The 277879-nt window shown below is 54.3% G+C and overlaps 13 protein-coding genes across 26 annotated transcripts; 6 read left to right on the top strand and 7 right to left on the bottom strand.

Annotated features, from left to right (window-relative positions):
* Positions 1–5701: 5701 nt before the first annotated feature.
* Positions 5702–29678, top strand: KCNN1 (potassium calcium-activated channel subfamily N member 1). Its single transcript, XM_082621993.1, has 9 exons — positions 5702–5751; positions 10156–10638; positions 11323–11418; positions 13694–14112; positions 17059–17200; positions 21103–21213; positions 21783–21910; positions 26437–26506; positions 29367–29678. Exons 2-9 carry the CDS (start codon positions 10237–10239, stop codon positions 29619–29621), a joined length of 1623 nt encoding a protein of 540 aa, XP_082478119.1. The 5' UTR covers positions 5702–5751; positions 10156–10236; the 3' UTR covers positions 29622–29678.
* A 1724-nt stretch (positions 29679–31402) lies between these two features.
* Positions 31403–39447, top strand: ARRDC2 (arrestin domain containing 2). 3 transcript variants are annotated; one of them, XM_082620823.1, is made up of 9 exons: positions 31403–31901; positions 34721–35011; positions 35103–35169; positions 35396–35543; positions 36306–36408; positions 36497–36753; positions 36902–37064; positions 37333–37490; positions 37762–39447. In XM_082620823.1, the coding sequence occupies exons 1-9, from the start codon at positions 31643–31645 to the stop codon at positions 37813–37815; spliced, it is 1500 nt and encodes a 499-aa protein (XP_082476949.1). In that variant the 5' UTR covers positions 31403–31642; the 3' UTR covers positions 37816–39447. The 3 variants fall into 3 exon arrangements, with proteins under 3 accessions (XP_082476949.1, XP_082476948.1, XP_082476947.1); XM_082620822.1 differs by lacking the exon at positions 34721–35011 and having other exon boundaries at positions 31409–31901; XM_082620821.1 differs by lacking the exons at positions 31403–31901; positions 34721–35011 and adding an exon at positions 32474–33755.
* A 30257-nt stretch (positions 39448–69704) lies between these two features.
* IL12RB1 (interleukin 12 receptor subunit beta 1) lies at positions 69705–90829 on the bottom strand. Its single transcript, XM_082621992.1, has 16 exons — positions 90491–90829; positions 89631–89699; positions 88596–88713; positions 88008–88177; positions 85674–85813; positions 82499–82532; positions 81902–82024; positions 81060–81142; positions 79979–80216; positions 76775–76942; positions 75940–76077; positions 75413–75568; positions 73903–74037; positions 72890–72995; positions 72495–72576; positions 69705–71759 (listed from the first exon to the last, which is right to left on the bottom strand). Exons 1-16 carry the CDS (start codon positions 90636–90638, stop codon positions 71394–71396), a joined length of 2274 nt encoding a protein of 757 aa, XP_082478118.1. The 5' UTR covers positions 90639–90829; the 3' UTR covers positions 69705–71393.
* A 5465-nt stretch (positions 90830–96294) lies between these two features.
* MAST3 (microtubule associated serine/threonine kinase 3) lies at positions 96295–134778 on the top strand (the record flags this gene model as incomplete). 9 transcript variants are annotated; one of them, XM_082623982.1, is made up of 29 exons in its annotated part: positions 96295–96333; positions 101920–101951; positions 104436–104516; positions 112553–112641; positions 112723–112795; positions 112985–113005; positions 113533–113611; positions 114293–114453; positions 114653–114728; positions 115021–115230; positions 115329–115430; positions 115705–115837; positions 117379–117443; positions 117866–117951; positions 118808–119016; positions 119702–119840; positions 122629–122761; positions 122917–123082; positions 123623–123724; positions 124412–124534; positions 125396–125505; positions 127150–127289; positions 127828–128072; positions 128527–128733; positions 129235–129461; positions 129899–130021; positions 130653–130789; positions 130902–131083; positions 132045–134778. In XM_082623982.1, 29 exons carry the CDS (start codon positions 96295–96297, stop codon positions 132575–132577), a joined length of 4023 nt encoding a protein of 1340 aa, XP_082480108.1. In that variant the 3' UTR covers positions 132578–134778. The 9 variants fall into 9 exon arrangements, with proteins under 9 accessions (XP_082480108.1, XP_082480105.1, XP_082480109.1 ...); XM_082623979.1 differs by lacking the exon at positions 104436–104516; XM_082623983.1 differs by lacking the exon at positions 112985–113005.
* Positions 134779–135478: 700 nt separating this feature from the next.
* PIK3R2 (phosphoinositide-3-kinase regulatory subunit 2) lies at positions 135479–147989 on the top strand. Of its 3 annotated transcripts, XM_082623734.1 has the most exons (16): positions 135479–135598; positions 137405–138152; positions 140996–141088; positions 141434–141475; positions 141584–141715; positions 141806–142016; positions 142516–142601; positions 142752–142860; positions 142950–143048; positions 143197–143377; positions 143480–143605; positions 144649–144791; positions 145023–145199; positions 146029–146100; positions 146275–146445; positions 146769–147989. In XM_082623734.1, the coding sequence occupies exons 2-16, from the start codon at positions 137831–137833 to the stop codon at positions 146974–146976; spliced, it is 2172 nt and encodes a 723-aa protein (XP_082479860.1). In that variant the 5' UTR covers positions 135479–135598; positions 137405–137830; the 3' UTR covers positions 146977–147989. The 3 variants fall into 3 exon arrangements, with proteins under 3 accessions (XP_082479860.1, XP_082479861.1, XP_082479862.1); XM_082623735.1 differs by lacking the exon at positions 140996–141088; XM_082623736.1 differs by lacking the exon at positions 142950–143048.
* A 2850-nt stretch (positions 147990–150839) lies between these two features.
* Positions 150840–154310, top strand: IFI30 (IFI30 lysosomal thiol reductase). Its single transcript, XM_082621691.1, has 7 exons — positions 150840–151039; positions 152065–152247; positions 152334–152408; positions 152647–152739; positions 153554–153706; positions 153887–153940; positions 154025–154310. The coding sequence occupies exons 1-7, from the start codon at positions 150923–150925 to the stop codon at positions 154085–154087; spliced, it is 738 nt and encodes a 245-aa protein (XP_082477817.1). The 5' UTR covers positions 150840–150922; the 3' UTR covers positions 154088–154310.
* A 9232-nt stretch (positions 154311–163542) lies between these two features.
* MPV17L2 (MPV17 mitochondrial inner membrane protein like 2) lies at positions 163543–166474 on the top strand. Its single transcript, XM_082623971.1, has 5 exons — positions 163543–163795; positions 164427–164597; positions 165258–165334; positions 165505–165633; positions 165952–166474. The coding sequence occupies exons 1-5, from the start codon at positions 163609–163611 to the stop codon at positions 166048–166050; spliced, it is 663 nt and encodes a 220-aa protein (XP_082480097.1). The 5' UTR covers positions 163543–163608; the 3' UTR covers positions 166051–166474.
* A 53-nt stretch (positions 166475–166527) lies between these two features.
* RAB3A (RAB3A, member RAS oncogene family) lies at positions 166528–172137 on the bottom strand. The gene is made up of 5 exons (XM_082623972.1): positions 171992–172137; positions 170619–170846; positions 169370–169488; positions 168619–168743; positions 166528–167365 (listed from the first exon to the last, which is right to left on the bottom strand). The coding sequence occupies exons 2-5, from the start codon at positions 170844–170846 to the stop codon at positions 167175–167177; spliced, it is 663 nt and encodes a 220-aa protein (XP_082480098.1). The 5' UTR covers positions 171992–172137; the 3' UTR covers positions 166528–167174.
* Positions 172138–177695: 5558 nt separating this feature from the next.
* PDE4C (phosphodiesterase 4C) lies at positions 177696–194076 on the bottom strand (the record flags this gene model as incomplete). 2 transcript variants are annotated; one of them, XM_082622154.1, is made up of 15 exons in its annotated part: positions 177696–178085; positions 178612–178794; positions 179051–179173; positions 180830–180984; positions 181618–181717; positions 181804–181968; positions 182400–182498; positions 182697–182860; positions 183398–183491; positions 183572–183684; positions 183979–184031; positions 184265–184338; positions 184424–184460; positions 185154–185345; positions 193835–194076. In XM_082622154.1, the coding sequence occupies 15 exons, from the start codon at positions 194074–194076 to the stop codon at positions 177696–177698; spliced, it is 2184 nt and encodes a 727-aa protein (XP_082478280.1). The 2 variants fall into 2 exon arrangements, with proteins under 2 accessions (XP_082478280.1, XP_082478281.1); XM_082622155.1 differs by lacking the exon at positions 193835–194076 and adding an exon at positions 188336–188481.
* A 320-nt stretch (positions 194077–194396) lies between these two features.
* Positions 194397–205973, bottom strand: CIST1 (colon, intestine and stomach enriched 1; the record flags this gene model as incomplete). Its single annotated transcript, XM_082623245.1, is given in 5 exon segments — positions 194397–194445; positions 196436–196641; positions 204279–204424; positions 205620–205706; positions 205709–205973. Coding segments are annotated over 5 exon segments (753 nt in total), but the record flags the coding sequence as incomplete, so codon positions are not given.
* Positions 205974–207866: 1893 nt separating this feature from the next.
* On the bottom strand, positions 207867–236706 carry IQCN (IQ motif containing N; the record flags this gene model as incomplete). Its single annotated transcript, XM_082623244.1, is given in 12 exon segments — positions 207867–207871; positions 208112–208213; positions 209157–209196; positions 209199–210059; positions 215724–215882; positions 216930–217859; positions 217962–218856; positions 218858–218912; positions 220207–220268; positions 232788–232908; positions 235840–235935; positions 236394–236706. Coding segments are annotated over 12 exon segments (3639 nt in total).
* JUND (JunD proto-oncogene, AP-1 transcription factor subunit) lies at positions 236049–237904 on the bottom strand. Its single transcript, XM_082622216.1, has one exon. The coding sequence runs from the start codon at positions 237759–237761 to the stop codon at positions 236724–236726; it is 1038 nt and encodes a 345-aa protein (XP_082478342.1). The 5' UTR covers positions 237762–237904; the 3' UTR covers positions 236049–236723.
* A 16032-nt stretch (positions 237905–253936) lies between these two features.
* LSM4 (LSM4 homolog, U6 small nuclear RNA and mRNA degradation associated) lies at positions 253937–265987 on the bottom strand. Its single transcript, XM_082622242.1, has 5 exons — positions 265853–265987; positions 261787–261828; positions 259597–259695; positions 256548–256731; positions 253937–254592 (listed from the first exon to the last, which is right to left on the bottom strand). The coding sequence occupies exons 1-5, from the start codon at positions 265853–265855 to the stop codon at positions 254501–254503; spliced, it is 420 nt and encodes a 139-aa protein (XP_082478368.1). The 5' UTR covers positions 265856–265987; the 3' UTR covers positions 253937–254500.
* Between the last annotated feature and the right edge of the window lie 11892 nt (positions 265988–277879).

The following is a 277879-nucleotide window of genomic DNA, read 5'->3' as shown; positions in this document are numbered from 1 at the left end:
ACACAGCCAGAAGGAGGGAGTTGAACTGGGTTGGAGGGATCCTAACCCCAACAGTCTCCACCTCCCAGATCCCGTGGCCTCACTCCCTGGGGACAACCCTTGGGGAGGAGCTCCTTTGCTTCTTCTTTCTCCTGCAAATGTTGATGGACATTCTGGCGTCGGCAGTAAGCTGCCTATGTGAAGAGGACAGAAGTGCCAGTCCCAGATGTGTGGGATCATTTAGTCAAGCAACAAAGACTAAGCAGTTATGGTATGCCGGTCCCGGGACTGGGCACTGGGAACACAGCAAGGACTGAAGCAGGGCCAAATATGCCCTTGTGATATGTGCTGGGAGGAAAATAAAACATGGAGATGTATTAGAGAATGACTGGGGCATAGGGGAGGCTCCTGTAGTTGGGCAGAGGGACCTCTCCAGGGAACTGACCATGAGCTAAGACCTGAAAGAGGAGAGTAGCCAGACAGGCAAGGGCCAGGAGAGTGGCATACCAGGCAAAGGGAACAGCATGTGCAAAGGTCCTGAGGCAGAAAGAAGCTTGGCATGTCTGAGGAACAGTGAGGAGGCTGGTGTGGCTGGAACAGAATGAGCAAGGAGGAAAGTGAGGGCAGAGGTGTCTGCAGGCAGGGGCTGATGTGAAGGAGTGGACTGCAAAACACTGGGGAGCCATGGAGGGTGTGTGAGCAGGGGAGAGACATAGCCTGATTTATGATTCTCAAAAGCCCCTGTGGCTTCCGTGGAGAACAGGGACTACTGGGGCAAGAGTGGAAGTGACAGAAGCCCAGAGAGGAGGCCAAAGGGGCATCTGAGTAGTCAGCTGGGCCAGGACCAGGGTGGGGTCTCAGGGATAGAGAAGAGTGGGCAGATTCTGGGACTGAGCTGGCCATGGAGGATGAACTGTTTGTGGCCAGGTTTCTGCCTCATGCTGAGGGACCATGGGGAGGGAAGGAGGGATTCACTGTGCCTGGGGAAATCTAGGAAGGCATCCTGGAGGAGGTGTTCTTGCCCTTTGAGCTGGGTCTTGAAGGGTGAATAGGAGTTTGCCAGTGGCCAATTGGAGCCATGCCTGGGATCTATTCATACAGATACCGTGCAGGCCACGGGGAGCCACTGAGCACTAGGAATTAGCAGCAACATGATCATATTTTAGCAAGGAAAGATCCCTCTGGGGGCCTAGCAGAGACTGGACTGGAGCCCGAGAGGTCAGGAAGGAGCTTTTGAAATGGTCCAGGTCATGATCAGGCCAGTAGCAACTGGGAGCATCCAGTCAGCCATCACAGTATGCCTGGCACATTTAATGGGGATTAGCTCCCTAGCCCCTCCCCCTGCCCTTGGAGGGTCCTCGTTGCCCTGCTGAGGAAACTGAGGCTCAGAGAGGGACAGTCCGTTGTCCATGACCACTGTATGAGCTTCCAGGGGCTGCTGTAATAAATGACTACAACCTGGGTGGCTTAAAACAGCAGGAATATATTCTCTCACATTTTGGAGGCCAGCAGTCTGAAATCCAGGTGTTGGTGGGGCCACACTCCCTCTGAAGGCTCTGGGAGAAGTCTCTTCCAGCCGCTGGTGGCACCAGATGTTCCTTGGATTGTGGCTGCATCACTCCAGTTTCTGCCTCTGTCTTCATGTGGTCTTCTGCCCTGTGTGTGTGTCTGTGTCTTCTCATGTGGTCTTCTTATAAGAACACCAGTCATCGGATTAGCACCCACCCTAATCCAGTATGACCTCACCTTAATTTAACTACATCTTCAAAGACCAATAATGTGGCCAAATAAGGTCACATTCTGAGGTCCTGGATGAACTGGCATCTGGGAGAGATACTGTTCAAACCAGAACAGCCGTGCAGCAGGGCGCTGTGCTTGACGATCGAGCCTTTGCCCCAGGGCTTATGCCAAGGCACGGGCTGTAGGGATGGGGACAGAGGGGTGGCCTGGAACGAATTTAGGTGGACAGGGCTGGGGTCCCATTGGATGTGGGGGACTCTGGGGGGGAAGAGTTAGTCTGCAGCCTTCCAGATCGAGAGTGAGGAGGGAGGGAGGAGAAGTTAAGTGTCTCGAGCAGGGATGCCGCTGCCAGCTGAATGAACAAGACAGCCCCAGGGCAGGTCCCCTGGTGGATGTGGCAGGGTCTCCCAGACCTCAGCTGCTTGTGTGAACTCCGTGCTAATGACAAAGCCAATTCCCTGCCTGCGTGTCACCCCCAGGCTCCCACCTCCTCCTTCAGAGTAGGGACTGAGGGCTCCTCACTGGGCTGCCCGCGGCGAGGACCAGGGGATGCCAGGCACAGTCCCTTCCCATCCCTCCCTGGCCTCATTTCTGCTGTGAACCATCTGCAAGGGCCAGTTGTATATATTTATTGACTCAAGGTCTTATCTTGCCCACTGGCCTGAAACCGTGAGTTTGGGGGATTTTGTGTGACTCTGTCCACAAGTATCCCCCACTTGGGGTGCAAACCCTGCCTACAGGAGGTGCTCAATAAATGCCGATAGAATAAATGAAGCTTCTCCAGGTCCCTGAATACTGGAGAGCCCAGGAACAAGCTCTCTGTGATGCCTGCCCCAGCTCCCCCCGCCCCCCCCGACCTTCCTGTCCCCTTCCTGCCCTCATAGTTCACAGGACACTAGGGGGCTTAACCCTCCAGGAGTTCCGCTCTGCTCAGAGCCCTCCCACACACAGCCCTGTGAGTGGGACCCCTGCCCGCCTCTGGGACTCGCCCCACCCTGTTTACTCCTTCTCTCCAGCCCCACTGGTCTCCCTTCTCTTCCTCCAACACACCCTCCTCTGTCTCACCTCAGTACCCTTGCCCTTGCAGTGCCCTCTGCCAGGTGTACCCTTTTCCAGCTCTTCTGGGGTGGCCCCTTGGCCCCTTTCAAATGTTCTCTTTTCCGAGAGGCCTCCCCTGACCATTGTAGTTAAAGGCTCCCCGTCCCCATTCCTATTTTTCTCAACTTCATGGGATCCTTTTCCAGTGCTTTTGTGTGGAAACCTTAGTAGTCCTTTACATGGAGAGGTTTGTTCCCTTTCTCTAGAAGATCAGCTCCAAGAGGAGCAGGTTTGTATCTGTCTCAGACTCTGCATCCCCAGCACCAGACATAGAGAAGGAGCTCAGTGGGTATGTGAATGAATGAAGTAATGGGTGGATGAATGAATGAATGAATGAGAGCGTGAGTGAATACCTTCCCCACACTCACAGGGGACTCAGGGTCCCACCTCCTTCCAGGCAGTCATTGGTTAGACCCAGGATGGGTCTGAGATTTCTGTGAATGCGCAGCTTGGGGGTGAGGGGGGAGGTGGCCAGTCTGCCCCTCCTCAGGCCACTGCCTCTGGGTCCTTCAGTTCCTGGGAGGTTCTCCCAGGTCTCCTGCACCCAGACCCATGGCAATGCCCTGAACTTGTGGCCCAGCCCTCGGGCCCCTGGAGGAGGGGGCTTTGTGTTTAGCCTCCACCCCCTCACCAGTCTGTAGGTCATTTTCTGGGGCTGAGTCCTGAGGGCCTCCCAGCTGAAGTTCACTTGCATGTTCCTCAGGTCCCTTCCAGCCGACTGTGGGCTGTTGAGAGGCTGTCTGGAATGGAGACTCAGGTATATCCCACCCAGAGCTTCACTTTCATCCACCCCCTACCTTTGTCCACCAATGCCAGCCTTGTCTCAGAGGGGTGAGAGTCAAGCAGATAGCATGGCCAACTTGGGCAGGAGGTGACAGTCACCAGATTGACTGTCAGCTCCTTGAAGAAGGTCCCTGATCCCTCAGGGCAGGTGAACCCAAAAGGGAAATAGGGATGTTTCCAGAGAGAGAAGGTAGATGCAGAGCCTACAGGGCCTGGGTAGGGTGGGAGGGCTGGAGAAGGTTCTGGGGGCTGTGGCTGATGCTTTTGTGAATTTCTGGATGTTTACCTGTTGGACTTGAATTCAGAAAGCATCAGATGTGGCAGGGACACCACAGCAGTCTATGCAGGCCAGGGTCAACCCGTAGGCACGGTGAGAATGCTTCTCGTGGGACAGGGACCCATACGGGGGCAGGCTCAGGCTGTCAGGGGACAGGGCATTGAATGGGGCACAAGGATGTGTGCCAGACCCCGAGAGAGATGTGGGTGGCTCCATCACTGTTGTGCTTTAGAAAGAGCCCCCGGTGGCCCAGGCAAGGGAACAGCAAGTGCAAAGGCCTGGAATGAGCTGAGGGGAGTCTGAGGAGGCCTGGGATGGGGGGCTGGTGAGTGCATGAGTGGGATGCAGGATGGAGCATGGTTGAGAATGCATCCCTTTAGGGTTCCCACAACTCCACTCCTGGAGCCCCTGTGGATACAGCAGGGTATGGGTGGTCCCCAGGCCTCTGCTTCCCACCTATCACAGACCTGTGCACTGTCACCATGGCTAGGCCTTCTCCAGGGTGTCCCCGACAGCCTGGGCTAAAGAACAGGCTCTCTCGAGAGGAGGGAACAGGAGTCCCATCTGCTGACCCCTGGCCATCACCTGGCTGTGCTCAGCCTCACCACCATCACTGCCCCATGACACTACCCGCTGCCCAAGCAGCTGTCCGCTCATTTATTCATTCAGCTCAGCTATTTTCTGGGTACCGCAGAAGAAACAAAACAGATCAGCTGCCCTCAGGCAGTGATGAGCAATCAGATGTTCCTGACCTGGTCCAAAGCTCAGGGCCAGGAATAAAACAGATGGGGGGCTGGGAGAGAGATGGGGGGAAGCTGCTGCCCCCAGGAGCCCCTGGGCTGGGGAGGACAGAGCCAGACTCAGTCACCCAGGTGACAGGGTGACAGGGTGGGGACAGGGTGAGGCTGAGGTAGTGAGGCTGCCTGGAAAAGGAGGAGGTAAGGGCTCCCCACCTTCCAGTCCCCACGGCTCCTCTGAACTGCCATTAACATTGAATGAATGTTGCCCAAGGCCATCCTCAGTGCCAGGGGAAAGGGGCACCATTTGCGGGACCCCCAAAATAGTCTCCTGCTGTTCTGCCATCCTGGCATTGGTTTGGGGAGTTAGGACTGGGGGAGGGGGCTAAGTCTGAGTGGGCTCTCTCCTTCCAAAGAAGATTACCTTTGCCCCAGCAGGTACCCCCTCCACCCCTGGAAGCCCCCATACCCAACTCCGAGGCATCTTCGACTTGCCAGCATCCTGCTTCCCACCCCAAGACTCCCCCACACGGAGAGGACTTTTATGAGGTCATTTCAAGAGGGAGATGTCCAGTCACTTTGCAAAGTTGTCCCCTCAGCAAGTGCGTGGTGTGATCAGCCCCCAGGCGCGCAAATGTTGAGAGGTGGCTGGAGTTTGGGGACCTGATTTTGGAAAAGGGGTGGTTAGTTCTCAAAGGCTGTCGAGGTCGGGAGTTTTCGCTTCGCTAAGGTCCTCGCCACGGCGCGGGGCAAGGGTGAGTTTGAGGAGCAGCAGCTCGCTGGGGAGCGAAGGGGGAAGCGGGGAAATGAGGGATCTTTAAATAGAGGCGGGGCTTGCGGGGTCGCCGGGGGCGGTGCCAACCCGAGCTCGCCCAATCGGCTGCGCCGCCGGCGTCGCACCGCCCCCTCCTCTCCCTGCCCGGGCGGGCGCTCGACCCCCGGCCGGGCCCGTGGGCAGGGCGGCGGGGGATGCGCACGCCGCCACCGCCCCCGGCCCCACCGCCCCGAGGCCTCGCGCCCGCCCGCTGCTGCCCGCCCCGCCCGCGACCCCGGCCCCGGCCCCTGCCTGGGGGTCCGCGGCCGCGCGGGACCCTCTCCCCTCCAGCCTCGTCCGCCTGCCCAAGACGAGTCCCGCAGGTACTGAGTGGGATGGGCAGGGGCACACAGGGCGGCATGTCCCGGAGTGAGATGCGGTTTGGGGCAGGGGCTAGGAGGGTTTCCGTGGGGTCCGCAACCCAGGGGATGCGGCGACAGGGGGAATGTGTGTATGTGCACTGCCCGAGTGAGTAAAGATTCACGGACCCCCATCCTGGAGGGGGAGGGTACTGGGTTCACTTTGGCGGGGGCAGAGCAGTGAGTCTCCAAACTCCATAGATACGGTGGGGGAGCTCTCTGGGTGGAGGCAGTGACCCAGGACTGACATGGTAATGGCAGGAAGGAGACCCTCACCACTGGCCCCTGTATCCAGCCATTAGGGGCAGCACGGCAGGGGTCGGAAAGCCGGGTCCCCCAACTCTCCCTGGACAGAGGTCGGGTAGCCAGCACAGTGCACTGCTTGGGCTGTCCTGGAGGGTGGGGCCACAAATGTGAGTGCTGAAGGCTGGGGGTGAGCCAGAGATGCTGATGGAGATGCATCAGAGTGGAGGGCACTGGGGACAGCAGGCTAGGGCAGGCTAATTGCACCCTGTTGGCTGCTGGCAGGTTCCTGACGGGTGGTGATGAGGGGAACGCCTAAGGGATGGGGCAGTCAGCCAACGACTTGCTGCACCCACTGTCGGGCAGCCCATGGGGTGGAAGGACGAACAGATCCTGTCCACCCTGCAGAGCTAGGGCCCCAAGAGTGCTGGTGGAGGTGTGTCCTAGGGTTCTACCCCACCCTCTGCAGGGATACACAACCCACAATTCACCCACATATCCTGGAAGGTTCTACCATGTGCTGCTCTGGCCATGGTTCCTGGGAGCAATGGGGTGGGCATTTGCCCCAAGGAGGCTCTGCCTTGGAGACTGATGGGCAGGGGTCACGTTCTCCTGGTCCAGCTCTGAAGGACAGGTCACAGTGTCCGGTAGTGTCACCACAACAGGCGTACCCATGGCTGAGTGCTAAGCATTTTCCACATGAGATCTCACTCCGTTGTGGCCACCGACCCTGCTGGGATGGCACCGAGATGCCCCTTTACTAAAGAGGTAAATGAGGAAGTGGCAGTGACTTCGTCCTGGCTGGGACACCCAAAGGTCCCTCTGCAATCAACCCATCATTTGTAAAAGAGTTCACTCGAGGGCCTTTCGGGTCTGGCCATTTTCTTTCTCTTCCTGTTGGGTGGGACAGTTCGGAGGAGTCGGCCTCCTTGCTCCCTGCTCTCTGCACACCTTCCCCCACTCCTCAAGAGCCCTCCTGGGTCCCCCCGGCCCTGCTCGGCCTACAGGTTTCCCACAGCATCTTGTGGGATGGTAGACGAAGGCGGGGTTTTGCTCATCCCCTCATCCCAGCATTCAAGGAACAGAGGTCTTGTGCCCCAGACATGTTAGACAATTTGGGGAATTCCAGGAACCCTCAAAACCAAATGCAGCCCATAGGATGTTTGTTGCTTTTTAGAGGAACTCCTTGGAGAACCCAGGGCCTTCACCCGGAAGAACACACCCTTTCGTGGACATCCAAACCTTGGCTGGGGTTTCACAGGGACTTCTGGTTCTTTGGGAAATCTCTGAGGGTCCCGGGGACCCCAGCTTTAGGCCCAGGTTGCATTGAAGGAGGGGAAGGTGAATCTGGGGAGGGGTGGGGTCTCTTGTCCCCAGGGCCCTAGGATCCCACCCAGTCTTTAGAAACGGGCTGCCCCCTTCTCCTTCGGGATCGCAGGCAGGCCACTCTGTCCTTCCATTTCCTATGAGGTCGTGGGAGGGGTGGAACAGTCACCATGCCTGTGTTCTGAGCTCTGTGGCCCCTCAAGGACAGGGCCAGGCTGGCTCCCTTTCCAAACAGCCGCTCATCAAGAGGGACCCAGGTAGATCCTGCCATCCACTGCCCCCAGACTGCACTAACTTAGTCCCTGCCTTTCCTGGCTGTGTGACCTTGGGCAAAGTGCTGAACCTCTCTGAGCCTTGTCCCCCCTCTGTAGAATGGGAGTAAGAATGCCACCTGCCTTGCTGAGTGGCAGTAGGGATTAAATGTGGTAATTCTCATCAAGGTCTTGGCCCTCAATAAGCAATAGGTCCGCATTAACAACTTGGGCACTAAGAAGGCCCTCCCAGAAGCCACCTGCCGCCTGTTCACATGCGCTACCCACCCCCTCCCTGCCCAGGACACGTTAGGACACGGCTGCCAGGCAAGGAGGAGCATGGCGGAAACACGGCCGAATTTGGCCTGTGTGTTGGGCGGCTGAGTCACATCCCCATATTGCATCTTCATCGGTGCATTTTGGAAGGTCGTTTGCACCGCTCCCACCCGCTTCCAGTCCTGACTGCCAGGCCACCACCTCTCCTGCCTTTGCTCCCCAAGCCCTGGGCAGGAACGTTCTGCACCTTCAGGAGGGAAGATGGGAGGGGTGCCTGAGGTTTCCTTGTGTCTTGGGCGAGGGCAGGGTCTGGGGCCGCTGTGTGTGTCCTGGTGGCAAACTCTTAGCCCTGCCTAGCAGCTGACAGCCCTTCAGGTGGCAAGCAGGGGCTCTAGCCCAGAGGAGAGTGGCACCTGAGTGCTTGTGAGAACAAAGAGAGAGATCAGGGCCAAGGTCAGCCTTATAAGTGCTGGGCCTGCAGGAGGTCAGCCCATATAATCTGTGATGTCCTGGGACCACATGGGGCCAGCTCTTATAAACTGTGAAGCGTCAAGTCACAGGTGAGATGGATGGAAGTGGGACACATTCTAAGACTCATGTTTCTTGTGTTCCTACTGTGTGCTGGCACCCTCATCTGGGGACATGTAGTGAGTGGGACAGATACTGCCTGGGGCGGGGCGCGGACACAGGCACAGGTGGTTCTGCAGTGCATGCAGTGGTGCCCTGGCCAAGGTCACCCCTGTCCCGCCTGGCAACATGGCTCATCTTGGCGTGTCCTGATGTGACACTTTCTGAGCCTGTCACCCCAAGGAACATGGCTTCAGGGCCAGGCAGGTGCCCTGTCTGTGCACACAGGCCCCTCTTCCGGGCCCCCAGCACATGCCAGCTTGGCCTTTTCCAAGGGGACAGCACTTGGCCCACAGCCCACCACTGCGTGGCTTCTTGGGAGAATCCCACAAGGCGGCCTGGTCCAGAATCTGCCTTGTAAGGAGATGGTCCCTTCACCACATGGTACCTCAGTTTCCCCATCTGTATAACTGGCCAAATCCCAGGACCCTCTTCTTGGGGGTGTTGTGAGGATTAAGGAGAAAACTCTGTGCGAAGGACAGAGCCTGGCGTGTAGTAGGTGTTCAGTAAACGCAGGCTGTGGTGGCAGCAGGGGGTGCCTGCATGGGTGGGGAGTGAGAGAGTGGGCTGGGGGGGCGGTGGCAGGGGAGGATCTGGCAAGTTGGGACCCAGGAGTTTGGACTCCAGGCAGCCTCATCACATGCGTGTCATCGTCTTCAAGGTCCTTGCTCTTTCATGTGACGCCACAGAACACTGCCCTGTGCAGGAGCAGGGGGCAGATCAGACAGTCTCCTCCTTGGTAGCCAGTTGCCTTGGTGGGGAAACTGTCTGGCCCAAGGTCACAGGACCGGGCCAAGCACGTCTCCCAAGACCCTGTAGAATCAATTCTGGGATCTTAGAGTTAAATCCTGGATTACTGCTTTGGTCCTGGAATGTGTTTGGAGATCACGGACCTCCCTCCATCTAAGCAGGAGGGAGCTGAGGGTCTCATAGCCATGGCTGTGGTCCCCAAATTCCCCCTGGCCGTTTCCCGTGACTATGTAAGTGTGTTCAGGCCTTTGGACAGCTCTACGGGAGGAACTGGAGTAGAGTGAGATTAACTTGTACAAGAGCCTGAAGGTCAGAAGGAGACAAGCCTGGATTGGAACCATCTCCCAGCTGCTCATTTACACGGCCTCTAGTCCTCCCGGGCAATCCAGCCAGCAGATTCCATCTTGAGGCATTCAGAAGTGTTTATTGAATGCAACATCTGTGTGCTAGGCATTGTTCTAGGTACCTGGAGACACAGAAAAGTCAGTGGGCAAAGGTCTGATAGGAGGGTGTTCCAGGCAGAGGGCACAGCAGGTGCAAAGGCCCTGAGGCAGGACCAAGCTTGCTGGGATCTGGTAATGGGTAGGCCACCGTGGCTGGAAGGGAGTGACTCTGGGGAAAGTGAGAAGGATATGGTGGGTGGGAGCCAGACCACAGAGGCCTCCTGGACACAGTGAGAAGTTGAGTTTTTATACAGTGGCACTGGAGAGCCATGGGGAGGTTTGGAACAGAGGAGGGACATAGGCTGACTTGCAGGTTTCTGGAGTGGCCAATCCACGTGTCAGCCACAGTCGGTTCCTGGCCTCTCCAGCCTCAGAATGTGCTGGGGTGGGGTCCGTAGCCCTCTGGTCCGTTGCTGAGGCCCTGACATGACCGTGTCCCCCATGCCCTGCAGGTCAGTGCGGGAGCCCAGTTGCTGAGCCATGCCGGACCCCGGGCGGCCGGCAGCAAGCCCAACCCCAGCACCCACATAGTCATGAACAGCCACAGACACAATGGCTTCGGGGGACGGCCACTGGGTGGCGGGCTGGGTGCCCTGGGCCGAGACCCTCCGGACCCCGAGGCCGGCCACCCGCCGCAGCCTCCAAATGGCCCAGGTATCCAGGTAGTGGTAGCCAAGAGTGAGCTGGCCCAGCCTTCGCCCGGCAGCCCCCGGGGGCAGCCCCAGGACCAGGAAGAAGAGGAAGATGATGAGGAGGATGAGGCGGGTAGGCAGAGGGGCTCAGGGAAGCCCCCCAGCGTTGGCCACCGTCTGGGCCACCGGCGGGCGCTCTTTGAGAAGCGGAAGCGTCTCAGTGACTACGCTCTCATCTTCGGCATGTTCGGCATTGTTGTCATGGTGACGGAGACGGAGCTGTCCTGGGGGGTCTACAGCAAGGTAGGCGTGGCCCTTCCCCCTGGCACCCCAGGGAGGCCCTGCTGGTCCCACTGGGCTCCCTGAGACCCCTTGGGCACGGGGTGGGGGGCCACATCAGCCCTAGGAGAGGGGGGTGGGGGATGCTGAGGGGTCCCTGGAGGTGGGAAGGTGGGGACCCCTGGGCCTCCTGTTGTGTCCACCCCGTGGGGGCAGCAGGAAGGCTGCAGGTGGGTCCAGAAGGCTCCAGCCGGTTCCCTCTGCCCTGCCACAAGGGGCTGCACATTGGCTGAAGGTGGGGATGGGGATGCCTCCCAAGGTCAAGCTGGGGTGGGGGTCGGGGGGGCGGGGGAGCCCCAGAGAAGGGCTGCTCGAGGAGCAGGGAAAGAGCTTTCCCTTTTTCAAGAGCGGTCAGGACCAGGTTACATGGGTCCCCAAGTGGATGTGAGGACAGAGGGAGATGAGAGCCATGTCAGCCTGTAAACTGGGAAGTGCTACGTCTGCATGAGGTCAGTTTTTGTAAACTGTAGAGTGCTGTACCCATGTGAAGCCAGGCCTTATAAGCTGAAGTTCTGGGCCCACCTTGCTCTCAGCCCAGGCCTGAGGAATAAGGACCGGAGCTTCACTTTCTGAGTGAAGCGACCAGGTGGGGGGTCAGGAGGGCCGCCTGCCCCGACAGTGTCTGTCCTGCCCTCTCTCTTTGTCCAGGAGTCCCTGTACTCATTTGCACTCAAATGCCTCATCAGCCTCTCCACCGTCATCCTGCTGGGCCTGGTTGTCCTCTACCACGCCAGGGAGATCCAGGTCAGTGCCCAGTGGGGTTGGGGCAGCTCCCCTCCCCCCAGCCACCTGGGACCCCAGCCCACCTGGGACCCCAGCCCTCTAAGACATAAAAGTATCAGTAGCCTCTTTATAGTAAAAAAAAAAAAAAGGACTTCTGTGGAGACACACTGTTTAGATCACTCTAAATTTCCTTGGAATGCATATCCTCATTTTAATTTTCATTGATTCTTAGGTAAAGAAGACCAACAGTGGGGGAGCAGGAGGTGGGCTGGGGTTCTGGTGCACGTGGGTTGTTTCCACAGCCCTGGGTCTTCTGAGGTTTTGCAGCCATGGGGTCCAGTGTTTGTAGCACAGGCTCCTTTTCCTAGTCCATCGGACCCTGTGTTTCAAAGATTTATCATGTGCCAGAGAGTTTATTCTCCTATTTCAGGGTTGATCAAAACCTGGTCAGGCTCCTGGAGAGCCCAGTTCAGGGCTTGTCAGGCAGGCGTTACCACAGCAGGCTGGCACCAAGGCCTGGGGACACCGAAAGGTGTGAGATGTGGCTCTTGAGTCTGGCCTTTGACCCCTGACCTCAAGAAGCCACAGTATGGCAGGAGATGGGTGTAGGAAAATCCTACCTGGGTTGCACTGTATGCAGACCTGTCAGGGGACACCCATGGTCTGGCACACAGGAGGGGTCCCTGATCTGGCTGGGGGTTCGGGGGAGGGGGACAGTGACCCCTGAACTAAAGGAAGCAGTTCTGAAGATACAGCTGTGGACAACAGTCTGGCAGTTCCTTAAACAGATAAACATGGAGTTACCACATGACCCAACAATTCCCCTCCTAGTTACACACCCAAGAGACACAACAACCTACATCCGCACAAAAACTTGTACACGTATGTTCATAGCAGCATTATTCACAATCGCCAAAAAGTGGAAACAACCCAAATGTCCACTGACTGATGTATGGATAAACAGAATGTGGTCCATCCGTACAATGGAATACTATTCAGCCAAATGAAAAAAGAATGAAGCACTGTGTGTTTGTAGCACCACAACTGAGTGGCTTAAATAACAGAAATGTATTCTCTCACAGTTCTGGAGGCTGGAAGTCCAAGATCAGGTGCTGGCAGGGTTGGTTTCTCCTGAGGCTCTCTCCTTGGCTTGCAGATGGCCACCTTCTCATTGTGTCCTCACATGGCCTTTGCTCTGTGCTCACACATCCCTGGTATCTCTTCCTCTTCTTATAAAATGACACCAGTCCTGTAGGATTGGGACCCCACTCCTATGACCTCATTTAGTCTTAATTATGTCTTTAAAGGCCCTATTTCCAAATACAGTCATACTGGGGCCTAGGGCTTCAATGGATGAATTTTGAGGGGACAGAGTTCAGCCCATAACACTCCACCCTCTGGCCCACCTTGCAAATCTTTGTCCTTCTCCCATGCAAAATGCACTCATCCCATCGCAACAGCCCCCAACGTCTTAACTCATTCCAGCGTCAACTCTAAGTCCAAAGTCTCATTTAAATATCATCTAAATCAGACATGGATGAGATTCGAGGTACTGTTCCTCCTGGGACAAAATTTTCCTCCAACTGTGACTAGACAAGTTGTGTGCTTCCAAAATACAATGGTGGAATAAGCATAGGATAGACATTCCTGTTCCAGAAGGGAGAAATATGAAAGAAGAAAGGGGTAGCAGGTCCTACACTTCTCTCAGACCTAGCCAGGCAAATTCCGTTAGATCTGAAGGCTGGAGAATGATCTTCCTTGGCTCAGTGCCCCACCTTCGAGGCCCGCTGTGGTGGCAGCATTGCCTTGTTGGCCCTGAGTGGTGGCCTTTTGTGACTGCCTTCTTTGACTCAGCTTAATGTTTTCAAGGTTCATCCACATTGTAGCATGTGTCAGTGCTTCATCCCTCTTTATGGCTGAGTAATGTTGCGTTGTGTGCAAGGACCACATTTTGTTTATCCATTCATCCATTGATGGACACTTGTGTTGTTTCCACTTTGGGTGCCTGTGAACAGTGCTGCTGTGATTGCGTGCACACGAGGACGTGTTTGAACGACTGTTCTCATCTCTCTCGCCTATATGAGATGGCTGGGTCATTGGTAACTCTGTGTTTGACTTTTGGGGGAACATCTGTGCCACGTTTAGCTTGAATTGTGGCTGACCCTGAGAACTAGGGAGTTTTGCCTTTGAGGCCATGTTTCTTGTAAAAGCCGACGGGGTTTTCGGCTGGGATCTTGCTCCGGGACCTGGTCTCGTGTCCGAGGCCCCCCTCATCCCGCCCGCCTGACCTCCGCAGCTGTTCATGGTGGACAACGGGGCAGACGACTGGCGCATCGCCATGACGTGCGAGCGCGTCTTCCTCATCTCCCTGGAGCTGGCCGTGTGCGCCATCCACCCGGTGCCCGGCCACTACCGCTTCACGTGGACAGCGCGGCTAGCCTTCACGTACACGCCGGCAGCGGCTGAGGCCGACGTGGACGTGCTGCTGTCTGTGCCCATGTTCCTGCGTCTCTACCTGCTGGGCCGTGTCATGCTGCTGCACAGCAGGATCTTCACGGACGCCTCTAGCCGCAGCATCGGCGCCCTCAACAAGATCACCTTCAACACGCGCTTCGTCATGAAGACCCTCATGACCATCTGCCCGGGCACCGTGCTCCTTGTCTTCAGCATCTCCTCCTGGATCATCGCCGCCTGGACCGTGCGGGTCTGTGAGAGGTGCGCCCCTGACCCCCTGACCCCTGATCCCAGTGACCCTGATGCCCACCCACGACTTTAGTGACCCCAGGGCTCTCCCAGCCATCACTCTGTCCCCATGACTTCTGACCCTGGTGAACCCCATGCTTACCCACGACTTCAGACATCTAAGGCCTCCCCCCAGCCATCACTCCAGCCCCATGATTCTGACCCTGGTGACGCCCCCCCATACCCAGTTCCTGGCCTCAGTGACAGTCCCTCAAGTGCAGCTCCCTCATCCCTGGGACTCCAGCCCTGTGTCCCCACTCCCCTCCAGCCCCTACCCCGCACCCCTCTAGGACCCCATCCCTCTTCCTTCTCCCCCTCCCACAGGGGCCCCTCCACTGGCCCAACCTCTGGCCCAGGGTGGCGGAGGCAGCAGGAACAGGGACCCCCCCATCCACCTATCCCCCCCACAATTTAACCTGCTCTCCTTCTCCCCTCTGCCCGCCCCACCGGACTGTAGGGAAAACATGTGAGTCCTACCCTCAGCCAAACTATGTGTGCAGAGCTGCCAGCTGCCCTGCCCGCCAGGAATTTAAGATCAGCTGCCACCAGGGGAGGGAGTGGGGAGGTGAGGCGAGTGGCTAGGACCTGCCCCGAGCCCACAGGGCCCTGCGGAGAGCCTATCCCAGTGCAGCCAGGCAGGTGGGTATGGGGTCGAGCCCAGGATAGCAGGAGGCAGGCCACTCTTGGGCTATGTGCACTTGGCATCCCTGGGGTCCTTGTCACCAAGGCGGGGCAGTGGTGGGGAGAAGAGCTTACTTAGCTCTGGTGCCTTGTCGGGGCAGCTGGCCCCAGGGGGCTCAGACAGTTCCTTCGGAGAGTTAAGTGGGTCTGGGGTGAACGAGAAAACCATCCAAGCTTTTAAGACCCCCGTAAGGGGTCTGTTCTGAACAGCCTTGGAAGGTGCAGGGCCATCAACCCGACTTAAATATGAGGACACTAAGGCTCTGAGGGGCAAAGGGACATCCCTGAGGGCCTAATTCCTGATTGTCTCCAGAAAACCCCCAGGGGTTCCAGGAGAAGGAGGGGCCCCACTGGACCTCTCAGGGCATGGGGGTGCCTTGTCTGGGAAGGGGTCTCTCCTGCCTTGTGCCTAGCTGGGGCTGAGACTGGGCTTCCTGGGAGGTTCCTGGGCTGGACCTGCCCCCAGATCCCTAGTCCTCACCCCTTCAAGCACCCCCTCCATGACCCCTGCCTCAGCCTGATGTCGGGCTGATGGGGGTGAGGGCCTAGCTCTTTCTGTCATCAAGGTTTACTGTCTGAGGATCACACAGGGGCTCCTTGGACCCCTAACGTGCCCCCGTACCAGTTCCCACAGACCTCAGGACTGAGATCTGGGGAGTGGGAGAGGGTGCCTTGCATCAGGCATCCCTGGGGTCCAGGCTGGGTCACTGCAGGGGTGCCTGGTAAGGGTGGGGAATAGGGCAGGGCCCGGGGGGGCAGCCAATCCTAAATTCTGAGCCCTCTGACACTGCTTGACGCCCTCTCGCCTGCCTCGCTCCACCCCTGTGGCTCTGTCCCACCCCTCCTCCTGCATGTTCCCCACTCCCTGGTCCTGGGTGGTCCTGTAGCACCCACCATAGCTCCAGCTGGGCCTGGAGCCTCCCCCGATGGCTGATGGGTTCCCCACTCCTCCTGCCTCCTGGGTGTGGAGCCCTGGTCTCCTGAGAGGTGGAAGCTGGTGCAGCTTGGGGCTCACGTGCCTCAGTGAAAGATGGGGTTCAGTCCCTGGTCCCCCTTGTCCAGCAAGCAGCCTGGAAGTCCAGGCTGAAGGGGCCTGGAATGGCACCCGACCCTCCAGTGGGGCAGGGACTCTCAAAGCCCAGACCTGCTGGGAAGGCCTCCAACCCTCCTCCCCACCTTTTGGGTTTCCATCTCCTCCTTATCTTGAGCCCCTGACCCCAGCCCCATCTGCCTGGAACAGCCCTACCCGCCAGCTCCCCCTGCTCTGCCCCTGCGGCCTAGGAAGGAGGGGGTCAGCTGGAAAGGGCTTCCTGACCTCCCAGAGCTGGAGGGACTTTGCAGGTAGGGGTCTGAGCTGGAGCAGAACCTTGAGCCATCCCCAGACCTAGAGAACCAATCCCTTAGTCCCCCAGCCTGGGCTAACCATAGGTAGGACCAGTTCATAGCCTGTATGGCCAGGGTCCCAGGCCCGGCTTTGATTGGGACAAAACCATGTCCTTGCAAAGCCTTGGGGTCTGTCCCCCTGAATAACAAAAGTTGAGTCCCAGGCCTCTCCCCAGTGCCAAGCAAGCTGCCCCTTCCCTCCTGACTGCCAGGAGAACCCCAGGCCCAAGGTTGGGGCAATTGCCCTCCACAGATTGACTTCCCTAATACTCCCAAGCCCCAGGGTGTGGTCCTCCAGGCTCCTGTCTCCCCGTAGGGTCCTCCTCCCTCCTTGGGACCTTGCTGGCTGGGGAAGTTCTTCCTGGTGTCTGACCTGAATCCTCGCCTCTACTTCCTGCCGCTTCTGGTGCCCGTGGCCACCCGTGTTCGCCTCTGTCTGTGTGTCTGTCTTTGGGAGGGGGATTGTGTGCACATGCGTGAACACATGTGCATGCCCCCTCATGTGTGCACGCTCATGTGCGTCACCCACATGTGGACCCCTCTCTGCCCAATAACCAGCAGCTTGGGGGTCAGGTGAAAGGAGAAGGTTGGAAGGGATGCTGGGGAGGAGTGGTTGCCCTCTGCCCTGTGGTACCCTCAGGAGGACCACAGGGCTGCCCCTGGCACTAACCATCCCCCCACCCTGCCCTATAGTGGTGCCCTGGACACTTTGAGCCTCCAGAGTGATCAGCTCCCTGCAGTCAAGGCCCCCATGCAGCCAGGTGGACCCAGGGCCCTGCCTTCCTGGGGGTGTGATGAAGGCAGAGGGACCAGTGTGGATTGACTGGGCCCTCCCTGGCTCCCCGCAACCCCCAGGTATCACGACAAGCAGGAAGTGACCAGCAACTTTCTGGGGGCCATGTGGCTCATCTCCATCACCTTCCTCTCCATCGGCTACGGCGACATGGTGCCCCACACCTACTGCGGGAAGGGCGTGTGCCTGCTCACTGGCATCATGGTAAGGGCGAGGGCCCTTGCACATCCCCACTGATGGGGAGCTCACGCCGTCTCGAGGTGGACCTGCTTAGAGTTCCTCCCTGTGTCAGCCCACCCCTCCGCCACCCTGCTCCTTCCCCCTGATGTGACACAGAAGACACCCTCAGGCTTCCCGGGGACATCTCCTCTTGGGTTCTTCCAGCCCTAGATATGTAGCTTCCACTGTATTCTCCAGTCCAGATGCTGTGGTCCACTCTGAACCAAGAGTCATTTTTGCCCCTTTATGCTCTGCAGCCTGCTTAATTCACAGCCCTTGGATCCAGGGCGATGGGCTTGATGCTTCTGTGCCTCGGTTTCCGCCACTCCCTCTGCTTGTTGCAAGGACTGAGTCCGTTCATTTATGTGAAATGCCTAGAGTCATGAATGCCTCGGATACCCAGTCAATACCCTCTGAGCCCTGCCATCACAGCCCAATTCTCCATCCTTCCCTGACTACCGGGGTGTCCTGAGCACCCCACTGGGCCCCTGGGTGTAAGGTTTATCTCTTGTGACTCCTGTGGGCCCGGGCAGCACCCCTTCTTCCCTAAAGACTTCTCAAGTCCGCCTGCTTGTATGGGCAAACTTTGGCGTCTGGTGCCTTCTCTTTACCCTGATTTGATCATTAGGTTCCCTGCCCATCCCCTCCTTCTGGAACCTTCTTTCTCTCTAAGTTTCTTTCATCTCCACAAGTACTTTTCCATGTTTTGAATTATGAATTGTTCGACGTACAGTAGGGAACCCCTCTCCCCAGCCCCCAATTAGCATGTTCATTTTGATGCCGAAAACTCGGCCTCTGTGCACTGGTGCTGAATCAAATCTTGGAGTCAGAGTTTGGGGTGAAGTAGGAGAAAATAGCTGTATTGCTTTGCTAGGCAAAGGGGGACACGGCAGGCTCATGCCCCTCAAAACTGTGTGTCCCAACCCGGGAGGATTTGGTGAGGAGTTTTATACAATGGTTCATGGATGGAGCTGCTGATAAGGCTCAGAGTGTGTGCAGGGCCTGCATTCCTTTAATCTGGCCTCAGGTGATCTCCTGATGAGCTTCTGTGGTTCTTGAGGTTATCAAACTTATGACCTTCTCTCTGGAATGAAGACTGCTTCATCAAATAGTTCATCTTCCATTCGCTGGGGGCCTTAGTTCTGCAGAAGAGCTCAAAGATACTCTTACGTGTATCCTTTAAGGTGGAACCAGCACCCTGCCCCAAGGCTACACTATGGTTTCTTGGTTGCTCCTCCCTTGTCTCTGCATCCCTTCCCTTCCCTGATTAGCAACTGTTCCAAAGGCTTCTGTTGCCCAGGAGCCCCACAGGGCCCTGCTCGGTTTCAATTTGTGAAAAAAATCAATGAACACCCACAAGCCAAAGGAAGTCAACCAACCCGATTCCCCCCAGGGTCCGCCCCAGGCCACATCCTTTTCTTCATAGAGAGATGCTTTTGTTCTTGCAAAAGTACTATGCGGAGCTCCCCTGGTGGCGCAGTGGTTGAGAGTCCGCCTGCCGATGTAGGGGACACTGGTTCGTGCCCTGGTCCGGGAAGATCCCATATGCCGCAGAGTGGCTGGGCCTGTGAGCCATAGCCGTGGAGCCTGTGCTCTGCAACGGGAGAGGCCACAACAGTGAGAGGCCTACGTACCGCAAAAAAATAAAAATAAAAAGTACTAGGCCATCCCCACCATGGTTTCCTTTCCTCCTGCAGAGGGAAGGGCTGTCTTTCCATTGGCTCCTCGCAGCCCCCTTCACTGCATGTAGACTGACCCTGTTGTCACCATCTCCCGAGGCCCATGGCTCTCTCCCCTCTTCACCTCTTGTCCCCTCCTCTTTGAACACAAGCTGAACACGTCCTCCTCCGGCCCCCACTGGGGCCTCGCTTCTCCTGGCCAAGCTGACCTAGACCCTCTCAGTTAAAAGGCATTATGCCTGTTTGCTTACGTTACTTTGTGAGATTGGAAGGGAAAAAAACAAGATCGGCCACAATCCACTCCCCTACCCCCATCCCTGGCAAATGAACTTTACAAACGAAAAAAGAAGAGCTCTCATGTAAGATGATGGCTTTAAACCCAGAAAACCCGCAGCGAAACAGAAAAGCCATGTTCTCTTCTCTGGGATGAGGCTCCTTCCAGAAAATTAGTTCCGTGTTTACCCTGTGGCTTGTTCCAGGCTCTCGCCCCTGGCACGTGCAGGAATGTTTACACCCAGGGATGTTTTTTGCTTCTCTCTGTCACCACACAGCCAGGTATCACACGAAGCCACACGTTGGTCTTTACTTTCTCTCTCTCTCTCTCTCTCTCTCTCTCTTTTTGGCCACACTGCATGGCTTGTGGGATCTTAGTTCCCTGACCAAGGATCGAACCCGGGCCCTTGGTAGTGGCAGTGCAGAGTCCTAACCACTGGACCACCAGGGAATTCCCCACACATTGGTCTTTTAAACCACTTTCAAATTCTGTTAGACCTCTCCTCTTCTACCCTTGCCCAAGTGTGTCCCCTCCCAGTCCCTGCCCCACGGACTCACCCCCTTCCAATAGCTTATAAAGCACACATTTGCTCATTCTTGAACTTCAAGGCATCCCAGCATGGCCTCCTCTGAACTCAGTGGCTTTTGCTGGACGTGGCATCGATGCTATTGTGCGGAGTCATTGGCTGATCCTTTTCCTGGGGGCATAGTATTCCACATGTTGGTTTCCAGTATGTTTCTTTGCCCCAGTTGACAGGGCTTTTCTTGAACACAGACTCCTGAGTCTTCCCAAGACCTTCATCTTGGCCAGGAACGCATGGTGGGGTCTCCTCAGGGGGCAACTTTGTGCCCACCCTTCCCCATAAATGTTTCCTTCCATCCGGAAGAAAAACTAGTCACTCCCCTGGCCCTCAGAGGCTGAGCCCAGGTCTCTTCCTTCCTTCCATCCTGTATGCAGTAGCTGCAGGAGGAAGCAGCAGGTGGATGAGGTGCCAAAGACAGCCTCCAGCACAGGTGGGGAGCCACCTTCTGGCCCCCTCATTGGCCCCTGCCACCTCCACACCACTCCTGGGGCTGATGACACCTGGATGTCCTGGGCTCCCCATCTCCTGATTCTCAGTGGCAGAAGGTCCCCCTTCCCTCCCTCCTTCTGCATCACTTTTCACTGCCCCCCACCCCTACCTCTCAGCCTTGCCCTCCCCCTCGGGTCCTCACTCCTGCCCTTCTGTCTCTCAAGTGGCCCCTAAGTGGACAAGCAAGTCCTCTCTGGCCTCTTTCCCTAGCCGGGGGACTGGCTGCCATTCAGAACATACTGGGGAGGGTGGTTGCTAGAGCAGGGAACCCATCATGGGGGAGACGTCCCTTCCCTTTACTTCCCCGCATCCTGGGACCAATACTTCGCCTCTTTCCTCCTGCAAATGCCCCACCGCAGGCAGCTGGCCTGACCCTTCTTTCTCACCACGCTTCTGACCCTACCAGCTGAATCCCCATTACTGGTCAGCAACATGTCAGCCGGGTCTCTGTGCCCATCATCCAGACCCCAAAGCCTGGATGGAAATGCTTCCAAATCCTCCCACCTCTGTGGGCCTCAGCCCCAAATGTACATGCAGATCCTGCCTGTTTCTTGTCCTTTTTCTTATCTCCGAGCCTCACTTTCCCCCTCTGCCCAATGGGGATAAGAGTGGTCCTACCTCCCGCGGTGGTTGGGGATCCAATGAACTAATCTATGGCACAGGCTCCCTGGACGTTTGATGGATATTAAGCAAGTGGGGTTGGGAGTCAGTGAACTCAGAAGATGGGATTTGCCAACCCTGCAGGTTTGGAGGGCAAATGTGAGGGGGAGGAACCAGGAGGGCTTCCTGGAGGAAGGAGGGTATCCTGCTTGCAACCCATACGAGGTGGACCCTGACATGCCCCCTCGCCCTCTTCATGCAGGGGGCTGGCTGCACGGCGCTCGTGGTGGCCGTGGTGGCCCGGAAGCTGGAGCTCACCAAGGCAGAGAAACATGTGCACAACTTCATGATGGACACTCAGCTCGCCAAGCGGGTAAGGACGCCAGGCCCATCACAGCCACCTTGCCTCCTGGTCCTCAAGGGCAGACCCTCCTCACCTTACTTCTGCACACGTGCCCAAGGGTCATGCCGTGCTGCCTGTGTGTGCCCAGACTGCCCTGGGCTGTACCACCATGTGAACACCCTTAAGCTGTGCACAGGTATCCACTTCTGTGCCCAGTCACAGCCCAGTCACGGTCCCCTCAGCAAGAGTCAGGGATTCATGGTGAGGCAACCAGATGCAATTTATAAGCCGGATGAACTCAGCAGGTCAGCTTCTCTGTGCCTCTGTTTCCTCACATATAAAATGAGAGAGATGCCGGCGTGTGTAGATTCACTGAGTTAACATTTGAAAGTTGTATGGGAAGGGTCTGGCCCATGGTGAGTGATGTGTGTTAGGCAGACACACGTGTGCACACACACAGCACAGATGTGGATGTGTAAACATGGTCCTGACCTACAGTCCCAGGACCCCAGAGGGGCATTTCCAGGAGATGCTGGAGGTTTCCTGAGCCTTCCATAGTTTTGTGCTACTCTAAGGAACTGTTCTTTCTCTGGCCTCAGGTAAAAAACGCCGCTGCTAACGTTCTCAGGGAGACGTGGCTCATCTACAAACACACGAGGCTGGTGAAAAAGCCAGACCACGCCCGGGTTCGGAAACACCAGCGTAAGTTCCTCCAAGCCATCCATCAGTAAGTCCAACACCTTTCCCACTTGCATTTCTGTGTCCACCTGGCACGGAGGCAGCCCTGGCCCCCGGGGAGGAGGCTGCAGACTAGGCCAGACAGCTCGTCATGGCCACATCATGGCCATTCCCATGCCAGGTGGTCAGTTGGTTGGGGCCTGCAGCTTCTGTGCTGGGTGGGATAGTGGGTTGGTTGGAGGGAGGCAGGTGATGGACCCAGCACTTGTCCAGAACAGTCGCCTCTGGTAAATCATGCAAACCACCCAACATAGTGGCAGGTAGCATATTTTATTCTCTGGAATAGCCAAAATGACTCTCCCCTTGGACACTGAAGCAATTTCCCCTTTTTGCTTTGGCTTCCAGGAAGCTCAGAATTAAATCTGTGGCCTGATGCATGTGATCATGTGGGATAATTAGAGATTACTTAATTTTCTCTGTTGTCCCTTTTTCCTGAGAATTATTTAATCAAGTGGTTCTCATCTTGGCTGCTCATTGGAGTCATGTGGGGGTGCTTTTTTAAATCCCACAGGCTGGGAATTCCCTGGTGGTCCAGTGGTTAGGACTCCACACTTTCACTGCTGAGGGTGCTGGTTTGATCCCTGGTTGGGGAACTAAGATCTCGGAAGCTGCGCAGCGTGGCTGAAAATTTTTTAAAAAATAAAATAAAATCCCACACGCCATGCCCAACACCAGTTACAGTAGAGTCTGGGATACAGCCTGAGCTCAAGTTTAAGTTCCTCAGGTGAGTCCAATGTGCAGCCAGAGTTGGCAGACTTTTTCTGTAAAGGGCCAGATATTAATTATTTCAGTCTTTGTGGGCCAAAATGTCTCTGTCACAGCTACTCAACTCTGCTGTTGTAGCAGGAAGACAGCAAGGATGAATGGGTGTAATTATGCTCTGATAAAGCTTTATTTTCCAAAGCAAACAGCTGTCCAGATTTGGCCTATAGACCATAGTATGCCAATCACTGTCCACAAGAAATATGTGAACCACATACATAATTTAAAAGTTTCTAGTAGCCACATTTTAAAAAGGTGAAAAGAAGTGAAATTAATTTTAATATATTTATTCAATCTAATATATCCAAAATATTATCATTTTCATATGTGATTAATATAAAAATCATTAATTAGATATTTTAGAAAGTTTTTTATACCAAACCTTTGCAGTCTGGTATGTATTTTACACTTACAGCCTGTTTTTATTCAGACCAGCCACATTTCAATGCTCAGTAGCTACATAGAGGATGTATGGGATAGTACACATTCTAGAATTTAAACAGTTCCAAATCTTGTGGGATTGGGCACCCACATATAAATTACAGTTGAGTCACGTAGTAGCTGATTTAAAATCGAAAAAAAATGTGTTTTTAGGCACTTTTCAGAATGAGCCCATGCATTCCCAGCTCTTACATCCTGGAAAACCTCATTCACAGTTGGGCTTCCCTAGGAAAATCAGATGGATCCCTGCCCCAAGAACTCTCAGGCCAGACTTGGGGGCTGATGAATCAGAAAGCGAGGCAAACAATGTTAGGGTCTGGACTAGTACAACAGGAAGGCAACCAAGTCACCCATAGGGAACAGAGATGAGAGGCAGCACAGAGAACCCCAGTGTGAGCGGTAGAGCCAGGAAGCTTGTTGTGGGGAGACCCCAGGGTGTGGCTGGGGCGGTCAGCTCCTGGGGCACAAGAGGGTAATGGAGTGTGACCATAGCAAGATCAGGCCATGGGAGAGGAAGCTCAGTCAGCTTGACTTTAATTTTTTAATCCTATTTAATAATTTTGCCTCTTTTAAAAGAACAGCTTTATTAAGGTATAATCGACATACAGTCAACTGCAGCTATTTAGAGGGTACAGTTTGATCAGTGTTAACATATGTGTACATCCATGAAACTAGCCCCACAGTCAAGATAATGAACAGGTTCATCACTCTAAAAGTCTCCTTGAGCCCCTATCATCCTTACCTTTTAGCTAGAGAGTTTAGTCCATTTACATTTATTGTGTTTACTGTTATGATTGGATTAATTTCTCATGATAACAGTCCCTATTTCATGGGACTGTGGGGAGGTCTAAATGGAGTGATGTGCAGAAATGCCTGGCATAGTTCCTGGCATAGAGCAAGCACTCAGTAACACATGGTACCCCCAACGTCTGCTTCAACTATCACCTGTGAAACAGGGAGAGGAGTTGGTACCCCACCTGCTTGACTTTACTGTGCCCAGGTGTTAGTCCTATTTCCTCATAAGTCCCCAAGGCCCTCCTTGTTGACCCTGGGTCCCAATCTAGTCTCTGCCACCTAACTGTGGGGTTTAAGCAAGTGACTACAGTAGTCCAGGCCTCATTTTCTTATCTGTAAAGTGGAGACAATGGTGACATGCCTCTTCTCCAGGAATGGAGTGTGGATCAAACAACTGGGGTGACCACATGATTTGCCTGCACCTGCCTGTCACACAGTATTTTCTGAAAATGGGAACTGTTATTGTTGCTGTTATTACCACCCTCGATATGTCCATTTGGTCATTCCACAAGCACTTCCTGCACCAGCTGGTGTGCCAGGCATGGGGGACACAGACATGGCTCTGCTCTGGACCTTGCCCCAAGGGATGTCCCAGAAAGTTCTTTGGGAGAAGTCGGAGGGTAGGAATTGAGGAGAGTTAGGTCTGTGGAGAAGGCACCTGCTCTGTGAGTTACCTGTGTCCCTTTGTTCTGGGGAAGGACTATCTCGTTCACCCTTAGGTCCCCCTGAACACCTCCAAAAAAACAGTGGCCTTATGAGAACAGCTGATGAAATCAAGCAAGTTTGAACTAGGGCCTGAAGGGTGGATGGGATTTGGGTAGGAAACCGAGAGGTGGGCAGGCATACCAGGGAGTGTGCACAGTTTGGGCAAAGGGGGGGGAGGTGGGAATGAGCACAGTGCCAGGGAGACCAGAGGTACCACCTGCAGGTATGAGGGAGCCACGGCATCTTCTTGAGCTGGAGAGTCCCCATGATGGGAATGTAGTATGAGCAGCCAGTGAAAAGGAAACAGTGGTCTTGGAGAGGACAAACTGAGGACCACAGCATAGGTTTGGGAAGTGTACACATTTTCTAGGGCTACCTTAACAAAGTACCACAAACTGGGTGGTTTAGAACAGAATTTATGATCTCACTACTCTGGAGGCCAGAAGTCCAAAATCAAGGTGTCGGCAGGGCTGTTCTCCCACTGAAGGCATTAGGGGAAGATCTGTTCCAGGCCTCTCTCCTAGCTTCTGGTAGCCTCAGATGCTCCTTGGCTTATAGAAGCATTGCTCCAGTCCCCCATCTTCATATGATGTTCTCCCTGTGTCTTCACATTGTCCTCCCTCTGTATGTGTCTGTCCAAATTTCCCCCTTTTTATAAGGACACCAGTTATCTTAACCTAATTAAATTTGGAAAGACCCTATTTCCAAAGAAGGTCACGTTCTGAGGTTCTGGGGTTAAGACTTCAATATATCTTCTGGGGGGACACCATTCAACCTGTAACAGGAAGGTTCCAGAGGTGCCAAGAAAGACTTGCCCAGGGCAGGCATGTCAGTGGCTCCTTAGCAAGTCTCCGCCAACTTCCAGGGCTAGGGGTGTCTGTATCCACCTCCACTTCTCCAGACCGAGGGCTGGGTCCTCTCAGGGGTCCTAGCAACACCCAGCATGGGTGGGCCCCAAGGGGCCTCTCCGAGCATCTATCACATGTGGGTGTACAAGGGTTGAGTTTGGACTAGTGAGGAGGAAAGGAGAGTCCTACCTGGAAAGGTCTCTGTGGGCTGGTTTAGCTACAGAAGGGGTGAGGACAGCCCCCACCCCCAGCCCCATAGGCAGCTGTCCAGGGGGCCAAGGTCTCAGAGGCTGAGTGGCAGACGCAGGTGCAAATCCTGCTAGGATGACAATGGGCACTGGCTTTGCCCCTCTGAGCCTTGACTTCCCCTTCGGGAAATGGTATGGGCATAGTTTTCTGGACTAAATGCCACCTCCAGGGCCAGGAGCTTGGCACAGGCAGGCATACAGTGGGGCTGCAGGGCTGGAGGCAGCTGCATTTGCTGTGAGGCACTGCTGGAGGGAGAGGGCAGAGGGAGGACGCATCCCTGAGGGCTGGTACCACCCCCTCAGAGGCTGGACCTCTCCCTAGAGCAAGGGCAGCAGCCCCTCCGCCGTCCAGGGCCCCCAGCCTGGCCCTGGGGTGGCGCACGTGGGAGGGTTGGGCATGGGCTGCGCAGGTGTGCTGAGATTAAAATTGCCTTGTGGTTTCTCCCTGCTCCGCCGGGTCCTGCCAGAGCTCAGAAGTAAGTCTCTTCCTGGGGGTTAGTGCATGTGGGCACTGTGGGTGGTGGCTGAACCGCCCTCCAGGCCCTGCTGCCGCCTGCATGCCAGGAGGGAACGGGCTGCAAGGGGGCTAACCTCCAACTTGCCCCTCACCCCCCACTGCATATCCCACAAGGTGACTCTGGGTGGGGTGGGTGCATGGAGGACACCTGACCCCACTGCAGCCTCTGCACAACCCCACCTTCCCACCTGTCCCACAGGCTCCGGAGTGTGAAGATTGAGCAAGGGAAGCTGAATGACCAGACCAACACGCTCTCAGACCTGGCCAAGGTGAGCAGGGCAGGGTGAGGTGGGGCAGCCCCCTGGGCCAGAAGGAGTTGGTTAGGCCCTCAGAGGAGGATGAGGGATGTTCAGTAAAGGACAAGGCCCAGCTCCTGCCAGGGGGGGAGGGACAGGGCTGGTGCCCATAGTATAGACAGGTGACCCAGGCAAGTGATGCAGGGCAGGCAGGGACCAGCCACCAGGGAATAAGAGCCCTGTCTGCAGGGGTCCACTGTGACCAGAAGCTCCAGTTGTTAGAGTGATGCCAGAAATCTGTATCTGTGTGTAAAATCTTTACCATTTAACATTGGCAGCTGTTTTATCAGCCTTTTTTTTTTTTTTTTTTTTTAATTTCTTGGCTACGCCATGCGGCATGTGGGATCTTAGTTCCCTGACCAGGGTTCGAACGCACGTCCCCTGCAGTGGAAGTGTGGAGTCTTAACCACTGGACCACCAGGGAAGTCCCAATTTTTGTCAGCCTTTTTTTTTTTTTTTTTTTTGGCAGCCATTTTACATTTTAAATTAATAGCTAATGAAAAGTTTTAATAAGAATATGTAATTAGTGGGCTAAATTGGTGAAGTGGTACTTTCGTATTTAGAAATGTCATCTACATACAAGCTCTAAAATCTAAGAGAAAAACAAATTTCTTTTGCTAGGGTTATAAGTTCAAATTATAGCATCAGGAGAAAGCTTATTTGTATAGCAATTAAACATCTTTCAGGAAATTAAAGTTGATTGCAAGAGCTCTGTAAGATCGGTGTGTCTTATAAATGGATCTATTTGTTGGTTCTAATGTCAGGTCCCATCCAATTTCCCGCTTTTTATTCATCCATTAGAAGATGTGTCAACTGACTCAACTTCAGTTGGGCAAGCTCTTAGAATATTTGTCACACTCTTCTGAACTCCCTTTTGCCCTTTCATAAATAGTTCATGTGTGATCTTTGCTAATTGGCTCCATCTCCTAATCAATTAATCAATCTGAGCCTAATTTAATATTATCTTTAGAAAATGTTAAGCCCTCTTCTATTTTACTACTTATACTCATCACATTTTGGACTCGCTCTCTTCACCATTAGCAAGAGAATGCAATTTAATTAAATACTAACGAGGGACTTCCCTGGAGGTACAGTGGTTAGGACTCTGCGCTTCCACTGCAGGGGGCAGGGGTTCAATCCCTGGTTGGGGAACTGGGATCCCTCATGCTGCACAGAGTGGCCAAAAAATAAAAAATAAAATAATAATTTAATACTAACCTACATAAACTTAATTTGAAAGGGAACATTACAGAGGAAGAAACATATTCTAGAACCCTGCAGAAATAATTCAATCAGTAGTAGAAAGAACTAATAATCCTAAGAGCATGTAGAAATCCTTGGCCAACTAATTTGATGTCATATGAGATGACAGCTCCAAATACATATCGAATGCCTTTGAAAAATTCAGGTACTAGATATTATAGTTTGGATTATCCATATCACACTTCCTTCATTAGTACAGATGATTAAAATGTGAATTTATAAAAGTTATTTAAACCTTATAATTACAGCAGTATACTCTCAAAATACATCTAATGAAGGCTTCGAAATAAGTCTTTCACTGGATTGGATTATAGGGTTTCTAATTTTTTTTAATTTAACGAGGTTAAAATGTTTTCTAATATTAAATTTTAATGCTTTCCAAGGTTGCTGATTTAATTTGTATCTCTCCAACAAAAACAAAATGTATATTCTAATAAAAATTTAAACCTCAGAGAGGGCCAAAAAAGAACCATCCAAGGGCTGGATGCCTCCAGATGTTACTCTCTGGCCCCGGGGGACTGTGTGACCCCTTGAGGCGGGCTGGGGTGAGGGGCTGCAGCCCTAGGGTGGTGGGGGGGAAGGGGCAGGGGCATTTGTTCATCCTCGGGTGGGGTTGGCCTACCAGTAACAGGAAAGGGTGGAAGGCACGGCTCAGGTAAAGGCTTGCGGACCGGAAGGGAGAGGCTGCAGGTACAGTGCGGAAAGAAGGAGCTGTGGGGTGGATGACCTATCTCCCTCCCACAGATCGAGAGGTTGGGGTGGGGTAGGGTGTGGCACAGCCCCTTCAGCCCTCGCGTCTGAGGCCCAGGACGGCCGGTGAGCTGCGGTCCTTCTGGAGGTCTAGCCTGCGCGGAGCTGGGCTGAGACTCGCAACGGTGGTCTAGCGCCATCTGGTGGCTAGAGCGGCATTTGCACCTAGGGCTGTTCTGCGTGTCCCGCCTACCCCCTGCAACTCCCGGGCCCATCTGGACTGTGGCAGAACCAGCCCCTGCTTGCTGGGTTGTGGGGAGCAGTCGAGGTGGCAGGGATGCCCCACCACCTGCTGTAATGTAATTGTTGTGGCTGTCGTGTTGCCCGGTCTGTGACAGGGTCAGAGTCTTGGGGTGGTCACCTCTCCCCGCCCAGACTTCTATCCCCTCTCCAGTCGAATGTGGAAAGCAGGGGATAGTTCACAACCGAGCCTCCTCCCCCTCGACCGCGTCCCCAGCCCGGAGCAACACCAGTCCAGAATCACCCAAGACCACCCTCTGGCTTTACAGCCATGCGGCTACTTCATCCCCTCATGGCAACTCTGGTCACATCCGCTGGGCCCCAAGACCTCACTTGACCTTCCCCTGGTCTGCTGGCCCCAAGCCTGGCACTCAAGACCTGTGTCTCCGCTCCCCTCGCCTATTCTCCCACCGTTCCCTGGGGCCCAGCAAGATGCCTTTGGCTGGGTTGGGGGTGCGCTCACAGTTGCTCCTCACTTGGGCCCCCACCCAACCTGGGCCGGTCTGCCATCTCTCTGCAACCACCCCTCCCTCTCTCTCACCTGGCCTCTCCTCTCTCCCACCCTCCCTGTCTCTGACAGACCCAGAATGTCATGTACAACCTCATGTCCGAGCTGCACGCCCAGCACGAGGAGCTTGAGGCCCGCCTGGTTGCCCTTGAAAGCCGCCTGGATGCATTGGGCGCCTCCCTGCAGGCCTTGCCGGGCCTCATCGCCCAAGCCATACGCCCGCCTCCACCACCCCTGCCTCCCCGGCCTGGCTCCGGCCCACTGGACCAGGTGGCTCGGAGTTCCCCACACCGGCGGCCACCCACGGCCCCTTCAGACTGCGGGTGACGGCTCTGCCTGCCACCAGACTCCTCAATCTTGGCCATCGTGTGGCCGCCACCTCCACGCCACCCAAGAAGCCCTGTACAGTGGCGCCTCTTGGAGTTCAAGGAGCTGAAACCGAGTTGGACTGATTGGACTGGGGCCCGCCAGACTGTCTGGTCAGAGGGCAGGGCCATACGGCAGGCAACGGCAGGGGCAGGCCACCACTGGCTTCCTCCCTGATTGGAGCTGGGAGAGCCCGGAGCTTCCTCTGGTCCTCTGCCACCCCCAACCCCCGGCTCTCCCCAGGCTCCCGGTGGGTGCGGAGCAGCCAGGAGAGGGGTCCTTGCCAGTTCCAAATAAAGCAGGACCCACCCACTTGCTGCCTGTTGTGCGTGGCTGGGGGACACTCATAATCACAACATGGGAAGTAGATACCCGGCCCTGGGGTTCCAGACCAGATGTGGGGTCAAGGTGAGCCCATCCCCATCCCCATCCTAGGCAGGTTGTCTCCCGGGCCTGAACTCAATCAGAGACACCTCCCTGAGGACATCTGCGCCGGTCCCACCTGACACCGATTGAGGGACCCTGCAGAGAGCACGGCCCAGCCCTGGCCTACAGGAGGCAGCAGAGAGTCAGCACTTCCAGCTGGCTTTGCTGGAGCACCCACTAGGGGCCAGCGGAGCTGTGGGTCATGGTCCAGTGGGGGAAGTGACATGAGTGAGGAGGGCCATTCAGTCTTCGGCGGACATGGATTGAGCACCTGCTGTATACAGGCAATGTAATGTAAATGATCACACTGACTCTTCACCAGAACCTGACCAGGGTAGGATGGGGAGACTCAAGAGAAGTCAAGCCACCTGCCTGGGGCTACAGAGTGAGGAGGGAGGGGGGAGCCAGGATTTAAACTCAGGGGTCCATAGGCCAAAGGGAAGAATGGACTTGGTGGAGGGCACTCCATGGGGAGGGGAGTGGTGTGATCCTGGGGTTTGAGGGCCCCTCTGGGGCAGGATGGAGGGGAAGGTTCTAGACATAAGTAGAATCAAAGGGTCCCTCCAGGCCTTGGGCTCGGAGTGCTGGAGTCAGGTGGGGGAGGCAGGCAGATGCTGGGCCCTGGGTGGAGAGGGAGGCTAATCTGGGTCCAGCTGAGAGCCCAGGCTCTGGCAGCCTCCGATAAGGCCATGGGCCACCTGGCTGGAAGTGATAGGTGGGGCACAAAAGCAAGAACGGTCTGAGGAGGTGTCAGTGGGCTGTGGTCAGATGTGAGTTCGAGTCCTGACTCTGACACCGGTGGATGCTTCTAGGCAGTGGCTGCCCCTCTGGGGGCCTCAGTTTCCTCTTCTGTAAGATCGGATGCCGAAAATAGGGCACAATGCTCACCCTTGGGAGCACCCAGTCTGACGGAGGAGGCATAGTAAACACACAGCGGTCACAAACACAGCGAATAGAGCCGTAAATAAATAAGTCCAGAGCATGACTCTGGTGACATTTGGGCGTGGGTGGGTGGAGAGCAGATCTGGGGGAAGGGCGTTCCTAGCAGCGACAGCCAGTGCAAAGGCTAAGAAGCAAGACCCGAGCTTGGTGTGTTTGCGGAACAACCAGATGGAGGCTGGGGCGGCGCCCGGTCCAAAGGTGCCGCGTAGGGGACGAATGAGTCCACAAGACAGAGACCAGTGGCTGCCTCCGCTCCGCGCCAGCCACAGCCGCCCCCACCCGCTTCTGACTCAAAAAAACAGGGCCCGCCCCGCCCTGGGGGTAGCAAAGTCAGCCGCACGGACACGCGGGCGGCACGTCCCCGGAGGCTCGAGCGCGTCACGGGGGCTGACGCGGAGGACCAGGAAGTCCTCCAACTACGTGCCGGCCGGGCACGGCGGCGCCCGCACAAAGTTCGCAGAAGCAAGAGAACGCTCGGGGGCCGCCCGGCGCGGCGAAGACCAAAGCTGAGACCAGGGAGGTCTGCAGACGCGCCCCAGCTGTGCGCCTCGTCGCCGGGTGCCCAGCGGGCCCGCGCCGGTGCGGCAGCCCCGCCGTGCGCCCCGGCCCGAGCCATGCGCCCGGGGGGCGTGCGCAGCTTCGCGCTGGAGCTGGCGCGGGACCCGGGCGGCGCGTACCGTGGCGGGGAGCGCCTGTGCGGCCGGGTGCTGCTGGAGGCAGCGTCGCCGCTGCGGGTGACAGCTCTCGAGGTGGCGGCGCGCGGCGGGGCGGTCACCCACTGGCTCGAGGGCCGAAGCGTGGGTGTAAATGCGGTGTCCAGCGACTTCGCGGCCGCCGAGACATACCTGCGGCGGCGGCAGCTGCTGCTCCGAGGTGAGCCGCTCATCCCCCCAACCCCGAGCCAGGATCCCCCCGGGACCCTCTACCCAGGTCTGGGCGCCCCTCTCCAAAGCCAGCCTTTCGACTTAGAGGCTGTGTGGTCGGGTGACCCTTCTCAAGATATGGAGACCTCCTCCTCAGGTTGTGGACCCTCCTACAGGGTGGGACACCCACCACCCACCCACCTACCCCCCTCCAAAACCCTCTTTTCCAGGAACTCCTCCTAGGGTCTGGGCGCACCCCTCCCCTCCAGAGCCGGGACGCCCTCGACCTAGAGGCTTTGCTGTGGGGAGCCCCCCCTATATGGAGTCTGGGGGAATCCCTTGGTGGAACTGGGAGTTCCTCCTCTCTGGACCCTAGGATGCCACAGTAGCCCCAGGCCTGGTGTCTCTGATTCCCAGAGAAGGCCCCTGTCTCACGCCCTGCCAGTGCCCCTTACCAGTTTTTACAGGAAGGGTTGTTCGCTGGGTTGGGGGTTCTGGTGGTGGTTGCAGGTGAGCGGGTGGGACTGCATCCCAGGCAGGGAGAAGACTTGGGGTGGGGTCACATCAGGCTGGGAGTCTTAGGTGTTGGGCATGTCCCTACCTTGCTCTGAACCTCAGTCCTCCACCCTCAGGCCATATAGCCAGTCGGGAGCAGAACAGGGCCAACAGAAAGAGTAAGTCTGTGCCCCAGCACTGTGCTATGTGGCTGAGGAGGGTGTTGGCCTCTCTGGGCTGTCCTGGCCACCTCCTCTTGGGGAAGGCAGACCTCACCATACCCATCTGCAAGATGGGCAGAAGCAGGAAGCAGCTCGAACCTGGCTCCCCACCCGCAGCCCCCTTTTTTCCAGCAGTGTACACACTAGATGCTTTGCCTACAGGCTTGCAAACTTGTCCCAACGCCCCCCAGGTGTGGGGATTCTTGCCTGAGCAGCTGTGGATACCGAGGCATAGCCGGCAAGGGGTGAGGCAGGAAGGGGCCCTGTAGTTACTTCCCTTTCCCTGTGACTCGAGGGAAATTGGGGCTGGTCTCACCCTACAGTCCTCCTGGTCCCACTCACTGGTAGCTTCCTTAAGATACTGGAGGGGTGAAGCTTGTGGAGTTGCTGTGTGACCTCTAGTGAGGCCCTGCCCCTCTCTGGGCCTCTGGGGACCCATCTGTGAAGCGGACTGAGGGCACTGGCTCAGAATGAGCCTTCCTGGGACTACCCTGGCTGTTCAGTGGTTAAGACTCTGGGCTTCCACTGCAGGGGGCGCGGGTTCCATCCCTGGTTGGGGAACTAAGATCCCTCGAGCCGAGTGCGGTGGGGCCAAAAAGAAAAAATAAAAAAAAAAAAAAAAACCAAAAGAAAGAGCCTTCCCATCCCTCCAGGGTCACTCCATTCCCCACCTCCTCCTGGGCTTATAGCCTCCTGTCCTCTTTCTAGGCTCTATTTGGCCCTGGGAGAAGGTCCCGGCCCCTTATTTCAGCCCCAGAGCGCCCTCCTCCGGTACCACACCCCCCCCCCGAGGGTGATCACTGAGTGGACAGCCTCTACCCCTCTCTTCCGGCCTGCCCTTACCCCTATCACTGATTGGTTGTGTCCGTTTATGGCCGCCGCCTGCTGGGTGTGCCTTGGCCTCAGGGGGTCCCGGTGTGGCCTGAGCCAGACTCAAAAGGGGATGGCCGAACTATGGGGTGGGTTCAAGCAGCAGTGCATCCCTCTGTCACCAGAGGGCGCAGGCGCTCCGCAAATTGCGATCAGTCAGCTCCCATCTAGGAAACCGTGCATATGGTTCTTCTCCGAGGAGACTGAGGTCCAGAGACGGGTTACCACCCCAAAGGCACACCGCAGCCTTGAATCCGGGGATTCCGTGAGCTTCCCCGGTACTCGGCTCTGTCTGTGAGGGGAAGAGCTAGGCCTAGAGGACAAGTAGAAGTTTGCGGAGGCGGGGGAGGGAGGACAGGTGCTTAAAGTTTGGAAAGGAACGTCGGGGCAAAAGCGCTGAGGCGCAGGCGAGTGGCAGTGTGTCAGGAGCGGGCTGATGACTCGGGAGAGAGGCTCTGGGAGGGGTCGAGTAGGGGCTACACCGTGATTCATGCACAACCCTCTGAGGTCGGGAATGATTTTCTTCTGGCACTACAAACGTGGAAACTCAGGCGCCAAGTGGTTGTCACTAGCCCGGGTCAGCCAGCTGAGCGGGTTTCAAATCAGAGGAGGGGGCAGTAGGCGCCCGAGTGGAGGGAGGCCCCATCCACTTATTCCTCCCTCCCCCATTGCACAGGGCGGGGGAGACTGAGGCCCGAGGTAGTTAGTCCTAGGCTTTCAGGGCCTCGATTGGGGCCTGGCTGTTAATACACCCTTCCAGCTCGGGCTGGACGTGCATCGAGTCACGTCTGCAAGTGGCGGCCGGTTGACGATTAAACCGACGGCAGAATGCTCTTGCTGGGTGACCTCAGGCCCGAGTCCTCCAGACCTCAGTTCTTCCTCTTGACCCCCGGAGTCTGAGAGATACTTGCTTTGTCCCGCAGTGCTTCAGCCTCACCCCAGGGTCCATTAGGGTAGAGGGCAGCGGGTCGCGAGCCGGGGCTTTTGTTATTTTGCTCCACGCGTAGGCGGGGCCACGCCTCTCGCCGCGCCATTGGCGTATTCCTCTCCGGGGGCGGGACCTGCGCCTCGCCCCGCCCCTCCCTGCCGTATAAATGCGGCGCCGCCGCAGGCAGTGGGGAGTTTCTGGCCTGATCAGCTAGTGCGCCTGCGCGCGCCTGGTGGGTTCGCGTTCTCAGGCTGCAGAGTCCGCACCTCGCGCCTACGCGTCGCGGGTTCGAAGCCAGGGACCGCGCGCCGTGAGTTCGTATCCCAGCCGCGATGCTGTTCGACAAGGTGAAGGTGTTCGTGGTGCAACTGGATGGTGCGAACGCGGGCGCCGAGCCCGTGTTCAGCGGCGGCCAGGCGGTGGCCGGCCGGGTGCTGCTGGAGCTGGCGGGCCCGGCGCGCGTGGGCGCCCTGAAGCTGCGCGCGCGGGGTCGCGCCCACGTACACTGGACCGAGTCGCGCAGCGCGGGCTCGAGCACCGCGTACACGCAGAGCTACAGCGAGCGCGTGGAGGTTGTGAGCCACCGTGCCACACTACTCGCGCCAGGTACCACCTGGGGACCCCTGCACGGCGCGTGCTGCGCGCTCTGGGAGCCCCTCACAGCCACTGAGCCTCCCCTTCTTGCTCCTACCTACAGACACCGGAGAGATCACAACGCTGCCTCCTGGACGCCATGAGTTCCCATTCAGCTTCCAGCTGCCACCGTAAGTCAAATGGGGTGGAGGACTGCAGGGGAGTGCCTAAATCTGCAGCCCCTTCCAGGTTTGGGACTCCACTGCTCGGTATCTGGGGACCCCCGAGCGGCAAGATTGTCTCCCAGGGGGGCCCCCCAGGCGTGCCTCGTGTCTCTCATCCCCGAAAGTCTTTGGGAATCTTCCGCCCGGGAGTCTGTGGATCTCACCCACTGAAGCCCCTTCCCTCCACCCCCAGGACGCTAGTGACTTCATTTGAAGGCAAACATGGCAGTGTCCGATACTGCATCAAAGCCACCCTGCACCGGCCCTGGGTCCCTGCCCGCCGGGCAAGGAAGGTGTTTACTGTTATCGAGCCTGTGGACATCAACACACCGGCTCTGCTGGTGAGTTGCTGCCCTTGGGGAGGTAGGATGGGAGCATCACAGGCAGGGTCCTGGCTATTTGGTGACTGGCTCCTCACTCCCTTCTCATAGTGGGGGTCACAGCTGAGCCCTGGCAGGGAGGGAGGCAGTGGGGGAGGTAGGTATGGGAATGCCTGTGGAATCCAGTGGAGCCAGGTGCAAGTCCCAGGGGCACCAGTTGGCTGTGTGTTTCTGGATGAGTGTCTCGCCTTCTCTGAGCCTCCTGTGCCTCCTCCATGAAATGAGACTCAGTCAGAGCTTGCAATAATAGTGGCTTACTGGGCTTCCCTGGTGGCACAGTGGTTGGGAGTCCGCCTGCCGATGCAGGGGACACGGGTTCGTGCCCCGATCCGGGAAGATCCCACATGCCGCGGAGCGGCTGGGCCCGTGCACCGTGGCTGCTGAGCCTGCGCGTCCGGAGCCTGTACTCCACACCGGGAGAGACCACAACAGTGAGAGGCCCGCGTACCGAAAAAAAAAAAAAAAAAAAACAGAAAACAATAATGGCTTACTAAGCGCTCATTACGCACTAAGTGCTTGGCTTGTTCACTTCGTTTTCAGTTTAATGAGATGAGTCATATTCCTGGATCCATTTTACAAATAGTTTCTAGATTGTTAAAAAGAAACTTGGATACTAGGCCCTGCCCCAAATCCTCCTTTAGCTGAGGGTGGTTTAGAGGCTTCAGGGGGTCTGTGGTTGGCACAATGGGATGCATTTCATGTCCTTTCCCTCCACCCCACCAGGCCCCTCAAGCGGGAGCTCGGGAGAAGATCGCCCGATCCTGGTACAGTAACCGTGGCCTTGTCTCCCTCTCAGCCAAGATCGACCGCAAGGGCTATACACCAGGTAGCAGGTGGGAGGGGCTGGACTGGGAAGAAGGCCCGTGTCAGGGTTGCAGGTGGGGAAACTGAGGCCCTGCCATCCCACCCTACAGGTGAGGTGATCCCCGTCTTTGCCGAGATTGACAACGGCTCCACGCGCCCAGTGCTGCCACGGGCGGCCGTGGTCCAGACACAGACCTTCATGGCGCGAGGTGCCCGCAAACAGAAACGAGCAGTGGTGGCTAGTCTCTCAGGGGAGCCTGTGGGCCCCGGGCGGCGGGCACTGTGGCAGGGCCGGGCGCTGCGGATCCCTCCTGTGGGTCCTTCTATTCTGCACTGCCGCGTGCTACATGTGGACTACACCCTCAAGGTAGAGTATCCTCGGGGGCTGGGGTGGCTGCGCCCGCTCTGTCCTCCAGGCTGGGGTTCCCCCCCGCCCCCCACCAAGGCCTCCTGCTATAGAAGGAGGGTGTGGCTGGGGCTGCCTGGGCACCCTCTATCATGGCTCCTTCCTCCAGGTCTGCGTGGACATCCCGGGCTCATCCAAGCTGCTCTTGGAGCTGCCCCTGGTCATCGGCACCATTCCTCTGCATCCTTTCGGCAGCCGCTCATCCAGCGTGGGCAGCCATGCCAGCTTCCTGCTGGACTGGGGACTGGGGGTCCTGCCAGAGCGACCTGAAGGTGATCTCTCCATCCTGCTGTGGGGGGCATGGGTGGGCAGAGAGGCAGGTGCCTGGCTGACTCTCCCTCCCCCAGCCTCGATGCCCCCATTTGTAAAAGTGCTCAGTAACAGTCATGTTGGGAGTATGAATTCCCCCAGAATCCCAATCCAAGGGCGCACAGCTCAGCAGCCCCAGAACTGGCACAAGCCAGCTCCCAGCCACTGTCCCCAATTCTGGGGCTGCCCGCCTCCTCTACCAGCCTCACCCACCCTGTCTCTCGATTCCAGCACCTCCCGAGTACTCAGATGTGGTGGCCGATGAGGAGGTGGCGGCCTTGGAGCAGAGCCCCTTCCGACTACTGCAGGACCCTGACGTGGGTGCTGAAGGCCCCTTCTTTGCCTACATCCAGGAGTTCCGCTACCGCCCGCCACCCCTGTACTCCGAGGTGAGCTTGGGGGGTTCAAGAAGCCCCTGTGGCTCTCCAGGCCCTGGGAGCCAAGATGAGGGTAGAGAGCCACAGGTGAGTTTTAAGTAATGATGGAACTCCTATATACCCCCATACAGGTGCAAGGGCCTGAACCCGCCTTGCACCTTAGTCTGTTCCAAGGTGTCACCCCTGGCCAAGTGCGGGAGTGGAGATGAGGAGGGTGGGGAGGCGTGTTTCTGAGCCTCCAGGGCCTCCTGAGACTTGATGGGATCATTTCCGCCCCCTGCAGGAGGATCCAAACCCACCTTCAGAGGCCATGAGGCCCCGCTGCATGACCTGCTGAGTGGCAAGTGGAAACTTCAAGGGATGAGGTTGTACACGTGCTTCCAGCCAGCGTGGACATGAGTGAGGATGGCTGGGTCAAGAGCAGACCAGCCTGACTGCACTGAAGTTGGGGAAACCGAGTCTCAGAATGGGGCAGGGCCATTCCAGCATCACACAGAGCAGAGGAAGAGCCAGTCTGGAGTCTGACATATCTGGACTGGTTTTCATAAGGTATCAAATGCCCACCATAAGATCCGAGAGACTGTTCAACCTGTCTTTGCCAGCCTGTGGTCCCCCAGAAGCCTCCAGTCTGGGAGAGACAGAGCCAGACATAAACACTTCCAGGCCCACAGGACCAGAGGAAGGGACCAAGAGCTGGGAGAGTCCAAAGGGAGCAGGAAGGCTTCCTGGAGGAAAGGGCATTTTAGCTGAGGCTTTGGTGCATGAATGAGAGCTCAGAGGGCAGGCAAGCAAGGGGAAGGAAAAGTCGAAGAAGGTCAGAGCCGAGTGATGTGTGGAGACTGCCCCCTTCATCTTAGAACTGGGGCTCAGAGAGCAAGTGCCTCAGTCGAGGCCACACTGCAAGGTCCGGCAGGCGAGAGGGCCCAGGAATGAGGCATTCAGGGAAGCAGGTCATCAGAGCTGTGTGGGGCAACAGGGCAACAGGGGCAGCGACTCCAGCCTTTGAAACCTTTGAAAGCCAGAGATTCCTGGCCCAGGCTAGGCTTCCTGGGGGCCCCTCCACACACTCCAGGACGTGAGAGCTGTCTGAGTATTGTATGGCCCGAGAAACCCAGGTTCAGAGTGAGACAGACAAGACAAGCTCCATCACTTGCAAAATGAAGATGTGGGGCCCCTTGTTCAAGAATTCAGAATTTCAAGACGGGGACAGCAGAGCATTAAACCAGGCTGCGGGGACAGAGGTCAGCCTGGGGTGACACAGCAGGGCCAGTGTGCTTCTTCTGGGCACCCCCTGTGTCCTGGAGGGACAAAACATAATGGGGCAGCTGGACAAGCCCCCAAGTGCAGAGTCCCAGCCCAGGCTGAGGCAGGACCCTCGCCTGGGACTCCGCATTTCCGTTAAGCCTTAAATTGTTCTCTTTTGTACAATTATTTTTTAAAAATAAAAGCACAGAGGAAGAGACTGTGCTTAGTGGTTTATTGCCCTCAGGTGCCGAGGAACCTGGGGTGGCCTTGTCCACCATCTTGAGTCTGGATCTCAGATGGAATTCCAGGCTGAGGAGGGTTGAGGGGCCCATTGTTCAGAAGGTGAAGGTGAGACCCAGGGACACATAGGGAGACAGCTCAGGCTGGCGCCGGATGCTTTCACCTTGTGCAGTAGCAGAGGCTGGGACCGTGGACGGTGGAGGGCAGGCAGAGGCCTCATCTGTCCTCACAGAATGGAGATGAGGGGCAGAGGGGTGCCAAAGGCAGGAGGAGCCCTATCTATGCGGTCTTTCCAGTGTTGGGCCACCATCACCTCTAGCTAGTTCTAGAACATTTTCATCAGCTGCTAAGGAGATCCTGTCCCCATTAGCAGTTCCTATTCCCCCTCCCTTAGCACCAGGCAACCACTATCTGCTTTCTGTCTCTGGATCTGCCTGTTCTGGATATTTCATGTAGATGGGATCATAGGATACGTGGCCTTTTGTGTCTGGCTTCTTTTTTATTTATTTATTTATTTTTGCGGTACGTGGGCCTCTCACTGTTGTGGCCTCTCCCATTGCGGAGCACAGGCTCCGGACGCGCAGGCTCAGTGGCCATGGCTCACGGGCCCAGCCGCTCCACGGCATGTGGGATCTTCCCGGACCGGGGCACGAACCTGTGTCCCCTGCATCAGCAGGCGGACTCTCAACCACTGCGCCACCAGGGAAACCCTTGTGTCTGGCTTCTTTCGCTTAGCATATTCGGAGGTTCAACCACTTTTGTTGCAGCATGACTCAGTGCTTCAATCCTTTTTATGGCCAAATAATATTCCATTGTGTAGATGAACCACATTTTATTTATCCACTCACACCCTGTTGATGGACATTTGGGTCGTTTCCACCTCCTAGTGGTCGTGGCTCATGCTGCTGTGGCCGTGCTTGTACGAGGGTTTGTTTGAACACTCACAGGGCTTTAAGGCAGCCCTAGCCGCGTGGAGGTTGTCATTTTTCTGGAGTTGCAGGTGGGGAAAGTGAGTCCAATGGAATGAGGTAACTCTCCCAGGGTCTCACAGTAAGGACTGATGGAGCTGCCACTCAAAACTGCCCCTGGAACTCTGGGATCCATACCCTACAGGTCATGTGACACCCATGCGACACTCCCTGACAGCCTGGGCTCCACCCCAGACCCTAGGCCACACCCCATTTGGGCAGGACCCAATTAGACCACCCTCTGATAGCCCTGGCTGTGCCCACCAGCCTTCCCAAGGTAGTGAAAATTAACTAGCAGCCCAGAGTAGCCATGGGCAGGGCTGAGGGGCAGGGACAAGGGGTGGACACTGGGAGCTCTGGGGTCAGGCTTTGCTCTCTGTGTGATGATGGGCCGGTCACTTGTTTCTGAGCCTCAGTTTCTCCATCTGAGACTCTGGGACACCTCCTCTCCACCAATCTAAATTTGGGAACTGATTCCCAGTGATTCCTAGTCGTGGGGTTCACCCAGCCCTCCTAGTCCAGCAGCATCCACCCTGGGCTGCTGATCTGCCATCAAGCTTGGAGCTTGTCAGACTTGGGGTTCCTTGGGGCCTGGCAGCAGAGAGGAGATGTTCCCTTAACACAGTCACCCAGATCCAAGACGGCAGCCTCAGGAGGGGCTGAGTTTCCCCTCAGCTGGATTGTGGGAGACACAAGATCCCAGTTTCCAGATCCATGTTCCCAAACTAAGAAGAGTCTTAGGTGTTTATTGCATTAGCGGGTGCGGGTACAGTTCTATGAAAGGTTCCCCCAGGGGGCTTGGGAGGACAAGCCACCTCATGACCCCAGGACTCCTGCGTCTGCAACTATCTGGAACCTGATCCCTAAAGGAGGCAGATTTTCTGGTTCAGATAAATGACAACCAGGATGGAGCTGGCCCAGGCAGCCCAGAATTTGGGGAACTCCCTGAACATAGAGAGGGGCCCACAGAGTGTAGAGAAGGGTGGCCAAATATTCTTCTAAGATAAAATCCCTCCCCTCCTTGGTCCCCTAAGACCACCCACCCACCTCTCCCTCCAGCTCCCCCTCCATCCCTGGCTGCTACTCAAACACCCCAAGCTGGTTCCCACCTCAGGGCCTTCGCAAGGATACCCCAACCTAAAGTCACCACCCCTCATCACTCCCTCCCCCATCCCCCTGTCCTGATGTTTTCATAGCCTTCATCAGTCTCTGAAATTCTTATTTAGGTATTCACTTGTTTGTCTGAGACCTTGAGGGTGGGGCTGGGTGAGGGCTGTGTCCCTGGACCCAGCACGCAGCAGGTATGAGTGACTGGAGGGGACTTCCCATCTACTCTGGTGTGAACAAAGACTCTGATGGGAGTGGGAATGTCACTGCCTCAAGCTTTTTCCCAGGACCCTCTAGGATCAGACCTGTCACCGGTTCAGAGTCAATGCCAGTTCTCTGTCTCTCACTACTGTCTTTCTATCTCTGCCTCTCTCACCATCTTTGCCTCCCCCATCTCCGCCTCACGTTGCTCTCTCACTGTCTCTTTGGCTGTTTTTCTGTCACTGTCTCTCGTATCCTCTATCTCCTCCTGTCTCTGACATACCATCTCTGCATCTCTGTCTCTCTCGCTCACCATCTCTCTTGGTCACCGTCTCTCCATCTCTCTCAGTCTCTGACTCTTTCACCGTCTCTGTCTCCTGCCCTGGCCGGGCCAAGCCTGGGGCATAGGGTGACAGGCAGGCAGGGCGCCTGCTGCTTGTTTTCTACCCTCACTGGCAGCAAGCCCAGCCGGGCTGCTGTTCAGGAATCCTCCAGCCGCCCTGCTCCAGCCACCAGGCTCAGCCACCACCAGCCTCTCCTCCCAGCACATTCTGTCCTGAGCAGGGAGTGCTGGGGCTGGGCGGGCGGCGGGCAGATGTGTTCCTGCCTGGCTCCAGTTACAGGACAGCCCGTCCTGGTGCCCCTGCTCCCCACCAGCGCTGCCCCCTGACGCCTCCTCTCCTTGCTCTGGGCTTAGATCTTCCTGAATGGGACCCTCTGCCAGCTCATCCCCACCTCAGGAACTTTGCACGTGCTGAGGCTTCCCCCTGGAGCTCCTCTCCCCAGGACGTCTCCCTTATAGACCTCCCTGTCCCTAGACCAGAGAGTCTCCTCAGTTGGATCTTAGTTCCCCGACCAGGGATCAAACCCCTGCCCCCTGCAGTGGAAGCTCGTGGAGTCTTAACCACTGAACCAGCAGGGAAGTCCCATATTTATATGTTTGATTTACGTGTCTATTAGCCCAGGGCCCCACTATGTCTGCAGCACTGGGCACACGCAGTAGGTGCTTGGTGACTATTTTAGAATTGAAGTCTGCCCGAGCCTCCCAGGCTCACACACACGGCTCCCCAACCCCTCAGCCTGCCAGATCTACCCCAGCCTCTGCCTCCTGACCTGCCGCCCCCCCCCTGCTGTTTCCCACGCCCTCTCCCCCACACCAGGAATCTCCCAGCCCTCCCACCTTTGCCCACGGAGTTCCCTGCACCACCAGATGCACCTTTTTCCAGCAAGGGGCTGGGTCTGTCTTTTAAGCCCGCTGGGCTCTACACACAGGGCCAGCCATGATGCACACACACGTGCAGAGACACAGAAATGGGCCCACGAACTCGGGCACACACAACCTAGAAACCACTAACAGACCTGCATGCCCTCTAACGCCTGTCCAAACAGGTACGACAGCAATGACCATGCTCATCCCAGCGCTGGGCGCCCATGGCTTGAGGGTCTGTGGGGTGTTCACGTGTGGAGTCCCCCAACTCTGAGGAGGTTATGGCCTCTTTACAGGTGGGGACAGGATGTGGGATTTGAACCCATGCCAAGGTGTACGCAGTCTTGTCCACACGCGCTTCTGCCCTCGCTTCCCCAACCCGGGAGTCATCCCCCACCTTGTTTTTGATGTTCGGGGAAGGCCAGGAAAGCCCCCAGAAAACATCAGGCTGGGCAAGGGGCCCAGGAGGAAGTGGTGACTCAGCTGGTGGCCATCAGTGCCTGCCACGTTGTGCTGCCCCGTCTCGGGGGGGAATCACAGAGAGCAACAAGAAAAGATGGGGGAAGGAGGTGCATGGTAAACAGGACCTCTGAATGGTGGGGTGTTGGGGAGTGCCTGGATGGCCCCTCTGTGCTCCAACACCTCAGCCATGCTGAGCCCGATTCACAGGTGGGGAAACTGAGGCAAAGAGAACAGGTGATTTGGCCCAAGGTCCCCCAGCCAGGATGGAGCAGGCAGGGGACCCCTAAGTCCTTGGTAAAAGGGTCTTGAGGGCACCTACTTTCCCCAAACACCTTTTGGTGGGCAAAAGGAACCGGGTCGGGGCTTCCCTGGTGGCGCAGTGGTTGAGAGTCCGCCTGCCGATGCAGGGGACACGGGTTCGTGTCCCGGTCCGTGAGCCATGGCCACTGAGCCTGCGCGTCCAGAGCCTGTGCTCCGCAACGGGAGAAACCGCAACAGTGAGAGGCCCGCGTACCAAAAAAAAAAAAAAAAAAGGAACCGGGTTGGACTTCCCCGGTGGCCAGTGGTTAGGAATCCACCTGCCAATGCAGGGGACACGGGTTTGATCCCTGGTCAGGGAGGATCCCACATGCCGCGGAGCAACTAAGCCCATGAGCCACAACTACAGAAGCCCACGTGCCTAGAGCCCGCGCTCCGCAACAAGAGAAGCCATCACAGTGAGAAGCCCACGCGCCACAATGAAGAGTAGCCCCCACTCGCTGCAACTAGAGAAAGCCTGCGCGCAGCAACGAAGACCCAACGCAGCCAAAAATAAATAAATACGTAAAAGAAAAGAAAAGAAAAGGAGCCAGGTCCACTTCCTGCTTCCAGATGTGGACATGTGACCAGGTCTGGCCAATTAGAGCTTTCTCTTACCACAGACCCAGGGACTGGTTCAGGGATGGGCATGTGACTCTGGCTGGACCGATCACTGTGGGAGTTTGGGGACTCCCTGGAGGTGATGTTAGCGACCATCTTTGCCACCATGACAAGGACAGCAGAACAGAGTCCGGAGGCATTATGGTGGAGTCCACAAATACCCCCCCACCCTGTGAAGTCAGGGTGGGGCCAGAGGGAAGGATGAGGGCTGGAGGGTCCTGGGAGGGCTTCCAGGAGGAGAGGACACTGGAGTTGGGGCTTTGATGGATGAAGAGGAGTTCACTGGGGAACTAGAGAAGAGCATTCCAGGCAGAGGGAACAGCCTGTGCAACCCAGCAGACTAAAGAGAGCCAAGCATGTCCTCAGTCATCCCAGTGGCTCTGTGGGGTTGGAGCATAGAGGGGACAGCTGAAGATGTTTGTTTATTTGCTCCTGGGCTGGGTCTTCCCCCACCTTCACCAACCCCTAGAGGGTGAGACCAGTTCTGCTTCGTTAGCTGAAGCTTCATTAATGTTTGTGACGTCGGTGGCCCTCCTTTTGGAGACATAGAGGATGGGATGGGTAGAGTGGGTGGTGAATGGGGGGATTGGATTCACGGGGCAGGAGAGCCTGCGATTGCATGGGCGTGGCCCCAGGAGCCAGGAGGAGCTGGGCCACAGTCCAGGCAGAAAGGGGCAATTCCCTATCTGTGAATCCTGGGCCCCGGGAATGGTGCTCCAGAGAGAGGCAGGCTAGAGCTCAGGGTCTGGACTCCAGGCACCACCTCTTCCTTCCTGTGTGAACTTGGGCTAGTGGCTGTACCTCTCTGAACCTCAGTTTCCTGATCTGGAGTCTGACCTCACTGTAGGACAGGGTCAGTACTGGGGTACAGAGGGGGTGCAGGATCTGTGGGGCTAGATGGGGGGAGGGGTGCTGAGGCAGTAGGGGAAGGGCTGGGCCTGTCCAGAACATTCCACCAGCAGTTCCCAGCCTCTTTGAAAACAGGAAGCCAGCTCTCAAGGGAGCCCCCAGCAGTGCTTCCTGAACCTCCTAGTGACTCAGTCTGGGGGGTGTGCTCATGCACATGTGTGTTTGCAGATGGCCTGGAAATAGGTGGAGCCACCAGTGTGTGCATGTGTTTGTGTGTCTGCCTTGTCTGCGGAGTTGCCCAGAGGCGCATGCACACAAGTGTTATGTACCTGAATGTGGTACACATCTCAGACAATTCAGGAAGCAGATGCGGGCTGATTGGTGCATCTGCAAGTCTGGGTTCAGGTGTTAGGCTGGGTGTCTGTCAGCAGTGGGTACTGGTGTGCCCTGGTAAATGCTAACTTGTACTGGAATATACTGGCTTGTGCCGATACGGGCTGACAGATAGGAGCCTATGCGACACACCCCAGGTCTCTGAATCCCCAGGTAAGCCCTGATTCAGCTGCCAGTGGTCACTCTGGGTTCCATTTCTTCCCTGCTCCAAACCCATTGTGGCTCCTCCTGGTCCCCAAGGCCCTGCATAGCCCCTGTGACTGCTCCGCCCTCCTTTCCTTTCATCTGCCTCTCACACGTCAGCTCCTGGCTCACCTGCCTCCTTGCTGTTCCTGGAGACTGCCAAATATGTTCCTGCCTCAGGGCCTTTGCACCTGCTATGCCAACTGCCAGCCTGCTCTTCCTTCCCCTCCTCTCCATCTCTCAGGCCTCAGGACACTGGCCTTGGGCAAGACACCCCTCTCCTGATTCTGTTGCAACTGTCTTCCTCTCCTCCCCTAAGGCCCCAGCTTTGTCCACTTCTCTCTGCATCTTAGGATGGATGAATAGCCTCACTCTATAAGCCTCAGTTTATTTTCCTGTAACCTGGGGCCAATCTTGGTGTGGCCTCACTCACCCAGAGTCACCCGGAAAGTGGAAAAGCCTGGATTCAAACCTGGGCTAGCCTGATCTAAGAGGCTTTGTCCTTCCGCATATTAAGTGGGAGACAACCGAGGGTCCAGGACAGTCTAGGGTTACTCAGCCACGGGGACCAAATGGGGCCAAACTGGGGCCTCCTGCAGGTCATGTTCCTGGGATGCCTTTTTCTTGCCCTCAAACTTCTACTCATCCTTCAAAACCCCATCTCCAATGCCCCTTTTCTCTAACCCAGTTCTGACCTCACAGGCTGAGGGCATTTACACGTGGCCATGCCTATCCCCTCCAGACAGGTCAGGGCTGAGGCCTCTCAGGAGCCTAGCATCACCTGCAGACAGGTATGCAGGACCATGTTTCTCACATGCCAACTTCCTGGAGCTGGCTCAGGCCCCCCTGCCACGCCTGATTCCCAGGAGGTGCCTCCTGCTGGCTTATCACTCTCAGGACCTGCCAAACTCTGTGGTTTAGAAGGGCAGGCAAGACTTTTCCATTCCACCCAGAGGCCCATGTGTTCTGGAAACTCCCTTGCCCAGGCCTTCAACCCCCCTGGCCTTGGCTCATATCAGCTCTGCCCCAGGCTGATTTATCTGCGAAATGAACCCGAGACATTAGTGCAGTGGGGGTTTCTTGCTGGTGTCTCAGTGCCCGAGCCTCAGGGCAGCCATGGGGGCTATGAAACAAGGCTCAGATCCCGTGCCTTCTACACCCTCCCCAAAGCCTGTGACGTCCCATGTGGCCTGGCCCCCACAGCCTACATCACAACAGATTCAGTCCCACCTCAGGGCCTTTGCACTTGCTCTTCCTTCTATCCAGAGAGCCCTTCCCTCACTCCTCCCAAGACGCTTACCTTCTCCTCCAGGTCTAAGTTCAAACATCCCTTTCTCGCAGGCCCCTCGGCCTCCCTGACCGAAGCTGCGCTGCCTCATTCCCTCTCTCAGCCCTTCCCTTGTGCTTCTGACAATTCATAATTATGACGTATTGGTGAGTTCATGGTCGTCTTCTGCTTCCCCTCTGTAATGGGAGCTCTGAGAGGGCAGGGCTGCAGCATGCAGTGAGCGTCCAGTGAACACGCAGTAACAAAGGAGAGTGCAGGAACCTAGAGCATGTCCTCCTAAAGGAGAGTCCCCAGCCTCACCCCTGGCCTCCAGATCCTTGTTGCCGCCCTCCCGCAGAGCCTGCTTGGTGTTTGCGGCGGTGGGGGGGGAGTGGAGCAGAAGGTCCTGCTCAGTTATTCACACACTGGCCTCTCATAAAACCCTCCCCATCATGATCCGGAGCCCCCTTTCCTTCCAGACTCCAAGCCTAGAAAGGCTCTTATTTTGACCTCCTCAGCCCATAGCACAAGTGGGAAATCCAAGGTCAGGAGAGTTTCCGCCCCTATGTCCAGGGTGAGTGTGCCCCTCCTCTACTCATAGTCTGGCCATACCTTACCATCACCTTCCAGAGGAAGTCCAGCTCCTTGGTGCAGGGTTCAAGGTCCTGCCCGAGTGTGCCAAGATCCTTCCTTTTTCCTTTGCCTAATTCTCAGTCACCCTTTTGGTCTCATCTTGGTTGCATTTCCCAGTATTGACTGTTGACACAGTCTCGGGACACATTAACTGCTGTCAGAGACCAAATAGTCACTGCACCCAGAGTGTCATCACATCACGCTTAATGTGACTCGTACAAAGTAAAGAGATGTTTTGCACGGTATACAAACATTGTGGACCATTGAACTCGCTGTTTGCACAGTATATGAACAACAGGAGCTATTGAACTTGTTGTTGGCCCAGTATATTGTTGTTGTTGGCCCAGTTGGACCACTGACTACTAACAGGATACTAAGCATAGCTTAAGGAGCAGCCACTGCCTGAGAGCTTAGATCAGGAGTCAACAAACTTTTTCTATAAGTGGCCAGGTTATAAATATTCTCAGCTCTGCGGGCCATACAGCGTGTATTGCAACTAGTCAATTCAGCTCACTTTAAAGCAGCCACAAACAATACTCAAATGAGTGAGCATGACTGTAACCCAATAAAACTTTATTTGTGGACACTAAAATTTGAATTTCATGAAGTTTTCATGGATCACAACATGGTCTTCTTTTGGTATGTTTTCAATCATGGGAAAGTGTGGAAGCCATTTCTAGGTCTGGCCAGAGCTGCAGTTTGCCAGCATCTTGATGAGGCGCTAGATGGTTAACAAAGTATCAGGATTCAGTGTTTACAAAGTATCAGAACTCTGTTTAAAGTGCTTCCAGATCTCCAGCTAAGAAATATTAGGGCAGGTTGATGACTAACAGTGTCTGACCATTGACAAGTTAACAGGTATCAGGACTGGATATTTACAAAGTATCAGTACAAAGCAGCTGGGATGGCTAATGGGTGTCAGGATCTGGGTTTAAGTTGGACCCAGCCACTGGCCCCAGCACCGTACTGACCAGATGGGGCGCTGCTACCCATTCTCAGAACACTGTTTACCAAGTATCCAGTGACGGGGCTGGCGGCAGGGTATCGAGTCACAGGGCAGTCACACTGAGACTCGGGCACTGTGACAACTCTAGACACCAGCTGTTTACAGTGACATGAGACTGGCTGTTTACAGGAGACCAGCCACCCTACTTCCGGATGCCGGAATCCAGATGGTGGGATGGGCTCCTCCTGCTTGCAGAGGGCCCTGGTTCTGAGGACCCCTCTCCTTCAGCTGCTTCGAGCACCAGGAGTGAGAGTGAGGAAAGTGCCTCTGACCCAGGCGAGGTGGGGCTTTTGCTCATTCAAGCCCCACCACTCCTCAGGCTGGGATCTTTGGAGGCAAGAATTGTGCACTGAAGGCAGTAGGTCCCATGGTACCACTTGGATTCTCCATCTGCCCATCCCTGGCTGTGCCACTTCAGGGACATCAATTAACCTCTCTGGGCCTCCGCTCCCTTATCAGTAAAATGGGCACAATGATGGATCAGGGTTGCCAGACAAAATACAGGGTATCCAGTTAACTTTGACTTTCAGATAAACAATTAAAAAAATTTTTTTGTATAAATTTAGAACATGCATCATTTGGCGATATACTTATGCTAAAAAAATGTATTGGTTGCTTATCTGAAATTTGAAGTTAACTGGGTGCCTGGATGTTTATTTGCTGAATCTGACACACACACCCTTTTTTTTTTTTTTTTTTTGGCTGTGCCACATGGCTTGTGGGATCTTTGTTCCCCGACCAGTGATTGAAAAGAGGGCCATGGCAGTGAAAGCGCCGAGTCCTAACCACTGGACCACCAGGGAATTCCCTGACCCCACTTTGATGAAGCTTCAACCACAGGACATTGTGAAGATCCTGAGAGGAACCCAGGCACAGAGAAAGTGGTACCACTGACGGTCCACCATCCTTGTCTCTCCCAGGAGCTCATGGGGATGGGTAAGATCTGACAATTGGCTCATAAATACATCATCTGTCTCTGAGGACCAGAGCCTGGGTAACAAGAATAGTGCCCTTATTCAACAGTTTTCACTAGAACCATTAGCAAGAGGCCAGGGACAACAGGGGTTCCACAGGAGGGCAAGGGGTCTGAGTTTCTTCATTCACAGTGTGTCCCCAGAACCCAGAGTCTGGCCCGGCGCCCTTCAGGGCTCGGTAAAGAGTTACTGAGTGAATGGCAGATGAGATTCAATAAGTAGTTATTGAATTCAGTGATTGATCCCATCAGTCTTTATTGAATACTTACTGTATGCCAGGCACCCCAATTCTTGCCTGCCCAGGACTCCCCATCAATGAAGGAGATGGCTATTAGCCCAGTCATCACCATAAATGCAAAATTATAACTTGGACAGGACCTGCCAAAGGAAGACCTCCCCCCGACCCAGTGCTTGGACCCCCAGCATGGAGTCCAGGAGGGCTTTCTGGAAGACGTGATGGAGACCTGGAGGGGGAGATCTGTAAGTGTAAACAGAGGACAGAAAGTTCCAGGCAGAGGGTACAGCATGTGCAAAGGTCCCAGGGTGGGAGGGAACATGATGATTTCAAGAACTGTTTTCATGCCAGGCCCAGCTCCTCTTGACAATTTACAGCCTCCAACTGTAAATTGGATAGTTGGTAAAGCTAAGTTTATTATGCAGGGCAGGACAGGACAGGACAGGACAGGATAGGACATTGTGTCCTGAATCGCCCACACAGAGAAGGATGAAAGTCCCAGCACATCCTCAGCCCTGGCGGGGGTGAGACAAACAGCACCCAGCAACGTCTCTGCCCTGGAATTTCCAGAGTCGCCTGCCTCCCAGGTACCCCAGTCCTCTCCCATGATGCCCTGGCCACCTCAGGAGACAGGCTCAGGAGGAATGGGACAGGGCCACAGGCTGCTGGGTGGGGTCAGGAGGCAGAGAGAAGAGCTTCAGGATGCCCAGCTGGGAAGTCTCAAGGTCAAGAACCAGGGCTGGGGTGTCAACAATAGCAACCACTATAATGGTAATAGTAGCAGCTAACACCTATGAGTGCCCAGCCAGGCCTTGCTGAGACAGACCTCATTTAAACCCACAAGGACCCCACCAGGAATGTAAATTGGTGCAGCCACTGTGGAAAACAGTATGGAGGTTCCTTAAAGCAAAACAAAACAAAACATAGAGCTACCATGTGACCCAGCAATCCCACTCCTGGGTATATATCCAGAAAAGATGAAAACTAATTTGAAAAGACGCATGTGCCCTAATGTTCATAGCAGCACTGTTTACAATAACCAAGACATGGAAACATCCTAAGTGACCATCAACGGACGACTGGTTTAAGATATATATACACAGTGGACTATTACTCGGCCATAAGAAAGAATGAAATATTGCCATTTGCAGCAACATGGATGGACCTAGAGAATATTATGCTTAGTGAAGAAAGTCAGACAGAGAAAGACAAATATTATATAACATCACTTACATGTGGAGTCTAAAAACTAACACAAATGAATCTATATACAAATCAGGGACTTCCCTGGTTGTCCAGCAGTTAAGGCTCTGTGCTCCCAGTGCAGGGGGCCTGGGTTTGATCCCTGGTCAGAAGACTAGATCGCACATACCACAACTAAGAGCCCACATGCCACAACTAAGACCCGGTACAGCCAAATTAATTAATTAATTTAAAAAAAATGAAATCAGACTCACAGACATAGAAAACAAACTTATGGTTACCAAAGGGGAAAGGGAAGGTGGGAGGGATAAATTAGGAGTATGGGATTTTATGATATAAACTACTCTACATAAAATAGGTAAGAAACAAGGATTTACTGTATAGCACAAGGAACTATACTCAATATCTTGCAATAACCTATAATGGAAAATAATCTGAAAAAAATACATGTATATAACTGAATCACTTTGCTGTATACCTGGAACTAACAAAATATTGTAAATCAACTATACTTCAAAAAAAAAAAAAGTCCCTCCAGGCTGGTTCCATAACTATCCCCATTTTACACATAGAAAAACAAGGTCCGGAGGAAGAAGCTGCTGGCTGAGGACTTGTAGTGACCCCAGGATGCAGCAGGTCTTAGTTTCAGTTGCTATGACAAAAATACTAAAGGCTGGGGAGCTTTAACAGCAGAAATTTGTTTCTCGCAGTTTGGGAGGCTGGGAAGTCCAAGATCAAGGTGCCAGAAGATCTGGAGTCTGATGAGATCCCACTTCCTAGTTGGCTGCCTTCTTGCTATGTCCTCATGTGGCAGAGAACAGAGAAACAGGCTCTCTCATGTCTCTTTTTATAAGGGCACTAATCCCATCAATAGGGGCTCAGTAGTACTGGCTGTAAAATGGGACTTTGGCTAACTGTGGATGTCCACATGTAGACCCTTCACGCCAGGCCCTGGGCCCACTCTGGGCTCAGCTCAAGGGGATTGGGATTGTGGCAGGAGGAACCCCCATCTCCCCTCCAGGTGAATCTGTAACTCTCTCTAACTTACTGTATCCAGTGGGAAAAAACAAATGTGCTCACTCAGGACTTATCATTAACTGCATACCTGCAGTCGGGAGGGAATGGCTGTAAAGGGAGTCCAATGGAATTTTGGGGGAGATGGAAATATTACATACAGATTGACAGTTCCAAGACTATGCATTTGTTAAAACTCATCCAACTGTAATCTATTGTATGTGAATTATAACCTAACCAAGCTGACCTTAAAAATAGGTATATGATATTTTATTTCAAGATTGCAGGGAAAAGGCAAATAAGAACAAAATCTAAATGCATTATACAAAGTCCCCTGTTTTGGAAACTCATGCAAGGAAGAAAAGTGAAATCTTAATTATATCTTTTGTAACAGTCTTTATTTTATTTTATTATTATTATTTTTTTTGCGGTACGCGGGCCTCTCACTGCCGTGGCCTCTCCCGTTGCGGAGCACAGGCTCCGGACGCGCAGGCTCAGCGGCCATGGCTCACAGGCCTAGCCGCTCCGCGGCATGCGGGATCCTCCCAGACCGGGGCACGAACCCGTGTCCCCTGCATCGGCAGGCGGACTCTCAACCACTGCGCCACCAGGGAAGCCCTAACAGTCTTTATTTTAAAGTCTATTTTGTCTGATATGAGTATTGCTACTCCAGCTTTCTTTTGATTTCCATTTGCATGGAATACCTTTTTCCATCCTCTCACTTTCAGTCTGTATGTGCCTCTAGATCTGAAGTGGGTCTCTTGTAGACAGCATATATACGGGTCTTGTTTTTGTATCTATTCTGCCAGTCTGTGTCTTTTGGTTGGAGCATTTAATCCATTTACATTTAAGGTAATTATCAATATGTATGTTCTTATTGCCATCTTGTTAAATGTTTTGGATTTGTTTTCGTAGGTCTTTTTTCTTCCTTTCCTCTTTCATCATTGTTTTCTCTTGTGATTTGATGACTATCTTTTGTGTTGTGTTTGGCTTCTTTTTCCTTTTTTGTGTGCAAATCTATTCTAGATTTTTCATTTGCAATTACCATGTGATTTTGATAGAGCAGTCTATATATATACATGTTTTTTTTTTTTTTTTTTTTTTTGCGGTACGTGGGCCTCTCACTGCTGTGGCCTCTCCCGCTGTGGAGCACAGGCTCCGGACGTGCAGGCTCAGCAGTCATGGCTCACGGGCCCAGCCGCTCCACGGCATATGGGATCCTCCCGGACCGGGGCACAAACCTGTGTCCCCTGCATCGGCAGGCGGACTCTCAACCACTGCGCCACCACGGAAGCCCTACATGATTGTTTTAAGTTGCTGGTCTCTTAATTTCAAAGGCATTTCCAATAACCTGCGTTTGTACTCAATATCTTACTAGATACTCTAGCTGTCCGGGTGTGCCAGTGAATATTCTTTTTCTCCCTTCAAAATAAAACACATCTGTATTTTAAGTTGTGTCAATATCAACATGCTATACATGAAGTATTTGTGAAAGATATGTGAGCATACCATTATATAAACACAGACAAAAGGTGAAAAAGCAGTTGTTTGGAAATGGAGATATTATGGCTGTCACAGCTGTACAGAGATACTGTCTCAGTTTCCTCATCTGTACTGTGAGGGTAATGATACCCCCACATGCTGTGTGGGTCTGTACTGGGGACTGGGTAGGTTGGGGGTGATGCAGTAGGTACCGTCAGGGTAGGATAGATAAATCTTTGGTTGGATTGAGTATCTTCTGCTCTCTCTGCTGCATTTATTTGTTTTATGCTAATGAAAGTCAACAAAGGCTAGATGCACATCTCACCATTGTCCAAATGCTCGGGTTGATAATCTACAAGGCAGGAGCCTTCCCTGTGTGGCCAGGGCCACCCCAATGAGGCATCAGCACTGTCCCAGCCATGCCCCAGTGCACAGCTGCCCCTTGACAAGGTCCAGTCCTGGGGCTGCTTCTATCCTGGAACAATCTTGGGGGTGGTGAAGAGCCCAGGCCGGTATCCTGAGACTCTGGAGTCCCGGGATAACCAGGAAGTTGGACTCAGGGTGACCAGTAGGGGAGCTCATGAACTGGCAAGGGGACCTGGGGAGGCTGCTTTGGGGACTCAGCAATGTGGCCCCCAGGGTGGGGGGATGTACAGGGTCAGGTCAAGGTGGCCATAGCCGGGTTGGGCCCAGTGTGTGCAATTCTGGCCTCACTGGAAAGTCCAGCCCATCAGCCATTCACTGGAGGTTAAACAAGAGCTCATCCTCCTCAGACTGCAGACCCCAGGGCAGGTGCAAGGGTTGCAGGGAAGTCAGACAGCAGACCCAATACACCTGTGAGACAGACAGACAGACGGAGACACAGAGACAGGAGAGAGTTGGAGATACAGGGAGAGACATACAGAGAGATAGGGAGAGACAGAAACAGAGACAGAGAGAGACACAAATAGAGAGACAGAGTTAGTGAGAGACAGGGAGAGAGACACACACAGAGAGAGATAGGGAGAGACAGGATGAGAGAGAGACACAGGAAGAGAGATATGGATGAGAGACAGGGAAAGAGAGACAGAGACAGACAGGGAGAGACAGAGAGATGAGGAAACAGAGAGAGACAAGGAGGGAGAGAGAGAGAGGGAGAGACAGAGAGACAGAAACAGAGAGAGAGAGAGAAGAAGATGGCGGGGATGGGGGAAGACAGTGGAGAGACAGAGAAAACCGACACAGACAGGGAGAGAGAAATAGAGAGACAGGGAGACAGTAGGAGAGACGGGGGTGGGGAGAGACAGAGAGAGCTCTTGTGCCATTCATTCCAACCCCCCAGATCTGGCCCGTGGACCTCTCCCCAACACCAACCAGACTGGCACCCCTTGGACATACAGATGGGGAAACCAAGGTCCCAAGCTCTCAACCTGAAGCTCCAAGGCTGTGACATAGGCCAGGACCCTCAGGAGGGAGAGGTGCAGGTAGGACTCCAAAGGCTGGGGGGCAAGAAATGAAAGGGACCCTAGTTCCTGGTGGGTTTCAGGGGTGATTTTGCTTTTGGAGCCAGGCTTGTCCAGTAAGAGGAATTCCGCCTCTTGGGTGAGGAGCATGAATTTGGGATTAGCACGGACCTAATAAGGTCGAGGAGGGTGGGGCGCCGTGGACACGTGGTGAGTGTAGCCTGGGTCACTGTGAATCTGGGGATGGCCCACAGGTCGCTGTGTGTTCTCGACTGCAGGAAGTGTTTGAAAGTTTCCATGACACAAAGCATTTTGAAATGACCTCTGGGCTCCTGAGTCCGATCCCAGGACTGATGTCCAGGACTGAGGAAAATCTCAGCTCCTCCTGGAGACTGGCCCAGAGGCGCCAGAGTGGGGATGCCGAGAAAATGTTGATAATGACCTGGGCCTGAGATGGAGGCGCCAGACAGCCTCGAGGGGGCGGCTGGGAATTCTGCTCCTGGCATCCTCCCCTCCCCTCCACCTGGCCCCCGCCACTGCAGGAACACACGGTGCACCTGCCAGCAGAATGACCCGAGCAGGGACTACTCCTCCTTGCCTCGAGGGAGGCAGTTGGAATAGATTGACACCCACCTACTCCCGCCAGGAGCTGCCTCCCTGGGAGATGCTGGTGGAAGCCGGGACTCGGGGAGGGAGGGGAAGTGAGAAGTAATGGCCTGAGGTTTTTTTTTTTTTTTGCGGTATGCGGGCCTCTCACTGTTGTGGCCTTTCCCGTTGCAGAGCACAGGCTCCGGACGTGCAGGCTCAGCGGCCATGGCTCACGGGCCCAGCTGCTCCGCGGCATGTGGGATCTTCCCGGACCGGGGCACGAACCTGTGTCCCCTACATCGGCAGGCGGACTCTCAACCACTGCGCCACCAAGGAAACCCTGGCTTGAGGTTTTAGGGGACTTGGGGACTCATCTCATTCCCTGAGTCTGGGGAACTGGGGCTGGCCTTATCTTTGATGTTCCTGAGGAAATGGGCTGGAATCAAAATGACCAGATCTAGAGAAACCCATTATTTCACCAGGAAAAATCTCTGAACCATGGCTTCCACCAGGAGTGAGAACAGGAGGACAGATAGGCCAGGAGCTTAAAATGAGCTTGACGTGCATCCCAAACCAGGCAGGGGAATATGCCGGCCATGTAAAAGTGCGTCCATCTGAACAGAACAAAACAAAACAAAATTCAGAAAAAAAACAGGCAGAAATCAGAAATACCAGGTAAGAAAAAAACCTCATAGTGGAATCAAGAATGCAGTGGTAAAATGGAAGATCAGATGGAGGGCACCTTGCATCAGGAAAGAGAAATAAATGAAGCTTGGATACTAAGGTACCTTAGTATCTCTTAATACAGTGGTTTCTTTTTCCCTGAGGGGTTGAGAACACCAAGTTATTCATTTATTCCTCTTTCCTACCATATGACCCAGCAATCCAACTACTTGGCATATACCCTGAGAAAACCATAATTCAAAAAGAGTCATGTACCACAATGTTCACTGCAGCTCTATTTACAATTGCCAGGACATGGAAACTACCAAATGTCCATCGACAGATGAATGGATAAAGATGTGGCATGGGCTTCCCTGATGATGCAGTGGTTAAGAATCTGCCTGCCAATGCAGGGGACATGGGTTCGAGCCCTGGTCCGGGAAGATCCCACATGTGCGGAGCAACTAAGCCTGTGCACCACAACTACCGAGCCTGTGCTCTAGAGGCCACGAGCCACAACTACGAAAGCCCGCGTGCCGAAGCCTATGCTCTACAACAAGAGAAGCCACCACAATGAGAAGCCCGTGCACCGCAATGAAGAGCTAATGCAGCCAAAACTAATAAATAAATAACAAATAAATTTTTTAAAAAAGATGTGGCACATATATAGAATGGAATATTACTCAGCCATAAAAAGGAACGAAATTGAGTTATTTGTAATGAGGTGGATGGACCTGGAGTCTGTCATACAGAGTGAAGTAAGTCAGAAAGAGAAAAACAAATACCGTATGCAAACACACATGTATGGAATCTAAAAACACGGCACAAAGAAGAACATAGTGGCAGGGCAGGAATAAAGACACAGATGTAGAGAATGGACTTGAGGACACGGGGGTGGGGGAGGGGAAGCTGGGATGAAGTGAGAGAGTGGCATGGACATATAGACACTACCAAATGTAAAATGGATGGCTAGTGGGAAGCAGCCCCGTAGCACAGGGAGATCAGCTCAATGTTTTGTGACCACCTAGAGGGGTGGAATAGGGAGGAAGGGAGGGAGACGCAAGAGGGAGGGGATATGGGGATATAGGTATACTTATAGCTGATTCTCTTTGTTGTACAAGAGAAACTAACACAACATTGTAAAGCAATTATACTCCAATAGAGATATTTTTTTTAAAAAGATGCTAAGGAAGGGACTTCTCTGGTGGCACAGTGGTTAAGAATCTGCCTGCCAATGCAGGAGACACGGGCTAGAGCCCTGGTCCGGGAAGATCCCACATGCCGCAGAGCAACTAAGCCCCTGCACCACATCTACTGAGCCTGCGGTCTAGAGCCCGGGAGCCACAACTACTGACCCCGTGTGCCACAGCTACTGAAGCCCAGGCACCGACAGCCCGTGCTCCACAAGAGAAGCCACTGCAATGAGAAGCCTGCCCACGGCAACAAAGAGTAGTAGCCACACTAGCCACAACTAGAGAAAGCCCGCAGGCATCAGCCAAAATAAATAAATAAATTTATTTTTTTTAAAAAAGGGGGGGCTTCCCTGGTGGCGCAGTGGTTGAGAGTCCACCTGCCGATACAGGGGACACGGGTTCGTGCCCCGGTCTGGGAAGATCCCACATGTCGCGGAGCGGCTGGGGCCGTGAGCCATGGCTGCTGAGCCTGCGCATCTGGAGCCTGTGCTCCTCAACGGGAGAGGCCACAACAGTGAGGGGCCCGCGTACCGCAAAAAAAAGAAAGAAAGAAATACTAAGGAAGCAACGGGGATAGTGGATGTACCATATTCACGGACAGGGAAGCTGAGGCTCAAAAGACACTGATTCTTTCCATCTAAAGTTTTATTTATTTATTTATTTATTTATGGCTGCATTGGGTCTTCGTTGCTGCACACGGGCTTTCTCTAGTTGCGGCGAGCGGGGGCTACTCTTCCTTGCGGTGCGTGGGCTTCTCATCTCAGTGGCTTCTCTTGTTGCGGAACACGGGCTCTAGGTGCGCGGGCTTCAGTAGTTGTGGCACGTAGGCTCAGTAGTAGTAGCTCGCGGGCTCTAGAGCACAGGCTCAGTAGTTGTGGGGCACGGGCTTAGTTGCTCCACGGCATGTGGGATCTTCCCGGACCAGGGCTTGAACCCGAGTCCCCTACATTGGCAGGTGGATTCTTAACCACTGCACCACCAGGGAAGCCCCTCATCTGATGTTTTAACACACCCCAACCAAAGTCACAGCAGGGTTTTTTCCCCGGGAACTTTAAGATGAATCAAATTTTTATCTGGATAAGCAGAGGGTTGTGAATAACCAGGATGCTTCTGCAGAAGAACAGGGTGCTGTTACCTGTCCTAACAGATATTGGGATCCATTACAAAACCTGTAACTGAGTCAGAGGGGTGTTGGCACAGGGAGAGACACATTAACCAATGGATTGAATTTAAATGCCTACAGACACCCAACGCAGGTCAGGAATTTTGCTCCAAAATGGAGGGGGTCTGTCCCAGCAGTGGGGAGGGGAGACTATCTCATAAAAGGATCTGAGAAGTAAGAGTCCATGCTAAAAACCGTTAAATTGAATCCCTACATCACACAAAACTCAATTCCATATGGGTGAAGGGGTTATGTGCAAAAAAAAAAAAGATCTTGAATAAAGCTTAAATATCTTGGTAGAAAATATAGGTGAGCAGGACTTCCCTAGTGGTGTAGTAGATAAGACTGTGCTCCCAATGCAGGGGGCCTGGGTTCAATCTCTGGTCAGGGGACTAGATCCCACATGCCGTACCTAAGAATTCATGTGCTGCAACTAAGGAGTCCACAAGCTGCAACTAACGCCCGGGGAAACCAAATAAATGTTTTAAAAAAAAAGAAAGAAAGAAAGAAGATATAGGTGATCTTCACTAAGGAAAGACTTCCCCCAAAAGAGCCAACAGGCATTATATACTACATGAGAAAATATTGACCAATTTGTATATATTAAGATTAAAACTCTTTGTTAATCAAAGTACCTTGAAGAAAGTAAAGAGACAAATTACAAACAAGAGGAAGATATGTGCAATATACTCGACTGACTGAGGAATAGTATTGAACATATATAAAGAACCAAGGAGGAAACCCACGTGGCAAGATGTTCAGAATCGACTGGAGATAAGGAAGATGTAAATCAAAACACAAGTGAGTTGCCATTTGATTGACAAAAGCTACAAAATCCAACAAAACCAGTGTTTCCCAAGTCACATATTCATGAGAAACTCAGACTTTCCAACACTTTAGAAAAGCATCTGGAGTTTTTGAGCATATCAGAGTCCACAACCCACAAACCTCTGAAATCCCCAAAAGAGAAAGACATGCCTCCCTACCCCTGGCCAGAGTGCCCTGGGGGTAGGCACTGCCCTCTCAGGGCTGGGGCACCTGTGGGAAGACAGGGGGGTCGTTATTCGGGATGAGAGTAGTGTGGAAGTTTCCTGGGGCTACCGAAACAAAGTACCAAGAACTGGGTAGCTTAAAACAACAAAAAACTATTCTTTCACAGTCTGGAGGCCAGAAGCCTGAGATCAAGGTGCTGGCAGGGTTGGTTCCTTCTAGAGGCTCTGTCCAACACCTCTCTCCTGGCTTTTGATGGCTGCTGGAAACCCTTAGCATTCCTTGGCTTATAGCAGCAACATTCCAGGCTCTGCCTCTGTCTTTTTTTTTTTTTTTTTTTTGCGGTACATGGGCCTCTCACTGTTGTGGCCTCTCCCGCTGCGGAGCACAGGCTCCGGACGCGCATGCTCAGCGGCCATGGCTCACGGGCCCAGCCGCTTCGCGGCATGTGGGATCTTCCCGGACCGGGGCACGAACCCGTGTCCCCTACATGGGCAGGCGGACTCTCAACCACTGCGCCACCAGGGAAGCCCAGCCTCTGTCTTCATGTGGCTGTCTCCTCTGTCTCACATCTTCCCCTCCTTTCTCTTATCTTATAGGGACACTTGTCATTGGATTTAAGACCCGTCCTAATCCAGGATGAGCTAATCTCGAGACCCTTACCTTAATTAAATCTGCAAAGACTTTATTTCCAAATAAGTTCCCATTCATTGGTACCAGGTGCACATGTCTTTTGGAGGATAACCATTCAGCCCACTACAGAAGAGACCCTTGATCCTAAGATCACTCTCTAACACAAGGAAGACTCATCAGCCTGAGGTTCAAAAGCTACGCGCCTGATACTGCAATTCTTGTTCCCTTCTGTGTCCCCAGCTCCCAGAAAGAACCTGGAATACAGCAGACTGTAGGTGATTCCAGAGCAGTGAAATGAGTAGATCTAGGCTCCAACCAGCTAGGTTTAAGTCCTAGCCCTTCAGATCAGCAACTTGACCTCTCTGTGCCTCAGTTCTCTGACCTGTAAAGTAGGGCTGATAATACCTGCCTGGAGAGAGTTGAATCGTGGCCCCCCAAAAATCTGCCTACCCAGAACCTCCAAATGTGACCTTATTTGGAACAGGGGTCTTTGTAGATATAATTGAGGGTCTTGAGACAAGATCATCCTAGAGTAGGGTGACCATAAATCCAATGACAGGTGTCCTTATAAGAGACAGAAAAGTAGAAGACAAAGAGAGACAGAGGAGAAGACAGAGACAGAGATTGGAGTAATGCAGCCACAAGCCAAGGAATGCCGAGGGTTGCAAGCAGCCACCAGCAGCCGGGAGAGAGGCAAGGGGTAGATTCTCCCTCAGGGCCTCCAGAAGGAACCCACCCTTGCCCACGCCTTGATTTCAGACTTCTGGCCTCCTGAACTGTCAGAGAATACATTTTTATTGTATTAAGCACCAGGTTTATGGTCATGTGTTACAGCGGCCACAGGCCTATATTGCCTCTTAGGACTGTTAAGATGCTTAAATGAACAATACCTGGTACACAGCCTGATATGCACTTAATTTATGATCACTGGGAGAATAAAATGTACTAATACAGCAAAGCATGAAGTAAGCGCTGGCTATTGATTGAATGAGTGATCGAGGCAAAATGAGGATGAGGCATCAGTGAGCCCCCCCAAGACTGCTGGCCCCTGGCTGCCCCCAGGCCCGGCGGTGCCCTGCTTCCCCAAGTCAGCAGGTAGTGCGTCCTCTTAGCACAGATAATGCCCTGCAGGCAGCAGCCCAGCAAACCTCCCAGGCTGCAGAGGGTGGTTGGAGCCGGATGCTATTTGCAGACTGAAACCCAGGCCTGAAGCTTTGGCCACCCACTTGCGAAAACAGCTGCTGCTGCTTCCTCCCTGGGAGAAAGTCCCCTAGTGAGGCTACGCAGGGGAAAGGCAGGGAGCGTGGAAGGGGGTGACTCCATTCCCAGGGGGGCCTTGGGGAGTGATAGCACCTCTGTGCCTCGGTTTCCCCTCTACATCTGGGCCGCACGGGGGTGGGGTGGGGAGGGGGTGCGTGGGGTGGGAGGGGATTCCAAACTCCAGGCTGGGGAGATTGAACCTGGGGATGCTGAGTAAATCACTTCGTGTCTCTGAGCCTCTGTTTCTCCATCTGTGAACTAGTGAGAAACACACGGCCACCAGAGTAACCACACGCGGTCATGTCTTTCCCTTGGGAGACACAAATCAAGTCCTATGCGCCACCCCCACCCCCACTGCCGCCAGACCCTCCCAGCATGCCCAGTTGTTTTTGTTTTATTTGGTTTTGTTTTGTTTTGGCCACACAGCAGTGGGATTTTAGTTCCCTGACCAGGGATAGAACCCATGTCCCCTGCAGTGGAAGTGGGGAGTCTTAACCACTGTACTGCCAGGGAAGTCCGCCGATTGTTTTTTTTTGTTTTTGTTTTGTTTTGTTTTGTTTTTTACCGCTACGCGGGCCTCTCACGGTTGTGGCCTCTCCCGTTGCAGACCACAGGCTCCGGACACGCGGGCTCAGTGTCCATGGCTCACGGGCCCAGCCGCTCTGCGGCATGTGGGATCCTCCCGGGCCCAGCTGCTCCGTGGCATGTGGGATCCTCCCGGACCAGGGCATGAACCCACGTCCCCTGCATTGGCAGGCGGACTCTCAACCACTGCGCCACCAGGGAAGCCCTGCCGATTGTTTTTAAGGTAAAGACCATGGCCCTCCCTGTGGCCCCCAAGGCCCCATGAGGCCCAGCCCTGCTGCCCTCCCCGCATCATCTCCTTCCATGGCCTCCTTGCAAACAAGCTCATTCCCAGGTCAGAGCCTTTACCTCTCTGCCTGGAACCTTCTCATCTCACCTCCCACTCTCTCCCTCCCTTCATTCGGGCCTGGGCTCCAATGTCACCTCTACCAGGAGGCCCTCCATGACTTCCCAATCTGAAAAGACCCTCCCTCTGCCACATCTGGTCGTGTGTCCCACTTTATCCGTACTATCCATCTCCCTCCCTGCCTCCAGACCATGAATCCCTCAAGGGCAGGGATGTCTCAATTGTCCCCAGCTGTGTTCCCAGCCACCAGTCCAGGGCCTGGCACACAGTAGGCATGTGATAAATGACTCTTATTATCAATGTGATTTTTTGTGAGCACATTGATTTGACACTGCTGTGAATAAAATCTAGACTCCCGATGGTAGGAGAGGAAGAAAGGGCACGTGGGTGAGAATGGCATTTGAGCCAAGACCTGAAGGAGGTGGGGGAAACATTTGGGTGTCTCAGGGAAGACGGTTCCAGGCGGGGGCACAGCCTGTGCAAAGTCCCTGAGACAAGAAAGTGCCAGACTTGTTGGAGGTAATTTGAGGAGGCCTATGTGGCCTGAGCCAGGTAAGAGGGGAAAAGAAATGGGAGCAGTAAGACCAGCAGGGCCTTGTGGCCTCGAGGAAGACTTTGGCTTTTACCTGTGGGAGGTGGGAGCCATAGAGCATTCTGGAGGAAGGAAGGATGAGTCTGACTCTGGTCACTACAGAGTCTATGGGGGATGAGGGCAGAAGTGAGGAGGCCTGCTCTGGTCCAGGGATCAATGATGGGGCTGGACAAGGTGGCAAGGAGAGGTGGGATTTGGGAACAATTTCACTGGTGGATGCGGTGGGGAATGAAGTGCGTCAGTGATGCCTGTTTGGTCCTATTTTACAGAGGGAGAACTGAGGCTCTGGACTCAGAGGTATCTGAGTAAAGGAGAGGCTGAAAGGGTCAGTAGGAAGTCAAGAGGCAACCAGGATCTGGGAGGGAGCCTCGTGCCCCACCCCCCAACCGGAGTCACCAGGGCGGTCAGCTTCCTTCTGCACAACTACCCTCCTTCCATCTTTGATTTTATTGCTATAATTTCAATCCTTGTCAGAGGGAGGAGGCTCATCACTCACAATTGAAGATAGGCCTGACCCTGCTTCACACATATTCATTCACTTCCCCCAACAAGCCTGAGAAAAGGGCACCATCCCCATTTTACAGATGAGCAAACTGAGGCTCCGAGAGGCGAAGTGGTTGTCCAGGTCAATGAGTGGCAGAGGCGAGATGTGACACATACCATCAAATGTCGCTCCCACCCTGCAATGTATTATTCAGTTCCTGGCTTCAGATGCAGGCTGGGGTGGGAGCCCCCTAAGTGTGCTAAGAATTCCAGTTTCACTGTTCATGGCCTGCGTTTCTGTGGTTCAAGGATGCATGTATATCGTGTGTTTGTTCACTCATTTGCTCATTCATTCCCGGCCACCTTCATGTGCCTGCCTTGTGTAGGAAGATGTCCAAGGCCCCAGTTTGGGAGGGTCAGGGCCCAACATAGATACCCCCAGTTCCACAGAGTCAAGGTTGGCCCAGAGGGAGGTACTCCGAGTTGGGGATCCCCAGGAGTCTGGGAGGTGGTGAGGGATGTTTCCTGAAGAAGGGACCCTCAGACTGAGAAGCGGTTCCCTCCCTGCCCCACCCCGTACACAAAGATGTAAGCCAGGGAGGGTGGGGACACTGTGGGACTTCCTGACCCTGGAGTCTCCTGGGCCTGAGGCCCCACCTCAGACCCCACCCTCTGGTCCCCATTTCCAGCTGGCACCAGGCAGCTGCCAATGCCACTGGGACATGGCCTGGGCCACCTGCCAGATCTGCCACTGGGAAACCAGCTCTGGGAGGTGGGGATGTCACCGCCCAGCCTGTCCGGGTGGAACAATCGCGACCATTTATGGGGTAGGCCCAGGGGGGCCACAGGCTGGGGACCAGGGTGACCAGTGACAGCACTGGAGCTGGGGGCTCTGGATGGGATTTTTCATGATGCAGGCCTCAGTTTCCCCATCTAAATAAATGGGGCGGGGGGCAACTCTTGTCTCTTGAGACTGTGGGTTTTGAGCTGCTAGGCTCTCAGGCTTAGAGAGGGATTCTTATGCCATTCGGGTTTTCCAGGCGGCAAGTGAGGGCCCCAAGATGCCTAGATCCCGACCCTGAGGCCACAGTGGGGGGTGGCTGCGGGGAGATTAGGATCTGGGCTTGTCTCAGGGAAATGTGGGCCTAAGACACTGGCCAGGCCTGGGCTGCCCCGGCTGAAGCAGGCCTAGTCTGGGAGATCTGGAGGAGGGTTGAGGGAGAGACAGAGGTGGTGAGAGATAGAGAGAGAGAGGGAGAGACAGAGAGAGGTGAGGTGGAGAGAAAAGGGAGAGATGAGACCGAAGAGAAAGGGAGAGAAACAGGAGAGCTGGAGAGACAGAGACAAAAAGAGACAGACAGAGAGGGAGGTGGGCAGTTAGGGAGACACGGTCGCCCCCCCACCTGGCAAATCGCGGGAAGCTGGGGATGTAAACACAGCCAGAGGCGCCCCTACGTGAAACAAATCTCTGCGCGCTCTTGAACAAACCGGGACTTGCATATTATTGAGGGTGATGTCAGGGACAGCTCCCTGAGGTGCGTGCCTCCAGGGCCAGGCACCTTCTTCACCTCTCACAACCCCCAAGGAGGGTTAACCACGCCCATTCCACCGATGGGGACACTTAGGCTGGAGAGCCCCAGGCTGCACAGCTAGTTGGAGGCCGAGCAGGACTCGGTCAGGATGTGAGAGACGTTTGTCCACCTACTGTGTGACACTCCGTTCCTCCAGCCCCCACCCCGAAGGCGCACCCCAGCTGGCAGAGGAGAAACCCGCCCTGCCCCTCCCCCCTGGTCCGCCTCTACTCCGGCACCCCCCCGCCACCCCCCCCCACGCTTCCCAGCCCACAGAATGTTTTTCTTCTCCTCCTGGGTGTTTTGGTTTCAGCAGGAACCGCCCTGCCCGCAGGCGGTTCCCGGCCGGCCAGGGTCAGTCCAGGGAGGGGACAGAAGCCAGGAGCAGCTCCGGGGCCGAACCCAGGGCACTACCTCGGCCATCGCCCCAACAAGGGGACCAGGCAGGTTCCCTCCTGCTCCCTCCGTATCTTGGTTTCCCCACCTGGAAAGCGGGGCCCTGCCTGGTCGCGGGCCCCGACGTGTGGCCAAGGGGCAGATGCCTCCTGGCGGGGTTTCCCACGTCCGTGCCAAGGTTCCGAGCGCTCCGTTATTAAACATTGATGGAAGCTGCCTGGTGCCTGCCCAAGAGGCCTCCCAGTGTGGGGACAGGGTTGGACGCAGATGCCCCAACCCGAGTTAGTGCAGGGTGGCGGGGAGTCGGGGGAGGGGGGATAGGTCAGGGCCCACCAGAGGGAGAGGCTGGGGGGCAGGGAGAATGGGGAGAGGGACCTGCAAGAGGGGGCATCAAACACAAGGAGAATTCTTAGCTATGAGGTCTAACACCCAAGTAACCAAAGGAAAATACATAAATTGGGCTCCAAATTTAAGAGTTTTTTTGACAAAGGACACTTAAGAGAGTGAAAAGACAACCACAGAATGGCAGAAAATATTTGCAAATCATATATCTGACAAGAGCTTAATATCCAGAATATATAAAGAACTCTCACAACTCAATAAAAGATAAATAACCCAGTGAAAAATGGGCAAACGCCTTGAATGGACATTTCTCCAAAGAAAGTGTACAAATGGCCAGTATGCACATGAAAAAATGCTCAGTATCATTAGTCCTCAGGGAAATGCAAATCAAGACACCATGAGATACCACCTCACACCCACTAGGATGGCCAGACTCAAAAAGTGGGAAATAACAGGTGTTGAGAATGTGGTAAAATTGGAGCCCTCACACACTGCTGATGGGAATGGAAAATGTGCAGGCACTTTGGAAAACAATCTGGCAGTTCATGAATCATTTAAACCTAGAATTACAATGTGATCAAACAATTCTACTTCTAAGTATATACCAAGAGAATTGAAAACAGGTGTTCACACTCATGCTTGTATACAATGTTCATAGCAGCACTAGTCACAATCGCCAAAAGGTGGAAATAACCCAAATGTCCATCAACAGATGAATATGGATAAACAAAATGCAGTCCATCCATACAATGGAATATTACTCAGCCATAAAAAGGAACGAAGTGGGAATTCCCTGGCGGTCCAGTGGTTAGGACTGAGCGTTTTCACTGCTAGGGCCTGAGTTCAATTCCTGGTCTGGGAACTAAGATCCCACAAGCCGTGCAGTGCAGCAATAAAAAAAAGGAATGAAGTTTTGATATGCGCTACAACATGGATTAACCTCAAACATCAAGAACATCAAGCTGAGTTTCTTTTATAAAAGAACAGACACAAAAGGCCACCTGTTGCATGATCCCATTTATATGAAATGTCCAGAACAGGCAGATCCATAGAGACAGAAAGCAGATCAGTGGTTGCCTGGGGCTGGGGGAGGGGGAACGGGAGTGACTGCTCCTGGTGCTGGGGTCTCTTTTGGGATGATGGAAATGTTCTGGAACTAGATAGTAATGATGGTTGCGTGACGTTGTAAATGCCACTGAATTGTTCACTTTAAAGGGGTGAATAGTGTGGTATGCAAACATAGCCTTAAAAAAAAAGGAGGAATAGGCAAAGGTGCACAGTTGGGGGAAGGGCATTTCAGTTCAGGCCAAGGGCCTGGGATCTGCGGGTTGCAGGCTGTGACGCATAAGAAGCTAGGCCAGGCCTGTTCTGTCTCATCTCCTGCAGCCACTGTCCCCAGAGGCCCCTGATATCCCAGCGCCATCCTGGTTCAAGGGAAGAGGTGGAGACAACATGTCTTTGTGACCAAACCACCCACAGGCTGCTGGAGAGACAGAAGAGGCAGGTATCTGGGGAGGTAAACTGAGGCAGCCTGTCCCCCTGATGGAAACATGCATCCTGACTCATGGTGGGATGAGTCTCTTTCTCAAGGGAGAAAGACTCAGAGGAAAGGAAGTTGAGAGTGGGGGCAAGTGCTCTGGAGAAGCCACCTTACCCATTTTACAGACTGGAACACTGAGGCCAGACAGGCTGAGTCATCTGTTCTGGGCTGAACTGCAGCAGGAAGAATCTTTGAACAACTCACAAATCAGGTCTCTAACTCTTCTGCTCCAGAACGTCCACCCCCACCCCCCACCAACTTAAGAATAAAACTCTTAGGTCCCCAAGGCCCCGGAAGCTGTGACCTCTATCCGTCCCCCTCACCTACTCCCCACCGACCACATCTGCCACAGGGCCTTTGCTCTTGCTGTTCTGGCCTCTCTTCACCATTGGACCCTAGCACCACCTCTTCCAGGAAGCCGTCCCTCACTCCTGTTCCTCACACTTTCACTTGTCACTCTCCCAGGTTTATTATAACTCTCTTTGTGATGATTAGATTAACATCTGCCTTCCCTACCCAATCAGGAACACCTCATGCCTGGACCAATTCTGATCTGTTTGGGACAGGAATTGGTATAGAGTAGGTGCTCAACACTGATTTCCTGAATCAGTGAAGGAATGAAGCTGTGAAAGGGGGGTCTACCTCAGTCTTGATTCCTGGAGCTGCTGGGAGGAGCTGAGGGATCAACACTCAGAGGAGCACCAGAATAATGAGTACACAGCAAGCGCTCAATAAACACTGGACCAGGGTTCTGCTAAGTAAGGTTGTCCAACCCACTGAGGTAGGGCCCTCAAGCCAGTGCCCTGAACCTCTTCCTTTTTTTTTTTTTTTTTTTTGCGGTACACGGACCTCTCACTGTTGTGGCCTCTCCCATTGCGGAGCACAGGCTCCGGACACGCAGGCTCAGCGGCCATGGCTCACGGGCCCAACCGCTCTGCGGCATGTGGGATCTTCCCAGACCGGGGCACGAACCCGTGTCCCCTGCATTGGCTGGCGGACTCTCAACCACTGTGCCACCAGGGAAGCCCCCCTTCCTTTTATAGAGATGGACAAGTAGAGGCCCAGAAAATGACCCTCCTGTGGGTAATTTCCTAGCAGCAGAAACAGAACTCAACGTGGCTTCAACAAAAAGAGAACCAGTGTGGTGGGCTTCAGGCATGGCTGGATCCAGGAACTAGGACTCCATCTCTCTGTGTTCCTGTCCTCCCTGCAAGCTTCTCTTCCAGGCAGTCTCAGTCTTCCCCCAGTGGAAGCAGGGTGTTCATTTTTCCCATTCATTTCAGCAAGAATTTCTGGTGGTGCTCAATAAACACCAAACTCCTACCCCTTGGACCCAGGGGGTGAGTTTGCCAACTCCAAGACCACATAACTGGGTCGTGTGCTACCTGTGGGCCCAAGAATGGGATGGCCAGCATGGGGGCATTTAGCTCCCTGGAGGTTCTGCTGTGTGTGTGTGTTGGGGGGTCGGGGAGATGCTGGACTTGAGGTGGGTAGCTCTGAGCCCCTGGGGGTCAGGTCAGTCTGGTCTTTCTCATGAGGCTGCTGACCCAGCATCCCCTCCTTCCTGTCCACTTGGTTCTGCCACTGTCCGGGCCTCTTCCTCAGGCTGGAGCCCAGCCCTAAGGAATGAGGAGGACTGATCCTTAAGGGAAGGCATATCTAGCAGAGGGCACTTGAGCAAAAGCTGCGAGGTGGCAAATCCAAGGGAGGGAACATTCGCAGAACAGTAAGCAGCACTGTAGCTGGAGCACTCAGACCAAGTCTTCTGTTTCCCCATCTAGATGCATAGATGGGGAAACAGAAGACCCCCAAAGAGGAGGGGCCTGGACCTCTCGATTCCCGGCCCTACGAGCTGCCAGACCTCCCTCACCTAGAGGTCCCATCTCCTTTTGCCACAAAATTCAGTGGTACTGGGTTTTAATCTCCACCCCGCCCTCGTTTAAAACCGGATAAGTCTGTTTTGGAAACTCCCTGGGAGGTGGGAGGGGGGCTGGGCGGACTGGTCCTGGGAGACACGCGCCGCTGCTGCCACCTGGTGGCCATACGGGGAATCAGAGCCAACTCGTTTAAGAATGAGGGGAGGACTTCCCTGGTGGCGCAGTGGTTAAGAATCCGCCTGCCAATGAAGGGCACGAAGGTTTGAGCCCGGGTCCCGGATCCCACATGCTGCTGAGAAACTAAGCCCGTGTGCCACAACTAATGAGCCTGCGCTCTAGAGCCCGCGAGCCACAACGACTGAAGCCCACGTGCCACAAAGACTGAAGCCCACGTGCCTAGAGCCCATGCTCCGCAACAAAGAGAAGCTACCGCAATGAAAAGCCCGCGCATCGCAACGAAGAGTAGCCCCGGCTCGCCCCAACTAGAGAAAGCCGGTGCGCAGCAATAAAGACCCAACGCAGCCCAAAATAAATACATTTATTTTTTTTAAAAATAGAATGAGGGGAGGTCGGGTGGCGAGGGTACAGGAAGCGGGCAGATTCAAGGTGTGTCCGGGGGTCACGGGTCCTGCTGCGGGGCGTTGGGTGTTAGGACCAGGGAAGAACCCCAGGTCCCGGCCTGAGCCCTGGGCAGAGGGGCGGGGCTGGGGGACAACCAAGGCTCCCGTTACTAGCGGTCTCAGCCCCACTGCCCCTTGGGCTGGTCCACCACCCCCACCCCCGCCTCCTAGTCCTAACTTAGCAGAGTTCCAAGTGATCATCTAGCTCTGTCTCTCCCAGATTGGGTTCTCCTGGGGGGCATCCAGAGGGAGAGATTAATAAATGTGTGGAATGAATAAATTAATTCTCAGGCTTTAGTCAGGGGAAAGATACTCATTTATTAAGCCTAAGACACCCGCCCCCCTCCCCCCAGCAGCTCTGTGAGGTCAACATTATTATCATCCCCATCTAATTAATTAATTTTTGGAGTTTAGGTGAATTTTATTCTAAATTGGGTAAAAAACTTAACAACAAAACAAGTTAACTATTACATTCAATTTAATTACTGAATCAGTAAGTTTATATTAAAGTCCTTTTTTTAAGATTTAATTTCATTTATTTTGGGCTGCATTGGGTCTTCACTGATGCGCCCGGGCTTTCTCTGGTTGTGGCGAGCGTGGGCTACTCTTCGTTGGGGTGCGCGGGCTTCTCATTGCAGTGGCTTCTCCTGTTGCGGAGCACGGGCTCTAGGCATGTGGGCTTCAGTAGCTGTGGCCCGTGGGCTCAGTAGTTGTGGCTCACGGGCTCTAGGCGTGTGCGCTCAGTAGTTCTGGCTCACGGGCTTAGTTGCTCCGGGGCATGTGGGATCTTCCCGCACCAGGGATTGAACCTATGTCCCCTGCATTGGCAGGAGGGTTCTTATCCACTGCGCCATCAGGGAAGTCCCCGTCCTATCTTTTTAAACCACTCAGTGATTTTTAATATTTAATACAATCAAACCTAATGAAAACTTTTTATATAAATCTTTTAAATTACTGGGAAACTAAAATTTAAATCCCATTCATAACTGCACTGCACAAATACTTGATATGCAATAATCTACATCTTCCCAAAGACGTTGTGGCTTATAGTAAGGTATTTTCTTCCTGGCCACCATAAGTTTACTGAACTTTCTCCTTTGTTTTCAGTTTTTTATTTTCTTCTACAATAGCTTCATATTTCTCTTCCATTTCTGCCAATTCTAGGCGAAGCAGCTCTATTTCTAGATTTTCTGGGGTAGCAGCTCCTAAGCGATGTTTTAAAAAATCCAAAGCACTATTAGGTTTCTCCGGTTCTTCATATAAGACTACCAATACCTTGGTCAGCGTGCCCAGCACCCCCGACTTCTCCAAGTACCTCCAGAACTGATGGGCGGCTTTGTAATGAGCCATAGTGAAAGCAGCAGCCGCGTTTCCATTTTATTTTTTATTTTATTTTACTTTTTCACCCCCATTTTATAGGGGAGGAGTCTGAGGCCAGGGAGGGGCCAATGCCCCCCTCAGAATGCTTAGAGCCCCCATTCTTTTCCTCACACCTAGATCCTCCAAGCCTGGAGAACCTGCAATGCAGCCAGGAACTCTGTGCCCAGATTCCCCATCCAATGCTTCTGGGACAGGATGCCCAGCCCAGGACCCTGGGATCAGCCTGAGACCCTTTGGGCTCCCCTCCAGTCTATCCCACACACCCCCAACAGGCCAACAGCGCCCTGCTCCATGGATGCCAGGCCCTGGCCCTGGGTAGCAGCTCCCGTTTCATGGCGGTTTCTAGGGTTTCCACCACAGGACATGTGGCAACCGGTGCTGGACAGAGTGGGTGTTGGTGGGGGGCACTGACGCCAGAGCCTGGGCAGTGGGGATGGGGTCTGAGTCACTCCGCCTGGGTTAGACTCCTGCCTGTGTTGTGTGGCCACAGGCCAGCCACTCGCCCTCTCTGAGCCTCACTGAGGCTCACTGAAATAGGTTAATAAGACAGCCATGTACCTCAAGGCGGTTATGGGGATTCAGGGCATCACGTGCCTGGAAAGGACAGGCTGGGTATGCAATAAGCACTTAATAACCAACTGTCGTGATTGTAATCATTGGTCTTCCTATCTGTAAGAGGAGGCAGATGTTTCTGTTTCTCCCTGGGAACGGAATTTGGGGGTCTGCCTTAGGTCTCCCAGGAGCAGCGGGAGTCCAGCTGCCTGGGCAGGGCTGTCTTCCAGACTGTCCTGCCGGTCAGGCCCCAGAGTCCCAGACTCAGGGCATCCCTGCACCCATTTCCTGTCTTTCAAGGGCAGCTCTGTGTCTAGGGCTGGCTCAGAGGCACCCAGAGGCAGCTCCATCTTCTCCTTGAGAAGCCCAGCTGTGTCCACGTCAGCTCGCTCTCCTTTGTCCCAGGATACGTTCACCACCAGGGCCTCTTGCTGGGACACCTCCTCCGGGAAGTCTGCCGGGCTGTTCCACTGCCAAACCTGGAGACGGACGGTGGGGTCAAGGCTGTGGGCAGTGCCCTATTTCTCATTCACACAAGGATGGAGTAGACCAGGTCCCTTCTGGCTTAATTCTCTAAAACCCGAGACCAATTCAAGGATCAGTTGGAAGGGCCCTCCATTTCTCTTTGGAAAATTGTCCCTTCTCCTCTCTTAGTTGATGTGGTTGGGCAGGGCAGTAGCTCCACGCCAGCTCTCGCCATCGGCATGTGATCCTGGCCCAGCCAATCAGAACACTCCTACCCCCTGGTTCTAGTGATAGGCTAAGGGATGGGCATATGACCCAAGCTGGGCCAATCAGTGATGTCCGAGAATTCTGCTCCAGTTAATGGGAAAAATGGATACCCTGCTTCCACAGGGGGAAGGCTGAGCCTGCCTGAGATAGAAGCCTGAAGGGAGGATAGCACCACAAAGAGATGGAGTCCTAGTTCCTGAATCCAGCCATGCCTGAAGCCCACCACCCTGGAATTTTTTTTCCATCAGGTTCCTTTGTGGAACTCACTTCAGTTCTGTTTCTGCTACTAATAAATGACCCACACGAGGTTGCCCTTTGCGTTTCTGTTTGCCTGTCTATAAAATTGGACAGGCTTTTGGAGTCCTTGCACCAGTGGGTTGGGGGAAAGTAAAATGAGTTAATGCATGGCCATTACTCTTCAGAGCCCTGGTCCAGATATGGACCCAATAAACAAGACCTGGAATTAGAAAGGGGGTCCTTACCTGCTTCCCCTGGCTGCCAGAGAACTCGACGGCAGTGCTGGCACAAGGTGTGGGCAGGGGTGGGCACAGGTGCCTTACAGCCCTGGGGAGGGAGGAGAACTGGTCAGTGCTTCTGTTCGTTCTTACTTTTTAATTGTTCTGACTTATTTTTTTCATCTCCATTAGGTTATAATAAGGGGAGTGAGGATGTGGCTAAGGGGTCAGGGGTACAGGAGACTGACAGACCCGGATTGAAATCCCAGCACTGTCGCCACTGCTGGATGCCTGGGCCTGACTATCTGGGCCTCAGTTTCCTCATCTCGAAAGTGGACATAAAAACCTACTTGGGGGGAGGAGTTATTACTATTCTTACTATCACTATTACAGATCATCTCGGGGGAAGGGGTGCAAGTTACCTGTTCAAGCCGAGGTACCCAAAGATTCCCAGGAGAAGGATGCTCACGAAGCTTCCCAAAGATGTGAGGAAGATGGACAAATCAGACAACTCAGAAACCTGGACTTCTGGAAGCAGAAGAGCTTGGGCTGGGGGAGAGCCACCTCCTGCTTCTCATTGAGGAGGGAGTGGGAGGGGCGGGCCCTCCATCAACTCACTGCTGACCCTGGCATACTGTGAATCCCTCTGTCTCAGTTTCCTCCTCTGTGAAGTGGGACCCTGCCTGCCCTGTGACTACAGGATAAAGCCCTGGCACACAATAAGTGCTCAGGATACTGTAGCTCCAAGAGCCTGCAGGTAGGGCCTGTGTGGTTGCTCCCCCGGACCCAGACCAGCCCACCACACACCCAGTCTGACTCACTGGTTCTCTTGGGACCAGATTTCTCAACATGGACAACAGGCAGGGACCGTGGCAGGATCAGGGATCATTTGGTCTCCAAATCTCTCATTGCCACACACCCCAGGACAATGGAGCCCACCTCCTCATGTTTGTGATGAGATACTCATTCATTCATATTCATTCATTCACTCAATAAATAGCCCCCTGCTCCCTTCCTCTCCCCAGGAGCCTCAAGGCTGGGGGAGGCAGAACCCACACAGACACCCACACACACTCCCAAGGCGTCAGGCCAGGTTGGAGGGGCAGTGGTGGGGGGTGCCCAGAAGGAAGCCTGGAAGGCTTCCTGGAGGAGAGAGCTTTTGAGCTGAGTTTTGAAGGATGAATAGGAGTTTGACAAGGAGACCAAACATTCCAGACAGAGAGGCCTGCAAGGGAAAGGCAGTGTGAGAGAAGGTTCATGAGGGGAAGCTGCAGCAGAGGTGAAGGAGTTGGGAGCAGGTCAGCCTGCGACTTTCTCCTGAGAGGGATGCATGTGGAGCCATGGAAGGATGGAGGGTCAGGGCGGGACTGCTTGCCGACATGTGGGATGGGGCAGTGCATGCTGGGTAAGTACCCGGGCCCGCTCCCTCACTCACCGACAGTGAAGCGCAGGGGCTGGCTCCAGGCGCCCCGCCACTTGGCTGTGTCTGCTCGAACCTGCACCTTGTAGGCTGTGGCAGCCCGCAGACCCTGGAGGGTGATCTGGGTCTCTGTGGCTTTCACTGACAGCTCTGTGGGCAGGAAGCAGTGTGGGTCCCTAAACCCCCTTTACTCTGGACTCCACCCTGGGGGTGGGAGTGGGGGCTCACAGACATTTTGCTGAATAATCTTCCCTAAATGCACCAATTCACGTCAAACTTATTTGGAAAATATTCTTCATCAAAATACTAGTGAATGATGCTGTTTTTTCTCAAATTCTGACCAATTTGCCCTTCACTTGCTCCTAGCCCACTCCTTTCCAGCCGCATCTGCCTTCTCCTCAGAGCTCCCTAAGAGGCACCAGGTTCAATCCCAAACCTCAGGGCCTCTGCACTGGCTGTTTCCCTGGCCTGGTTCACCCTTTCACCAGATAACTACATGGTTTCCTCCCTCACCTCTTTCTCATCTTTAGGGACAAGGTCAGGGTTAACTTTGTCTAAGTTGTTCCCCGAGTGTCCCCAGCACCTCAGCACAAAGTAGGATCTCAACAAGTGTCTGTGGAATTGGATGATTTTTTAAAAATAAAGCACCCCATAAAAATCTTTAAAATGAGAATACAGTTGTTGGCTGTCATACAGAAGAAAAATTCCTAGAACCCTAAATCCATATTCATTGTAAATATTCAAGAGGAATATTCTCCAAAAGAAATTTCAGGGAAGTTGGTACATTTGGCCAAATGGGCATTTGGTGCATAAATTTTCAGCAATTTGACTTTTGGCAAAGTGGTTTTCAGCAAATGGGCTGCTTCCAGCTGTGCCACTGTGAACAAGTCACCGACTCCCATTTGGCCTCATTTACCCCCTCTAAACAACGGAGGGTGACCAAGCTGATGGCAGAATGTCTATGTCTGATGCCAGAGCAGCCCCCGTTCCACCCCCCTCCCCCCTCCACCCCCCTCCCGCCCCTGTGCTGGGCTCGAGGAGGGAAGGCAGGATATAAACTCATGGTCTTGGCGGCCTGGCCTGTTGCTGCAGGAGATGGATGGGTGATGCTGTATTCTGGAGAGGCTGTGTGACCCAGTGGGGAGGAAGAGGTTCCCAATGTGGGAAATGACAGGAAGTTCCAGCCCTGGTGAGACCTGCCCTGTACATCCTCATTTCTTTCCCTCCTATGGGGCAGGAAGGGGCACCTAACTGAGCTCAAATCCAAGCTTGTTTAACCTTTGGGTAGGTGAATCCCTCTCCAGGCCTCAGTTTCCCCATCTGTAGAATGGAGACAGTCATCCCCGCTCCATGGGAGTTGCCGTCTAAAGGATCAGTCAAGACCCTTGAGTCCAAATCTATTGTTCCATGGGTGTGAAAACCAAGGCCCAGAGAGGGACAGTGAGGTGCCCAGGGTCACACAGCAAGGCAGAACTCAAGCCCAGAGCCCTTCCTCCCCCAGCCAGGCCAGTGCTGCCTCACGTACCGGATACTTGGTTGCTGGCCTCATCCTGGCAGCGCACAACGTACTCCTTCAGGACGCCAGGGCAGGTGCTCAGCAGAGATGGTGTCCAGTCCACAGACACTGAATCCTGGCTGAGTTTCTTTACAGACACATGCTGTGGGCTCCCGGCCTCTGAGGCTGCAACCAACATCCTTTACCACGGTCAGCTCCAAGGGTGCTGGTTGAGTACTTCCTGCCTGCCCAGCCCGCTTCTGTCCAGAGACCCAGGGAACCTTGGCCACAGAGTCAGCTGTGTCTGGGTTTGTATCCCAGTTCCACCACTCTTGGTGTCATCACTTCCCCTCTCTGAGCCTCAGTTTTCTTACTATATAATGGTGCAATGCCTCTCGGGGTATCTTAAGAGTTGACTGAGCTGACTTCTATGTGTCTGGCTTCTGGCCAGGGCCTCATATGCAGTAGGTGCCTCTAAATAGTATTCCCCCTTCCTGATACCCAAGGCCACTGCCACGTCCCCTGGGGAGACCACCCTGCAGGTTTGGGCCACTCACCATTGCCTCCAAAATGGTAGGTGGACAAGACGGTGGACCACGAGGTGGGCTTCTCCGGGTGTGCAGAGGCAAAGATGGTGATGCGGTAACACTCCTTCTGCCACATTGCCCCAGATGCTTGGCTCAAGCTGTGCGTTGCTAGAAGGATTAGCAAGGGTCAGACCAGTAAATAGATTGTGTCCCCACCTCCGCACCTGTGCCATCTCCCAGGAACTCTTAGAGCACTCCTACCCATGCTTCAAAGCCCTTGCACCAATGTCCCCTCCTCCAGGATTCCATCCTCATGCCCCTTCCCACCCAGTCCCTGCCCCTTCCTAGCCTGTCCCCACCCCCTCCAGCACAGCTCCTACTCTATGGCGCTGGGGTGTCTGCATCCAGCTCTGTCTCCCCTGGCTGGGAGCTCTTTGAGGGCCAGGCTGAGGCTGAGGCTTCCTGGGGCCCCGGCCAAGACCATGTCAGAGAGTGAGAGGCTGCTTGGGCCATTTGGCACCCTCCCTTTCCCTCCAGAGGCCTTATTAATTTGCCACCTGCATCTTGCTAGCTGCTACCTTTCCTGGCACGGGTGAATGTTTAACAAACACCCTGGGACGTGAGACTCATTACCTGCTGGGGTGCAACTTTCCCAGGGCTGAGCCCTGACACCCCAGGATCCCAGCAGGAAGCTCCAGACCTGCATGAGTGGGAGGGTCTGTCTTGGCCTGTCCCCACCTCTGTGTGACCTTGAGCAAGTGGCAAGACCTCTCTAGCCCTCAGACACCCCACATGGATGATGCCTGTAGGTTTGAGCTGACCAGGAGCTCTAATGGAGGATGCAGGGCAACCGATATTACAGTACCCATTCCAGCAGGGTCCCGGTCCTGGGGTGCCGTCAGGGTGCAGGTGGCAAGGCTCTTGTCCTGGCCCTGGGGCTGCCACTCAATGCAGTACGTCATGCCCTGGGCCCGGGCTGGCCAATGCATGGTGGTCCTGTTGGCTCCGGTACTGATATTCAGAACCCCTGGTTCTGGAAGAAGACAAGGGAGGCACATCAGAATAGCTGCTTCATGCTCCCCCCACCCAACCCAAGGCTCCTATAGCCCCATGCCACCATCTTGACAAGCTCTAACCCCCCAGGGCCAGGAGTGTCTGTATCTGGCTCTGTCTCCCTACGCTGGGGGCTGCCAGGATGGGGGCTGAGCACAGAGGGGACAGCAGGGGCTGATTGAATGAATCGAGTCTTCCCCCAGCCTGACTGTGGGTTCCCTGCCAGGATGCCCACAGTCAGTGCTCCCTATGCTGCCACTACTACCCTGTCAGGCTAGTGGGCATCTCCTGGTCCAGCAGATGCCTGGCCACCCACCACCCACCTTGCCCAGCGGTGGGTGGCTGTGGTGGAGGAGGAGCCTCCTGGCTGGACCAGAACTCAGAGCCCCGAGGACAGACCCACTCAGCCCCCTGGGCTCATCTCTCCACTCCCTACAGCAAGGCCACCCGTATCAACCTGAGACGTGGGTACTGCTTCCAATTCTAGGGACAATAACTATCATTTATTGAGTTCCGACTGTATGTGCCAGGCCAGTGCCGAGCATTTTACATGCGCCACTTTCCCACAAAGTGGGACCGTGATCATCCCAATGATATAAAAACTGAGGCTCGAAGCCGGAGAGCCACCAGCCCAAGGTCACATAGCGAGGCCATGGCCCAAACCAGACCAGGAGCTGACAGACTTGCTGCTGTGTCACCCTGGCAAGTGGCTTCATCTGTCTGAGCCTCAGTCATCTCATCTCTGAAATGGGCATCATTGCAACAGCCCAGCTGGGTGCTCAGCAGGATCAGGACTAAGGTGAAGCGAGCAAGGCACTTATCTCGGGCATGAAATTAAGGAGGCGCCAAAGAACTCAATCACCAAGATCAACACTCTTCTAATGCAATATTTTTTTAAAAATCAAAATGAACCTAAAAATATGTACTGAGTACTATTCATGGTTGCCAAACAATGGAAACAGCTCAAATGTCCGTCAGTGGAAAAACAGATAAACAAAATGTGGCCCATTCACACAATGGAATATTACTCAGCCATAAAAAGGAATGAAGCACTGATGCACGCTACAATGTGGATGAATCTTGAAGACATCAGGCTGAGTGAAAGAAGCCAGACACAAAAGGTCACATAGTATATGATTAATTTCTATGAAATGTCCAGAGCTGGCAAATCCACAGAGACAGAAAGCAGACTGCTGACTGTCAAGGGCTGGGGGAGGGGGATGGGGAGTGACTGCTAAGGGGGACGGGGTCTCCTTTTGGGCGTGATGAAAAGGTTCTGGAACTAGACAGAGGTGATGATTGCACAACATTGTGAATGTAATTAAGGCATCAAATTGTACTTGTTAAAATGGTTCATTTTGATATGTGAACTTTACCTCAATAAAATACATATGTTTATATACATACATATAAACCTTAATTTTTTTTTTTTTTTTTTTTTGCGGTACGCGGGCCTCTCCCTGCCGTGGCCTCTCCCGCTGCGGAGCACAGGCTCCATACACGCAGGCTCAGCGGCCATGGCTCACAGGCCCAACCGCTCTGCGGCATGTGGGATCTTCCCGGACCGGGGCACGAACCCGTGTCCCCTGCATCAGCAGGCGGACTCCCAACCACTGTGCCTGCCACCAGGGAAGCCCCGAAACCTTAATTTTTAAATTTTAGATTTATTTTTTTGAGGTAACACTGGTTTATAATATTATAATAATAAAAATCTTTCATGTGTACATTATATTTTGACTTCTGAGTACCCTACTGTGTGCTCAACATGAAAAATTTAGTTTCCATCTGTCACCATACAGTTGACCCCCTTTACCCCTCCCCTCCCCCTGCCTTTTCCCCTCTGGTAACCACTAATCTGTTCTCTATATCTATGTATTAGTTTTGGTTTGTCCATTTATTTAGTCAGTCAGTTGTTTGTTTGTTTGGTTGGTTGGTTGGCTGGTTGGTTGGTTTTTATATTCCACATCTGAGTGAAATCATAGGGTATTTGTCTTTCTCCAGCTGAATTGTTTCACTAAGCATAATATCCTCAAGGTTCACGCGTGTCGTCACAAATGGCAACATTTCATTCTTTTTTATGGCTGAGTAGTATTCCATTGGATACATGCACCACATCTTTTTTGTCCATTCATCCATTGATGGGCACTTAGGTTGTTTCCATATCTTGGCTATTGTGAATAATGCTGCAATGAACATAGGGGTGCATATATCTTTTCCAATTATGTTTTCTTTTTCTTTGGATAAATACCTAGAAGTGGAATTGCTGGATCATATGGTAGTTCTAGTCTTAATTTTCTGAGGAATCTCCATACTGTTTTCCATGGTGGCTGCACCAATTTACATTCCTGCCAATAGTGTATGAAGGTTCCCTTTTATCCACATCATCACCATTGATATTTTCATTGTGTATAAACATATGTATATATTTAATATATGTATACATGTATGTAAAATGAGCAAAATGTCTAGATTTTAAATAAAGACAGGATCAACCCTGTATTTGCACGACCCTGCCTTGCTTGCCACACCCTGATCTTGGCTGGTCCCAATAAAACTTTATTTACAAAAACAAGTGTTTGGCCTGGGCCACAGTTTGCCAGTGAGAATTTTTTTAACTATTACACTATAGCACTATGCATTTTTTTTTTTTTTTTTTTTGCGGTACGCAGGCCTCTCACTCTTGTGGCCTCTCCCATTGTGGAGCACAGGCTCCGGACGCGCAGGCACAGCAGCCATGGCTCATGGGCCCAGCCGCTCCGCGGCATGTGGGATCTTCCCGGACCGGGGCACGAACCCGTGTCCCCTGCATCGGCAGGCGGACTCTCAACCACTGCGCCACCAGGGAAGCCCTGCTATGCATTTTTTAATGCTATGCATTTTGAATACTGACTTTACACACTCCTAAATTAGACACCACATTACACTTTTGTGCCTCACTTGCTTCACCCTAGTCTAGCTGAGGCTCAGAGTACGTGCTCAGCTCCAAGGGGCCCCCCCACTGCCCAGCCAAAGGCACCTGAGTGGGTATAGGCAGGAATGTGCCATGTCTGTTTGGGACCGAGGCCAAAGCGATTCCGGGAAACGACAGCCAGGTCATAGGCGGCACCCGAGAGGATGAGCTTTTTCCGCAGGCGCAGAGTCCTCGTGGCCTTGGCCTTACATGGGCAGGACAGCATATGCAGGTGGACATGGTAGGTCACCTCCATGCCCGAGTCGGGCCCGAGGCAGCCTTCCGGAAGCTCCAGCTGGGGCAGCTGTTGTGAGTGTGAGAGATGGTTTGTGGGGACCTGAACATGCACGTCGTCCCTGTGGGCTGACATCAGGATGCTGCCCACGAGCACAGGCTCATCCACGGGCCACAGCTGATGACATGTATGAACATTTTTTAAAAATAGTAAACCTCAGTGCTGGCAAGTCTGCTGGGAAACTGACACATCCACTGCTCATTGGTTTAGGGAGAGGGGGGAATAATTTGGCAAAACCCACTGAAAGCCAGAGAAAAAAAAATGTTTCCGTCTTTGGACCCAGTTACTTCGAGCCTGGAAATTTTTCCTAAGAAAAGGAATTCAAATTATAGGAAACCTAGGATGAGAAGGAGCTTCACTACAGCTTTATCATGCCAGCCCACTGGGGACCTGGCGGAATCAATTATGGTGAAGCCAGGGGTTGAAATGTATGGTGAGTTTGCCCTGACTCAGGCAGGGGATTTCCCCTCTGCGCCTCAGTTTCCTCCTCTGGAAAATGGGTTCATTCGACTGTACTTAATGAGTTGTTTGGGGGACTTCAAAAAAATCATCTCCCATCCAGACCAGCACAGTCAACCCCTTCCTGGCCTTCCAGCTTCCACGAGAGCCCCCAAAATCTGCTCCCCCAATGACTGCCAGAGGGAGCCTGGGAACACCTGAGTCCAGCCATATCCTTCCTCTGCTCACACATCCTCCATGGCTCCCCATTACCTTCAGAGTTCAACCCACAGTCCTTCCGGTCCCTACCACCTCCACGGCTCATCTCCCTCCTTTTAAGCACTTCCACTCCAGCCTCTTGTCCCCTTCTATCTGTCCTCAGGCCACCCCACAGGCCGGCGATGGTCCCATTACCTGCTCATGCAAGGTCACCTGCCTCCTCCCATTCGGGCGGAGCTGCTCCACTGAGAACCTCACCTTGGCCTGTGGGGGTGTTTCTGCAATGAGACAGCAAGACAGTGACACTGGGGGTGGAGCCCTTGCTCACAACGTCCTGCAGACCCTGGATTGGGACCCGGGACCTTTTCCTTCCCTCCCATGAAACACAGGATTCCATGGGTCGTTAAGTAGTTTTCAAAATCTGCAAACATGGAGATCCACTCCACGATAGTGTGAATATACTTAATGCAACTGGCTAAAAATGGTTAAAATGGCAAATTTTATATTATGTCTTCTTTTACTACAATTAAAAAAAAAAATCTGAAAACAGCCGTCGGAGTTGTTTCCCAGCAGGTACGCACTTGGGTGGGCAGGAGGAAGCTCCAGTTCAAAGGGTAGGGGGACAAATGTTGACAGTCACCCCCCCATCTCTCCCTCCCACCCCCACCTCGGGCCACATTTCCACTCTGGAGCTGCTCTGGCTCCAGCTTCCTGTGTCATTTGGGAAAATCTGCCTTCACGACACAGCCACTTGCACCCATCAACTCCTTGTTCGGCTTTCAAAGAACAAAACCCACCAAACTAATCGGAAGGAGAGAAAGACTGATAAATGTTTTCTTCTTATTACGGATTTGCCACATTTTACAAAGTGAAACTTGCCCACTGCCCTGCCACCTTGCACTAATTTTCCCTAATTTCTTCGGCAGCCTTATTTCTAACATCCATCACCTTATTGCTAACACTCACCACCTTATTTCTAATACTACTACCATCTTTCTAACGCCTGTCTCCCCTCCTGTGGTCCAGGGTGCTCTCACCGGGGGGGATGCACACAGGGCTGCTCCAGCTGCTCCAGGGACCTCTGGGGACCCCTGGCCTCAGCCGTCGCCGCAGCTGGAATTCCTGGGCCGTGTCCATCTCCAAGGGGCAGAGGCATGACTCTGGGAAGAAGCAGATCAAACATCAAGCAAAGGGGCTGTCCCAAAGCTGGGAGCGCCCAGGGCTTGGCACTGGTCACTTAGCCATCATGCACATATTAAGCTCCAACTGTGCACATGCACTTATTGAGTGCCAACTGTGTACAAGCACTTATTGAGAGCTAATCATGTGCTGGACCCTGGGGACACAACCAGAATAGGCCAGGTCCTGTGCTCTTGGGGCCTCAAGGATCGCCCATTTCTTTTACTGCCTGGAGTTCAAGTCTCAGCAAGGCCACCTACTAGGGATGTGAACTTGGCCAAAGGCTTCACAAGCCCAAGCCTTTGTTTCCTCACCTGTGAAATGGGAATAATCCAATACTGAACTGCAGGGAGGCACAAACAAGCCTACAGAGAATTTAGCACTGGGTCTAGCACACAGTGGGTGCCTAATTAATGCTAACTTGCTACCGCTGTCATTGTCACTATTATTCTCACCGAAGCCAGCATCATCCTGACGTCCACAGTCGCCCTAAAACAAGACCATATTTATACATTGTTTTACATTTGGGTGTTGAAAATTCTAGCTCTTTTTAAATTTTCAACAATTAGTTTGCTAAATGCAACATGGAACCCTGGATTGGATCTGAGAACAGAAGGAGGACATTCTTGGAAAAGCGGGTGATAATCCAAATAAACTCTGGAGTTTAGTTCATAGCAAGAGACCAGTGACAGACAGACTTGGGAACGAAAGCCATTAACCTGTGGGGAAGCTGGGTGAAGGCTCTATGTACTTCTTTGTAACTTTTCTGAAAATCTAAGATTATTCCAAAATAAAAAAGTTGTTTGGTTTTTTTTTTTAAGAATTATTTGGGGGAATTTCCTTGCAGTCCAGTGGTTAGGACTTGGCACTTTCACTTCTGGGGCCCGGGTTCAATCCCTGGTCAGAGAACTAAGATCCCACAAGCCGTGTGTCGAGGCCAAAAATTAAAAAATAAAATAAAATAATTATTTTAGGAGGCAAAATTATATTTTTATAATTTCCTAAAAAAATATTTTAAGAGACAAAACCTATCTGTTTGTGGTGTCGTGGGTGAGGAGAGGCAAGTTTAGGACCCAACTAGCCCCACACTCCCTGGCTGATGCTGAGAGGTCCCTGGCCATCCTGAGCCTCAGTTTCCTCATCTGCAAAGGGGGGCTGAGAGGGCCCACTACAGAGTGTGTTAGGGGACTGGAGATAAAAAGTAAAGAGATGCCCCTCCCCAACAGGAGTCCCATGTCACCTGCCTCTGACTGATCCGAACCCATTCACTTGATGGGAAAACTGAGGCTCAGGGAGGGGCACAACATTTGGAGGGAAGATAGGGCCCAAACTGAGGCAACTCCCTGGACTCAAGATGCTCCCAGGCTGAGGGAGGGAGAGACACCACAATTCAGAAGCTGGGGGGGGGTGTCTCTGTCTCTCCCAAACCAGGGACTCCTTGGGGAATTGGTCAGGGCTGAGGTTTCTTGCAAGCCTAGGCTTGCCCTGCCTGCAGGGGACAGAGGGGAGAATAGAGTAGCTGAAGCATGAATGAAGGTCCAAAGAAGACATACAGATGGCCAACAGGTACATGAAAATGTGTTCAACATCACTAATCATCAGGGAAATGCAGATCAGAACCACGATGAGATCTCACCTCACATCTGTCAGAATGGTTATCATCAAAAAGACAAGAGATAGGGGTTCCCTGGTGGCGCAGTGGTTGAGAATCTGCCTGCCAATGCAGGGGACGCAGGTTTGAGCCCTGGTCTGGGAAGATCCCACATGCCGCAGAGCAACTAGGCCCATGAGCCACAACTACTGAGCCTGCGCGTCTGGAGCCTGTGCTCCGCAACAAGAGAGGCCGCGACAGTGAGAGGCCCGTGCACCACGATGAAGAGTGGCCCCCGCTCGCCGCAACTAGAGAAAGCCCTCGCACAGAAACGAAAACCCAACACAGCCAAAAATAAATAAACAAATAAATAAAAATTTTTTTAAAAAGACAAGAGATAACAATTGTTGGCGAGGATGTGGAGAAAAGGGAACCCTGTGTACTGTTGGTGGGGATGTAAATTGCAGCAGCCACTATGGAAAACAGAGTGCAAGTTCCTCAAAATATTAAAAATAGAGCTACCATATCATCCAGCAATACCACTTCTGAGTATTTATCCAAAGAAAAGCAAAACACTAATTGGAAAAGATACATGCACCTTCATGTTCACTGCAGCATTTTACAGCAGCCAAGATGTGAAAGCAATCTTAGTGTCCATTGATGGATGAATGGGTAAAGAAAATGTGGTACATGTATCAATGGAATATTATTTAGCCATAAAAAGAAGGAAATCCTGCTATTTGCAACATGGATAGTCCTTGACGGCATTATGTTGAGTGAAATAAGCCTGACAGAGAAAGACAAATACTGTATGATCTCACTTACAAGTGAATTTAAAACAAACAAAAAACCAAACTCATAGATACAGAGAACAGAGTAGTGGTTGCCTGAGGTGAGGAGTAGCATGTGGCCGAAACGAGTGAAGGTGGTCAAAAGGTACAAAGTTATCAATATAAAATAAATAAGTTCTGGGGATGTAATGTACAGCATGGTGACTATATTTAACAATACTGAACTGTATTGTCTGAAAGTTGCTAAGAGAGTAGATCTTAAAAGTTCTCATTACAAGAAGCAAAATCTGGAACATGCCTGTGTGGTGACAGAGGTTAAACAGACTTATTGTGGTGATGATTTCACAATGTATACACATATCAAATCATGTTGTACACTTGAAACTACTATCATTTTGTAAGTCAGTTACATCTGAATTTAAAAAAGGAGGGACTTCCCTGGCAGTCCAGTTAAGACTCTGTGCTCCCAATGCAGTGGGCAAGGGTTCAGTCCCTGGTCGGGGAACTAAGACCCCACATGCCACAGAGCATGGCTTAAAAAAAAAAAAAAAAAAAAAAAAGGAAAGGAAAGGAGGGAGGGAGGGAGGAATGGTGGAAAGGTAGTTTCCTGGAAGAGGTAGCCCTTGAGCTGGATCCTGAAGGTGGGTTGGATTCACACGTGCCCAGGTACAGAGGAGGGCATGCAGGTGGAAGGAACTGCATATACCAAGGCAAAGAGGCTGGAAATCCAGGGCATGGGCAAAGAATGATGGCCATTCAAAAAGGGGCCAGAGGGGCTTCCCTGGTGGCGCAGTGGTTGAGAGTCCGCCTGCCAGTGCAGGGGACGCGGGTTCGTGCCCTGGTCCGGGAAGATCCCACATGCCGCGGAGCGGCTGGGCCCGTGAGCCATGGCCGCTGAGCCTGCGCGTCCGGAGCCTGTGCTCCGCAACGGGAGAGGCCACAACAGTGAGAGGCCCGCGTACCACAAAAAAAAAAAAGGGGGCCAGAGGAAACATGAGGCAAGTGAGGGAAACTACGGCCAGCTGAAGATAAGGATGCCTTACTGAGGGTAGTGGAGAGCCATGGAGGGTGTGTGAGCAAGAGAGATCACAATCAGATCTTTATGTCAGAGAGACCCAGAGGCTAAACCTGGGGCAAGAGTGGAAGCCAGGTGGGAAGGGTGATAGATACAGAGATTGAAAAACTGATGGGAGAGGTGTGAGGGTGCCCTGTGCCTGTTCAAACCCCTGATCTGGAGAATAAACTCACCCACTTCCACGGGTTGCCAGGTGTCCGGTGCCGGAACTGTACCTCAGCACCATCCTGGTGGGCTGGGGTCTCCCACTCCATGAGCAGCTGCCCCGCTGACCTGGACACCTTGATGTTTCCTGGGGGAGGGTCGTATTTAACTGGAAGCAGAGTTGGGGGTTGGGAAGGGGAAGCCGGCATGTGTGTGAGCTGTTGGTCCTGAAAATTCTGGAAAATCTTCCCATGATCCTCCTGGCCCATAGTAAACCACCAAGCTCCTAAAATTTGAATCAGGGACACCTTTACAGGTCCCATCTAAGCCTGGGGTTCTATGGGTCAAAGAGTTAAGATTTATAGGATCTTATTAGTAAAGGTGTCTTTAAAATATTAATACTCATTGCTGGCAAGGCTGTGGTGAGACAGGCACTTTTGTAAATTGCTGATGAGAGGGTAATTAACTGATTCTATTTTTTTTCTGAAGGACTATTAGGGAAATCTTACTAACTTTTTTTTTTTTTTTTTTTTTCCGTATGCGGGCCTCTCACTGTTGTGGCCTCTCCCGCTGCGGAACACAGGCTCCGAACGCGCATGCTCAGCGACCATGGCGCAGGCTTAGCGGCCATGGCTCACAGGCCCAGCCGCCCCGCGGCATGTGGGATCCTCCCGGACCGGGACACGAACCTGTGTCCCCCGCATCAGCAGGCGGACTCTCAACCACTGCACCACCAGGGAAGCCCAAATCTTACTAACTTTTTAACCCCACTTCAAGGAGCCTGGCCTGAGGAGAGACATCTATCATGCTTTCTGCGTCTCGGTCATACTGTGCCTGATTCTAGCTCAGGGTCTTTGCACTTGCTATATCCTCTGTTTTGCTGTATCCACACTTCCCCATCTTTATTCCTACTGGATCTTTTTCATCCTTGAACTGGAGCCCTCCCTGACCTCCCAGCAATATCTCATCATGTGTAATGATCATGCCTTGTCCATCACCCTACATGAATCTGGGCTCCATGAAGGCAGGGACAGGGTTGAGATTAGGGTGAGGAGAGTGAGGCAAGGTTTTACAAATACAGGGTCAGATCCTGTCTTTATTTGAAGTTCTGGGGAATTCCCTGGCAGTCCAGTGGTTAGGGTTCTGCACTTCCACTGCAGGGGGTGTGGGTTCGATCCCTGGTCGGGGAAATAAGATCCTGCGTGCTGTGCAGTGAGGCCAAAAAAAAAAAAAAAAAAATCTGATATTTGATTTGTCATGGCTTTTTTTTTTTTGCATTAATACTGATTTTTTAAAAATGTTGCATCATGGGACTTCCCTGGTGGCCCAGTGGTCAATACTCTGCACTCCCAATGCAGGGGACCTGGGTTCGATCCCTGGTCAGGGAACTAGATCCCACATGCATGCTGCAACTAAAAGATCCCGCATGCTGTAACAAAGAACCCTCAAGTGGCAACAAAGATCCTGCGTGCCACAACTAAGAGCAGGCACAGCCAAATAAATAAATAAATAAATATTAAAAAAGAAAAGTTGCATCATGATATAGTTTATAATGACTACTGAGGTTTTTTGGCACCCCCATAACACTTTGTGGCCAAGGAGGATGCCTCATTCATCTCACCCTTGTCTCAGCCCTGTGCTGTGACTTCCATTGGCCTTGCCCATGTCCCCTATGACTAAGCATGGCACACAGTAGCAGTTCAACGAGTATAAACTAAGTATATGTTATTGATTCGTGAAAACAGATTTTAAAGACCGAACACGGGGGACTTCCCTGGTGACGCAGTGGTTAAGAATCCACCTGCCAATGCAGGGGACACGGGTCCGATCCCTGGCCCGGGAAGATCCCACATGCCGCGGAGCAACTAAGCCTGTGCACCACAACTACTGAGCCTGTGTTCTAGAGCCTGCGAGCCACAACTACTGAGCCCGTGTGCTGCAACTACTCAAGCCTGCGCACCTGGAGCCCGTGCTCCGCAAGTAGAGAAGCCACCGCAATGAGCAGCCAGAGCATCGCAAAGAAGAGTAGCCCCCATGCTCTGCAACTAGAGGAAGCCCGCACACAGCAATGATGACCCAATGCAGCAAAAAAAAACCAAAAAAATTATAAGACCCAACAGGGTCTTGGCCACATTACAGTATCAAAGAGAAACTGGAAGCTACCTAAATGTTCATCAGTAGGGGATCCGTTAGGGGACCATGAAAGACTCTGCCAGGTTACATGACAGAGTTGGATGTAAAAACAGCTGGCAGTATCCAGCCCCTTGCCAGGGACCCAGAATTCCCCCAGGTCTAGGCTTGGGGACCAGAGGCTTCTCCGGGTGAGGAAGTGGTAGTGGGGAGGAAGAGAACAGGGTGCTGACCTGAGCTGTAGAGGTTCAGGGTAATGTTGGGGGACTTCTCTGTCCAGTTGGCAGCCCGGGATTCCACCCAGAGAGTGACAGCGTGGAGCACGGATATGCCATCCTGGTCGGAGAACTGCAGCTTGGTGGCTGAGCCTGCGGCAAAGTAGCAACAGCGCCCAGGCTTGAGGCTGCGGGAAGGAGGGTATTGGTACTGAGTCTCAGCAGCCACAGCAGATGATATGCATCACATCCCAGGATCCTTTTCTTCCCCTTTTACTCCCACTCCCCACCCTGGGGGTTTCTTAGGGATCAACTTGGGACTAAGGGATTTGGAGGATCCCAGAATCTCCTAACATGGGCTGCCACAGAGAGAAGGAAGAAATGAATAGATGGATGAATAAGTCACAGGGTGAGGATGAAGGAAGGACCACAGGGATCCTAATTGCCGCCCAAACTGGATACCCACCCATGCTGACCCCACAACACAGATCCCCAACCCTCCCTTCTGACATGAGAAACTGAGGCCCAGGAAGAGGCAAAGACACTGCCGAGGTCATATATCTGAGAGTAGAGGCAGGGGGTCAGGAGCAAAGGCAGGATCCTCACCAGCATCTCAGGAAGTGGCTGACCCCAGCTGCAGGGCCCTCATATTCCCAGGAACATTCATAACCAGCGTTGCTGAGTATCCGGTAGCAGTTTAGGTCCCGGGGGCCCGAAGTTAAGCCTGGAGGTTTGAGAACAGATTAGAGTGGGGAGGGGCGGGGTCCCCAAACTGACACACCCCAGAGAGGAATCTTTGTGACACTTATGCAATCCGGTGTCACCTCAGCCTAAACACGCTGTGACTTCCAGCACCTTCCTGTGCCCTTCCCGCCTGTCTCCTGCCATCTCCCTTACACCTCCTCCTCCAGCCACTTCAGCCTCCTCACTGGTCCTCAAACACCCCAGGCTCACTCCTACCTCAGGACCTTTGCATGTGCTATGCCCTCTGCCTGAAATGTCCTTGCCCCAGATTTGACATTCCAATTTCTCCTTCAGTGTCACCTCCTCAAGCACTAGGCTATTTGAAGCAGCCCCCTCCCTCTCCATCCCTCACCCTGCTCTGTTTTATTCATAGCACATCATTGTATGCAGGATATGCATTTGTGTGCCTCTTGTCCACCTGCTGCACTAGGCTGTGACCCCAGGAGGACAGCTGGGCTCGCAGCTGATTCCTTCATGTCTAGAACTGTGTCTGCACGTAGTACGTGCTTGGTAAATATTTCTGGAACAAAAGAATAGATGAAATGCCTTGCCCAGTGGCAGATTTAGTGAGTTTGTTACAAGCATGAATGTTCCAGCAATGCTTGCCTCGGAGCAACTTCAAAATGTTTAACAGCTGCTTAGCCCCACATGCTGACCAATCAGGACGGACACAGACACCAGTCCTGCGACCCTGTTACGGAGTAGATGAGGCTTACAGAGGTGACTGCTCCAGGACCCCTGAGTTTGGTGAGGACAGGCCATCAGGCTGTCAGGTTGGGGCTCCTGAGACCCCAGTCTTTGGCTGGGCAGGAGGGAGCTGAGGGAGTGGCTGCTCAGGATGGGTCAGTCAGAGCCCAGTACAACCCCTTCCTCCCACTATGGGGAACTGCCCCAGACCTGAGTCTGCATCCGGATACTGATACGGCGGATCCTGAAAACAGCACCCCATGGTGCCACAGGCTTCAGCTGCAAAGGCAATGAAGAGATAATGACAGTCTCAGCCTTTCACTGCAGGGGAGGGGGGCTTGCCCAGTGACCATCCATGCACCTGCCCACTTTCCCATCCTTGCACCCACCCACCCATCCACCTTTCTATCCATCCATCCATCCATCCATCCATCCATCCATCCACTCACCTATCCATCCATCCATCCACCCACCCATCCAGCTCTCGGGCCGCTCCTCTAAAGCAATCCAGGGTCCCCTGTACCTCTCCCTTTTGCTGGTCTCCAGCCCTGCCTGACCTCTAAAAGCCCTGAAACCTTGCTGATCTCCAGTTTACAGAGAGGGAAACTGAGGCACAAAGATGTTGCCCGAGGTCATGAAACAGCAGAGCTGGGATGAGAGTCCAAACCTACTCATCTGCTGGGGGCTGGGTCCCTTCCCATTCGATTCCCCAAGATGGAGAGAGAGTATGTATATTACATACACTGGGTACATAACACTATATTATATATATATATTGTATATATACTTGGTCTTTATCCCTTCCTTAGCTATTTCTCATTAAACTCTGGGACGTGGGAAAGATTCAGAGCTTCAGCCTACTACACAGAAGACAAAATCAAGACCAGAGGGGAGATGCCCAAGTCTGACATCAGAATCCATGATCATCCAGCTCACATTTGACAGAGGGAAAGACTGAGGCACAGAGACACATAAACAACCCTGGGAACCGGGTCCACAGCGCTCCACATATACACACACAGCCCCCCGCCCCGGCAAGAAGAGCCGCGACTCCAGGGTAGGGGACTCACCACCCTGTCGGGGTAACAGGAGGAGAAAGAGGGGGACCAGCCTGGCCACCCGTTGCCCCATTAGGTCCTCGAAGAGGGCGGCAGCCCTGGACGAGCTTCTGTGCTGCTGGAGAGGGCCCAGCCACCCAGTCCTCACCCAGGAACACATTAAAGCTTAGCAAGAAAAACTAAAAAGAAAAAAAAGTTAGGTGTCATGGTCCCTCCCAAGGCAAGTCAAAGTGAAAGAGAAACCCAGGAAGTCAGCCTGGGCGTGGTGGCCTCATTCAGACCACAAACACACCCGAGCCCTGGACCCTGAGCCCCACATCCCGGGGGTCTTCTCTGCTGGCCCCAGACTGAAGCTGGACACTGGGTGAGAGCCCCATGGGTGGCCTGGGGCTCTGTGCCCTTGGCCAGGTCTCCAGCCCTCTCTGGTCCACTTCTGAGACTTAGGAGCTAAATGGGAGGCCAGGGTCTTCAGACGTCAGAGTTCACTCTACCAATAAATTGTTATGAAGTGCTTGCTGTAGGCTGGGCACTCCGAAAATGTCCACCTCCCCATTTCCCGAACTCCAGCCTCAGGGCGCCCTGGGTTCCAGGTCTGGAAGAGTCTCCTTGTTTCCTTTAGACTCAACTTTGTCTTTTCTCTGTGTCTTTTTCTCAGCCAGAGGTGGAGAGGTGGCGGGGCGGGGGGTGGGGGTGGTCTCAGTTTCTGACCCTCTCTCCGCACTGTCAACAAAGGCCCAAAATGTCCATGGAGAAGAGCTGATTCATGCTACAAACTGGATGAACCCCCAAAACAACAGGCTGAGTGAAAAAAGTCAGACACAGCAGCCCATATGTTGTATGATTCTATGTATATGAAATGTCTGGAACAGGCAAATCCACAGAGACAGAAGGTAGATTAGTGGTTGTCAGGGGCTGGGGGAGGGGAATGCGGAGTGACTACTCATAGGGATGGGGCTGAATTTTGGGGTGCTGAAAATGTTCTGGAACTAGACAGAGGTAATTGGTGCACTGTAGAGTGAATATTCTAAATGTCACTGAACTGTACATATTAAAATGGTTAATTTTATGTTATGTGATTTTCACCTAAAAAAGAATGTTCTCGGAGCCCAGGTGGGCAAAGAACAGGGTAAGGGTCTCTCCTGGGGGAAAGTATCTGGGGAAACTGAGGCCCAAGAGGCCAGGAGGGAGCCCTTTCTCTGAGAGCCAGTCCTGAGGGGCAGCTGGGCTGGCCAGGGTCAGGCGCCCAGCAGGCCATGAAGTCAGAGCCATCGGAACAAAGAGGCAGTGTTCCAGGCCTGGCACAGTGGGGACGGGGACCCTGTGACCCTGCACAGAACAGTCTTCACAGGCAGCAGGGCCCAGGCCAGGCCAGGGGGCGGAGTAGATTTGAGGCCTGGGGGAGGGTCAGAGACAGAAAGAGACAGAGACACAAATGGAGAGAAACATAAAGATAGAAGGGACCATTGGAGATAAGGGTAAACCCATGGCCCCCCCTCAATGATCCTGAGACCCCTACCTCAGGTGCCCCATTTCACAGATGGAGAAACTGAGTCCAGAGACACCCAGACCACTCAGGGACCCAGCTAGAGGTGAAAACATGGATGCAAACCCTGAGGCAGGGCGCCCCCCACAGTGGGGCTGAGCTTTGCACCTTCCAGAGTAAGGCCCATGCCCCAGGGCTACTCCCTACCTCCCACCAAACCCCCTCCCGAAAGTTGGGCCTCCCAGGCCTCAGCTTCCCCATCTGCAAATGGGCTAGAGTGTGGATAAAAGAGCGTTGCTGCCCACCAGAGAGCCAGTATGATTTGTCGTTCTTTGGGGGTTCGCAGTGGCCTCTGCTCTTGTCACACCTCTCTCCCATCCCCCCAAAGTTAGAGCAGTCACTGGAAAAACATCAAGGGGCGTGGGGCAGAGCTGGACACTGATGCCCCCAGCTCCTTGAGGTCAGGGACTGGGTGCAGGGAGGGGCAGAGGTTAAGGGGGCCCTGCGGGGGACCAGGGAGGGCTGCCCAGAGTAGGGAGGTCTTGAACTGGCTTTGTAGAATTAAAGGGCATTCCCAGCAGAGGTCACAGAAGAGGCAAAAGTTTGGGGGACATGATGTGGGGAACAGCAAGATGAACATGGCAGGTCTGGGGCTCCATGGGAGAGATGAAGATGGTAGGGAGGGCCAGGGCCTTGAGTGCTGGGCTGAAGGGCTGGGCTTTTTCCCAAGAGCTTTTTCCCAAGGAGCTATGGCAGGAGTGTGAGAAGGATTCCAGCCACTTGTCAGGTGTTGTTTCTACCCTTTTTGAGGTCACAGTTGGAAGCTCACCTTGAGGCTCACCGCAGCCCACCTTCCCTGTGCCAAATCTTTGTACACCCACCTCTCTTGGCCTGCCTGCCACCTACTCCAGGAAGCCCTCCCAGCTGCCCCAGAAGCACAGCTGGGATATGTCCCCAGAGCTGTCCCACTTTCAGATGCCCCACAAACTTGGGGGAGGGCGAGGCAGGAAGGATAGGGTCATAGGCCCCCCTCCCCAGGAAACGGTAATCGGAGGAACCACAGAACTTCCCCACCCCCTCAGCTTCCGCCTTCTGTGGGAAGGGCGGGTAGTGACCTTTAGCCCGAGAAGGGCTGAGCTTCTCTCCATGTGGTCAGGAGACCTGGTGCCCCTTAGGGGCATCTAAGGAGGATCTTGAAGGATGAGTAGGAGTTGGCAAGGAGAAAATCCATGAGTTCATTTAACAAACACATTTATTAATAAGAACATTTTTCACCAATAAGAACATTTTTCATTCACTCAACCAGGACTTTCTGAGGCCTCCAGAGGATCAATTGAGGATGTTTTAAAGAATACATAGTGGTGATCATTTTGTAAGATATAGAAATATCAAATCAATATATTGTGCACCTGGAACTAACATAATGTTGTAGGTCAATTATAATTCAATTTTTTTTTTTTTTTGCAGTACGCGGGCCTCTCACTGTTGTGGCCTCTCCCGTTGCGGAACACAGGCTCCGGACGCACAGGCTCAGCGGCCATGGCTCACGGGCCTAGCCGCTCCGCGGCATGTGGGATCTTCCCGGATCGGGGCACGAACCCGTGTCCCCTGCATCGGCAGGTGGACTCTCAACCACTGTGCCACCAGGGAAGCCCTTGAGGAGGGTTTTGATGGATGTGTAGAAGTTTGCAAGAAAAAAAATCTATTTATTCATTCAATAAATGTTCTCTGATGCTTCTCAAAGAGAATTTGAAGTGGATTTTGAAGGATAGGTGTTCACCGTGGAAAAATTGCATTCAGTCAGTCCTCCAGTCGGACAGTCAATAAATGCTCCCTGTTGCCCTTTGAAGAGGTCATTTGGGAAGGAGTTCTGGGAAGTTCTCCAGATAGATCATGGGCATTTGAGACCTCTCTGGTGGCTTCCCCTCCAGCAGCTCCCCATCTGTCCAGCCCAACCACCTCTGGTACAGGGAACCTCTCTTTCCTCGGGGTTCCAGCCAAAGTCCCAGGGAAGACTCTGATTGGCTGAGCTTGAGTCACATCTCCATCTTGAACCAATCACAGTGACTGAGATGGATAAGGACTCTAGGTCACATGTCCACCCCAGCCTGGATTACAGAACTTTTAGGCAGAACTAGCCAGAGACAGAAAGTTGGCCATGGTAGGGTGTGAACTTACCATCACCTGGGGTATGCAGGCTCCAGATGAAGTCTATTTATTGTAGGGTTGTCAGATAAAACACACAACATCCAGTTAAATTAGAATTTCAGATAAATAACACAGCTTTTTAGCATATCTATGTCCCAATTATTGCACAGGACATATACCGAAAAAGTATTCATTGTTTATGTGAAATTAAATTTAACCAGGTGTCTGTATTAGTTTCGTAGGGCTGCCATAACAAAGTATCACAGACTGAGTGATTTTAACAACAGAAATTTACTTTATTATAGTTTTGGAGGCTAGAAGTACAAGATCAAGGTGTCAGCAGGTTTGATTTCTTCCAGGGTCTCTCTCCACGGCTTGAAGATGGTATCTTTTCCCTGTGTCTTCACATGGTCTTCCCTTGTACACGTTTGTATACTAATCTCCTCTTATAAAGACACCAGTCATATTGGATTTGGATCTACCCACATGACCTCATTTTATTTAATTACCTCTTTAAAGGCATTATCTCCAAATACAGTCACATTCCGAGGTACTGGGGGTGAGGATTTCAACTTATGAATTTTGGGAGAACGCAATTCAACCCATAACAGTGGCTGCTTTGGAAAACGGTCTGGTAGTTTTTGAGAATATTTAAATGTAGAGTTACCATAGGACCCAGGAATTCCACTCCTAGGTATAGACCCAAGAGAATCGAAAGCATATGTCCACACAAAAAATTGTACATGAATGTTCACAGAAGCACTCTTCACAATAGCCAAAAAGTGGAAAAACTCAGATGTCCATTAATGGATGAATGAGTGAACAAAATGTGTCTATCCATGCAATGAAATATTATTCAGCCATAAAAAGGAATGAAGTAGTGGCATTTGCTGCAACGAGAATGAATCTTGAAAACATCTTGCTGAGTGAAAGAAGCCAGACACAAAAGGCCACATGTTGTATGATTTCATTTATGTGAAATGTCCAGGACAGGCAGATCCACAGAGACAGAAAGATTGGTCTTTAACAGGGGCTGGGAGAATGGGGAGTGACTGCTCACTGGTATAGGGTTTCTTTGGGGGGTGATGAAAGTGTTCTGGAATTAGATAGTGGTGATGATTGCACATCTCTGTGAATATGTTTAAAAACCACAGAATTGTACGCTTTAAAAAGGTGAATTTTATGGTAGGTAAATTACATGTCAATTTCAAAACGTGTGAGAAAAGCAAATTTGGCCTTGGAGTCCTGTATTTTTATGTGCTCAATCTGGCCACCATAACTTGGTGGGACACTACTGTACCTTACAGGCGATTAGCCAGAGACCTTAGCTAGGGTTCCCTCCAATCTGAGAACATACTCTAATGTCCAGGTCGAACAGTTGGTAACCAAGGGACCCTGCAGCTGCAGAGACAGTGGGAGTCCCAGTGAAAGAGAGAATATGGGTGCCATCTTGGGACTTGGGGCTTTTCCCAGCCTCCCTTTCCCTTCTGCAAAGTCAGGCTGAACAATTATCATCAGATACCTGTGAGAGGAGGTCCTCAAGAGGCACTTAGTTGGGTGCCCAATTGGCGCTCAGCAAAGGCAGCCATCCTCAGAAAAGAAACTGGTAACTACAGTGGCCACCTATTCTTGTAAATAAAGTTTTATTGGGACAAGGGCCAGGATTGTAGTGAGGCAAGAAGGCAGGGTCGTGCAAGGGCAGAATCTGATCCTGCTTTTATTTAAAATGTTGATGTCTAGCTCATCATGCATTTTTGTATTGGTTTCGATTCGTTAAACTATTGTATTAAAATGTTGTGTATCTTCATTACTGACTTTTTTTGTGGGCGCTTCTTAAATTTTGCACAGACGTGAGTGCTCCACTCGCCTCATCCTTGTTGTGTGCCCCCCGGGGAACATGAATTAACTTTTCTGAACCTCAGTTTCCTCATTTGCAAAATGGAGATAACTCTCCCTTCTAGGAAGATTCATTGAAAAATGTTTACTTCTAGGCTCTAGGGGTGGGGCGGGGCCTGAAAGGGCGGGGCAGGCTCGCCCGAAGGGGGCGGGCCTTTCGAGACCAGCTCTCGGAGAGGGGCGGGGTCAGGCCTCGTCAGCTGACCGGTTTGGCCAACGGCAGGGTGTGGCGGGGCCTGGCAGGCTGAGGCGGGGCAGGGCGCAAGCGAGCATTGCGGACTAGCCGGCGATGGACGAGCCGAGCCTGCTGCGGCGCCGTGGGCTCCAGGTGAGGCCCCTGCGCGGGCGGGCAGAGGGCGCTGGCGGAGTGAATGAATCTGCTTGGGTGCCGGGGTCGGGGCTTTGGCGAATCTGTTTGGGTGCCGGGCTCGGGGCTTTGGCGGACCAGGGGAAACTGAGGCGGAGGGAGGTGCGCGCTCCGGAGACTCCCACTTGTCCACCCGCATCTCAAAGTGCTTTTCGCCTGTTGGGAAGAGGGTATGTCCATTTGACATATAGAGAAACTGAGGCTCCGTGGGAGAAACGGGCTGAGGGTTTCGACCTCTCCACCAGCAGCTCTAATCATATGAGCAGCGACAGCCTTTGAGCGCTCACCATAAGTTCATCTCGTTGTGTCAATACTTTTACTAGTGCTATATTAATATTAATTAATGTGTATTAATACATGCCTCGTGCCTTCGCAGCGCCACCGCAGCCCTGCTTCAGCTCACCCCTAAGGCAAGCTGGGGAGGCTGGGGATGTCAGTCCGCCCTTTCGTCAGATAAGGAAACTGAGGCTGGAGTCTGAGAAAGTCACAAACCCGAGGTCGCACAGCAGGGATTCAGTCCAGCGACCTTAACCAGCTCTCAGGTCACAAGCCACTGCCAGCTGGCTCTGTGGCCTGGGGGGGTGGGGGCTGGGGCGTTGGGAGGCACTCTTGCGTCTCCCGACCTCAGTTTCCCCATTCATTAGAAGAGCCCTCCTTTTCTGACCTCTGGCCCCGGGTTTGTGTTCGGGAGGCAGCGCCACCAGGAGATAAGCAAAAAAAGCATCAGACCTAGCAGAGGCTGGCATTCTAACGCATGTGACCCCGCGGCGGCAACTTCCTTGACCTCTCTGGACCTCAGTGCCCCCATCCGTCCAGTGGGAATTTAGACAATCTAGCCGTTTCCCTCTGGGGCTTAGACCACACCCGCAAGAAGCCACCAGTTGCAAGTGGGGGAACCCGGGATTCATCATTTACCCAACAAACATTTATTGAGTGCCTGCTGTAGTCCCCCGTCCCACGCCACCCCCGCCCCTCTGGAGAGGCGGGGGATGGAGGGTTCACCCCTGGAACCGCCCTCCTGGATCTCCCAGCCTGTTGGGGGAGACGAATGCCTGAGCAGCAGTGACCCCGCAGAGGTGTCAGCTGCGATGGGGCACGCTCAGGCACCCCTGGAGAAGGCGGCTGAACCGAGGGTTGCTGGGTGACCTTGGGACAGAGGAAGCAGCCACTGGTGGCAGGGCAGGGGGTTGGTGTTTGGGGAAATGAATGAGGCTCAGAGAAGCTAGAAAGGAGGAGGTGGGGTGGGGAGGTGGGCACTGAGGCCGAGGAGGGAGGGGAAAGGCAGGCCTTGAACCCGGGCTGCAGAACTGCGAACTTGTTGGGAGGTGAAGGAAGAGAGTGTTTCGGTTGGGAGTCAGGGAGGGTGTGGGTAGAGCTGCAAGGCAGAGACCCTGAGGACATGCGGGGGGGTGGGGGGCGGGGAGGGGCCGTTGCCAGAGGCAGGAGTGGGGGGCCTGAGCATAGAGGAGGGGGTGCAGCAGGACTGGTTTGCAGTGGGGTGTTGTTGGGAAACAAGCCCCGCCCGGAGCCCCAGATAGATTTGAGCCCTGCCTGCAGGGCTCTTAAAATAGAGAAACCGCCTTCGGGTAGGCGAATGGGGGGTGCAGCTGACGTCAGAAACGGGGGGGTTGCTGTTCCATGGGGAAGAGGCACCCATTCCCTGATGACGAGTCCCATGTTACAAACGGGGAAACTGAGGCTCATAGAATCATAGCCTCTGTCCAGGTGTCACAGTGTGTAAGGCGACAGAGGATTTGAACCCAGGCAGGTCTGCCTCTCCCTCCAGCCCAACCCCACACTGGCAGGCCTCCATCCAAGGAGGCGGAGGGGCAAGTAGGGTTTGCCCGGTTGAGTGAGGGCATTCTGGACAGAGGGAACAGCACGTGCAAATGCCCAGAGGTATGCAACCATATGTATTTATGGGGAAGCTAGAAGCCATTTCTTAGCGCTAGAACTGGGCATGTGAGATGGGACCATCTGCTTCCAGGGCTTCCAGCGCTGATTTTGAAGAGGTTAGACTTTCTTCCTAGGGTGATTGGGAGCTATGGAAGGTGATGGAACAGGGGAGGTCATGTCAGATCTGAGGGCTTTGAAAGACTCTTCTGGAGCAGGTGGGGGCCAGAAAGGGGGCCAGGAACCAGGAAGGCATCTAGAGTAAAGGACCAAGTAGGAGACACATGAAAATAATTTTTAAAATAACAGTAGAAGTGTAAATAACTGCTCACATTAAGGGACATCTACAAATGCTAAGCACTGTACATGCATTTAGTTCTCCAACAGCCCAAGAGATTATTAGCCTCATTTTTCAGAGGGGGAAACTGAGGCTCAGAGAAGGAAAATAACATCCAGGAAGTCAGGGAGTTGGAATTCTAAGTGGTCTGGCACTTGAGGGTGCAAAGATGTTGAGGGCCTTGGTTTGGGGCATCAGTCACACACTTCTTTGATTGGAGCCCAGAGCGCCCCCAGCCAATCAGGTCAGAGCCAATCAGATACCCTGGAGGGTGATCCTTGCCAAAGATCAAAGAGTCAATTCATGAAAGCTTGAGGAAGTCAGGTGCTGATTGGCCAGTCCAGACAATAGGTGGGGGTATCCTGGCCAATCTGACTGTGGCAATGCAGGGCGTGCGGTTGACTGAGTACTAGGAGGTTGTAAACAGGACCTGGCTTGGCCTGTGGACCACCAGTTTGCATTGGCTGTGGGTAAGGGGAAGAGGTGGAGACTGGCCCTTTCTGGTTTGGGTTAAGCTCAGTCTTCTGTGTAGCATTTGTAGGCGCCAGTTAACATAAGCTGTTATTACTAGGACTACTACCACTATTATTTTATCATTTTTTTCATCATCTCCCACTTTGCCCTTTGCTTAACAAACGACAGAATTTTAAAAGCAGATCCCCAAAGAGAGCATCCAGGGACAGAGAAGGTGGCCAGTCTGTGTCTGGACTTTGTCTCTCCTGCTGCTGGGGAAGCTCCCTGGAAGGTTCATCTGGCATCCTCACGGTCCGGTTCCACTATTCTCCTCCTCCAGGAAGCCCTCCGGCTGGTGCCATGTGGTCCCTGCTGACCTCTCTCTCTTCGCTCCAGCTGCCAACTTCCGATGAGACTTGGTGCCCACTGGGCTGAGTCCCACCTCCACCCTACTGTTTCCCACTAGCCTGCTAGCCCAGCCTGAAACCCTCCTCCTGGAACTCTTTTGGCTCCCCTCTCCCTCCAGCCCCTTCTCTTCCTCTGGGTCCCTACTAATGCCTCCAGTATGGGGGTGTCCATGCCCTACCCTGTCTCCTTCAGAATGTGGGTTCCTCCGGGTGGAGCTGAGGCTTCTGGTGAGGAGGCAGCATCTCCCAGCCCAGTCAAGCCCAGAAGAGGATGCCATAAATATTATCTTTAAAGGGCAGTTCCGGGGGGTTAGACCACCCCCACCCCCACCCCCACCCCCTTTCTAGGCGGGAGCCACTCGCTGAGGAACAGCTGGCAAAGAGGGGGCTGAAGGCAAGAGCAGATGGCGCAGGGAGCAGAGGGTCCGGGGGTGGTGCCGGGAGAGTTCCATGTGGGCCCAGCGTTCCACTGAGCCTTTGTAGGGGGGCTGCTGACCGTCCCTCACCTCTCGGTGCAACTTCACATCTTTTTGTATTTTGGAAGTAAATTAAAATTTGTGGTTAAATTGGTAGTTATTAACCTCACAAAATCATTCTCTGGGCTCTGATTGATCAAAGCTTCCCCCAGCGCCAGGCCCTGAGCCTGCTACTTGATTCCTCCCAGGGCCCTATGTAACTGGACCATTTTCCAAAGGAGGAAACTGAGGCACAGACGGCTGAAGTCGCTTGTCGGGGGTCACACAGCCCAGATTAGGGAGCCAGACTGGGAACCCAGGACTGTCAGTGTTTTGGAAGGGAATGGCTGGGATGGGGTGTGGGGGGGGCGGCACGTGTGGGCACAGCAAGAACCCCTGAGTTCAGATCCCAGCTCCTTACTGTTTTGCGGGTTAGTAGGGGAGGAGGAAGCTGGCATGAGATCTCATAACAACCAGAGGGGGCCGAAGGAGAGCCTAATGGTGGTGGTGGTGGTGGTGGGTCTATGAACGTTTGCGCAGAATGATAGTGAGCTCTCCATCCCCAGAGGTATTCAAGCAAACAAGGGGACCTCAGGGTGGCAGGTGAGCCTCCTCCCACCTTGAAGGGCTCTGACTTGATTTTCTCAGCTCAAGGTAGCTGGGGTCCAGCCTCAGGGCGACGCCCCATCCCCGCAGATCCTCCTCTTCCCCTGCCTGGAGACCCTGTTAACCCCTCCCAGCCCTGTCATCCCGAGCCCAGCAGCTTCCGGCCCCCTTCAATTGGCTGCGGGGGCTGATGACATCATTGGTTGCCATGACGAACGCCCAACTCTGGATGTGGGCAGCCCTGAGCCCACCGAGGTAAAAATAGTCCTGCATCCTCGACGCAACCGCCCCAGTGTGTGTGTGTGTGTGTGTGTGGTGTCCAGAGACCTGGATTCCCGGCCCTACCTCCGTCGAGAGATGTGGGCAGCTGCTGCCCTCCGCGCCTCAGTTTCCCCGCCTGTAAAAAGGCCTCTGCTCCTGATGCGTAGTAGCGGCTCAGTAAATGTGAATAAAATTTAGCAAGTATTGCGATAGTCTGCGAAGGCCCTTACTGAGCTCAACAGTAAGTAACACAACAACAATAATTTCTGATCATTTTTACCCCAGAACCCTCTTACATTATCTCCAAATTACAGATGGGGAAACCAAAGCACAGGTAGTACCAGTCACTTGGCTCAAGGTTCCACGGCCAAGAGAGAACAGATGATAGATCTGGACCCAGGTCTGGGTGTCCTCAGATTCTAAACTTGTGCTATACAGCCTTTTGAGAATTAAAAAGCCCTCTTGGGCAAGCCACATTTGAGGGTGGACTCTGGGGTCACAGTGGAACCCAAGCACAGGGCTTTCTGCCCTATATATGGTGAGGACACCCAGGGTTGGTGCAGATCGGCTTGCTGAGCTCTAAAAGAGTCTTCAATAGGTAGTCACTGGTCAGTGTGCCCAGCCCCCACCAATGACCAGGACCCAAACCTGCATAGATTCTGCAGAGGGTGAGCAGGGAATGGCTTTCAGATCTGGGAGGGGACAGGGTGAGGATGACAAAGGAATCTCCCTTTTCTCAATAGATTATTAGTATTTAGCCACTACTGACATACTTCTTTGTAAATATAACTAATTTATTTTGAATAATGACTTTTTAAAAATGTAAGTAGGGGAGCTGAGAAGGGAGGTAGATTGGGAATCTGAAAGGGCTTCCTAGAGGAAGGGACGCTTGAGCTGAAACCTGAAGGATGAGCTTCAATTAACAAGCACCAGAAGGGAGGGAAAGTGGTCCTGGCAGAAGATACAGCTGGTGCAAAGGCCCTGAGGCAGGGCTGAGTCCAATGTGTGGGGTGAGCAGAAAAGAGGCATTGGTTGGAACAGGGTGAACAAGGGGCCAACTGGGAAATGAGGTGGGTGGAAAGCTAGGGATGAGAAGGGTTTGTCTCCTTGAGAATGACCCCTGTTTTCTTTTCAGAAGGAGCTGAGCCTACCACGCCGGGGACGTGGGTGAGTTCACCTGGGGCCAGTGGGCTGGGTGGGGCCCTGTGGCCCTGGGCACAGATAGTTCAGCAGCAGCCTCCAAATTGTGAATTTATTTAATAATTACTACAAAGCTTCTCACCTTGATCCTGCCCCAGTGTGTGCAAAGTACTTCACAGGCGCCTCACGTGGCCCTCACCACAGGCTGGGAGGTGAGGTACAAACTATGCCAGTTTGCAAACGAGGAAACTGAGGTGCATAAGGGTTGCATCGCTGGCTGTAAAGCAACCAACTTGAAAAGGTGGCATCCAGAGTCCAGACTGTAGAATTCCAGTCAAGTATCCTGGAACCAGCTTGCATGCCTCCCATGACAGGAAGCTCACTCTATTTTGGGGAACACCGGCAGAAAATCATACACTTCAGGGTCACATTAATGTTCCTGGCGATTGGCATTTTGAGATCCCAAAAGCTCAAAAAACATTTGTTCAGTGCCTTCCCCTGTTTACAGATGGGGAAACCAAAGCCCAGGAGGGGGAGGAGTTTGCCTTGTACTGGTGGTCTGGGGGAGTGTGAGTGCAGACACTCCCTCTTTGGAGGCTGCGTTTGCCTAAGTTGGGGGTGGGAATTCCCTTGCGCCTCAGTGAAATCACTCACTCAACAAACATTTTTTTAGGATCTACTGTGTGCTGGGCTCTGTTCCAGGCACAGGGGACACGGTGACAAGTCAATGCTGGACCCTGCCCATGGAGCTTGCACTCTATTGGAGAGAGTGATGAAGTGGTATTATACAGGGGAGAAATTAAACAGAGACAGACAGAGGGGGCTGGAGGGTGGCTTTAGCCCTGAAGATGTGGGATCTCTTAGAGGAGGTGACATTTGAGACTAGATCTGGAAGAGGAGGAAGAGCCAGGGGGAAAGTGTGGGGGGAACAGCATTCCAGGCAGAGGGAACAGCATGGTCAAAGGTACTGAGGTGCGAACTAGCTTGGCATTGGAAAAACAGCATGGAGACGGGGTAGCTGGGGTGAAGTGAGCATAGGGGAGGTGGAGGGAGAGGAGAAGGGGTAGGTCCTGGGGGTTGGATGAGAGTTTGAAATCTGATGGTGGGGCTGGTGTCAGAGTAGCCCCTAAGCCCAGACCATCTCTTGTTGGACTGGGGATAGTGCATCTGGTGGGGAGGGCCCTGAGGACCCCAGTAGGGGCGGGGCTTGGACACTGCCCGGAAGGCAGGCACTGTCCCCAGCCTTTGCCCAGGCTGGGGGCGGGGTAGTGGACCGTGAATCAGTACAAACCACTGAGGGCAGAGTCCTGGGCCTCGGAGTAGGACCAGAACAAAGACTACCTGAGGGGTGTCTAGTCTTTGCCACCTGCGGTGTGCCTGACTGGGTCCAACCAGGATTTCAAGGGGGCCATGGCCAGACACAGACAACCGCAAACCTTCGGAGTCTGGGCTGGGCAGGAGGGAGGGTGGGGCTCGGAGCGCCAGGGGTCCACGTGTAGGGAGGAGGCTGGTGGGGCTGAATTCGGATATGAATGAGGGGGATGACTGACTGGGCAGAGGGAACCCAGGGAAACAAAGTGCCGTAGGCGTGGTCGGGGCCTCCCGTGTGCGCCGGGATGGGGACACCCGCTGCGGGCGGCCGGGAACGCCTGGGCTGAGCGGCTGCGGGTGGGAGGATTGGGGTGGGGCACGCACACCGTGGATTGGTGTCCGAGAGACACCCCCCCGGGGGCGGGGCTGGGCGGGGCTGGGTGAGCGCGGAGGTACGGCCTCGACCGGGAAGGGGCGGGGCCAGTTGATGGAGCAAAAAGTCCGGCGGAGTAGGCAGTGACTGCCCCTCCTTTCCGGCCGTGCAGCTCGGGGGCTCGATACCCGGCACCTTCAGCGTCCCTGCCCGGGAGGCGTGGGACCGCGGCTCCCGCCTCGCACAATCCGACCTTTGCTGCGGGTCTGTGCCTGCGCGCAGGTGCGGGGCTCCGAGCCCCGCCCCGGGACGGAGAGAGCCCGCCCCAACCGCCCCCCACGGCGGCCCAGGCCCCACTCCGCGTCTGTCTCGCCTGCCAGGCGTGCTGTCCCGGCGTCCGCGACTGTCTGTCTGTCCGATCGCGACACAATCAGGGCTTGGCGGCCACGAAGGGGGCGTCAGTACCCGGTCGCGTAGACGCGGCCCCGGCCTCGGCATGAAGTCCCGCAGGGACAAGCTGCACATCCCGGCGCTGACCCTCGAGTGAGTGCTTGGACCTGGAAGGGGAGATTTGGGGGAAGAGGGGCAGGCTGACAACCACCCTTCTTCCGTGTCTCTGTTCAAGTCGCCCCAAGTCGCACCGCCGCCTCCAGGGAGCCCTCCCAAGTCAACGGTCTGGCCCCGCCCTCGCGGCCTGCGCGAGATCTCGTATCCCCAGCCTCAGGCCCCTTCTCCCTAAGGAAACCACAACCCCGGTCCCGTCTCCCGATTCGGCCACACGCAGGGGCCGTTGCCGGGTTCACCGTCCCCGGCCTCTTTCTTTGCAGTCTGTCTCCAAGCAGCCAGAGCCCGTCCTTGCTGAGTCCCAGCAGCCCCTGCAGCCCCTCACTGGGCCTGCACCCCTGGAGGTAAGTGACAGCGTGCGCGGGCGGGGCTCGGACATCGCCCCGGCACCCCAGAGACTTGGAAGCTGCCCAGACCCAGCTCCCCACCAAGGTACTGTGGGCTGGTGACATGGACTCTCTGGGCCTCAGTTTACCTCTCCATAAAATGGCACTGTGATCCACACTAGGACCATGATGGGAAAATTCCATATTCAGTCATAGGCAGCAGGTTCCCCCTTCAGATAGATGGTCAGGGCAAGGCCAGAACTTGAGCTGTTGCCCAAGGACTTCCTCGAGACAGGTGCTGGGTTCCCAGCCTGCTCAGGGCCCTGCTGAATTGGCCTGGCCTCCGCTGGCCGGAAAGCTCCTCCCTGTGAATGTGTGTACACACACACTCCTAAAGCTCCTCCCTGTGAATGTGTGTACACACACACACACACACACACACACACACACTCCTAACCCTGAGAGTCCACCATCAGAGCCCTGTGCACTGAAGTCAACCAGGCCAAGTGGTATAGGGAGAAAAGAACCAGCTTGACTGAGTGCCCCAAGTGCCTTCTGTCCCCTCTGCAACCCTGGGAGAGAAGCACCCTTTCTGATCCCATTGCCCAGCGGAGGAAACTGAGGTTCAGAGAGGAGACACCAGTTCTCCTGGTTCAGTACGTCTGGGGACCAAGTCAGGGCCAGCTTTGCCATCAGAGTCTGTTGAGGGTTTGAGCCACTCTCTGCGACGGCGGGGTCTCAGGGTCTTGCCCCTGTATGGGAGAGAACATCAGGGTTATAGTGGGCGCCTCACACAGCTTGGGCAAAAATTCAGGGAGGGGACAGATGTACAGGTCAATGATGTCTAGAATTTGATGGCCCATCAACCATTTACACCTTAGTGTGAATTAGCTGCTCAGACTCTTCCCATGGGCCTTTAGTGGGGAGAAGAGAGAACACTTTGGAGCCCACACTGGGAGCTGGGCAACAGGCAGGTACCTTCATTAAGCAGGCATCTACTGTGTGCCAGGTGCTAAGGGCATAGCTGTGAACAAGATGAACATAGTTTCTCCCTCATGAGGCTCTCAGTCAGTTCTCAGGGAGTAGGCAATGAACAAGGGAATGGACAAACAAGACACATTCAGACAGAGACCACTTAATGTGGTGTTTGAGCCAAGGCCTGAGCAGAACTAGGGGAAGAGAAGCACCAAGCAGAGGGAACTGCACATGCAAAGGTCCTGAGGCAGGGCCAAGATTTTTAAAGCCCCTGTGGCTACCTTGGGGGAAGAAAGGTTGGCTGGGGACAGGGGACAGGAATGGAGGTGGCAGAGGCAGGGAAGTGGCTAGGGCAACATCTAGGTGGGAGATGGTGGGGCCTGGACCAGCCTGGGGTGTCCAATGGGAGGCAGAGACTGTGTCGCCCCCATTTAGCTGAGGAGAAACTCAGCTTGGAACCTCAGAGTGTGTTGTCCAGAGGCACCCTGAGAGAGAGTGTCAGGCCAGATCTGACTCTGGGTCCTTGGCCTCAACCTCAGGTGAGGACAAGATGAGGGGAGGGACCTGTTGAGAGCAGATAAGCCAGTTTTACCAGGGGGAAATAGAGGCAGAGAGTTTGGGACTCTAGCTGAGTCCACTGGCCCCCTTGCTTGCCACCAGGGGGCAGCAGAGCCCCGTTGACTTGGGCCAGGCAAGGAAATGGGTACCTGCCTCCCCTGCTCCAAGGGGAATAAGCCCACATTTGTCCCTTCAGCCTCCAAGGCCCTATGGGTCCAGCTCCTGTGATGAACCACCCCCCTGCCCCACGTCCTCCCATCCACCTCTCCAGTGCTCACCCTATTCTAGCCGTGCAGCTTCCTGGACTGCCAGAATATAAGCTGGCCAGCCTCAGGGCCTTTGCACTTGTTGTCCCCCCTGCCCAGAGCTCCGCTTTCTCTGTTTACTCTTTTATCCATTTGTCAAGTCTCCATCAAGCTCTCAGATAGGAAGCCTTTCGTGACTAAACCTCCCCGCCCCTGCCCCACCCCACCATAAGGGCCCCCAAGCCCCAGTTGCATCCATTATGCACATCCATTTCCCTCATCCTGACCCCATCATGGTTGTGATTTCCATGTTTTCTTGTGTGATTATTGAGTTGTTTTTCTCATCCAAAGGTTTTAGAGCCCCTTGAAAGCCTGACCTGGATCTGTCCTGGTCATCCTATAGCCTCAGGCAGGGCCTGCTATACATCAGGTGCTCAATTAATGCTTGTGGCGCAGACAAATGGGAAGCAGCTGGGAGGGCTCTACCTGTGGTGCTGGTGGGGAGCAGTTTGAAGAGAAGGTCATGAGTTGGGCCCATATGGCCAAGGGGACAACAAAGAGGCTGTTCCAGGCAGGAACAGCATTGTCAGAGGTGTGTTCCCTCTGGGGCCTTGGACACCAAGGACGGGAAGAATTTGGATTTTCTACCGAGGGCACTGGGAGCCGCATAAAGTATGGGGCCTAGAGGGGCATGGACAGCTCATGGGCAGGTAGGAAGGGCTGGGGTGGCCCTACCAATGTGGGGTCGGAGATGAGGGTCTGTATGTCCACCTCGGGCTTTCCTATTTACACAGTTACTGGCACAAGCAGAGAGAGGCAAAGTCTGAGGCACAGTTAGGATTCGAGCTCTAGGAAAGAGATTTACCCAGGAGTGTGAATTTGCTGTAAAATGAGGAGCCGTGGAGGGTGTGTGAGTAGGGGAGGGGCTTGATCTAGTGGGCAAGGGGCTGGCACCAGAGGTCACTTGATCAGCCAGCCTTTCAGGGGAGGTCTTTGCCATGGCCACAGGCCCTCTGGATTGCCAGCTGTAACCCTGTTCTGCAGAGGAGGAAACTGAGGCCAGATGGGCGTGGGAGAAGCAGCTGCTGGGGATGCCAACACAATGGGCATAGTGGGAGGCACGTAGGCAGCACAGACTGGGGATGATGGGCAGCTCCTTTACTAACTGTGTGCAGAAGTGTCCCCGGCACACATGGTAGGGGGAGCTTGTGGACACATCATGTTAGCCTATGGTGCATGAGACCGTGGCTTCATCCCCACTTGGGTCCCCAGGCCTATGGGACCTCGAATTCCTCCCATGCAGGAGGCTCTGTTTCCCGTATGTGGCTCAGGCTAAACACCTGAGGATCATGGGTGACCTCTCTTATCCTCATCTACACATATGACCCCACAGCAGAGCCTGTTCTTTAGCCTCAGAATAAGTCCAGGATCCACCCACTTTACTCCACAGCCCCACCCTGGTCCAGGCCTGTGTCCTCCCCTCCCAGATCCTGTTACAGCCCCTCACTAGCCTCCTGCCACCTCCACTCCTGCCCCCAACAGCTCCTGTTCCTCATGGCAGACATGGGGGGTGGTTTACAAGCTTAGTCCAGATCACACCCTCCTGCTGCTCACACATCCTTCATGACTCCCTGTTGCTGCTGTAGTAAAACTGCACTCCTCCCTGTAGCCCACAAGGCCCACATGGTGAGTCTTGCTGGCATCTTCCCCTCAGTCCTGCTTCAGGGCCTTTGCATGAGCTGTGCTCCCTTCCTGGGATGCTCTTTCTCCATGGCTGGCTCTTCTTCCTTCTCGATGTCTCACTTCTGGCTGCAGTGTCACGTCAGAGAGGCCTCCTGGCTAAAGTTGTCCTTTGCCAGCCTTACCCCTGTTCTTTTCCTTCCTCAACTTCAGTGTGTGAAATTAACTTGTTCATTTAATTGTTTCCTGTTCACTCTCTGCCTCCCCTACCAGACTGGGGACTCCTGGGGGCAGGGATTATTTGTGGCCTGCATCCCCAGGGTTCAGTACAAGGGCAGACACATAGTAGGTGCTCAATGTTTGTTGAGTGAATGAGTGGCCAGATATGGGTTGTTTGAGCCCCAGTCTGGGGGTGTGGAGAGCAGGCCTGGGGAGACAGCAGATATCTGGGCCACTGCGTGTGGGCCACCTGAAGGTGACACTGGGCTTGGAGGGAGTCTGAGAGACTTGAGAAGCAAAATGGGTGGCAAGATAGATGGGCAGGGTTAGGGCTACACATCAGGCAGCAACACCCCCTGTACGCCTCAGTTTTCTCAGATGTGGGGTCTGGGCTCCAGGTCAGTCCTGCCTGGGCCAGTTCCCAAAGTGTTGTGAGGCCTGTGGGGGGTCCACCTTCAGGGTGACACTGTCCCCGACTTCCTGGGGCTGTCATGAAAGGAGGAAGCATTAATTCACAGTCTACTGTGTGAGACATTCCATAGTGAAGATGAACTGTACCCCCAGCTCTGTACCAGGCACTTTCTGTGCCTCTGATTTTATTCCATTTTCACAAAGGGACATGTGTATATGGGGAACCAGAGGCCTGGAAGTTTGCCTAATGCTAACGTTTATCAAACGTTTACCAGGCACTCTTGGGACGCACAGTGTAATCTTCATGTCAGCCCCATTTTCCTCCCATCTTACAGTTGAGAATACTGAGGCTTGAGAAGTTAAATCCGGCATCTGATTCCTGATAGTAGCCAGGCTGATGGCCTTTTCCATCATACAGACAGGAAGAGCATATCAGATGCCCTGACTCAGTTTGCTAAACACACCCTCTGTGCCAGTCCAGCGCTGGAAGATGCTGGGACCTCAAGGAGCCCAAGCCTGGGGAAGACAGAGCTGGACAGACACAAGAGGAGACCTCCTGAAGGAGGGGACGCTGAGTTTTGCCAGGCAGGAAAGGCATTCCAAGGAGTAGAGCCAGCGTGGGGGCGGTAGCATGAGCTGGGCCAAGCCGCTGAATGGGTCTTGAGTGCCGCACTCAGAAGGGGTTAGCGCCTAGGTAGGGGAGAAAGGGGCGCGATCGGATTTACATTTTGAAGGAAGGGAGCCAACTTCGAAGGAAGCTACATCCAGGTACCGCCAACGCCCCGCCCCCGCCTCCCGCAAGCCTAGCAACGTCCCGCCCCTCCGCCCGCGGCCATGGCAACGCCACGCCCACCAGCCAGCACGCGGGTTCGCAGGCCTTGCTTCCGCGTCGTTCGCCCCACCCCGCCAGGCCAGGCCCCGCCCCCGCGCTGTCCTGGGCGGGGTTCCAGGCCTCGCTCCCGGGCTCGCGCTTCCTCCTCGCCCCCTAGCCCCAGCCCCGCGACGCGTCCCCGCCCCTCACCGCGGGGCTCCCGGGGCAGATCCCACCGTGAAGGTTCGCGTCCCGCCGCCGCTGGTTGCGCCCCCGCGCCTCTCGGGCCTCTGGCGGCGGCGGCGGCACAAAGGGAAGCAGCATGTCCGATCCTAGCTACTGGACGGCGGTGGCGGCGCCCGGCCACCGGAGCCGCCTGGCCAAGGGCGCGCTGCTGCAGCGCTCCAAGAGGTAGGGGGCTTCGCGCGGGCAAAGGCGCGGCGGCGGACCGAGCAGACACGAGTTGCCAAAAGTGTGTCTCGGCAGCGCGGGGAGGGCCACTGTGTGCGGCGATAGGGGGAAGTGGGCGGATGCTTTGGGATCCAGGTATCCCCTGGGGTCCCAGGCACCCTCCTTTCACCGCTCCTTACCCAAATTGGGGTGTTTGTCCGCCGGGGTCGCAGCTCAGGTGGTGACAGAAGCAGCAGGGATTTGGGACTGAATCAGAATTCAAACCTGTCCTCTGGGCAGACCTGGAGAAGAGCTTCTTGGAAAAACTGAAGGCTGTTTAGTCCCTGGGGCCCAGTCAGCGGAAATGATGGTTCGGAAGCGAATATTTGCTGCAGGAGGATGGTGTGCTTGTCGGTTATGGGGGGGTGGGGGGAAATCACGGTGTTCTATCCAGAGCAAAGTGGAGTCTCAGTTTCTTCTGAAAGGCAGAGAAGCTAAGTGAGGGCTGTGAGCTCTGCTGGACCTGCGTTGAAATTCCAGCTCAGCCACTGTCAGGCTGTGTGCCTTCAGGCAGTTCCTTAACCCCTCTGTGCTTGAATGTCTCACCAGTGCTTGGTCGGGGCATTCCCAGAGGGGAGCACAGGCAAAGGCTGGACGGTGGGACCAGCTGCTGAAAGACCTTGAATGACTAATCCAGGGTTTAGGCTCTTCTTCCAGAACCTGGGGAGCCACAGAAGGCTCATGGGCACCTCAGGGATCAGGTGCAGGAAACTGGCCTCAGGCCCCTCTTTTCTGACATAATTCTCACTCTCTGTTGTGCCACAGGGCTGGTTATTGAAAAACTAGGCAGCTCCTCAGGGTCCTGGGCCTTCTCTAGGGAGGGCTGAGCACACAGTTGGTGCTCAGTAGATGCTCGGGAATTGAACAGATGATGCCCAGTTCCCCTTTGAGATCTCAGATTTGGTTGTTTTCAAGAAAGCCCTGCCTGAGAGCAAGGGGGAGGCTCCCAGTGTTTTTCCCAAATGCTGTTGGAAGTGAAAAATGATGCATTGGGGTGCAGTGTGGGGGTGAAGGGCTGGAAGAGGATGTGGGCTGTCGGATGTGTGTGTGTTGGGGGGGTGGTGACAGGAAGTTTTGCAGGAACCTGTGGGTTTCGCTTTTGCTTTTGCACCTCAGACTAGAGGACAATCTCTGCGGCTGATGGCATCTGTGGCCTCAGTTTTCCAGGCTGGGAAATGGGTGCAGCTGGTCTCTCCCTGCTCTGGGCTTATTGGTATTGGCAGATGTTGGTGATTTAATTCGCTGGAGAGGTATTGCTTGCTCTCCCACCATGCACCAGGCCCTGTGAGCAATGTCAGGAGAAAGATGACAATATACGTACATGCCGCAATTTACCCAGTGCCAGGCCCAAAGCTGAGCACTGTGTATGCACCTTTGCAAAGTATACAGATGGGGAAACAGGCTCAGCGGAGCAGCTGCACATGGAGCCGTGGATAGGCTAAACCCCTCCTCCGTGCATGTGTTGTCTCCTGAGCCAGTTGCTGACCTCATTCTCCTTGGCCTGCACTGTGCCTTCTGCCTGGGACGCCATTCCTGGCCCTGTGAGGCCTCGAGGTGTCATCTCTCCCTCCCTGCGCAGTTCTCCCGCCAAGGCTGGGCTGCGTTGGCGGCTCAGGCTGTGTGGGCTGATGCACTTGTCGAGAGCAATCGGAGCCGTTGCCGGGCGACTGCCGGAGTGGGTGGGGGGTACAGTGTCGCTCCCAACTTCCCTCTGCTAGGGCGGGGGCTGGGGCCAGGGCACATATGGGAATTACTGGGCAAGGGTGGGGGGGGCACCTGGGCCAGGGTTCTGGCGGCCAGGAGGGAGCTGGGATGAAGGGAGGAAAACATGTGGGCAAAAGTTCGGCAGAACAGGGACTCCCCTGATGGTCCGGTGGGTAAGACTCAGCGCTCCCAATGCAGGGGGCGCCCGGGTTTGATCCCTGGTCGGGGAGCTAGATCCCGCGTGCCGCAACTAAAAGATCCCGCATGCTGCAACTAAAAGATCCCGTGTGCCGCAACGAGGATCCCATGTGCGGAAACTGAGACCCGGTGTAGCCAAAATAAAATAAATAAATAAACAAATAAACTTTTTTTTTTAAAAAAACATTCTTTGAAAAAAAAAAAAGTTTGGTAGAACAAGAACAGGACCCAATGTGCAAGATGCTGGCTTTAGGGTTTCCAAGGATCAGATTGGCGTTTTAGGGGGATCTTGGGGAGGGGGTCTGCTCAGAGATTGGAGCAGTGGCCCTGGGAAAAGGTGCATAAAATGGAGTGGGCGCCTGCCTCAACCCACCTGTGGGTTCCAGGATCCTCTCCAACCTCTGCCTTATTTGCCATTGTTCCTGGCAGTGGCCATGATGTGGGCAAGGCTGTGGGGGTGGGATTGTGGAGCAAACTTCCCCCCCCACCCGGCATTGCGCAGCATGCGGAACTTCCCCCACCAGAGATCGAACCCGTGCCTCCTGCATTGGAAACGTGGAGTCTTAACCACTGGACCGCTGGGGAAGTCCTGGGCGTGGGATTGTGAACACAGAAGCTGGAGAAGTTGGGCCAGGGCTATGACATTGGAGCGGGGCGGTCCGCCTGGGGAGCAGAGAGAGAGTGGTCGCCCCCAGCTTCCTGTCCTGCCCTGAAGCCATCACCCATGTGCTCCCGGCTGAGCATGTGGTCCTCTGAAGCAGGAGTCCTGGACCTGACCTTGTCCCCACCTTCCCCCCCGACAGCTGCCGCAGCGGGAACCGCAAGAGCCTGGTGGTAGGAACACCCTCGCCGACCCTTTCCCGGCCCCTGTCACCACTGTCCATCCCAACAGGTGAGCGTGGGGGCAAGCGGGGTGGGGTGGGAGTGTTCTGTCTCCACCCCCACTGACTCAGTTCCCCCACGTCCTCCTCAGCAGGCAGCAGCCCCCTGGATAGTCCTCGGAACTTCTCAGCTGCATCTGCTATCAACTTTCCTTTTGCCCGGAGGTGAGTGGTCTCCGGCTCTGGGGGATGGTGTTGACTTGATGGACGAGGGGACAGGCAGGGGCATGGACGTGGTGGCTGGACCTGCCTCCTCATTAGCCTTTTCCCCACCCCTGGCCTCTGCCCTGCTGTGGTCTCTCCTCTGGCTTCCGCCCCTGGCAAATGCACGCATGCACGCACGGTCTCCTGCAGCCACATCCCGAGCACAGACAGGTAATTTCTATGAGCCCTCCGGGAGGGGGAGGGGGAGGGGGTGGCATGGCTTGGTCCAGGAATCACTCATTCACTGAAAGTTGTTAATTCACTTAACAAGACCTGATAGAGGACCTGTTATGTGCCAGGCACTTAGATGTCACTTATTCATTCAACAACGTTTATTCAGTGCCTGCTGGATGCCGTGCCCTACACTGGGGGCTGAGGAATGAGAGGCTGGACTTTGGCCCTCAGGGAGTCCTCAGTCTGGTGGGAGTGGCCAGCGTGTACCCCAGCAGCTGCAACTCAGAGAGCAGCTTTGATGGGGGACGAACTGGCCGCTGGTGTCAGGGAAGAATTCCTGGAGGAGGCAGCTGAAGAACATGGAGAAAACACACAGTGGACTTGTTCACCCTGTATTCCGGTTCTTGGCCTTTTCAGAAGGTCCTTCCTCCAATGGGGCCAGGATTGGCCAGCCACAGTGCCTGCCCTTGGTCCCCACAAGCTGCAGGGGCCGTGCCTTCCTTCCAACTTCTCATTCTCTCCAGGGCCGACGGCAGAAGATGGTCCCTCGCGTCCCTCCCGTCTTCTGGCTATGGAACCAACACGCCCAGCTCCACTCTCTCGGTACCCACAAGTCCTACCTTGGCAGGCAAACAGGGGAGTGCCAAGTTGGGGGTGGGGAAGACACGTCATTGGGGTTTTTTTTTTTTTTTTTTTTGCGGTACGCGGGCCTCTCACTGTTGTGGCCTCTCCAGCTGCGGAGCACAGGCTCCAGACGCACAGGCTCAGCGGTCATGGCTCACGGGCCTAGCTGCTCCGCGGCATGTGGGATCTTCCCGGACCGGGGCACGAACCCGTGTCCCCTGCATCGGCAGGCGGACTCTCAACCACTGCACCACCAGGGAAGCCCCTTTGGGGTTTTTTTTAAGGTGTTGGATAGTTATCCAATCAGCAAACATCCTGGCTGGCCCCTCTGTGCCCCATTTTGGGCAACGTTGGGGCATCCCTGAAAGGACCCAGCCTCAGCCCCAAGGGGCTCCTGGTCCAGGGTACACAGATATCCTCATCCTTGTGTGGTCAGGGAAGGCCTGGTCAGAGGGGGTCTTGGGGCTGCCAAGGGAACAGGTAGGGAAGGCTTCCTGGAAGAGGGGACAGCAAAGCTGGAGTTTTGAGGGATGCATAGGAGCCAGGCGGGAGAGTTACCATCTGATGACCAGCAGACAGCCTGAGCCTTCAGGGGTAATGCTGGGGTCCTGGCTGTGGCACTGACCATGAACCCATGGCCCCGATACCCCCTCCTGCCAGTCGAGCTCATCCTCCAGGGAGCGCCTCCACCAGCTTCCTTTCCAGCCGACGCCGGACGAACTATGCTTCCTGTCCAAGCATTTCCGCAGCTCAGAGAGCATGGCTGATGAGGAGGGCGGCCACCACTCACCTCGCCTTCGGCCCCGCTCCCGCAGCCTCAGGTGGGCCTCGACTTCTGACCCCAGCCCCAGCCCCTCCCTGGGCTGGCTTTGGGACCCACATCGTGGCTCCTCCTCCACCTTTGGTCCTGACCGTGCACAAGCCTGGCCTCCGGCCCTTGGCCCTCAGACCTGACTCAGCCGCCCTTCCCTGGGCTGTGTTTTGGGTCCCATGTCATAAGCCAGTTGTCCCCTCCTTCAGCCCTGGACGCACAACAGGGGCCTTCGACAATGAGATCGTCATGATGAATCACGTGTACCGGGAGAGATTCCCCAAGGTGGGCAGCGCCTGGCGGCTAGACCAGCCCCAGCTCCCTCCATGTTGCTGTCCCTCCAATGGCACCTGCTGTCTTCCTGGCTGCGTCCCCCCATCTGTTGTCCATTTCTGTTTTTCCCTATCTCTCTGTCTCAAACTCCCCCCTCCCCCACCCGCACCTATACACGTTGCTTCTTCTCCTCCAATCTTTGGACCCCATCATCACTTCTCTCTCTCCCGCCCCCATCTGCGCATGTCGCTCCCCAGCCCCATCCAATGACCAGGTCACCCCATCTCCCCCGCTCCCCACCCAGGCCACAGCACAGATGGAGGGCCGTCTGCAGGAGTTTCTGGCCGCCTTCTCACCCGGCGCCCGGCTGGCACTGGCTGACGGCGTCCTGGGTTTCATCCACCACCAAATCATCGAGCTGGCCCGCGACTGCCTGGCCAAGTCTGGAGAGGCTCTTGTCACCTCCCGCTACTTCCTGGAGATGCAGGAGAAGCTGGAGAGGCTGCTGCAGGATGTGCGTGGGGGCAGGGGAGCGCAGGGTTTAGGGGTCCCCAAGGAGGGCAGGGCAGGACCAAGGGCCTGTGGATGATGCTAACACCCATCTGCCCCCAGGCCCATGAGCGCTCAGACAGTGAGGAAGTTGGCTTCATTGTCCAGCTCGTCCGGAAGCTGCTGATCATCATCTCGCGGCCAGCGAGGCTCCTCGAGTGCCTGGTGAGTGTCTTGGCACATGGCCAGGTGCCGGGCTGAGTCCAGGCACCCAACAGTCCTGCCGAGATACAAGAGACAGGCCCCATCGTATAGGGCTTTGAGAGGAATGCTGGGGGCTGCCAGGCTGCGGCGGGCTTCCCAGAGGAGGGGCCGGGAGCTAAGATCCCAGGGACGAGTTGGAGCCGCTGGTGAGGATGCTTCAGACAGAGGGAGCGGCGTGTGCAAAGGCCTGCAGGTGGGACTAGGCCTCGGCTGACCAACCCCTCTGCACCCCCAGGAGTTTGACCCTGAGGAGTTTTACCACCTGCTGGAGGCTGCCGAGGGCCAGGCCCGCGAGGGCCAGGGCATCAAGACGGACCTGCCGCGGTACATCATTGGGCAGCTGGGCCTGGCTAAGGACCCCCTCCAGGGTGAGCTGGGGGTGGGGCAGAAAGAAGAAACTGGGGCGAGATTGCGGTGGAGCCGGGATTCCAACCCACGTCCATCTGACTCCAGAGCCGCCACACTGTCCTTCCTCTCTCTTTGGCCCTGTCCTCAGCCACCTGCAGGGCATATTATGGGGAAAGTGCCCAGGGTTCTGGGGTAAGGTGGCCACTAGTTGGAGCCCCTGACCTGCGAAGTCCTCAAATGCTAAGTCAAGTTGGGCCAGGGTGCCAGGGGACCACCTTTAGCAGTGGCATTCACGTTGTCCTGTGAATTCACAAAGCACTTTCCCAATTTCATCCTACTGTGGCCCGGGAAGTAGGACCCGGGAAGTGGGAGTCAGATGGGGCAGCCCATGGGCACGACCGAGGTGGCCGAGAACCCCCCAGCCAGGACGGGAACAACCCAGACATGGTGCTAGGGGAGCATTGAACCTGGCCTGGTCCAGGGGTGGTTGGGGGAGCTCTGGGAAGAGAGGATATTCAGGCTGGGGCCTGGAGGATGGAAAGGTGTGCAGATTCAGGGGAGAGAGAAAATGAACCGGGCAAGGGGAATGGTGAAGGCAAAGGTCCTGAGGTGGGTCTGTGTCTGGCGTGTTGGAAGAGCAGTGAGGAAAGGAGTGTGGCTGAGGAAGGAGGGGAGCTGGGGGGAGGCGACGGGGTCAGCAGGGACCAGCCGCAGTGGCCAGCGTCCACTGGGATTGGGCTGCCATTGTCCCCATTTAAAGCTGGAGAGACTGAGGCTCCAGGCAGATGAGATTGAGCTGGGGTTCAGGCCCAGGTGTGCCCAAGGCCAGATCACCCGTGGACTAGCCGTGTGGCCGCAGCCAACCTCTTTTCTGTCTCATGAAGATGACGCAGGTGGCACTGTGGGTGGGCCCGGGTGTGAGAGGAAACACGAAGTGGCCAGGCAGGCAGGTGGCAGCTGAGGCTGTGGGGGCAGATCATCTACCCAGCACCGCGCAGTGGGCCCACTGACGGTGGGACGGGTGGGCTGCATTTGAACCCGGGCCTCCCTCACCCAGAGGCTCCACTGCCTCATCTTAGCCTTGCTCTGTGACCGCAAGACACTGTCTTCATGGTCACCGTCACTGCTGATGTTCACCAACTGCACACTCCTACCTGGGGCCGCCCCTCTGCTAAGCCCCAGGGCTGGAAACTAAGGGGGCTCGCCTGGGCCATGCCCTGAGCTGAGGAGGATGTTAAGAGCCATCACCCAGAGGGGCAGCGTCACAGCCGGTGTTCACAGGCCCAAGACTTGGGGCCAGGGTTCAAGGTAGGCTGAGCATTTGGAGCCTGGGCTTCCCACTGGCCCTTCTAGAAGGTTCCTTAGTCGTTGTTCAGTCCAGCTTCCTGGGTTTGACCGACACCTGGACGCAGTAGGGGCTGAATGACAGTATCGTGAGAGCTGGTCAGAGGAGGCACCATTTCCCCAGCCCAGGATGAGCCCTGGAGGCCTCCGGAAGTCTCTGGGTGGTGGAGGGGCAGGGCTCAGAAACCCCATTTGAGGCTCCTCCCTCATTTTACAGAGATGGTGCCTCTGAGTCACCTTGATGACAGTGGAGGACAGCCCCCAGCACCGGAGTCCCCAGAAGTAAGACGCAGAGCTTTGGCGGCCCCACCTGTCTTGTTCTTTTGATGGTAGACCAGGTGGCCATGAGAAGGGCTGGGTTTGCTGTTTGCTGAGGTTTTGCATATAGCAGGTGCTTAATGAACGCCTGTGACTTTGGGGGGAATGGTGGGGCCAGGTGAGCCTGCCCTGCCATGGAGGTTGGGCAGGGCAGGGTTGGAGGGGGCACTGGAAAGGGGAGCTTTGCAGAATGTGTAGGAGTTTTCTGCAAGGAGGGCAGCATGGCTTAAGCAAAAGCTCAAACTCAGAAGCTGAGTTTGAGAAGTTTGTATAAGAGAAGAGGTAGCGTCAGGTGCCAGGACCAGCAGTTGGGACTTGGGGGCAGGAAGAACGCAGCCTGCTCTGCGGTGGGGCAGGACCCTGACCCCTCTTGCCACCCCCCGCAGAGTCGTGCCCTGGTCGGCGCTTCACGGAGGAAGCCCTGTGAGAGCGACTTCGAGACTATCAAACTCATTAGCAATGGGGCCTACGGGTGAGTCCTTGGGTACCCTGTAGACCCATTTCTCAGATGCCCATGGGGATGGCTGAAGCCCACACAGCCCCTGAGTGTGCAGACAGGGAAACTGAGGCCTGAAGAGGGAAGTGGAGGCACAAAACAGCAGGGGCATGGCCTTGGAAGGGCTTGTCCGTGATCTAGGTCCTTCTTGCCCCAGGTGTTTGGGGTTCTAGGAATTTGGGGACTGAGCAAGGAAAAAGATGGCCACACGATGGCAGTAGCGTGCGCCAAGCATTCTTTAAGTGCCGCTTTGACGGATTTGCTTTGTGGGAGCGGGGAGGAGTCCCTCACAACATAAGACCCTTGTGGGGTCTGGGTCGGAGGGGGGCTTGCAGAGGAGGCTTCTGTGTCCAAGCTTATGTGGCCACAGCACAGTGGGGAGTCTCTGGGTCAGAGAGCTCCACGGGGCAGGAGCAGCTTGGGGTCTTTAATAGCCCCAGCGTTTATCTTATCTACAAGGTATGCAAAACCAGCAGGCTCTAAATGGCTAAAAATCTGCTTATTTGACTTGTAGTTAAAGCGATTTGAGTGTGTGCCAGCGGGGCTTTTGAGCTAATGGGTCTCAGTCGGCTGTGAAGAAATAAACAACCTAGGGGTCATCTTTGGCTCTTTATATGACACCAGGGAGAGTGGCTTAAACCCACGGGGTGGCTGCTTTGGGAGAAGGGAGGGCCGGGTAAAGAGAACAGGTGTCCCGGGTGGAGGGCACAGCACAGACAAAGGCACAGCGGGTTGGGTTCTGGACCCAGGTCGGGTCCCAGTGCTTGCCGGGACCTGGATCTCGGGCCTCAGTGAGCCCGGCTCCGCCCCCCCCCGCCCTGCCCCGCCCCAGGGCCGTCTACCTGGTGCGGCACCGGGAAACGAGGCAGCGCTTTGCCATCAAGAAGATCAACAAGCAGAACCTGATCCTTCGCAACCAGATCCAGCAGGTCTTCGTGGAGCGCGACATCCTCACCTTCGCTGAGAACCCGTTTGTGGTCAGCATGTTCTGCTCGTTCGAGACCCGACGCCACTTGTGCATGGTTATGGAGTATGTGGAAGGTGCGGTCACTGGGGCTTGCGTGCCTCCAGAGCAATGGAGAGCTTACTCCTTATCCAGAAGAAATACCTTATCCCTCCTTTGATCAAGCCCGCAGTCTGCTCTGTCCTCCATGGGGTCCCAGCCTGCCTTGGGGGACCCTCAGTCTGTGGTGGGGGACCCAGCCTCAGGGAGTTGGAACTGGGGGATCCCAAAGAGAAGTGTGAGGGAAGGACCCTAGGGTATAGGGGTAGGATGGACAGCCTAGGCAGGAGGGACTGGTGGGCAGGGGCCTAGAGGCTAGAGCAAGAGCAGCGAAGGGAGGGAGGCGTGCGTCAGAAGGACTGGGGGGTTGGGGACCAGGGTGAGGAGTTGTGGGATCAGGTTTGCAGTTCAGGAAAGAGCAGGGCCTTCAGGTAAGTGCAGGACATGCATTTACCAAGCTGCTGCTGGGTGAGGAGAGGAAGCATGCACTTAGGAGGCACCAGCTGTGTACAGGGGAAGGGACTGTGCACTTAACAGAGCTGCTGCCCTGCCAGGGGAAAATCAGAAGGCAGGGTCTGCCTATCCTCCCGCCCCTCCCAGGTCCCCACCCCAATTCAGGACAGATTGGAGACACTTTGCAGAAGGTGGGGAGGGCACATAGGCACAAGTCTGGGCACGGCTGTAGAGCCGAGGGCCTCTGTGAGCACGTCCACCCCTCTGCAGGCGGCGACTGTGCCACGCTCCTAAAGAACATGGGCCCGCTGCCCGTGGATATGGCCCGCATGTACTTCGCCGAGACGGTGCTTGCACTGGAGTACCTGCACAACTATGGCATCGTGCACAGGGACCTCAAGCCAGACAAGTGAGTGGCCTGGACTCTCAGGGGGCGGGGCTCAGAGTAGCCTGGGGGCGGGGCCTCTGAGTGGGTCTGGGACTGCTCAGGAGCCCCACCATCTAGATTCTGCTGGCATCATGGGCCCCCTGCTGGTAGAAAGCAGGGATCTTGACAATGTTGAGCACCTGGTGTGTACTGAAGAGAGCAGGTATTTAATAGGCGCCTGCTGTGTGCAGGAGAAGGACAGTGCACTTATCGAGGTGCTGGCCAGGCAATGTGAGGGGTCACAGACTGGACAGGGGAAGGGACCAGGCACTCACAGCTGCTGCCACACAAGGGAAGTGAACGTGCACTTATGAGGCACCAGCTATATACAAAGAACAGGGACATGCACTTTGCAAGACCTTATGTGCAGAGAAAGGGACTGCATGTCTTGAGCTCCTGCTGTGTATTAGTGCAGGGAAGAAAGAGAGTCCTAGGGTGTTTATTTTATTCTAGCTTCTAGTAAGCACCTACTGAGTGCCCGGTGCTCTCTGGGTGACTGAAAAACACAAGTGTGAGTGTGAATAATCCCTCATGCTTTGTAACCCTTTCATAATTTTCAAAGCACTCTTCCCTGCATTAGTTGAGCACCTCCTGTGTACAGAGGAAAGGGCTGCTCTTTCATCAAGTGCCCTTTGGATACCAGGCAAGAAGTGTGAGTTTCTCAGGTACTTGCCATGTGGAGGTGTGGACATAAGCGTTAAGAGTCTGCATGTTTTCAGGGCATCTTGTAGTTTGCAAGTGGCTTAGAAAACAAAGCACCTGTATTTGGCACCTGCTGTATACCTGGGCCTGTGCTCACCGTTTGAAGGAACCCAGACGGCGGTATAACTAACTTCTTACACACTGATGACCCTTTTGAGTTTATAAAGCACATCTTTTAGCTGGTGTGTATTTATTGGACACCAGCTGTGTAAAGGTGATCAGAACAACAGTTATTAGGCAATGACTGTGTGTCAGTCCCCGAACACTGCAGCTATCTTTTTATAAAGTTTTTATGTTGAGGTCAGCATGCATTGAGCACCTACTGTGTGCCAGGGACATGGCTCCCTTTCTCCAGTGGAGGTACTTGCTATGTGGAGACGTGAACATAAGCCTTAAGAGCCCTGCATGTTTTCAGGGCATCTTGTTGTTTGCGAGTGGCTTAGAAAACAAAGCAAATGTGTGTTGGCATCTACTGTGTACCTGGGCCTCTGTTCTCGACGCTCTAAGGCTGCTTGCTTTGTGCCCATCGGGTCTCTGTGGGATCATCCTGGAGTAGGATCTTCCAAGTGTCCCCAAGGCAGGACCTGCCCCTCCCAAGCTCAGGACTCTCATCTGAAAAACGGTGTGGGAAGGTGCAGCCCTGGAGGGTTCAGGGAGAGATAGGCCCGCACAGTTGGTGCTCCAGAAAAATATTTTTTCCTCTTTTCTTCAGAAAATTTCAAATACACCCCAAGTCAGGAGAAGGTACATTTGTTTGCTAGGGCTGCCCTAACAAAGTACCACAGACTCGGGGGCTTAAACAACAGAAATTTATTCTCACAGTTCTGGAGGCCAGAAGTCCAAAATCAAGGTGTCGGCCGGGCCGCACTCCCTCTGAAGGTGATGGGGAAGGATGTGTTCCAGGCCTTTCTCTTGGCTTCTGGTAGTCCCTAGGCTGTGGTGCTCCTCCTGTGTGCATGTCTGTGTCCAAATTCCCCCTTTTTATTTTATTTATTTATTTTTTAACTTTTAAAAACATTTATTTATTTATTTGGTTGCACTGGGTCTTAGTTGCAGCAGGTGGGCTCCTTAGTTTCGGCTCGCCAGCTCCTTAGTTGCGACATGCATGTGGGATCTAGTTCCCTGACCAGGGATAGAACCTGGGCCACCTGCATTGGGAGCTCTGAGTGTTAACCACTGGACCACCACAGAAGTCCCCAGAAATTTATTTTTAAATGGGCAGATGTCCCCAGGAGGTGCGTGAAAATGTGACTTTATAAAATAAAGCTGGCGCATATCATTTTATCACTTAAAATATTTATATACTTAAGCTTGCAGGAGAACATGAACAGCAGCATACATGGTAGGTGTGTAAGTTTTAAGAAACTGGTGCGCCCATGAGAGGCACAAATATTTCTGTACACAGCAGGTGCTAAAGACATGTTCACTTAACAATAGGTGCTTACAAAGTGTTCAGTTTGTTAAAATCATGGATGCATGTACAAGAATATGCTGTAGATCCCCCCCAGGAGGTGTTCACGAAACGTTTTATTTTTTTATTTTTATTTTTTTTCTTTTTGCGGTATGCGGGCCTCTCACTGTTGTGGCCTCTCCCGTTGCGGAGCACAGGCTCCGGATGCGCAGGCCCAGCGGCCATGGCTCACGGGCCCAGCCGCTCCGCGGCATATGGGATCCTCCCAGACCGGGGCACGAACCCGTATCCCCTGCATCGGCAGGCGGACTCTCAACCACTGCGCCACCAGGGAGGCCCCACGAAACGTTTTAATGCCCAGTGGGGACATGCTGTGATTCTCAGGAACCTAATTTTTGCACAGCGGAGTATACAGTAGGTGCTCAAGAGCAACACCAGATGCACCCAGTTGGTGCACAGAGATGTTTGCCAAATTTGTAATATTGCCCAAGACCCGTTGGTTCTTTCAACAATGTGATCATGCACGGGCAGTGCTTTCTGATCCATGGAGGGGTCGGGCCACCTCCTGTAGGACTAAGTTCTGGGTGGGCGAGGGGGCGGGAGCGGCCAAGCACGTCGGGCCCCCCAGACCTGAGCTCACCACCCGCCTGCCCACAGCCTGCTCATCACCTCGCTCGGCCACATCAAGCTAACTGACTTCGGCCTGTCTAAGATCGGGCTCATGAGTATGGCCACCAACCTCTACGAGGGCCACATCGAGAAGGACACTCGGGAGTTCGTGGACAAGCAGGTGGGCGGGGCTGCCTCCCTCTGCCTGAAGCCTGAGCCCAGGACATGGGGAGACTTTGCAGCAAAAAGGAGAAAATAAACTATCCCTGTAATTCTACCCACACTTTCTTCCCTGGCTGGGGGCGGTCTTTCATTTCTCTGTCCCACCTGGCCCAGGTATGCGGGACGCCTGAGTACATCGCCCCGGAGGTGATCTTCCGCCAGGGCTACGGGAAGCCAGTGGACTGGTGGGCCATGGGCGTCGTCCTCTACGAATTCCTGGTGGGCTGTGTGCCGTTCTTCGGAGATACCCCTGAGGAACTCTTTGGCCAGGTGGTCAGTGGTGCGTTCCCCCTGCCCTGTCGCCCCAGGTTTAAGTCTCAGCCCCACTTTGGCTCTGGTCGGTGGTCCCCCCTGCCTTTGCCGGGGAGGGGAGCAGGCCCACTTGTGGATTGGGCACCTATGGCGTCCTAGCCCCAGCTGAGCCGTGGGAGCACAGCCAAGGGCGAGACGGACAGTAAGGGAGATAAATAAGCAAATTATGGAGTAATCAGAGGCAAAAAATGCCAAGGGGAGAAGGAAGCAGGAAGAAGGGAGGGGGTGGGGGGGCGGGTGCAGGGGTGCTCTATTAAATAGAGAGTCACGCAGGGCCACACTGGGTGACGTGTGGGCAAAGACTTAAAGGAGTGAGAGGGAGTCACAGAGATGGATGAAGGGAAGGTGCTCAGGGCAGACGGCACAGCCAGAACAAAGGCTGTATGGGACCAAGCCTGGTATGCTGAAGGAGCAGAGGAGGCTGGTGGCTTGGAGCATAGGAAGGGGAGGTGGTAGGAGGTGCTAAGAAGCGCTGTCCCCAGTCCCTCATTCCCTCCTCTCATTTTAGATGAGATCATGTGGCCAGAGGGGGACGAAGCCCTTCCAGCTGACGCCCAGGACCTCATCACCAGGCTGCTCCGACAGAGCCCCCTGGACCGTCTGGGCACTGGTACGTAGGTGTGGGTGAGGCCCAGGTGGGTAGGATGGGGGCTGGGGTAAACAAGAGTTCTATTTGAGAGGCTGCATAGAGGAGGGGGACTTGAAACTGGGGTTTTGAAGGATGCATAGGAGCTCACCAAGAACTAGCATGAGATTTTGAAGAGTAGCAGGTAGCTGGATCTGGTTCAGACAAGGGGCACTGAGGCTGTGTATATGAGCCTGCCAGGTCACCATGGGCTGTGTCCTACGTTCCCCAAGGCCCAGTCCAGTGGATCCCACTGTCCCAAGTTTCCCCAGCCACCAAAATATTGATTAAGGGACTATTTAATATTCATGCAGCCACCCATTATGTGGCCACTACAGATCACACTCAGGATGAAGCTTGGCCGCTGCAGAGGACTATGGGGGCTGAGGTTGGGGAACAGGATACAGTCAGCTCTGCTCCATGGGGTAGAAACATGTGGAAAAAGCCCCCTCCTAAGGTTCTGGGGTTTCTCCAGGTGATGGGATCTCAGAATCCAGCAGAGGGAAGAGCAGGGCCTGGGTTCTAGCCCTAGCTTGGTTCCCCTATGGGCTCTTAAAGGCTCGTTTCCCCTCCCATCTTTCTGGTTCTGTGTTGGCCAAGTTCGGGTTCATAATTGGCCCAGGGGGCCATGGGGGGTGGGGACCAGCAGGGCTCAGCCAGGCATGTCTGCAGGAGGCACCCACGAAGTAAAGCAGCACCCCTTCTTCTGGACACTGGACTGGGCGGGGCTTCTGCGACACAAGGCCGAGTTCGTGCCGCAGCTTGAAGCTGAGGACGACACCAGCTACTTCGACAGTAAGCAGGGGTCCAGGAGGCGGGCTGTGCTGTCCCACGATCTCCTGGGGTGGTGAGGGGTGTCTAACAGGGTCTCCACCCCAGCTTGGTGCCTCGGCCTGGGCCTGCAGCTTCCAACTTCCTGAGCTTTCCAAGAAGCTGGGTCATGTCTGCTGGCTGCCCCCCTGCCTGGATTTCCTATGCATCTGAACTCAGGAGGCTGTCGCACCACCTTGGGTTGCGGGAGGGGAAACCAAGGCACTGAGTGTGGCAGCCCTTGCCTGGGGGTCCCCCAGCAGGTTCAGCCTCCTGAGTGTCAGCCCTGACCAGGCATGGAGCCCTGCCTGTCATACAGGAGGGTGGGGTGCCTCGCTTAGCTTTGGTGGAGGGGGTCCCCTCGAGCACTTCAGTTGAGCTCATACAAATCTCCTTCTCCCCAGTCGGGGCTCTGGCCAAGCACAGAGTAAACGCCCTTGGCTTCCAGTGCCTCCTCCAGAACTTGACGTGTGATCTTGGGCATGTCAGAGGTCATCTCTGAGCATCTGTCTCCTTTTCTGTAAGATGAGGAACATCCTTTATGTTTGAGATACACAATTTTACCTAACTCTGGGTAACCCATCTTAAGGGTGAGGAAACTGAGACACAAGAATTCCCATCCACAGTCCCGCAGCTTTTAGGAACACAACTGGGATTTATTCCCAGATACTAAATCTGCCACCCAAGCCTCCTCTGGTCCTTAAACATACCAAGCCTGGTCCCACCACAAAGGCTTTGCCCTGACAGCGTCTCCCCGCCTGGGAGGCCCTCCCCACATCACCCCACAGCCCCTGTGTCCACCTCCCCCAGCATCAGGTGGGCTGCACATGCCTTTCCCTCCTGCAGCGCGCTCAGAGCGTTACCGTCACCTGGGCTCTGAAGATGATGAGACGAATGATGAGGAGTCATCCACGGAGATCCCCCAGTTCTCATCCTGTTCCCACCGGTTCAGCAAGGTGAGCCTGGGCCCTGGATGTAGCTAGTGCTCAGGAAACAGGGCAAGATGTTTGGGTTTTTTTTTTCTTTTTTTTTTATTGTAGTGAAATACATGTAACATAAAATAGACTATTTTAGCTATTTTAAACTGTGCATACAATCCAATGACATTTAGTACATTCACAATGTTGTGCAACTATCACCTGTATCTAGTTCCAGAACATTTCCATCATCCCCAAAGGGCAACCTTGTACCCGGCTGCAGTCACTCCTGGTTTCCCCCTCCCCTGCTCCCCAGCAACCACTAATCTGCTTTCTGCCTCTATGCATTTACCTGTTCTGGACATTTCACATACATAGAATCATACGCTATGTGGGACCATTGGGGAATTCCCTGTGTCTGGCTTCTTAAGGTTGATCCACATGGTAGCATGTGTCAGTGCTTCATTCCTTCTTATGGCTGAATAATATTCCATTGTATGGTTGGACCATATTTCGTTTTATCCACTCATCAGTTGATGGACGTTTGGGTTGTTTCCACTTTGGGGCAATTGTGAATAGACTTGCTATGCTGGGTGTTATATTATAGCCTCATCAGCTTAACTTGAGTTCCTTCCTTTGTTTATAATTTGATTTAAAAACCTGCACTGCTTATGGGTCTGGGCCCCAGGCAGGAAACCCCAGCTGTGGCCCCTTGGTAGCCAGGCTGCTCTGAGCCTCAGTTTCTCCACCTGTACAGTGGGCTAAAGACTCTACGTCTTTAGAGATGTGGTAAGTAAGCATCTGAGGAAGTGACTCAAGGAAGTGTCAGGCATGTAGGAAACACTCACCTAAGCCGTCCCCCACGAATGCGGTTGTTGTTACTGTTTTTTTGTTTCTGGTTTTTTTTTTTATGATGTGGACCATTTTTTTTTTTTTTCAGGTACTATTAGAATTTATTGAAGGGCTTCTTAATCTAGGGCTTGTGAACTTGCATGGGAATAAATTACATCTTTATTTTCACTAATCTCTAACTGAAATTTGGCATGTTTTCTAATTGTAATATGAGCAACAAATCACAGTAATATTAGCATGACCTTGACTTTGTCACAAATACAAATCATGGATTTTTCACGTCACGCTGGAGTTGTTGTAAAATATCTTTCAAGTTCAAAACTACTTCAAAATTATGGTACTTATAAGACCTGCTAGATCTTGTTATTTAATGCATTACTAAAGAGACACGTATAGTACCATATTGCTGGTTTAAAAAATATCCTAATATTATTTTAATATAATCAGCCTCGCTTGCAACCTGACCTATTTCATTTGATGCATTTAAAAATACTACTCTGAGAGGAGGTCTGTAGGTGTCACCAGTTTGCCAAAGGGGCTCATGTACAGAAATCCATGCTTGTCATGATGGTAGCAGCTCCTCCTCAGAAGCCTCAGGGGCCAGAGCTCTGCCCAGAACTCCCCTTCGGATGTGGACCATTTTTTAAAGTCTTTATTGAATTTGTTTCAATATTGCTTCTGTTTTATGTTTTGGTTTTTTGGCTGAGAGGCATGTGGGATCTCAGCTCCCTGACCAGGGATCGAACCCACACCCCCTGCATTGGAAGGCGAAGTCTTAACCACTGGACTGCCAGGGAAGTCCCGTTACTGTTATTTTTAATTGCTTCCTAGGTCTACAGCAGCTCTGAGTTCCTGGCCGCCCAGCCCACCCCAACCTTTGCTGAACGGAGCTTCAGTGAGGACCGGGAGGAAGGGTGGGAGCGCAGCAGTGAGGGGGACTATGGGCGCCGGCTGAGCACCACCGAGGTCCGGTAGGTGGGCTGGGGAGTATAAGCAGATCCAGCTTCCAAACCTGCTGGGAGGTGGAGCCACAAAGTCTTAACATTGGAAAGAGCTTCCCAGTGGCCCAGTAGAAAAGGGTAAAACATATTGGCCAGCCTGTCAGACCCCTGCCAACCTGGCCCCTGTCATCACTCCCTTTGGCTTTGCATTCCTAACCACACTAAACCTAAAGCAGTCATGTACCGTCACACTGCTAGGCTTTTGCTTACACTGTTTCCTCTGCCCAGAATACCCTTTGCTCATGAAGTCCCTTTCATCTTTCAATGTCCAAACTCACAGAAATAATCAATGTCTGCTAGAGGATGGGCGTTGGAAGCTGGGTTTTAAAAATTGAATAGGAGTTCTCTGGGCAGTCACAGAGGATAGAGCAGGCAGAGGGAACTCACCTTATATTTACAAATTACCTCTGACTCTAGGCTGAGAGTTAAGGTATGGTCCCTAGGGGAGACTGGGTGTCCTGGGGTGAGGGCACCTGGCAGGTGTGACTCAGGCTCTTCCCCACTACAGGCTGAGGTCCTGCACATCCTCCGGTTCCTCCTGCCACTTATCCTTTTCCCAGCCTGAGCGGGGCCCTAGCCCATCTTCCTTGAACACCATCAGCCTGGACACGATGCCCAAATTTGCCTTCTCATCAGAGGATGAGGGAGTCGGCCCGGCTCCTGTGGGCCCCAAAAGGCCCGTCTTCATTCTTGGGGAGCCCGACCCATCCCCAGCAGCCACCCCAGTGATGCCCAAGCCCTCAAGCCTTTCTGGTAGGTGGAATCCAGGGTGGGAGGGATGGTGTCATGGAGAGTTTCCCACAGGAGGGACTATCTGAGATGGGTTTTGAAGGATGAGTAGGAGTTCTCTAGAGACGACATTCACTTGTGTAACAAAGGCTTCAGTCTGAGGGTGATACCCCACAGCTTCATTGGATTAGGACGGGAGAGAGGAATTGAACTGGGGAGCTCCAAGAGTGGGAGTTAGGAATCTGACTGGGGTGAGGGGAAGGCTTCTTGAAGGAGGGGACTTGAAGAGTGGAGCTTCCCAGGGAGAGCAGTGAAAGAAAGGTGTACAGGAAGAGGGAACGCCTGAACAAAGGCCAGGAGGCTGGACTGTGTACACACCAACCAGGGAGGAAGGGGCTTTGCCTTCTGAGGGCAGAGGGGCCAAGTGGTGAGATGGGGGAGGGGCAGACTGACCCCCCGACCCTGCTGATCCCTGTAGCTGACACAGCTGCCCTCAGCCACGCGCGCCTACGAAGCAACAGCACCGGTGCACGACACTCTACGCCGAGGGCCCTGGATGCCGGCCGGGGCCGCCGCCTTGGGGGCCCGAGAGACTCAGCCCCTGAGAAATCCAAGACCTCCCCCAGCGGGGGTCGCGTGCCCAAGTCAGCCTCAGTGTCTGCCCTGTCGCTCATCATCACGGCAGGTGACGCCGACGGCCCAGCCTCGTCTTTGCTTGTCTGTCCATGTCCATTTTAACCATGGAGTGGGGGCTGCTTTGGCCAGCGGGAGCTGGAGGGGGTCCCTCCAGGTGATGTGTCCCTGGGCACAAAGCTCCCAGGACTGCTCTTCAGGGCTGAGCCCAGGAGATAGGAAGCAGCTGGGGGACTGGCATTCCTGGCAGCGGGTACTACATGTGCAAAGGCCTGGAGGGGAGGGGAGAGGGTGTTCGGGGCATTGGAGTGGCAGCAAAGCAGCCAGAGTGATCAGTGTGGGGACTTCCCTGGTGGTCCAGTGGTTAAGACTCTGAGCTTCCACTGTAGGGGGCACAGGTTCGATCCCTGGTCCAGGAACTGAGATCCCACATGCTGCGCCGTGCGGCCAAAAAACAAAAACAAACCGACTGATCGGCGTGGAGGGAGAGGAAGGTGCCTTGTGAAGGGACCCACAAGGGAGTGACCCCCCTCCTTGAACCTCGTCCCTGCAGATGACGGCAGCGGCGGCCCCCTCATGAGCCCCCTGTCCCCACGCTCACTGTCCTCAAACCCGTCGTCCCGCGACTCCTCTCCAAGCCGAGACCCTTCCCCCGTGTGTGGCAGCCTGCGGCCCCCCATTGTCATCCACAGCTCGGGCAAGAAGTACGGCTTCAGCCTGCGGGCAATCCGCGTCTACATGGGTGACAGTGACATCTACACTGTGCACCATGTCGTGTGGGTGAGTTGGCCCTGGGATGGGCAGGAACAGCCAGACCTGGTTTGAGTCCCAGCTCTGCCCTGGCAAGGCGCTTCCCTTTTGGAGCTGCATTTGTTAGTCTTGGAAAGCAAGCGAGTACTCATTGCCTATGAGGTTTTGGAGCCCAGGGCAGGGAACTGATGCCACCTGTCTTAATGGTCCTTGTCAGTTACAGGGAGAGGACTGGGCAAGAGGGATGGAGACCTCAAGTGGGCACAAAGCTCCCGCACAGTGGGTGTTTTGTCCTCCCTCCCCCAGCCCAGGACCTGTCCCCTCCCCACTGGTCTCTGAAAGGTCTGGGAAACCAGGCAGTGTGAAAGGCAGCAGCTTGCTGGAGGCCTGTAGCTGACTCAGCTGGGCTGGGGTCTCTAGCTCTGGGGCCCAGGCCACTGACCCCCGCCATCTGCCCCCACCGCCAGAGTGTGGAGGAGGGAAGCCCTGCCCAGGAGGCAGGCCTGCGGGCCGGGGACCTCATCACCCACATCAACGGGGAGTCGGTCCTGGGGCTGGTGCACATGGACGTCGTGGAGCTACTGCTGAAGGTGCAGGCCCCCGACCCCACCCCCGCCTCCATCCCAGAGCCTCCACCCCCGTCCATCCTCAGGGCCTCTGGATCTCCCAACACTGCCCACCCTCTGGGCTGCTCCTGTGACCTCCATCCCCACCCCTTGGCCTCAGCTCCCGATTCTGTGTGGTTCTCCCCGTCCAACCGTACCACTCCGCATTCGGCCTTGCATGTCCCGTGGCCTCTGCCTCAGAGCCACTCCTCCAGGAAGCCCTTCCTGCCCCCCTGGGTGCCCCTTCTCCTGACCTTCCCTCTGGCCCACCCTGACTCTGGGGGGCTGGGGGTATCTGTACCATCTTTGCCTCCTGCCTCCCCTCAGACCAAGGGTCCTCAGGGGCTGAGGCCTAGAGGCGGGGAGGTGGGCACAGGTGAGGAGGCAGACCCCTAGTTGGATAGCTCCTGGGACCAGTGGATGGGTAGATGGCTCATTGGATGGATGGACAGATGGCAGACATCCATCTTTGGCCCAGTGAGTGGTGGGGTCATTAGGTAAGAAGCGGGTGGTTAGGATACGGGGCTTCCGACGGATGAGTAGATGGGTGGGTGGGTGCGTGGACGGCTCGGTGGATGGAAGGCACACAGGCGACCCCTTGCCATCCCTCCTGCAGAGTGGCAACAAGATCGCCCTTCGGACCACACCCCTGGAGAACACCTCCATCAAGGTGGGCCCCGCACGGAAGAATGTGACCAAGGGCCGCATGGCGCGCAGGAACAAGCGGAGCCGAAGGCGGGAGACGCAGGAGCGGTGAGTGGTGGGCTGGCTGCCGGGGAGGGTTGATGCAGGACCTGTGGCACGTTTGGGCGGCCTGGGCCGCTGGGGGCAGGGGTTCTGAAGAATCTGGGTTCCTAACCCCCAGGCGGAAGTCGCTCTTCAAGAAGATCTCAAAACAGTCGTCCGTGCTGCACACCAGCCGCAGCTTCTCTTCCGGCCTCCACCACTCCCTGTCATCCAGCGAGAGCCTCCCGGGCTCACCCACCCACAGCCTCTCCCCCAGCCCCACCACGCCCTGCTGCAGCCCGGCTCTCGATGCCCCAGCAGGTGGGTGCACCCCCAGGACCACCCTGGGAAGAACGGCCCCTTAGGGCTGCGGTGGTCAGCACAGCGGGGGAGTGAGCAGAGTTGGGAGGCTGGAATGACTTGATGTGTGACAGCCTCAAAGGCAGTCTGGGATGGGCAGGGAAGGGTGTGCCCAGCAGAAAGAACATCATGAACAAAGGGGATCCAGACAGGAGAGACGTGAAAGCTAGAGGGAGGCTAGGGAGAGGGGATTGGGGGATGGATCAAGCCGAAGAGCTGGGCTTAAATTGGGGGGCAGTAGGGAGCCATGGAGGGTGAGCCAGAGAGGGCATGGAAAGATTGTTCTGGAGCAGGAAAGGATGGTGACTTGGCCCAACCCTGAGGGTCCCCAGTCTGTGAGAGACAGCCAGAGATGGGCACCCCTAGTTCCACTGGGTTAGCATCAGACTAGAGAGACAGTCTGGGGCAATCCACAGAGGCAGGGAAGGCCTCCTGGAGGAGAGCCACCAGGAAGCCCTCCCTGCCTTCTGGGGACCCCAACTGCTATCTCTCCCTCTGGCCTACCCTGACTTCATGGGGCTGGGGGTATCTGTGCCATCTTTGTCTTTCTCAGATCAGGCATCCTCACGGGCTGAGGCCTAGGGGTGGGGAGTAGACACAGGCAGAGGCAGGGCCCGTACTGGATAACTTCCAGAATCAATGGGTTCATGGGATGGATAGATGGACGGTAGGCAGGTACCTTTGGCTGAATGATTCAGTGGGTCATATAGGTGAGAAGTGGGTGAAGAGTAGCTAGGGCTTTGATGGATGAGTAGGAGTCCACCAGATCTAAGCCAAAGGAAGAGCCTGTGCAAACAAAGGAAAAACCAGGCCTGATGGGTGGCCATAGGGAACAGTGTGGGCTTTTGGCAGTCAGTCTTAGGGCCCCACCTCGAGGCTGGCACGTTGAGGCTGGTGGCCCTGACCCTCCCGTCACCCACAGACACAGTGTCTCCACCCAGCGCATCCCCAAGCTCCAGCAGCCCTGCATCTCCGGCTGCCGCTGGCCACACCCGACCCAGCTCCCTGCATGGCCTGGCCACCAAGCTTGGGCCACCCCGCCCCAAAGCAGGCCGCCGCAAGTCCACCAGCAGCATCCCGCCCTCCCCGCTGGCCTGCCCACCCGTGCCAGCGCCCCCACCCCGCTCGCCCTCGCCCTTGTCAGGGCACCCGCCTGCGCCTGCCCGGTCCCCAAGGCTGCGCCGAGGCCAGTCGGCTGACAAGCTGGGTACAGGTGAGCGGCTCGACGGGGAGCTGGGGCGCCGCAGCCGCGGGCCAGACTCCGAGCTGGTGGTCATGCGACGGCTGCATCTGTCCGAGCGCCGAGACTCATTCAAGAAGCAGGAGGCTGTGCAGGAGGTGAGCTTTGACGAACCACCTGAGGAGGCCACTGGGCCACCCACCTTGGTGCCGCAGATCGCCGTGGAGGGCGCTGAGGCTGTGCCAGGAGCCCTTGGACCCTCTGAGAAAGACTAATCCCTCCTACCTAGCCTCTCCCTGGCCTGGAAGTCAACGCATTTTTTGTGGAATGTGTTTTCCATAAATTGACACCTGGATGGAGACTGAGCCACCAGCCTCTGACACCTGGAAGATGAGGAGCGATCGCGTTTCTTGCTGGAAGGTGCCTCCCTCATGTTCTGGAGCTGATCAATCAGGGAGCCATAGGGGCAGGCAAGGGAGACTAGGGTGGCATTGTAAATAGCAGCAAATCCCTGCAGCTAATTTATTACGTTTTATAAGTGATAGCCAGACTGAGCTGCCACTGTTAAGGCGGCTGCCCAGGTCTTGTCCCATGCACTGGGGACCCATCTGTAGACCCTGCCCCCTGGGCTGAGAAGGAAGCACTTTGGACAAGTCAACGTGTGTTCGTGTTTTATGGTTTTTCTGTACTTTTAAAGTTTTTTTGTGTTACTTGATCCCATCCCTGACTCAAGACCCACAGATTTGAAGGGATGCAGCCAAGCTTACCTGTCCAGGCCCAGTTTGGATGACTTGGAGATTCCGTAAACAATTCCCCTCCACCACAAAACAAAGTAATCTTTTTTTTTTTTTTTTTTTTTTTTTTTTTCCGGTATGCGGGCCTCTCACTGTTGTGGCCTCTCCCGTTGCGGAGCACAGGCTCCGGATGCGCAGGCCCAGCGGCCATGGCTCACGGGCCCAGCCGCTCCGCGGCATATGGGATCCTCCCAGACCGGGGCACGAACCCGTATCCCCTGCATCGGCAGGCGGACTCTCAACCACTGCGCCACCAGGGAGGCCCAAAACAAAGTAATCTTGATGATGGACTGGATTCTGAAGGCTACTTCCCACCATCATAGCCTCCATCCCTAGGCCAGCCTTGCTAGAGTCTGCCTCCAGTCCTATAGGCTTAGGAGGTGTGGGAACTGGGGCTTTGATATATGAGTACAAGTTCACCAGATCTAGGCAGAGGGGTCACCCACGTCACAAGCAGACACTGATGCCCCAGGAGGCAGAGGCCTCAAAGGACACTGCCAGGGTAGGAGAAGAATGTCCACCCTGGACAAGATTTTTTGTATTTAATGCCCACCAGGGTGAGAACTTGACCATGATGTGTCTGAAACAGCCCCTGGGGGGTGCCCTCGATATGCCAGAGCCTTGTAGGGATGAAATTCGAGTGAGAAAAATCCAACTGGGGGGCAGTGAGGCCCAAGTTGGACTCTTGGCTTCACTGTTTGGCTCTGGGAAAATGACTTCCCCACTCTGTGCCTCAGTTTCCTTGTGTTTACAAAACAAATCCCAACGACTATTAAGCACCTACTGTATGCCAAGCGCTTTTACTGTGGCTTTTCCCTCAGCCAACCTTGAGAAGGCTGGAGGTGGTGTCGTCATCCCCATTTTACAGACAAATAACTAAGGCCTGGCAAGACGTGGAGACTTGCCCCCACCATTGCCTGGAAAGAGTCATGCAGCCAGGCTCTGTCCTGCGCATTGTAGTCAAGGGAGCTGGAATGGAGAATCTGTTGTCAGATACAGCTGACTCCAGCTCCAGCTCTCTCCCCTGTAATGCTGTGTGACCCACTGGGCATCTCAGAGTCTCCATTTCCCATTCAGAGGTGGCCAGCAAGATCACCATACCCCACAATGGTGAGGGCACTTTCCAGGCACTGCAGCCCACTCTGTGTTCTCTCTGGAGACATCCGTGTAGCACTGCCTGGTGTTGGAACTAGATCAAGGCTGTGCATGACTTGCTCCCACCTTCCATCCCGGAGCTAATGGTGAATAAAAGCCTACATTTACAAAGAAGAGGTCCAATGTCTGGATTTGTGAGGGGCCAAGAAAAGGGTAAGGGAAGAGTGGGGTGGGGGCGGGATGAAAACAGACCCTTGGCTCAAAGTCACTTGTGGGTTTTGAAGGCTGCTGGGAATTCACTGTTGAGATTCTTCCTGATGCCTTCTCTGGTCCTGGCCTCCTGCTGTCCTCTCTGAGTTGAGTACCCATCATGGGTTCTGTCCTTAGAAGCTTCATCCAGACACCTGTCTGGGGCCCTGAAGCTGTGTTAATAAATAAATAAACCATCTTTGTGTCCTTTTTTAACCAGTCTTTGCTGAGGCTGTGCCCTGAAGTTCCCCTCACCACCACTGGAACCCAGTCCAGCCCGAGCGCGTTCGGTTACTTCCGAAGCGCTCCGTAGGTCGGAAACCTTTGGCCGCGCCCCCTGTTTCCGAGTGTCTTCGGCTATCTCCGGAAACAGTCCGCAGCTGGACAGGCGTTGGGCTAGTTCTCCCTACCCGAGAGAGTTAGTTCAGCTGTTTCCGGACGCTCTGGGCTACCACGGAAACTCCGGCTTTCAACTCCGGCTCCTTCTCGGCTCTCAGCTTGTTTCCTGAAAAGCGCAGCTTTCTGTCTGAGCCCGTGCCCCCAACTCTGCCGCCTCCATTTCCTGAGTTCTGGGCCACCTCACTCGCCCTCTGGAGCTGTCCATGCTTCGGCAGTTTCCGGAAGCTGGTGGTCGCCTCTAGATCTAAGTTCCCAGGGCCTCATTTGGGACCGAGCACCCTTGGTTCTTTCCAGAAACTTTCCGAAATCTCGGGGCCCAGCCTCTGTTCTGCCGGTCCAGGGTGAGGGCGCTCGGCCGTTTCCGGAATTGCTCGGGCATCTCTGAGTCCAGCCGAGCCTAGCCGAGCCCAGCCTCGGAATTATTCATCTGACCCGATTATCTTCGGCTATTTCCGGAAATGGTCGGCTATCTCGGGGCGCCCCACCCCCACCCCGTTACCCTCCAGTCCCGCGGGAGTACGTTCGGCTCTTTCCGGAAGCATTCGAGCGTTCCCAGGCTCCGCCTCGGCCTCATTGCACCCTCCCGGCCCGAATACGCTCGGCCATTTCCGCCGGGGGCGGACCCGACTGTTCGGAACATCGGCGGCGGCGGAGGTGGGGATCCCGCGGCTGCGGCGACGGCGGCCGCGGTGGAGCCACGGGTCTGGCTCGGCTCTGCGTGACGGCGGCTGCGGCAGCAGCGGTGGCGGCCGCGACCAGGTAAGTCCGGCCTGGTCCGCGTGGCAGGCCGGTCTTGGGGTTCGGTCAGATGCGGGGGCGCCCAGGCAGAGTGTGGGGCCACGGTGGAAGCCAGAATGCGAGCAGGGTTGCATCGGGCCCCGCGGGAACTGGGGGCCGCAGGGAGCGGGAGGCCTCTGGCTCGACCTGGCTGCGTTGCAGCCTTCCCCGGACGATGAGGGCGGAACGGGGGACCCTAGACAGAGATAAGGGGTTGGAGCTGCGGCCCTGAATTGAGGGAGGCCCTGCCGGGAGTGGGGCATCGAGCAGTAATGAGGGGCGCCCAGGCATTGTGTGGGGCATAGTGGGGTGCAAGACGGCAGAGGGTCGACTCCACTTCCGGCCCCTGGGCTGGGCTGCGGGGTCCACGCAGGCCCGAGTGCGCGTCTGCACACGCGTGAGCGCGCAGGCCCTGAGTCCAGCCGCCAAGACCCCAGCCAGGCCTGGCCTCTCCACCCGCCTCTTGGATTCGGGGAGCGCTGGTTCCCAGGCGCGCACACTGGGGCGTGTGCAAACGTGTGCTCAGCTGGGCGCGGAGGCGGGCAGGCAAGCGGATTTAGGCGGTTTCCTGGACGTCCCCCTCGCTAGGCCTCAGTTTCCCCACCTGTAGAGTGGGGGTACAGGGGCCAGGGAGCGGGTAAGTTGGGGCGTCCTGGAATGTGGAGCTTGTGCTCCCTGCTCGGACACCTCTTGCTGCTCCCGTGGTCGAGGGATAAAGTCTGACCCTCTGCCTGGCACTCGAGGCCCTGCGTGGTCTGTGGCTTTCTTAAAGCCACCCTGAACTCTTGGCAAGCAGTTCTTGCTGTCAAGTCTTTGCCTGTACTATTTTCCTCTGGCCAGTGCCCCCTCCTCTCCTCTGTGAGGACCCGCCCCTAGGAAAAGCACCGCCTACCACCCCCCAACCTCTCTGGAGGACTGAACCTGCAGGGCTGAGATTGAGAATGTGTCTGTGCTGGGCTGTGTCTCCCTGAGACTGGGGGCTCCTAAGGAGTGATCATTGCCCCTGCATCCAGCAGCCTCCCTCTTGGCAGTTGCAGTGCCCTCCTTCCCTCCACCCTTTACTGGCTCCATGTCTACCCTGGGGCTAAGGTTTTCTTGGCCTCCCACCAACCCCCTTCTGTTTTGAGTACCTACTGTGTGGGCACCAAACTGAGCAATGTCTGGACACCGCCCCCACCCCCATTCCCTCCTCCCCTGCAGAGATCAGAGATCCATTTGTTTGGACTCACCTTTAGGCCTTTGCCTGTGCTGGGGCCTCTGCTTGGACCTCCTTTCCTACCGCCTTTTGCCCCTGATGCCTCCTTCTGTGCTCAGCTGGCCCAGTCTCCCTGGGGCTCCCACAGCACCCTGAGCACCACCCATTACACCCTACCCACTCTGGGTATAACTGTCTGTTATGTGGCTGCTGCCTCCTCTCATCTATCCTGGGCCTTGTGAAGTTGGACGGATCTGAGTTTTTGAGTCCTGGCATCCTGGCCCATTGAGTTGTCCAACAAAGACCTCCCTGCTCTGAGCCTCAGATTCCCCATCTCTAACAGGGATGATGAAGAGCTTGTTTACTGAGTATGCAGTATGCCCGGGGCAGATTCTTTGGAGCTGTGCCCCCAACAACCCCAAAGGAGGGCTATTGTTGTACCCATTTTACAGCTGGGGAAACTGAGGGGGCAGGGACTGGCCCCCCGTTAGCCAATGAGTCAGGGGATTCTAACCTGGTGTTTGGGCCCATCTCTGAGTTAGGGGTGGCAGGAGTCCAAACTGGCTGATGCTGCCCTGCCCCTCTCCCCCTAGGTTGGCGTCCCGAGCCGAGCATGGTGACAGCCTGTGCCCTCGGCCCCCTCGCCTGGCGCAGCTGGAAGAGCCGCCAGCCTCGGGAGCCGATGGCTCCCCACGCGAGGGAGTGAGCGGCCCAGCCCAGCCCTACGGATTGAGGGGGGACGCAGCGGCTGAGTGACCTGAGATCACGCTGCTGCCGACCCCCTCCCACCGGTTGACGAATGGTGGACCGAGCAACGAGTGACCCTTGTCAGGGTCGTGGAACAATGGTGGGAAGCAAGGCGTGAGCATCCCCTGTGGTCACCTGTAACTTCTTGGTGGAAATAGAGGTCTGAGTCCCCAAGCCCACCCAGCGGACCCTCCTGGCCCCCACCCCAGGCTGATGGGGCCACTGGGGCTCCAAGCAGCCACCTGACCATCCATACCCCACCCTGTCCAGCCATGGCTGGCGCCGAGGGCTTCCAATACCGTGCATTGTACCCGTTCCGCCGGGAGCGGCCGGAGGACCTGGAGCTGCTGCCGGGCGACGTGCTGGTGGTGAGCAGGGCAGCCCTGCAGGCGCTGGGCGTGGCCGAGGGCAGTGAGCGCTGCCCACAGAGCGTGGGCTGGATGCCTGGCCTCAATGAGCGTACACGGCAGCGCGGCGACTTCCCTGGCACCTATGTTGAGTTCCTAGGGCCTGTGACCCTGGCCCGGCCTGGGCCTCGCCCACGTGGCCCACGCCCACTGCCTGCCAGGCCCCGAGATGGGCCCCCTGAGCCAGGTGAGCAACAGGTAGGGGCCCTGGCAGGGCTGGGGAAAAGGGGGAGTGCCCTCAGACCCTCAGTTTCCTCTTCTCTCCCATGAGGCAATGGTACTTCTTCCAGGAGAGGAGGAATAAGGACATTGGGTTGGTCGGCAAGTGTTGATTACACTGCCGTCAAGTGCTGGATGCAGTTCATGGCTCTGGGCACTGAGTGGTGGACACAAGGCCTGGCCCTGCCCTCATGGGGCTTCTGGTTCAAGAAGTGACGAGAACGTGATTAGGTGATGACAGATGCTGTGAGGAAGGAGCCTCTCAGGAGAGATGGGGGTAAACGGCTCCGGGCAGCAGGTACAGCGAGGACAAAAGCCCTAAGCCCTGAGGTGGGAATGTCATGACGGGTTCAGGGGACAAGTCGTCAGGTGGAGTGGAGTGAGAAAACGGGCGGGGTCCTCCCCTCAAGGACTTTGTGGGATTGATTTTGAAGACAATAGGGAGTGTCCAGTAAGATTCAGGGGCTCAATTTAGCTTCATCTTGTGGTTTGCAGACAGAATCCCTTGAGGAACCCCCTTTGTTGTAACCCTAATTTTCCGGTTTCCAAAATGAAGAGAGCCAAAAAGCCCAAAGAAGGTGGGCTACTCAGTCGAGGCCACGCAGCACAGTGACGTGTGAGGACCCTACATCCCTCCCCAAAGAGACCCTCGGCCATCCCTACTTCCAAAGAGTGTCCTGGGAGTGGAGAATCAGGGCATTGAACATACGCTGCAATTGCTGCGTGCTGGGCTGTATGCTGGGCAGGGTGTGTGGGTTCCAACCAGGGAAACCGAGGCTCAGCTTGTGGGGAGGAGGCTGATGAGTGCTGAGCACCCAGCGTGGTCTGCTCCGACCCTCACAGCCACCCAGTGAGGCCCTGTGTACAGATGTGGAGACCAGGGTGCAAGGGGGTTGGACCACTCGCTCAGGGGCAGTCACCCAGTGAAGGCCAAAGCCCCTGGGAGGCACCGAGGCCCCACCCGATGGCCTGCCTGGTTTTGTGCCCGAGGGACACTGATGCCCAAAGAGGGTCAGGCCAGAGTCCCACAGCGTGGGGTGAAATGGCGGGGTGCTGAGGCAGCATGGTTGCTGGCTTGGGCTTTGCAGCATCTGGCGTCTCCAGGGCCAGGGCCTGCGTCCCGCCTCGGCCTAGAGGAGCAGGAGGCGGCCCCATCCGGGCTCCCAGCCAGAATCTGCCTCTCCCCCTGGTAACAGCCGCCTCCCTCCTGTGCCTGGCCTGGGTCCAGACACCACACACATCCCCACTCCGGGCGGCCACCCAGCCCCACCCTCCAAATCTTCCAGGACTATGTGACATCGGCTAGGACCACCCCTCTCCAGGCCTCAGTTTCCTCATCTGGAAATGGGGGGTACTAGTCCTTTTGTTCAAGCCCTGACCCTCCGGGATCCTGGGACCACCAGGCAGCAGGCTGCAGCTGCCTGCCTTCCCTCCATTCAACTCCACGCAGGGAACTGCGTGCCGAACCCTGATGTCACCTGCGCCCCCGTCTGGCTGTGCACCCACGGGGAGGTTGCTCCCTCCCTGAGCCTCAGTTCCTCATCCGTAAAATGGGGATAATGTCTATCCTAATGGGACCTCCCTCCATGCTTTGCAAACTGGTCACAGGCAAATTTCAAAGTTGAATTTCAGAGCCCCCTTACCAGCTGGGATGTCACCCACCTCCCCTTGTTCGCTCACTTTTTTTTTTTTTTTTTTTTTGCATTTTCGACACAGCTGGGCCTTTCTTCAGCTCAAGGCACCACCTGGCCCATCACTCAGGGAGGCCCCGCAGGCCCCGGCTTGCTCCTGCTGTGTGCCAGGGCGTCCCCGCCAAGGGCCAAAGCTGCATCAAATGGTGGCCGTGCAGGCAGAGTGCGCCTGAGCACAAAAGGCTGGGTGGGGCAGAAACATGGGGCTGGGGGGTGGGGGCGGAGTTGGGACATGGAAGGAGGTCAGCATTTTCAAAAGGGGGGAAATTTTTTTTTTTTTTTAAACAAAATGACTTAGAAAATGGAGAAGGGTCCTTGGAATGAGGTGTTCTGATCCAGCTGGGGTATTTTCCTTTTACTCTCTTCAACCACTTTGTTGTTCCCACTGAGAAAGGAGAGATGATTCCATCGACCAGTTTCTCAGTTGAGGAATCTGAGGCACAGAAAGGGTGGGTCCTGTGCCTGAGGTTGCACAGCAAGCAATGGCAGAGCCCTAAACCTGCTGTATGAGTGTCCTGTGGCTGCTGTAATGAACTACCACAAACTGGTGGCTTCAAACAACAGGAGTTTATTTTCTCATGGTTCCAGAGACCAGAAGTCCAAAGTCAAGGTGTGGGCAGGGCTGTGCTCTGTCCAGAGGCTTTAGGGGAGGATCTTTCCTTGCTTCTTCCAGCTTCTGGGGGCTCCAGGTGTACCTTGGCTTGTGGCCACATCACCCCAATCTCTGCCTCTCTCTTCATAAGGCCTTCTCTTATAACGACACCAGTCATTGGATTTAGGGATCTCATCTTGAAATCCTTACCTTAATTATATCCGCAAAGACCCTATTTCCAAGTAAGGTCACAGTCACAGGTACCAGAGATTAGGAAGTGGACATACCATTTGGGAGGACACTAGTCGGCCAACTATATCTGGCCTCTGTAGTTGGGTGAATTGATATTTTAACCTAGAAAATCGTTCCCCACTAATTCAGCCCTCCCAGCCCCACCAGCTGGGCCTTCTGTCCCCCAGCCCAGAGTGGTGGTCCAGATGCCAGGCACTTGGGCTGAGATGCAGCAGGCAAAGAGAGGGGCCGGGGTCCTTCTAGGGACCCTGCCAACATTCTGTCCCCTCCTGCCAGGCCTCACACTCCCTGACCTACCCGACCAGTTCTCCCCGCCTGATGTGGCTCCCCCTATCCTGGTGAAACTTGTGGAGGCCATTGAGCGGACAGGTGAGCCTCGGCCTGGCTGCAACCCCTGGATTCTGCTTGCTTACCTCTAGTGATGGGCAACTCATCTCCTTCACAGGGCTGCTGGGCTCACTCTGTATGGGAAGTGGCTGAGTCTGGATGTTCTGGGCCTCCATGTTGAGTTGGGGAAGGAGTAACTCCCAGGGGAATGTAGACCCCATCATTGCATGCGCCGTGCCCTCTGCCACCATTTCCCTCCCCTCCCCCTGTTCTTACCTCTGGGAGGTTAGTAGCCACCCCAGACCCCACACAGGGGTCGAGGCAGCATTTGAGAGCTCGCCTTGCCACGTGGGGTGGCACTGACCTACCCCATCCCCTTCCCCACAGGGCTAGACAGCTACAGGCCTGAGGTACCTGCCGCGCGCACAGGTGAGGGAAAGCTTCAGTGGGCAAGAGTGGGAGAGGAACCTGCCCTGGACGGATGATGTCCCCTCCCTGCACCCGCCTTGGATCGATGTATCCCCCTTGCACCCGCAGACTGGTCGCTGAGCGATATGGAGCAGTGGGACGCTGCAGCCCTGACAGATGGCGTGAAGGGCTTCCTGCTGGCGCTGCCCGCACCCCTTGTGACACCCGAGGCCGTGGCTGAGGCACACCGAGCCCTGCGGGGTGAGTCTGGCAGGAATCCCGGACTGGGGAGGGCTCTGGGGCGGGTGGGTGCCAGCCCTGGCTCACCCTCCTCTGGCCGTCTGTCCGCAGAGGCCGCGGGGCCCGTGGGGCCGGCGCTGGAGCCCCCGACACTGCCGCTGCACAGCGCGCTCACACTGCGCTTCCTGCTCCAGCACCTGGGCCGGGTGGCCCGGCGCGCCCCAGCCCTGGGCCCAGCTGTGCGTGCCCTGAGCGCCGCCTTCGGGCCGCTGCTGCTGCGGGCGCCGTCGCCTTCGCCGCCGCCAGGGGTCGCGCCCGACGGGTGAGAGGCCGGGGCTGGGGAGGCGGGGCTGAGCCGGAGCAAAAAGGGGTGGGGCTTTAGATGGAGGAAGGGCTGGAGACGTAGCCAGGGCGGGGGTCTAGACGATGAGAAAGGAGTGTGGACGGGGCCCAGCGGGGAAGAGGCCAGAGCTGTCCTGATGGGCGAGCTAGGAAGGATAACAAGGGGTGGGACTTGAGGTCCAGGAAGACTCTAGCAGGCCTTGGGACAAGGCGATGGGGCCTAGACCGGAGGGCCGGCACTTGGGTGGTGTCTGTACCTTCCTTCACGTGCTGATTCCTGTTGTTTGTTGTATGAATACTTACTGGGAGCTAACTGCATATACATAAACAGTAGTGGGTCTCCCACACCAGCCTGCGTCACCTACTCTTCTTCCCCTCTCACGCTTTCACATAGACCCCCCGCCAGACACGCAAGCACACGCAGGGCCCTGTGCACACCAGGCCCTACCCGGCGCTCACCACACGTCTCTTCCCCCTAGGACTGAGGCCACCCCCGACTTCCCTGCGCTACTGGTGGAGAAGTTGCTTCAGGAACATCTGGAGGAACAGGAGATTGCGCCCCCAGGTGACCTCCACCCCCTTTTATTAGCTCCTATCGTTGGGGACCAAGAATGCTGACTCGGAGCCCTGCCAGTATCAGCAGGCTTGGTTGCAATGGGAGCTGGCCACAGTATACAGTTGGTGCTCAGTGTGCATTTGTTTTCCTGTCCCCCAGCACTGCCGCCAAAACCCCCCAAGGCAAAGCCAGCCCCCACAGGCCTGGCCAATGGGGGCAACCCGCCCTCCCTGCAGGATGCTGAGTGGTACTGGGGTGACATCTCCAGGTAGGGTTGTGGGGTGGAGCCACATGGTGGGCAAAGCCTGAGGGGTCGGGTCTCCCAGTGAGCAGCCCCAGTCCTGGCTGTCTCCACAGGGAGGAGGTAAATGAGAAACTGCGGGACACACCTGATGGCACCTTTCTGGTCCGAGATGCATCGAGCAAGATCCAGGGGGAGTACACACTGACCCTCAGGTGGGGGCCTGTCCCTTCAGGGAGACCAGGGGTGAGCGGTGGGAGGGAGAACACCCAGGTCAGAGGACTGGGGGTCGCATAGCCAGTGGGACGTTGCTGGGTCTGCGGATGCTGCTGGTTGCTGACACCCCCTCTCACCCGCCCCTAGGAAAGGTGGGAACAACAAGCTGATCAAGGTCTTCCACCGAGACGGGCACTATGGCTTTTCGGAGCCACTCACCTTCTGCTCTGTTGTGGACCTCATCACCCACTACCGCCACGAGTCGCTGGCTCAGTACAACGCCAAGCTGGACACGCGGCTCCTCTACCCGGTGTCCAAGTACCAGCAGGTACAGGGCTGGGGTGGGAGCTGGGGGCGGGGGTGGGTGGTGCCTGGCCGGCCCTGGGCCTGTTTCCCAGGTAGCTTCCCTGACGGCACCGGGTATCCCCAGGACCAGATCGTCAAGGAGGACAGTGTGGAAGCAGTGGGTGCCCAGCTCAAGGTCTACCACCAGCAGTACCAGGACAAGAGCCGCGAGTATGACCAGCTCTACGAGGAGTACACACGCACCTCCCAGGTACCGCGGGCCAGCGCATCCCGGGAGACCCAGGCACGGAGGGGCAGTGCCAAGGCCACAGGGACAGATGTCCACTTCTAGGTCACAGCAGGCTCTTACAACCAGGGATCACTCTAAAAGCATAGAAATCAATGTATGTGGTTCTAAAAAAAACAAATAAAAACAGATGAAGAGGCACCAACCAGCCTCCCAGGAGCGGCTGAGCTGTGGGAGATGTCTTGGTTGAGCCTCTGGGCCTCAGTCTCCCCATCTGGAAACTGGAACCGTGAGTCTTAATTACTTCTCCATCCCCTTCAACCTGGATGTTATTCAAAATGATGATAACCGCCTGACGAAGAGTTGCCTAAGACAAAGCGTCAGGAGGTCATGGAAAAGAGCAGTGTCTTTTAAAAACAAGGAAGTGGGGGGAGGTTTTATTACTCAAGGACTGTGTTAATAAATTTCTTTTGTAAGTTGAGATACAACTTATTCAGATTGAACATCCCATCTCGAGCAGGGAATTTCTTTGTCTCCCCTGTAGTCCCTGAGCAATTTCTGTCTTGTCCCCTTTCTAGTGATGGGTCACCTGAGGTTCTAAGTGGACAAGATACCTGTCTGGGATCAATTAGGAACATCATGACCGTGGAAATAGCTTAGGCCCCCTGAGCCTCAGTTTCCCCATTAATAGTTCTGACTTTGTAGGAGGCTCTTGGGAGGTTTTATGAGATGATGCATGGAAGGTGCTTGGTGCAGCATCTACTCTGAGAAGGAGCCCCATGAATTGTAGCAACTAGATTTATCATTAATTCTCAGCCGTGCTCACAGACCCAGGTATTTTTTTAAGGTGCCTAAAGGAGGATCTAAAGGAAGAGGGGGTTTGGGGAGTGTGGGGTTTGAAGGCTGAATAGGAGTTCGTTTGGTGAAGGAGGGGCTAGAGGAACGATGCACGTGGTGGAGGGAACAGCTTGAGCAAAGTCTCCATATCAGGTTGCGATCTGCCTTTATCCTTCACGAGGGACTTGCAGGGAGTCCCAGGAGGTGCTCAGATTTACCCCCTCCTCCAGGAACTGCAGATGAAGCGCACAGCCATAGAGGCCTTCAATGAGACTATCAAGATCTTTGAAGAGCAGGGCCAGACACAGGAGAAGTGCAGCAAGGAATATCTGGAGCGCTTCCGGCGTGAGGGCAATGAGAAAGAGATGCAGAGGTGAGTCTGGTTCCTCTGCCCTGCCCTACCACACCTTGATCTGACACAGCGCAAGTAGGGAAAGAAAGGAAACAGAGAGGGCAGCCTGGGTTTCAGGGGAAGAGAGGGTTGGTTGAAATGGGCTTTGAAGGATGAATAGGAGTTTGCCAGAAAGAGCAATCAGGGAAATAGCATGTCCAAAGGCTTAGATACTGGGAGCCATCTGAGGCCTCTGAGCCACTCCTCCCACAGGATCCTGCTGAACTCAGAGCGACTTAAGTCTCGCATTGCTGAGATCCACGAGAGCCGCACGAAGCTGGAACAGGAGCTGCGGGCACAGGCCTCCGACAACCGAGAGATTGACAAGCGCATGAACAGCCTCAAGCCAGACCTCATGCAACTGCGCAAGATCAGAGACCAGTACCTCGTGTGAGTGCCTGGCTCTGCACTCAACCGTGGATCCCCCCGTTAGTGCAGGGGCACCTGGTGAGGTGACCTCTGCATGCGTCTCACTCTTGCTTTCTCCACCAACTAGCCCTACCTAGTCCCCTAGCCCCCTTGTCTGTCCGCCAGCCCCTTCCCTCTCGATCAGGCCCCTCCCAGTTCCCTCAGATGGGCTCCCTGTGCGGCGGCCTCAGCCTCAGCTGTGGAATGGGAACACTGCTCTCACGAGGCTGGGTCATTGGGAGCCTCCGACAGGGTCCACTCCATGAATGCCAACTGTGCAACCCAGCACACGGCGCCCAGCCTGAGCCCAAGATCCCTCCTCTGCCCACTGACCCACTGAGGACTTCATCAGGGGCCTCCTTCTTCCGCCTGGGTCTTGGACGCTCATGTACACCTGTTGTGTGCCAAGCACCGTGCACACATTAGCTCACTTGGTCCTTTCAAAGTCCTTTGTAAAGCTGCCCTGTGCAAAGGCACACCACCGTGAAGTCCCCGGGACTGAGCCTCTGATAGTGATAAGACCTTGCCATGGTGGCACAACCCAGAGTCTCAAAAAGTGTAAACAGAAACATAATAAATAGGGGGGTTCCCTGGCAGAGCTTGAGGAGTCCACTTGGGTTCAAGTGGTCCTTGGCCAGGCCAAGGCTGACCCCTTGTGGCAACCAGGGGTATCACACCCAGAACCTGCACTTGTCAACCCTTGCCTCCAGCCAGGCTGGCCTGGCCCATGGTGGCTCGCCCCTGCCTGTGTTGCAGCTGCTGTTTCCCTACCAGCGGAGCAGCAGGAGCCCACCTTTCCTCTTCCCCCCAGGTGGCTCACTCAGAAAGGTGCCCGGCAGAAGAAAATCAATGAATGGTTGGGGATCAAGAACGAGACTGAGGAGTGAGTGACCACTTGGTGGCGGGGGGGGAGGGGTTGTCCCAGGGGAGGGGCCATTTTTGGTGGGCTTTGCAGAATGAGTAGGAGCTCACCAAGGAGGGAGAGTTGTCCAGGTGGCAGGGGGACCTTGGAGGCTAACGAGTAAGTGACTAGGGCTCCTCCCTGCCTCCCCCACAGCCAGTACTCACTGATGGAGGATGAAGATGATCTCCCCCACCACGAGGAACGCACATGGTATGTAGGCAAGATCAACCGCACCCAAGCTGAGGAAATGCTGAGTGGCAAGCGAGATGGCACCTTCCTCATCCGTGAAAGCAGCCAGCGGGGCTGCTATGCCTGTTCTGTGGTGTGAGTGCCTGGCAAGGGAACGGAGGGTGGACTGGAGGTGGGGAGGAGGGATCCGCCCATTCCTTCTGAGAGCTCTCATTGAGTGCCAACTGTATGTTAGGCCTCGGGAAGACAGGAAGAAGCCCTGGATTCTTGGGGACAGAGGAGGAAGCTGGGATGGTATCAAAGCAGGCGATGGCGGGGTCTGGACCGGGTCGGCACCCAGCATACAGGAAATGGGGAACTATAGGTCCCAGGCAGGGTCACCTGACAGGAATAGGGGGGCGGGGCTGGGAGAGCCTGGTGGGGGCCCATCTGACCCACCCCTTCGCCTGCACCCCCAGGGTGGACGGCGACACCAAGCACTGCGTCATCTACCGCACAGCCACAGGCTTTGGCTTCGCGGAACCCTACAACTTGTACGGGTCGCTGAAGGAGCTGGTGCTGCACTACCAGCATGCCTCGCTGGTGCAGCACAACGACGCGCTCACCGTCACACTCGCCCATCCTGTGCGCGCCCCGGGCCCCGGGCCCCCGCCTGCCGCCCGCTGAGCTCTGAGCAGGAGAACTGGCCCAGCTCGGGTGGCAGCTACATCCGCGGTCTCCATCTGTTTGAACCTGTCTGTCCTTTCTTGGGTCTTCTCCGTCTCTCCTGTCTTTGTGAATTTCTCCAGGTCTGTCTGTTTTTCTCTTCATCTCTCTGCAGTCCTGTCTCTTTCAGGTTCTTCTCCATGTCTGCCTGTCTCTCCATCTCTCTGAGTCTCTGTCCATCTCCCACTGTCACACTTCGTCCCTTTCTAGCTCCATCTGTCTGTCCTCTCTTTCCCTCTTGGTCTCTTTCCCTCTGTGTATCTATTGTGGGGGTCCCGCCTCCCCCACTCCACCCCCCTTCCCCCACCGGCACTGCCCTCCCTGCAGCTCTGGCCACCCACACCCCTGTGCCCTGCCCCTGACAGGCCCCCGGGGTCCCCAAAACCCCACCTTGGCTGCACCTGCCATGTTTACAGAGGCCTCCGGGCTGTGCGGCCCCGACCTGGGTACCCCGATTTTTAAGCCATAGACCTGGGATTAGGGCAGGAAGGAACTTAGCTTGGCCACTTCCAAGAACCTCATCCATGACATTTGGGGCCAGGCGGGACCTGCCCCACAGACCCCAACTTCCCCTTCAAATCCTGAAGTGAAACCCGGTTAACACCACAATGGGGCTGCTGCCAAGAAGTAACCCAAAAAAAGAAAATAAGTAAAAATAAACTCATGAGCTGACCCCAGGCCTCCCAGGAACTGAGGCCACCAGCACCTCTGGGGCAGCCGACACGCAGCGCTGCCCACAGCACCTCTACGCGACGCAGACTCAAGGCTTCTCAATCATGTCGGGCTCTGATTTGATTTTTCCTCGACTGTACGTAAAGCCCTCTTTTCTCTCCTCTTTGGGACGAGAGCCCTGGTTTTCTATGCCGCCCACGGACCCCCACCCCACCCCACCTCCTGCCTGCCTGGCCAGGCTGGCAGGCGGATTTTGTATGGTACGTTGATACTGATGTGGATATAAAACATTGAACTTGTTGGATGCTTCTGTCTTTGGTGACAGGTTTCTTTAGCTCCGGGCTGCCAAATGAGGGCTGACAACCCCTGCCTCCTCCCCACCTCCACCCCCAACCCCAGTTTATTTTTTTTATTATTTATTATTTTATTTTATTTATTTTTTGCCTGTGTTGGGTCTTCGTTGCTGCGTTGCGGCAAGTGGGGGCTGCTCTTTGTTGTGCGCGGGCTTCAGTAGTTGTGGCACGTGGGCTTAGTAGTTGTGACTCGCAGGCTCCAGAGCACAGGCTCAGTCGTGGCTCACGGGCTTAGTTGCTCCACAGCATGTGGGATCTTGCCGGACCAGGGCTGAAACCCGTGTCCCCTGCATTGGCAGGTGGATTCTTAACCACTGAGCCACCAGGGAAGTCCCCCAACCCCAGTTTAGATGCTCACATCCAGAGAAGTTGAGAGACCCGCCAAGGTCACACAGCAGAGAGGCTCAGATCCCAAGCTCTGCCCCACACCCTGGCCTGCTGTGGGGACCCCAGGTAGACCCTGGCCCAACTCCTCCCTGGCCCCCAAGTTTGAGTTGGAGTTCCGGCAATCAGCCACCAGCCCTACCCTCCAGGAAGTCACATCCCCTCTGATGTGCAGCTTCATTGCCAGGCAGGCTCAATAGTCACAACCCCTCCCGTGACACCCAGAGGAGTCTGCAGTGCCAGCCCCTCCCTGCTGACCTCCACTGACCCCCCTCCACACCTGTCCCTGACGCCGGCTGCCATGTCCCAGGGGACACTGAGCTGGGTCCTCATGCTGTCTTTGACGCAGATTCATGTTCACCATCTTCCCTCTCCCAAAGGTCCCCGTCACTCTACCCTTCCCTCTCACACCCCCAGGGCTGGGGACCTTCTGACCTTTCTTCTTCCCATACAGCACCTGTCAGGATCCAACACGCCTGAGGCAGCCCCAGGTGGATGAAGGAACCAGGCTGCCTCTGACCCATCTCTCCACTGGGCTCTCAGAGGGACAGGACTTGCTTCCCTTGGCCTCAGTGCTCTGGTCCTTCCCAAGCACTGTCCCCGCTGAGTGGTCAGTCAGGAGGTGCCCCATAAATAACTCCAGCCCGGACTCTGCCCCCACTGTGGTCTTCACCCACTGCATGGGTGGACGCAGGGTAAAGCTCACCTTCTCAGTCCCATGAGTCCAGCCGGGTGGAGCCTGGGGGCACAAGAGAACAGCCCACAGAGCCTCTAGCCGGTCCCCACACTCAAATCAACTGTGTTTTCTCAGAGATGTCACCTCCCCTCTGATCCTGCTTCCTCTTACCAAGTAGGGTCAATAGTCTCTACCCCTGCCCCCAGTGGACACCTCTGAGGGTTCCATGATCAAATGGGTGAGGTTACATTTATGAATTCCTCCAATAGGGCTGGTGTTTAATAACCACCGGAAAAATAGTAGCAATTATATTTATTGCTATTTCTCCTGTCCTGCCCAGTACAGGACCAAGCACACACAGTTCCCCAAAGCTGTGTTGCTTAGTCTTGCAGAGGTTTCACAAAGGAAATGGGTTTTGTTAAGGGTTCAGAAGAATGGGGTGGGGGGATCATCCAGTAGTGGAGACTTCAGGGGAACCCCAGCTCCCAAACCTGCTGCTATGAATGTGGCCGTGCGAGCCAGCGTTTCCCCAGAACTGAAGCGGAACATGGGCTGTGGAGCGGAGGACTGGGCTGTTTTCCAGCCCACGGGTGAGCATTTCCTGTGGTGGGATCCGAATCTGTGTCGTGTCAAGGCCTTGAAGTCGGAACGTCTCGGTTACTTCCCCCAACACTACCAGCCGCCAAGCCTTTATCTGGGCTATTCTCCCTGCCCGCACCACTCTCCTGTCAACACCTCCCCAGGCTCACCTGTGTCACCTCCACACCCAGCCTGGGGCAACTCTCCCTCTGCTCTGAGCCCTCTATGGTAGCTTTATTCCCCGAACCTCACTTCTCCCGTTTTACAGAATGAGTTGAGGCTTCATCTCTTGAGATCCCCACACTGTCCCAGAGCAAACGTGGGTTTGGCTGATTCCTGTGGGTTTGGGTCCTATGGGGCCAATCCCCCACCCCTGATCCATGTACAGAGTACAGGCTTCAGGTAATGACTGCTCCAACCCGGGCCTCTCTTCTGACAAGGGCGCTGGCTGAGGACAGGGATGCCCCCCTCCTCAAGCCTTTGGATGGTGGAAAGAAGGAACACCAGCTTTTTTCTCTCCCCACCCCCCAGCCAGGGGTGAGGGAGCCAAGAGAAGTGAGCCCCTCCCTGCTCTGGCTTCTGCTTTCTGGTCCAGCTGTGGCCAAGCCTGAGTCAGCCCCACGGGACCACGCTGGTGGATCTGGAGCGTCTGGGCTCTGGAGCCTGAGAGGAGAAGGTTGAGAATGAGGGGGGTCCGGGCCAGGCTAGGGGAAAGGGCCCGGCCTGCTCAGCTGCTGCCTGCCCCCAGGCCGGGGATCGCCTCTCATCGGAGTATGGGGTGGGGAGGCGGGGTCCCCGGGCTAGGACCAGGGGCCTGGAGCACCCTGGCGGCCCCCAGAGGGATCCGTGGACCCATAGAGATCCTCCTATCTCTTGGTCTCTCCGTGTCTCTGTCTCTAAGCCCCCGCTTATCCTCCGCTCAAGGTGCTCAAGCCCCAGCCTCACAGGACTGGACGGGGCTGATTACGGGGAAGTGTCGGGGAAGACCGAAAGGCAGCCCGTTGTCCAGGTGATTGGGGGCCCAGCACCTGGCGGGCGGTGGGATGCGGGTGGGGTCGGTGTGGAAAGAAAGACCCAGAGAGAGAGAGAAAAAAGTAGAGATCTCTGGAGACGTCAGCCCCGGCCCCCGAGAGGCGTGTGCACCGGGAGGCGTGTCCGACCTGGGGGCTGGGCCACCGCCTGGTTAAAGGCGGCTTCTTCCCCGGGAGGCTGCTCCCGCCGTCGCACTTTCGCCCCCACTGTGATGGCCTCGTCGCCTCTCCTGCCGTTCCTGCCTCTCCTGCTTCTGCTGCTGGAGGTCGCCGCTGCGGCGCGGGCGTCCCCGCTGGAAATACTCCCCGAGGGGGCGGCCCCCTGCGAGGTAGAGAAGGCGACGCGGCGGGCGGGCCGGCGGGGACCAGCGACCAGGCGAGGTGCGCGCGGCTCCTTCCGCACCCCAGACTTCGACGGGGACGACCGGGGTCCGGAGGGGACGCTGCCCGGGTCGGTGCCGGCCGCCGCCCCGCCCCCACCCCCGCTTCAATCCTGACACTTTGGCCATACTTTCCTCTCCCTTTCGCTTTCCTAACTGGAGTCTGAGTCGCTCAGCTGTCCCCCCACCCCATCCCCCCGCAACTCCCCCCGCCCCCCCAGGGTGCATTGAGCACCTACTGTGTACATCTGGAGCAGGAATCAGAGTCTCCGCTTTTAGGCCGAGGGAAGCCCAGACTAGCTAAGCGGCCTGCGCGTGGCCACCGCATTCATTAGGGGCTCCTTATCGGGTGCATTTCGGCCGGGGAAGAGCTCGCGTGCTCCTGGTGCGGAGTAAGCAGATGCCCTGGAGGGTGAACGACTCGCTCACAGACGCGACCGCCCGCCGCCCCTCAGCTGTAGTCGGAAGTCAACACCTATTAGGCGCCGCCTCTGCAGTGCCTTGGGAGGGGTTCAGTAGGCCCGTTGAGAGGAAGAATAAATGAGTCAAGCGGCTATGTAGGGCCTTGCTCAGCTCAGGGCCAAGGCTCTAGGGATGAAGTGGAAACGAATGAGCCTGCCTTAGTGGTGTGCCTCACGAGAAGGCAGGATTGACAGCAGATACCAGAAATGTGCATGCCTTGAATTCTTACTGCATGGCGTCCCCCTGGGTGAGGAGTTTCACCTCACCTGGAGGAAGAAAGCAAGACTTGTGAATTCATTAACTGCCTACTGTTTGCAAATCTTTGTCACATCCATTCTGCAGACAGACTGATATTTAGGAATATTTAGGAATGCTGTAAAGCCTCAGAGTCAGGATTCCACCTGGCAAGGTCTGGAAGGAGTGTGAGATGGAGCACCTACTGTTTGCAGCTCCCTTCCTGCAAGAGAACCAAGCAGAGCTGCATTTGAATCACATCCCTTACTTCCATGCAGGCTGGTGAGCTGTGCCGGCAGGCGCCCCTCCGGAAGTCTGACCCTCCGCCCATCAACGTGAGCCTCTACTATGAGTCACTGTGCCCCGGCTGCCGGTACTTCTTGATCCGAGAGCTCTTCCCGACGTGGCTGATGGTCCAGGAAATCCTCAATGTCACCCTGGTGCCCTACGGAAACGCTCAGGTGCGTGGGTACAGGTGAAACTGAGGCCCGTGGCCAGGGTAAGGGGGTCGGGGGGGGCAGCCAGCACTCACCCCACTGCTTTTCAGGAACAGAACATCAGCGGCAGGTGGGAGTTCACGTGCCAGCACGGCGAGCAGGAGTGCAAGCTTAACAAGGTGGAGGTGAGCAGCACCCAGAGTTCCCGAGTCGGGGGCACGAGGCTGGGGAGACTGCCCGCCATAAGGAAAATGAAATCAAGGCTCATAAAGGATGGACTGCAACCAGCTCCGTCCCTTGCCTGTGTGCCTCCATTTAATCACGTCTTCATTCTCCGCTTTATTAGTGGACACTCGTGGTTATTCCCGGAGTGGTCTTGGGGTGCTCTGGGCCACCCTCACATCCTTGCCTGCTCCCCCCCAGGCCTGCCTGTTGGACCAGCTAGAGAGGAGCGCGGCCTTCCTGACCATTGTCTGCCTAGAGGAAATGGATGACATGGAGAAAAATCTGAAGCCGGTGAGCAATGCCCCTCACTCAGCCTGGGTTGGAGGGCCCTGGCCTTCCTGCATCCAGACAGACCCAGGTTCAAGTGCTGGCCATGACTACCACTCTCCGTGCAGCCCCAGGAAAACAGCCTCCCCTCTCGAAGCCTCGATCTCTGAATCGAGAGAACGAAGATCTTCTGGGGAAGTGGGTAGATCAGGGAGGGCTTCCTGGACAAGATGCCTCCGAGCTGGGCTCGGACGAACAGGAATGTGCAGGGACACAGATGGTGATCCTTCTCTGGGGTAAGGAGATGACAGGACAGGCCCACTTAACTCCCTGGGGGGTTATGAAAAAGAACCAAAGGAGTGACTCATCTGCCCTGATTGTTTATTCATTCATCAAACATCTGGGCCACCCAAGAGACCTGAGACACCCTGAGACACCTCCAGGCCCTGCAGAGTCGTAGTATGGAGTGCAAAGGATGAGGGGAGACTCAGGAGACTCAGGGGAAGGGGAAGGAAAAGTGCTCCTGGCAGAGGGAAGAGCAAGTACGGATGCTCTCAGGAAGATAAAACACTATAGGGGTCGGGCTGCGGGTCTGGTCTTATGGGAGACAGGAGCAGCCTGAGCCCCTGCCTTGGGGGCCTCCACTCAGGCATGTATTAAGCACCCGTTGTTTATGGGCATTGCTGCATCTCTGTGAACCCAACTGTCTCCTGTTGCTAGTGAGGAAACAGAAGCTTGGCTTGGGTTGGGGGTGGTGCTAGTGGGAGGACCGTTGGGGAGATAACAGGGAGGAAGCTGAGACAACACCCCAGCTGGCCAGCTCCCCCTCTGCCCTCAGTGCCTGCAGATCTATGCTCCAAAGGTGTCCCCTGACTCCATCATGGAGTGTGCCACAGGAGACCGTGGCATGCAGCTCTTACACATCAATGCCCAGCTCACGGACGCTCTGCAGCCACCCCACCAGTATGTGCCCTGGGTCGTCGTCAATGGGGTAAGAACTCATGCAGCCCTCGGGTCATCCCCCAGGCAGGGACCGGGTTGATGGATGTGACCACTGGGCTGGGAGGCAGGAGGCAGGGGCCAGACTTGGGGCCATCTGCATCCCCTTCTGGGCCGAGCACGGGTTGGTTGGGGCAGGTGGGACTTATGACCTCCTGTCTTGCTTGTGCAGAAACCCATGAAAGAGGAGGACCAGCTCTTACGCCTCGTCTGCCAGTTGTACCAGGTAAGCTAGACAGGGAACAGAGGGACTCAGCTGGTGGGGGCAGGGTCTCCTTTCAGGACCCCAACTCGTGGCCATCTCCTCCAGGGCAAGAAGCCGGATGTCTGCCAACTCATAGCCAGTTCCCACAAGGAAGTCTGCTTCAAGTGATGGCCGGTGCCCTGGGAGGGAACTGATACAGGAAGAACAAGATCCCACCTGCCCTCATTTTTTGATCCCTGACTCAGCAGCCACTACTTATCATCCAGATAACTTCTACACATTCCACGAAGCCGAGACTCAAAATTCTGCCCTGAGATCAAGAATCTTGCCCCACTGAGAACGGTGCTACACTGAAACTAGTTCAATAAACACTTCTGCATGTTGTGATTCATTTGATAAGTCAGCAAATCCCCTTTTCCTGGATCTGCACAATGTTGGAACCCCTGAGAAGCCCCCTGTCCAGGGGATGCAGAGCCAGACAGACATTCCTAGTCCCATGGGGGCAGGGATGGGCTAGAGGGGGAGGCACCAGCACTAGAGAACCCAGAGGAAGAGTGAACGTTCTGCATAGGGAGGAGGGACATTGGGACTGGGGTTTTGAAGGGTGACTAGGAGTTCATTGGGCAGAAAATGTATTTATTAATTCAACAAACATCCCTAGCTACCCCTTTTTGTTGCCTCACATTGGGTGTTATGGGTCAAGCCAGAGAATGGTAACTGGAGCCAGGCAAGGCCAGAGGATGGGGCAGGGACCTTGTCTGGGGAGTTTGAAAGAATATGTTCACTGGGGGGAAATCATGGCGTTTCAGGGAAGGGGAACCAGTGTAAAAAGGCCCAGACAGCAGCAAAATCAGGAGTTAGAATGGCAGGCTGAGGCACTTCCCTGGTGGCACAGTGGGAATCTGCCTGCCAATGCAGGGGACAAAGGTTCGATCCCTGGTCCGGGAAGATCCCACATGCCGCGGAGCAACTAAGCCCGTGCGCCACAACTACTGAGCCTGCACTCTAGAGCTTGCGAGCCACAACTACTGAGCCCTCAGGCCACAACTACTGAAGCCTACATGCCCTAGAGCCTGTGATCCTCAACAAGAGAAGCCACCACAATGAGAAGGTGGCGTACCGCAGCGAAGAGTAGCCCCCGCTCTCCACAACTAGAGAAACCCCACGCGCAGCAACAAAGACCCAACTCAGCCAAAAAAATAAAAATAAATAAAAAAATAAAATCTCAAAGAAAGTCCTTCCTGGACAGGTCTCATGGGATTTGCCCTGATTATTTTACACAGGTGCAGCAGGAGTTCAGTTTGCTTTACTGGAAGTTTCTGTAAGGAATCTCAGGGTGGACTTCTAGAAGCCTCTATCATTTGTTAACTGGAGATGACAACTCGAGTTTCACCTGCAGTTTCATCTGTGCCTTTTGGTGAATTTCTTTCTTCTTTGATGTCCCCAAAGTATGGCAAGGATCTTGGTTGGCCAGGCTGGACCTGTAGGGCTGACCCTCAAGCCAGGGACAAGCCAGGTTTCCTGTGAGGGTTTTGTAAGCACTGGCTCCCAAAAGTTCAACTTAGTTTCTTGAAACTGGCTGATGAAATTGTATCTGGAAACAGTCTGTCTTCCAGGAGGTGGAGCTTAATTCCACCACCACCACCCCACTCCAGCCCTGAGAGTGGACTGGATTTGGGAACTCAATTCCAAAGAGTAGGGAAAGCGAGAAATTGTAACCTGACAGTGGAGTAGAAACACCTGGCAGACGTCCCTTAATCACGTGATCCTGGTTAACATCATGTGATCCGAGTTAGCGTCACTGGGGTAAATCATGCGATATCACACGCACCATCTGACACAAGGAGGACACCACCTCTGTGGGATTCTCCCCAAAGACCCAGAACCCCAGCCTAACCACAAGAAAACAGCACCCGAACCAAGATAGAGGGACATTCTACAAAATGTCCCACCTGTCCTCTTCAAAAGTGTCAAGGTCATGAAAAACAAGAAAAAACCCAGAATCACAGACCAGAGGAGCCTAAAGAAAGGGGATGACTAAATGCAATGTGGTGGGATCGTGGCCAAGTTCACATCTGAACGAATAACCGGAATTAGGATTGATAATGCTGTCCTGTGGTTCCCTAACATCAGCCAATGCACCTTCAGGAATCTGCCAAATAGAATTGTATCACAGGGACTTCCCTGGTGGTCCAGTGCTTAAGAATCTGCCTTCCAATTCGGGGGATGGGCGTTGGATCCCCGGTCAGGGAACTGAGATCCCACATGCTGCAGGGCAACTAAGCCCGCACGCCACAACTACTGAGCCCACGCCCTCTGGAGCCCACACACCACAACGAAAGATCCCACGAGTTGCAACTAAGACCCAAACGCAGCCAAAAGTAAAATAAATAAATAAATAAATAAATACTAAAAAAAATTTTTTTTAAAGAAAATGTATCACAGAGCTAAACAGTACAACCAACTAGTGAATGTAACAAAAAAGCAGCAGAGTGGCATGGACATATATACACTACCAAATGTAAAATAGATAGCTAGTGGGAAGCAGCCGCATAGCACAGGGAGATCAGCTCGGTGCTTTGTGACCACCTAGAGGGGTGGGATAGGGAGGGTCGGAGGGAGGGAGACGCAAGAGGGAGGAGATATGGGGATATATGTATATGTATAACTGATTCACCTTGTTATGAAGCAGAAACTGACATACAATTGTAAAGCAATTATTCTCCAATAAAGATGTTAAAAAAAAAAAAGAAGAAGCAGACCTCACAGATATAGAGAAGAAGCTAGTGTTTCCAGTGGGGAGGGGGAGGGGAGAGGGGCAATATAGGGGTAGGGGATTAAGAGGTAGAGACTATTAGGTATAAAATAAGCTACAAGGATATATTCTACAACACGGGGACTATAGCCAATATTCTTTTAAATTTAATTTTATTTATTTTATTTTGGCTGCGTTGGGTCTTTGTTGCTGCACGTGGGCTTTTCTCTGGTTGTGGCGAGCGGGGGCTACTCTTCGTTGCGGTGCGCGGGCTTCTCATTGCGGTGGCTTCCCTTGTTGCAGAGCACGGGCTCTAGGCGCATGGGCTTCAGTAGTTGTGGCATGCAGGCTCAGTAGTTGTGGCTCACGGGCTCTAGAGCACAGGCTCAGTAGCTGTGGCGCATCGGCTTAGCTGTTTCGTGGCATGTGGGATCTTCTCGGACCAGGGCTCAAACTCGTGTCACCTGCATTGGCAGGCGGATTCTTAACCACTGTGCCACCAGGGAAGCCCAATCTTTTTTAAAAATATTTATTTATATATTTGGTTGCACCAGGTCTTAGTTGTGGCAGGCGGGCTCCTTAGTTGTGGCACGCAAACTCTTAGTTGTGGCATGCATGTGGGATCTAGTTCCCTGACCAAGGATCGAACCCAGGCCCCCTGCATTGTGAGCGGGGAGTCTTATCCACTGAGCTGCCAGGGAAGTCCCACCAACATTGTATAATAACTACAAATGGAGTATAACCTTTAAAAGTTGTGAATCACTATATTGTATACCTATAACCTATATAATATTATACAACTATACTACAATTAAAAAAAAAAGAAATGTATCACGGTGAGGGCACTAACCAAGCTCCTTTCCTCTCCCGTTGCGGAGCACAGGCTCCAGACGCGCAGGCTCAGCGGCCGTGGCTCACGGGCCCAGCCGCTCCGCGGCATGTGGGATCCTCCCGGACCAGGGCACAAACCCATGTCCCCTGCATCGGCAGGCAGACTCTCAACCACTGCGCCACCAGGGAAGCCCCCAAGCTCCTTTTTAATTAACGGACTAGGGTACTTATGCCTACAAAATCCCTTCTAAAAATTAACACAACACTGTAAGTCAACTATACTTCAGTAAAATAAGTTTTTTAAAAATCCCTTCTAAAATACAACATAATGTCATATTTGCATTTTATCATATTCACAAGTTCTACCTACACTTGAGGAGGATGTACTGATGTACATCTGAGGCAGAAATCTTGGGGCCATATCTTAGAATTCTGCCTCTCACACCTCTTGGTGTAGAAAAATACAACATACATAATGAGAAGTAAAGGCCTCTCTGAATTACAGACCAATAGGTGTGCAGACAGAGTTTAGTGGCTCCAATTCTAAAATGTCAACCATGGTTCAAGAGGAAACACAGTGTAGGGGAAATAAAATTTAGAATTTGATTTTGGGAAGTTTGTCCAAAATGTCAAAGATTTGAACACTAGGTTAAATAAGCTCACAAATTATTATGAAACAATACTTAGTTACCTATTTAACCAAAGTGGCAACAGAAGATTTTATAGGCAAATACAGTAACATAATAAAAGAAAAAGCTCCAGCTCTTTTAATTTTGAGACGACTCAGTTTTCCTAATTAGAGACTTGATAAAGACAACATTTTGATAAAACAGAATCTTTGTTTTCTATATGAATTACTTAACAGGTAAAGAAAAATCTTTTACAATAATCCAAGAAAATGTTATTCTTTTAACAGAGAAAGAAAGTCAAATTCTAGTTTTGCATAGTCACATTATTGATATTAAAGCTCATTGTTGATAACCAACAAGGACCTACTGTACAGCACAGGGAACTATACTCAATATCTTGTAATAACCTATAATGAAAAAGAATCTAAAAAAGAATAGATAGGTATATATGTATGTATAACTGAATCACTTTGCTGTGCACCTGCAACTAAGGCAACATTGTAAATCAACTATATTTCAATAAAAAAATTTTTAAAACAAAGCTCATTTTTAAAATTCTTATAATAATCCATTTAATTTTCGCCAACTTGACCACACAAGGTAAGATTTCCTCTTTCTCCCTCTCCAACTTTCTAAATCCATTTAGGTTTTTCTCCTTTATTTTCCTCTTTTGTATTTTGAAACAATCACTAAATACCCTTAAACAAGGACAAAATTACTCTTCTTTTTCCTTCCTAAGAACGCATCCTTGGACTTCCCTGGTGGCTCAGTGGTTAAGAATCCGCCTGCCAATGCAGGGGACAAGGGCTCAATCACTGGTCCAGGAAGATATCACATGCCGTGGAGCAACTAAGCCAGAGTGCCACAACTACTAAGCCTGTGTGCCACAGCTACTGAAGCCCACACGCCTAGAGCCTGTGCTCCACAACGAGAAGCCACCGCAATGCGAAGCCCGCGCACCGCAACGAAGAGTAGTCCCCGCTCGCCGCAACTAGAGAAAGCCCATGCACAGCAACGAAGACCCAACGCAGCCAAAAATAAATAAATTACATTAAATACTTGCTAATTAAAAAAAAAAAGAGCGCATCCTTCATACCTCATACTTTTTCCTGCAGAAACACATCTTATTTTCCTTGCACACTTCACATACAGTTTTTTTTCTGTACCTTTATTATTCCTAGCAGTTTCATTTACTTACATTGATTATAATTCATAACCCTAAGTTCCAGTGAAAACTAGGAAGCAAGCAATTGTAAACTGCCTATGACCATACCAACATTCTATAGTAGATTAGCAAATTTATGAATACATCATTTCATAATTTCTAGAGGCATATGCTTCCTTATAATACAGTTTTTTGATGTGGCAAAGGACGTGTTTACTAACGGAAACATCACTAGTCCCTTTGTAAAAATTAAGAAGCCAACGAGATAAACTTATATTTAGTGATTAATATTTTAGTATTTTCTCATATTTGAAAATTATTTACATATTCAATGAATATCCACCATTTCACTTAACTTAGTATAAGGTTTCAAGTTTCCAAAATGATTCTGGAAACTATTTTTAAGGAGACATTATAAAACAAAATTATTGTTGAGACGTTCACTTATAAACTTTTATCCCATTTACGTTTATTACTTAACTTGTTTTTAACAATTATGCTTAAATTATTCATGAAAATTTCATGAATCATTAAATAGCTAGCCATAATCTTGTTGATAAATCAAGCAAATATCAAAAATCACAGAAGCAAAGAATGTAAAAAGTTAAATATATGACCTCCTTTATTTTAAAATTTACTGTTGTGCAATTCACTTTTATTGTCTGTTTTGTTCTTAGTTTGAATTTACAGTTTTATGATCTAAGCATCTAGTAGAGACAATTAGTTTGTTTGACTAATCAACTTACATAAGCACTTTTTTTTAAGCCAATTAAATAGAGCTCTTTTACAAGTTAATTTTTAGCAGTACTTCCCAGAGGTAGAAGAATATCACGTGTATATAGACAAACATAAACATAGAGACAGAAGCAAACAGAGATCTTATAACTTTTATTTTTAAATTTTACATGAGACAGATACAAGAATTTTAACTCATTATTGAAGAAAAAAAAAAGTTGGATCCAAAGTGTGTTTCTGGCAGATGGAACAAGTTACTAACATTTGTGAAGAAGCCTTTTTAAACTTTTTTTCTTGCCGGTGTATTTCCAAATAGCCCTCTGAGTACATAGTTCCAGTTTAGCTTAGGAAAGAAGGCCTTGAAAATAGTTCCAATCAGGCTCTGAATATGTCTCCAATAAAGCCAGTTTCTGACATAGAGTTCCTTTAAAAAAAAAATACTTTCAATATCTTATCATCAGGTTTCAGCCCAAACAGTAAATTTTACTGGCAGTATTGAACTCCCTTTTATTTATTTATTTATTTATTTATTTAATTTTTTTTTTGCGGTACGCGGGCCTCTCTACTGTGGCCTCTCCTGTTGCGGAGCACGGGCTCCGGACGCGCAGGCTCAGCGGCCATGGCTCACGGGCCCAGCCGCTCCGCGGCACATGGGATCTTCCCGGACCGGGGCACGAACCTGTGTCCCCTGCATCGGCAGGCGGACTCCCAACCACTGCGCCACCCAGGAAGCCCTCCCTTTTTTTTTTTTTTTTAACTTCTTTTTTTAACCAAAAGCATACCTATTCCAAGTGATTCAAAACCAAAACCAATCAGCCTTCTATGACTAAACCATGGATGCATGAGGGGTCCCCAAAGAGGGTGGAAAAAATGCAGCTCTCTCAAGATCCAGAGCCACTCCCAAAGATGGCCAAAAGAGAGAAAGACTTAGACAATTCCCCTCAGAGGCTGGCAACAGTGGTCCCGTGGTTGGTAGCACCCTAGCCACAAATGGGGTGCAACCCACATTTCTTTCTGGCAATCTACATATTCTCAGGGCTCTCACCTGATGGTTGGACATGTAGGACCAAAACCAGCATGCCCTAGCAGACAGAAAGCCAAGCCAAGCTCTCGGCAAACAAGTCTCTGGCTGAGACTGACATACAAGACAGATTAACAGGGGAAAAGCATAAAAAATTTATTTACATGTACGTGGGAGTCGTCGCAAGAAAAATGAAGACCCAAAGACTTGCTTTTTACTAGGTTGAACAGAGCGTCAACTGCAGAAAAGCAACCAAAATACACGGGGAGACTAAAGGAAGATAAGAGTTATTTCAACAAGACCTGTTTGTACAGATTTCTCTCAGCTTTGACTCCCTGTCTCTGGGGATAAGAGGGTTTCTTCCTCCCAGTAGAGGGAGGGCACCTTTGCCATGGGAATTTTATTTCCTGCTTTCAGTAAGAAAAAGGAAAGACCAAGAGTCCTTCTTGCATCTTGCAGTCTTACTAATGCCTTTAACTCAAAATAATCAATCTGCCAGAGCAGCATATTTTGGGGTGGCATGTTCTGAAAACTCCTTCAACAGAAACACCCAAAATCACAGGTCTAGCCATCAAAAGCTGTTCCTCCTGGTGGGCACTAAATTCTTAATGGATCCTCCACTGCTTTTCAGCCAGTAATCCATTGATAGAGATTGCCAAATGGTCAGACCATAAAGCCAAATTCCCAGTCCCTGATGCCTCTAATGCTGGTGACATTATCCATCATAAAAGCATCAAAAACAAGGCACCTATCTAGAGAGAGGAAAACACAGATGAGAAAAATAGAGAATCAGCAAGATTCTCTTACCTCTTGGAGTTGCCAGGGCTTCAGCCACCATGAAATGCACTTCTCTGTTGAAAAAGTTTACCTGACTCTGTTTCGTGAATCATAATTTGACTTTCCCCCCTCTTTTAACCATTTTGGAGGTTTTCCACCAAAATGCAGTAAAATCTGGAACCTGGAATACTAGGCTGAGTTACTTGACAGCAATAGGAAGTGTTGAAAGATAATTTTCCCAAAAAAGGTAAAAATCACGACTCTCATACAGAAATAGAAATGAGCATGTGTTAAAAATTGTTAACTCGTTGTTAATAAAGGGAACTGGTCAGGCGTTAAACCCATTTCAAAGAAGAACCAAACAACAGACAAAACAAGCACAGTAAAATGAATGTGCAAATGAAGGCAAAAAAATTGGGGGTGGTGGGCATCTCTCCACTCGGCAGAATTCATTTGCATGTCTATAGGGAAGAATTATTTTCCTCTGTTATCAGTTATAACCACAGGGTTTATAAAATATCTCCCATAGAATCAAAATCAGAAAACCCTGAAGGGTGTCCTCTAACAAAGAGGAAAAAAAAATTTTTTGTAAAGAGTCAAATAGTTTAGTTTTTGCAGACCATATAATCTTTGTTGCAACTGCTCATTGTAATGAGAGTAGACAATAAAGAAACAAATGGGCATGACTGTGTTCCAACATAGCTTTATTTATGGATTCGGAAATTTGAATTTCATATAATTTTCACATGTCCCAGAATATTATTTGGATTTTTTCACCGACCAATTAAAAAAGGTAAGAGAATTCTTAGCTCGCGAGCCTCACCAAAACCGGCGCCGACAGGATTTGGCCCACAGGCGACAGTTCGCGACACCCTGCTCCTGTAGGTAACGCATAGATTTCCATTGAAACTCACATTTTCCCCTCCAGGAACACAGGAAATAACATGGTGATAAAACTGTCCCTGCAGCAACACAAAGTTGCTGTGAAATGTCTTAATGCACATCATGTGCCCAGAACAGTGCCTAACGTTTTAATTATATTATTCTTGAACTGAGGTCAGATACCCAGCAGTAGTCAGGACCAAGGTCAACGTCTACACAAGAATCCCAGCGGCCTGCGCGCGCCGCAGAACTGTAGCCCCGCCCCCACTTTCTCGAGTCTCTGCGGGATTGGACTTCCGTCCCGGTAGTCATGGCCACAGTCCGATCCCCTTTTCAGGAATTCCGGGAGAATCTGGAAATCTGGAGGGCAACTACAAGAGAGAATTCGGTAGAATTGTTCGAGATTGGCCATCTCAATACGGGAGGCAGGACGACAGTGATTTGCCAGCCTAACGATAGTCAGTGAGGGTCTCCGATTGGCCAGTGCAGTACTGGGCAGGCAAATAAGGGTGTGGCGACAGTTACCCATAGGCCTGAGCAGATAGGGGCGGGAAAACGAGGTTAGAACGACAGCAATTGGCATGCGCGGTGTGACGCGAAACCTATTTGCGATTGGCCTGTAAGGCGAGGAAGGCGGTGTGCGGCTTCGTTCGGCAATTAGCCTCTAGACGGGATGCCGACTTTTGATTGGCTAATACCTCTTGGGGCGGGCAAAGTGAAGAGGCAAGCGGTCGACGATTGGCTGCAGCGACTTGGAGCAGGCCTACAAATCACGAAGGCAGCGTGCGATTGGGTAGCACGGCGCGAGGCGGGCATCCGGGACGCGGGGTGACTGGAGATTGGCCGGCATGAGCAGTGCGGTGGGGGGTGCCAGTTCCTAGGTCGCGGCAGGCGATGGTGTCCGGCGGCTGGTGCTGGCTGCGCGGCCTTTGGGCCGCGGGGCAGCCCCTGTTCCAAGGCCGTGCGTTGCTCGTCACCAACACGCTGGGCTGCGGCGCTCTCATGGCGGCCGGGGATGGAGCGCGCCAGTCCTGGGAGATCCGCGCTCGGCCCGGCCAGAAGTTTGACCCGCGGCGCTCAGGTGAGGGGGCGAGTGCTGCTGGCGTTTGACCCTAGAGGATCTTTGGCCCCAACCTCAATTTGGAGACCTGTGACCCGGACCCGCGTGCCGTGACCCATGACCCGTGACTTCAGTCCCTGGCAAGACCCTTGACCTCAGAGTGCACCCTAGACAGCCCCTCCCCGATCTCTGTCCCCTCCCCCCTCGGAGGTCTTCATCCCCTACCATACGTGGGGTTTCTGTTCGCTCCCATCCTGAGGGTCAGGTCCCCGCCCAACCCCTGGTCCGCTTCCCTCTCTCTTGCACTGAGAGGCCTAGCGTTGAGCACAGGATGCTGCACCCGGGGTAGTCAAGGGCGCAGCGTCTGGCCCCAGCCAGCCTAGGATCGCGCCCTGGTCCCACAGTTCCCTACCCGCTGTGCCTCTGTTTCCTCCTCTGGAAAGCGGGGCGATGGTAGAACCCTCTGCCACGGTGGTGAGGGAATGAGGGAGGAAAATGCAAACGCAGCTCTTGGAATGGTACGTGGCAGTGGGGCTAGTAATGGGTTGGGCTCTGGAAGGGTGTCAGGCTTACCCAGGTCTTAGGGAGGGAGTGAATTGGGGGCTTTGCTGGCCTAATAACATGCAGCCCCTGACTCTTGGACCGCCCACAGCGAGCATGTTTGCTGTGGGCTGCAGCATGGGCCCTTTCCTGCACTACTGGTACCTCTGGCTGGACCGCCTGCTCCCTGCATCTGGCTTCCGTGGCCTCCCAAACGTCCTCAGGAAGGTCCTCGTCGACCAACTGGTGGCCTCTCCCATGCTGGGCGTCTGGTACTTCTTGGGTAAGGAGCCCCGTGAGCTTGGGCTTTGCCCCTCATAGGTCGGGAGGGACAGAGCCAGCTTTGTGTTAAGGATGTGGAGACCCATTACTGATACACCTCCTGAAGGCTGGGGTACAGTGGTGATAGGACAGACCCAGTGGAGGCAAGTGGGAATGGCAGAATCACAGAGAATGATGCTAAATGTAGGAAGGATGAAAAGACAGTGTCTGATGGGGCTGCCCTGGACAGTGGTTGGGAGAACGTCTCAAAGGAGAAGACACTCAGCTGAGACTTGAAGGAGGAGACAGCAGGCAGGGGGAACAGCCCATGCAAAGGCTCTGAGGCTGGAGGAAGGGGAGCTGAGACTGACGTTGACAGGGCACAAGCATCCTAGGACCGGTAATAAAATAGCCTCAGCCTCAACAACGGTGTGTGGCGTACGCATCCCTCAGGGTACGCAATTATTCACGACCGACCTCTCTCCTCTCACCTCTCTCCGACTTGACCTGTTCTGTTGTTTACCCACCCTAGCCACCCTGCTGTGCTGCCCTTCCCACTGCAAGGCTTTTAAGTGTCCTGTTTCCTCTGCCTGAGACACTGTTCCTCAGGGGTCCTACCCCACCCGCTCTACCGTCGTACTCCCCAGCCTCTGACACTCTCATTTCTTGGTTTCCTTCCTAGGCCTCGGCTGCCTGGAGGGCCAGACCCTGGGCGAGAGCTGCCAGGAGCTGCGAGACAAGTTCTGGGAATTCTACAAGGTGGGCGTGCCTGCCCAGGCCCCGCCTATCCTTCATCTCCGCCCCTTGCATCTGTCCCTCCTCTCCCTTTCACAGGCACCCCCTTTCAAAGCCCCACCTCTCACAGCCACCCGGCCCCACCCAGGTCCCTCCCGGCCCCGCCTCTCACTGCATTCCACCCCTCCCCGTAGGCTGACTGGTGCGTGTGGCCCGCTGCGCAGCTGGTGAATTTCCTCTTCGTGCCCCCCCAGTTCCGAGTCACCTACATCAACGGCCTGACGCTGGGCTGGGACACATACCTCTCCTATCTGAAATACCGGGTAAGCGCAGTGGGCAGACCAAGTACCCAGGGGACTCCTGGGGGGCCACATGTGTGAGCCCCAAATGGCAGTACAACTACGCTCCAGGGTGCGGGCCTCCTGTGCCCGCGACAACCTGCACCCCATGGTGGGTAGGTGGGTTGCTGATCACCAGCGGGGTGAAGACCAGCCCACGTCTTCTGTCTGATGTGACCTCGGCCAGGTCCCTGCCGCATCTGTCCGGCAAGGCTGACCCCAGCCCTGACGGGTGGAGGAGGGTTCGGTGAGGAGCCCAGAGGGATGAACAGTGCCTGTAACCCGATCCTCTTGTGTGGACAGATCCCAGGCCCCCCGGCGTCCCCCGGCTGTGTGGCCCTGGGCGCTGTGCAGACTGAGCTGCCACACACTGCCACCACATGCCAGCCAGGGCAAGACTGACCCTCAGCTGACCAGCCACCTGGGCAGGAAGGGGAACGGACTGCTGGGGCCAGTCCTAGGCCCACCCTGATTCCTAGGCATCCGGTTGGGCTGCCCCTTCCAAGCCCACTGCCGGGCCTCTGTTTCTCCATCTGGAACACAACCATGAAGATGGACCGTCATCCCCCAACCCTTCTGGGAGAGCCTCAAGTGACTGGTGACAGATGTTCCATCCTCAGCACTGGGCCTCAGCCAGCCAGCTAGTACCAAGCCCTCAACACTCCTGCGGGCTGGGCTCTGGGACCAAGGTGGGGACATCGCCCATACCCTTGGAGCAGGGCCCCCAGAATTTGGAGCCTTGGGTGGGGCTGGGTAGCCTCCAGTCTCATCCTCTGTTCGTGGACTATGGAAGTACAGAGAATTAAATTCTCTTTGTAATTGAAAATCTCGTGGATGAGCAAAGCCAGCACTGGCAGGCCGGCGCTCATAGGGACACTGTGTCGTCCATTCACTTTATTGGGTGTGTGTAGTGTTGTCATGACATCTCCTGGGGGGACTGGGGGGCATGTTTGACACTCATGACATCAGAACAGGTCTGGTGGGAGGTGGTGTCCCAGGGTGGTGAATATCCACAGCAGCCCCCATCCCCCTCCAAAAAAAGGTACAACCTTGGGGGCAAAGAGCCAGGCGGGCCATTTCCTGGCTCTGACCTACCCCGTGGTCCACATTGAGATGCCTGCAGCCACCTGGACCTACCGTGTCACAGCCAGGGGGCTGGCAGGTCTGGCTACCTTGCATCACGCAACCAGACTGCCCTGGGGTGTCATCCGGCCCCCTCTTCAAAACTGATAACTGTTAATGGGGGGTGAATTTATAAAAAGGTGGGGTCTGGAGAGAAGGGTGAGTGGTGAGTTCACGGGGCCACGACACGCCACTGCAGAGCAGGAACAGGGCTGTATGTACAGGGTGGGGCACGGAGCAGGTGGGGTGCCCGAGCCCTTGGGGGACATCTCCAATAAATAAATAAATAGCTACGATAATAAATAGGGTGATGGGCTAAATCAGGGCAGGGGACTCACGCCCATGGCCAGTAGGGGCCCTGGCTCAGGCCCAGGGGGCGGGGCCAGGATGGGACGGGGCAGCTCTCAGCAGGCGCAGTCCTGGTGGGGGGGCGCCTGCTGGTCCGTGAGCTGTGGGCCCTGCTTGGTGCCCGTGACTGCAGGATCGGCTGTGTCCAGTGATTCGGACATCTTCTCGCAGATGACATCCACCAGCCGCTCAAAGGTCTGCTTGACATTAATGTTGTCCTTGGCGCTTGCCTCAAAGAACTCGAACCCTGTGGTCGGGGAAGGGAGGGGTGAGGACCCTGGTCCCCCGACGCCCAGAGACACTTTAACGAGGGCAGGTAACACCTGGAGATTCCCAGTGCTAACTGCATGTTAAAGGCACTGACAGGTCCCTTGGGGAAGCAACACAGGACTGAGTCAGCCTTTTTATTTCCTGCACTCCTTTCTTCACCCTAAAACTGTCCCCTCTCATTGTCCCCAGAGCCCTGGTAAGACCCACTTCCCTGCTTCCACCATCTAGCCTAGCCCTGGCCCTGGTGGCATTTGACATTCAGACCCAGGCCTTCCCCTGCTCACATACTCTCCATGGCTCCCTATTGCCCTCTGAAAAGTCTGGCTCCTCAGCTCGTGCTTCAGGCCCTGCAAGATCAGCCATATTTCCTCCAAGTGACCCTCATGTTGCAGTCACATAAAACTGTTTGCCAAAAGGATCTTTCCCACGTCTGGCCTTTGCCCACACTGTTTCTTCTGTCTGAAAGACCACCCTTTTTCTTTAAGCACCAGGTCCAAGGCCCACTTCCAGGAAGACTTACCTATGCCAGGCAGAGCCTGGCTCCCCCAGCTGAGGTCCCTCCCTCTCTCACAAAGCTGGAGGCCTCTCAGGGGCCCAGCAACACCCAGCACAAGGCTGGGCAGTGAGAGTATCAGAATGAATCAAACTTCCTGCAGAGTGAACTCCTAAGCATCCATCAAGACTCACCTCAAGGGGCTTCCCTGGTGGTGCAGTGGTTAAGAATCCGCCTGCTAACGCAGCGGACACGGGTTCGAGCCCTGGTCAGGGAAGATCCCACATGCCGCGGAGCAACTAAGCCCGTGTGCCGCCACTACTGAGCCTGTGCTTTAGAGCCCTCAAGCCACCACTACTGAGCCCGCGTGCTACAACTACTGAAGCCTGCGTGCCTAGAGCCCGTGCTCCGCAGCAAGAGAAGCCACCGCAATGAGAAGCCCGTGCACCGCAACGAAGAGTAACCCCCACTCGCCGCAGCTAGAGAAAGCCCGCACACAGCAGTGAAGACCCAATGCAGCCAAAAATAAATAAATAAAATTAATTAATTAAAAAAAAAAAGACTCACCTCAAATGGCCCCTGGATCAAGGCCAGCTTGCAGAAAGTATGAATCATCTGGATTCGAATCCAGGCCCCATCCTGGCTTTGCTGTGAGACTTTGGGTGTATCTCCTCCCCTTTCAGGGCCTCAGTGTCCCTTTCCTAGCCTGTGGGTGTCCAGCCTCACTGGGTACTCACCCAGGTGGTCAGCCAGCTGCCGACCACGTTCCGACGACACCACCCGCTCATCCTCCATGTCACACTTGTTCCCCACCAGCAGCACCTGGGCATTGTCCCATGAGTAGGTCTTGATCTGGGTTGACCTGGAGGAGGTGGTGACAGAGGAAGGTTAGGGCTTGGAGAATCTGAGCTCCGCCTCCCTCTCCCCCTTCTCCCTGTCCTCACCCCACTCCAGCCCCCACTTCCCATTAATTCTTTAATTCTTGAGGGAGGCAGGCTCGATCCTCCTCCCTGTCTTTGTCCTGCCAGGAACACTCTGCAGGTGTCTGCTCCCACAGCTCACTGCTCTTGGGAGTCCCTCTTTCAAGCAGCCTTTCCTATCCTTCCCAGATCCCCCCACCCCCAGAGAAGAATTCTCGCTCTTAAACAAATTCAAACATTTTCTCAAATTTTATCATTACTCTAGTCAGAAAATGTAAATGTTTATATCCTCTAACCTATGCAAACTGTCTTCATATTTTCTGTCCCTCCCAGATTTTTTTTCCTGTATGTTTAGTTTCATTTTTCCACCTGAAACCCTGTTTCCCATTATTTTGAGCTGATGCCACACTGTTTTCATGATTATAGATTGATAGCAGGGCTGGGACCCCAATATTGTTATTTACATTTCTGCCAAGCGGCTGGGGTTCCCTGTTCTCTGCCTGTATCCCAGGCTTTACACCAAGCCTAGCTCAGAAGACCACCTGCGAGCGGGTGGGGGCACGCTCACCAGTCCTGCACCGCATTGAAGGACTCCTCGTTGGTGATATCATACATGAGGATGAAGCCCATGGCGCCCCGGTAGTAGGCTGTCGTGATGGTCCGGTACCGCTCTTGCCCCGCCGTGTCCTGGGGAAGAAGAGACAGGGTGTCAGAGAGGACACACACGGAAACTCCTCAGAGTGGGTATGAACTCTGAGGTGGTCAAGGCCCAGAGGAGCAGGGGCTTGCCCAGAGGCACAGTGGGTCAGGGAGAGTGAGCTGGCTGCCTGCACTGGGAATGTGGTACCCAGTCATCCTAAGGTACCTACAGGATCGTTCCCTCATTCATTCAACACACGTGTACCTGTGCCACACCCTGTGCTGGGCACTGGGGACACAGCTGTAAACAAAATGGACCAAAATCACTGCCCTTGTGAAACTGACAATCCAGTGCAGGAAACAGACAATAAACCTGTGAAAAGGTAGAAAATGTATCGTCAGAGGGTGGTGAGGACTGAGGAGAAAAAAGCCCGACAAGGATGGGCAGCGTGGGCTGCCTTCAATTTTAAACTTGAAGGATGAGGGAGGGAGCCATGTGGGGATCAGAGGAAGGACAGTCCAGGCAGAAGGCACAGCCCGGGCAAATGCCCTGAAGTGGGACTGCATTTGGTACATTTGAGGAACAATGAAGGGGCTGAGACAGAGATGGAAGGAGACAGATGCGATGGGGTAACAACGGGGGCAGACCAGGCAGGGTCTGGCTGCAGGGAGGGGTGCAGGTTTTACCCGGAGTGAGGTGGGAGCCATGGAAGGACTGTGGGCAGGGAACGAGCAGTTCTGACTTAGGATTTAGCAGGCTTCCTCAGGCCTCGGGGGCGTTGACGGAAGTGGCCAGAAGACCCTGATGGAGGAGCCTGCTCCTGTCCCAGGGAATGAGGTTGGGGGTCAAGATGCCTCTGAAACCTGATACAGACACACATGGAGGAACTTGAACATGGGGAAACTGAGGCACCAAGCAAATGATGCATCTGGTGATGTCAGGGTCAGGAGAGGACCCAGCATTTGCTCCTTCCCCACCCCTGAAGAGCACTGATTAGGCACTGATGGAAGAAGAGGGGCACTCTCTTCAGTGCCTCTAGCCCCTTGTACACAGTAAGTGCTTGATAAATGCCCAGTGTGTAATGAATGAATCTAGGCAGGAAAGAAATAGGCAAAGCTGGGGCTGCTATTCTTGGGAGGGAGAGTGATGAAGCCAGAAGCCCCCCAGCTGGACCCACCCAGATTTGCAGCTTGATCCTCTTATCGTTTCGGTAGATGGTCTTGACCTTGAAGTCGATGCCTACAGTGCTGACAAAGGCAGGCGTGAAGGAGTCATCTGCGTAGCGGAAGAGGAAAGACGTCTTGCCCACGCTGCTATTTCCAATGATGAGGATCTTGAACATATAGTCGAAGTTCTGGTCCGAGGACTCCTTCTGCCCATAGCGAGAGTCTGTGGCGGATGCCATCTGAGGGTGCAGAGCGTAGGGGAGCGTGAGGGGTCTCCCTCCATCCCCAAACAGCCAAGCCCAGGCTCAGGATGGAGAGCTCCCAGAGAGGGACAGAGATTACCCTTATCCCATCAGGAGCCCCAGTACTAACGGTGCGGCCCACGGCAGAGGGCGGGCCATGACCTTGAAAGGCCCGAGGTTTCAGGGAAGAACCTCAGAACGAAGGGGATGGAGACACCCCTGCAGCCCCCTCCAGCAGGCCTGCTCCCCAGGTCCGGCTGTAACCTGAGCACTACAGCTGCGCCTGGAGGGGTGACTACGGCCGGCCCCGCCCCCCATCAATCATTCATGTTCCTCAGAACTGAGCCACGCGGGCGCACGTGCACACGCGTGTACGGTACCATGGGGACGCGTGTCCGCAGTCCTCCTCCCAGACTCCCAGGCTGGGAGAGCTCGGGCTGAGACAGTTACATCACGTGACAGGAGCGGGGCGTGCACACGCTCACGTGCACACAGCAGGGCACACACTCGGACACGCTCGTGCATATCTGAGCGTCGAGCACACTCGGTGCACGGGACAGAGCCTGTCTGCACACCGATATGCATATACAAATGTGCAAACCCACCCGTGCGCACTGCGTCCTCCACCCATGCAGCCGAGTACACGTAACCCACACGGGCACGCATCTCCGTGCACATATGCACATTGCTGTGCACGCACACGCACAGTCCACGCGTCTCCCTCCACATGCCTGAAACACGCACAAACTTGGATCGGGACCTCCAAGGGGTCACACGAGAATACCCTGGTACACAAGCAAGGGTACACACAGATCCGCCCGCACAGGTGGGCGCGCACACGCGTGTGCACACCACGCGCACGCGCACGCACGGAGCCTCCCGCGCGCACAGCTTCCCGCAAGGCACTCGTCTCGTCTCCCCTCCCCCTCCGCCGCAGAGCCGGGGGTGGAGGGATGGGGGTGGGGGTGAGGATAGGGCAGGTAGAGGGAGCCGGGGCCCTACCCCTCCCCAGGCTCGCGACCGCCGCATCCTTCCCCTCATTTAACGCCGGCCAACTTCGTCCCCCTACCCCAGCCCATCAGTCAAATGAAGGTTATGTAGGTGCTCCGAGAGGGAGCGCACCGGACCGTCCAGGAGCTCACCTTGCCCTACACTGATGCGGCGGCGACCCTAGCGGCAGCGACTTTTTTGGCAGCGGCGGTGACAGGGCCCCCAGTGCGCTGATGTGGGGCTGCGTGGCAGCGGAGGCGACGGCAGCGGCTCAGGCCCCTGCAGTCCGCGGTGACGTCCTGCAAAGAGAGGGGCGGGGCTTCACATGCAGATGCGGTCGTGACGCTATTCTGGGGAGGAGCCACAGATAGGGATGTGGTCCACGGTCGCACGCAGAGCCGGGAGGGGCGGGGCTCTCACTCAGATTGACGCGAGAATGGGGCGGGGCACAGCGAGCGCATCCAGTAGCTAGCAGAAGCGGTGCGGGAGGGGTGGAATCGCCTGCCGGCTCCGCCTCTCTCTAGCGTTAGGGAGGCGGGGCTGCGCAGCGCCTTCTCATTGGCTTAAGTCCTCGAGCGACGGGCTAAGTAGCCAATCAAAGATTGTCACGCCCTCCTCCTGTCCCACGGCGGTTCCCGGGCGGTTGAATGGACGAGAGCCGCCCCCATGCACCCAGGTCGGAGACTCAGGAGGTCCCCTTTCAGTCCAGGGTGCTGTGACCTCTCCTTAAACGCTCCCTATTCCCAATTTCAGAAAAGAGGAACAGAGGTTCGAGAAGATGCTCCATGTCTCCTATTTATTGGGTTCAACATAAGTAGAAAAGAAGAAAAAGCGGAAATAGGGGTCAAGATAGACTCCGTCTAATTTCAGCTGTAAGACCCCCAAAAGGGGCCGGGCTAGTAGATGCTCCACCCTGTTTCTGAGATGAAGAAAGAAGAAATTGGGATCAAGAGAGTCACCCTTACCCACCAATTTCCAGAAAAAAGGAAGGGGCTAACGAAAGCTCCAGGAACCCCTTTCCTTCCTGCTCCCCCCCCCTTTTTTTTTTTTCTATACGTGGGCCTCTCACTGCTGTGGCCTCTCCCGTTGCGGAGCACAGGCTCCGGACGTGCAGGCCCAGCGGCCATGGCTCACGGGCCCAGCCGCTCCGCGGCATGTGGGATCTTCCCGGACCGGGGCACGAACCCGTGTCCCCTGCATCGGCAGGCGGACTCTCAACCACTGCGCCACCAGAGGAGCCCACCTGCTCCCCATTTTCCAGAGAAAAATTCAACGAAATGGCGGAAGTAGGGCGGAAAAACGGCCTGTCCCTTAAACTCGCAAAGTCTGCGGTAAAAAAACCTGGGAAACAGGGAGGATACGAGCGGTTCAAAGACCCAACAATAAAGACAAGGGGTGGGAGATGCTTTACTCCTCCCTGGTTCCTGAGTTTAAAAAGACAGGGACAGAGAGTCCTCCCTCCTCCATCCTAGCAAAATGAGACTCAGAGATGGAGACTTTGGGGTCCAAGGTGACCCGTCACATCCATCTTCATGTGAAAAAGTCAGAATTGGAGGAGGGGAGGAAGAACGAGACCTTGGCCTCCACTCCAGGTCTCTGCCCTCCGCCCCAACTCCGGTCCCCACACCCGGCAGGGGGCGTGTGGCCCCAGGAAAATTCTGATCTCCCTGATTCCTCCTCAGGAGACGAGGGGCGGGGCTTGTCTTTTTTATAAAAAGCTCGCCAGCTGCAGAGGCGCCTAGAAACCAGAATAACTTAGCGCCTGCAGGCCGCCCACTCCCCCCACCCCCGCCCCCAGCGCCCCGGAAGTGCAGAGACGTCCCTCCAGCTCTCCTTGCAGTTGGGAAATCTATTTTTTTCTAAGGATAACATTTTTGTCCCTCCTCTTCACTCAGACTATAAAAGTATCACAAACCCACTGCAGAGAACTGGGAAGATTCAGAAAAAGATAATGAATAAATATAAATCCACCTCCAATCTCTCCCCAAGGGAAGACCAGCAGTCGAGTTCCCGCTTTGGGGTGGGGGTTGGGGGGGGCTCCAGGCGCCGCCCAGGTGGAGGGGAGGGCGTGCGAGGCAGCTAGGCTCCCTGACCTCCCAAATGCATGCTTCCGGCTTTGTACGTGGGTGTCGATCGGAAATACCCACTTATTTTTTTCCCAAAGGGTAAAAGCCCACACCAGTGTATACCAGCTTCTGCACAAAAGATTTTGTATTTTATTTTATTTATGTATTTATTCATTTATTTATTTGGCTGCGTTGGGTCTTCGTTGCTACACACGGGCTTTCTCTAGTTCCAGCGAGCAGGGGCTACTCTTCGTTGCGGTGCACGGGCTTCTCATTGCGGTGGCTTCTCTTGTTGCGGAGCACGGGCTTTAGGCGCGCGGGCTTCAGTAGTTGTGGCACACAGGCTCAGTAGTTGTGGCTCGCGGGCTCTAGAGCACAGGCTCAGTAGTTGTGGCGCACGGGCTTAGTTGCTCCACGACATGTGGGATCTTCCCGGACCAGGGCTCGAACCCGTATCCCCTGTATTAGCAAGCGGATTCTTAACCACTGCGCCACCAGGGAAGTCCCAGGATTTTGTATTTTAAAATAAGAATAATGGAAGGATTTATTGTTAAGAATCAGCATCAGGCTCTGGAATTAGGGATGGTTGAATTGGAGGTGGGGACTACAGACTTGAGGGGAGGTGTTCTGTGTGGTCCGAGCAACAGAGCTGCGTAGGAGAAGGGCCCGAAACCCTCTCAGATCCCATCCCACTACCTCATCTTTCTCCTGCAGTGAGTCATTCCCTCTTCGAGGTTCCAGGTGCAACCTTGCCTCAGGGCCTTTGCACCTGCTGTGTACTCTTCCCCAGGTATTTCCCCAGCTCTTTCTGTGCCTGGCTCTCTCATCCCCTTCAGATCTCCAATCAACACCCACCTCCCTCCAAAAGTTCTGATTTCACCATGTCACCTCCTATCATGTCACCATAGTTCTCCTTCCTGACACATCCCCATTAGAAATGATCATGTTGACTTATTTATCCAATAGCCAGCTGTGAGCTTTGAAAGGCGGAGATCGGTGTCCCCAGCACCTACACCTTTGGACACAGTAGGTGCCCTGTGATGGTATGACATGAATGAATGAACAAATGAATGATTGGAAGGAGCGTGACTTTGGCCACTGAGGTTAGGGAAGACCTCTCTGAGGAAGTGACATTTGAGCAGGAATCTGAAGGAGGAGAATGAGCTGGCCACTGGGAGAAGTGGGGGAACAGTGCTCCAGACAGCAGGAACAGCAACTTCAAAGGCCCTGAGGCTGGAACTCACTAAACAAGCTCGAGGGACAACCCCCTCCAGCTCCATGAGGAAGGGGGGCCAGGCAACATTTTCTCCCTCGAGGGCAAAGTGAGGCCCTACGAGTCACCCTAGGAGTTCACAAGGGCTGAAAGTTCCCAGGGGCCCTAAAGATCTTCTCCCACCCTCCTCTTTGGGTCTAGAGTGAGCCACAAAGGTAAGGACTATGTCCCTCAGGAAGGACCCTAAACAGGAGGAAATGGGAGACCTGGAGCATGTGAGTGACTTCTTCGTCATCCCCTCTGTGAGCCTCAGTTTCTATACCTGTGAAGAAAGAGCTCAGGACATGCTTTCCTCAAACAATACCTGTTGTTACAATTCTGTGAACCTCACAAAGAGCACATTTTACCCGCGAAATGACAAAGGCTCGGGGAGGTTAAGAGATTTGTTGACGTTGTCAAAGTCCATCTCTGGGGAACTCTGAAGATCATAGTCTGGAGAGGGTGGTAGACACGAAGCAAAGACTCCCAGAGAGTTTCCACCAGTGCCAGCCTGGGGTGGGAGGGGGAGGGTCAGGAAGGACTTCCTGGAGAAGAGGATGCTGAGCTGAGACCCAAAGGGGGAGGTTGAGGGAGAGAAGTATTCCAGGTAGGGGGCACAGCATGTGCCAAGGGCCTGAGGTGGGACTGTGCTTGGGGTGTTAAAAAACTAGTGTGGGTAGTGTGCAGTCAGTAAGGGGAAGAGGGAGGAATACCTGTGGCCCAAAATGAAGGGGGACATATGAGTGTTCTTATGAATGGGTAGAGAAAAAAACAGAGGGAAATAAAGTGAAATGCTGAAGGCAGATGATCTGTGGGTGAGGTTACAGCAGAATTTTATTTTCGTCTTTACATGTTTCCATTATTTTTGGATTCTCTACAGTGACATGTATTACTTGCAAGGTGGAAAGGATAAAATATATATATAAATAAAAATCCCATAGATCTCTGCCTTTTAAAAACCCCATAAATCTCTGCCTTTTAAAAGTGTGGAAGGAAATGCACCGAGTTCATGATCCAGATGCCCTTTAATTCTCCCTCTGTGGAATTTGATCATTAATTGTGATGATGATGAATCATCAATGGAATGAAATTATTAATGAAATTATTTAGGAATGAAGCCTGCTGTTCTTGAAGCCAGGGGCTGCTGTGATGACTTGTGCCATGTATAAATCATCAGACACGCGGGGAGGGAGGCTAGGGGGTGGGGGGGTGGGGTGGGAATGGGGGGATACTGAGGCCTCCGGAAGCGGGAACTGAATCTGAGACTTGAGCACAGAGCCGCCTCACCTGCTCTGCGCCAGGCCGGCACCCTCAGGGTGAACTCAACCAAGCTGGGTGCGGGAGAGACTTCTGGTAAAGCGAGGAAGGGCCCCGAATTCGCCCCGCCTCCCCGCTGCGCCTCCAGCCACCAGGGGGCGCCGCTGGCTAACGTCTGCCCCCCCAGCTACAGGGCCTTGAGCCCTCAGGCCACAGGACCTCTCCGCTCCTATTTCCCCATCCGTGAAATGGGCACGGTACTAATTATGGGTGATAGAGTTTATTTAAACCCAGAGAATGCCCCATATTTCTAAGATATTTCAGGGAGGTCACAAACAGCACCCTCCAACCAAAGTTTACCCAAGTACTAAGGATCAGGCCATGGAGGGGAAACTGAGGCCCAGGAGCTGTGACTTGCAAGAAAGCATCAGAGGCTTCCTTTTCCCTACGGGGAATCTGAGACAGCCTCAGAATCAGAAGATGGAGAGACCTTCCGTGGGGGAGAAGTCTGTGCTTTTGTTGCTGTTCTAGAGAGGGAGAAAGTATAAGGGAGCCAGCACTGGGTCCTGGGACCAGGGAGAACTAGGATCCTTAGACTGAAGACAGAAACCACAGCAACTTAAAGCAACAGCCAGTGCACAAGCAATGAAGGCTAAATCAGTCTTCAGAGACAGTTCCTGACACACAGCCCTCTCTTTCATGGCCCCTATCGCTCCCCACCAGAGCTCCAGAGCCAGAACTGGGCCTGGATGAAGCTTTGGTGCTGAGAATTCTCCCATTCAAGTTCTTGTTCTCTTGTAATGAGCTGCCTTGCAGATGAAGGGGAGGTGTCTAGGGGAGGGGGCATCTCCTTGAGGCTGACTCCCCAGCTCCTTGTGCAGGGCTACCCCAGAGGCACATAAGAGGCACAGGCCTGGCACACAGTAGGTGCCCGGTAATTATTGGATAAAGAATGAAAGAATAAAGTGATTGACGTGGTTGAAGAGTGACCACTGGAGAAGATGCACAAAAGGCCTGGCAGATACTCCCTTTCTACACCAGGGGTTGAAGTCCAGGAGGGAGAACTCAAGGGCCCTGGAAGAGGCTGCCCCCAGCCCAGCTCCTTGGAGAGCTCTCTCAGCTGAGCTCAGGGTCAGAATGGATCCCGCCTGGTGCCTCCAATTCAACCCTGAGACCTGTCTGTAGCTAAAAGCCTGATTGTCTCCCTCAGTGGGTGGGGAAGGCAAAGCAGGGGCCACCTGGGACCTCTTCTGGGAAAGTCCACCCACCCATCAGGGGCCACTAGGTTCCCAAAGGCTCAGTCATCACATTGCCCTCATGGTCCACACAGGGCTTGCCCACGGTCCTCTGGTTTTCCAGGTATAGGGCCCCAGGGTCTGGGCTGGCCTCAGGGAACAGGAGCTCAGTGTCAGGTGACTCTGAGGCCTCCCCACCCAGGGCTCCCTCCTCCTCTCCCTCCTCCTCTTCTGCCTCCTGCAGAGTCCGCTGAAACTGGAATCTGTCCAGACCACCCTGCTTGGGGCTGGTGGGGTCCACAGGGCTGCGGGGGATCTTGCTCTGGTACCACTCGCGGTTGTCCTCCAGAGTGTCCAGCAGGTCCTGTGCATCTGGGTGTACCAGGTCAGCCCACGTCTCCCACAGTGGGTGGGCAATGTAGTCAATGAAACCCACCTGTGGGGTGATACAGAGTTGGGGGATAGAGATTGCTGGGTGGTGAGTTACCATGGAACCTAGACCCAGTCCAGCCCCCAGACCTTTGCCCAGGTTGTTCCCTCTGCCTGGAATGCCATTTCCCAACTCCTACACATCCTTCGAAACCCTCTTCAAATAACCCCTCCTCTTGGAAGACTCCTCTGCCCCTTTTGAGCTCCCCCAACCCCTAAGTCTTTCCCTCTACCTCAGCCCTGGCTCCTCAGAGCTGGATGAATGTGTCCCCCAGACTGGGAGCGCCTCAAGAATCTCCTATGTCACTCAGAACAGATACTTCCAAACTCCACAAATGAGTGAAGATCTCTCTTCTGGCAGCCCAGAGGGAATACACACCAGGCCTGACTCTGCACAGCCCAGTGCAGACCCTTAGGCCACATCCCCTCATTTGCCAGCCAGGGGTCAAGCCAGGACTCGTGGGGTCAGCTCAGCCACTCCTTTCCCTCCCACCTCCCCAGTGCCCACCGGCTCGGCTCAGTCACCCTCAGACCTGGGACTTCTCCACTGAGGCCGTGTGCTTATCGCACATAGGGCTGATGTCCAGGCCTGATTCGCGCTCACGGTCGCCCTGCTGGAAGAACTCAGCCATGATGCGGTCTGTCCACTGGCGGTAGAGCGGCAGCGGCTTGGTGGGGTTGCTGAGGTCGGCACAGTGCACCAGGCTCTGCAAGACCTGGTGAGACCGAGGCTCGGGAGGGCTCAGGCCAGGCCACCCCAGGCCTGGTACCTGCCCCAGAGGCTGGCGCCATGGACATACCCATCTTACAGGTGGGGAAACTGAGGCTGGGCAGGGGAAAGGGTGGCTAAGGCACAGCCACGTGACCGTATGTGCCTCCATTTCTTCAAGTTGGGCACGCAGTTGGCACTTCATAAATGCAGCTGAATGAGAGTGTGGAAACCAAGACCTTAGGGCTGGCCCAGCCACACACCTGGATGTGGTCGGAGTAGTTGTCTAGCAGCAAGACTCCAAGGCTTGTCACCTTCTTGGTCTCCACCATGGTCTTGAGGTCAGCCAGGATGTTCATGTGTTTGGACATGTCTGTGGCCAGCACCTGGGGGAAGGTGAAGGAGGATGGCAGGTATGAGGATAGCGCCTGCCCCACCCCCACTCCCCACCTCCCAGATGCCACACCCACTTGGATCCTCAGCCCTCTCAGCCTCAGTGTCCTCATCTGTCAAATGGGGGCATGTATCAAGATTTGCTGTAAACCCAGCTCACAAGAGAAGCTGAGTCAATAGTCCCTTCTCCAAGGTTGCCGGGCTTGTGGGGTGCATCCCATATGTGAGACAGGGCATGAGGGAGGGAGATTAGACCTGGGGGTTGACATGAAACATGCCTGAAGCCCAGCAGATGACTTGGCCAGTGCAAAGGTCCTGAGGCTGAATAAGCTGAGGAACATAGAGGAGAGAGTTGTGGCTAGAACAAACGAGTGCAGGAGCAACATGGGATCAAGTGAGGGTGACAAGAGTGGGGAGGGCCTCAGGGAGGAGCAGGGGATTTATCCAGAGGGCCGTGGGAGCCACAGGTGGACTGAGTGCTCCCCAAACCTTCCTGTGGCTGCTGCGTGGCTGGGAGGGCTGTTTTCAGCCACCAGAAGGGAAGTTCAGCTCTGAGCACAGCTGCTTAAAAATCATTTAGCTGGACCCATGCGGACCCAGCCCAGGAATGACCCACGGGCTTCTCTGAGAATCAGACAGAAGTCTCAAAACTTCTCCCCAGGGGACTTCCCCGGTGGTCCAGCAGTTAAGACTCCATGTTCCCAATGCAGGGGGTCCTGGTTCGATCCCTGGTCAGGGAACTAGATCCCTCATGCCGCAACTAAGAGCCCGCATGCCACAACTAAAGATCCCGTATGCCACAACTAAAGATCCTGCATGCGGCAACGAAGATCCTGCACGCTGCAATGAAGATCCCTTGTGCGGCAACTAAGACCCAGCACAGCTAAATGAATAAATAAATATTAAAAAAAAACTTCTCCCCAAACCTCCCATCTGGACCAAAGGATGCTTCCACTGGGAGTGCCCACTGCCCAGAGCCCCCACTCTCCCTCAGCAAACTTTTAGTTCCTCTTCACTTGGAGCCTGGTTTCCTCTGAGCCCTCCCCACATGCTGTTCCCTCTGCTGGGAACACTCTTCCCCACCCCGTGGTCCTCTACACTCTTCAGGCCCTGACTTCAATGTTCCCTCCTGGGGAAGCCCTCCTCAACCTTGAGCATCTCTCCATCACAGCTCTGTCTACAGGTCCCCCATCATGGCTCTGCTTGTGGGTCCCCCATCATGGTTCCCACCTGTGTGTCCATCTCCCCCACAGACTGTGAGTTTCATAAAGGGCAGAATTCTAATGGTCACTGTCACAGGACAAGCACAATGGATGCTCAATAAATGCTTGTTAAATAAATTAATTGATGCATAAGACCCCAAAATGTACTCGTGTCTCCCAACTTGAAAAATATCAAATGCACAGACTTAAGGGTCAGAAAAGTTGCACCTGAAACCCCAGAAAGTTTCCACATCATTTGCACGTGAATCACATCCAAAACCTGATTAGACTGACCAAGGGCCTAGTCACCCCTACCCAAGCCTTGGACAGTCATTGCCCCGTTTTAAAGACCAGGAAGCTCGGACTCAGAATGGGGACATGCCCTGGTCCAACTGAGCCCCCAGCCATACCAAGGTCGCCCCACCCCATCCATCGCTGTTGTCTCACCATGTCGATGACCATCCTGCGCAGACTCAGCCGCTGCTTGGTGGTGAGGTTCTGGAAGATGTCACAGTTCTCTGCCTGCAGCAGCTTGAAGCCCACAGCCAGGTGGTGGTTCTCCAGCATGGAGGTATCATTGTACATAAGTGCAAGCTCTGAGTCTGTAGGGGAGGTGGAGCACCTCAAGACCTGCCCATCCAACCCACTCCACCCAAAGGCCGGTTCTGTAAATTCCCAGTAAACTCCTACTCATGCATTGAAGCCCCAACTCCAATGCCCCCTCCTCCAGGAAGCCTTCTAGGACCCTGTCTCTCCCCATGGCCCTGCCCTGACTCTGCGGGGCTGGGGGCATCTGTGTTCAGCTCTACCTCCTCAAGACTGGTGACTCCTTGGGGACTTGACATGGCAGGAGACAGTGCTGTGTGCTGGTTGAATGAACTACCAAGTCATTGTCTTATTAGACCCTGGGATCCTCAAGTGAGAGGGCTCCACTCTTATCTCCAGCTCTCCAGGGATGTATATAAGAGGTACCCAATAATTGCTTGTTGACTGAGTTTTTCTGACACCACAAAGGATCCTAAACTTTAAAATCTCAGTGGGCCCAAATCAGCTCTGCCACATTTGTTATTCTCTCATTTATTGAGTATCTACTATATATCTGGGTCTGCTCTCAGCACCTAAGGGAGGGAAGATTGTGGCAGTCATTTCACAAACAGGGAGACTCAGAGCAGGAATGGGACCACCTAACATCACTTGATTGACAGGTGGTGGCAGGGCCCAGCCCCCTAACTCACTGGTGTTAATGAGAAACTGATTGGAGACCCCAGGATGATCCACATCATGGATGGCGCTTGCAAAGATGGCAGCCAGGACTTCCAGGTCAGTGAACACGGCCTGAGTGGGCACGGAGCATAAGAGGTGAGGGGCAGGCTCTCTGTGCCCTGCACGCACCAGGGCTGCCTGCAGCTGTAGGGCCCTACCTCAAGCGCAGGTGTGGCCAGCAGCACATGTGTAGACTGGGCCACGTCAGCAGCGTGTAGGCTATTGTGGTAGGCCACATCGTTGTGGTAGTGACCCTCCAGTGTCAGTAGGTAGGTGGCAAGCGTGTCTGCTGGGATCCGAAATGTCTTGAGCAGGTCCCGTTCCTGGTCCATCACAGGGCCCCAGTCAGGGCCTCGGCCTCTGGGTGGCAGCACACACTATTCCTATGCCTTCTCTCCTTCTGAATCCCTATCCATCTCTCAAGTTTCCCCTCTTCCAGGATGCCCTCCCTGCTCTCCCTCTGAACTCCCCTGGTCTCTGTCCTTCCCCTCTGGCTCATCTCTGACCCCACAGTTGTTCCCTACAGACTGGGTCTCTTCAGGCCTGGCCCAAGGCTGAGGCTTGAGTCTTGTTGCCAATCAGCAGTGAACTTTTAAACCTAACAAATGCCTATCCATCCTTCAATGCCCCTGCTCAAATGACCCCACTCAGGGATGTTAGGGAGGATTTGAAGAATATGTGTCCCCTGAGGTCCTGAGGTAGGAAGGAGTGAAGGAAACACAAGGGTATTAGAAGCCAAGGGCAGGGGAGGTACCTGAAAGATGCTGAACATGATAGCTGTGAGGGGCCGGTTCCCACTTAGCTCTGCCACTTTGAACACATCAAGTCCCCACTTCTTGGTGTCTTCCAGCTCCTAAAATGTGAAGGACTGGAGCTTAACTGCAGCCCAACTTCCCCAGACTCTGGAGCCTCAACCCCCATCCCCAGGCCTCAGTCCTACACTGAGCCCCACCTGGTCAGTATATAGGTGGGCAAACTGAGGCCCAAAATAGGGTAGCCACACAGAGCCAGGATTCAAACCTGGGTCTCAGCATTCCTATTGTAAACCCACCTTGGCCAGTTGCCCCTCCTGATCAGTCTGGACCCCAAAGCGTGGGACAGTGGCTGCAGAAAGGCTGGTACTGTGGGGGAGTCCACGCAGGCCGCTGATCTGGGACATGGGCCTTGGGGGCTCCGTGGGGGTCACCCTGGGCAACTCCACCTCAGTCTGCTGGTCTGTAGATGGGGCAGGGTAGGGCTCAGAGAAGTCAATTCACCTGCTAGGGTTAGCCTGCTTGGCCTCAAGTACTGGACCTTGCCAAGCCTCAAGATCAACCTATTTCCTTTTTACCTGGACCAGAGTAATCTCAGAGTAAACTCCTTTCTGGCCTGTAGATACCCTTCTCCTCTGTTCAAGGCTGATCTCAGTGACCTCTTCTGCTGGACATGGCCCCTGGGCACCTGGAGCTTAGTATTTTTCCCAAAACAGTCAAATGTCCTGTCCGTCTCCCAAGCTGGAGACCCAGCTCTGTCGTTTCCTCTATCTCCTCCTTGGCAAACTTCTACTCATGCTTCAAAACCCTAACTTTAATGTCCCCCTCCTCCTGGAAGATCCTCCTGCCCCTCCCTCTGGTCCAGACCTGCCTCATGGGGCTGGGGGTATCCGTGTCTGGTTCTATCTTCCTCAGTTGAGGTCTGTAGCAGAAGTCTTTCTTTCCCTTCCCTCTTCCTACCTCTGTAATGTGGCCTAGTCAGTGACCCACCATAGCTCACCCAGGAAGGTTCGGGATATGTACTCAGACACTTGGTTCCCAGAGCTGCTGGCTTCAGACAGGTGAGTCAACTCCCGGTTCAGCATCCACTTGAACTGCAGAGGAAGGTGATGTCAGTGATGATGGGGGCACTGTGGACATAGGCAAGTGATCTCAGTTATCTGGCTCTACTAACCTTGTTGGAGGCCATCTCCCCCACCGAGTGCCGCGCCTGCAGTGTCTCCAGCTGATCCAAACACCAATCCAGCTCGTCCAGTGTCTCCAAAGCCAGCTTCTGCCCAGTGTCCTCTGGGGGCCAAGCTGGTCAGGGGCCTGCCCCACCCCCACTTGGGAACCCTGTGCCCCTCCTGCTCTCATCTCTGCCTCTGGACCCTGGATCCCTTCCCAATGAGAATGAGGCCACTCAGGACCCCAGGATCTCCACATCCCCAAGGGTGTTTGGGCGGGGGGGTGGCGGGGTGGGGTGGGGGAGAGGTTTACAATTAGCACAGCCCAAGGATTCATGGGCTGGGGAGGTCCCCATAGAGAGGAAGTTCACAGCTGTCCCACAGTGGAAGGAGGGGATAGGAGCAGGCGCATTACCTGTTGGTGGAGGGGGCTGACTGCCAGATGGGGTGTTCCCGATGCATGCCTGCCTGCAGTACAATCGGCTCAGGAGCGGCCTGCCCCACCCATAGGGGCCCCGCCCCCAAGACCTCCTGGCCCCCGCCCCTCCTCCTCTTCCCCCCCATCCCCGAATTGCCAGCCGCGCCCTTTCCGCCCGTGCCCCGCCTCTGCTTCGCCCACCTTGTCTTCTGATCCCGCCCCGCTCCGCCAGGCCCTGCCCTTCTCTCCGCAAGGCCCCGCCCCCGCCCCGCCCCCTGCGTACTTGGCTGCCCCGCGGCCTTGCAGGTGGGCAAGGGCCGCAACGTTGCTCCGAACTGTCCTCAGACTGGCCAGGACCTGCGAGGGGGGGTGGCCAGCGTTGGGAAGGAGGGGTCGGCTCTACCTACCCGGCACACGGGAGAAGGAAGAGGTGGGCACCCACCTGGGCAAAGGGTGTCACAATCACGTCTTCTCCGTGTCTGCGGGGAGACCAGACATGGAAGGGCGGTCAGAAGGAGCCCTCCCACGCGTTCCCATCTTCCAGTTTTTTCTGGGGTTTTTGTTGTTGTTGTTTTTCCTTTTTGCGCCACGCGGCATGCGGGATCTTAGTTATTGAACCCGTGCCCCCTGCAGTGGAAGCGCGGAGTCTTAAGCACTGGACCGCCAGGCAAGTCCCCCATCTTTCAGCTTTTCCCCACACTGTGCCCTCAGCTGAGTGCATCCTCCTGTCCCGAATCCCTCCTTTGGGTGTCTTCCTAGTAGTTCCTGGACTCCCCTCACCTGACTCTTCTCTGAAAGCAGCCACAGCCCCTCTGACCAATCACTCGCTTTATCCCCATCTCACAAATGGAGAATCTGAGTCCCAGGGGCAACAGGGGTCTTAGTAGAGGCAGGAAATTATGGCTACCAGAAAGCTCAGATCAAAGTGTTCGTTCAGTTGCTGTTAATTGGCCTTAATGTCACTGGATTGCCACCCAACCCCAGCCTAAAGTGAAGCACAGAGGATCACTGGATATCATTCTCCGCATGTCCGGCTGAACAAGCAAATAGGCAAACTCCTACATAAACTTTAAGGCCCACCTCAAACGGCCATTTGAGGGAGGCGTGCCGAATGGAGGAATAAAGGAAGGAAGGAAGGAGAAAGCGGTATTATCCCCCAGCCTCAGACTCACAGGTCGCTAGCCACAGAGGAGTTCCGGGACATGGTCTTGGACGAGAGTTCGTAGTCACTGTCTGAGCGGTACAGGAAGGACTCCCGCCTCTGGCTGTGCTGGGCAGGTGCTTGGATGACCCGGCCAAGGCCAGACCCGGCCTGAGGGTCCAGGGCGCTTCTTCTGCACGATAGCCCATTTTCCAGGTCCAAGCTGAAGGAAAAGGAGTCATAGTCAGAGCTGAGGGTCCTAGCATATGGATGCTGGGTCAAGGCCTATATCAGTTTTGTCACATCCTCCCTGGGGCCACGTGGTGGGCTGGGCAGGAGTGGCCTGCAGCTTGTCCATCTGTCCCACGGTCACACCCCCACTCAGGGACACTGCACCCCTCACGCCTCCATCTCCACCTCTGTACCCCAGAGTCTTTTCCACTGGGACTAATCTGGACTCCAGGACATGAGCTTCATATCTGTCTCCAAGTGGCTGTTGTGACCATGGGTCACAGCTTTTCTATGGACATCAACAACTTTGTTTCTAATATGGGTGTGGTAGACTTCATCCCCAGGGTGCTTTCAGGGAGTTACAACCGAGCACCTGAGGAGAGCGACAGGGCTCCCGTATTACTAAGGAGTAAACTGAGGCCCAGGTCGCAGGGTAAGTTCGTGGGGATTGGAAACGACTTCCTGGGCTTTCCTCTCTGGAGGGGACCTAGGTCCCGCCTAGACGGGGCACACTCGAAGGCTCCTCACAGCCAGGAGAGGCCCCATCCCCAGCCAGCTTTGGCTACGCCCTGGACTACCTGTCCCCTTTCCCCAGCTCCAGGTCCCCACCTTCAGCCTATATGGCCCCACCCCAATCTCACCAACCACGCCTCCAGCTCGCTCTGGCCCTATCCTTAGCTCCCCAGTTCTTCTGCTTTATTTTTGGCCTGAACACTCTGCCTGTTCTCTTCCACCTCTGGGCCTTTGCACAGGATGTGTCCTCACCCCAGAGCACCGTCCTCCTCCTGTTCCAGGCAATCCCCAATCGCCCCTCCCATCTCTCAGTCCCGTCTCTCCCTCCAGCCACACCCTGACGGAATAAGGGGGATCTACGACTTGGAGTCAGAGAAAGAGTGGCAGGGGGCATGGGGCTAGAACAGAAGTGTGGGAAGGGGAGTTAGCAACCAGGGAGAGGGGCTGCAAGTGGGTCACAGGTTTCTGAGAAGGGAGCGGGCAGGAAAGACGGAGACAGGAAGACCCCAGGGGCCGCCCCTAGACACGTCCCTCCTGGCCGAGGGCCAGTGTCCACCTGGTCCCCCTCGAGGTCACCCCATCCCAGTCCACGGATGGGATAGGCGCCTGCCGGAAGACTCCGAGCAAGGAATTCGGCTCAGACCGGGTTGGGAGTGGGAAATTCGGCAGGATTCTGTCAGGTTCAGCTGGATTCGGTCCGGCTCGGTCAAGTACGGCCAGGTTGGACTAAGCTGGGTCTGATCATACAGGATTCGACCTCTTCCCGTGAGTTCTGTCGGGTGAGTTCGGTAGAATTCGGCTACAACCGACCGCATTCGGGTAGGTTCGGATGCGTTCGGGCGTGTTCGGCTACGTCCCGTCGCGCCAAGTTTTCGAGCAAGTCCGGGTGGCACTCGGGCCAGGTCGGGCATATTCGGCTTAGTCCGGCCTCACTCGGATGTTCGGCTATGTCCGACCGCTCTCGGTCTGTTCGGGTTCTGGGGCTCCTGGAGAAGCCCCTCAAGTCCAGCGTTTCTGAGTTCCCGCTTCGTGACGTCACCCGGAGGGGCGGGACTTCTTAGCTCTTACCCGGCCCCCAAGTGTGCCGGGTGACTGGAGGAGAGGATTCTTGGGGGCGGGTTAGTGGCGGTGGGTACCCTAAACCTGTGCTCAGAGGGGGAGGCCTGGGAGTGGCTACCACCTACCCCTCCCTCTCATCTCCCCAGAAGTTCTGGGAAAAGCACACCTATGGATGAATACGGAAACTGAGGCCGGGAGAGGCCACAGCGTGGTGGGTTCGAATCCAAGTAGCGAGCACGGAGAGTTAAGGGCTGACCCGGGGTTTTGTCGCTACGGGGGAAGCTGTTTTTCTTTCTGCTCTAAACTTAGCCGAGAGCTGCTGGGTCAGGCCGTGGTTCCATGACGCGGGCAGCGGGGAGGAGCTCGCACCGACTGTGGGAACGGCGCGTCTGTCCCAGACAGGTAAACTGAAGCACAGGGGCCTCGGAGAGACCTGCCCTCGCCCAGCCTCACGCCCTTGACGTCCTCGACGCCCCTGTCCTCACTCCGGAGCCCTCGGCGGGGACCCCTCTTCGCAAGCTTCTGGTGCCCTGGGGGCGCTCTCCCGGACCCGGGACCCCAGTCTCGGCCTGAAATGGCGCCATCAGGGACCACAGTCACAACTGCCCCCGTCTCCACCAGCTGCCACTGGCCGTGTGACCTTGGAGAAGGGACCTTTAGTCCCTGAGCCGCAAGATGCCAAATTACCAAGTGAGAAAACCGCACGAGCCAAGCGCAAGGTACGAGACCCAGTCGGCGCCCGCCAGCCCCACCTCCAACCCCAGCCTCTGCCCTGCGACCCACGATGTGACAGTCGCTTCCTGAAGGGCCGGAATTCAAACCTAAAGCGGTGGAACGAGTCCTTGGAGAACGCAACCGAGTGGGGCTGCGCAGAGGCGGCGCTCTGCGCGGGTGCGCAACAAGCTCTCTTAACACCGCGAACACCCTGCCTCAAAGGCCTCCATCAAATCACTTCTTCCTCCGCGGAGATCGAGGGCTTACTGTGAGGCCACCAGGCCATCCCGTTGCTGGCGCCAGAACGGATGGCGGGGGCAGACCAAGGGGAGGAGTGACCCTCTTCCCTCCACCTCCAGGACTCTCAGCCCGCCTGCCCCGGGTTGGCGAGGGTCAGAAGGAGACGTGAGCCTCAGCCCGTCCTGCTCCAGGCCGCACAGCTGGAGAGGGACAGACGGCTGGTCCCCTGGGCGTGTGTCCAGGCGGTGGGTGGAGGGAAACAGAGATGGAGAGAGACAGTCATCAACTAAAAGAGACAGAGATAGGGCAGAGGGAGAGAGATACCGAGAAAGGGCAAAGGGGCAGAGCCTTCATGCCCTGACCCCCCACCTGGCCCCAGCTGTCCTTGACTCTGCCCTTCCCACCTCCAGCCCGGCGGTTCCCATGACCCCTGCGAGGCCCACTGTCTCGCCTCACCACAGCGGATGGGCCACGGTGAAGCGCCGCTGCAGGCGGATGCTCTGGTTCACCAGGAGCTTCCTGAAGAGCCCGGGGGAGCCGCGCGGGGAGCCCCGGGGGGAGCTGGGCACAGGGGCCGGGGCGGGCGCAGGGGGGCCCTGCATTGCCAAGACCGCGTGCAGGCTGGACGGAGTACAGGCTGCGCGGGACCTTTTCTGGACAACCACGGGGGCGGGGCCCGGCGGGGAGAGGGCAGGAGGCGCACCCGCCCCGCCTTCGCCGCAGGACCGCTCAGGGACGCCCTCACCGAGACAAATGGGGAAACCGAGGCACTGAGCTAGACGGGACACTCTCTGCTTCCCCTTTGGGGGAGCCCAGAAACTGCATCTTATACCACTTCCCTCTGCCACCTTGTCCCCCAGTAGTGCAGCTTGCTCAGCTGATAACTCGGCTGAAAAGAGAGATACAGAAGTTCAAAAAAGGAAGTGCTCTCCATTATCAGGGAGTCACCGAGACACAGAGTTTGCCGAGGGGCTGCCCAGATCCCACACAGTGCTTGCAACAACCCTCTACCCATTTTCCAGATGGAGAAACTGAGGACTGAGCCACCAAGGGGCTGCTCAGAAACTACAAACCCTTAATCCTTTGTCAGGTGGGGAACTGAGGCTTGGAGAAAAGTGGCAACAGACGCAAGTCTTCACTGCAAGGCAGCTCCCCCTCTTCCTGTCCCCCTCCACAAGCCCCCACATGACCTCCACCTGCTCTGACATTCCCCAGGCCCTGTCTCTGGGTCGTTTCCCCTCTCCTGCTGTCTCTACTGGACAAACATCCGCACTCCACTCCTGCCAGGCCTTCCGGTCCTGTGAAGCTTCAGCTGCCACCACCCACCCCAGGAAGGACCCTTGGAAAGGGAAGCCTTGCCCCTGGTATCAGGGGGGCTGTTCAGGGGTCTGTACCAGCTGGCCTACCCTCAGAATGCTGGAGTTGGGTGGTCTTGCCCCATTCTTCAGAAAAGGAAACCAAGTCTTGGAGAATGTCACACTTGGAGACAAGACCCAGAACACCCACCTCTCAGGCAGAAGCAACCAAGGCCCAGCTGAGGCCACACAGAATCTATGGGCCTGACTGTGTCCTGCTGTGGGATAACAAGCCCCCTGCCTGGGCCTTGCCCCAGGGGACTGCACTAGTTTTGGGAGTCCCAGACAAATGCCACCCAGGTCTCTGGCAATCCTGGGGGGATGTGAGATACTATTTCAGGAGATCAGGGCTTCAGTGGTGAGACCCTGACCCTCCCCTGACATCTCACTCATACTATGGTCCCCGTTGTATAGATGAGAAAATGGAGGCTCACAGAGGAGTCACACTGGGGCTCAGGAGGACAGAGAGTCTCAAGGGTCTGGCTGGGAACCCCCTTCTGTCCCCATGGCCCTGCAACCGGACACCTGGTGGGAATCAGACTCTCTGTCCCCAAGACAAAAATACCATCTGTAGCTGCTGTGGCTATACCTAATTATAGCTTGTCCCCAGGGGATAGAGGCCGCCAGGATCAGTCTAGTGGAGAGACTGGGGCTGGGTCCAAGGAGCCTTGACACCATCTCAGCCCCATGGGGGAGACTCACAGTGTTCTCATATCCCCAAGGAGAGACTGAGACACAGAGAGATGCAGTCCTTCTGAATTCACAAACATAAAATGGAAGGTTAAGGCTAAACACATGGGTACGAACTGAGCACTCCTTGCTCTCCCGGTGCTGAGCCAAGGGCTGTGCATGTAAAAGTCATTTTATTTTCAGAGCAACTCTATAAAGTGGGGACTATTATTCCCATTTTGTGGATGGGGAAACCGAGGCACAGAGACGTGTGCTCATTGCCTGAGGTCATTCAAGCCTAGGTTGGCAGCCTCCCCAGCCTCTTCCACTTAATGCTTAAATGGCTCCATCTCCTCTGCAAGTCCCAGGTGCTACTCTGACATTAATGCTTTATCAGTAGTTTTAATATTAATGTTTCATTAATAGATTCAACTTTAAATACTTTATAACCAGTTTTAACGGTAATGCATTATCAATGCATTATCAATAGCTTTTTGGGTGGAGAAACTGAGCCACAGAGCCGAGATTCAGCATTCAAAACCTGGCCTGCCTGACGCTGGGACATGACCCCAAGCTTCGCTCAGGAAGGGGCAGAGGCCAATGGAGGGGTTGACATGACTTTGTCTCACCCTAACTTTGTCCCTGCATGCTATGTGACCTGAGGAGGTGCCCAGCAGTCTCTAGTGCCCTTAACACTTCGGTGTCTCAATTTCCCCTATTTGAGCCTCTTCCCTGGGCAAGCACTTGTCTCCTCTGCCACCAGGTGGCGCCCGTGAGACAGGAGGTGGGTGCTGTTACACCCATTTTATGGACAAGTATACCGGGGTCTGGAGAGGAGAGATGACTTGCCCAAGTCCGCCTGAAGAATCTAGTTATCTTTTTTTTTTCTAATTAAAAAAAAAGTTTTGGCCACACTCCAGGGCATGTGGGATCTTAGCTTCCTGACCACGTATCAAACCCGCACCCACTGCATTGGAAGTGTGGAGTCTTAACCACTGGACAACCAGGAAAGTCTCCCTTGGAAGAATCTAGGGCTTCCCGAGTGGTGCAGTGGTTGAGAGTCTGCCTGCTGATGCAGGGGACATGGGTTCGTGCCCCGGTCCGGGAAGATCCCACATGCCACGGAGTGGCTAGGCCCGTGAGCCATGGCCTCTGAGCCTGCGGGTCCGGAGCCTGTGCTCAACAACGGGAGAGGCCACAACAGTGAGGGGCCCGCGTACCGCAAAAAAAAAATAAAAATAAAAATAAATAAGAGAATCTAGATAGAGAGAGGAGGGTGGAGGCTGAGTCACATGTGCAGATGATCACATGGGTCAGATCTCCCCCTCCTCTGCTCCAGATCCTCCTGTGGCTCCCCATTGCCCTCACTTCTGAATCCACACCTCCCTGGACGCCTGTGTGGCCTCACTCCTGCCTGCCTCCCCAGCACACGCCTCTTGGCTCACTCTGCTTCAGCTTCATCATCCCTTCCCTGCTTGCTGTTTTTCAAAGCATCCAGGTTCATTCTTATCCCATGCCCTTGCCTGAAGGCTCTTCCCCTCCTAACTTTTTTTTTTTAATTTATTTATTTGGTTGCACTGGGTCCTTAGTTGCGGTTCACGGGCTCCTTAGTTGTGGCATGCGAACTCTGAGTTGTGGCATGCATGTGGGATCTAGTTCCCTGACCCAGGATCGAACTCAGGCTCCCTGCACTGGGAGTGCGGAGTCTTAACCACTGCGCCACCAGGGAAGTCCCCCCTGCTAACTTTTTTGTCTTTCAGGTCACAGTTGAAGCATCACACCCTGCAGGAAGCCCTCCGTGACCAGCCAAGTAAATAAATATTCTCAGAGCACCCTCCTCTCATTGGTACAATTTCACATTTACTGTCCTGATTATTTGATCTGTGTCTGCCTCACCTGCCAGCCCCTTGAGGGCAGGACCAGGTCTGCCTTGCTGCCAGTTGTGCCCTCAGTGCCCAACACTCAGTAGGTGCTCAGTAAATGTTTGTGAGATGAATAAGAGCCTCCCCTCCCACCCTCCAGCCACACTGATCTGTGTTCATGTCTTCATATATCTGATCCTCTTGAGTCTGACGCTTTGCACATTCTGTTCCTTCTGCTTGGCATACCCTTCCCTGCACTCCTCCCGGCTGACTTCTCTTTACCCTTCAGGCTAGGCTTAGATGTCACTTCTTCCGAGCAGTCCTTCCTCACCCCCTACCTCCAAAAGCTGGGTCAGAAGCCTCCTCTGGGCCCCACGGCACCCTGATCTCTCTCCATCACAGCACAGATCACTCTGTGTTGTCTCCAGCTGGTATGAGTCTGTCTCTACCTTTAGCCTATGAGCACCTGCTTGCCCTTGGGCTGTGGCCCCAGTACAGGGCCTGGCACATGGTAGCTGCTAAATAAATGCTTGCTGAACAAGATGCTCAGACCCTCCCAGACCCATGTGATCCACCTGGGGTAGTGGGGAGGAGGGCCACAGCTGAGGACTATGCTCTGGCACAGAACGTTCATGACAAAATGCAGAAATTATGAGTTTGTGTTTGCATCTCACTGATGACACAGGCTCAGGGAAGCACCACCGCTTGCTTGGCAGTGCACAGAACATTGGCCTTGAAGCTAGCTTCCCTGAAGGCTGAGCCTCTCCCACCACATCAGCACGTATATGCATGGGCAGGACACACACACACACTCACAGGAACACAACCCACCACTCCTGCCTTCCAGAGCCACGTGGTTCTCCCCCGAGATGGGCCCAAACCTAGTCTCTGTTTGTTCTTTCTTGAAGATGGAAAATCATGAGTCACCGGGAGAGAGGGGAGGAGAAGCTGAGGGCTGGAGGGTGGAGGCAAGGGGCCTGCTGGGTCACCTGGGAAAGCTCCAACCCTTCTGGGCTGTGGGGTCCTTCTGCCCCAGACACCAGCTAGGGCTGCTGGAGGGCCAGGCTGGGGTGTTAGGCCAGGCTTGTTGATCAAGAAGCCTGTGGCCCCGGGAGGTCCAGGGACCAAGGCAAGAGAAAAGTCCAGAGAGGAAAGCGACTCACCCAAGGTCACTCAGCCTGGCCTCAAACCCAGGGCTCTAGGTCTGGCCTGATTTAGCTCCCCCTCCCATCCAAGGAGGGCCTGGGACTCCTGGACCCTGCTCTTTGGTGGCACTGAGGCCCCTCTGACCCCACTGAGGCCCCTGTTTTTCTGTGTTTCTATTCTGTCTTTATCTTATTCTGCCCCCCTCCCTCAGTTTATATGAAATGGGAGCAGCCCCTCCCCCACCTCTACTCCCCTCTTCTCCACCTCATTCTTGTGTGGAAGAAACAGCCTGTGCTCAGGCCCCCCAAGAGGCTTCCCTCTGACAGCAGGGGACACGTGAGTGTGTGCGTGTGTGTGTGGACACGCCACAGAGGAGGATCCTCCCCCAGCACAGCAGACAGCCTGCCCTGGGCCTCTCATATACCCAACCCAAGCTCCCCTGAAATGCTTGCCGTGGCCACAAACCCACAAACACCCGAGGACACTCCAGGGTCTGGAGGGCCCTTGGACACCGAACTGGATCAGAGCGAGGACAGTCGTGCCCAGACACACACACGGGCACCACAAGGGGAAACACCCAAGCACGTAGGTAACTGGTATACACACACCTGAACACATCCCATCACCCACAGAGACACAGCCAGCTGTGGACACTCACACAACAGATAGGAGCACACACGGGGTCGCAACTACTCAGACTCACACGCATTCGGATGCAACGGCACTTGGGCACACCAGGTCACACAGACCCATAAGCAATCATGGCACTACCACCCCCCAACTCCACCCTCCTCTAAAGCGCCAGCCTCAGCCAAGAGGCAGAGACCCCCGCCCCTGGAAGAGCAAAGACCCTCCCCTATTCCCGCCAGGCCCTGCGCGCCCCTCCCCCACTCCGTGGGAGGGCCCTGCCCCCGCCCACCTACAGCCTGCGGAAGGAGGAGGGCCAGGAGCGCCGCGACTTCTCGATCGCTGGCCGCGGGCTCAGGTCACGCTCCCCGCGGCGCACAGACTTGTCCGGGTCTGAGTGGAAGCGCCGCTGGATGCGGATGGGGTGCCGGGGCTGCCGCCACAGGTGCTTCGGAGCCCTGGCTGTGCCTTGGCGGCTGCGAGCGCGGTTCAGCTCGCGGGATGCCTCTACCCCTTCTTGGACCCCCGGGGTCTCCATGCGACCAAGCGGGGGAGCAGGCAGAGAGCAGGGCGCGGGGAGCGGTCCCCGGGAGCGAAGTGTCTGAGCCCGGGTCCGGCCAGAGCCGGGGGGGTGAAGACAGAGAGGAGCTGTCCGCGCCGGAGGTGCTGAGGCGGGAGAAGGTAGACACAGGGGCTCAAGGTGGGGCTGACACCGAGGAGCTGTCCTTGTTGAGAGGGTGCTGAAGGATAGATAGGAGGGGAAGAAGAACTTGGGGGTGAGGGTTGAAGACAGGATCTGGGGAGATCCCCAGAGCCAAGAATGGCCTGAGGTCCCTTCTAGTGCTGAACGAAATAGGGTCAAGACATGGACTTGGAGTGAAGACAGAAATTGTCCTCCCGGTTGCTGCTGAATGGACAGCGGGAAAACAGGGGCTCTGGAGACCCCCCACACCAAGGCACTGCCCCGACTCCTGATGCCGAAAGGAAAGAAGGTAGTAGATTCAGGAGCTCCGGGTGGCTGAGACAGAGAGGAGCTGTCCGCGACCTGTCGGTTCTGAAAGGCAAGGCAGGAGGACAGACAGGGGTTTAGAAGAACCTTCAGACAAGGAGGTGCTGAAAGCAGTGGTGGGTCCTCAACCCTCCCCCATGACTGTAGCAAAGACGAGTCTGGAAGCAGAATCAAGGGCTCTGGTCTTCAGTGGTAGGCGCAGATGGCAGTCTCTGCTCAGGAAGGTAGGCTTAGCGGTTGAGCCCCAGATGGGGTCTCTTTGGGACCTTAAAACCCCCATACGCGCAGGGCAGGAATCCGGGAAGTAAAGAGAGACGGGGGAGGGCTGTGGCAGGGCTCTCCAATGCCTGGGATGGGCACACAGAAGCTGCCTCTGGTTGGGATTGCCAACAGTGGGGGTGGGTAGAGAGGGGCACTCTTTTCTAGCCGCACCAACACCCAGATCCTCAGCAGAAACGGCAGGGTCTCATTCGCCCCGTGACGCCCTGGGCCCCACCTCACAGTCACAATTGCTGCCCTCAAATCCCAGGCCTGCCCCTCCCTTCCACAGTTCTAGAAACTCAAGGCCCTGCCCACAAGGCATTCTAATCTCAGGGGTAATTTCCTGGGAAGTGGCAAAGGGAGGGCGAGAATATTTTCTATCACGGTTAACAGAAGTAGACATGGACAAGAGCAGGGCTGAGAAGGTGGGTGTGGCTGGGGAAGGGAAGCATTTGCAGCCATTTGGTGCAGCAGATTTGGGAGCAGAGAGCTCACAGGACATCTCAAGGATATTCCCATGAAGACTGTCTACCCTCTACCCCAGTTATGTCCCCAAGTTGGAGGAATGGAAAATGCTTGGGCCAGGGATTCAAGCAGACTGAGCTCCGGCCCCAGTACTACCACATCTTTCTGGGTGATGCAAAACAAATTGCTTCTCTCTGTCCATTACATATGGCTCAGTTCCCTACCCTCCAAAGCTGACAGTGGGAGACAACTTGGTCCCGTGGTGGGAGATGTGGGCTCTGTCACTGGCTGGCTGTCACTTTCCCTCCACAAACCTGTTTTCTATTCCAGAAAATGGGGATAATGATGGTGTTCCCACCTCTTGGCATTGTTGCAAGGATGAAAAGAAATGTCACGTGTGAAGGGTCAAAGACCAGGAGCTGCCCATACCAGTCCCCCCTCTCTCTTACCCACTGCTGGTGTCCACCAATCCCTGATGTGTCTACTTCAAAAATAACCTACTTCTCTCTAGCCCATGGCTCCTGTCCTGGTCCAGGCACCACTTTCTCCCGCCCAGAACTGCCCAGGCCTCTTTGTTGGGCTCCAGCTATTTCCACTCCTGTTCCTGACAGTTTTCCTACAGCAGTCACAGGGAATTTTTAAAAATGCCAATCTCACTCCCCTGAAAACCCACCCATGTCTCTCCATTACACCCCACAAAGTCTTTTGTGGTCAAGCCCCTGCCCACCTCCCCAGGCTCCCCTCCTACCCTCCAGCCACAGTGCGCCTGATCCTCTTGAGTCCAAGACTTTGCACATTCTGTTTCTTCTAATTGGCACACACTTCCCTGTGCTCCTCCTGGCTGACTTCTCTTCATCCTTTAGGCTAAGCCTAGATGTCACTTCTTCCAACCAGTCTTTCCTCCCCCGCTCCACCCCCCAGCGCTGGGTCAGAAGCCTCCTCTGGGTTTCCATATTGCCCTGATCTCTCCAGCTAGTATGAGTCTATCTCCACCATCTCCCTGTGAACACCTACTTGCCCATGGCTGTGTTCCCAGTACAGAGCCTGGCTCACAGGAGGTGCTTAATAAATGCTTGCTGAACAAGTTAAAGAAAGGTTCAGCTAGACAAAGTACTCTCCCTCTCCTGGGACAGGCCCTCTTGATCCCCACATGCCTCCTCACCTGCCTGGGGCCAGGCTGTGGCTTTGCTCATTCACTCCAGCCTCGATGTTGAACACCACACAGGCGCTGGGCTCCACGTCTCCAGTGGTCCCGAGACGGCTCGACAGTGGTGGCAGCAATGGGGTCCCTGAGAAGCACCTCCGGATGACACCACTGCCAGGGGGGTTCATGGGGGCCAAGCCAGAATCCGCTGACTCCCAGACTGACTGGGGAGAGAGTGACAAAATATGAGCAAGTTCCCAGGCATGGGGCCTCTCTGGGACCCTGGGGACCATGAGACTCTGAGACGCCCTCACCCAGATTCCTGGACTGACCCAGAGAGTTGTATCTCAGTATTCCCTGAGTGAATTTCCTTCTCTGAGCTGCAGTTTCCTCATCTATGAAATGGGGATGTGGATCTCAGCTTTGCAGGATATGAATAGCGCCTGGCCCACAGTAGTCTTTGCAAAAATCCTTATTTATCAATCAATTAATACACAGTATATTCATTGTTACAACATTATATAATATATTGCTATTTATTATAATGATATGCACTGTAATTGTATTCTAGCATAGTATATTATTTATTAAAATATAAAAATAAGATATGCAATAAGTAAACAAGTGAATAATGGCAGTACCAATAGCTAATCTTTGTTGTACACTCACTCCACATAGGTGGTGTTCTAAGGATCCCTCATGGGTTAGCTCACAAGAACACAATGAGGCCATTTTATACAATTATCCTCATTGTACAAACAAGAAAAACCGAGGCTCAGAAGTTAAGTAACTTGCTCAAGGTTGCAGTTGGTAAGTAAATGGTGGAGGTGGGATTCTGGATTCTGAGCTTTGGTGACTCATTTCTTGAAGGAGGACTTAACAGGAAAAATGAAATGAGATAGTGTTTGCAAGCATGCGCTGGGTAAACACTTGGGACATTTAAAAATCAAACAGAATCGGGATGAGTTGATGAGTCAGGAGTGTGCGCTCTCCAGCCCAACAGATCTGGATTCAATCCATGCCATGTGGTCTAGACCAAGAATGCCTCAGTTTCCCCATCTGTGAACCAGTGATGAAATCCAAACAGATTCCTTGGGGTTGTTGATAATAAAAGGATTCGGCCGGCATGTGCCAGTCGTAGGCTGGGAGCTGTCCGCAGTGCTGACCCCAAGAAGTAGCACCAAAACTGGAACCCACAGCCATGGGGGTAGGAACGGGAGCCAGAGGAACAAACATGGGAGACGCAGAGCTCAGAGCCAGCCTTCTCCTGCTCTGCCGCTGCACCTCACGAGTGAGTCTGTCTCCACAATCAGACTCAACATTCAGATGGGGAAACTGAGGTCCAAGACCACAAGGCTAAGCAGGGAAGAGCCAGGGTAGGGGGGTGGGGAAGAAGATGAGAGAAGGGGTCATCAGCTGAACCTCTGCTATGTTTATTTCCTTCCTTATGAGGTGGATCTTCTTATTCCCATATCACAGAGGAGGATGTTAAAGCTCAGAGAGGAAATGACCTGCTGAGGGTCACACAGCTGGGGGCGGCTCATTTTCCCCCTCTCCCTTCAAATTTTTGCAAGAATCTGCTCCTCCTAGAACCTAGGATGCCTGACTGTTCCCTGACACACACCCCATTTGAGCACTACCATCACCACCTTCTCCTAAGGGCGCCTGAATTCTAATGCAGAAATCGAAGTGTTCCATCCTAGGCCTCCCCAGGGAGGAATCCTGGCAGCTGGGAGCATGCGCAGGGAAAGCTGAGGGTGGGGTGTATGGAGACAGTGGGCCCCTCCCAGAACAGGAGGCTCACTGAGATGTCAGCTGTCTGTTTTCTTCTTGAGGAAACTGAGTTCCAGATGGGAAAACCACTTGCCCACATCTATATTCATTCATTTATTCATTCAGTACAAAAAGATAGTTCATATGGTGCTAGAAAGAAAATTAAACTATGTTAGGACCTGGAGACTGATTGAGGGAGGGGCCAGTAATATTGCTCAGGTGTAGTTAGGGGCCCTTCTGAGGAGACGACTTTGAGCTGAGACTGGAAAGAGGAGAAGGAGCTGGCCAGGAGAGAACTAGGAAAATAGCATACCTGGCAGAGGGAACAGAATGTGCAAAGGCCTCGAAGTGGGAACAAGCTGGTGTGGTTTGATGAACAGTGAGGGGAGGCCGGAGTGGAGTGCGGGGAGGTGGGTTGGTGGGGAATTGATGTGGGGCCTCAGGGGTGGTTCTGGGAGTGGATTGAGAGCTTTCAAGAGATACCACTTGCGGGACTTCCCTGGTGGCACAGAGGTTAAGAATCCGCCTGCCAATGCAAGGGACATGGGTTCGAGCCCTGGTCCGGGAAGATCCCACATGCTGCGGAGCAACTAAGCCCGTGCACCACATGAACCTCCACTCTAGAGCCCGAGAGCCACAACTACTGAGCCCGTGTGCCACAACTACTGAAGCCCATGCGCCTAGAGCCCGTGCTCAACAAGAGAACAAGAGAAGCCACCGCAGTGAGAAGCCCGCGCACCATAACGAAGAGTAACCCCAGTCTCTGCAACTAGAGAAAGCCCGTATGCAGCAACGAAGACCCAACGCAACCAAAAATAAGTAAGTAAATAAATAAACACCGATGAGTTTTGTTTTGTTTTGTTTTTTATAAATTTATTTATTTTTTGGCTGTGTTGGGTCTTCATTGCTGCACCTGGGCTTTCTCTAGTTGCAGCGAGCTGGGACTACTCTTCATTGCGGTGAGTGGGCTTCTACTTGCAGTGGCTTCTCTTGCTGCAGAGCAGGGGCTCTAGGTGCGCGGGCTTCAGTAGTTGTGGCTCGCGGGCTCTAGAGCGCAGGCTCAGTAGTTGTGGTGCATGGGCTTAGCTGCTCCACAGCATGTGGGATCTTCCCGGACCAGGGCTCGAACCCGTGTGCCCTGCATTGGCAGGTGGATTCTTAACCACTGAGCCACCAGGGAAGCCCCCAATTAGTTTTTAAAAATTAAAAAAAAAAGAGATTCCACTTGCTTTATGATTTTAAGAAGCCTTCTGTGTCTGCATCAGGGACCATTGGGGGAGGATAGAGGCTGGGGCAGCATCTGGGTGGGACGTGGGCCAAGGTGGGGCCCATGAGTGGATGCAGGACATGTTTTGGTGGCTGAGAGATGGGCCATGGCCATAAGGTGTTCAAGGAGATTCAAGGGTAACTCGTGATTATGATGGGTGACTTGTCACACAGTTCTCTGTATGGGTGGGGCCACCATGACCTAGATGGGGAAGATTTGGGAGGAAGCGCCACGATCTGGTGAATTCAGGTTCCACATGGCCCCCAGGGGGAGCGAGAGGAGGCAGCTTGATGTTTGGGTCTGGGCTTGTGGGGGGCCTGGCTGGTTTTGGGGTGAAACAGACAAGACAGGCCCTGGGGGGAGCAGTCGACAGCATCTGCAGGGGCTTGGGTGGTGGATTCTTCAGCAAGCCCCGACTCCCAGGATCTAGCCCGGCTGCTCCCCGCCGGGGTAGTGTAAGGTAAGGATGGGGGCTCTGAGCTGCAGGTGGGGGAGGGGAGGGTCCTCCGGACCTCTCAGCTGCAGCTTTAATCAACCTGCCACTCCAGACTAATTGCTTTCCTCCTTGAGAGTCTGGAGTGGGGACAGAAGGCCTGGCGGGAGGCCCTGGGTGGGGAAGGGATTGCGGGGAGGCTGAGAAGCTGTCTTTTGATTTGTCCATCTCTCCTGTCTCTGAGATCCTGATATGAGCTAGCTCTGGCTGCGACCCCAAGTCCTGCCTCTAAGACAAACCCTAAATCTGTCCCTTGACTGATCCTAACCCTCCCGTGGCCTCCAGCACCCCTAGATCACAATCCACACCCCTCACCGCAGCCCCCAAGACCCCACGTGCCCTAGTCCCTGCCCTTCATCACCTCTCACCTTCCTCTTCTCCCCTCACTCAACCTGCCTCAGCCTCACCAACCTTGTCGTAGCTGCTCCTTAAACCTGCCTCAGGGCCTTTGCACAGGCTGTGCCTTCTGTAGGAAATTCCCTTCCCCCAGCTCTCCCCATGGCTGGCTGCTTGTTTTCATCCATTCTTCAGCTCAAAAGTCACCTCCTCAGAGAAGCCCTCCCTGCCCAGCCTGGGCAGCCTCACTCACATTCACCCACCTCCAGAGGTTATCCTTTTTCTTGGTTTAATTTCTGTCTGCCCAGCCTGTGAGCCTCCATGTTCCCAGGCCCAGCACAGTAGGCACTCCACGTGCAAGTGGAATGACGGATGCTGTAAACTGAGTGTTTGGAGGAGCATAATGTGGTCCCCACTTTGCAGAGGAAGAAGGTGCGACTTGGAGAGGGAGCCAGCTGCCAGGGTTCACTGGAGCTGCCTGATCACACAACACATTAAAGAGGAGGGTCAGGGATTGTCCTGGGCGGTTGGAGTAGTTGGGGGTTCAGCTCAATGGCAGGGGTTCAGAGCACAGACAAGGGTCCCAAAGACTCAGGTTCAAATCTTGCTCAACCATTCACCTAAAGGGAGAGGTAGCCTCTCTGGGCCTCAGTTTCCTCATCTGTAAACTGGGACTACCCTTATCTTTCTCCTCCTCCCACAGACAGCTGGGGCGTGGCTAAATGAGTTAAAGCATGTGGGACCTTGCCTGTTGCTGGGGCCCACCTCATCCTGACTTCTCTCCAGCCACAAAATTTTAGCCCCCCCCCCTTTTTTTACATAAGCATATAGAGTCCCAGAGAAATTACCAGCCACTCAGGCATCAGCCTGGGATTCAAATCCAGCTCCTGCCCAGTTCCCCACTCACTACTGTCTTTTTCTCCTGCCTCAGTTTCCCTGCCCCGAATGTCTGGCCTCACACCCTCCCCACCCTGGACTGAGGGCATCCAGGCCCCGTTTCCTTGGGCAGTCAAAAACCTTGCATCCAGACCCAAGGGGTCCCTAGTGCCCTCCCTCCCCCATGCCCCCCACCCCAGTCCCCTGCTCCCAAAAGCAATGGCTGCAGCCTGGGGCTGGATACTTGGATCTGGTCTTAGTGCCCTTTATGGGCCTCAGTTCCCCCATCTGTAAGTGGGTTTCCAGGCAGCTCTGGGTGTTTCCAAGTACTGGGACCCCCCCTCTCCCCCATGGCCTGGACAAGGGCACCCCACTTCAGTCACAGCCCACTCCCCACTGCTCACCTCGTGTAGCGGGAAGGAGAGCGCTGTTCTGCTGCGCCTCATGGCAGCATGAGGTGTCTCTGAACCTGGGGAGATGGACGTGAGACCTCTGGGCTCTGAGAGCCCTGCTATACTCCTGTGAGAGCCCCCCCCAGACAGGGAGCCCACTCCCATACCCTGCCTCCTCTCTTGGAGCCTGCAGATACTCAGTCAAGGTAACCTGGGCCAGACCACAGGCACCAGTGTGGGGCAACCCCCCGGCCCTCTGCAGGGGCCTCCGTCTAAGGGCAGTGGGCTCGGCGCCCAGACATACTCCCCAAGCCCTCTCCCAACTCCCTGCCCAAGTCAGCAGCTTTGGAGCCTCAGGACCCTCAGGAGGAAGTCCCCTGGCCCCATGGGAGATCCATTTAGCTCCCAGCCAAGCTCTGGAGGGTGCAGGGACCCCAGCCCACTACTTGAGAACCCCCCCAAACTCATACCAGCTCTGTGAGGCCTGGGTAGGCCTGACGCTCACTGCCGCCACTGAGTCCTGCCTGAGTCCTGTGACCTCGCAGGGGGAGGGGAGGACTTAGCCTGCCCGAGAGGCGGCCCAGGGTCCCCGCCCAAGTGGAGCCCCTTAACTGTCTGAGCGCCAGGCCTGAGCAGGATACACCCACATACTACCCTCAGGACCCAGCCGGGAGGTGGGGGGCAGAGCGACTGGGAGGGTGTGAGGGTGTCACCAAGAAGGTGTGAGAGAGAGTGGCCAGGAGCAAGTGACCACGTGTGTTTGTGGGGGGAGTGAGGGTGGGGGGGAGGGGCGGGCCCAGAGTGGGCAGGTGTTAAGTTGAATTGTTCTTGTGTTTGCTTATGAAAGAGGGAGGGAGCCAGAGAGAGAAGAGGAGACAGAAAGATGGAGACAGAGACAGAGAAAGAGAAGCAGAGAGACGGAGAGGCAGAGAGAGGTGCAGTTTTGAGGTCAGAATAGGAGGATTTTACCAGCTTGGGGTCTGGGACATGGGCTTCACAGCCAGAGCCCATGAGGTATGTCTCCAGGAGTTTGAAGATGGCCCTCAGGAGGTCCCTGGAGGCTCCGGGAAAGTTGCCCACCATGCTCTGCTGCCCCAGGCAGATTGATGACCCTCTCTGGTCCTCTGGTCAACACTCTCTACAAACAGATGGGGCTGGAGCTGCAGCAGGAGCCTGGGGCCCCCAGGAGGGGCTGTGGGGTGAGGAGGGCTGTGGTCAGGGGAAAAGGGTTCATGTGACATTGCCACCTCCCAAGCCACCATGAGTTAATGTTTCACCAGAACTGCTGCCTGCCTGGGAGGCCCTGCTGTCCCCTCTGCCCCCAAGAATCATCAGAGCATGACCCTCCCCTGGGCGGGCTTCCCCTCGATGTGCTGGGTCACTTTGACCCCCAGCCTCTCTGACCACCCATCTCACTGTGGGTCAAACTCAGCCTTGAGGGGGCAGCTCCAGGCCTGAGTCATGGCCAAGGCACACGGTCGAGACCCAGCCTGGAGCCTCGGTGTCCCAATCTGCTAGAGAAGCCTGGAAAGTCCCTGGGGGTGGAGTGGGTAGAAGGAAGAACCCACAGACCCACCAGGGTCCCCAGTCCCAGGCCTGCACCTCCCCTAACTCAGTTTTCCATCCTGTACAATGGGAGGGAAGAGAGTGGACGCCCATGCTCAGACCCTTGGAAACAGGACTTGAGACAATGGGAGTCGAGGAGGGGAGGGCATTTTGACTCCCTGTTCTCTGCATGCTTCTGGCCCTTTCCAGTGTCTAAGCGTTTGCACGGGCTGTCCCTGCCTCCTGGTTACCCCTGTTGATCTGCCCTCCTAAAGACTTGAAAGAAGACCGGTTGGATTCTGGAACTTGCTGGCTGGAGACTCCCCCATGGTGTTCTGGCTAAAACTCACACTTCTTCCCATAGCCCACCTGGTGCCCCACAGATCCCTCCCTCACCCAGCTCTGACCCTGCTCACCTCTTTGTTGTTTCCCAAACACCCCTAGTTTTTCCTACCACAGGGCCTTTGTACTTGCTGTGCCTGCTTCCTGGGACACCTTCCCTGGTGTCCCCCAGGGTGGCTCCTTCGCCCTTTCAGATCTTGGCACAAATATCACCTTCCAGGGACTTCACTGGGTGGTCCAGTGGTTAGGACTCTGCGTTCTCACTGCCGAAGGCCCGGGTTCAATCCCTGGTCAGGGAACTAAGATCCCACAAGCCACGTGGTGTACCTTCCAGAGAGACCTCCCTACCCTCTCTGAAAATCTGGACACATGGGACCCTGGGATCCAGCCACAACCCCAATCTGTGACTTTCTGGTCCTCAGCCATCTGAAATTATGTCACTTGATCTCCTGGCTGTTGTCAGTCTTTCCCCTTGAGACTGTTGGCTCCGTAAGGGTGGAGAAATGGTCCCCACTGTGACCCCAGCACATAGTACGCACTCAAGAATGTTTGTCAAATGAATCCATGATTCAGGATGCCTCAGAGGAACAGCAGGGGCTTTATTCCCACAAGCCTTGCCCCTCTCCCACAACCCCAACCCCATCCAAGCCCCCCATCCCAGCCTCTTGAGGATCACTCCAGTGTGTGATAGGCAGAGGATGACCTTCAGCTCACAAGCCCCTGAAGGAGGAACACGCACAAGAGGTTATTCAGGCACCAGTGGGCTTTGCAGCAGGGGCCTGCCCTGCTTGGGAGGGCAGTCTCCCCAGCCTAGCCTCCCCCCAACCCCATGGATACCTCATCCAGCTTCTGGAACTCAGACACACCTTTGTGGCAGCACCTCACAGCCATTATCACACATCCGATGAGCAAAACAGACACCAGCAGACACACGGCCACCACCACACCTGGGTTCCCGTGCAACTCGGGGGCCCCAGTGTCACCTGGAGGGGAGCTCTGAGTCAGCCCTAGACCCCATCCCTTCTAAGCCTGAGACACCCACCAGGGCCCAGTGCCTTTTAAGTCCCCTCTCAGGAAGCTGTGCTTAATTCCCTCTCCAGTCTCTGCTGTAACCATTTTTTCAAGCACATTTTTATCCTTTTACTTTTGTTTTTCTTTTCTTTTCTTTTTTCTTTTTATTTTGAATATATTTGTCTACAAGCAATCATTTTTGTTCACTCTGTTTCCACAGCCATTGTTGGCCACTTCTGGGAGTTCTTGCAAAGTGAAAAAAGTAATCCAACCTAGAACTCTGTTCCCAAATGCAGCGACTTTCTGAGGATACGTGCAAAATTTGACACTTCATGAAGATGGTTTATATCCTGTGACTTTAAGCAAAATGTTATTACGCTTCGTGTTTGCACTCTTCTTTGCATGTTTTGGAGACAATGTATTATTTTGAATGACAGATTTTTCTAGACCCTCTGAAAATGCTTGGCCTCTATTGGACCCCTGGGGCCCTGTATGATCACACCCTGCAACTTCCCCACCCTCACTGCCCCCGACTAGTGCCCCCACTCGCCCCATTCCAGCCATCTCACTCTTCTTCAGATGCACCAGGCGCAGTCCTACCTCAGGGCCTTTGCACTTGCTGTGCTCACTGCCTGGGCTGTTCTCCCCCTAGCTACCTGCGTGGTTCCCTCCTTCGCCTCCTTCAAACCAAGACCTTGGCTGAATAGTCTTTAAAAATTTCAAAACCTTTGCACTCACATTCTAACCCCTTATCCTGCTCTACTTTGTTCTTTTATAAACAAATATGTAATTTACTTATTTATTTATTTATTTTTTATTAGTTTCTGCTTTATAACAAATTGAATCAGTCATACATATACATCTGTTCCCACATCCCTTCCCTCATGCATCTCCCTCCCTCCCACCCTCCCCATCCCACCCCTTGTAATTTACTTATAACCTGTCTCCCAACATAACTGTGTCTCACAGGGCCCGACACAGGATAGGTGCTTAATAAAACGTGCTTGGAATGAAGAAGGTCTGAAGAGGTTTAGGAGATGCTGGGGTGGGAGAAGAGGCCCTTCCCAGCATATTCTTAGGACTGTGTCTCCCCCTGGTGGCCTATCTCAGAACTGCACCCTGGTATCCGCAACCATCCCCCATCTGCCCAAATGTCCCAATATTCACCAAGGTCAGAGGCCACGGATGTCCCGTCAGTGGTGGCCGAGGACACGGAGGAAGGCACCGTGCTGAGATTGGGGTGAGTGGGGCCCTATGCAGGGTGGTCAAGGAGATGGAACTCAGGGGGCTAGAGTGGGAGGTGAGGGTGTGCTCTGAACTGGGAGAGCCGGAGTTGGAGTGGGTGACTGTCTCTGCTTGTGAGGAGGTGGGCTGCATGGTGGAGGTTGCCCCTGAATTTGAGGGGATTATGGAACCTGCCTCTGAACTAGGGGTGCTAGGGTGCGGGGTGGAGCCTGTCTCTGGGCTCTCTTGTCTGTTGTGGTTTTCCAGTGAAGTAGGGGAGGGGTGGCTGGAGGGAGAAGTCAGAGATTAGGAAGTCAAGTTCTCCATCTCTGAGACTGTAACACCTGAAAAGAAAATACCATTGGGGTGCAGGGAGAAGATGACTAGGAACAAAGGCTTGTGACCCTGGCCCAGACTCCCCCTCTGGATGCCTCTTTCCCTATTATGTCAGATAGACGACACCCACCACTTAGGGAGACTTGGAGGATTTAGTGCACCACGTGAGTGCTTAGTGGCAAACTGAGGTGCCCTTGTCTGAATTTCCTTATCTGAACTCCCACAGCCAGGGTTCCAGTTCAGGGTGGACCCTCCCTGCCCTTTATTCTTGCTTCAGGGGGTCTAGAAATCTCTGGATGTAGGGAATGGCTGCAACCCAAGCAGCATGCTGAGCAACTCTTTTCAACCTTCTGGGACTCAGATTCCTTGTCTGTAAAATGGACATCACAGGAAGTCAGAGTCTCTGAGAGCTCACGCAGGTCCGGTACAAGGTGATGTTTGACGGCAGAGATCCACCTCTGAGCTCCCAAGGAGGATCAGCCCTAATCTGCTTCCCCAGGTACCTGGAAGGTCCCCATGGCTAAACTCAGAGTTTTATTGGGGGCACAGAGGCCTGGGCTCTAAGACTCTGGAACCCCCACTACCTTGCTCCAGCTGCTCCCTAGCTTCTACCCCATCCTAGACACGGAGCCCAGAGGCCAGGCTGAGGGTGGGTAAAGATTTCATGGGCTGCCCCCCACAATTACTTCCTTCCCAGTTCCAGGCTGCTGGGCACCTTAACTGCTTGCAAGTTCATTCATCAACCACTCCCTGCCCCCCCTCCCCATCCACTCTGCCCTGGACCAATCTTTGTGCTTCCTCCCCTGCCTCACCCCAAGCAGCAGAAATGCGGAAATAATATCTGGCACTGGCCCCAGGAGGGGGCAGGGTCCACATGCAGACCCTGTTTCTCTGTCCAGTTTCCCAGGCTCTGCGGGGATGACAGATGAGTCTAGAAGAGGCATGGTGCGCTGGCCTGACTTCATCCCCATTTTACTGGTGGGGAACTGAGGCTCAGAATGGTAGAGCGTCTGGTCCCAGGTGACTGGAAAGTGGGAGGAAGGCCCCTCAAAGACCTCCACGGAGTCAAGGACTAAGAGTTCAGCCTCCCCAAAATGCCTCCCACCATTATTTGAGGAAGAATACAAATGAGAAGAGTTATCTGCTGAAATGAAGATGACTCAGGGGCCACAGTGGACCCCAAGCCAAGCTAGACCTCTGAGGAGTTGAACTTCTAAAGCAAACTGAGGAAAACTAGTGGGCCTGCAAGGAGTAGGTTGTTGAGGACATAAACTCTACTGGGTGCCTGGCACAGAGCAGGCACTCACGAGCTGCTGGAGAGTTGACCAGAAGGTAAAATGGGGCTGTTTCTATGCACTGTGTCAGGAGTTTGCTTTGCCCAGAGACTCCTAGACCAGGAGACTGGCATGAGCCAAGTCAGCTGGTTCTAATCTGGGTCTGGCACAGGAAGGGAGACTCGGCTTGCCTGAGCCTCAGTTTCCAGAGCTATGAAATGGGGATAAATGTGGTGCCTTCTAAGTGAAGCCCTTGTCTGCTATAAGAGTCTCACGTGCGGTGGCCTCCACTCTGATATTCCAGGTTTGGGGCTGGGACATGGGTCAGAGAGAGCGATGACTTCTCCACCCTGGGAACTGTCTTATAAGGGAGCAGAAAGAAATTAAGTCAGGCGCCAAGAACTTCTCCTGGGAGCCATAGATGCTCAGTGACCAGGATGTGAGCCCTTCTCCCGCCCACACCCCCATGGTCCTGGGGACCTCACACTTCTCCCTTTGGGTTCTGGCTAAGAAAAATTGAGATTTGAAACGGAACCTCAAACTGGGTATGAAGCATTCACCAGCCTCTCGCTGGCTCAGGTTATGCTGGGGTGGCGGAAATGGCAGCCTCAGGGCTGGGGCAGGGGGTGGAAGGGTGGTGGTGCTCCCACTGTTCTCACGACCTCCCCACCTTGCTTCTGGGAGAAGGAGCAGCCCTTTTGGGGGGAGGGATGGAGTGCCAGAGCAGCGTGGCCTAAGGGAGGAGTCCAGATGCCAGGTGTGTGGCTAGGCCATATGCCCCCTCCAGCTTCCTGGAAGCTGGATCTCCTTCTTACCTGTTCTTACCTGTAGAGGTGACACTGGCAGTTCCGGAACTCCCACCAGGTTTCAGCAGCAGCACCAGAGCCAGCAACAAAAGCGGCTGCGGCAGCTGGGAGCCCGCCATTCCTGCGTGGGGAGGGGGGACTGCGGGCTCCGCACAGGTGTGTGGCCAGGTGCCTGCTCTTTACACCTGTGCGCCCCCTGCTGGCGGCGCGCGGAGCTGCTCAGGGGCGAGGCGGAGGCAGGGCTTCCGGACGCAGGGCCTCTGGGGGGCGCTACGGTTCACCAGGGGCGACCTTCCTGACCCCCTCTCCACTTGGACCCCTCCACCTCTCCTAACAAGCCCTCCTGACTCATGACCCTGAAGCTTTTACACTCTGCCTATCCCCTCAGGACAACCCCTGCCCCTTCTAGTTCCCCCTGGAGCCCCCATCTCTCTGTGCCCCCTCTATGGCTGCCCCAAACCCAAGCTGTCACCCCCCCCTCTACCCCTCCTCTTGGCCAGGCTGCCCCCTCTCTCCCTCTCTGCCCTGTCCCTGATCCCACTGGCTGGGGATGTCTGTGTACGGCTCTCTCTCACCCAGATCGGGGCCCCTTGGGGGTGGGCCCAGCATCCTCTCAAATCTGGCTGTGGCTGGAACCCTCTAGAATTTCCTGAATGAGGCACCCGTGCATGCACCTGTAGGATTTTCCAGGGCCAAGGGACTCATGGTGGCCATTCTAGGCCAGGTCCCCAGACACTGGCTTCTGGAGTACCTCCATCTGGAACCGACTGGATGCTGCCCTGCTAGCCGTGGATGAATATGATGGTACATATGAGGCCATGCTGGCAGCCCTAACCTCCGGGAAAGGCTTGGGGTCCCCATCCCAGCCACAGACCCTAGGTGCCAACTGCATGGTTGGAAGTTTTGGGCCCCTCCTGTCCAGGATGTTCCAGATCCCTCTCATTTTCCCTCGCACCATGCCCGAGACACCCCCGTAAGCACAGGTAGACCAAGACCCAGACTGTGGAGGGCTTTATTCATTAGACCCAGAGAGCCACATGGCTCCTCCCTTGGTGTTCCCCCACTGGTAAGCCAAGGTCCTAGACACCACTGCATGTGCTGTGAACGTTGTCCCACGCCGCTGGTCCCAAGAGCGCATCCGTGGTGAGAGAGGTCCGGGTGCAATGGCTGCGCCAGGTGGCTTGAAGTATCTTGGCTGCTAACTGCTGCTGCTTCAGCCGGTTGCGTACAGTGAAGCCCCTCCAGGCTGACTGGATGGCCGTGGCTGCCTTGTTCTGGTGATGGGGTTGCCAGGGGCTCCGGGGGTTTGACCGGGTGATGCAGCCCCGTGGCATGCTGGCCTGGCCTGCAGCACCCTGGCCCGTGCCATGTAGCACCCGGGTGGGCAGGGTATGGCCGCATATGTGACATTTGCGGGAGCTGGAACCCACAAACATCACCACGCTGGGTGGGCTCCCCAGCTCGGAGCTCAGTGACTGGCAGAGACTACAGACACGTGGCTGGCAGGACTGGAAGCAGCGGTGGTCAGACGTTGTCCTGGCCCCACTGCCCATCTCAGCCCACATGCCTGGGAACAGCATTTGCTGGGTGCAGCTCCAGCGGATGCAGAAGCCTCGCCACGCAGCCTGGATGATTGTGGCGGCTCTGCAGAGCCGGGTCAGGTCCCACCGTACACGGTAGCCACGCCAGGCAGCCTGGATGGTGATGGCCCACTGATGCCACAGCTTGATGGTATGGCGCACCAGGAAGCCACGTGTACACGCCTGGATAATGACCACTGCATGGATGATTATCTCCTCCACAGCCTGCACCGACGCCACCAGCTCCCCCGGCTGTCTGGGATCCACCGCCGCCATGACATCCCACGCGCCGCCAGGGACCGCAGTGCTGTTCCTGGGCCCGACCGCTACACTGGGGACGGCAGAGTTCCACTCTTGGCTTCCAGACACGCCAGCATCCTCAGGACCCTGGAGAACAGCGGGAGTCAGGGATGCCCCGTGACTGTCTGCAGGAGCCACGGAGCTAAGGGAATTCCTAGACACCAGTGGAGACTCCTGGTTAAAAAGGGGCCACCGGGGGCTTCCCTGGTGGCGCAGTGGTTGAGAGTCCGCCTGCCGATGCAGGGGACACGGGTTTGTGCCCCTGTCCGGGAAGATCCCACATGCTGCGGAGCGGCTGGGCCCATGAGCCACGGCTGCTGAGCCTGCGCGTCCGGAGCCTGTGCTCCGCAACAGGAGAGGCCACAACAATGAGAGGCCCGCGTACAGAAAAAAAAAAAAAAAAAAAAAAAGGTGGCTGCCGGGAACCACTTGGTGAAGACTCATAGCCCAGAGACACCCTCCGAACCCCTGGATTCAGCCTAGGGATGACCATCCGTTGTGCCACCTCACCAGTGTGGATTCTTGGTGCTACGGCCAGCGGTGCACCTGTGGAATGTTTAGGAACTTCCTGTGAGGACCTAGGGGCATCCTTCTGCTCCTGATGGGTGGGTCCAGTCCCAGCCACAGAATTGTCTGGCATTTGTGGGAAAGGGACATCATGCGTGGTCCTGAAGGATATTCTAGGGCCAAGGGACTCATGGCCATCCTGAATCAGACCCCCAGACACTGGCTTCTGGAGCGCGCCAGGGATGGCTTCCTTCTGGAGCCCTCTGGATGCCACTCCTCTAACCAGGGGTGGATGAAGTGGCACGTGTGAGGCCACGCTGGTGGCCCCTGACTTCCGGGAAGTGCTTGGGGTCCCCATCCCAGCCACAGACCCTGGGTGTAAACCGGTTGCCATAGTACTGCCATGGGCCAGCTTGGGTGACCCTGAGATGACAGTAGAAGCCATCGTCCCATGGGAATGGCTCCGGGACATATGAGCCACCGAGGGGCTCTGGGGCATAATGTGAGCCCCCAAAGCCTTTTGATAAGCCGAGGGGCTCTGGGGCACAACATAAACCATGGAGGGGCTCCGGGGTACAGTGTGAGACACTGATGTCTGTTGATGAGCCAAAGTGCCCTTGACAGACCCTGTCTGCACACCGGGGACCCCACTAGCAGCCACAAGGTGGGAACTGGGGCCCCCCATTGCTGGCTGACCTCTGATGCAGAGTTGGGGTGCCACCACTGGCCATGGAGTGCTTGGCAAAACTCGGGGACTGTGGAGGGACAGAGGCCATGCCACTGGTCATAGACATAGCTTGGCTGGGAGCCACCTCCTCCAAGAGCGGCATTTGGTCTTTGGGAAGAGTCTCATCCTCTGCAGGGAATTCTTGACTGTGGTCGATGTCAGTTGCCAGGGGACTATGGGACATCCACGGGGTTGCCTCAAGGACCTCGGACTCCCAGTTGGATATGGAGCCCTGGGGCAAAGCCTGGTCCAGGTCCTCTGGCTTCATCACAGTCTGGTGGCCTGTGGTCTCAAACGGCATCATCCCAAGAGCTTGGCTCAAGTGTGAGGCTCTTTGCAGAACCGTAGGCACTTGGTACACTCCCTTGGCTGTGCCATTAGCTTCCTGGAGATGAGCTTGAGCCAGGCCAGGGGTACGGGATGCCTGGAAGGAGGCTGTGGATGCTTCTCCTGCCCGGGCTCCGTGATACGGACGAGGAGAGATCCCAGTCAGCATGGACCCTTGGGGAAGGCTCTGGACCACGCCTCCAACTGTGGAAGGTGGACCAGATGTACTAGCCATGGACTCCAGAACTAGGTTCTGATCCAGTCCCCTAGGCATAGATGCTGGGTCCACACAAGAGGCCACAGGACAAGGAGGGATACTTGAGCCCACGCCACTGGCCGCTGAACCTAGGAGTAGGCTTGGAGCAGTTAGACTAGCTGAGGGTCTTACAGGGAGACCTTGCCTATTCCCACCAGCACCGGATGCTGCAATCAGGCTGGGGGACACTGCAGTCATGACAGAACTCAGAGGCAGGGTTCTGGCCATGCCACTGGCCCCAGAACCTGGAGGAAGGCCCTGACCCATGCCACTGATCACGGACCCTGGGGGAAGGGTCTGAACCACACCACTGACCATATAACCTGGTGGAAGGCTGGGGGCCACACAACTCATCATGGACCCTTGAGGAAGGCTCTGGCCCACACCCTTGATCATGGACCCTGGGGAAAGACTAGGGGTCATGCCACCGGCCATAGTACCTGGGGCCACAGTTGTGGTCATCCTACTGGCTACAGAACCTGGCACCACACCACTGGCCATGCCCATCCCAGACTCCTGGCTGACAGCATCTGCTTGTTGGTAACTGGATTTGGAGATTGTAAACACAGAAGGACACTGTTGGTCCAAAGATATTGGGAGATCGACATTGACCTGAGATATGCCGGGGCCCACATTGGTGAGGGAAAACTTGGATGAACTCACATCCAATCCACCGGGCACTGAAGCCAGAGAGAAGCCAGGTCCCGCCTCTGAGGCTGGTTCATGAATCAAGGGGGCACCAGCCACAGAGGTCCAGGATGTAATGGGGGCCATGCCCCTGGTCACCTGAGATTGGCTTGGGCCCTTACCAGTCACCACACTTCTCCACCCCATACTCCCTGACTTGCCAGGGGACATGGGTACCCGAGACCTACTTAGGAACGTGCCGGCAGCCAAAGTCCCCTGAGGCACATTTAGGAGCGTGCCACAGCCATGGTCCCTGGGACATGCTTGTAGCCATGCCCCTGAACAGAATCCCCTGAGATATACTGGTTCCCTGGCCCAGACAAGAGTCCTCTCCACTGGCCACAGATGCCTGGTAGAGACTTGGAGCTGAAACACTGACAGCAGATTGTTCAGTTATGATTGGGTGCCTCCCACTGATACTGGATGGCTGATGAAACCCAAGGGCCACCTTGCTGAACTCAGGTGCCTGGGGATTTGGGGTCACCCCACTAACCATCAGAGGATCTTGACGTGGGTCCACCCTAGTAGACACAGTTGGCTGGCTCAGACCCCGGCCCATGCTGTTAGCCACTGATGGATATGGTGCACATGAGGTGACTTCAATGGCAAAAGATGAATGAGGCTGACTGGAAGCCACTGCATTCACCCTTGATGACAGTAGATTTGAACCCACGCTACGGGCCCAACTCGGCTGACAGAGTGCACAACCCATACCACTGATCACAGGTGGTTGGGCCAGGCTGGGCATCCCCCTACTGGCCACAGCTGGCTGGGTTAGGCTGGGGGCCACCACATAAGCCATAGGAGGTTGGCCTAAGCTAGGAGCCATCCCACTGGCGAAGGATGGCTGGGCTAGGCAGGGGTTTACTCCAATGGTCAAAGATGGCTAGCCTAGGCTAGGGGCCACCCCAATGGTCATAGGTGACTGGGCTAGACTGGGGGCCACCCCACCAACCCTACATGTCTGGCCTAGGCTGGGGGTCATCCCATCAGTCATAGGTGGCTGGCTTGGGCTAGGGGCCCTGCCACGAGTCACAGGCAGCTGGGCTAAGCAATGCCGGGTGCCACCCTGGTGGTCATAGATGGCTGGGCTAGGCTCAGGGCCACCCCACTGGTCACAGGTGTCTGGGTAAGGCTGGGGGCCACCCCACTGGTCACACGTGGCTGGGCTAGGCTGGGGGTCCCCCCAAAAGTCACAGGCGGCTGGGCTAAGCTAGGGGCCACCCCACTGTTCACAGGTGGCTGGGCAAGGCTGGGGGCCACCCCAGTGGTCATAGATGGCTGGGCTAGGCCCAGGGCCACCCCACCGGTCACAGGTGGTTGGGCTAAGCTGGGGCCCACCACACCGGCCATGGATGGCTAAGCTAGGCTGAGGGCCACCCTACAGGCCATCAATGGCTGTGCAAATCTGGGGACCACCCCATCAGTCACCAATGGCTGAGCTAGGCTAAGGGCCACCCTATTGGTCCTGGATGTCTGGCTTAGGCTGGGGGTTATCTTACTGGCCTTAGATGACAAGCTTAGGGTGGGAGTCATCTTACTGGCCACAGATGGCTCAGATAGGCTGGTGATCACTCTACTGGCCATAGAGAGCTGGTCTGGGTTTGGGGCGACCTTACTGGCTACTACAGGCTGGGATAGGCATGGGGTCAACCTACTGGCCACAGATGGCCACCAATAGACCGTAGGGACCACATTACTCAAAGACAGACTTCTGGTCAACCCAGTCCTATAGGGTTTCTGGGACAAGCTCTCCTTCAGATTCATGGAGCTTTGGTCTGAGGACATATCTCCCTCATCATCTGAGCCCCAATGGACACTCAAGGTCATGCGACTGGCCACTGAACTGTGATGCAGAATGGGGATCAGTTCTGAGGCTGCAGAAGACTGGTCGTGGAGGTTTGGAGTCATGTGCCTATGGCCTGCTCTCAGTCTCTTCCATATTCCCAGGTCCCTGGGACCTCTCCACATGAGCCCCAGAGAGGAGAGGATCTAGATGAAGGTCCCTGTGCCCAGCGGTCATGCTGGCCACAGACTTGGTGGAAAGGCTGAGTGAACTGCAGCTGCGCAGTGAGCTCTGGGAATTGCTCATACTGGGGCCATAGTCTGTGGAGCCCTGGGAGAAGCTTCTGGCCAGGTCACTGTCTGGACCCTGTGGCAAAGTGGACACCAGTTCATTAAGTACATGGCTAGTCATCAGCTCCTGTAGGCAGTGAACACTGGAAATGGTACCCCGTGTTTGATTTTTCTCCTGCCCAGGGATGGCTGTACGGGGAAGGGTGGGCACCAGCCTATTGCCTGGGGAGGCTTGGAACACACTGGGATCAACCTGAGTTTTGAGTGCCCAGCAATGACCAGGAGCCATGGAGCCGGGCCGGAGATCTGGGATTATGACACAGGCCTTGGGGGCCTGTGGTTGTGCTTTGTTCACCATGGAGGCATGTGGTGGACTTGGGGTCACCTTGTTGGTCATCTCCCTAGTGCCCATAGAGGCTCGTTTATGATTTGGGGACTGAGTTCTCTGCATGGTCTCCTCAGGGACCATAGATGGTTGTTGCGGACCTCTGGCCACTGAGGGTCGACACACACCAGGAGGTACCCTGCTGACCCCGGAGGGTTGACACCCGCAAGCCAACCCCGCATAGGCGGTGGCACACTAGTGGGAGTGGGTGCCCCTCCCACGACCTGTAGTTCCGGGAAGCTTGCCCGGTGCCACCACCCTGCCCTCCCCCGACGACGCCCATGGATGTGGGGCCACCCTGCTGACCTCGTGTGGATTGTGGGCGCTTGGAGTCATGCTGCCACTGGCCAATGATAGCCAGCTCATGCTTGGGCCCACGCCATTGGCAATGAGTGGCTGCCATAGCCAGGGGGGCGGCTGCTGGTGCGGCGAGTTGGGCAAATTGGGGTCCACATCACTCACCATGGGACTGAGATCTGATGCCAGTTCACTAGCCCTTGGGTGCAGGCACACATTTGCCTCACGGACCTTGGGGGTCAGGTACAAATTTAGGGTGTCTCTGCTGGGTCCCATCTCCTGTGACAGAGTGGGGTCCGGGGCAGCAATCAGGGGATACTGATGAATGGTCATGGGGTCAAGGAGTCCAGCAGTCAAGGAGGCACCCACAGAGACCACCGATGAGCAGGGTGAACCCCCGAGCATGGTTCCATTCCCCACCTCTTCCAAGAGCCTGGAGGGCCAGCCTGTGATGAAACCCCCCCAGGCCCCACCCCAGTGAACACTGACCTTGCTGGGCTGTAGTCTCATGGGGCCCAGGGTGGGCCCCCATGCAGCCGACGGGCTCCCCTTGCAGTCCACCTCCACTGGGGTCAGCATCACAGTCACCCCGCTTCCCGCTGTTTTCGCGGCAGCCTTGGGGAAGATGACTCCAGACCTCAGGGCCACCTGAGAAAAAGACTGGCTGAGGACTGTGCCCAGCTCACCCTGACACAGGGCCTGGTTCAAGATGGCCCGCTCCCACTCCATCAGGGCCTTGCTGAGCACGTCCACCAGTCTGCCCTGAATGGCCTTAGTGAACTCTGCCAGCAGCTCGCCCCGGGACAGGGCGCAGAACAGGCTGGTGGCCAGCTTGCCCCAGGACAGCGCCTTCACCAGCGCCGTGCCCAGGATGCCCTGGGGCAGGGCCTTGGCCATCGTGGCTCCCAAGACCTCTTTGGACAGGGCCTGGTCCAGGGCCGCCCTCACTTCCCCCTGGGAGAGGGCTTTTGCCAGCAGGGCGCGAAGGTTCTCCTGGGAGCCCAGCAGGGCAGCCAGCTCAGCACATAGGGAAGCGAGCTGGGAGGCTGCCAGCTCCTCCTGGCAGGGCGGGGCTGGGCTGGTTGTTGACGGCTGGGCCCTGTCCCCCCAGGATTCGACATTGCACGTGGTGTGTCCAGCAGAGGCCAGCAGAGGCACCAGAGTGTTCTGGCCCTCAGAGACCCCCTGGCGGGGGCCCTGGGTGGCCTTGCCTTGCACGTAGCTGTGGGACAGGAGCTGGGTCAGTCTGTCCTCTGGCTTGGCTCGGGGCAGAGCGCCGACGTGCTGGCAGGGCTGGGTGGAGGCCTTGAACTCGACTAGGAGTGGTTGGGACTGGGTCTTGCTGCTGAGCTCAGCGGCCTGGCGGGCTGCATGGAGGCTCTTGGCTGTTTCTGTGGCCAGATGTGCCTGGGACTGTGCCTGGGTCAGCTTGGTGGGCAGATGTGCCTGGGACTGCACCTTGGACAGACACATGCCCAGATGTGATTGGGCTAGGGCTGTGGTCAGCCCAGGGGGTGGATGTCCTTGGGACGGGCCCTTGGTCAGCTTGGTAGAAACATGTGCCTGGGACAGGGGCTTGGTCGGCTCGGCCAGCAGATGTGCCTGGAGCGAGCCTGTGGTTGAACACGGGGCTGGTTGTGCCTGAGGCAGACATGTACCCAGATGTGCCACAGCTGTTTCTATAGGCTCACATACCTGGGATAGGGCCTTCACGACATCCGTCCTCAGGTGTGTCTGCTTGTTCCTGTCTTCAGCCACTTTTGACCAGGACGAAACCACTGGCACTTCCATGGCCACACTGATGTTAGATGCTGTTTCCGTTTTCACCTGTTTCTGGGAGAAGGCCTTGATTTTCTCACCTTCCGAAGGAGGCCTGGCTGTAGCCTTGGGATCCCCAGCCCCCAGATGTGATGGGGCAAAGCATTTCACTTTTCTCTCAGTCAAGTATGAGTGGGGTGAGACCTTGGTCACCCCTGCTGCCTGCCTCACGTTCACCACAGCCTTGGCCTGTGGTCCACTTAGACATGTGTGGGATGAGGTGTCGGGAATTCCAGCTGCCGCCGCTGCTGAAGATGAACATTTGAGATTTCTAGCTGCTGGAGGGGGCAGGAACAGGGTCCTGAGGATGGTGGCTACCAAGCCTAACTGAGCTGGGGTCTTGGTTACCATGGCCGCCAGGCGTGTCTGGGCAGGAGGACCTTTGGTCACCGAGACGCCTTGGAGTGTCCGATGAGATGGGGTCTTGGCCATCACGGGCACTGCACACATCTGGGGCGGGGCCTTGGTCATTGTGGCTGCAGGGCGTGTCTGCGTTGGAGACTTGATCATCGAGGGCAACAGGCATAACTCGGGTGGGATCTTGGCCATCATGGCTGCTGGTCGTGTCTGGGGTGAAGTGTTGGTCATCGAGGCTGACGGTCTCATTTGAACTGAGGTCTTGGTCACTGGGGTCGCTGGGCAGAGCTGGGGTGGGGTTTTGGTTATTGTTATCACGGGCACTGGGCAGGGCTGGGATTGGATCTTGTTCACCATGGCCTCCAGGCATGACTGGAGTGGAGTCTTGGTCACTGTGGCTTGTGGGCACGTCTGGGCTGGGGTCTTGGTCACTGGGGATGTAGGGTACACCTGGGGTGGGGTCTTGGTCATTGTGGCTGCTGGGTACATCTGGAGTGCGGTCTTGGTGGTTGTCATCGTGGGCACCGGCTGGGGTATGGTCTTGGCTATCACAAGTGCTGGGCCTGTCTGTGGTGGCCCTTCGAGGACCTCTGCTTCCATGTGGGCCTGGGTCTTGACCTTGAGTTTTCCTTGAACTGCCTGGGCACACCTTCTGGATGGTGGTGGCCCTGGGGCCCCTGCCTTGTTGGCTCTGGCAGTTACTTGCTTGGTCTTCATCGTGTCTCCCTCTACGTGGACAAGGCAGGCATTTCTGACAGTTCTTGTCAGCAGGCATGGGCGGCACTTCGCCTCTGGACTCACAGGACACGGAAGTCTGATGGCAACGGTCTGGTGTGGAAGGAAGGCGACGCTGGGGCCTCCGACAGAGCACGTACCCGGCTGTGACATGCCTTGGGACTGCAGCAGGGCCAGCTGGTGGGTATAAGTGGCCAGGCTGTTGGAGGAGGGAAACTGGGTCTCCTTGCTCACCGTGGTGGGCTGGGCCAGAAGGGACTTGTCCTCTTCCGGATGCTGGAACCGCACCTGCTGGGGCGGGTGGTAAGGGATGTCCCCCTCCTCCACCTTCGCTTTTTTCTCCACCGTCTTGCCAGACTGGAGGAGGCACCTGGTGTTGAAGCGTCGCCAGGCCTCCTGGATGGCCTTGGTCGCCATCATCTGAGAGATTAGCCTCTGCCGGAGCTGGTAGCCCCTCCAGTTGGCTTGGATGAGGGTGGCTGCATGGAACAGCATCATGTCCATTTCGTCCACCAGGACATTCTCGAAGGCCTGTCTCTCCACCGCAGCCCGGAGGCACGGGATATGATGAGCCACAATCTTGTCTTTGTCTGGCTGTTGCAGAAGGGTCTCCTTGGATGCAGATGGCTCATGCTGGGGCTGTGGACGCAGTATCCCTGCTTTGTCTTGGAGGCTGGGGACGGGCTGATAGGAGCTTTGCCCACTGGGTGACACCTGTAGCTGTGTTGCTTGCTGCATTGTCTTGGTTCCTAGGCGGCTCAGCTCTACCTGTGGGGGGTTATAAGGAAGTGGTCAGGGAGCAGTGTAACATACACACGAGGCCTCCTGGCTGGGGCGGGCACTCACCCCAGAACCTACATCTTCTTGCTCCTGGCACCTTGCAATCTTCCTCTTCTCCTTTGCAGGCCCTCCCTCTCCCAGCCACATGCCCAGGTGGCCTTTGGTACCCGTGTCTCCCTATCATCCTGTGGCTACTTCAACATCAGCACACAGGGCACGTTCTCACCTGAATGTCTGACCACCTATCTGCTTTTCGACCTTCTTCTGTGTCTGGAACATACTGTGAGTACAGTACTGATCACAGTATTTTGGAAATATCCTGTTTGTGTGTGCGTGTGCCTGGTGTTATTATTTGCTTTTCTCCATCGACTATGAATTCCTAGAGGGCGGGAACCAAGTCTGAGTCACTTCTGTGGCCCTATTTCAGTCACAGGGCTTGGCTCCAGGTTTTGAACAGGTATTGGCTGGGTGGCTAGCTTGACCAATAAATGAGTGCATGAGTGGACTGAAAGTTGGATGGATAGATGGTCGCATGGCTAGATACTGAATGGATAGATCAGTGGAGGAATGAATGCTGGATGGGTTGGAGGAACGGATGGCTAGCTTGACCAATAAATGAGTGCATGAGTGGACTGAAAGTTGGATGGATAGATGGTCGCATGGCTAGATACTGAATGGATAGATCAGTGGAGGAATGAATGCTGGATGGGTTGGAGGAACGGATGAAGGGTAAGGTTGCAAATGGATGAGCAGATGAAGTTGATGAATGAATTGATGAACAGATAAGTAAATAAGGAAATGGACACATGGATGGATGGATGAACGGATGGATGAGTGAGTAAACAGATAAATGGATGGATGTGTGGGTGGATGGAGGAATGGATGGATGGAGGAACGGATGGATGGATAGATGAGTAGGTGGGTGGATGGATAGATGCGTGGATGGGTGGGTGGGTGGTGGGATATATGGATAGATGGAGGGAGGGAGGATAGATGAGTGGGCAGATGGATGGATGACATCTGAGTAGATAAATGTGTGTGAATGAAGAAAGCTGAAGGAATTGGTAAAGAGATCAATGAATAGGAGGTGGATTGATGAATGGCTGGATGGATCAGTGAATGAATGGGGGATAACATAGATGATGGATAGATCAATTACAGATGGAAGGGTGGTAGAGGGAAGAATGAGGGGATGACTGGCTTTCAGAAGTACTTTGATGCAGAGAGAGTTCAGACACTGTCAAGCAGCCCTGATGTATAACCTGGAGCATAAGAGACTTACTTTGCAGAAGTACCCCTTTCTGGCTGGACCAGCCAAACTTCATACCTTGGAGGGTCATAGGGCTGGAGGAAAAGCAGGAAGAGAAGGTGCAATCTCAGAAGCCAGCTTGCTAGAGGAAGAAGCCTTCAGCACTTCATCCCATGCATTGTGCAGCAACACTGCCCTGGGTTGGCTCTGTCCCCAAGACCAAAACGAAAAGAGATGTTAAAAGAAAAAAACCTAAATTCTCTTTAAAAAAAAAACACAACTTTTTTTTTTTTTTCTCTTTGCAAATCTCGCGCATTCAGAGGTAAAACTAGAGAAATACCAGTTAGGCCAAAGGGTAGGATAAAGCCACCATCAAAAATTGGCACTTCTTGGGCTTCCCTGGTGGCGCAGTAGTTGAGAGTCCACCTGCCAGTGCAGGGGACGCGGGTTCGTGCCTCGGTCTGGGAAGATCCTACATGCCGCGGAGCGGCTGGGCCCGTGAGCCATGGCTGCTGAGCCTGCGCGTCCGGAGCCTATTCTCCGCAATGGGAGAGGCCACAACAGTGAGAGGCCCGCATACCGCAAAAAAAAAAAAAAAAAAAAAAAAAAATTGGCACTTCTGGGCTTCCCTGGTGGCGCAGTGGTTAAGAATCTGCCTGCCAACGCAGGAGACATTGGTTCAAGTCCTGGTCCGGGAAGATCCCACATACCACGGAGCAACTAAGCCCGTATGCCACAACTACTGAGTCTGCGCTCTAGAGCCCGTGAGCCACAACTACTGAGCCTGCATGCCACAGCTACTGAAGCCGGTGTGCCTAGAACCCATGCTCCACAACAAGAGAAGCCATCACAGTGAGAAGCCTGCACACTGCAACAAAGAGTAGACCCCGCTCGCCACAGCTAGAGAAAGCCCTTGTGCAGTAACTAAGACCCAATGCAGCCGAAAATAAATAACTTAATTAATTTTTTTATGGCACTTCTGGGCTTCCCTGGTGGTGCAGTGGTTGAGAATCTGCCTGCCAATGCAGGGGACATGGGTTCGAGCCCTGGTCTGGGAAGAGCCCACATGCCACGGAGCAGCTAGCCCCGTGAGCCACAACTACTGAGCCTGCGCGTCTGGAGCCTGTGCTCCGCAACAAGAGAGGCCGTGATAGTGAGGCCCGCGCACCGCAATGAGGAGTGGCCCCCACTTGCCGCAACTAGAGAAAGCCCTCGCACAGAAACGAAGACCCAACACAGCCATAAATAAATAAATAAATAAATAAATAAATAAATAAAAAATAAAAGAATTGGCACTTCTGCTACAATTGTCAGTGAATCTCCTCCACACACGTGTTTTTGGATTAAAAAAAAAAAAGATGAATGTGCAAGTAAGTCTATTCCAGTGGGGTTTTTTTAAATTTTTATTGAAATATAGTTGATTTACAATGCTGTCTTAGTTTCAGGTGTATAGAGAAGTGATTCAGTTATACATACATAAATATATATACATATATGTTCCTTTTTTACATTCTCTTCCGTTATAGGTTATTACAAGGTATTCAGTATAGTTCCCTGTGCTATACTGTAGGTCCTTGTTGGTTATCTATTTTACATATATCCAGTGTTATTTTGTACCTAAAAACAAAACTGGAAATAACCAAAAAGGTGATTGCTAGGGGGCAGTTACAAGTGCATAAAGAAAAGTACTCAAGGATGTTCATCACTATATTTTTTAGAAGAGTCAAAACTGAAAACAACCCAAATGGTGGTTTAAATTAATCAGTTGAGGGCTTCCCTGGTGGCGCAGTGGTTGAGAGTCCGCCTGCCGATGCAGGGGACACGGGTTTGTGCCCCGGTCCAGGAAGATCCCACATGCCACGGAGCGGCTGGGCCCGTGAGCCATGGCCGCTGAGCCTGCGCGTCCAGAGCCTGTGCTCCGCAACGGGAGAGGCCACAACAGTGAGAGGCCCACGTACAGCAAAAAAAAAAAAAAAAAATTAATCAATTGAATATTCATACAGTGGTATGCTATCCAGCCATTAGAAATGGTGTCCAGACCCACAAGAATGGCTAAAATTTAAAAGGTGAATATGTCACAACCACTTGCAGAAACGATCCATATCTTGAAGAGAACTCAAGAATTCCACCCTGACAAATATACTCAAGAGGTCCAAGTGTTTATACTCATCCCAAACCAGAAACCATCCAAATGCCCATCAACAGAATAATGAATATCAAGTGTATATTCATCAATATATTAATATGAACGAATAGAAATAGAAATACTGACTTATTTATACCCGTTCAACACATCAATGAGAATGAGGTCAACACTATAGAGAAATCTCACATACATTGTTTTGAGTGAAAGAAGCTGACCATAAAAGGACAGATTGGTTATTCCAATTATAGGACATTTAAAAGGGAACAGAAGAGATTAAGGTCTGCTATTAAAAGTCTAGACAGTGGGATTGCCCTTGTGGTGGGGTGACTGGGAGGGGACATGAGGGGGCTTGGGAGACCAGTCACGTGGGTTTCTTCGGATTGTGAAAAGCTAACCTGGGGTCTTTTCTCTCTGCATCACCTTCATATAGAGGCCAAAATACTCTTAAGTGATATTGAGGAATATGTAATGAGGTAAGCAAATAATCAGAGCATAATCTTAAATGAAAAATGCAAGTTGCAAACCACAGGCACCATAGGACTTGACTTTTTAAAAAATAGTCCAGGGGACTTCCCTCGTGGCACAGTGGTTAAGAATCTGCCTGCCAATACAGGGGACGCAGGTTCGAACACTGGTCCAGGAAGATCCCAGATGCTGCAGAGCAACTAAGCCCGTGAGCCACAATTACTGAGCCCACGTGTCACAACTACTGAAGCCCACGCACCTAGAGCCCGTGCTCCACAACAAGAGAAGGCACCACAACAAGAAGCCCGCGCACTGCAACAAAGAGTAGCCCCCGCTCACCACAACTAGAGAAAGCCCACGCACGGCAACGAAGACCCAACGCAGCCTAAATTAATTAATTAATTTAAAAAATAATCATAAAAAATAAAAAATAGCCCAGGACTTCCCTGGTGGCGCAGTGGTTAAGAATTCGCCTGCTAATGCAGGGGACATGGGTTCAATCCCTGGTCCAGGAAGATCCCACATACCGCGGAGCAACTAAGCCCATTTGCCACAACTACTGAAGCCCGTGTGCCTAGAGACAATGCTCCGCAACAAGAGAAGCCGCCTCAACGAGAAGCCCGTGCACCGCAATGAAGAGTAGCCCCTGCTCACGGCAACTAGAGAAAGCCTGCGTGCAGCACCGAAGACCCAATGCAGCCCAAAAAAAGGATATAGAAAAAATGAGGGAGTTTGGCCTTTTAGTCAAGGTGGCAGAATGATGTGATGTGGGAACCTGACCCCTGCTTCAATCCAACATAGAAGAATTTCTTTTTTTTTTTTTTTTTTTTTGCGGTACGCGGGCCTCTCACTGTTTTGGCTTCTCCCGATGCGAAGCACAGGCTCCGGACGCGCAGGCCCAGTGGCCATGGTTCATGGGCCCAGCCGCTCTGCGGCATGTGGGATCTTCCCGGACCAGAGCACGAACCCGTGTCCTCTTCATTGGCAGGCAGACTCTCAACCACTGCGCCACCAGGGAAGCCCTGATCCTTTTCTAATGTATAGAAATATCAGATCACTACATTGTATGCCAGCAACTAATGTAGGTCAATTATACTGCAAAAACAAACAAACAAACCCATAGAAAAAGAGATCAGATTTGTGGTCACCAGAAGGGGTAGGGATGGGGGCAGGGGAATTGCATGAAGGCAGTCAAAAGGTACACACTTCCAGTTATAAGATAAATAAGTACTAGGGATATAATGTACAACATGATTAAAATAATTCAACCTGCTGTATGTTATATATGCCATATGTTTGTTAAGAGAGTAAATCTGAGTTATCATCACAAGGAAACAATTTTTTTCTTTTTTTAAAATTTTGTATCTATATGACATGATGAATGTTCACTAAACTTATTGCAATCATCATTTTATGATATACCTAAGTCGTCATGCTGTACATACACCTTAAACTTATACAGTGCTGTATGTCAATTATATCTCAATACAACTGGGGAAAAACGTTTTTTAAAAAAGAAAAGAATGAGACTTCAAAAACAAACTCATAGAAAAAGTAAGAATAAAACCCTTGTAATTTCCTTTTTAAAAAAGAAAAAAAGGAAGGAAAAAAGGAAAATGTTACCACAATCTAGCTCTCACCAACAGATAAGATGCAAAGATGCTAAAAACATGACCACTTATCAGAAGAATAATACTATACCCAAGTACTATTTATTCCAAAGATGTAAAAATAGTTCAATTTCTAAATATTCCCAAGGTAATTCATTACATCTAGAAATCTAAAAGATAGCCATATGATTTTTCAAAAAGGGCCAAAGCATTTTGGCCAAAGCATTTTATCAAATCCAATAGCTATTTCTAATAAACATTTTAAAAAATAGATAGGATAGTACCTAAAAATGGTAAGCTTAACTACAAAACCACAGCAAATGTCATTTTAAATGGTGAAATACTGAAGTCATTTTTTTTTTTTTTTTTTTTTTTTTTTTTTTTGCGGTATGTGGGCCTCTCACTGTTGTGGCCTCTCCTGTTGCGGAGCACAGGCTCCGGACGCACAGGCCCAGCGGCCATGGCTCACGGGCCCAGCCGCTCCACAGCATGTGGGATCTTCCCAGACCGGGGCACGAACCCGTTTCCCCTGCATCGGCAGGCGGACTCTCAACCACTGCGCCACCAGGGAAGCCCCTGAAGTCATTTTTGTTAAAGAAAGGAGAAAGATGTTGCCCAGCCTTGCTGCGGGTATCATTATTTTTGGTGGTTACAGCAAAAACAAGATGACAAGGACCTGAATAATCAGTGTAAATGTTTGAAAAGGAGAGTTCAGCAGGAATGGTCAACCCAGAAGACCCAAGAGATTCTAATTTTCTAATTTCCTAAGGCACATGGCTGCATACAAAAACCCATAGCTCTTCTGTATTTGAGGTAAAACCAGCTGGAAATGGAAATGAGAAAAAAATAAATGAGAAAAAAAATACCATTCATTCATAGTGATGTCCAGGGAATTCCCTGGCGGTCCAGTAGTTCGGACTCCATGCTCTCACTGCTGAGGGCCCAGGTTCAATCCCTGGTCAGGGAACTAAGATCCCAAATGCTGGGTGGTACGACCAAAAAAAAAAAAAAAATATATATATATATATATATATATATATATATATATATATATATATATACACACACACACAATTCATAGGAACAAATATTACACAAAAGCCAGAGGAGTTATATGAAGGCTAGGAAAAGAGACAAAATCCATCTGAAAGATGTACCATGTGCTTAGGAAGAAAGAATTCCTATAAATTATTACACAATATCACAATTCATAGAGTGTAATTCATGCCCAGTTAGAATCCCAATGGGGAGTTTTTTGAACATGGAATGATTTCAATGTTCAGATGGAAGAGTAAATGAGAGTAGCCAAGAAGATCATGAAAAAGAAGAGTAGTCGAGACTTCCCTGGTGGCACAGTGGTTAAGAATCTGCCTGCCAATGCAGGGGACATGGGTTCGAGCCCTGGTCTGGGAAGATCCCACATACCACGGAGCAACTAAGCCCGTGCACCACAACTACTGAGCCTGCGCTCTAGAGCCCGCGAGCCACAACTACTGAAGCCTTCACACTAGAGGCCGTGCTCTACAACAAGAGAAGCCACCGCAATGAGAAGCCTGTGCGAAGAGTAGCCCCCGCTCGCCACAACTAGAGAAAGCCCGCGCGCAGCAACGATGACCCAAAGCAGCCAACAATAAATAAATAAATTTATATATTAAAAAAAGAAGAGTAGCAAAGAGGGCTTTGACTTGCCAGATGACAGACATACTCAAAAGGCATCATAATCACAGTATGGTTCCCATCCAGGACTAGACAAAGAGACCAGTGTGACAGAAGAGTGAAACCAGAAATTAACACCAATGTACCAAGGATGCATTGTATTTCAATTCAGGAGGGGAAAATTCTATGTTTAAACAAGTGATACAAGGCAATCTATTTGGAAGAACATAAGTTTGGACCTCTATCTCATACCGTATTCTAAAAAATTCCAGATGGATTGAAAAATTATAAGAACATTTATTAGTATGTGAGTATGACCTGTAAATCACTGAGCTCTTATAAAACTAAACAGGAAAACCAGAAGCCTTGAAAAAGATAAACATGTTTGACATCATAAAGACCAAAAAAAATTGTATGGCCAGTGATGCCATAAATAAGGCCAAAGTACAAAAGACTGGGGGAAATGTTTGCAGTGAATGTGATAAAGAGTCCAAGTTAATTGCCTGCTAAAATAAAAATACCCAAACTTTTTGGAAGATTATGACAGCACCCAGTCTCTGCATCTTAACATTCACAATGTCCAGGTATAATCCAAAATGACTAGAAATACGAATAAACTCAAAAAAATGTAACTCATTCTCCTGAGAAAAATTTATCAATGGAGTATGACCCCAGGATGCCCCAAATGTTGGAATTATCAGTCAAGGATTTTAGAGCAGCTATTATAATTATGCTAAATAGGAAAATATACTCATAATGAGTGAAGAGGTGGGACATCTCAGTAGAGAAATAGAAAAATAAAGATATTAGAAAATAACCAGGTGGAAATTCTAAAACTGAAAATATACAATGTCTGGAATTCAAAAATTCTCTGGATGGGCTAAACAGCAGAGTGCAGATGACAGAAGAGTCAGTGAGTCTGAATATAGATAGAAATTATCCAATCTGAAGAACATGGAAGGGATAAAGAATGGGCCATAGAGCAAGCATTAGGGACCTGTGGGACAATATCAAAAGGTCTAACGTAGATGTAATTGGGGTCCCAGAAAAAAGAGGAGGGTATAAAAAATATGTAAAGAAATAACGGCCAGAAGTCTGTTGGAAAAAAATTTATAGGTTTAAAAAGCTCAGAAAACCCTACGCAAGATAAGCACAAAGAAACACACACCTGGCTCAACACAGTCAACATCCTGAAAAGCCAAGATCAAATCTTGAAATCAGTCAGAGAAAAATAATACATAACATACAGTGGAGCCATGATTCAGCCAGCTTCTCATCCAGAAGACACTGCAGCAGTCTGGGCCCAGTCAGGAGATCAAAACCACACCACAGATTAAATGAGGGAAGTTTAATACAAAGAATTGTTTATGATGATAAAACAGTAACTATGGGCTTCCCTGGTGGCGCAGTGGTTAAGAATCCGCCTGCCAATGCAGGGGACACAGGTTCGAGTCCTGGTCCGGGAAGATCCCACATGCCGCGGAGCAACTAAGCCTGTGCGCCACGACTACTGAGCCTGCACCCTAGAGCCTGTGAGCCACAATTACTGAGCCAGTGTGCCACAACTACTGAAGCCCGCGCGCCTAGAGCCCATGCTCCGTAGCAAGAGGCCACCGCAATGAGAAGCCCGTGAACTGCAACGAAGGGTAGCCCCTGCTCACCGCAACTAGAGAAAGCCTGCGCACAGCAACGAAGACCCAGCGCAGCCAAAAGGAAACTCTAATGTGGTTTCCTAGGGTTGAGGGAGTATCCCCAAGGAAGGGCAAATTTGGAAGAGGTTAAACCCCCTTGGAGAAGATGTGGTTTGACCCACCAGATGGCAGAGATATTTGCTGGTTTGGCCAGACCGAAGCAGAGCTGGAGTTGCCAGGCAAGCAAAAGGCCACCCCCTGAAGTGCACGTGGAGGAACAGATGATCAGTAACTGGTGATATGAGCACACATCAGGAGTCCAGTTGCTGGTGGGGGCAGAAGGCCTGCAGAGTGTGTGGGCTACCGTGGGGGCTTTGGGTTTTGGGTCAAGAAGGCTACAGAAAGATTTTCACCAGGTCATGTCTGCTAAGTCGCAAATGGATGACGTTCTAGATCCATGAGTGGGGCAGGTTCACCAGGAATCTTCATGCCTCTACCACTGACACTTCCTGCAATGTTTCACCAGTACCCTCTACTGATAAAGATTTACACTCACTTGAAAGGAGACAATGAAAGGAACTCCTTGGTATATTACAGAGTAATGGACATATTGAAAGGTACATTTGGAGGCAAGATGTAATAAATTGAGAACTGACATGCACCTTAAGTGATGAAAGAACAAAAAAATCTGCCAACTGATAATTCTATATCTAGAGAAAATGTCCTTTGAGAGTAAAGTTAAAGACATTTTACAGAAAACAGAAGCTGGTCCTCCTTGAGTTGCATCTTTTTTTTTTTTTTTTTTTTTTTTTGGCTGCGCTGGGTCTTCATTGCTGCGTGTGGGCTTTCTCTAGTTGCGGCGAGCAGGGGCTACTCTTCGTCGCGGTGCACGGGCTTCTCATTGCGGTGGCTTCTCTTGTTGCTGAGCACAGGCTCTAGGCACACAGGCTTCAGTAGCTGTGGCACGCGGGCTCAGCAGTCGTGGCTCGCGGGCTCTAGAGCTCAGGCTCAGTAGTTGTGGCACACGGGCTTAGTTGCTCCGTGGCATGTGGGATCTTCGCGGACCAGGGATTGAACCCGTGTCCCCTGCATAGGCAGGCGGATTCTTAACCACTGCACCACCAGGGAAATCCTTGAATTGCATCTTGAATTGCTGCCCATTTTTGGTCAATTTACCCCTGGGAAGTCCTGCAAGTCAGAATAGAGATGACTGTATGACATAAAGCATCACTGAAATTTTTCAAAATGGATAGGCTTTGTGGAATTCCCCCCCTCAATGTGGGGTTGGTGGGCTAGGCACTCAAAGAAATCTCATGCACACCTCTCTCTGTAGACTCTATGAAGTAATAGCCGCCAACAGAGATACTCAGAGATTTCAAGCTGCATAAAAAGGTTTTAAACTCCTCAGAAACAAAAGTGGTTCTGTAAGTAGTATGCAAAGAATGAGAATCAATTCTGCCTCAGAGAGGAAGTAAAAGAAGCAAGATGATCAATATCTTGTAATAAACTCTAATGGGAAAGAAACTGAAAAAGAAAAAAAAATATATATATATCTGAATCACTTTGCTGAAATTAACACATTATAAATCAACTATGCTTTGATAAAAAAGAAAGAAAGGGAGAGAGAAAGAGAGAGAAAGAGAAAAAGAAAGAAAGAAAGAAAGAAAGAAGGAAAGAAAGAAAGAAAGGGAGAAAGAAAGAAAAGCAAGATGACACATGACTGGTCATCTCTGCTTGGTCCAGAATGTGCAAAGAACCTGGTTTATGTGGCTTGTGGCTTGTGTAGCTCCTATGCCCTGAGAGATGATTTGTGCCCAGACGGCAGTCATGGGTGATTACCTCCAAGATTACCATGCTAACTGGAGAGCAAGGGCTGTACTGCTGTGTCCCCAGCTCTATTACCAGCCTGGCACATAATCAACCAACACAGATTGCTTGTTGAGTAAGTGCTTGTTGATGTGTCTTGTTATTAATCAGTTAGAGGGTCTGATGCCACCATACCTTCTCAGGTGTGTCCCTTTAGCTTCCTAAGAATCTAGGGGTAGGGGATTAAGAGGTAGAAACTATTATGTATAAAATAATCTACAAGGATGTATTATATAGCACAGGGAACATAGCCAATATTTTATAATAACTATACATGCAGCATAACTTTTAAAAATTGTGAATCACTATACTGTATACCTATAATTTATTTAATATTGTACATCAACTATACTTCAATAAAAAATTTTTTTGAAAAAAAAATAAATAAAGACATTTTCAGGTAAAAGAAAACTAAAAGAATTTGTCACCTGCACACCCGCATTACAATAAATGCTACTAAGAAAGTTCTTCAAGCTGAAGGAGATTTACACTTGAGGGAAACAGATCTTTGGGGAGAAATGAAGAACACATAAGAGATGATAAATACCTGCATAAATAGGAAAGACTATTATTTTCCTCTTTTAAAGAACACATATAACTGTATAAGCAAAACTTAAAACATTGTCTTGTGGCATTTATAATCTAGGTAGATGTCATTCATATGACAAAGAGAATAAAGGACAATGGTGAGGGTAAAAGGACCTATACAGTTGGAAGATTTTTACATTTTAGGTGAAGTAGAACAATAGTAAGTCTAAGTCAATTGTGACTTAAGGATATATGTTAAGGATTACAGTTCCTTGAGCAGCCCCTAAAAAAGAAAAAAAAAAGGCAGTAGTTAATTTAAAATAGAATTCTGAAAAAGATTCAAATAATCCAAAAGAAGGCAGAAGAGGGGGAACAGAGGAATAAAATTCAGAGACCACAGAAAGAAAAGTAGTAAGAATGGTAGATTTAAATTCAATCATATTAATCATTGATATGATAATGGACTAAACATCTCAAGACAGAGATGATCACAGTCAATTTGTTTTCAAGAATATCTGGCCCCAAGATGGGCCAGGCCCCAGGCACAATGGGCATCAATGTGAACTGAATCGTAACAGCAAACTGGCCTGAAGCTGGCTCCCTGGAGGTGGGCACAGGCACTGTCCCCATGTCGGAGGAGGAACCTGAGGCAACACAGTGTGTCTTTTTTTCTTTTTTTAAAAAATCTATGTAGTTATTTAGCTGTGCCGGGTCTTAGTTGCAGCACGCGGGCTCTTAACCTGTGGCATGCAGGACCTAGCTCCCTAACCAGGGATCGAACCCAGGCCCCCTGCATTGGGAGCGCGGAGTCTTAAACACTGGACCACCAGGGAAGTACCAACATACTGTGTCTTACTTCTTTATATCGTTTCCTATTTGTCTCCCCCATTAGACTGTGAGCTTCCCACCAGAGAGGACCCTTTGTTTGTCCTTGTCCCAGTGTCTAGAACAGTACACATAGTACGTGCTCAAGAGATATTTATGGATAAATGGAAGGATGAAAGGAAGGATAAATAAATGGATGGATCGATGGATGGATGGATGAATGTGGCCCAGGATTCAGAACTTGGTGACAGCCGCTTCAGGATCCAAATTGGTCCATCCCAGGTTCTGAGGTTTTCTCAACCACATGGCTCAGCCCTTTCGATAAGCTCAATCAGAATAAGGAGACAAAGGAAGGACAGAGGGAGAGAAACAGGATGGCAGGAAATGAAAAGAAGGAATAGGAGCCACGGACACATAAGCTCAGTGGCCAGCTAGGCAATTTTGAGTAAACCCCTCTGAGCTTTCCACATGTGTCACATGAGCTAAGACCACTTTCCCAGCTTCCCAAGAAGACATGATAGGCTCTCCAGGCTGGGCCCCCAAGGCAGACAAACCCACCATCAGGCCTCTGGGGGCCCCTAGCACCCCTGCTATGAGAGGCTGTGGAGCTGTTCCACCCCTCAAAGCAGTCTGGAGGGCCCAGGAGGACTCTGAAGGCACTGGGGGCCAGGGGAGAATGACCAGGTCTCTACGTACTGCCCCCCACCAAACGTGCCACCAGCCTCACTCACCTGCCCTTGAAGCTGACTGAACCCACCAGCCCTACCAGCGCCTTGGGGCGCTGGTGCCACAGTGGCTTTGTGACTCACAGCCAGGTTCCGGCCAATCCCATCTCCTGTGGGGAGGGGGTATTAGAAGGCTGACTCAGTGGGGTGGGGGAGGGGGCAGGACCCAGGTCATGGTCAGGGTTGAGGGCATGGTGATTGCTACATCTTGCCTGCCCATCCTGAGTAGAAACTTAGGGCTCTGAGCACAGACGGGACCCCAAAATCTCCCCCTCCATGTGTCTGGAGGTGGCCTCAGTCTCATCCCTTGGGTCTTTGCTGAGCACTTACTTTGTGCTGGGACCTGACCTGGACCTGGGGACACAAACAACTCAAATAATCTAGGAGTGTGAAACTGTTACGAGGGAACCAAAGTGGGGGTGGGATAGGCTGAGCCCCATAGAGAGAGAAAAAGAGTTGGCTGGGGGTGTGCTGTGGGAAGGGCATCCCAGGTGGACAGCAGAGCATGTGCAAAGGCCTTGCGGTGGGAACAGCTGGGCATGTTTAGGGAATATGGAGGAGGCTAAAGTCATTGGAGGGAGGGACAAGAGGGCAGGGAGGGTGACTGTATAGGTAAGGCTTCAGAGAGGACTATAGGAGTTTGGGTTTTGTTGAGAAGGTGAGGGGTAAGCCATGGCTCTTGTGCTCTGACTTATATCCTAAAGGGTCTAGAGTGTCTGGTTTTGAGGATGGGGGCTCCTTAGGGTAGTGCCAGGCCCAGGGCCCCTTGGGATCTTCCCACTGCCTGGCAAAAGTGGGCACTGACCCTGAGCCACAGTCCTGGAAGGGGAAGTGAGGCCACCGTCCCTGGTCACCTCCTGGGGCTGGGCCAAGGCCTGGTGTGAATCACTGCTGGCTGGGCCACGGCTGACACACACTTTGGCCTCAGCTCAGTAGTGTCCTGCCAAAGCCACACAGCCTGGCCCAGAGGCCTCTGCCTGGCCTCCCTGGGGAGCGACTGGGGGGCATCAGAACAAGAGGCCAACAGGGACGCCCAGCCTTCCTCTGCAAAGATCCCCTGTCTTCTCCACACTGTGGGTGTGGCTTTGGGCAAAACTAGGGATATGGGACAAGACTTATGTCCTTTGTTTCAGCAGTGACCAGGACAGTTCCCATCCATGACCTGAGTGAGCCAAACACAAATCCAGGGTGATCAGGGCAATAATAGTGGAAGCACAGAGCACTGATGGAGCCCAAGAAGGGCATCTGCAGCAGAGCTTGAGAGGTGAAGCTCAGCTGGGTGGCTGAGGGAAGAGGGGTATCAGGCTTGCAGCTGTGCAAAGGTCCCAAGGCCAGAAGGAAGGGAAATAGTTCGGGTGGGGAGCTGCCTGGAAAGAGAAACTGACCTGCCCAGGGCCAGGTGCAGTCAAGGCCTTTTTTCCAGAAAAGTGGCAAGTAAGGGCCAGATCTATGGTTTCCAAAAAGCCCTTCAGGTCACATGCAAGTGAAAAGACAGGGCCTCCACCTAGCCCCAAGGCTCCTTTTAGGCAGGTAAAAGGCTTGGGTTTGAGCCCCCGTGCTGCCATTTAGCAGGATCTTTGTCCCTGGTTCCTAGCACACAGCTCCTAAAACTTCTGTAAACTCCCAAGTGGTGTCTTTTGTATGCTAATGAAATAAACGGTGGCCAGGGCCCTTAGATAGCTTCAGGATGGGAGCTAGTCTCCAAAAAGACCAAGGCATGATTAGAGGGTTGTAACTTTCTGCCGCACCTTCCAGACCTCTTGGGAGGGGAGACAGGCTGGATATTGAGTTAATCAGCAAACGCCAGTGATTTCATCAATCCTGCCCAAGCATTGGTGAACTCATGGGGTGCTGGGAAGATGAGGTACCCAGAGAGGGCATGGAAGTTCCTCGCCCTTCCCCCATACCTTGCCCTATGCATCTCTTCCATCTGGTTGTCCCTAAGTTGTATTCTTTAAAATAAACTGGAAAGAGTGAGTCAAGTGCTTTCCTGGGCTCTGTGAGCTGTTACAGCAAATTATTGAACCTATTGGTGGGAACCCTCGGGTTTATAGCCAGTCTTTAAGAAGTACAGGGGGGCGGGAATTCCCGCGGAGTGGTTAAGACTCAGCTCTTTCACTGCAGGGGTCACGGGTTCGATCCCTGGTGGGGGAACTAATCCCTGCATGCCCATGCCGCCCAGGGCCAAAAATAAATTAATTATTTTTTTAAATAAAAAGAAGCACAGGGGCTTCCCTGGTGGCGCAGTGGTTGAGAGTACGCCTGCCAATGCAGGGGACACGGGTTCGTGCCCCGGTCCGGGAAGATCCCACATGCCGCGAAGTGGCTGGGCCCGTGAGCCATGGCCGCTGAGCCTGTGCGTCCGGAGCTTGTGCTCCGCAACGGGAGAGGCCACAACAGTGAGGGGCCCGCGTACCGCAAAAAAAAAGCACAGGTGGCAACCTGTGATCAGCGTCTCAAGTGGGGCAGTCTTGAACTCTTCACCTGTGTGGTCTGTGCTAACTCCAGGTAGAGCGTCAGAATTGAATTGTAGGATACCTAGTTGGTGTCTGCAGTTGGAGAACTGGTTAGTGTGGTGGAAAAAAACCCCACTCATTTGGTGTCGGAAGTGCTGTGAGGGGGTATCTGGTAGATCTCGTAACCTCCCTGGGCCTCCCCTTCTCTATAGGTTGGGGGCTGCGCAGTGTACGCCTCGCCTGAATACTATTTCACTGCTGTTCATCTCCCAAGCACTTCCAACTTCTGACCTGAGACGTTACCTGGACACGGGAAACACATCCTTTTCACAGCACAGTAGGTAAAGGCCAGCATGGGCAGGGAACTTGGCTGAGGTTACAGCAGCAAACTGGGCAAACTGGCACCCAAGTTGGGACACAAGTCTCCTGAAGAGTGAAGCTCTGACCCCCAAGCATGGTTCTTGGTCTCTGTGTGGACACCCCAACCTCAGCATCAGCCCTCTTTTCACTTCAAACCCCTCTCCTGAAACATCTGCCTGAAGGTGGTACCAAAGAGAGGTCACATAGTTAAAAAAAAACAAACCCCAAAGCAGCTCTTGAAGCCTTGAAAGGTGCGCAGACAGGGTGATCTGGAGGAAGAGGGAACTTGTATGTGGTGAAGCCCCACTCTTTCGATGGCTGAGGGACTGTGGGCACAAGGCGTTTCTTCTCTGCACCTCTCTGCATCTCAGTTTCCTCATCTGTAAAACAGGCATGATTTGCCCACCTTCCCTATCAGGGTTGGGTACACAATTGGAGTTCAAAGCTCACTTGCCCTCTTGCCCTGTGTCCTTGGCCACCAATGCTCATGTCCCTCGGGCCCCAAGTGAGGCAGAAGCCCAAGGTCCAGGGTCTTTTGCCCCCACAGTAGCAAAAGCCAAAGCAGGCAGGGGAAGAGGGTAACCTGGCAGTCAAGGCTCTGGAAGTGAGAAACCCAAGGTGCAAATGTCCCTGCTCGGTCTCCTAAAAAAGGCTGTGTGGGGCTTCCCTGGTGGCACAGTGGTTGAGAGTCCACCTGCCGATGCAGGGGACACGGGTTTGTGCCCTGGTCCGGGAAGATCCCACATGCCACGGAACCTTGGGCCCCTGAGCCTTGGCCGCTGAGCCTGTGCGTCCGGAGCCTGTGCTCCACAACGGGAGAGGCCACAACAGTGAGAGGCCCGCGTGACATTAAAAAAAAAAAAAAAAGGCTGTGTGACCTGAAGCCTGTCACTCAACCTCTCTGAACCTTAGTTTCTTCAAAATGGGAGAATAGGATGTTGGGGGAGGGGTGTTTCAGACAGTACTTGAAAAATCCTGGATTCCAAGTCAGTGGTCCCACAGAACCTAACCACACCTCCAGTCCCGGAGGCAGACTGACTGGGTCAGATCCTACCTGTGCCAACCTTCCTTCTGTTCCTGAGACTCACGTTCCCCGTCCGACAAACGATAATACAAGCTTACATTGAGCACCACCTGTAAGCCAAGAACTGCTCTGTAAACGAACTGTCTTAATCCTCACAACTTTATGGGACAAGTTTACCATTGCTCTGCCTATTTTACAGACAGGCAAACAGAAGCCCGGAAAGTTAAAGTTTCTGCCTTTTCCTCCCTGCCTCGGGCTGAAGTTGTCCCCCTTCCCTCCTGCAGTCCCTCCTCCGCGAAGGGGAGACAAAGGGGACACCGGCGGGCTGGCTAGTTCCAAACTCAGGTTGGAAACCCCAATGTCCCCCGCCCAACCCGGACAGGAGTCGGCCCCGCGCCCAGGCGCTCCTAGATGGCGCTCGCTGAGCGCCAGATGTGCAGGTTCTTCCCGGACGCCGACTCCCTCCTCCTCTGAGCACGGGCAGAGGGAGGAGGCGAAGGAGGCAGGAGGGGACGGGGATCGGGCCAGGCCCCGCCCACCCCGTCAGGCCCCGGCAGGAGAAGAAGGAGGCGAAGAGCCGAGCTGGCGTAAGGAGACTTTACTGAAAACAGAACACCGGGCGAACCAAGGATTACAAACAGGAATGTGGACTCGTAGCAAAACGAAACAAAAAAACAAACAGAAGAAAAAGGGCGGGAGGAGGGGGCGTCGGAGGGATGGAAGGGGAAGGGAAGCGAGAGCGAGGAAAGGGAAGGAGGGAGTTTTTTTTTTCTTCTTCCCATTTCTTTAAAAAACCCACACAAGAAAACACACACACACACAACCAACGTTTGTTCCCGAGTAGAAACATAAATAGGGCAGAATCGAACACTCTGTTCTTCTCTCTTCCAAAGTCAAAAAAAAAAAAAAAAGTAAAAGAGGAGAAAACGCAGGGCTTGAGGCTGCGCCCCCTCGGAGCCTCCTTCGGCGGCGGTGTGTACAAAGGGGCGGCCAGGACGCGCGGGTTTGTGCAACACTGGGTGGCCGCGCGCCCGGGACAGAGGCAGCGCGAGGGCGGGGAAGGTGGGGGTCATGCGCTCGCCCCCCGGCAGCAGGGGGTCCAGCTTGTCGAGTCTCAGGCGCCCTCTCCGACTCCTGGCACCCTCAAGGGGGGGATCCCGGGGCCGCGCCCTCTGCGAGTCCGGGGCGCCCACGCCCCCCCCAACCACGCGAGCCCGCCTCTCTGGGAGGAGGCCGCGCATGCGCCCCGCGAGCGAGCTCAGTACGCGGGCACCTGGTGCTGGGGCAGCAGCTGGCAGCCGCTGTTGACGTGGCTGAGGACCTTCTGCTTGAGCTGCGCCACCTGCTCGCGCAGCAGGCTCGCCGTGGACGCCAGCTCCGTGTTCTGACTCTTGAGTGTCTTCACTTTCTCCTCGAGGCGCGAGATGCGCTCCAGCTTGCGCTTGCGGCACTTGGAGGCAGCGATGCGGTTGCGCAGCCGCTTGCGCTCCGCCTTAATGCGCTCCTGCGTGTCCATGTCGATGGGCGACAGCGGCGGGCTCTCGCCGAAGCTCGGCACGTCGGGCACCGTCTGCGGCTCATCTTTGAGCGCGGCCAGGCGCGGAGGCCCCAGCGCGCCTGGGGGTGGCGGCGGCGGGAAGGGCACGGGCTCCGCGGCGAAGGCGACCGTCGCAGCACCCCCCGCACCCCCGGTACCGCCCGCGTAGCTGCTCAGGTTCGCGTAGACGGGCGCCTCGGGCGTGGCCGCTGCCGGGGCCAGCTCGCTGGGAGGCGCGGCGCCCGCAGCCATGCCAGAGGGTCCCCCGGCGGCGGCGGCAGCGGAGGCCGCGCCCGCGCCCAGCTGGTTTTGCTTGTGTAAGTCCTCTAGGGCCTTGACGAAGCCCTCGGCGAACTCCTGCTCCTCGCTGGCCGCCACCTTGGGGTAGAGGAACTGCGTGCTTGTCGGCGTGGTGGTGACCAGCCCGTTGGACTGGATGATAAGGCGCTCGAGCTCAGGCGAAGCGAGCTTGAGCAGCCCGAGGTCGGGCGAGGCAAGCAGACCGTCTTGGGGCGCCGCGCCAGGGGCGCCGTCGGTGCGCAGGGGGGCCGGGGGCGGCGCGGCCGCGGGCTTGAGCGCTGCCGCCACCTGCTCGCTCAAGCTCAGCGTCAGCGCGTCCTTCTTCATCATGCTGCCGGCCGCCGCCGTCGGGGGCGCCCCGGGAAACAGACGACCCGGGGACGCGAAGCTGCCGTCACTACCACTGCCGCCGCCGCCCAGGCCGCTCAGCGCCTCATCGCCGTAGAAGGGTGTTTCCATCCTCCGCCTCCCCCGCCGCGCCGGCCCGGGGGGGAGGAGTGGCCGCGGCCGCCCGGGGGGCCCGCGCCCCCCCGTCCGCTCGGCCCTGCTCCCGCCGCGGCCGCTGCGCCCGGCCCTCCGCTGGCGGCGGCTCCTGAGTCGCGCGTCCCGCGCGCCCCCTTATAGCCTCGGCCGGGCGCGATGAGCTCACTGTCCCTGCTCGCCATTGGGCACGAGTGACGTTGCTCATTTGCATGGCGGGGCGGGGCTAAGCCACTGACGCCCCCCTCAACCCCCACCGAGTGCCGTTGTCCGGGTGACGCGCGGTAAACGGCACAACAGCGCGTTGCCTTATGGGTTGACGTCATGGGGGCTAGCAGAGCGCCCGGCCCGGTCACTCCGCCCCAGGAGTGCTGTGTACGACCAATGCCCCCAGTGCCGCCTCCCGCCAAGGCACGTTCCGGGTGGCGTGATGGGCCCGGCCACCCGGCGCCCGCCCGCCCCGAGGCCCGGCTCCGCCCCGCGTCCGCGCGTGGGGCCCCGGCCGGGCGGGGGCGGTGCCGACCTCCGGAGATCGGAGGGGGATGGGGTTCCGGATGGATAAATAACTCCCTGTCGCCTCCCGCTCCACTGTGCCGACTGTGCCTTCCTTAGCGCACCTCTGTCCAGGCTTTGTGCGGGCCTGAGGGAGCTGTGCCGGGTGGCTCGCCGGGGGCGTGGGCCAGGTCTGTCTCCACGTCACCGCCACCCCCACCCCAGTCCCCGGTGGTGTGTTTGCCCCAGGAAGACGGGGGAGGGGAGAGGAGGTTTCAGCCAGAAGTTGCTGGAAATGCTTTGATCCTGCTACTCTTCACTGGGTGGGGTCTAAAGCGCGGGAGTCCGACTTCCTGACTTTACAGACGGGAAATTAAGACTCTGCGAGGTGGAGTGACCTGCCCTCGGGGCCAGAGCTGTGACCAGGCCTGAGCTCTTATCCATCTGGTAGAACCCGGGCGTCCGTGCCCCTGGGCAGCCGCCTACGTTTTATCTCTGCGTCTGCCAGGGCCTCCTGTGGGTACCCCCGTGACTCCCGGACTGGGTTGTTAAGGCAGGAATCCAAACTGGTAATTATTACCTGTTTATTACTGTTATCACGACTGTCAGGTCAGGCTTAATGGACCTCCATAAAGGCTGGCTGGCGATGGGATATGAGGGAGGTGAGAGGGGCCCCTCCCCACACTCCTAAGAGATCCTCGGGACATTTGGATCTGACCTACAGCCCCTGCACAGAACCCCTCCATGGCTCTCACCACACTCGGGATGGCACCCAATCCATAAGCAGTTGGTGGAGGCCCCATACGCTCCTTTGCTCCTTTGGGTGACCCCCTCTAACCTTTCACCCTCAACCTCTCTGAGCTTTGTCTTTCCAACTCATTGCTGCCTCATCGATAGGTGCTATGCCCTCAGCTTGATGCTCCCTTCCTCCTCCCACCATGCTTACACTTGTCGTCAGAGAGGCCCCTCCCACTCACTTTGTTTCCGTTATATTCTCAGAACCATCCAGAACGATGGGATGGACCATAAGTCCCAGGAGGGCAGGGACCTTGTCTATCTTGAGCCTGCTGGGTCCCCAGCTTCCTGCATGGGGCCTAGCATCCAATAGCCAGTGTTAAAGGAGAACACTGGCTGGTGGGGTTGCTGTGGCAGTTTCTGGCCTCAGTTTGTCTGACTGGCCTATGGACATGAGCACCCGTCCTTCTGTTTCCCTTCCTCACCTGGCCTTGCCCCTAACTGGGCTGTGGAGCAAGAGGGCCATGAGGGAGGTTGTCATCACGAGCAAGAAGCCTGGCCTGGCTGGCAGAGGGTTGGGGGTATGGGTTTGTGTCTACATACACACAAATGTCTGTTTGTGCCCACATGTGGCTGTGTGTGTTCACGCGTGGGTCAGTGTACCCAAATGTGTTCACACATGGGAGTGGGTGTCTGTGCCCGTGTGCATCCGTGCATATGGATCTTTGTACCCGTGTGTGTGTATAGATGTATGTGTCTGTGTTTCCAGGAATGTGGGTCTCTGTGCCCTCCAGACCTGTCCTCTTGGGTACCAGCCTGAGCAAAGGGACCCCTAAATGGAGTGGATGCAGCCCCCAGCCTGTAACCAGCCCTGCCCTAGGACACTTCTCTGGGCCTGTGCAGTGGGCCTAGACTGAAGGAGATGGGATCATGCTTCTCCCCAACGCAGGAGGGGTGAGTGGGAGGCCTAGGGAGGCTCCACCCTGACCTTGGGCCTTGACTTTGATAGGTAGGGATGGTCTGGTAAGCTGTGGACAGGGCCAGCTTGAGCTGAGTGGTCACCCAACAGACAGGCTTTGGGAAATGGAGGCACAGGAAGGCCAAGGCATGTTACCTCTCTGAGTCTGTTTACTGCTTATGAAAATGGAGCAAATAATCCCCCTACTTCGTGGAGTATTGTGACTTTTATTGGAAGTATTTGAACAAATAGTAAGGGCTCAATAAATGTTCTCTATAATTGTTTTACTTTATTATCATTTGGCCAAACTTAACTGCAGTTCTTTGGAGTACCCTCAGCCTGGAGTGCCCTTCCTTAGCCTCCTGGCAAACTCCTACTCATCCTTCAAAACCCACCTCCAGTATTCCCTCCTCCAAGAAGTCTTCCTTAACCATGCCTCCAGGGACTCCCCTAAACCCTTCCATCTGACTGAGCCCTGTCTACTCTGTGTTTCTGATTCTCTCTGCCCCAGGAGGGTCCTTGGAGCTAGGTGGGGAAGACCTGTCTTGGCCTCTAAGTGTGGGGAGCTGCCCTTGGCAGCCTCTGCCATCCCTACTCTCCAATATCTACCCACCTCAGGCTCCTCTGCTGTGCACTTGCTGTTCCCTGTGACCCAGTGCCCTTCCCCATCCTCTCATTCCTCCCTCTGGGACACTCCAGTCCTGCTCCTCCATTTGGACCAGCGCTGACCCCATAGAGCTGGGGGGCAGCTGTGTCCAGCTTTAGTCCTCCCACACTGGGGGCTTCTCAGGCAGGTCAAGGGGGGCCTGAAATCCATCAACAGTCCCATGCAGTGCACTAGGGAAAACTCCCATTCATTCATTCATTCCACATACAATGATTGAGCACCTACTGTGAGCCTAGTGATGGGGACTCACATGGGTGACACAAACACCGGCAACCTCTCAGACACACAGTGTGAAGGAGGAACCTGACAAGCACCGCTTCAAGGAAAATAAATGGTACCTCCTTCATGGAGAATGAAGGGGGTAGTGTTTTAGAGTTGGGTACTCTGGGAGGGTCACCCAGGAGGTGATGTTGAATACAGGAGGAGCTGGAGCAAATCATGAGATAATTCATTTGAGGGCAGTGTCCCAGTGAGAACAGCAAGTGCAAAGGCCCAGGGGTAGAACCTGCTGGCCACACCGATGGAGGGTAGAGAGGCAAGTGGGGCTGGATTCACTGAGCCAAGGGGAGCCAGAGTGAGAGAAGGCAGGCAAGGGGGGCAGTGAAGGTACCTCCCCTGAAACCTAGGTGGTATTTGTCTCAAGGGCAGCAGAAGTGGCGGATAGGATTGAGGGACCAGAGGGTAACAGGGCTAGGTTGGGACTCTTCATTTTCGCCTTTACTCTCCCTGCAGCTTCTTAAGTCTTGGGACATTATCCCACTTCCCAGAACAGCGTCCAGAGAGGGCACGCGACCTGCCCCGGGTCACACAGCCAAGGCCTCAGCCCCATTCCCACCCCAGCCTTCCAAACGGAGGCTCAACATAACGCCCCCTCGCCGGCGTTCAAATCTCCGCAGCTCTGCCCTCTCCCCAGCGCGAAGAGATCTGCTTTCTTTTTTTTTTTTTATTTTGCGGTACGCGGGCCTCTCGCTGTTGTGGCCTCTCCCGTTGCAGAGCACAGGCTCCGGACGCACAGGCTCAGTGGCCATGGCTCACAGGCCTAGCCGCTCCGCGGCATGTGGGATCTTCCCGGACCGGGGCACAAACCTGTGTCCCCTGCATCGGTAGGCGGACTCTCAACCACTGCGCCACCAGGGAAGCCCGAGATCTGCTTTCTTGTTTAAAGCAACCTGCAATTCGATTTAATGTTTAGTCTTTATTTGAAGCTCCAGAGACCTAAAATCTACTTAATAAAACGGAAAGCCCCAAAGAAAAAGAGTTAAGCAGGAAGCCGAAGGGAGTGAAGCGGAGGGGTCCTGGGGCAGAGGCTCTTGCCAAGGATGGTCCCGGGGTGCTCAAAGCACCGCGGAACTGGATGGAGCTTCTGCGGACAGTCCCCCGGCGCTTAGGACCCAAGGGCTGGTGGGGGTGGAACTTGCGGAGACCGTCCCCGGGTGGCAGAACCCCGCGGGTGGGCCGGAGGAAGGGCGCCGGGCTCGGGCTGGGGGCGCTTCTGGCCCCGGCGCATTCCTGAGGATCGGGTTACTGGCGCAGGCGGCGGCCCCTCCCCTCCTGTCCCGCCTCCGCCCTCTCCTGGAGCAGGAACCGCCCTCCTCCCTCGTCCAGTGCAGGTGTTCATCAGGCCGCTGGGAGAGGACTCAGCCCCTGCCCTCTGGCTCTTTACAGTCTCACGAGACCATTTTACAGACGAGGAAGCTGATGCGCCGGCAGCCCCCTTCAGCACCAGATGGACACCGGGCAGAGCCTGCTTTATGACCGGTGGCCCTGTTGACTCTTTCCCGAGGTTGTGGTGTCCCGAGGTTCCCGCAGGCTCAGAAGAGTCACTAGGTCCAATACTTGTTGATTGATTGAATGAGTCCAGAAGGGCTATTGGGACAAGAAAATAACTTCTTATGCTACCCTGACCTCCACCCCCCAGGACAGGCAGGACTCCTGCACTCATCCAGTGCACATTTTATGTACACTTGCTGTATACCCAGACCCAGGTTAGGCCTTTTCACAGGCCGACGTTGGGGAACCAGAAGATTTGGAGGTCAGAAGGTGGTGAGATCGATTTCACAAGACCAGCTTCAGAAGTTGATTTGTTTTTGTTTTTTCTTTTGGTCAAGTGCAAGCACCATCGTTCATCCAGTCTACCACCCTCTATTGAACACCTGCTGTATGCCCAGGCCTGTGTGCTGGGGGAGGGTTTGGGGCCATCCCTTATCACCTCTGAGCTGACCAGACTCTCACCCAGGATGGAAAACCACCACCATAACATAGAAGCCCGCTTTAGGTCAATGTCACAATTTTTTCCTTTAAGTCAACCCCTTTTCTGTTTCTACTTCAGTAAATAAATTTCAAGAGGGAAGCTTCCAGTCATCACCAGGAATGGAAAACCAGTTTCTCTTGCCATAAATAGAAAGAAACAGAAAAACGATGAAATGAGAGCAAAACTCAGGCATTCACTCCTCAGGGACACTCTGGGCCAGTCCTGGACCCCGAATGTTCCAGTATCCAGAAAGCATTAAAAGCAGGGAAGCCCCAAACCAACAAGAGTGGGGCATGTGCGTCCACAGGACAGGAGGAGCCACAGGGACCCACCCAGCATTCCTGTCCCCAAGGGGAGGACCCCAGCACGCAGTAGGAGCTCAATAATGTGCCCAGCCGTGGGGTTTGCCTGCATCAGCCGGAATCCTCCCAAGGCCCTGAGAGGTACCGACCTATTTGGGGGGACAGGTGGAGGCTGCAGTGAAAGGCAGAGGCCTCTTGGGGGTGGGACCCCAGGGGCCTCTCTGAGGAGGCTTCAGGTTGGTTAAGTGGAAGCTCCCATTTCTGCCTCAAGACCCTGGGGCTGTCCCCACCCACAGTCCTGTGGGCCCCTGAGGTCGCTCCCAAGCTGCCTGGGATTGGGGAGGGTGTGTGTGTGAATCAATGGATACATTAATAAATAATTAAATGAATAAGTGGATGAGTTAGTGAAGTAATGAGCAGATGCTTCCATGCTGCCAAAGTGGGAAACCCACTCTCGACACTGTTCCTTTAAAACCCCACAGCAGCACCGCGAAGAGTGACACCTGTCCCCATTTTTCACATGAACAAACTGAGGCTCTGAGCAAAGCATGGGTCCAATCTTTGGAGGGAAGACTGGAATCCAGGTGAATCTCTACAGGCAGCTTGTCTGGCTCAGGGAGTTGGGCTGATGCAGAGAGAAGATGGGGCTGGACCTCGGGCCTGCGGGGGGCGGGGAGAGGGGGAGGATCTTGTGGGCCGGCAGCTGGTCGGCAGCCCTACAGGATCAGGCTCCTGTAGGGGAGTAGATCTAATGGGGGTGAAGCAAGCGGCCGAGGGAGCAGGGAGGAGGCAGCGGGGGCCCCCAGGGTGGGGAGGAGCAGGCAGAGTCCGGGTCGCTTGGGAAGGGGCCCCCCAGGAAGGAGCAGATTGCGGGGGGTGGCTGCCTGCGAGGTATATATTAACGCCAGTCGTGCCTTTCCTGGGCGTGGGGCCAGGGAGACCCCCCACTCTGAACCTGAGGCCGATCCTCTGAACTCCCTCGCCCGTCGCCTCCCACCCTTCCCCCATGCCCCTCCGCCACCGCCTCTCCCCCGGAGGAAGTGGTGAGGATGCGGGGGAGGGCCCCCCATTCTCACTTCCCCTGGGGCAGGGCGGGGCCTGCAGGGTTCCCTCCCCCGTCGAGGGACTCGAGCCCCCGCCCCCTCAGGGGTGGGGCAGGGGAGCCGCACGAGCTGGGGCTCGGCCAGGGTTACACGGCCCACCTCTGGGTGACTTACAAGTTCTCTAGGCTTCGACGGTTCTCATGTTAAAAAATGGGGATAAGAAACTCGACCTTGAAACAGCGAATCGCTGGGTGACAGGTCCCCGCCCCGGGCCTGAGGAGCCCCCAACCCGGGGCGGGGAGACGCAGCCGGACAAGGACACGCCCAGCCCTGGAGGGGTCAGGGCCGGGCCGGAGGGAGGGATGTCGCAGTAAACAAGGACTTGGGTTGGGGAGGGAGGCACATTCCAGGCGCAGGCAAAGACCTGGATGCCGATCGGGGCCCCTCGCCTCGCCTTGCGGCTGGGCTGCCCAGGACCTGTCCCACGTCGGTCCCGGCAGCCTGGCCCCTCCTCTGGCGGGGGTGGGGAAGAGAAAGGTTACTGGGTGGGTGGGGGGGTGTCTCGGCGCGGCGGGTGGCAGCGCAAGAGTTAACCCCGCGCGGCGACCGGACTCTGTGGCTGCGAGGGGTGCGGTGGCGTCAGCACCGACGTCAAGGCGAGGCGGAGCGGCGTAGACTCGGACGGTCTGGCTGCCCGGCCCGCGCCCCTGTAGCGCGGGAGACCGTGGGTGTGGTGGTGGGTAGGGCCCGGCCCTCCAGTTTCCTCGACGTTGCGCAAATAGACCGGGAAACTGAGGCACGAGGGGCGTGGCCTAGCTGGGAAAACCCTGGGCCTCTGAGCTCCAGGTTCCTGCCCCTCTGCCCCAGCCCGCCCCTATCCCACCGGGTCACCGTCTCCCAAGCCGAGACCGCCCCCGGGTTCGCGTGGCTGGGACGAACTGGTGTTTTGGTTTTGTTCTCCAGCACGCAGACAAACGCAGATATACGCTGGGCGGCCCCGAGCTGTGTCCTAGTTAGTCGCCACATGTGCGTGGGCCTCAGTTTCCTCCACCGGACAATGGGAAGAGAGCTGACATTTACTGCGGGCGCCGGGCTCGGCCTTCGGGAGGAGGGTGGGAGGGGATTCCCACCCCGAGGGGCGGGGAAGGGAACCGAGAGCCCTGAGGTACGAGCTGGGGACACTAGCCAAGCAGGATTCGAATCCCCGGCTGGCTCCCGGCACCCCCTCCTTACCTCCAGCCCCCTTTCGTCCCTCTCCCTCCGTTTCTTCTCCCCCGCCTCCTCTCCTCCCTCCCTCCCTTCCCGGCCCGGCCCCCCTCACCCCACGCCCAGTTCGGCAGCCCCGCGGGGCCGCTAATTAAATGCAGGGCTGGGGGAAGGGGGACGGCACGCGGTTAACCCCTCCCTGCCGGGCCGTGAATTGCTGTTGCAGCCGGGGAGGGAGGGACATGTCCGCTGCCAAACTCCCCTCCGCCCAGGACTTAAGGTCCTAGGACAAGCCCATTTGATGAATGGGTAGGTAGAGGCTAAGGGGCCGGCCCCAAGGTTCTGGACAAGGCCGGATTTATCAGGGCCTCCTAATAGGGGGGTTGGAGCGGGCACATAGTGGAAGGGAAAAGGGAATTATAGTGAGTGAGAAATAAACAAAGGGAGGAAGGCAGAGATGGAGGGAGAGAGACCGGGAGAGGGAGGGAAGCAAAGTCTGGTGGAGAAACACAGAGACAGAGATCAGAGAGAAAGGAGGTGGGAAGAGAGACGAGCTTGAGAAGGCAGGAGACACAGGAAGAGACAAATGATTGTTTTTAAATCAAGCCACATTTTTCACTGGGATGCAGGGCCCTTGGCTGGGGACTGGACCCAGTCTTCTGTCTCGTTGGCATGAAAAGAAGGTGACATTATAAATCTGTACAAGGAGGGCTTCCCTGGTGGCGCAGTGGTTGAGAGTCTGCCTGCTGATGCAGGGGACACGGGTTCGTGCCCCGGTCCAGGAAGATACCACGTGCCGCGGAGTGGCTGGGCCCGTGACCCATGGCTGCTGGGCCTGCGCGTCCGGAGCCTGTGCTCCGCAACGGGAGAAGCCACAACAGTAAGAGGCCCACGTACCGCAAAAAAAAAAAAAAAAAAAAAAAAAAAAAAAAAATCTGTACAAGGAAAATACAGGGGTGATCAGTATGTGGGGTGATAAGGGACTCACAGGCCACCTCGGGAGCTGGAGGCCCCAACTGTCCTGGAGGCTCACAGGGCAGGATCCCTGATGCTGGCTTCGGCCCCAGCCTGGCTCACCCACTGCTCACTGACCTCTGACAGGGCTTTGTGGCCTGAAATGCCCAGGGAGCTGTAGGTCACTCCCAAGTCCCCACCGTGCCCCTGCAGCTCTGGGTCAGGTGGAGAGGACCCAGACACTGGTATTTCACTGCCTGGCTTCCCCTTCCCTCCGCACACTGGCTACTGCCATTGTCAAGCTGGGTAAACTGAGGTTCTGAGAGGGGCCCACATTCTTGGGGTGGAAATAAGTGAAAACATAGATAATATAATATCTGGCAGTGACAAGAGCTATGAAGAAATCTCACTGGGAGGAGGGGAGTGGTGAATACAGAGGGTCCTTGACACCTGCAGACAAAGGGGGCGCCATGAGGAGGCACCTGGGAAGGATGTGCCTGAAAGCTGGATCAGGGAGTGCAAAGGCCCTGAGGTAGGGCTGCAAGGTGTGTTGGAAGAGAATCAAGGATGAGGCCTGGAGTGGGATGAGGAAAGGGGAGATGGGAGAAGGTAAGGGGTTGGGGGGGAATCGCAGGGGCATCCATGTTGTCAGCAGCTGGAGTGGGGGATAGCTGGAGTCCTTGCCAGCCCAGGTAGAGCCCTTGACTACCCTCCCTGCCTCTGTTTCCCCAGCAGTGTCCATGTTTCAGAGGATGCAGGGGAGGCACAGGGGGCATAGGGACTGCCAAGGGTCACAGAGATCCATCTTCTGCCCTCTGTGAGTGCCACCCTGGCCTCCTCACACTCTCTGTGGCTCCCTGCCCATCTCCCTGCCACCCCTTAGCTCTCTGCCCACTGCTGCCATCGAGCCAGCCAACCCTTGCCCATGATGTTCCTTCACCAGTGCCCACCTCAGGAGACACCCTGCAGCTCCCCTACCGAGCAGAGCCCAGAGACTCTCCCTTGGCTGGCTCCCCAATGCCACTGGGCCCCTCACTCAGCCTACTCACCCCCAGTTTGGCTGCAAGCTCTGCAGGGAGGGGGTGGCTTAGGAGACAGAGAGGCTGATGGAAATGGGAGAAGGTGGGCATCAGGGTCCTTGAGCCTGGGTAAAAATTGCTGTCCCCTCTGCCCCTGCCCCCTGTGAGGAGGCGGTAGTGATGGTGGCTGCAGTGATGGGGGATGTGCCCAGAGGAGCATCCGGCAGGGCCTGTGTTGCCATGGTGATGCTGACTCAGAGGCAGAGGCAGGTAGCGGCATCTGGTACCCAGCCGGCCCGCCTCTGCACTCACAGCACCCTCCCCAACCCCCACCCTGTAGCCTCCACCCCACTCCACTCATTTTCTGGGACTAGAGAGGGGTGGGTGAGGCCCTGTGGCAGCTGGATAAGTTCCTCCACAACCCCCATCCAATCGCCTGCTGGAAGGTGGGGGACAATGTTCTCACTGCACTGACTTGGGTACCAGGTCTTCCTCCCTCCATTCACCTGTCGTCCTGCCCATCTGTCTGTCTCTCTGTCCATCCTTCGTTCATATATCCACCTAACATTTATGGACCACCTCCTGTGTGCCCACATCGTTCTCAGCACAGGGCAGTTACCTCATGCCCATGCAGTCAAGGTATCAGAGAGGGGTCTGGGCTGGGAGGATGTGGGTGAAGACCCCCCTGGCCACTTGGGTCCAGGCCTCAAGATGCTGAGGCCCCCTTCTCTCTCTCCTGCTCTCAGTCTCTCCCCCTCTTCCTGCGTCTTTCAGTCTCTCCATCTCAAGGTACAGCCCAGACCCTTCCCCACACTCCTCAGGCCCCACAGCTGCTGCCCACCTCCCTCCACCCTCTTTACTTACTCCACTCCAGCCACACCAGCCTCTGCACTTTTCCTCCATCACACCAGCTCATTCCCACCTCAGGGCCTTTGCACATGCTGCTCTCCCTGCCTGGAAGACCCTTAGGGTCTTCATCTGTGTATCTTGTTTAATTCTTGGTTTCCCAATTACCTCTACCCCCCAGGGTATGCCTTCACTTCTTCAACTGTGAAATTGGCATGGTGAGCACAGTATGACTTTATAGTGGGGGGTGGGGATTATGTGCTTAGAACTGTGCCCAACGCAGAGTAAAAACTCAACAAACAGTTCAAATGTCCAGGAGCTGATGAAGGATAATCAAAATGTGATCTATTCATACAACGAAATATTATTCAGCCAAAGAAAGGAATGAAGCACTGATACACACTACAACATGTATGGACCCTAAAAATATTACGCTGAGTGAAAGAAGCCAGACCCAAAAGGCTGCATAGTATGTGATTCCATTTATGTGAAATGTTCAGAACAGGCAAATCCATAGAGACAGAAAGCAGATTAGTGGTTGCCAGGGGCTGAGGAGGAGGGAGTGGGTGTGGGGTTTCTTTTTGGGGTGATGAAAATGTTCTGGAACTAGATACAGGTGGTGGTTGCACAACATTGTGAATGTACTAAATGCCACTGAATTGCTCACTTTAAAATGGTTGATTTTATGTTAGTGAATGTTACCTCCTTTTTTTTTTTAAAGGACATTAGGTAAAAACTAAGGAAATCTGAATAAAGTGTGGACTTTAGGCAATAATGGTCAACCTGCTGTGTCTCCAAGACACCCAGCATGCACCTTCCCCAGGGCCTTTGTGCCTACTGTTCCCTCTAGCTGGAGGTTTCAAGTGACAGAGAAGCTGGATCAGACCCCAGGGGGCCAAGGCACAGTCTGACTCCAATTGCTTCCCTCACCTTCCTGTGGCCACAGGAAAGGTCAAGGGGCTTGGTGGTTAGGATGGAGTGTGCTCGGGAGGCTGAGTGGTTGGGATGACATCAAAGATATTTGGGTCCCTTGGAGGGGATGGTCTGTTCCCCTGGGGGAGGGAGAAGGATCTGTAACCTATGTGGGGTCCCAAAGCAAGTGGGCAGGGAAGGCAATGGAATTCAGTCCAGCTGGGGGCCCTGTCCTAGGGGCCTGCTTCTAGCAGCCTCATGAACACAAACAGCAAGATCCATTTTCTAATTTTTAAGGAAAACTGCTGAGTAATGAAGATCTCCCTGGACAGTGTTGCTGCGCCCGGGCCTCCCCATCCAGGAACCGAGACTTCTGGGGGTTGTGGAAAAGTCTTCGCCCTTCCAGAGAGTTCCGGGGAACCTTGTTGAGTCTCTCCATGGCAACAGGGAGGGAGGGAGCCCACCTCGCCACCCTTCACACGGACTTGGGCACTTGGGGACATCCCACAGCCCTGCTGGCCTTGGATGCTTAACGTGCTGGAGGGGTACAGCGTGGAGGGACAGGTCCTGGGGGTGCTTACAGGGACAGTCTTCAAAGGAACAGAGAAGGGAATGAGGGAGGGGAAGATGCATGAGGACTTGCCAAGTATTTTTAGGCACTGAATGCAGCCCTGAAATATTTCCATGGCCACTCCCGGAGAATGAGCTGGGTGACTATTTCGGTGCCTGGTTCCAGCGGGGGCAGAGTGCGGGTGAGTCACTGCTGGGTGGCTGGGGAAAGACCAGGAGGGGGCTCTCAGGGCAGAACCTTGGGCCTGTAAGGTGACGGCTCCCTGGCCCGGGGCCAGGCATCTGGTGCTGGGCTCCAGGGTACAGAGGACAGTGGCCTGGCCACTCCCTGTAGCGAGGCACCACTGCCCAGGTCCCCCCTGGACAGCAAGCCAATCACATTGACCCCACGGCTTATGGAGATAAAGAGGGTCCCGGGTGCGGTTTCAAACACTCCACAGGTGCTCGGTGAAGTGCCTCTCCTATGTTTTCAGGCACGTATGAGGGACTTCCCTGGCGGGCCAGTGGTTAAGACTCTGCGCTTCCACTGCAGGGGGCATGGGTTTGATCCCTGGTTGGGGGTGGGGGGAAAAGCACATATGGAGCACTGGCTGTGTGTCTACCAACCACCTTCCCTCCATGTAATCCTCCCAACAACCCCTGTGAGGTAGAGTCCCCTACTATCCCTGCTGACCAGTGAGGAAACTGAACCACAGTGGGGTTACACTTGCTGGCCCTCTGTGTGTTTCAAACCCTGTCCCTCAACTGAGGCTATAGTCAGCGGAGTGAATTTTAAAGCAGGTGCCGAGGGACTTCCCTGGTGGTCCAGTGGGTAAGACTCTGCGCTCCCAGCGCAGGGGGCCCAGGTTCTATCCCTGGTTGGGGAACTAGATCCCACATGCATGCCGCAACTAAGAAGTCCACATGCCGCAACTAAAGACCCTGCACACCGCAATGAAGATCCCGTGTACTGCAACTAAGACCCAGTGCAGCCAAAAATAAATAATAAATAAATAAATATTTTTAAAAAAATAGGTGCCGACTTCACCTGCCCCCGTTCCTAATTCTACACCTGACACAACTGACCTGAGAGAAGGTAAATGGATCCTCCAAGTTCGAGGGGACAGAGAGAGGAGCTCAGAGGAGGCTCTGGAGTGGTGTGTCCTGGGGGCTGTGTGTCCTGGGGAGGGTCACTCACCCTCTCTGTGTCTGCGCCTGGGCACTGCCTGGCACATGCTAGACTGTTGTTAGTTCTCAGCCCTGGGTCTCTTCATCCTCTCTGCCCTTCCCAAGCAGGCCATGGAAGCTCAGGGGATTTGCACTTGCTGTTCCCTCTACCTGTTGTTCCCTGCTCTCTTTCTGAGGCCAGAGGCTTCTCGTTGTTCGGGAATTGGTTTGACCATGTCCCCCTTCTACTCTTTGGAAAGGACCCACCCCAGCATCCTGAGTTTCCTGTAGAACAACAAGCCTGTCTGCCTGGGCCCTCACGGCACCCCTGCCCCTTCTCCTGTCACCTCTGCGGCCTCTACCTTGGGCTGAGCCCCCAGCACTGCCTCCTCTTGGTCTCTTGGCTTTCACCCTTGCCTCAGTCTGTTCCAGAACGTTCTGTGGCTTCCCATTTCGCTCAGGGCCTGCACCCACCCCATTTCCTGTCCTCTCACTTTGCTCCTGTCACCACTTGGCACAGGACCTTTGCACAGGCTGTTTCCCTGTCAGGAACGCTCTTCCCCCAGATGGCTGGCTCCTTTGCCTCCCTCAAACCCTTTTCTCAAATGTCACCCCCTGGCCTGCCCGGACCACCTCTCTCCCCCACCCTTGCTTTCTACTCTGAATTTATGCATTCAGCTTGTTTGTTGCCAGCTCACTCCCGTGGAAGATAAGGGCCACCATGGTGGGGACTCTCTGCCTAATTCACAGCTGAGTCTCCAGTGCCTGGGATGGAGCTGTGACCCCAGTTCCTCTGCCCCCCGCCAGCCCTCTGCTCCCGTTGTGGCGGGCAGCTTCTCCCACTGAGATCGTTTGAGTGGACATCAGACCATTTCCCACAGGCCAAGCGGCCCTTTGTCCACAGAGAGATGTCAGAGGACACCAAAGCACATGCTGAGCCAGTAGGGGCACTCATGCTGCTGATGCCAGGACATGCGGACCCCAGGGTCCAGTTGAATGGGTGGGGAGGACACCGGCCATCAAGCCTGCCTGGAGGACGTGGGAGGCAGCAGTCTGGGGGCAGGGCTTCCCGGGGGAGGTGCTCTTGGAGCAGCAGGTGAGGCCCAGGAGAGGAGGAATCAGCACAGAAGTGTGTGCAGGCTTCTGCAGGCGGAAAAGCAAGAGACACCCTCCCACCCACCACCAGCTTGCGGGGCTGCTGCTTGAGGCTGCCCACTGAATCCAGGTCTCTGAAATGGACTCATGGCCCCAGGGTGAGGCAGCAAGGCCATCCAGGCTGGCGCTGGCCCCAGGCTGAGTCACACCCTGGGTGTGTGGGTCTCCCTGACCTGAAGCAGCTGGAGCAAACTCCAAGGGGAGGAGGTCGGGGCCTACAGGAACCGCCTACACTTAACCACCTACACTTAAGGTAGCCCGCAGGCTGCAGGTCATGCAGCAGTCAGCTGATGGGGGTGAAAATCCCTGGGGACAGACCATCAGAAGGGCAGAAAGAAGGAGTTGTGGGAACTAGTCCAGCACTTTTGGTTTCTCTTATTGTTGAAGGGGTTGAGGCTAGTTTCTTGAAACCAACCAGGAAGAAGACTGGAAAACGGGCCTGTCCCGACACCCAGCTCAGGAGGACGACGCTTTCCGGAAGCCCACGGCACCTAAGCGGCCAGGGCCAGGGAAACGGCTCATATCACCAGCGGGCAAGGAGAGAACTGGGAGCCCGGGCTGCCCGGCTGGAAAGGTCAGGGTTGCCTGGCGCGGCTGGCTGCGCGGGCGGGAAGCCGCGATTAAGCACGCGGAGGATGCGCCCCCGCGCGGAGACGGGGCGCGTCCGGGACCCACGACCCTCAGCTGCGAATGGGCCCTTGGGAACGTCTGAACGTTCCTGGTCCAAAGCTGGGTAAGGGAAGAAAAACCAAACTGCGAAGAGCAGGAAGGGGCGGGGCTCCTAAAGGGCTTCCCATTCACAGCCGCGCAGTACACCAGAGCCCCACGGATTTCATCAAAGCCTGGAGACGACCCGCGCCCGGCAGGGGGGGAGACCTAGCCCCCCAGACCAAGGCCCCGGAGGCCATAATGGGACTCTGCGTCCCATTTGTTGTGAACACGGCCCCCTCCCTCCCCAACCGTCCTTCTCGCGCCTTCATGTCAGCCGGGCCCCTGCACAGCCCACGTCTGTGATGAGGGAGGTGGGTTCTCAGGGCCCAGGTCACACTCAGACCCCACACCCCCGTCCTCAACCTATGCCAAAGTGTTGCTTTGTCACTAGGCAAGGATTCAGGCAGCAGCAGGTCCCTGGAGGGGGGGCCCGAGGAAGAAGCAATGATGGGGGTGAGAGCGGTGGCAGGGAACGGCACTCTCCAGATAGGATGGGGCTGAGAAATCTTCGTCAGACGTCTTCCAGCTAGCTAGGCCAGCACTTTGCAGACCTAAGTGGCAGTTCTACAGGCACCACCACCTTTTCTTCCGATCACCCCTCAGAACCGGTCTCAACCCCGTGACAGGTAGAACCCGCACCCACAGGAACCGGCCTCCTAATGCCAGCCTGTCTCTGCAGTTCCCAGGAATATGGGTCAGCAGACCATGTCACCGGAAACATTTTCACAAGTGCTGGCTCAGCGTCTCAAGCAAATCACCGGGTTGTGGAGAGGCAGTGCCCTGACTTGAAGAAGAGGTAAAAGGTTCACGAAAACCTTCCTCATGTGTTCCTCGAAGCAGCCGCCTGTCATAGCTTCTCTCTCGGTGAACTCTGGTGTGCATGGTGCCTGCAAAACAGGGACGAGGGCAGAACACTGGTGGCAAGGCCAGGCGCTGTGGGTGTCCCGCTGGCTCCCACCTCCCCACAAAGAGAGGAGGGGGTCTCCTACTGCCCAGAGCTCAGTCTTGCCTTCCACCTTTTGTAAGAGGCTGCTGAGGGACATGGGAACCAGTGTCCCAACAAAGTGCTTCCCCTCAGTGAGAGGCCACAGGGTACAAAAGGAAACTTCTTGCATGGGGCTGTGATTTCCTGAGGACACTACTTACTAGATGCACCCAGTGGTTCAAAAGGAATTATGGATTTACAGTTTGTAGTTGTATTTGTTTTTATTTTTGTAACACAAAGAGGGAGAGAGGAAGTGAAGGGACAGGGCCCAGCGTCGTCCCCCAGAACAGCTTCTGAGGCATACGTTCGCCTGGATTCATTTTGAAAAGGCAACTTTGGGGTCCGTGTTTCAGGAAACTCTCCAGGCTGTCAATCTCAGCGCAAACAGCTTAAAATAAAAACCTCCCGTCTGTTCACCACACAGGGATCTAACACAAAATGCAAAACAAACCTGTTTGGAAAATGCCTGCCCTTAAAACAAGAGTGAGGGCTTTAAAGATTCATTAAACACAGACTCTTCCAGGAATCAAGTTGGCTGCGATTTCACAAAACCAGAAGCACAGAATAACGTTTCCAACTGTAGAACTGCTGGCTGACAAAAAAAGAGGAGGATCACAAGATGACAGGCAGGGGGGTCCTCCCCCAACACCTGCCTCTTCTTTTTGTTCTGAACAGACTCATAAACTGGAGAGTAGAAACGCAGCCTTGCGGGTGGAAGCAGATGCTCGGTGGCGGTGGCTCAGTCTCTGGGGAACAAAGGGGCGGCTCACTGTTTGCCCGCCTGTCTGCCTGGCTTCTTTTCTGGTTGACCTCTGCCGGTGCCTGGGATTCCACCTCGGCCCCGGCCACCAAACACACCTGTGAGACAGGGGAAAGGGGCTTTAGCAGAGCTGGGCTGGGAGGCCCACTGTAGACTGGGACCAGGAACTGGAATCCTTAGACTGTGGCCAAGTTGTTTAATCCCTCTGGGCCTCAGCTTCCACTTCTGTAAAGTGGGGGCAGTGATCCTTCCTCTGGCGGGAAGGGCAGGCTGAGAATCTGAGATGGAGTGTCGACCAGGGCTGGGCATGGGTAGTGCTCCAGAATATTCTCAGTGTGACAAGGGACCAGACCAGGCCCCCCAGGGGTGTGAAGGATGCCAGGGAGGACAGAGGTTGGCACCAAGTCACACTGGGGCTTGAGGCAGGCTTCCTAGAAGAGAGGGCTGGGGGCCAAGGTGGAGGGCAGTCACCAGGACAAAGCCAGAAGGCTTCCAGGAGGAGTGGGGGTGGGGGAGCACGAGCTAGGACAAGGCCTGGACTCAGTCCAGGGATGGGGCAATGACCCCCAGCTGTGAGGCTGGGAGCTGCACCAGGGGACCTGGGCCTTCCTCACTCTGGCACCACCTGCATCTGGCCCAGGAGAGAAACGACTGGGTGGTTTGTGTGTGTCCAGCCCGGAGAAGGGGCAGGGGAGCCTCCTGGGCCCTGACCTCTGCAGTCAGTGGTGGGGCTGTTTCCAAAATACATTTTACGTGGAACAATGGCACTGCTGTTGGGGGAGGTGAGTAGTCGGAGGGAGGGCATGCCCCAGGCCCAGGGAGGTCCCAGAAGGATCAGGGCAGCATGGGGACACAGAAATGTACACACAGGCCCCCTTCCTCCACAGACATGCAGGGGGCCCTCTGGGGACAGAAGCCAATGCTGGCAGGGTCTGCCTAACCCCATGTCTCCTGGGGTAAGACCAGCTTTGCCAAGGGGAGCCTGGCTATGCGGGGACCCCTGTGAGATTTCCACTGGCTGTGGAAGGCCCCGTGGTCTCCGTTCGGAGCCGCCCAAGCAAGCCGCTCTCCCCGTCCTCCCTGCTCCTTCAGGCAGTTTACTTGACAGTGGTGGCCCCCAGTGAAGAGTCTAGCCCTGGGGACAGGTCCTGGGACCCCTGGGACCCTGCTCACCCCCATCCTAGGCTACCCTCCACCTGGGGTGCCCTCCTGCCCTCTTCCATCTGGCTCCTTTCTGTCACGTGAGCCTCAGCTCATGGCTGGCTCCTGTGTCCTTCCCAGCCCTGCCCACGAGCCCCCAAGCTGGGCCCCGGGCCTGGCATACAGGAGGCCCCTCCAGATGCAAGAGACAAAGCCAGGTCCCTCCAAGAACAGGAGCCGGGCGGGGGAGGCGGGGAAGGGCAGGGTCTGCAGATGGTCTCTGAGCTCAGGCCCCAGCTGACTGCACAAGTTTAATTTTATGCCAGATTTATAATCTCAGGGTGGTATGCTGGGATCTATCCAAAAGGCATGACCTTGGCTTTGTATAAAGGAGTCATAGCAGGGAAGGGTCCCATGCTGGGGCCCCACGCTGGGGTACTCACCCGCAGTCTAGTGAGGCAGGCACCACAGGACCCTCTCTGCAGAGGGGAAACTGAGCCTTGGCGAGGTGCCCAGAGCACCTGCCAGGAAACACAGGCAGGGCTCAAGTTCCAGGTCTATGTGGGCCTGGACCCAGACCTAAGGGAGCACTGAGAGCCACTGTGGGGCAGGAGGGCCCAGGTGGGTGAGGGTCAGCACTGACCACCAGGACTCAGCTGGGCTCCCCGGGTTGGGCTCCTGCGGCGGGGCAGGCGGCAACCAGCAGCGTCAGCTGTTCTGCAGAGGAGCCCCATGAGTCACAGCCCCCCAGCTCCACGTAGGAGGGGCTCAGAGCCAGGCCCTCGGCACCATGACGGCACCAGCCAAGAATGTCAACACTGGGCCGGGACGGATGCCACGTGCTAGAGTCACCCCCGCCAATGGGGAGGCCCCAGCAGCCTGCTAGGGAGGAAGCAGGGAGAGAAGGGCATACCTCGCCCGGTGCCCCCCATTCCGCGGCCCTTCTGCTGCTTCTGCTGCTGCAGGCCACCGCGGCCGCGGCCCTTGGCCACCACCTCCTCCTTGACCATGTCGATGATCTCATCAGGGATGCGCAGGTATTTGATGGTGCTGCCGCGGATGTAGCACTCGGGCATCCGCCAGAATTTGTCCCCGTCCTGTGAGAGAGGGGGTGTGTGTCAGATCTGTGGCGGGGTAGGGTCCCTGCAGAGCAGGTGCAGATGGCAGGGGCAGCATCTGTCCCCTCAGGTCGCCTGCACCTGGCATCGCCCCCGCAGGCTGCAAAGTTCTTCGTCCTGGACGGGACACTGGAGGGGCCGCCCTCCAGCAGGATTTCTCCAGATCCTTGGCAGCCCTGCACACATGAGAGAGGGTGGGGCAGGGCCTCGTGAGAAGCCTCCGCGTCCTCAGCCTGTCCTCCAGTGGGGGATGCAGCCCGAAGCCTGGAGAGGGGTGAGGCTGTCCCACGCGCCAGGTGCTGCCACAGCCCAGCTCCTCCCCCTCCTGCCCCCAGCCTTCCAGAACTCACCTTCTGGAACCCTCTCTATGCACCCTGACTCATTCATTCACACAACTATCTCGTGGCAGGGTCTGAGCTGGGCATGGGACACAAGTGAGCAGGACAGAGACCCTGTGTGATGGGTGAAGAGGGCCAGGAGGGGGGTGGGGAGCCAGGTCTGGGGCCAGCCAGGGGCAGCTCCCAGTGATGCCAGTTTTCAGGGGAGCTAATGGAAGCTAGAGAGACAAGGGGCTTGTAAAGTTGCAGACTCCTGAGCAACGCCAACCCTGCAGTTCTTAGGATGCTGACTGTTTCCCCACCACCACCATATACCCTGCGACCAGCACAAGGCCTTCCCTCCACGCTACCTCCTGCTGCCCCTGGGCGGGAGCCCGGGGCCTCATCCATCAGATGAATTCTCCAGCCCCACCCCTGTTGCCCAGGCCAGAAGCCTGGGTAACCCATCCCCCCACACCCCTAGAAATCAGACCAAGACATCTCCCTGCTTAGATCCCAATCAGCGCCCCGCTGGCCCAAGGACGAGGTCCAAACTCCTCAGTGTGGTTCCAGAGGGCCTGAGATCCAGCCCCACCCTGGCTGCCCTCTCTCGACACTCGATGTGCCGTCCAGATGGAACTTTCTGGAACACACACAGTGGGCTTCCGGCCCCCAGCACTTTGCACACGCTGTTCCCACCTTTTCATGTCTGGCTAACTCCAGCCCTCAACAGGCCTTGCTTCCAGCCTCCCTGCAACCCCCAGTCCTCCTGCATGACACTCATCAGCGGTGCCTGGGCCGATCTGGCCCAGCCCAGTGGAGGTACTCAGCAGGGACAAATGGAATGTTTGTGGGCCAACTCTTCCCAGGAACACACACGAGAGCCCCCGACCCATACAGGAACCCCAAGAGGCCCCAGAGCATTCCTTTCCCAGAAATGGTAGGCGAGGGGCCAAGTCCGTGGGGATGCAAAGTACAGCCAGACAGAAACAATGATTGTGTGGAAGCTCAGGGCTGGGGCTGAGGCTGGCGGCTCAGCGCGAGGCTCTCCCTCAGCCAAGGGCAGGCCGAGCCCAGCACGCTCCCTGTAGGAACAGAGTTTACCGTGCTTTCCACGGGGGCAGCTAAATGCCTCCCGACCCTTGCTCTCCCGTGCTTTCTCAGCCCCTGAGGTCTCTGTGTTCAGCCACCTGCTACCCAAGGGAAGGAGGGGCTGCCATCACCTGTTCACAGATGAGAACTCTGGCTGGCCTGCGTGAGGCGGTACCTCCCACCAGCCTCTCCTCCCAACCACTGGGTCACAGAGAGGGACTCCCCAGGGGGAGCCACGTGTCCAGTCTCAGCTGGCCGTGGAGGCCGGCCGGACCTTGCCCCGAGACCCAGCGACTGGTTCTAGGTCCCAGAAGTGGACACAGACCTAACGGCGGTGTGCAGAAGGACAAGCGCTCAGCTGGGCACTGCAGCACCGTCTGCCACAGGCACACTGGAAACACCTGCCACCAGGAGTTCGGTCCCAGGAAGCAGGTCACAGAGCCGAGCAGGTGAGGGTAGGGGGTCACAGCCCTCTGTCTGCCTTTTGGGGTGTGAACTGTCCAGGAGCACAGACCGGGGTGAGAGTGGCTGCCTTGTGCTCTGCTGTATGCTGGCGTGGTGAGCCCGGGGGCACACCGCCTGTGGCTCAAGACAGCCGGGCCCTGCCTGGGCCCCCCAGGAGCTTCCTCCCCGTAACATGAGGGGCTATCTTGGGCAGGGGGACGGAGACCGGAATCAAGGTGAAAGGAAAGCTCTAGCAGAACCCAGTACAGATTAGGGGGAGGGAGTCCTGCCTTCATCACCGTCCTCATCAGTCTGTGGATCATCCCAAGGCGGGGAAGGCCAGTGACCCTGGAGAACATTCTCCCCCACCCAGGCCCTGCACTTTCTGGTTTCAGGCCTCAGGGGGAACAAGCCCCGTGGTGGCCTGGACATCCCACGGTCATGCCACTACGGCCCACATGGTGGGCAATGCCCACACCCAGGACCAAAGGCAGCAGAGGCTGACAAGGAGGGTGGGGCCTGCCCTGGAGGCCACCCCCTCCCTGTAGAGCAGGGATTTATGGCCAGGAGCACCCCCCAGGTCCAAGTCCTTCTTGGTCAGGGGTGGCACCTGGGGATGCGGAAGCAGCTCAGTGCCTGCCGGGCAGCATCCCTGCAGGTGCAAAGTCCAAGGCACTAGAGAGACTTGGAGCCTTGTCCGGCTGTCCCCCCCAACATCCTGCCCAGTCCCTCGGGCCCCGCCCCTGCAAGAGGCCCCGCCCCTGGCAGGATGACCGGTGGTATAGGCTAAGGTAGGCACCCTCCCACTCCTCCCACACGTCCAGGGAAGGGCTTTTATCCCACTTGGAGGCGAGGACGCTGAGGCTCTGTAAAGCCCCAGGTCCCAGTGCGCAGTCCTGGCCACACGACCCCCATTCACTGTGCCCACCAGACCGGAGCTGCCCCAAGGCCCCCAGGCAGTGGGTGCAAACGCGCGGTGGAGGGCACTCACCCTGGACGTGCAGATCACCTCACGCAAGTTGATGTTCATCCAGTTGTCGCAGCTCACCAGGTGCCCATTGTACGTCTCCCCGTTTTTGAGCTCCACCAACTGGAGAGAAAACGGGTCCCACATCAGTCTCAGGCCCCAAGAGAGACGCAGACTTACCCCGAAGAGCAGACCACCACCACCGGGCCTCATTCAGACACATCCTCGGCTCTTCTTGGGACCCAGTGGCCACAGCACACGGTGCCCAGGCCCCCAGGGGTCCACCTTACAGGAGACACGCTCTGCTTTCTCGGTACGCTTTGCTGGGCATTGTAGACTTTCTACGAAGAAACCATTTTTTTGTGTGTGGAAGAAACAAACAGACAAAAAAACCCCCACATCTTTAAAGGAATGAGTAAGGGTGGCCAGGGGCCGGGCAGGTGCCCGGTGATGGCACACGTGTGATCCTTGGTGGTCTGGAAAAACTGTTTTTCATTGCAATAACTACTTGCTTATTTTGATGTTTCGGGAAAAGTGCGTCATGCGGAAGACAGGCTTTTGCTAGGAAAAGGCTGAGACTTAAAAAAGAATCAACTTAGAGAATGAACTTACGGTTGCCAGAGGGGATTGGTGGGGGGAAGGGATAGTTAGGGAACTTGGGATTGACATGTACACAGGACTATATTTAAAATGGATAACCAACAAGGAAGTACTGTATAGCACAGGGAACTCCGCTCAATATTATGTAACAACCTAAATGGGAAAAGAATTTGAAAAAGAATAGACACGTGTGTATGTATAACCGAATCACTTTGCTGTACACCTGAAACTAACAACATTGTTAATCAACTATACTCCAACACAAAATAAAAAGTTAAAAAAAAAAATCAACTCTCGGGGCTGGAGAGGCACTGGGCTCACAGCCGCCACCTCTGCATTGTTCCATGGGCCGGGCATGGGCGCTGGCGCCGGCATAATGAGCGCCAGCGGCAGCCTGGTCTGTGCCTATGACTTCTTGCTGAAGTTCCCGCTGGTGGGTGACAGTGACGTGGTGAGGGTGAGATCTTGGTGAGCCTGCAGGACGATACAGCCGAGTCCCCGTACGGACACCTGGCAGACATCATGCGCTCTCCTGCTGCCTTCTGCAGTGCTGCAGACATTTTCCAGCTACTCTGCCCGTTTCCCTTGGCAACCACTTTAAGATTTAAAATATGATTTGTAAAGTCATCACTTTCAAGTTTGGAAAAAAAAAAAGAAAAAAAGGAATCAACTCAGCTATCTGCCCAAGAGAAACGAAGACATACATCCATGGAAAAATGTGTTCATGGATGTTCCCAGCAGCTAAAATCTTCACGAATAGCCAAAAAGTGGTAACAACCCAAATGTCCATCATCAGTGGACAAATGGATAAATAAAATGTGATGTATCCACAGAATGGAATATCACCTGGCCGTAAGGAGCGAAGCTTTGACACATGCTACAATGTGGACAAACCCCAAGAACATCATGCTGAGTGAAGGAAGCCAGACACGAAAAGCCACATGTTGTGTGATCCCACGTACAGGAAATGTCCAGAACAGACAAATCCACAGAGACAGAAAGCAGATTAGTGGTTGCCTGGGGCTGGGGTGGGGGGTGGGGAGCAGCTGCTAATGGAGACTGGGTCACTTTTTGGGGTGACAGGATTGCTCTGGAACTACACAGAGGTGGTGGTTGCACAACACTGTGAATGTACCGAACGTCCCTAAACTGTACTTCAAAAGGTTGAATTGTATGGTATGTGAGTAACGTCTGAATTAAAAAAAAAGACAACAGAACATATCGACGGATACTACACTGTATCACGAAAGGACAAAAGCAGCTTAGGGAATGAGCATCCCATGAACCTATCCATATTTTAAAAAATCGTTCACGCTTACACACACGTTAAACTTCCAGATGTGTATATATCAAAGAATAGTTAAATTGTTGGGAAGATGAATGAAGAGGGGCTTCCACTTTCTCTGAATCTCTAGTATTTGACACTTTTAATAAGCATGTATTACTTTGATCAGGAGCAGAAATGACACAGGTCCTGACGCATGTGGGAGGGAAAAGAGGACAGGCAGGAAGTGGTTTTGGCTGGAGGCACCTCACCCTTTGCCCAGTGTCCCTGTCCCTGTGCTGAGGCTGGTCCCCACTGAAATGTGCCATCTCAGACCAGCATGTACTCACCATTGGGTGATTCTGAGCCGTTTTCAGCAGTGACAAAGGAAGCTGAAAGGCAAACAAAAGCACATGACTTGTTTCATCAGCGCTGTGGAGCCCTGGCCTCTGGGCAGGGCTGGGACTCCAGGAGCACACATTCCCCGACAGAAATGCAGCTTCTGAACTCTGCCCAAGCCCAGGACACATACCTGCCTCCTAGTTTAGGACAGAAAAGTCTCAGGAACACCCCCACCCCTGCAATCGCAGAGGCAGCTGCCCTCTGGTCTTGACGCTGACCATTCCGGGCATTTCTTTGTAGCTCAGGCTGCATATAGTCCCACTCCTGACAGGACCAGGTGTAGCCCTCCATGCTTATCAACAGCATCACAGCACACGGGTTCTGCTGCTGCTTGAATTTTTGCTCCACTGATGTTTCTGAGATACATCCAGGTTAATACATGCAGCTCTAGCTAGGCCTTTCATTTTCGGCATGGTAGGTGGTTATCTTCACACCCACTTTATGGACGGAGATACTGTGGCTTAGAGACTGAGGAACTTGCCCAGCACCAGAGAGCTAGTGAGAGATGGAGCTTGACTTGACCCCATCTGTCAGAAGCCAGCTCACGCTGAGCCCACACTTCAGGGGGCAGCCCTGATTGAACCAAGAGTGATTTGGCCAGGCGCAACTGGCCTCCCAATCAGAGGAGGCCACATCTGAGCTAGGTGTTCATAGAGGAATTCACCAGGTGAGAGGAAGAAACATTTCAGAAGCCTGTGGTCACTGCAAGTGAGAGCAAATAAAGGATGGGATTTTAAAACTCCCCCTGATAAGATGAACTTTCAAGATAGTTCTTTTCCCATTATTACTGAGTTTCTTTTTTATAAAAAACATATAGTGTAACTGGGGGAAAAAAATCAGTTCTTTTCATTTTGGGTACACAAATCACAACCCATACACTGGGGCCTGTCTCTGGGTCTCCAGAACGGTGACTCAGGTGGCAGCGTTTGGGTCCAGGGTCCAGTAACAGCCTATCCAGTATAGTCAGGTGAAGGTTCTAAACCAAGGGCCCCACAAGATGGGAAACTGCCTCAGCAAGGACCACACCTTGCCCAAGTAACTTTGGAATCTAAGTTGGCCTGAGCTCCAGGACATCTTGGCAGGGGAGTCCCAGCCCACCCTCACCCTCCAATAGGGGGCAGCTGCTTCTCCAGGTGGTGGGGACTGTGAGGCCTCTCTCAGGAGACCACAAGGGGCCCTCAACCCCCAGAGGACGGCTCCCTATGGAAGGGCTTGGTGGGGGGGAATATCTCATATCCCACGGGCCTTCCCTAAGAGCCACCTGGGGAAGATCCAGGGGCGGCAGGAAGCCAGGCCCAAGCCCACTTCCTGCACTGGCTTCCTGGAAGGGCACGATAAGGAGGAAGGAGCCACGTGGAGAGGAGGTGGCTGCTCCGAGGAGGGTGGGCAGGCAGGCTGGGGTCCCAATGTGGCCAACCTGCAGCTCCTGCCCTCTCCTCTGGAATGCATCCGTGTGATGCTACTGGGTGCAGAGAGCTGGAGGCTCAGCGGCGTGTGCGGGAGCCACACCCCCAGGGGGTATTTTACAACGGAGAAGCCTCACGCTTTGCTGGGCAAGCCTGTTCTCTGTGCCCACAATGGGAAGCTGGACCAGGGCGATGACACACCTAGGTCCTCCTCCCAGATCAGCGGAGAGGGGACAGGGCCAGCTTAGCCCTGGAAGGCGAGAATGAAGATGGACTCAGTGCTGAGAGGTGGAGGGAGGGTCACAGCAGTACAGTCAAGGCCCCTCTAGATGAGGCACCAGCGGTAGAACAGATGGGACCTGCCCAGGGACACGGAGCAAGATCCCGCTAAAGCTGAGGAAAGTAGGCTGAAAGTAGCAGGGGACCCACAGACGTCCTTCAATGGCATACAGAGCCTCTATGCCGGTCCCTCTCAGGTTGCCACCCTGTCCCAGCTACTGGCAGCACAGCCCTGAAGGACCCACAGCCTCCTTAGCTGTTGCTGGCAGTGTGCCCTCAGAATACGGCCACGACACAGATGGGTCCAGCACCTGCTCACAACCCTTGCCTGTGCAGCCGCCCCCTAGGCGGGCCACAGAGCCAGGCCTGACACGGCTCCAGCAAACTGGCCCACTCTGCGCCTCACACACCATGCCCGGTGCTGCTGGCCAAGCTTTGTTCCTCGGTTCCCTCTGCCTGGGGTGCCCTTTCCCCAGGCTGGTGGCTGCTCCCTCGGCCAGGCCCTCATTATAATCCCATCAAGGGAACAAGGTTTCCACCTGAGCCACCCTCTGCTGTTTCTATTATAGGACGTAGCCAGTCTCTAATTAACTTGTTTATTTATTATGTCTCCCTGGCTAGACTGGAAGTGCCACAAGCCTCCTGCTAGACTGGAAAATTCAGAGGGTGTGGACTTTGTCCAGCACTGAACACCGGGCCAGGCACACGTGAAGGACTCAGTAAATATTTTCTGAACAAATACGGCACACACCACCAAGGGAGGCACTTGGGGCAGGGGGGATTCTTGCTCAAAGGAGAGGTGGCATTGGGATAGCAATGCCAAGCAGTGCTCACATCTCGCCATCTTCTATGTTCTTGTCCCCAAACAGTGCTGGAGACAGAGGTGAAGGGAAGGGGAGGATCCCGGTGAACTTGAAAGCCAAGGGGAAGGGGCGGCGGCAGGGGTGGGGAGATGGAAGACACTTGAAGGTGTCAGGGAGACAGGAAAGGGCCAAACACCCAGTTCAGGGGGAGACAGGGTCATCTGGAGTCGGGAAAGTCATAAAAAAGCTTCAGGCATGAGAATTCCTTTCTCTGGCCTTTCTCAGAACGCCTGGGGTCTGACCCTCAGGCCTGGACCAATCCAGGACTAGACCTAATGGTATCCTGAGGCTCCCAACTCAGGAAGCTGTTGCAGACCACCCACTCCCTCGCCCACACCCCTGCTTCCGGCCCTGCCCTGACCACAGGGAACAGGCAGTGTGTCATGCCTTGTCCACTCCTGAACACTCCTCAGAAGACAGGAACAGGCTGAATGAATGAATCTGTACTTCGCACAGACACTGTTCTAGGCTCTGGGACTAGATGAGGATAAAAGACAAAGATCCTGTCTCCATGGAACTTAAAAGATGCGTTCTTCCAGTTTTGCCCAGTCCCTCAGACGAACTCTACCCTCCAGCAGAGAGGAACCTGCTTCCTCTCTCCATCCCTACACTGACCAGAATTTAGTGAGCTCTCATGGTCGGCTCTGAAAAATGTGCAGCAACCATCTCAGAGCAACTCAGGTGCTGATGGGCCAGGTACTCTCCCAAGAAGCTCCCAGCTCTCAATTCCTCTGTGTGGACCTCCGTTTCCCTGTCGTACGCTGGGGGCACAGACGCTCTCTGGGTTAGATCTACAACTTCCATAACTTGTGAGCGCCATGGCCCTGGGGAGGCTTCCTATCAGGGCCTCAATTTTTCTTTTCGGGAAGATGTAGTCAGTCCATCCTTAGCTCAGGATACACCCTCTCCCTCTGAAAAACAGACTGTGTGACACAGGAAGAAGCAAACCCTTCTCTGGGTCTGTTTGTCAGCCTGAAAAAGAGAGGCACAGGAGGTTGTGCGGCTCTAAGGACCTTACAAGCCCTGAAATTCCCTAAATTGGTTTAATTTGAGAACGCACACCGGCCCCCTACTTCCTGGCGCTCTAGCTTTACAATCTATGAGGTTAGACTGGGTCGGATGCACTCGGAGTCACTTCCCTGCCCCAAATGTCACTCTGCTGCATTCACCGGGCCCTTCGGTGGGTCCCCTTCCTCTCCGGCCTGTTTCCCCACCTGAAAAATGGGAAGACTGCAGCTAGACCGCTATACTATGATTACACGTTCGGTCAGTCCCAAGTTCCCCTGAGACCGACTTGCTAGGTGTCCTGAGAGAAGCCCCTGCCGTCCCCGGTCTCAGTAACCACCCCCTCGGGCCTGGTGGGGAGGACTCGAGGCCCGGATGGCACGCTCGCTCCGCATCACCCCTGCCCCAGCACCCGCCCCGAGGGCCCTTGGCTGCCGGCTCCCCCGTCGTCTTGCCCTCACCATGGTGTCGGCGGGGACCGGGCTCCCCGGCCACTTCCGCCACCGCCGCCGCCGCTCACGTTCCCGCCGGTAGCAGCCCCGCTGCGCGCCACTAGGCTGAAATGGAGTGGCAGCGACGCGAGCCAGTCAGAGAGGGGCTAGTGGGAAGGACAACCAATCCACGCAGAGTAAGGCAAGGCCTACTACGCACGAGGGTGGGGCGGGCCGTGTTCTCACAGGAGAAATAAGGGACAGACTCGTAAAGTGCCGCCGTGAGTGCTGCAAAAGGGGGCGGAGCAATGTGCGCAGGCGCAGGAGGCCTTGTGGGTAAGGGCGCACGCGCAGGCGAAACCCTCGCGGATCTCGGCTCCACGCTGTGGGCGAAGGCGGTTATTACCTCCGGTTTCGAGAGAGAGAAATGGAAGCTCTTTGGTTGTTATTGGGATGTGCTTAATGTCTCCCTTCGGGCCCCTCCTCTCCTGAGTCTCATTATTGTAGCTGACCATTATCCAAGGCACATCTTTTGGTAGGTTGGAATCCCGGCTGTGCCCTTTGAGCCTCAGTTTGCCTCCCGTTGAAATGGCCGTAATAATAGTGTCTGCTCTAGAAGGTTGCAGTGAGGACGGAACGAGTTAAGCCACGGAAAAGCACGTAGAACAGAATCTGGCACATACTGAGCACTTGATACACGGGCGTGCAACATTGAGCACCTACTATGGACCCGCTCCTAGAAACACAGAAGTGAATAAACCAGACAAAACTCCAGGCCCTCCTGAGGCTTAGGAGCCCACTGAGGAGTCAGACGGTAAACAAAATAATTAGGAAAAGGTATTAGTTTCCTTGGGCTACCGTAACAGAGTGATCAAACTCGGTGGCTTTAAACCATAAAACTTGACCCAGAAGTCTGAAATCAAGGTGTTGGCAGGGCGGTTCCTTCTGAAGGATCTGAGGCACAATTCATCCCATGCCTCTCTCCCAGCAATCCTTGTAGTCTTTGGTTTATTTATTTCTTTTTATCTTTTATTTTTATATAAATGTATTTATATTTATTTTTGGCTGCGTTGGGTCTTCATTGCTGCGTGCGGGCTTTCTCTAGTTGTGGCGAATGGGCCACTCTTCACTGTGGTGTGTGGGCCTCTCACTGCGGTGGCTTCTCTTGTTCCAGAGCACAGGCTCTAGGCACGTAGGCTCAGTAGTTGTGGCACACGGGCTTAGTTGCTCTGCGGCATGTGGGATCTTCCCAGACCAGGGCTCAAACCCGTGTCCCCTGCATTGGCAGGTGGATTCTTAACCACTGTGCCACGAGGGAAGTCCCGTAGGGCTTGGTTTATAAACACATTACTCCAGTCTCTGCCTCTGACATCACATGGCTTTTCTCTGTCTCAGATCTTCCTCTTCTTTTCTATGAGGACACTCCTTTCTCTTATTAGGCCCACCCTAAATCTAGGATAAATTTCATCTTGAGATCCTTAATTATATCTGCAAAGACTTTATTTCAAATAAGGTCATATTCACAGATATGGGGGTTAGAACTTATCTATGTTATCCAAGATATGCTAGAACATTTCTTTTTAGGGACAATACTCAACCCACTACAACAAGTATTAGCTATGATTCCTTTGAACATAGACATTTATTTGAATAGTTCATGTCTCCTAGTTGACCATGCATGTACTTTCACACACTTGTGAGCATATCTGCAGCCTAAATTTCCAGGAAAGGTCCAGCTGGATGACCATCGAGGGTTCCTTCCTCTGCCTTGACTTTCACAGATGTCTTGACCTTCAGGTCTGTAAATGAGACATAGGTATTCTCCTCCAGTGACTACCCTTCTCCAGACCTCCTTAGTGTCAGCGCTGGCCCGAGAGCTTTTTCTTTTCTTTTTAATTTTTTGACTGTACCACGTGGCTTGTGGAATCTTAGTTCGCCGACCAGGGATTGAACCCGCCCCGGCAGTGAAACTGACAAGTCCTAACCACTGGATGGCCAGGGAATTCCCGAGAGCTTTTTCTTACCAAGCCCAGAGCCAAGCTCTTCCAACTGTAAAGTCCCTATTCCTCTCAGAGCCAGCTCAGGGAACCCCTGATGCTCAGCTTCTCAATAAAAGATTCCCCTGCATCAGGTCTCAGAGACCTGGGCAGAAGAGGATGGGACCTCACAGGCCTAGCCACCTCCCACTGGGCAGGTTTAGGGCACCAAAATCTACCCTCCAGGACCTGGTGAGGGGAAAGGGGTCTGGGGACCAGCTTTGCTATGAAGGAACTGAGTGACTCAGGCATGTTTCTCCCTCTCCCTTCTCGTTAAAAACAGGAATACAGGGGCTTCCCTGGTGGCGCAGTGGTTGAGTCCGCCTGCCGATGCAGGGGACACGGGTTTGTGCCCCGGTCCGGGAAGATCCCACATGCCGTGGAGTGGCTGGGCCCGTGAGCCATGGCCGCTGAGCCTGCGCGTCCGGAGCCTGTGCTCCGCAACGGGAGAGGCCGCAACAGTGAGAGGCCCGCGTACCGCAAAAACAAAAAACAAAACAAAACAAAACAAACAGGAATACAGATCTTCCTGGACTTACGATGAGGTTACGTCCCAATAAACCCATAATACGTTGAAAATATCATAAATTGAAAAGACATTTAATACATTTAGCCTACTAAACATCGTAGCTTGCTTAGCTTAGCCTACCTTAAACGTGCTCAGAACACTCACATTAGCCTATAGTGGAGCAAAATCATCAAACACAAACCTATGTGATAAAATGTTGAATATCTTATGTAATGTGTTGAACACTGTACTGAAAGTAAAAAACAATAGTTTAAAGTGTATCAGTTGTTTACCATTGTAACCATATGACTGACTGGGAGCTGAGGCTCACTGCCAGCTGCCCAGCATCACGAGAGTGTATGTCTAGCCCTGGAAAAGATCAAAATTCAAAGTTCAGTTTCTACTGAATGATTGCTTTCTCACATCATGAAGTTGAAAAATCTGAAGTCAAACCATCATAAGTCGGGGACAGTCTGTGATCATCTCTGCAAATCATCTCTGCAAATGTGTGGAGTGGTCACATGTGAAACCCATATAGAGTGCCAAGCACCTGGTAGCCCTGGACCCACAGTTGTCCTTCATGTCTTAGTTTGGGGTCTGCCCTCCCCCAGAAGCTGACCCTGAGATGAGGACACAAGGACACATGGAGTATTCAGGGGGTGACCCCAGGAATTCCCCACTGGGGATGGAGACCTGAGACAGGGAGGGAAGGATTCCTGCAGTGGATGCCAATGAGCAGGTGACAAAGTGGGCACCTGAGGGTTAGTCCAGCTGTGGACCTTAGGGAGACAGCATAAGAGCTTGTGTCTCAAAGTGGTCCCACCCAGGGTCAGGGCAGAGTTTATTTTCCCCTGGGAGCTTGGGGATGCTCCCAGGGTTGCTGGTGAGGTCAGGGAAGTGTGCAGGGTGCTAGTAAGTGGCCAACAGTGATATGTCGATTGGGCTAGAGGGATCAGTGTGACCAGCCGAGCCTTATTTGCCAAGGGTAAAGGCCGCTTGGATGTAAACAACAGAAACTGGGCTACATGAAGTGCTCCAGCGTCAACATGGTGGTAGAAGTAGGAAGAAAATTGCATGCTGGTTCACCTCGTTCTGACTTTTCTAGACTTTTCTATGTGCAGTCCTCCTTTTGCACAACTAACTCCTATTCATCCTTGAAAATTCTGCTTGGGTGACCCCGTGTGGCGGACTATGGTTACTGCAGATTTGGTCAGCTCTTTCAACACAGGGGTGGCCAATTGGAGTTCTCCGTCCACCTGGGCATAGTCGTTGGCTAAAGAGGAGCAAGTGACCACCCAAGGCCAATTAGAGTCACCCTTGGGACAGATACTGAGGGCCAGAAGGGAGAAAAGTGCTTTTCACAGAGGTTTTAAAAAGTGCAATAGTGAAAGCCCAGTGCCATCCCAATTGATCTTCTGGAAGAAGCTCTCTGCAGGTTGAATCTAACATAGAATTCCTCTGTGGAAAAGAGGCACAGTTTGAGCCCCTGGATCTAGCTATGTCTGAAGTCATAAGGTGCGACTTTCCACTTATATGAGCCCAACAAGTTGTCTTTTTTTTTTTTTTTTTTTTTTGCGGTACGCGGGCCTCTCACTGTCGTGGCCTCTCCTGTTGCGGAGCACAGGCTCCAGACGCGCAGGCTCAGCGGCCATGGCTCACGGGCCCAGCCGCTCTGCGGCATGTGGGATCTTCCCGGACTGGGGCACGAACCCGTGTCCCCTGCATCGGCAGGCGGACTCAACCACTGTGCCACCAGGGAAGCCCCAACAAGTTGTCTTTTATTGCTTAATCCACTTGGAGTGTGGACTCTGTCCCTAGCAGTTGGCAGGCCCTCCACTAATGCATCGCTACTCTGTGAATTCTTCAATGACTGCCCCCCCCCAGATCTAATCATTCCTTCTCTTATACTTTGAACTTCAGTACCTTGCATTGATTTTCATCATTACCTGGTTTGTAATCGTACCACACTGTAATTGCTCGTTTGCACACTTAAGCCTTCTTGACCCTAACTTGTAGGAGCAACGTGAGAGTTTGCATGGGCCGCTATTTTAGGCTGTCAGCAGTTTTTCCTTCCCCCCATCATGGACACATGACCCAGGCTCAACCAATCAGAGGTCTTCCCTGGAAGTCTCCTGGAATTGCAGAGCTGGAGTAACGTGAGTTCGGTACACACATGGCCGTCTTTTCACTTTAGAGTCTTGGCCCTGTTTAATCCTGGATCCAGCTGTACCTGATGCTTCAGAAAATCGTCATCCTTTCCTATCCCTTGAAAATACTCCTCTATTTTTTTCCAGTCCAGTTTAAATTGTATTTCTGACAGCGGAAGCCTGAAGAGTGTGAACCAAGGTACCTATCAAATTTAAAAAGATAAACTATCCTCCACTTAAAAAAAAAGGGGGAGGGGGATCATAAAACTCAATGCTGGCAAGGTTGTCGTGAAACTGGTAGACATATATTTTATTTTAAGTGGGGGAGAAGTGGCATTATGTTTCAAAATTCATAAAAGTGTCACACTCTGCAACTCAGTAATTCACTTCTGAAATTTTATACCAAGGAGGTCTTGTAAATGAAAGGAACTGCTCCATACCAAGACCTTGCAACGATGTTGCCAATTCTAAAACAGCAGAAAGAATATAAATGTCTAACAGCAGTGGACTGGTTGAGTAAGCTATGTTTCCTCCACTAGACAGAATATTTTCCATTCATTAAAAAATTATATGTAAATCCTCCCCCACTCCCACCCCCCGGGAGCACGCAGTGGGCTGAGCTTAGTGGTTAGATTCTAAAAAAGAGAGAAAAAAGAGAGAAAAAAGGGGGGCTTCCCTGGTGGCTCAGTGGTTGAGAGTCCGCCTGCCGATGTAGGGGACACGGGTTCATGCCCCGGTCCGGGAAGATCCCACATGCCGTGGAGCGGCTGGGCCCATGAGCCATGGCCGCTGAGCCTGCGCATCCGGAGCCTGTGCTCCGCAACGGGAGAGGCCACAACAGTGAGAGGCCTGCGTACCTCAAAAAAAAAAAGAGAGAGAGAGAAAAGGGAAAATAGTAACTTGACAGTGGGGACATGGCACATACCACCTGTAGTGGGTTGAATGGTGGCCCCTGAAACACATGTCCAAGTCCTGACCCCAGTACCTGTGCATGTGACCTTATTTGAAAAGAGTCTTTTCAGATGTAATTAAGTTAAGGACCCTGGGATCACCTGGGATTTAGGATGGAGCCAGAACCCAATGACTGATGTCCTTCTAAGAGAAGGCAGAGGGAGATTTGAGACACAGACAGAGAAGACAGAGGCAAGGATTGGAGTGATGAAGCCAAAAGCCAAGGAACACCTGGAGCCCCCAGAAGCTGGGCAAGACAAAGAAGGATTCTTCCCTAGGGCCTCTAGAGGGAACGTGGCCCTGCTGACACCTTGATTTCAGACTTCTGGCTTCCTGAAGTGTGAGAGAATAAATTTGTGTTGTTTAAACCACCGAGTTTGTGCTCGGCTGATACAGCAGCCACGAGAACCTCATACTCCACCTCAACCAAGTGATCCAGATTACATCACTGTGATAAGCCATGTGGATATCAGGGATCCCTGATATGGTGAAATGAGAAGAGTGCCTCACCTCTGTGGTTTTCCCCAAATACCTATAACCCCATTCTAATCATGTCAAGGACATCAGACAGACCCAGATCAGCGGCATCTGCCCGGCCAGTCCTCCCCAAGACTGCAAAGGTCATGAGCAACAAGGAAAGCTCAAGGAGCCATCCCACCCAGAGGAAACTGGGGAGATGTGATGACTTAACGTTAACAAGGTTCCCTGGCTGGGGTCCTGTATCAGAGAGAGGACATGAATGGAAGAGCTGGTGACATCTGAATAAGGCCAGATGGTTGGTTGATAGTAGTGCACTGGTGTTGATCTCTTAGATGTACAAATACATTAAGTCCCATACATACGAACCTTCAAGTTGCAAACTTTCAAAGATGCAAACGTGCGTTCCATCAGCGTCAGGCGTGAGTCAAATTGCAGCTTGCCCTCCATCTCCTATGGTTGACGATCCTTCAGCTCTACCGCCTCCCACCTCCTCTCCCTCCTCCAGTCAGTCACTGTTCTTGCCTGTTCACTCGATGCCAGCCCTGTATGCCAGCTGTTGTACTGCACTACTGTACTTTTCAAGGGACTGTACTGTAAGATTAAAAGTGTTTTCTTTATTTTTTATGGTTTTTTTTTTTTTTTTTTTTTTTTTTTTTGCGGTACGCGGGCCTCTCACTGTTGTGGCCTCTCCTGTTGCAGAGCACAGGCTCTGGACGTGCAGGCTCAGCGGCCATGGCTCACGGGCCCAGCCGCTCCGCGGCATGTGGGATCTTCCCGGACCGGGACACGAACCCGTGTCCCCTGCATCGGCAGGTGGACTCCCAACCACTGCGCCACCAGGGAAGCCCTGTGTTTGTTTTTTATGCATTATTTGTGTGAAAAGTATTATAAACCTATTACAGTATAGTACTATATAGCCGATGGTGTTAGCTGGGTACCTAGGCTAACTTTGTTGGACTCATGAAGGAATTGGACTTACCAACACACTCTTGGAATGGAACTCGTTTGTATGTAGGGGGCTTACTGTAATACAACTGATAATGTAAGATGTTCACATTTGGTGAATATGGGTGAAGGGATAGGGGACTCTCTGTGTTGTCTTTGCAACTTTTCTGTAGATCTGAACTTACTCCAATATAAAAAGCTTATTTTAAAAAATCACATGACCAAGACATGGAAGCAACCTAAATGTCCATCGACAGATGAATGGATAAAGAAGATGTGATATATATATATGACAAATATATATAAATAAATAAAATGGAATTATTACTCAGCCATGAAAAAGAATGAAATAATGCCATTTGCAGCAACATGGATGGACCTAGAGATTATCATATTAAGTGAAGTAAGCCAGACAAAGACAAATATTGTATGATATCACTTATATGTGGGATCTAAAAGAAATTATACAAATGAACTTATTTAAAAAACAGAAATAGACTCACAGACATAGAAAACAACTTATGGTTACCAAAGGGGATAGTGGGGTCGGGGAGAAGAGATAAATTTAGGAGTTTGGGATTAACATATACACCCTACTATATATAAAACAGGAAAACAACAAGGACCTACTGTATAGCACAGGGAACTACACTCAATATCTTGTAATAACCTATAATGGAAAAGAATCTGAAAAAAGAATATGTATGTATTATATATATAACTGAATCACTTCACTGTATACCTGAAACTAACACAACATTGTAAATTACTATACTTCAATAAAAAAATCTCACGTGACACACATGCTACGTGTAGGACAGGTTATGATGTTATGTTGAGATGCATTGTACAAAGTAATTGTGATCAAAAAGAGGAGGGGCTTCCCTGGTGGCGCAGTGGTTGAGAGTCCACCTGCCGATGCAGGGGACATGGGTTCGTGCCTCAGTCCGGGAAGATCCCACGTGCCGCAGAGCGGCTGGGCCCATGAGCCATGACTGCTGAGCCTGCGCGTCCGGAGCCTGTGCTCCGCAACGGGAGAGGCCACAACAGTGAGAGGCCCGGGTACCGGAAAAAAAAAAAAAAAAAAAGAATCTGCCTTCCAATGCAGGGGACGCAGGTTCCATCCTTGGTTGGGGAACTAAAATCCCACATGCTGCAGGGCAACTAAGCCTGCACGCCCTAGAGCCCACACCTCAACTAGAGAGCCCGTGTGCTGCAACGAAGATCCAATGCAGCCAAATAAATAAATAAACAAATATTTTTTTAAATGTAAGTTCTTTAAAAAAAAAGATTTATCTTCCTTAATTTTGTTTTCTTCTGTTTTAAGTTGCAGGTGGAAACTGCTTCCCCTACCTCCCCCTCCTGCCAAGACGTTCACAGCTTCTGAGGATTACCAGAACCCACTTCACAAAAGGAGTACAGAAAAAAAAGAAAATTGCTAGAAAACTATATGCATCTTCTCTTTTTTTCTTATTCTTTCTTTCTTTCTTTTTTTTTTTAAATTTTGGCCATGTGGCTTGAAGGATCTTAGTTCCCTGATCAGACCTGCGCCCTCAGCAGTGAAAGCACAGAATCCTAACTACTGGACCGCCAGGGATCAGCACAAGCTGATCACATACCCTGCGACCCACCTCCCTCACTTGGCCTTGAAAACTGCTTTGCTGAAAACTTTCTGGGTGTTTGGGGTTTTTGAGCACAAGCCACCGGAGCCACCCTTCTCCTGTATGGCACCTTACAATAAACCCTGCACTTTCCTTCACCACAACCTGGTGTCAGTAGATTGGCTTTACTGAACGTGGGTGAGCAGACCCAAGTTTGGTTCAGTAACAAAAGCACCCCCTCCATCTTCTAGTCTGAGCCCCCGAAAGGACTCAGACATCTCAAGACCACCTGGAGAAAAAGGGGCATTCACCCTTTGAAACGCGCATGTCTACCCAGATGTCACTCTGCCTAACTGGGCCAAAAGGCCCATCCAGTCCCTGAACTGGCAGAGCCAAAAGGAAGGATCCCCAAGAAGGCGCCATGGGGTCCCATGGACTTCCACTCTCTCCCACCTCCCCCGAAGGCCACACCCAGCAGGAGCTGGCAATGTGAAGAGTCTTGGAGATCCCAGGGGTGGGATCTGAATCCAGCTCCAGTCCTAGCCTCCCCCACCTGGCTCTCTATGGCTGTGAGGCCCTTATCTCCCAGTGCTGTCAGGGTGGGAGCCCACAGAGAAATGCAGCTTCTTTCCCAAGCCAACCTCCGGCATGGTGGGTTCTGCTCTACTTAGCATATTTATTGAGCACCGATTCGTGCTGGGCCCTGTGCGCAGCGGTGACCAAGTCAGATCAGGTCCTTTCCCTCCCAGCCTCACAGTCCAGAGGGAGACAGTCGGCCGCTACACAACTGTATGAATAAAAGTGAAATTACAGCAGTGACACGTGTTAAGAGAGATTGGAGATGGCATGGAGAGAGAGCATGTGGAAGAAACTGGATAGACTGTGGGTTTGTTGATCGACTAAGCAATACATCATACTCATCTTTCCATATGCAAACAGCCCATTCTATTTAAAAAATACTGTATATTGGGCTTCCCTGGTGGCACAGTGGTTGAGAGTCCGCCTGCCGATGCAGGGGACAAGGGCTCGTGCCCCGGTCCGGGAGGATCCCACATGCCGCAGAGCGGCTGGGCCCGTGAGCCATGGCCGCTGAGCCTGAGCGTCCGGAGCCTGTGCTCCGCAACAGGAGAGGCCACAACAGTGAGAGGCCGGCGTACTGAAAAAAAAAAATACTGTATAGTGCAGGTAATAAATTCAATATCCTGTGATAAACCATAATGGAAAAGAATATGAAAAAGAATGTATATATATGTATAACTGAATCACTTTGCTGTACAGTAGAAATTAACACATCATTGTCAATCAACTATACATCAATAAAAAAAAAAGATGCTCCATGAAGACATTCTGTGTGACCACATTGTTATCTATGTTAATAATCCTATTATATACTTTACCTTCCTTCCCAGGACTCACTGGTGCCCCAGTACTCTTTGATCCCCATTTTACAGATGAGGAAACTGAGGTTTGGAGTGGGAAAATAACTCATCTGAGAGCAGGCACCACGTGAGGAGCCAGGCAGAATTTGAACCCAGGCAAGCTGGCTCTAACCACCACACTTGCTGCCCTCCATTCTCTCCCTAAGAATATTGCATAGAAATTTTAAGAGGAAAAATTCTTCACAAATGAAATGTTTTTGTTTGTTTTTTTTGTTTGTTTGTTTTTACAACTCCGGGAAATAAGGTGTGGTACCTGAGTCCTTTACATCGTACGGTCAATTTCTTGCTTTTTAAAATTAATTAATTAATTAATTAATTTTTTGGCTGCATGGGGTCTTCGTTGCTGCGCCTGGGCTTTCTCTAGTTGCGGCGAGCAGGGGCTACTCTTCGTTGCAGTGCACTGGCTTCTCATTGCGTTGGCTTCTCTTGTTGCAGAGCATGGACTCTAGGCGTGTGGGCTTCAGTAGTTGCGGCACGTGGGCTCAGTAGTTGTGGCTCGCGGGCTCTAGAGTGCAGGCTTGGTAGTTGCGGCGCACGGTCTTAGTTGCTCCGCCACGTGTGGGATCTTCCTGGACCAGGGCTTGAACCTGTGTCCCCTGCATTGGCAGGAAGATTCTTAACCACTGTGCCATCAGGGAAACCCCAATATCCTGGTTTTGACAATGGTTTAGTTAAACGTCCATGGAGAGGGAACTATTTTTGCAACTTTGTCAGTCTTAAAATATTTCCAAATAGGAAGTTAGAAAAGTTGAATGGTCTAAAGAATTGAAAGCAGGATCTCAAAAAGATACTTGTGTATCCATGTTCACAGCAGCATTACTCACAATGGCCAAAAAGTGGAAGCAACCCAAGTGTCCACTGATGGATAGATGGATAAACAAAATGTGGCCCATTAATACAGTGGAATATTATTCAGCCTTAAAAAGGAAGGACATTCTGACACATGCTACTACATGGATGAACCTTGAGCACATTATGCTAAGTGAAATAAGCCAGTCACAAAAGGACAAATACTGTATGATTCCGCTCATATGAGATCCCTAGAAGTATTGAAATTCACAGCGAAAGAAAGTAGAATGGTGGGTGCCGGGGGCTAGGATTGGGGGGGGGAATGGAGAGTTGTTTCGTGGGTACAGTTTCAGTTTTGCAAGATGAAAAGAGTTCTGAAGGTTGGTTGCACAACAATGTGAAGAATGTACTTTTAACATTGCTGAACTGTACCCTTGAAAATGGTCAATTTTATGGTTTTACCACAATTTTTAAAAATCGAGTGGTGTTTTTTAAAAAAGAGAGTGTATCATCTTTATTTCTTTTTTTAAAAAATTTATTTATTATTTATTTTTGGCTGTGTTGGTTCTTTGTTGCTTTGTGCAGGCTTTCTCTATTTGCGGTGAGCAGGGGCTACTCTTTGTTTTGTGGCGTGGGCTTCTCGTTGCGGTTGCTTCTCTTGTTGCGGAGCATGGGCTCTAGGCGTGCGGGCTTCAGTAGTTGTGGCTCGTGAGCTCTAGAGAGCAGGCTCAGTACTTGTGGCGCACGGGCTTAGTTGATCCGCAGCATGTGGGATCTTCCCGGAACCCGTGTACCCTGCCTTGGCAGGTGGATTCTTAACCACTGCGCCACCAGGGAAGCCCTCATCTTTTATTTCTGAGTAGTCCATGTATGTACACAGTGGAAGAAATGCTGAGGGTGTCTCCCCTCCACCCCCACTTTCACCTCCCCCATATCCTGGTTCCCTCCCCAAAGCCCCCACTGTTATCAATTTCTTACTCTTCCTTCCTCAGATATTTTCTGCATTTGCAAACACATTTTTCTTACTCTGACATTTGTTTTTCATTCCATCAATGCTTCCACGCTGTTTTTTTTTAATCATTGTGATAAAATACACATAACACTTACCACTTCAACCATTTTAAAGTATATGATCCAGGGACTTCCCAGTGGCGCAGGGGT

This window comes from Mesoplodon mirus (genome assembly GCF_964341445.2).
Source record: "Mesoplodon mirus genome assembly, chromosome: 5".
Lineage (NCBI taxonomy): Eukaryota > Metazoa > Chordata > Mammalia > Artiodactyla > Ziphiidae > Mesoplodon > Mesoplodon mirus.
This window is presented reverse-complemented; position numbering and strand designations above follow the sequence as displayed.

Coding starts and splice junctions, on each gene's coding strand:
- ARRDC2 (XM_082620823.1), top strand. CDS start 31,643: ATGCGCCCGGGGGGCGTGCGCAGCTTCGCGCTGGAGCTGGCGCGGGAC. Junction 35,012..35,102: donor TGCCACACTACTCGCGCCAG/GTACCACCTGGG, acceptor TCCTACCTACAG/ACACCGGAGAGATCACAACG. Junction 36,754..36,901: donor ATGTGGACTACACCCTCAAG/GTAGAGTATCCT, acceptor TCCTTCCTCCAG/GTCTGCGTGGACATCCCGGG.
- RAB3A (XM_082623972.1), bottom strand. CDS start 170,846: ATGGCATCCGCCACAGACTCTCGCTATGGGCAGAAGGAGTCCTCGGAC. Junction 169,489..170,618: donor GGATCAAGCTGCAAATCTGG/GTGGGTCCAGCT, acceptor CTTCTTCCCCAG/GACACGGCGGGGCAAGAGCG. Junction 168,744..169,369: donor TTCAATGCGGTGCAGGACTG/GTGAGCGTGCCC, acceptor CACCTCCTCCAG/GTCAACCCAGATCAAGACCT.
- IFI30 (XM_082621691.1), top strand. CDS start 150,923: ATGGCCTCGTCGCCTCTCCTGCCGTTCCTGCCTCTCCTGCTTCTGCTG. Junction 151,040..152,064: donor AGGGGGCGGCCCCCTGCGAG/GTAGAGAAGGCG, acceptor ACTTCCATGCAG/GCTGGTGAGCTGTGCCGGCA. Junction 153,941..154,024: donor TCGTCTGCCAGTTGTACCAG/GTAAGCTAGACA, acceptor CATCTCCTCCAG/GGCAAGAAGCCGGATGTCTG.
- IL12RB1 (XM_082621992.1), bottom strand. CDS start 90,638: ATGTGTTCCTGGGTGAGGACTGGGTGGCTGGGCCCTCTCCAGCAGCAC. Junction 72,577..72,889: donor GGGTACCTCGGCTTGAACAG/GTAACTTGCACC, acceptor CTCCCTCCCCAG/GGCTGTAAGGCACCTGTGCC. Junction 71,760..72,494: donor CTGGCAGCCAGGGGAAGCAG/GTAAGGACCCCC, acceptor GTCCGTCTCCAG/GTTTGGCAGTGGAACAGCCC.
- MPV17L2 (XM_082623971.1), top strand. CDS start 163,609: ATGGTGTCCGGCGGCTGGTGCTGGCTGCGCGGCCTTTGGGCCGCGGGG. Junction 164,598..165,257: donor GGGCGTCTGGTACTTCTTGG/GTAAGGAGCCCC, acceptor TTTCCTTCCTAG/GCCTCGGCTGCCTGGAGGGC. Junction 165,634..165,951: donor TCTCCTATCTGAAATACCGG/GTAAGCGCAGTG, acceptor TTGTGTGGACAG/ATCCCAGGCCCCCCGGCGTC.
- LSM4 (XM_082622242.1), bottom strand. Junction 259,696..261,786: donor CGGCTCAGAATCACCCAATG/GTGAGTACATGC, acceptor TTTTCTCTCCAG/TTGGTGGAGCTCAAAAACGG. Junction 256,732..259,596: donor AGGTGATCTGCACGTCCAGG/GTGAGTGCCCTC, acceptor CCTCTCTCACAG/GACGGGGACAAATTCTGGCG.
- PIK3R2 (XM_082623734.1), top strand. CDS start 137,831: ATGGCTGGCGCCGAGGGCTTCCAATACCGTGCATTGTACCCGTTCCGC. Junction 142,017..142,515: donor CCAGGGGTCGCGCCCGACGG/GTGAGAGGCCGG, acceptor TCTTCCCCCTAG/GACTGAGGCCACCCCCGACT. Junction 144,792..145,022: donor AATGAGAAAGAGATGCAGAG/GTGAGTCTGGTT, acceptor CTCCTCCCACAG/GATCCTGCTGAACTCAGAGC.
- KCNN1 (XM_082621993.1), top strand. CDS start 10,237: ATGAACAGCCACAGACACAATGGCTTCGGGGGACGGCCACTGGGTGGC. Junction 10,639..11,322: donor CCTGGGGGGTCTACAGCAAG/GTAGGCGTGGCC, acceptor CTCTTTGTCCAG/GAGTCCCTGTACTCATTTGC. Junction 21,214..21,782: donor ACACTCAGCTCGCCAAGCGG/GTAAGGACGCCA, acceptor CTCTGGCCTCAG/GTAAAAAACGCCGCTGCTAA.
- JUND (XM_082622216.1), bottom strand. CDS start 237,761: ATGGAAACACCCTTCTACGGCGATGAGGCGCTGAGCGGCCTGGGCGGC.